This window comes from Meriones unguiculatus, chromosome 18, assembly GCF_030254825.1.
Source record: "Meriones unguiculatus strain TT.TT164.6M chromosome 18, Bangor_MerUng_6.1, whole genome shotgun sequence".
Lineage (NCBI taxonomy): Eukaryota > Metazoa > Chordata > Mammalia > Rodentia > Muridae > Meriones > Meriones unguiculatus.
The window spans coordinates 55,475,181-55,763,538 of NC_083365.1; the positions used below are offsets into that span (position 1 = coordinate 55,475,181).

General features: G+C 38.9%; 2 protein-coding genes and 1 non-coding gene across 12 annotated transcripts; 1 reads left to right on the forward strand and 2 right to left on the reverse strand.

Moving 5' to 3' along the window:
• Positions 1 to 14,548: 14,548 nt before the first annotated feature.
• Relch (RAB11 binding and LisH domain, coiled-coil and HEAT repeat containing) lies at positions 14,549 to 105,585 on the reverse strand. 6 transcript variants are annotated; one of them, XM_021653996.2, is made up of 29 exons: positions 104,807 to 105,585; positions 90,074 to 90,163; positions 80,421 to 80,492; positions 80,256 to 80,311; positions 80,047 to 80,160; positions 75,508 to 75,711; positions 75,314 to 75,405; positions 74,447 to 74,737; positions 72,157 to 72,232; positions 68,854 to 68,949; positions 61,331 to 61,443; positions 52,022 to 52,112; positions 49,747 to 49,818; positions 47,458 to 47,598; positions 46,956 to 47,120; positions 45,675 to 45,822; positions 43,224 to 43,380; positions 42,525 to 42,648; positions 40,822 to 40,870; positions 37,768 to 37,847; positions 34,442 to 34,548; positions 32,941 to 33,040; positions 27,029 to 27,111; positions 26,177 to 26,240; positions 24,343 to 24,481; positions 22,742 to 22,858; positions 18,863 to 18,951; positions 18,286 to 18,356; positions 14,549 to 16,173 (listed from the first exon to the last, which is right to left on the reverse strand). In XM_021653996.2, the coding sequence occupies exons 1-29, from the start codon at positions 105,330 to 105,332 to the stop codon at positions 16,053 to 16,055; spliced, it is 3,648 nt and encodes a 1,215-aa protein (XP_021509671.1). In that variant the 5' UTR covers positions 105,333 to 105,585; the 3' UTR covers positions 14,549 to 16,052. The 6 variants fall into 6 exon arrangements, 5 of the variants coding, with proteins under 5 accessions (XP_021509671.1, XP_021509672.1, XP_021509674.1 ...); XM_021653997.2 differs by lacking the exon at positions 27,029 to 27,111 and adding an exon at positions 26,442 to 26,524 and having other exon boundaries at positions 104,807 to 105,542; XM_021653999.2 differs by having other exon boundaries at positions 37,768 to 37,835; positions 104,807 to 105,541.
• On the forward strand, positions 105,562 to 206,755 carry Pign (phosphatidylinositol glycan anchor biosynthesis class N). Of its 5 annotated transcripts, none has more exons than XR_002477032.2 (30): positions 105,562 to 105,928; positions 111,538 to 111,786; positions 112,810 to 112,931; positions 113,578 to 113,676; positions 116,573 to 116,679; positions 117,791 to 117,915; positions 118,937 to 119,067; positions 120,729 to 120,845; positions 123,560 to 123,600; positions 125,708 to 125,767; positions 127,858 to 127,950; positions 128,548 to 128,603; positions 146,130 to 146,208; positions 147,439 to 147,621; positions 152,167 to 152,306; positions 154,593 to 154,692; positions 155,398 to 155,490; positions 156,715 to 156,806; positions 166,324 to 166,432; positions 172,110 to 172,218; positions 176,792 to 176,894; positions 182,153 to 182,255; positions 183,448 to 183,534; positions 187,138 to 187,193; positions 187,520 to 187,595; positions 189,153 to 189,226; positions 191,184 to 191,226; positions 193,101 to 193,153; positions 201,456 to 203,117; positions 203,420 to 206,755. XR_002477032.2 is itself a non-coding variant. In XM_060371489.1 (30 exons), the coding sequence occupies exons 3-30, from the start codon at positions 111,566 to 111,568 to the stop codon at positions 206,433 to 206,435; spliced, it is 2,826 nt and encodes a 941-aa protein (XP_060227472.1). In that variant the 5' UTR covers positions 105,562 to 105,928; positions 110,551 to 110,668; positions 111,538 to 111,565; the 3' UTR covers positions 206,436 to 206,755. The 5 variants fall into 5 exon arrangements, 2 of the variants coding, with proteins under 2 accessions (XP_060227472.1, XP_021509676.1); XR_009587337.1 differs by having other exon boundaries at positions 201,456 to 203,546; positions 206,282 to 206,434; XR_009587338.1 differs by having other exon boundaries at positions 206,282 to 206,434.
• A 25,868-nt stretch (positions 206,756 to 232,623) lies between these two features.
• Positions 232,624 to 232,755, reverse strand: LOC132649142 (small nucleolar RNA SNORA17). Its single transcript, XR_009587571.1, has one exon. It is a non-coding gene; the product is annotated as a small nucleolar RNA SNORA17 (small nucleolar RNA).
• Between the last annotated feature and the right edge of the window lie 55,603 nt (positions 232,756 to 288,358).

Here is a 288,358-nt window from a genome sequence, read left to right on the forward strand (position 1 = left end):
CTGGCCACACACTCACAGAGGATCTCCCTGCCTCTGCCTTGAGTTCTGGGACTAAAGGCGTGAGCCAGCACACTTGGCACGTCTTGCTTGTGCATATTAGTTATGAGAAACGTGGACCTAATTATTTCTAAAACTTTCCTAAATACTCTGAATAATACACACAGTTATAGCAAAGGCAGTGGCTTATCAGAAACTACTTTAAGTGCTACTTCTGATTTAAAAGACCAAGTTTACGGGTTGGAGAGATGACTCATAGTTTAAGAGCACTTACTGGTCTCTCAGAGACCATATGCAGAGACTTATGCAGGGTCTGGTTCCCAAGACCTGTGTCAGGCAACTCATGACCATTTATAACTCCAGCTCCAAGGGATCCAAGCCCCTCCTCTGGCCTCCGTGGGCACCTGGAATGACAAACACAGCCCTCCCCACCCCCATCCACATAAGTAAACACTGTAAGACATAAGTTTATAAGTACACACATAAATGAATTTTGGTTATATGATGTATGTACTTAAACACTTCACTATGTCAATGTTAAATGTCTCCGATTTTAAAAACATTATGTGCCCCAGGCAGCCATGGATTTTCTCACTGGTGCTGATGAGACAAAGGAAACAGCAGAGGCTGCAGGTGATGACTTGCAGGGTTTAAGGACGAGGTGCAGAGCACCCCGGAAAGCCCCATTTGTGCACTGCCTCTAGTTTCCAGAACCAAAAAGGTAAAGTAAGAACTCACATATCATTTTTAGGTTTGTGGGTGGCTTGCAGCTATTAAATCACATTTGAACAGTTCTTCAGTTAATCTCTAGGAAATGGGAACTACTCTTTAAATGAATTGTTTGTATATGCTGAGGACAATAAGCAGTGATTAGTCTATGACATGCTTTTTTACATGGCAACATTGAAAATAAATTTAAAACTAGTGGTCACAGAACTACAGAAAATACATTTGAGATGTTTTACTACCTACACTGTAACATTTTGCTATTTAAAATACTGTTAAACGTAGGTAATCAATTTATTAGTGGCCACTCAAGAAAATCAAAATGCAACATCTTCCCACGGTGATATTTCAGCACCATAGGAACTTGTGGGTAGTGGGGAGGGACAGATGCAGTGTTTAAAATAAACGGATTTCTAAGTTGTGTGAGTAAAACACATCATCTTTTCACACTTTTTGGATTTTTTTTAAATGCGTTTCAGTTGAAGCTGGATATAATTGGTATGTCCTTTCCTCCCTCAACTCTGCTTATGATTTATGCCATATTCGAGGTGACGGGAGATTCTTAACAGATGGCCAAGTACATCGGACTGGTCAAGCTTAGATGGCCTCAGTAAGTTCTTACTTAGACTGGCGTGTGTGTGCACGTGCGCGTGTGTGTGTTTGTGTGCATGAATGTGCGTGCCCTTGTAAATGAGTATTCAGTATGTGTTTGGTGTATGCGTGTATGCACACACAGGCCCACATATGCCCATGGAGGCCAGAGAAAGGTTCTGGGTGGCCAGTCTACTACTCTTCACTTTATTTCCTTCAGACAGGGTCTGTCATTGAGCCTGGAGCTAGGATAGCAGCAAGCCCCAGCAATCCTCCTACCCCTCACCTCACAGAGCTGGGTTACAGGAAGGTAACCCAAGCCCTGCTTCCCCCCTCCCCCACCCCGCCCAGGTACTGAGGATTTGAACACAGATACTCATACTTGGGCTGCAGATGGTCTTACCCTACCAAGCTATCTTCTGAGCCCTATGTATGATGATTTTGTTTTTTACATTTATTCTCTCTCCCTCCTGCCCCCTCTCTTTCTCTATCTGTCATGCTCTCTCTTCTGTGTGTTTTTGTGTGTTCCAACACATATGACAGCATTCATGCAGAAGTCAGAGGACAACCTTCAAGGATTGGCTCTCTGCTACCTTTACCTTGGTCGTAGAGGTCAAACTGAGGTCATCAGCCCTGGTGGCAAGTGCCTTCACCCAATGAGCCATTATGCCTGCCCAAGGATAACTGTTTTTAAATAACACTTTCATCACCACCAACAGCTTAATGGATTATATGAAAATAAAACACACATGTGGCCATCATGCAAATCATGAAGTAGACTACGGCCAGGACTGCAAGCACCCATTCATGCTCTCTTTTGTTTTCATTCTGGGGACTTCTAAATTGGTTCTTGCATAGGTGTTCATTGTTTTATCTTCTCATCATTTAGAGATTTAATGTTTTAATGATGTGATGATCTTTTGTTAATCTTGGGGTCATCTGGATATCCTCTTCTGTAAGTTGATGATTCAAACCACTGTAGTGATAACTTTGAAATTTTGTTCTCTTTTTTAAAACAGAAATATTATAAAAATATACTTTGTTTTAATCCCAGGTGTGGGGATATGAGGCTGCTTCATAGCAGCTGACTGTGATTTGCCTCAACCTCTAGCAGAGGTGTGATTTTGCCAGCTGTAGATAGTTTCTGCTATTGTGTGACTTTGAAATTCTGGGGACTGTTCAGAGGGTAGATACATGTTTGGGCCCTGATAGGTGGGGTTAGTAGTTGGTGGTCATTCAGTTGGGTTGTTGGTTGCTTGGTGGCTACTGTTGGTCATGGTTTGTTAAGTAGTTGTGTGCAAAGAAGAAAAGAAGAAGGAGGAGGAGGAGGAGAAGAAATTAGATATCCTGATGGCAAAGATGAAACTTACCCCAAGGAGTTTGACATCCCTAATTAGCAGGAAGTCTAACTAGTAGTCGCCACATTTTCAACCTCTGACTTTATTCAGGGAATTCTTTCCTTTCCTCTCATTCCTTTTTTCTCTCTTATCTAGTGTTAAGGGTTTGAAAGGAATGAAGAAACGGGGTGGAGAAGGGTGGAAGAAAAAAGAACCCACAAGTAGTAAAAGTGCAGCTACAAATCTCAGCATGCCTTTTTCTTTGATGTCTGGTCTTCATTATTTGTGAGACTTCTGTATATACAGTCAGATACAAATGCTTGGTTGGTTATAGGTAGCATAAATACATTGTCCCAGTCTGTGGATTTTCTTTTAATTTCTTTCAGTATTTTTTGAAGATAACTTTTCCAATTTATCATTTTTTTTTTCTTCTTGTAATCAGTTCTTGGGTGTGGCAATTTGAATGAAAATGGCCTCCATGGGTTTATAGGGAGTGACACCATTACCATTAGAAGGTGTGGCCTTGTTGAAGTAGTTGTGCTTTCTTTGAAGAAGTGTATCATTGGGGGTGGGCTTTGATATTTTAGGCCCAGTGTCGCTCTTTCTTCATGCTGCCTGCCAATCCAGATGGTAGAATTCTTAACTCCTTCTCTAGCATCATGTTGGCTGCATACTACATGCTTCCTACCATGATGAAAATGAACTAAAGTCTGAACCTGTTTGCCAGACCCAATTAGATGTTTTTCTTTATAAAAGATGTTGTGCTCATGATATCTTTTCACAGCAATAAAATCCTAACTAACATGGATGTTGGTACCAGGAGTGGGGTATTGCTGTGATAGGCCTGACCATGTTTTTATCTGAAAGAATATGGAACACTTTGGAATTTTGGACTAGAAAAGTGATTGGACATTTTAAGCAGTATTAGTAGAAACATTGAAAACAGAGATGCTGAGGGTGATTTGAACTGGGAGGGCCTGGTTCAAGAGGTTTCAGAGAAGAAAGACTGTTAGTATGTGGCCTAGAGATTGTTCTTATATTTTTGATGAAGAATGTGGCTGCTTTCTGCCCTCAGCTAAAAAAAATCTGTCTGTGTGCAACTAAATTGAAGAGTTTTGGATTAACAGCTTTGGCAAAGGAGATTTCCACATAGCCTAGAGTTGACTCTGTTGTTTGGTTAGTAGTGACTGCACTTATATAGATATATAATTGAAAAAAAAAAAGCAAGCTGAGCAAGAAAAAATACAAAATATGCAGTTTGAGAATAAAAGGAGCACCAGCTGTTATAAGAAGATGAAAGAACAGCTTGATGCTAAACGGAATAAAGGGAGTGGTATCCTCAGAGCAAGACCCCACACAGCTAACCTTCCAGCTTGTGAAGAGGAATTAAAGAAAAGTTTAGTGTTGGGTGTGGTGGTACTATACACCTTTAATCCCAGCACTCAGAAAACAGAGGCTGGCACATCTCTGAGTTCAAGGCCAGCCTGATTTACAAAGCAAGTTGGAAAGCCAAGCTTATGTAGTAAAGGAAACTATTGAAAACAGAAAGCTGATGAAAATGTTGTTAGCATATAGGCAGCCTGTTTCTAGGTGCCTAGCAACCTATGATGTCATCACGTGCAGCTGCCATGGAGGTGTGTTCAGATAAAGGCAACCTGCCAACTCTGAGAGGGCATGCTCTTTCTGACTTTCCTCTCCTCTTCTCTCTGCCTTGGTTTCTCTCCCCCCCCCCGACTTTTCTCTCCTGAGTTGCCTCACCACATTTCCCTTTTTCTCTTCTATGCTCTCCCATTGTCCCTCTCTCTCTTCCCACCCCTGTACAATAAATCTCTTCATACCAGACCTGTTATGTGTGAGGCATTTTAAAATATATTATTACAGAGACAACCCCGATTGAAATAAGAAAAAGTCTTTATTGTTTGCTGAGGGGTTTTTTTCCATAGATTTAAAAATTTTTTTACTAAGTATTTTTGCAGCCTCCATTGAAATCATGTATATTCTGTTAATGTGATTTTCAAAGTGAAATTGACATTCAGATTCTTGAATGGACTCAACATAGCAAAACTGATTTACCTTACCACATGCTAGGGGACAACCTGCTGCTTGATGGGTTGCTTCTGCTTAGCCTAGGACTCACATGAATGATATCGACCCTTTTCCCACGTGGCTCTTGTTAGGTACTGGGCCTGGATTTTGTTGATTTAGGACTGTGGAATAAATGATACTTGAAAGGGATTTTAAGAATGATGCTTTTCCTCCCTCAAATATCCAGTGAGAGGACTTAATTCCACGGACAACAGCCAGTCCTAATGGGAGTCAAAAAGCCTCATGGGCACCAGCCAGGCCCAATCGGAGTCACGTAGCCACAGTAGAAATTCCCCTTTCTGGGAATCCTCCTCCATTGCTGGTGGGAATGTAAACTTGTATAACCCCTTTGGAAATCAAACTGGCATTTTCTCAGAAAATTGGGAATAGTGCTACCTCAAGATTCAGCTATACCCATATCCAAAAGATACTCAAGTACACAACAAAGACATTTGCTCAACCATGTTCGTAGCAGCTCTATTTATAATAGCCAGAATCTGGAAACAACCCAGATGTCCCTCAATCGAGGAATGGATACAGAAACTGTGGTACATTAAAAAATGGAATGCTATTCAGCAATTAAAAACAAGGAAATCAGGAAATTTGCATGCAAATGGTGGAAACTAGAAAATATCATCCTGAGTGAGGTATCCCAGAAACAGAAAGACACACATGGTATATACTCACTTAAGTGGATATTAGACATATCATATAGGATAAACATACTAAAATCTGTATACCTAAAGAAGCTAAGCAAGTCAACCCAGAGAAGAGCAAGTCTGATTGCATGCGGGTTGATGCCCCAGGTCCCGCCTCTGAGAAAAAGGTATCTGACGGGTCTGATGCTCTTTGGGTGGATGACACCTAAATGAACATCAGTACAAAGTCTCAATTTATTTCTAATATCAGAGATCAGACCTCTACTCTTGCCTGATGTGTCTAAAACAAAAAGGGGGAACTGTAGAGAGCTGCATAATGCCGCGCCTTAAAGATGGAGCTGGTTTTCGCCTTCCACCTTCCCGATGGTGAGTGCTCTCTGTCACAAACAACTCCACATTTGGCTAAGGCTGAGGATCTGGCTTGCTTCCATGTATGTGGACCTATCTGCATTGCCCATGTGGCACGCTGGGGTTGGCTACCCAGAGGCTATTTAAGCTGTGGGCTGGCTTTCCCCAGGGTCAGATGATTGTTCAAGGTTCCTGAATAAACTGAATTGAAAAAAAAAAAAAAGAAGTTAAGCAAGAAGGAGGACCCTGGGTAAGATGATCAATCCTCACTCAGAAAGACAAATGGGATGGACATATGAAGAAGGAGAAAACAGGGAACAGGACAGAAGCCTACCACAGAGGGCCTCTGAAAGACTCTACCCTGCAGGGTATCAAAGCAGATGCTGAGAGTCAAAGTCAAACTTTGAGTCTTCCCTGCAGAGTGCAGGGAATCTTATGAAAGAAGGGGGAGATAGAAATACCTTGGAGGGGACAGGAGTTCCACAAGAAGAGAAACAGAACCAAAAAATCTAGCCACATGGGTCTTTTTTGAGACTGATGTTAAAACCAAGGACCATGCATGGAGAAAACCTAGAAGCCCTGCACAGATGTAGCCCATGGCAGCTCAGTATCCAAGTGGTTTCCCTAGTAATGGGAACAGGGACTGTCTCTGACATGAACTCAGTGGCTGGCTCTTTGATCACCTCCCCCTGAGGGGGAAGCAGCCTTACGAAGCCACAGAGGAAGACAATGCTGCCAATTCTAATGAGACTTAATAGGCTAGGGTTAGAGGGAAGGGGAAGAGGATCTCCCCTATCAGTGGACCTGGGGGGGGGGTCATGGGAGGAGATGAAGGAGGGTGGGTGAGAATGGGATGGGTTGAGGGAGGGGGCAAAAGCTGGGCTACAAAGTGAATAAACTGTAATTAATAAAAATAAATAAATAAAAAAGAAATTCCCCTTTCTGGCTTTAAAAGGAGCCTTCATGCTCCCCTTATGGTCTCTGCCATTTTGTGAAGGTGGTGACCCCAGCATGCTGGAATTCTCTGCAGAATAAACGCTCTTTGTTTTTGCATACCATCTGAGTCTGGGGCCTTTCTTCTGGTGATTCACGGACTCTAACACTAGTGGTACTAACCAATAAAGCCTTCTGGACAGTGGTGGTGGGTTTGTTTTTGTAGTTTTAAAATAAAAGTCCAGTGTTAAATAGGTTCTTAGATTCTTCTATTTTCTCCTTGTGCTGGTTTCAGTAAGAGTTTTTCAAAACACTGAAACATGTCTATTCCTCCTTCAAATATCACCATGAGGTCATTCATAATAGTTCACATATTTTAAGGTTTATAGAAACATTTCTACTATTCAAAATTTATGTTTTCCCTTTTTTAATGCCTTGCTGGGGTTTAATCACTTTTGTTAGTTCTGATAAATTACAAATTCCCAGCTTTGTTAAATTCTACTGTATGCTTTGGTTTTCTGGTCTGTTAACTTTATCTCTTTCTTGAATGTCTTGAACTACTAGGTGATTTTGAGCCTTTCATACTTTCTAACCTATGCATTTAAAACTACATGTATATTTTATTTTACTATGGTGTTGTCTCTAAGCATTGATATATTTGAATTTTTTTATTATTTAATAAAAGTATTTTTTGGTTCCCATTGTTTTTTATCCCACCCCCCTGCCCCTTTGGGTTTTGAAACAGGGTTTCTCTGTGCAGCCTTGACTGTTCTGGAACTCACTCTATAGACCAAGCTGGCTTCAAACTCAGAGATCTGCCTGCCTCTGTTTCCCCAGTGCTGGGATTACCCTGCCTGGTCACTGTTCTTTCTTCCTTAACCTTTTATTTCTTATTTACTTAATTCCTCTGTGGTCAGAGAAAATATTCTGTGGGATTTGACATCTTTGAAACTTTGGGAGAGTTTACTTTGTAGCCCAGCAATAATCAGCTTTGGTGAATGTTCCATGCACAGTGGACAGCATTGTTTTTATATTGTTGGGGACAGAGACCTTTATAAGATGGTAAACTGCTTTCTTCAAGTTGTAGGTCATTATTGACCATTAAACAGTTTTCCACCAGTTTCTGAGAGAAGTGGGTTAAAATCATTAAGCCCTAAAATAGTGATATGTCCTCCTGCTTCAGTCATTTTTTGCTTTACTGTATTTTGAAGCTGTTACATGCAAGTCAAGTCGACCATTTTATCATCTAATATTCAACTTTCCCCCTTTATAAGCTCCATGTTCTTTTTTCTGGTTACCTGCTGCAGCCATTGCAGTAGGACCGTTACTTCATTAGGTCTAATGCATAGTGGTGTTCTTAAGTTTCGGTTTGAGACAGGCACTCACTATGTGGCCCTGGTTGGCCTGGAACTCACAATGTAGAGAAGGTTGGCCTTGAACTCAGAGCTCCACCTGCCTCCCTAGTCCTGGCCACTGACCTTATCACTTCTGGGATAGCCTGGAATCTTTAATGCAGTGACTCCTGTCACATTTCACCCCAACTTCATGTGTAATTTCTTTTGGGCAGGGATATTTTAAATCGTGTAAGACTGTCAAGTTCATCCCCTTTAGGTTCATCTTCCTTTTGCTTAAGTTACTTCACAAGCATTTCACTTCTCTAGTTTGGTTTTATTTAGATTTTGTGGTTTGTTTTGGTTTACATTTTTCTTAATTCTCTTCGTTTTTTTTATTTCTCAATGTGGAGATCAAACCTTGGTCCTTGCACATGCTGTTGAAGTGGTTTACCATTGAGCAGTGTACCAGCCCTTGCCTTCACTTTAAAAGTTTTTGCTGAATAGGAAATTTTAAAGGCACCTTTCTAAAGAAATCCTTCCTTTGCTGTGTGCTAAGCCACTGCTAGACTTCTTGCTGACTTTGTGTTAGGATTTTAGCAGGTTTAATATATGGGAGCTTTCTTGTATCTGACTTGTTCATTGCACTTGTGAAATAGTTTGCTCTCTTCTCTTCTCTATGATCCTCATTTCTACTCCTTTGCTTCACAGTGTCTTTTAAGTTGCACTTCAACTTGCATATTCTTCTTTGGCCTTCCTGCTTGTGTGTACTCTCTCTAACATTATGTAATTTGCTATAATGGATCAGAAGTGTTTCTTTCTCAACCTACAGGTCTTGACTCTTAGTGGGTTGCTAAAAGCACAGATATTTACATTATGATTACATTACAATTTGTAACAGTGGCAAAAGTGACAGTTATGAAGGAGCAATGAAAACTGTTTTATAGTTGGGGGTCATCACAACATGATGAACTGTGTTAAAGGTCTATAGCATTAGGAAGGTTGAAAACCACTGTCCTATGTAGCAATTCTGATATTGGGCTCCTCTGTAAATTGGTTTAAGATCTTTGCCTTTCCTAGTATTTTGTTCACTGTTTTTGGTATAAACAATAATTCCTTACTGACTGATGTTCAGTACAAGATCTGAACTCAGATGGAGGCATGAATGATACAGTTTTGTTCCTTAGTAGACAGTAAGTAGAGTAAGGAGTATATCACATTAATCCATTTGGGAAGCTTTGGGGTGCACAGGTAGATTGAAATGACTCAAAGTTCGCATTTCATGAGCAATTTCCCTTAGGCTTCAGTGTCAGTGGAACTTGCTGAGTGATAAGCCATGTCACTACCGGAGACTGCTGAGGATCTCAGGGATTATTTTATTCAAATGCTGGCAGGTTGGAGGGTTTTCTGGATGCCATAGAGAGGATACGATGTGTTACTTATTACAGTAGTGATAGCCAGTTCCCTGAGTGAAAAGTCTCAGGGGGTAAGGCAAAGCAGGGCATGTGCCTTCACAGTAGGAACTTGAACATTAGGGAAGTCAGGTCTGTAACTACAGGTAGAGCCTGCCTGGCCTTTGTCCCAGAGGAGACTTTGTTACACTGGGCAGAAAATGAATCCTCTCTTCCTTCCAGAGAACAGTACTAAATCTTCTAAGACTGTGCCTGTTTTAGAAGCATCCATGAAGTAGACTAGAAACAAGGTAGTTGTCTCTGTCTGTATGAGCTCCAAAAATTTGAGATCTGTGAAGAATTTTCTCCCAATAACAAATACAGAAAATCCCAATTAGCTTTTTTTTTTTTGCTTTTGAATATAAAGAGATAGTTTGAAAGAGAAGATGGCAAACAAATAGAAAATAATAATGAAGAAAACAGGTACTAAAGGAGAAAATTGAAAACAATTCTATTAAAATCCTCAAGAAGAGTAAGGACTTGCAGTCCTGGAGCAAACGTAATTGCTAAAAAGATAAAAAGGCAAAAGATAACCTACAGAAATATTTCAGAAAACACAACATTGAGAGAAGTAAAATTATGAAAAACAGGTTCTGTGAGAGGCTGCTACTTTTCCTCCTTTTAAGAGATTTGTTTTTATTTTGTGTGTGCGGGTATTGTTTTGCTTGCATGCTTGTCCATACACTGTTAAGTTTGCAAAGCCAGGATTGGTAGCTCAGGTGCATTCTTAACATACCAAAGCCAACTTGGCCTCCAGGTTCTCTCAGCATCCCTCAGTCCCAACCTGTTACAGGGTAGGGATGGTGTACCTTGTCCCCTACCCTGAGTCCTTCAGGCCAAGGGGCTGGGCTGCAGTTCCCTATATAATCCAACCATTTTGATTATCCACCCTTTTTGTACCTTTGCCCTCTTGGCTGCTGCACCTGGTTCCTCTTTCTTTCCTCTTTTTCCACACCCTTAACCCCAAATGGCCCATCTCAGCCTGGTCATGTCCACTCTAGACTCTCTCAGATGTGTCTGCCTCTGGTTATGCTCTCATATATATCTATAATAAACTTTCTCCTCCACCATAACTAGCAGCAGTCAAATCCTTTCCTTTTTATTTCTTTGTTTAATTCATGTACTATGTGTGTGAAAAGTCGGCTAAGGCCAGAGGAGGGTGTCAGACCCTCTGGAATTGGAGTTATAGATATTTGTGAACCTCCATGAAGGTGCTGGGAATTGAATCTGGGTCCCCTGGGAAAAGTTATTAGCCTCTGAGTCTCTGGTTCCATGTACTGACTTCCTATAAAGCTTACTAACTGGACAGAACTCCTAGCAACAACATTCAAGAAACACAAACCAAACAACAAAACCCCTCAAACCAGCCTATTGGTGCTGCAACATTACTTTCAGAACACAAATATGAAAGAGAAGACCTGAATTTTCAGGGTAGACAACTTAGTCATTTACAAAGAAAAAACCCAGATCGAAACAAACAAGGATCTTAGATCTCCAGGATGATTAGAGGCAGGCTCACAACCTTGTTTACCTCCTCTTCAGATGTGAGTACACATTAACCTGAGCTCGTGTCTGAGGCCACTGAACACCATTTCTGGTCTTTCCCTGCCACCTGCCTGGCCCATGGAAAGCCATCCTGTCTTCAGAGAACTCACCTTTACGCATAACCTCCTTTTAGAAGGTTCTCTCCTACATCCCATTCTAGTATAGCTAACCTAGGGACGGTTATAGACCCAGGGAAGGTAGTAGACTTTGCTTTGTTTGAATTGTTTTCACAAGCCTTAGAACTTGGAGGCAGAGTGACTATGCTATTTACTTTCTATTTCTGTTTCCACTTCACTCACCTGAATATTCTCATTACACTTTTTTATTAAGAGCTCAGATGTCTCCCCCTCCTATATTCATTTCAGTATCTCATTGTTTTTATCCAGTTTAGATTCTATGGTCATCCCTTTACACATTTCTCTACAGTACTTTGTTGTTTTTTTTTTTTGGGGGGGGGGGTGGTGGTGGTGGGGATTCAAGATAGGGTTTCTCTGTGTAGCCTTGGCTGTCCTGGACTCACTTTGTAGACCAGGATGTCCTCAAATTCAGAGGTCTGCCTGCCTCTGCCTCCCCGAGTGCTGGGATTACAGGTATGCCACCATGCCTGGCTTCTACAGTACTTTTGATATTTTATTCTGCACATGGAAAACCAGCTCTGGTTATGCCTTACTTCTGAATCTCTTGGGAACAGTTGATCTTGCCAAGGGTGTGTGTGTGTGTGGGGAGGGTAAACAATTGTGCAAAGGAGCTTCTATTTAAAATTTACAATTCTTATTTTCTTTTAATTTTATTTTTTATGTGCATTGGTGTTTTAGCTTCATGTATTATGTCTGTGTGAGGATGTCAGATCTTGGAGTTACAGACAGGTGTGAGCTGCCATGTGGGTGCTGGGATTTGAACCCAGGTCCTCTGGAAGAGCAGTCAGTGCTCTTAACTATTGAGCCATCTCTCCAGCCCCCTACAATTCTTATTTTCAAGTGGGCTCAGAAAACTAGTTGGCAGGCCTACAGTTCTTCCACAATTCTTGAAGCTGACTATTTTAAAATTACTTCTTAAACTCCTAGTATTTCTTATAGGCCAGACAAGCTAATGTTTGCTTCACACTTCACTGACAAAATAGAAGGGATTATGTGGAAACCCCCTAATCTTCCCACCACTCACCTGCAAGTGTCTGCCCTCTTAGCATTCTCCACTATCACAATACTTCAGTGTCTCCATCTGTGTGCTGGATCTCACTGCTTTTTCAAGGGTCTCATCTTCATAGTTACTGACCCTGGTTGCTGCTATACTCTCATCAGCCTTGGGCGCCCACAGTCCCAATACTTTGGCTCCTGTATAGGCCAAGATTTCTTCAAAGACTGTTAGCAATGACTCTCCTTGTACATGCATAACACACTTTTATTCCTAGCAGTTCCTGTAAACTACTGATATCATCAGTGACTCTCCCCAAGCTTCAGTCATCATGGATGTAGCTGAGCCCTTTCTTTGCTTATGTGATGCCATAGTCCTGCTTTCCCTCCTGTCTCATTATCCCCTTCTGCTTTTACCAACAACTCTCAGACATCATAGGTTTGACAAATAAAACAGAGTTACAATTGAATTCAAGTTCCTTGCTTCTTCAGTACTGTTCTTACCCATCATTCATTCAGCCATTCCTGCAAACCCTTCTGGGTACCCCAACTCTACTAGGCTGGTCTTCATGTCCTCCCAGCTCTTTATGTCACCTTATAGCCCTCACACTTAGGGTTCTACTCTTCCTGTTTCATATAGCCAAATATTGTTGAAGATTTATTAATTCTAGAAGACATTTCTAACCCAGCTAGCTCCCAAAAAATTGAGACAGAGACCTATTGATTTATTTAAAGCTTTAGCACAATAACTGGGCAGATATGATTTATACTGATTTTCTATGCTAGTTTGTTACTTCCCAGACACACTCCCCAAGTTACTTGCCAATATTTGTCCTAGCTGGACTGGATGTGCTCCATTGGGCCACACCCTCTGTCTTCCATCTTCTTCCTTTTTATTTTTTTCTTCATGTTCCCTACCTAAGACCCCAAGCCTGGGAACTGAAGCCCCATTTACCTCTTTTCTACCCAGTTACAGGCTGTCCAGTCTTTATTAACCAATCAAAGATAATTAGGGAACAAAGTTGACACAATATTGTTCAGTGTACATGAGAACGCACTTATCTGGACTGCAACCAAATCTTGGGGCTTAGAATTTAGCATCTGAATACATATAGCACTACACCAACAGCCAAACCCTATTTTTGCTAGTTTCAGGCAAAATGTCAACTTAAAGAAGACAAAGAAAGCAACCATTCTCATAACAGTTCTTCCTAAGCCCTCCTGTCCACCTGTTCTTCCTTGACCAACACAGGCTCAGTGAGGGTGGATGGGCTCTTTAGGCATGCAGAGACTGTGTTAGACTTGTTATTATTGCAACAAATATGTGATAGACACAACTGAAAATCTTATTTAGGTCAAGAACTTCTATAAAGAGATAGATACTCCTACTATTCAACTGTTTCCTGTGTTTTGAAAGAAATTAAAATCAATGAATATCATCTGTAAAGAGTTCATACTTTACTTCCCCCCAATCATGTTAAGTGTTAATGATAGATAAAACAGTTAAAAGAATCTTACTTGAGATATACTTCATGGCTTGCCAGATCTTTCCCTCTAAAAAACCATATCATTTACATATATGGATCCATTAACAAAAATTAATATATTAGTCCACTCTCTCTACTCACAAATTTTATAACTACAGGCTGAAATTTTTTCATAAAAGCTGTCTACTTCAAGCAAGCAGCTACATTTTCTGTACTTGTAGTAAACCTTAAATAATTATTATCTTTAAAAGTATAGTCCCTGGTAAGTTGACCACACTCCAGTGGAAGGCTGCACATACAAAATTGTATGGCAGCACAAACTGGACTTGATAGTTTTATTGAAACCAAACCAAACCACCCGCCCAAACAAACAAGCAAAAATATATCACTACCACCACCAACCAACCAACCAAAACCCCCCACGAAGTTGGAGAATGGGGAAAGGAGCATGGATCTAAGAGGACTTTGGGGATACATATGATCAAAACACATTGTATGAAATTTTCAAATAACTAATAAAATATTAAAAGAGAAATATTTCTTTCCCCCAAACAACATAAAGATGACTTAAAGATATGGAAGGATAACATTAGGCTATATATACTATGTCATATAGGCACACAGGCATCTGCAGATTTTTGTCATCTGTATTGATTCTTGAAACAATCTCTAGACACTTGAGGGCTCTGTGTCTAGTCATCTGGTAACCAACAGACATGTATTCCATACTCGAAGCAGAGTATAAGCATTTTCTTTAGAATTATGTCTGAAAAGCATTAGTTTTATAACACCACAATCCTTTTTAGTAAAAGTAAAGTAGAATAGGGAATGTACAGAGATTAGATTTCTAAAATAATAGTGTATTTTCATGAATAAATGATTTCTTATTTTTGTATGGATACAATGTTTCAAAATGAAGACAAAAATATATAATCAAAACAAGTATGCAAAACATTTTATTTATAACAGATCAACATTTTGACATGAAAGGTAGCCACTTTCAATTTCTCAGGAATGCCTAGAATCCAACAGTTCAGAAAAACTACTCAATAATTTCACTATACGTAAAAGCAATAGATGACTTTGCCTAATACAAATTATTTTTATAAGCTTTGACTGTGTGGGAAAGGAAGTGAATGAAATCCAAGTGAATTAAAGCCAATTCATATAACAAACAAGAATCATCTAAACTCACCAACTGTGTAAGGCCTCACATCAACCCCTTAAAGCAGTCACCTCTTTCCTATATGCAGTTCTCTTCCTACCTCTCTGTGTTACTGTATAGACACTGTCCAGTTCCGCTGGGAGCGTCTATCAATGTAAGACTATGAAAAAAACACACCAATGGGCAATAGCTGCTGAGTTTCAGGGGCCAGGTGGTGACTAACCAAAACTTAACCAACAGCACTTTCAGTTTAGAAGGAAAAAAGGAGCCCCCAAATGTCCTAAACTTTTAGTACTTCTCAGACAGATAAAAAGATAAACTGAAAAATTTAAATAATCAGAAAACATCCTAAAATGTATTACAGAAAGTAGGTGTTAAATTCCAGAACTAAATTATATTTTCTTGTGTATTTCAACTTGGGGACAAACAATTATTAGCTTTTCTCAGTACATTTATTTTTGAACATTTAAATCTAGTACAAATGTTGTGAAATTCATCCTGGCTACTCCTTGCCATTCTCAAGTGCTGATTTTCCTCAGGTAATTCCATCATATGTGTCTAAGTTTAGGAGGAGGCTAAACAGCACTTAAAGGATTTTCAAGAAAATGTGAAATGTAGTAAGTCTCATCATTATCTACTTACTGTAGGGTCTGCCATTCAAATTCACCGCAGCAGCCTCAAATACTGTGTGAATAGAATGCATATATTTCCTACCGAACACACAAACTGAAGTCCAAAAGGCACAGAGTAATGCTGGTGGCTCTTTCTAGTCAGTTAAGAAATAATAAAAAGTCTGCATTATCTTTCATAATTTAAATACTTAAGTAATCTCCACTTTTATTACTTTATAACAATGACTTCAAATTTACATTATTTTAAGTACCATTGTAATAGCTTAGAGTATAATACAGATATTTGCGAATATCCCATCCAAAAATAAAAATTAAAAAAAACAAAACAAAACCAAAAAACCCCTCTTCACTATACATATATATATATATTATATATAAAAGTTATTCTCAAAAATAAGAACATAGAATAGGGACTTGGTACAGATCATTAAATCAAGTTTCTATTACCACAGTTATAATTCCCAAACCAACAGATACACAGCAATAATGGAAAGCAGTGCAAATATCTTTGGAGGTTAGGGTGAAATTATAACACAAGAACATAAACTCAGGAAATAAAAAGGTAAGCGCTTCAAGTACAAGGAACCAGTCTGCTTGAGGGCCATCTTAGTGTTCATCAGGCTTCCTTCTCGCTTCTACTTCTTTCTCTGAAACACATTGGCCAGCATGGCACCTGATGTTGTCAACTGGCCCATTTTGTTCAAAAACTTGGTCTTTGTGTCTTCACTCACTAAACTTGCAGCAATTGACATTGAGCTAGAAAAGAAAATTTAAAATGAACATAAAAGAACTAAAATTTAAGACACAGAACATGTGTGGAGGTCAAAGGACAACTTGTGGTTCTCTCCTTCCACCACGTGGGTCATGGATCAGTAGGATTAACATAGTGAAAATGGCCATTCTGCCAAAAGCAATCTACAGATTCAATGCAATTTCCATCAAAATACCAACACAATTCTTCATAGAACTTGAAAGAATTCTCAATTTCATATAGAAAACCAAAACAAAACAAAAAACCCCAGAATTGCTAAAACAATTCTGTTCAAATCTGGAGGTCTCTCCATCCCTGATATCAAACTGTACTACAGCTCCATAGTAATAAAAACTGCATGGTACTGGCATAGAAACAGAATGGTGGATCAATGGAATGGGATAGAAGGCCCAGAAATAAACACACATGCCTATGGATACTTGATTTTTGACAAAGAATCCAAAACCTATTCAATTCCTAAAGCACGTCTGTAACATAGATATTAGCTATTTTCCAAATGAGTAAATTGAAGCACAGTGAAGTTTGCACTGTGATGATAAATAATAATCCTATTCCTTTTTGGGGATGTGTGTTTTGGGCAACTATTTACATTAGTTTCAAATAACAGATATCAAATTAATTTTTTCTTTTAATTTTTCAGCAGTCTAGTGTGCAGGGAGTCAACACAATCTGAATGACTACTGACGATTGCTTATTTATCACACTGCTTAACAGGAAGAGGACCCTGAGCAGTTACATTTTTTCAGTGCCCCAACAAATGTCCTGCAATAGACAGGAAACCCAGCTTACTGCCTTGTGGTTTTGATCAAGATGCTTTAGATCTTACTTTAGAGTCAGTTTCCTTGTCTATAGCACACAGCTTGCAGTTTCTACTGTAAAGTGTCCTGAGTATTAAATAAGGAAGCATGTGTAAACAAACCAAAGGCAATGTGTAGCAAGCTGCAAGTGCTCAACTTGTGTAATTTAGAATTAATGTTTTACATGGATATGGTGGTGCACACCGGTATGAGCCATGGATAAAGCAGAGGAATGGGAATGTGTGGGAAAGCTCTCTTTTCATCATAGGAGGTTACGAAAACTTCCCAATACTTTACAGAGGTAAGAGACTTGCATTTCAGGGAGGATCATGAGCAGTCTGTGTGTGTGCCTATTTGTATGTGTGAATACTCAAGACTGACTGGATGAAACATTTCTAGTAGTTAGCCTTAAAGGAAATGCATTTGAATTTTATTTATGATTAGTTGCTTAAAACCTTAATTATGTTCAAAATTATTCTTAAACACCTGCATTCCATTCTAACTTGAATCAAAATTCATTGAATCTTTGAATTCTATTTCACTTGGCTAGAACACCCCCAACTCCTGTCACAAATTTATAGGTAGTATTTATTTGACTGGTAAGGCTCAGTCTAGTTGCACAATTCCAGAAACATCTCTGGAAGCCTTTAATCATAAAGATTCCTAGGCTGGGGACTGGAGAGATGACTCAGCAAGAAAGACCTGCTTTCAAGCCTGACAAGTCAAGCTTAATCCTCAGGACCCAAATGGTGGAAAGAGTACTCACTTCTGTAACTCCTGCAAGTTGTCTTCAGATTGTCACATGTGTGCCATTGCATATCTGTGCCTCTCACTAAACACACACACATGCACACACACACATACATGCACATACAACCCCCCCCCCCCCACCTACTGCAAGGCTGCATTAGAATATTGAGAAGGAAAATACAAAGCACGGGGTAGAGATCTGAATCTTAAAAGTCACCATTTCTCATTTTTGGTTCTCACAATTTGGTTCAACCCTTGAAAAAAAAGCTGACTTGAATTGTGGTTTTAGGATAGGGTCTTACTATGTAACACTGGCTGTCCTGAAACTCATTATGCATACCAGGGTGGCCTTGGACTCAGAGATCTGCTTGTTTCTGCCTTCTGAGTGTTGGGATTAAAAGCGGATGCCACCACATCTGGCTTGAATAATTTTGTCTTCCAAATAAGTGGTTATAAAAATAACACAAAGTAACACATTTTACCCATGTACAGCATGAGACAGAGAAAATGAGGTTAATAAAAAAGCCTTAAAAAAGAAAAAAGTCTTACCCTTGAGGCTCTTGGACAGTCTTGTTCTCTACTTTTTGTTCACATTCTTTTATCATGGAACTTAAAATAACCTGATTAGAAAAGTCACTTTAGTGAAGTATAATTAACATTATCAAATACTATAAAGTACCATCTAAGACACTCTAAACACCTGAAGAGGATGAGCTGTTAGGGAACCTGTGAAGAGGCTGGGCCAAGGCTCTGACATGCAAGTAGACCTATATGCCAACATGCCAGTCAAGAGTAGGCACAGAATGCTGGGGAGAAATAGGGCTGGAAGACAGAAATAAGTGATAGTCAGAGAAAGGGGTGAACAGAACTGAAGTAAATATTCCACAGATATTTCCATGTTAAACTCTCCTTGTATCCCTACTATTAGAGAGTTACAGAGGCTCAAAGATGATGAAGAACCTGCTCAAGTATTATAACTAGTAAGTACACTCACAGAATAACTGTGAGATAGACTTAAATAGTGTTAAGTATGGCTGTCATGATCTAGCCTCACCTAGAGAGAAACAGTGTGTATACAGAGATGCTAAATCCCATGAACCTGGCACTGCTCGTCACAGGCACTTACCTCATGTTCTGGAGACAGATGTTCCATGTCAGTTCGTAAACATCTGAGGCCAGGTAAAAAGTGATTTACCATTAAATCCTCTGAAATGACTGAGGAAAGGTGGTTAAAGAAAAAAAAAAAAACCAAACTGAGCCAATGGAGAAGAGATCACATAGAAAGAAGGCTTTTAGATAGGCACAGTGAACATACAGGAGTCAGGCTTCCTTCAGAGAGGGCACCTTTGTGGGGAAAATTGATACCAACACTTATCTAGGTATATTCTTAAACATCCATTTATATTGGAGTTATTTGTCACTCTATCATTCTATAACTTAATTAAATACTATATAACTAAAATGACTATGAACACTCAATTATGTAATCTAACATTAAATTAAGTAAATTCTAAATATGAAAGGTAAGAAAACATTTCTAGTTGGGTAGGAAAAGGCTCACTTGGTAAAGTGCTTCTGCACAAACATGGGGACTTGAGCTTGCACCTAAAACGTGGTGCAATGGTGTGTCTGTAATCCTAGCACCAGGGACGCAGAGCCAGGAGGAAACCTGTGAGAGGGACTGTCTTCAAAAATAGGCTGGACAGCTCCTGAGGAACAGTACCTGAGTTGACCTCCGGCTTTCACATGAGGACATGCACTTGCACATACCAAAATATTTTCATGATTGCTAAGTTAAAAGCTAGGTAAAATACTGACAAAGGTAAGTTGCTTATAACATTACTATTTAATTGTTATGTATAATACAATTGCAAAAGATTGGGAGTATGGAAAAATTTAGAAAAAAGATCTTTATTCATGAATAGAAATGTTTTTGGATCCTCTTTAAAGACCCACCATGCATTAAGGATGTGGTTTATCTGAGGAAGATGCTCACCTAAAACCAGATCCTCATGTAAGTGACAGCACAGCCAACGACATCACACTTCTATACTTTAGTTTAAATTAACCTGACATGGCGTACACACTTTTCCTAGTTTCTTTCTTTGTGTATGGATTTTTTTTTTTTTTTTTTTTGCCTGCATGTATCTGTGTACCACTTGTGTGGCTTGTATCTACTGAAGCCAAAAAGGGAAATCAGATCCCCTAGAACTTGAGTCACAAATGCTTGTGAGCCACTGTGTGGGTACTGGGACTTGAACACAGATCGTCTGCAAGAGGAGTCAGTGGTCTAAACCAGCTATCTCTCCAGTCACATGGGTTTTTTGTTTTATTTTGACACCTGCTAAAATGACTTTCTGTTGGTCCAGAATGAATCAGACAACAGGGCTTTTGCTATGCATTCAGTTTAGGTCCTTGCCATCTTTGAGTTTTAGTTGATTATTTCCACATTCAAACCAATAGGAAAGCAGGTGTATTTCTCAAGAAAATAATTCATTGGATTATTTCATATCAATTCAGGCATATTCTTCTTCCAGCTCTGTGTAAGACTATACCATATTCAAGTGAAAAAAGAAAATGAGTTTCTTTATGAAACTGACTTAATTTTTAAAAATTACAACGAACTTTATTAAGAAAAAAAGAAATGTAACATATTACCACTTCCTTGAAAATGGTTACAATGCTCATTAACAAAGCTCCTAAAATGAATGCATAACTTATACATTCAATAGGTATTAAAAATATACATGGGACCTGTGAGATGGCTCACTAAGTAAAAGCATTCAGCATGAGGTGATCTGAGTTCCATCTCTGACAGGACACGAAGGTGGGGGAGAACCAATTCTAGAAAGTTGTCCTCTGACCTGACCTCCACATGGTTGTGTGCTGTGTCACACACATACACACACACACACACACACACACACACACACACACACACACAATTTAATTATATATGTGATACAGAGGGCTGCTGCCTAATTATTATACAGACTTTTCTAGATACTGGGAAAGTACCTCAAGATGTAACTGTGGGTGACCTTTGGATTAGTAGAGGGGGATATAAGAAACATGGGCCTGGAGGCTTAAGGCGGTCATACTTAGAGAAAATAGGGATGTTAGTTACTTTTTCTACTCACTGTTTGGCCTATCTTTTCCTCATAAAATCAAACACTCTTCCAAGGACTGGAAATATGTGTATCATTCAGTCCTGTCTGATATTAAAACTAGCCCTACCTTAATGGTAAATGGTCAAATACCCCTGACCAAGAGGACATTTGGAATTTCATAAGACACATTCTTACATTTTAGAAAGCTCTGTAATAAAGTTTCCTTGAGGCACCTTCCTTTATAAACTCTCTATTAGCTAGTTATATTATGCATGAATTTTTGCTTAACTTCTAACAAAACTTTCATAGTTAAGCTACTAATTCTCAGGCCATCATAGCTCCCTTGTCAGGGTCCTGTCACTTCTTCATAAGAAGATTCCTTTTTGCCAACTCAGAAGAGTAGTTCCTCATCTGCTTCCTGTATCTTTTCTAAGTTGAAATCCAACGAGATGAATCAGGAGTGACAGTGACTTCTGCTTTTAGTGGAACAACACTTATAAAGGACATGGACACTTAAGTTTTCAAGCTAAAATGTTAGATTCATGCTTACTGTATAATCTATGCTTGAAAAAGCATGGCTAATGCCATCCACATAAATTGATCATTTGTTATCAATCCTCAAAATAAATGAAATTGATAGTGCACCCTACTTTTTGAGTTTTAATACTTCCACAGGGACAGTTGCCCAAGAAACAGCTTTTCCAACTTACTTATTATTAAGTTAATAAGTTAATAAATATTAAGTTAATAATTATTTTGAACAAAAGCAACCCTTCATGGTTACATTCCAGTTTAAAAAAAAAATCCAGCACTACGGATTGTCTGTGGCACTCTAGAACACGTTTATCTTATCTGAAATTGCTGAGGACTGTGACCTGCCATACAACACAGAACTACAGTATTCTGAAACTCTTCCTGGCACCTGCTTTTCTCTACAAATCACTAGGAAGCTTAATCTCTCTCTCTCTCTGCCACAATGAGAATTCGTTATCTGTCTACCATGTGCTTTCCTGGTTCTATTGAGAATTCAGCTTTCCACCCTTCCCAATCTCTAAGTTAGTTCCTTTTCTCCGAACTCTCCTGTCTTTTATTGAGAGCCAGGGGCTAGAGTTCACTTGGCCTATCTTCACTTCCTTCCTAGTTTTATTTTACTAAACACAGTATACAGAGAACATTCAACATGACAGTTAAAGATCTTTGTTCCAGTTCAGTTTTGCTTTAGCTATGGAAAGCAGAAGTTGCCACTACAGTCTTTACATCTTGGTTTAATCATTTATAATCTAGTGGTTGATATGGGCCTCAAGGATCAAGGATCTCTGCTTTTCTCCTAGTTCTGTTACTAAAGTTGACTACTACTTGGGTCCTAGACCTCTCTAGAGAGTGACGTTTCTCTAAGAGAAATTCATAGTATTCCATTGGATAAGTTAAACATTCATTGCAAAATCTAATACTAGAACATGAAAGCTTAGATTCATTCTGCCCTGCATTTCTTTGTGTCTGTATGTGTTTCTAAAGATTTATTTATTATTTATACAGTGTTCTGCCTGCCTGTATGCCTACACACCAGAAGAGGGCACCAGATCTCATTATAGATCGTTATGAGCCACCATGTGGTTGCTGGGAATTGAACTCAGAAGTTTTGGAAGAACATCTAAGCCTTTTCTCTAGCCCCTGCTCTGCATTTCTTATTCATTGTGTAGTAAAGCTAAAGGTTTTAAAATTATAAAATATAAACAGAGGATTAAAAATTACCTTTAAAAGTTATGAGATAGCCACAGTAAAAAGAGATGTGTCAAGTTGAACCAAAACTTCCAAAAAGTCTACTCAATTTTTATAGCTGAGTTTACTGTATGGTGGGTAATATCAGCAAATACAGCTCAATACAGCAAGGATACAACAACAGGACAGTGCACTGTAGGCTTCAAAAAGATGGGTAGCAATGTCCAGTCTTTTCGAATCCACAATTTGTAAGTTGTTCACTAAGGCTAATTTATGTAAATGTGGTATAACAACTGAAAAAGAAAAAACAAACAAACAAACAGAAATTGTTACATTTTATCCCAATTACATATACACAACCCTCATACTTTACAATGTATAATTATGCTTTTTCTTGTAACATAAGAATGTATGCTTTTTCAAGTAAGTGATTTGTGATTAAAAGACTATAACACTAGAGCTCCTTTCTAGTTCTGAGGACTGTTATATACAGGTGATCTCACCTCACCTCCCAATCTCCCATTTGGAAAACTGATAAACAAATGAACTAAGACATATGGCATATATGTGTTCCTATATCTAAGTTTCCTTATGAAAATATCACCATTGCTACTAAATAAAAGCAATGGCTTAGGAAACAATAAGCGAGTCCCAGCAATCATCCCAGATGTCCAAGACTGCTTAAAAATTAAGCATCAATTCCCATTAAAAACTAGCTTTTTGCAGGAATGGCTTCATTCCCCCTCCCCCCTTGGGGCGGGATGGGGTAGGGTGAGGAGGTTTCATTACTTAGTGATTAGCATGAGAATTGTGCTTATGGCCTGAGTACTTAGGAAACAGTTCTTCCAGAAGACATGCATTTGCATCACAGACTCAACAACATGACATAAGTCAAAGACCCATTATTCCTTAGCATATTCCTTAATCCAGAAGCCAGGAGTTATTTTCTCTCCATCAAAGAAACTACTGTGTCAATAATGTCAATCTACCTTCAGAGCTCTGACTTTGATCACATAGAAGTGTGGTACTGTAACATGGAAACTTACCACACTTGTAACTAAAAGAGCCACTTTTTTTTTTTCTGTTGGTTGGCTAATTATGAGTATACTCACACAAGGAGCTGAGACTCTTATGATTGTATTGGTAAGTGCCCATGCCCTCAACAAACCTTTTGGACATGGTAGTCCAAATAAATTAATAACTTGCTAATCATTTTGATCTTAAAACTGTTAAGAAAAAATAATATCAGCTTGGCTATATAATAAACAGACTATTAGAAAATGCAATTTTATAATAGAAACCAAACTGACTTAAATGTCCAACCCTATGATCCTCTAGAAATCACATCAAACTGCTAAAACTAATAAGACCATAAAGCATCACAGTGATGGCAAATATGCTTTTGGAGTAATGATTTGATGCCACCCAAGAAACTGTTATAAAGGTTGAGGGCCACAGTAAAGAAGAGAATGCAGAAATTGGAGAAAATGAGTTAACAGTTCATTATTTAGATTAAAACAAAGCAGTGTATCAGGATGATGACATACCAAGTGGGATAATTCAGAATGTGGCTGGAAGTACAGAAACATCCTTACACTTTTGATTAAGAAAGCCTCTTAGGTAACTACAGGTGGAGAGCTAGTGTTTAGAACACAACAGGAATCAGTTCCAGGGGAGATTTTAGACTATGAGAAACAAAGAACAGCAAGGCTTTGACACCCTGACAAGCTCCTGGCTGTGATAGAACAATGCAGGAACAGGTAGAAAGGGGACTTACATTCATCTCGGAATCGGGGTTCTGCATTAGGCCCGACTCTGCCAAATGTTCTGATTATCTCTGTATGCAAAGAATGCTGGTCTTGGTACTGAGGGTCTTCCAGGAAAGAGGCCAACTGCATCTTCACTCTTTCTAACAACTTAAAATAAGATATACAATATTAAAAGTGGAGTAGTGCTCTTAGGGTAACCTTTGGCATTGGATTCATGCTGCCAAGTTTTCTTACTCAGAAAAGAGCTCACTTTCTGTTTGTGCACCAGTTTTTAGTTTAGGTTAATAATACAAACATACCTGACAAAAATTTAAAAACAAATTAAAAGAAAAACTATGTAAGGAAAAGCTGTTAAGTTTCTGATTATGTCTAACTTGTAATTCTCAAATCACAGTGTAAGTACTCAATTATTCACCTCCTGAAAGCAGTGAGTCATAAATGACTTACATTTTACTCACATTTCCCTAAAAGACATTTTATTTTAGGATTTTAAGACCATGTTGAAATTCTGCCAAGATTGCAAGCATTGCAGAAAGATAATGTTCTTTTTTTCTGTTGCTTTGTCAGTAAAATATGTAGAACGCAAAAAAAAAAAAAAAAAAAAAAACCAGGAAAATGTTTTTCTATAACTAAAAATTTAATTTTTATTGTAAGAATCTTTGTGACAATGAAATTCCATATTTTGGTGAGTAATGTGTCCAAAAATCATTTATTTTATAATCCACAAGATATTTTTTATTTGGGTAGGGACATGGGAGGAGATGAGGGATGGTGGGTGAGGTTGGGAGGGGACGAGAGATGGGGTTACAGCTGGGATACAAATTGTAATAAAAAATTAATTAAAAAGTTAAAAATACATATACTCAATATGACAAAAAATAAATAAAAACCTCTGATACTCATCTTGATAAGTGTTAAAGGTTTTTATTTTATGTGGATGAGTGTTTTGCACATATGTTTATGTACCATGTGTACACCTGGTACCTGGTGATGCCAAAGAGGGCATCTTATTCCTTGAAACTACAATTATGGATAGCTGTGAGCCTCCGTATGGATGCTAGGACCCAAACCCAGGTTCTTTGCTAGAGTAGCAAGTGCTCTTAAGCACTAAGCCACCTCTCTAGTACCTTGAAAGTGTGTTATATTTAATGTTGCAGTTGGGCATAAATCATAAAAACTTTGGAACAAAACTATAGTTTCAGAATCAAGATAATCTTTACGGAGGAAGCTTACTAAACACTTGAAGCAGGCAAGTTAGGACTTAAAGTGGTACAAGCCACAAGGTCTATATAACCTATTAGAAAATTTCATAACATACCATCTACGACAGTTATCAGGATACAGGTGCCCTGTCTACTTCATTTGTAAAAGGAAGACAGCTTTGTTTTCCTAATGTTTTATGACAAAATAGTCTTCAAACTAGTAATCAAAAATATATTCTGGGAATAGTGGTGCACACCTTTAATCCCAGCACTTTGGAGGCAGAAGCAGGCAGATATCTGTGAGTTTAAGGCCAGCCTGGTCTACATAAGGGAGTACCAGACCAGCCAAGGCTACTAACTGAGATTGTTTCTAAAAGGAATGAACGAATAAATAAATAAATAAATGGAAATGATTGTATGTTAAAAATTTTTTTTTTGAGAAGACTAATACAGAAATGAAACAGTTTCTTAGAATAAACAACTAGTTTAGGCTATGGTGCTTTTAAATATCACCTGGTCAATAATTAACTAAGAAATGCTGTAAAAGTTATGATGCTCCCTGACTCCACTTTCAGGTATGTCATCAGAAATTCGTCATCACCACTGGCACAGAGATAATAAACAAACATCTATTTCCTACCTCTCTCTGAATAACTGTTTCCATAATAGTGCCAAATGCCGGGATTGTAGCAATTCTGACAGAGCTGTTAGAAATGAAAAAGGAAAGAGACTGAAACTTGACTAAAAGACAATATTATCATCATTAACATATGTATCAAAATAAGCACAAGACAGAAATCCCACATTAGTCTCTAGCAATGACAGTTAAACTTTTAAAGAGCAGACCAAGAAGAATGCTCAATAAGACAGGCAGGATAACTCAGGGTTGCAGTCTGTGAACTCACAATTCAGGATCACTGGACAAGGTAACAAGGGCCGGAGCAACCCGCTTGTCAACTAATGCTTCACTCATGCCTCGAAGAGTCAGCTGTAAACCAGTCAACATGCAATAAAAAATGGTTTGGTAAACTGGAATGAGAACTGGGTTAGCTGTGACTGAGGATGGGTAGGCAGACTCACTGGCCTTTCTTGCTTTAGTCATCCACATGAGACATTAACATGTTAAGCCTTTGGTTCATGCCACTACCCTCACTGGCAACCTGTTAGTGAGATTAGCAGAGCACCCTTTCTTGGCTTGGAAGAAATAGTCCATCAGCATGTTTTGTTTTGAAAGTATTCATTGATTATTAATGCTAATACTTTTTTCTCTACTATATAGCCTCCAAATTAGTCTTATTTTGAGGTTGACTTCAAAAACAACCCCAATGATATACTACTAGCAACATGATAAAGTTTAAAATCAAATAAGGATATAGCCCAATGTTACTATTTTCAAGTGATTCTTTAGTGACCGTTAACAGCATGATGGCTATTTCTCAACAGGCACATTTGGAAAGGAATGCTGGACATGGAAGGCAGGGACAACACTTACATTTCAGGGTCACTGGAGAGAGTAATGAGAGCAGGAACAACCCTCTGAGCTACCAGAGTCTCATTCACCCCCTTCACCAACAGCTGATTGGTCAGCGCAGGGGGTATTCACAGGTGGTGCATGGAAAGCAAACAGTGTGCCACGGGAAGAAGAAAGGAACAATCAAGAGAAAGAGAGAAAACACAAAAGCAAAACCAAAATTAGAAGCTAAGCAAATACTGCTACAAGAGTGCTTACCAAGGCAGAGAAGCTTTAGGAAAAAAGAAAGCTTAAATTGCCTAGCAGTCCATAAAAGAGGCTTGTCACCAATTGGATGGCAGTTTGTTCGCAAGGTCAAAGGCTACATTCAAATTCCATCTTCAATTAAAATACACTGTAAGGAGAAATTTACTTTCCTTTTTTTTTTTTTTTTTGAGACAGGGTCTCATGTAGCTCTGGTTGTCCTAGAACTCACTATGTAGACAAGACTGGCCTCGAAATCACATAGATCCCCTTACCTCTGTCTCCCTCTTGCTGGGATTAAAGGAATGTGCCACTAAACCCAGCTTTTATTAAAAAAAAAAAAATCTAAAATGGAGACATATATTGTATTAATAATATAACTAGTTAAAATTCTTCAAAGTCAATTTGGTATGATTTTATTATGATCAACAAAGCACAAATAGATCTTTTTGAAAGGAAACTTTAATGGCTTATAGCCATCACTAAATTGCTTCTGACTGTTCTACAGTGAGGCCATTAAAGTCCACATAGTAAAACTCCCAACCTGTCGTCACACAGCCTCATCATCTAAGTTACAGACATACACTATAGCATAATAATCTGGAGTGTTAGACCTGGGTTCAAATTCCAGCTCTCCTCCACTATTAGCCATGTAGCATTAGATAAATTACAGAAGCTCTTAAAACTAGTTTGCTCATCTGAAAATGCTAAGTCTCTCACTTAATGCAGAGAACGAGTGTACTATTAATTTGCAAGCAAGAACTATTGCACACGACAAAGGGTATGCATACAAGAGATGAATTTAGTTAAAGTGACTACTCAATAATATATGATTTGGAATTTTTATAAAAATAAGTCATTTACTTAAAATTTGTTAGCTTACCTCTGAACAGATCTCTTATAATTTTCTAAAACCATACATAAATTCTAAAGTAAATATAATGAAGAGAGTCAATCTGTCTCTCAGTCATTAAAATTCTTTGGTTAGTAACCAGTGCTAATTGTGTAAAAAAGGAGGGTAGTGTAGTGTTTCTGTAAAGATTTGACTAAAGAAAATCCCCCAGATTCAGAATGTAGGCACACATTAGTAATAAATCCTAACCAATCTGTTCATTCTCAGAGGATCAGAGCTTCCATGGACGTTCCATACCAAAATCACCACTGTGCATGCCCTGGCACTCCTCTTACAAAATATAAAAAGCTTAGTTGACATTATGTGAAGATATTTAATTCTGCAATAATGTTAGCATTTATTAACCCATTCATTCTAGAACTGATTTTAGCATTCTGAAACAACTTATTAACTGGTGTCTGTGTCTTACTACTTATGATAGTGGGTTAGATAATACTGCCATGATAATCATATGGCAAATAATAATAAACATTATATAGCCCAACACTCGATGGCTTAAGTTTGAATCATCAAGGTCTATCTTGATGCTATCTTGAGTCTATCATATCGAAGGGGGTGATTTAGAGGACAAGCTAACCTTTCACTGATGTAGGATACTTAAGATGATTTATAAAAGCTAAAAAATTGGTCAATAAATTTAAGAGTTATCAGTTACAGTGGAGGAATGGATGCACAAATTGTGGTATATCTACACAATGGAATATTACTCAGCAATAAAAAACAAGGAAATCATGAAATTTGCAGGTAAATGGTGGGATCTGGAAAAGATCATCCTGAGTGAGCTATCCCAGAAGCAGAAAGATCCACATGGTATATACTCACTCATATAGACATATAATATAGGATCAACCTACTAAAATCTGTACACCTAAAGAAACTAATCAAGAGGGAGGACTCTTGCTAAAATGCTCAATTCCTATCCAGAAAGGCAAAGAGACTGGACATCAGAAGAAGGAGAAAAGAGGGAACAAGTCAGGAGCTTGACACAGAGGACCTCTGAAAAGCTCTGCCCTGCAGACTATCAATGTAGATGCTGAGACTTATGGGCAACCTTTGGGCAGAGTGCAGGGAATCTTAGGAAAGAAGTGGGAAATAGTAAGATCTGGAGAGGACAGGAACTCCACAAGGAGAGTAACAGAACCAAAAAATCTGAGCACAGGGGTCTTTCCTGAGACTGATACTCCAACCAAGGACTATCAATGGAGGTAACCTAAGACCCCTGCACAGATGTAGCCCATGGCAGTTCAGTATTCTAGTGGGTTCCATTGTAATAGGAACAGGGACTGTCTCTGACATGAACTGATTGGCCTGCTCTTTAATTACCTCCCCCTGAGGGGGAAGCAGCATTTCCAGGCCATAGAAGACAATGCAGCCACTCCTGATGAGACCTAATAGACTAGGATCAGAAGGAAGGAAAAGACCTCCCCTATCAGTGGACTTGGGGAGGGGCATGCATGCAGAGGGTGGAGGAAGGGAGGAATTGGGACAGGAGGAGGGAGAGATCCACAGCGGGGATACAATGTGAATAAAGTGCATTTAATAAAGAAAAAAAAAGAGTTATCAGTTACTAGCAACTTTACATACTGTACCCGTTGATCTTTATGTCTGGTGAGGCAAATATAAATAATATCAAAGAAACTGAGACTTGGAGAAGTGAAGTTTATTTGTTTAGGGATTTAGAGACACAAGCAGAACCAGACAATGGACTGACTCTTATCTGTCTTAACAGATGTCAGTCCCTTCTTTGAATTCTTTGAATTAAGGTCTAATAGTAGAGTTGTTCAATTATCTTACAATTAATAGTCATGTGATAACTTTTCTGTAATTTGTCTGTAGAAGGTCACTAACATAAAAGTCACTCAGTCACTCCCTAGACAATAATCACATTCATTTTCTAGTTCAAATGGTGGTCTCTTGTTTAATACTGGAACCATATAATCCCATTGGGTTTCTCTGTGTCCTGCTATCTAAAAATGAAGCTGCATTTGTGTTAAATTTCAGAAAATATTTCAAATTAAGTTCCTGGTATATCCGTTTTTCACTTCTATTAGTTTATCCTGTTACATTACTTTTGAGGTGAGCTCTCAGGTAGCCCCAGCTAGCCTTGAACTCCCATGCTTCAGAGGATGTCCATAAACTTTTGATCCAGCTGTTTGAGTTCTGTGCCACCACACCTAATCTTATGTGTTCCCAGGAAAAAACACAGAATCCTGGGCATGCAAGGCAAGCACTCTAAATGCCCTTGTTTTTTGTTTTTATTTTTAACTTACTCATTTTAAAAGAAGCAGGCATAATTCTAAATTACAAAACATTAATTATTTCTGATAAATTATTTTCCTCAAATAAAGATCACTGACAAAGAAAGAACTTAAATTTCTACTACTGATAACTCTGTTTAATTAAATAGGGTATAATTTTACTGATATGAGCTCAGTAAAACTATGCTGCAAATAACAGAAAAATATAGTTCAAATGCTAATCTATCTTTTCACTTAGTACTCCATAAATTCATAAGTAACTTGAAAAAAAAAAGCCTACTCTAAATGCCTGTCAAACTAGGCTCAGAAGTTCATAATCAACTGAAAGGATACAGACACAGGTACAGTATTTACACAAGGATGGACAGCAGCAAAGAAAGCAAAGTCACATTAAATAAAACAAGACACACATACAAACAAAACCAAATATGAAAAGAGGCAGGCTATGTTTATTTATTTAAAGTATTTCCATTCAAATGATCACTATACATACATTTTAGAATCTAGTGGTCAAGAGAAAGAAGTAAGTTTTTAGGTCTTGGAGTAAAACTGCATGAAGTGTGTATTAATGAAGGCTTTTCAAAGGACACATTTTGCTTTTGAGAGAGGAATGAAGAAAGCCATTTTCATGGTAATGACCTTTTTTCAGCACACCAAGTAATCATATTTATTCATACCAAGAAGAATTTGTACAGATTAAAAAAATTAAATTTATGCCGACATTGACTTCAACAAATAACTCTTGGTTACAGATTATCTTAAAAATAAAATAGGACAAAACTTTCATTTTCCTGGCCAAAAGAATTTTATTCAGCTCGATTGATCGATCTAATTTATATAATTATTAAAAATTATAGAAAGCAAATATTTTAATTATATCATAGAGTCTAACCTTCCAATGGCAATATATCTTAAATTGTAGAGAAATTCTTAAATTTAGGAAATTTTGAATTAACTTGTCACAAAAATATTTTAAGTTCTACCCCCTAAACAAGAAGCCATTTGCAATTTATACCTGGCTGGAAGAGGGAAAAATCAGTTTCCTACAATGGAGTGTCACTAGCTATATATCAGCCACACTCCAGGCAGGCCTCAGGAGTAACTGGTCAACAAAACAGGCTCTTTGTTGTTTTTGGCATTCTTTTTGCTTTGTTCCATTTTGTTTTGGCATTTTTGTCTTGCTGATTTTCTCTCTGTATCGTTTAAGCTTGTTTGTCTGTTTTGATTTTCAGTTTTTGTTGGCTATTTTTACTGTTTTTTGAAAGAGACAAAAAGAATATGAAGTTGGACATGTGAGAGGTGAGACAGATCTAGAAGGAGCTGGGGAAGAGGAAGAACATTACAAAAAGATAGTGTGTGCAAAAAAACCTTTAAAAATAAAAATTAAGGGGGGAGGGGCATGGGAGGAGAAAAAGGAGGAGGATAGGGTTGAGAGGGAATGAGGGAGGAGGCTACAGCTGGGATACAAAGTGAATAAAGTGTAATTACTAAAATAAATTAGTAAAATAAAATAAATAAATTAAAAAAATAAAAATTAAAAAAAGAATTACAGGCATAAAGAGATAATTTTAGTTTAGATAAGTATATATTTCTTACAGTTTTATTATTTTGTTAAGTAATAGCACAAATTAGAAAAACAGTGATATGACAACATTTATTACAGCTCATATGTTTGATACCATTTTAAGAGCTTTATAGTACTAACTTACTGAATATTAACAAATATCATTTGAATAGGATACTTTTAACCATTATTTTCATTTTGTAGATGAGAAAACTAATATATAGACAAGTTCAACTTTTAACCATTATTTTCATTTTGTAGATGAGAAAACTAATATATAGACAAGTTCAACTCATTATTGAAAGTTGGTAGAAGAGATGGAAACTAAACCCAGGCCGCCTGGCTCTAGTAAAACTCAACAGCACCAACACTAAACCAATTAAGGGCTCTAGGTTTAAAAAAAAGATGTCTATGATAGACATCTACGTGATGGGTATACTGACAGGCTCATATTACTTGGGAAGATAGCAAGTTAATACAATCTAGATATATTATAGAACAATTTCCCTATCATAAGCAATATGGGTAGTTAATGACTAGGGATCCTATTCCAGATGTATGTGAAGGAATAGTATAGTTGCAAATAACTGTAATTTAATACTAAAGAGTACTACAACTAAGCAATATCCTATGTTGTTTTAGCTTGAGAAGTTATTTATCTTAGTAAATAGGAAAGGACAACCAGAAAGATTTAATAGGATGGAATTCAAATAAGGTTTAAAAGAGAAGTGAAACTAAGAACAATATTTAAAGAACCAAGAAGGCTAAAAAACATTCTTCAATTTGCCAAAGCTAAAGTTCTGCCCCATCACACAGTACACAACTAGATAACATTCAATGCCAAATCACTAAGGATATATGCACACACATATACATGATATTTAAAGCTTGAAAGAGAACATTTTCTCTCCAAAGGAAATCACAAATGGAACCAAGAGAAGTGAACATAACATACCTCAAACATCCTAGCAGCAGTACACCTGACAAGTGCAGAAGTATGAACAACACCATACCACAACACAGTCAGCAATAGCTCATGATAGGCTGGATTTGCACTGTGGGGAAAAAATGACAAGAATAAGATCTAAGCCACATGCCTAACTGCTGCACTGAAAAATCACTATCTATGTGTATATATACATTTACTACATATATGTGTATTAATGATAAAATACTAGTAGAATGTATGAATGGAATTTAACTTATTACTTCACAACTAAGGTCTCAAAAAGTCACTTTATATAAGTGTAAGCCATATTCAGAATTAAACTTCTCTAAGCATCATAATTGTGACAGAAATTCTAAACTATTTAATAGCATAAGCTAAAACTACAAATAAAAATAGGAATGGTGGCACTTCCCTATATATAGAACTTAGGAAGTAAAAGTCAAAGGATTGCAAACTCCAGGCAGTCTGCACAATGTAGCCAAGGTCTATAAAAACTGGGCAAGCAAAACGCCTGTCTCATCATGTGGCTGTAGTGTGAAGCCCATCCTTAGTGAAGACAATACTACTAGTAAGTGCACCTCCTAATGGCGCTGGCCTGTATCTCAGCTGATGAGGAGGGTTCAGTGTAGCCTGAGCTATAGAATGAACTCAAGGCCTGTCTCTACAAATTGAAATTAAAAAAAAAATTAAAAACAGGCTCAGTGGGAGAGCATTTGTGTGGCATGTATAAGGATCCAGATTTAATTTCTAATACAAAAAAAAAAAAAGAGTGAAAAAGAGTGACTGAGACACAAGTATTTCAGTAAGCATTACTTGTGAGTAGAGAGCCTCAGCACACCAGAGGGAACTGAATAAGGTCCACAATACTAGCTTTCAATAGAGGCTCCTTTTTTCACTTCTGGGAAACCATTTTCAAAAATCTGCATTTGAAGCTGGGCATGGTGGCACATACTTTTCACCCCAGCACTTGAGAGGCTGAGGTCAGCCTGGTCTACAAAGTGAGTCTAGGACGGTTAGGGCTACACAGAGAAAAAAATATTAGTTTGTACCATTTTTCTCGTTAAAAAAATCACAACACATTGACTACAAAGTATTTAATACTCAAATAAGCAAAACCCAAACCAAATAAAAATGTAAAACCCTAACTCGTCAAACACCTGTTGTATGAGTAGGCTTATAATATCATTCATCTTATAAATCGATCTAAAAACTATAAAAAAATTCATGTGCCTTACACCATTTTTTCCTCTATGTGTTGAAGCATGTGCTAGTACTTTTCCTCCCCTCTTTCTGGAAACCACTGCCTTGCTTCTAAATGGATGGGTGCTCTTTTCATCTACTTTAAAACTTTTAGAGTGGGACTTGACACTGCTAGCATTCAGGAGCTTCCCTTTCCTATTTGAGTCTCAGTTTCCTGAGTCTTAAGTCTTTTTCTTTGATATACCTTTAAAAAAAAACCCTATTATATTGTATATAAATTTTTTAAATTAAATTTAATTTTTTTTACCCAAGTTCCACAAAAGAAGCCTTCAGGCTGTCAAGAGGAGCATGAGATAGTGAAAGCAGTGTCATTACATCCTCTAGGAAGCCAATGAGCAGCTTTCGGTCTTCTTCCTACAGAGAAAAAATATTGATAATGAATTCCCAAACAATTAAGTAGAACTAAATGCCATAATTCTTTAATTAGAAACTATCACCACATGAGGGCAACAGATCCCACTTAGAAAACTATTTTTGTTGAAGATATTATTTACTAAACATATCCATGATCACAAATGGCATGAGGTAAAAGACTATACCACTTGATTTCAAGCTTGCTGTCCAATTGGTAGCCAGTAGCCACATGATTATTTATGCTTAAATTTAAATAAAAAATTAGGTGGCATAGAAAATTCAGTTTCCTCAGTAATACTAGTTATAAATGAAGTTTAACAGCTTTAAACACTGAGGATAGTTAGTATCCTTAGTATTAGATGACTCTGCTCTATAAACTATTTTTACTACCATAAAGTTTCATTGGTTGGTTCTGATTTAAAGTATAATATTTTGTTAAAGTTTTCATTACCCATTTTAGTTTCCATGAATGGTGGCTATACACAGTAAAATACTGACCATCAAAACAGTTACCTTTCTAATAATAAAACATTGTTTTTAAAATATCCAGTGGTGAAAACATCAGTTGCTGAAATAGATCAGTGCTCTGGAAAGTTCTAGTTTGTGATTAAAAATAAATTATTAACATTTTCGAGCCTTATTCAATGAATCATTAATTACTTTCATAATTTTTATTAAGATGTAAAAAAACTTGTTGCAGTTAAAAATTTGCATGTTTAACTAATCTGAATGCATACAGGAAGGTAGTCTGATATACTCCCAGGAAAGAAATACATAAGGTCAAAAAGGAAATAAGGCAAGGACAAAGAGCTTCTGGACACAACCAAAGGTCCAGAAGGAAGAGTGGACTATAACAAATCAAGGTGAGAATAGAATTTCATCCTTTTGTTTTAGTTAACCACTGTGTTTTTTAGTTTTTTTGTTTGCTTGTAGTTTGGTCAACTTGACACAAGCTAGAGTCACCTACGAAGAGGGAAACTTAATTAATAAAACTATCTCATGAAATTGCCTATAGGCAAACCTGTGGGGGCATTTCTTGATTAGTGACTCAGAAGGGTCCAGCACAGGTTGTGCAGTGACATCCCTCAACAGGCAATCTTGGGTTGAGTAAGACTGAACACGCCATGGAGAGCAAGCGTGTAAGCAATATTCCTCCATGATCTCTGCTTCAGTTTCTGCCTTGGTTTCCTTCAAAGATGGTCTATGACTGGGGCATGTAAGTCAAATAAACTCTTCCCTCCTCAAGCTGCCTTTGATCATGGCCTTTATCAAAACAAAAGAAAGTAACGAATAGATACTAACTGGGATACCCAGTACAGTCAAACAGAGTAAATATAACTTTGGGAAACAAATTGCAAACCTAAAAGAATACAGTGAAATAACAGCTAAAAATAAACTTCCAAATGAGGATGGATTCTATTGAAATTAACTCTAATTATTTCCCATTTAAAAATATCAAATCAAATGGTATTGCTTTATATACGTAGGTCAAAAATTGTGTGTGTGCTGGGGTCAAGCACCTAGCGCATGGTGGGCAAGCGCTCTAGCACTGAGCTGCATCCCTAACCCTCAGACAGTCTTTGTGTCCTAACATAACTTACTGTAGGCTGCGGCTTATCCTAACACAGTAATACTTAGCAAGAAGAATCATTAACTGTCAGTGTGTGCTTTTTGAAAAGAACAACCCGGGAAATCTCTGATTACGAACTCAATTTATTAAATGACTGTTTTAGAAATTGGAAATATATTTGGATTTCAGTCACTCCAGAGATAGATCTTTATTCATAATACTATTAGTCTGTTTGGAGGCTTTACTATATATCATACCTTGCATCTGATAACTTAATCATGCTTTAAAATAATATGGTTAAAATCAAAACTCTACAAAACTGTGAAGTTAAAGAGAGAGAAAACACTGATATCAGATTTGATACTATGCTGACACAACTTCCAAATTGAATGAAGAATAGTATCATACTATTATTTATAGTGATGTTTGGACTTAACATAATTCATCTCTAACTTCAGGAATACTAGAGATTATCCATGCTATATGACTGGAAATATCCTACACAGAAATTTATTGAATTATCTTTATTATAACATCATAAAAAATAATTTAAAAAAAGCTTTAAGGAATTCTGTCCTACTTTTAACAGAATGGGAACTTAGATGGCTGGCATTTATGGTACAGTAGTGAATTTTAGTGCTGTGACTTGAATATGCTTTGAAGAAATGTGTAATAAATATCAAGTGATGCTGTTAGAATTCAAGGGCCAAGGAAGCTAGGTATCCATGAGTGAAAACTCAGGAAATCATCAGAAGGAACATGCTTCTCCCTTTTAATGCTCCACTTGCTAATGTGTCTCAACATGGATCATAATATTTACTTAAACAGTGAGTAGAGACTGGCAGTCGGTTGCCCCAGCAGTAAGCAATGACCCACTCCTTCTGACATCAACCAACCCTAGATCAGTTTCCTTTTTCTGAATCTGGGCTGGGCTTGTGACTTATTTACACTGCTATTGGAGTAATGTTGTGCCGATTCTGAGACTAACTCTTAGTCTAGCACATTCTGTTTTCATATTCATTGGTGTTTTGAATCACCAGGTCAGGTAATGGGAGATGGACAGAGCTCAGTCACCCTGGCCAAAGCTCCACTCACAGAACAGCTTATGCAGCATGAATGACCACAGCAAGACCAGCAGAAGTCAGATGAGCCATGTGCTGATTTGTAGAATCATAAGCAAATAAAATGGTTTGCTATAAGGAGGTACTATTTCTTGGGGGTAGTTTAATATATAGCAGTAATTAAGAAAAATAAGATATTACAAAAGGGTGCTTTGGTAAAAACAATAGTTTCTACTGCATTTTCTAATTTGGTTTATCTAATACAACACTATTATCTATCTGTCTATCTGTCTATCTATCTATCTATCTATCTATGGAAACCATTATGAAACACAAGGAAATTCAGCTAAGTAAATGTAATGTTAAATTAATTTGTTAAATTGATACTTTATTTGGAGGCTTATTCAAATATGCTCCTCATTATATAACATTTATTGAAAAATGAGTAAAACTGTTCTTGTTTTTTTTTTTTTGGGGGGGGGGGGTAACATTTCCACTTTAGCTGGAGGTTTTGGGTTTACTCCAGCAAGCAAACATCAGGTATCTAAGGATACATCCCTTTACTGGAGTGGAAGACTTTTCTCTTACCTGAATGTAACATGTGAGGACTCCGGTTGCATAAATGGGGACTGTAGCTTTAGTGAGGACCCCATTTCCTGCTGAGGAATCTAAAATTATTAAAATATTTTTAAAAGTTCTAGTATACTTTAAGTGTAAAGACAAAAGTGAAAATCACAATTGCATTTAAAAGTGCAACTATTTGCAAGATTCTTTTGGGAAGCATTTTGGTGAAGACACATTCTGTGTGGCATTAGTACACACACTTCTGATATCTGAGAAAGGAATTTAATAAACAAACTGGGATCCTAGACTGGCATTTCCAGAATAAAACAAAAACAAAAAAAGCTTAAGAGTCTCTTAAGTACCCACATAGCTAGGTCTTGGTAATCCTGTCTGCTTTTAAGATTTTGTGTTTTGTAAAAACATTAAAGCACTCACTCAAATATATTACCCAGATATAGATTAGTTAATTTTCTTTAGCTCAGGGATTCTAGTTTCCAAAAGCCCCTACTGCATCCACTGTAGGTTTTCAGTCAGACAGTACCCTGATGATGTTTATGGAGGAAGAGGCACTTGGGCACATAAATGGGAAAAAAGGCAAGAATCCAACCATGACTGTGTGACCTATGACTATGTTCTAAGAGTCTCTGTCTACAAATATTAAGGTAAAGTAGGTAGCAGGACTTACAAAGAAAAATTCTAGACAGGACAGTAAGATAAACTATTTATAGCACCAAGAGTTTATTTATTGATCATTGCACACTGTTTTAAGTGGTTTGTTTCTATGCTCTTAATTTCTTTTTGTTACTGTACCTCTATTTTTATAGTTACAAGAAAGCTGTTTTCACATTAGCTAGCATTTAGTTTATTTTGCTGGTAAAAGTCACTTTTTCTTGAGAGGAATACCGATACTGGCTGAACATGACAATGATAGTAGAGAATTAAACCTGAGGCTACAATAAGTGATGTTTAGCAATACTTACTGTAAAAAAATGGGAGTTAATAATAATTTCCTTTCTTAACAATTAAATATTCACAGCTAACTTGATTTTAAAAGCTGTCAGTTCTCAATAATTTAGTTTTTCTTCATTAATTTATCACCAGAATTAATAACGATCTCAAGCATCAACAATAAAGTATTGCAAATATCAACTTAAAAAAATACTACTGAAAGTAACTTCACTGGCTGGTTTTGTGTGACAACTTAACATAAGCTAGAGTCATTAGAGAGGAAGGAGCCTCAGTAAGAAATGCCTCTAGGAGGTCCATCTGTAGGCCATTTTCTCAACTAGTGATCAATGGGTAGTGCCATCCCTGGACTGCTGGTCCTGGTTCTACAAGAAAGAGAGCTGAGCAAAACATGTGAAGCAAGTCAGCAAGCAGCACCCTTCCATGGTCTCTGCATCAGCTTCTTCCTCTAGGATCCTGTCCTGTTTGAGTTCCTGTCCTGACTTTCTTTAATAATAAACATCAATATAGAATAAACCCTTTTCTTTCCATCTTGCTTTCTGGTCATGGTGTTTGGTTGCAGCAATAGAAACCCTAACTAAAACAGTAACATTTGGGAAGTATGTCTTAAACACTGCTACTCTCCAAATCAAAACAAAAGATTAAGAAAAAAACCTGTAACAAATGTCACTGGCATGTTCAAACTTTATTTATTCATTCTCTGACTACTGCTAAGGACACCAGAAATTTAACTTTCTAGACCACTAAATCACATTAATAAGGTAAGTAAAGATTTATATATGCATATAAGATCAATGAAGTGTTAGTTGCTACATATTCCATTTAATATTTTTTATAATTTAGTCTCGAAATGAAAAAAAAAAACACACACACAGGGATACAAGATGTATACATAATCATTTTCTTAGGCCAGTGAAGCTGGCACAGAATGACACTGTAACTGCACTGTCGATGGGTGAAAATGATCAATGCAATGTCTGATCACACAGATCTATAGTTTCTTTAAATTTTCTGTTTCATAAAACAAAAAAACAAAACAAAACCAAAACAAAAAACCCTGTCGGGGCTGGAGAGATGCCACAGAGGTTACGAGCACTGGCTGTTCTTTGAAAGGTCCTGAGTTCAGTTCCTAGCAACCACATGGTGGCTTATACGATCTATGGTGAGATCTGGTGCCCTCTTCTGGTGTGTAGGCACATATGCAGGCAGAACACTATAAATAATAAATAAAAAAAAAAACCTTGAATACCCTTCATTGTTTCCCACTGTTATTTTAATGCTGCTTCTTTTGTAAGTAGAAGTATTCTGTGCACACTACGGCACACTCTAAATATTAAGCACCTAGTGTGAGAAACTTGGCTTTAGGTTAGTGTTGCAGGACATTTGATCCCATTGTGAACCCCAAGATTGTGAACTGTAAAAAACCTGTTATTGTATGGTGTGCCTCAGTCCTAACAAATACCTTTAATCCAACAACTTTCTGTTTATTGTAAACTTTCTGTTTATTGTGGCTCTGCCCTAGAGCACAGCTTTAATCCAAGTGCTTTCGGTACACAGGATTTAATAAAGTTAACCCTAGGTTAAGAGGCAGAGCAAGAAACCAGTTGACAGGGATTAACAGAAAGGAGGGCTTTGAGAGGAGGACATTTAAGACAGCATGAAGAAGGAGGAGCTCTTCAACTCTTTACTTCTTTGGCTCTGGGGCTCTGGGGCTTTTGACTTTCTCCTCCAGGGCTGTTGGCTGAGCTAGCAAGCTCTTTGGCTTTTAGCTTTTTCTTTCTGGGACTTCGGCTGTGTAGGAAGGTCAGCTGGGTGCTTTCTCTGCCTCTCAAGCTTTCACCTCAGCATCTGGCTCCTGAGTTTTCACTGGTAAAATCAAATGGTTGGTATTTTCTTTCTTTATAACAACAGGTTAGTTTGGTCACAATTAAGGTGGTTATTTAAATCAAATGAGGACAGCTGGTGCAGCTCAGTGGGAACAGCAGCGCTTCACGACACACTTTCTTTTTCAATTATCTTCCTAGTTTATATCTAATTTTCAGATACTTAATATAGTATTTTTCCTGAATAAAAAGGTTCACTGTTTTTAAAGTAATAAATGGACATACTTACCAATGTTTTCTTCAGAGAGTCTTAAAATCTCCTGGAACTGGGGTTTTACCTAAGCAATGGAAGACCCATGGATTGATCAGTGGCAAAATATATACATATTACTGATGCAGCTACTTATTTTGCTTAATAGGCTACTGAAATGGTAAGAAATAACATTATGTTTAATTAACAGGTTCAAGATAAAAGATGAAAAAAGAAACTGAAAGCAGGACCTTTAAGGATAAAAGTCAATTAAGGTCAAAAAGCATTTTTTACAGACTAGCTTTTGGTTTCTTTTGTTAAAATAATTTCAAGAAGTTTTTAAGTACTTAAAAATAACTGCCTCCAAAATCTAAATTTAGTGACCACAAAGCTCATTTGCATAATATTATCTGATTAAATATTACATCAGCATATATGATTACAATTATTGGAAAAAAGCATCAGGCTATATTTGGAAGGAATGAAAGAAAATTCCACTCATTTAGAATTTTCATGGCTAGCATATTCCAAATATGAAGTCCATCACAATCCATTATCAATTCCTTCAAAATAAACTTCAAAATTGAACTTCAAATAAGGAATTTTACTTTAGTATCTTAAGCTACAACAAATATTTATTTCAGTTTTTTTTTATTTTTTTAAATTATCACAGAGTTCAAACCACTGATAATTCTGCAGTGTTCAATGCTTAAGTGGCTCCCACTTATTTTTCCAAAGACACACAGCTGTTTATTTAGGAACTGTTGAGCAATTTCTGCTGAAATTAGAAACAAACAGCCTGATGAAGAGTTAAGAACATTTTGCTTTCTCTATGTTAATGTGAAGATCTAGTGTTTGTTTTCCTGTCAGCATCTCAGTCATATTAATTTACACTTTACTGCAGATTATGAGGAAGAGCACTGGGAAAAGATTAATCTACAGAATCATAGCTAAGATTGAATGTCTTCATTTCACAAAACACTAATAATAGGTTATTTAACTTATTAAAGGTCATAGAGCTGAGCAGCTAATCCACGAGAAAAGTCTGAATTTTGTTGTGTTTATTACAAAATAGTTTTCTGCTTTAAATACTGAAATAAAACAGACTTAATGGTATGGAAGAAGAAACTTAGTGTTTTCTATGTGAGTCCTTGATGAAAATCTAGTTATCGCAAACACCCTTTAAAATTCATTCTCTGAGCAACTAGCCTAGCAATAAATATGAACACAACTGGATTAATAAAATTGAAGAAGTTGGATTCAAGTGACCTCCAATTTTAACACCTAAAACAATAAGCAGTGTAGGCCACTGTGACAAACCACAGTGTGGTAATGACTGAGACATACATTTAAGTGTCCATGGTGTTTCTAAGAAGTGGTACCCTTGGGACAACTTTGATAGGCTGCTGTGGCTAATCACCTCAGGTTTTAAAAAGGTGCTACAGGGACAGTCACTTCCAAAATCTGTGATATATGGCAAAAAACTTGATTGCTACTCAAAGATTGGTTTGTTTTCTCCAGCTGACAAACCTTGATAGATCTACTGTGGCAAATCATATTAACTAAATCTCAGAATGCCCTAAGCTGAGGCTAAATATACTACTGAAATTCACTTAGCAGTATTCTAAGACATTAAAGATGCTAAAAGATAAAGAAGACTTCTGTTATTTATTTTGTTAAAGCATTATCATATTACAACTCTGTTTCTTAAATATAAGAAAAGAGGAAATGCAAGTACTTACCTTAGTGTTTGTAAAAATTTTGCCAAATGTCCGGCAAAGACGCCAGAAAAATCTGGAGAATTCATGGACACAGGCAGTTGAGGTGACATTAATTTTGCCCACTATTTCTATAAGCTGTGGCAACCTGAATGTGAAAGGAGAGAAAAACAGCAGGCCATATGTAAACGACTTTCTCCATTCTACTTCCTGCAGCAGGATAGATCTGAAAACCTTCCCTGTGTTCTTTCTCTGTAAGCAAAGGACAGGTTTCAGACCCTTTGAAATGGCATCAAGAATGTACTCTACTAGACCACCTCTTCAAATATCAGTTTTAACTGCCTGCTATAAAATACAGAATCCCCTGCATGTGAAATTCATGGGATTCAAAATCATGGATTTGATACATCACAAAACCTTGGTTTACACAGGATCCATTCTAGACTCAAAACTAATAAATTAGGATACAGTTCAAAATCCCTTATTTCTACTACCACTCAAGGCAGCAGATCAGTTCTGACATAATTAAGATGCAGTCTTCACAGAACATTACATAATCAGTGAGAGTAAGTATTGCCTTCCAACCTTTGCTACTGAAGATGCCAATTTATGTTTGTTAAATTAAATCTATTTTATAAACTTTCTCTCTGTCTTAAGCATAAATATGAGCTAATTTCCATTAAGCTAGTTTAATGTAAAATGGACACAGAGGTGGTAACTTACAATTGATTGACAACCCATAGCAAACTCTCCCAGCCTGTTGTGCCCTCATGTTCCAGCTGGTAATCATAAAGTTGTAGCAGCACTGCCAATTGCTCACGACTTCCAATAATAGTAGACACATCTTGCAGAGGTGACATAGGCCGGGGGAACCTAGTCACTGTAAATGACAGAAGCAAAATAAATCACACAGTAAAAACTAGTTTGAGCACTTAGCTATTCTGTCCAAAGTAAAATAAGGCCTTCATTCTGATACTTAATTAGCTTGTTATAAACTCTAAATATCAAACATGAAGGAGATTTTGAGACCCCCCCATTTAATGAATGAAAATTACATCAATGTAGGTTAAATTGAAATTTGTTCAAAGACTCCAATAAAAATCATCGATTTAGTTAAAAAAAAAACAAACCACATATAATTCTATGATTTTGTTTATGCCAATGAAATAATATAGTAAAAGATATTCTTTAGGGACTGAAGTTAAAAGCAGGAAAAATAAGTTTCATAGGATAAAAAAATGATGTAAAAATATTAAAATCTCAGCTGAACAAATTTCTTTAGTACTTAATTTTCAACATTAAATGTTCTATTAAAAAAATTCAGTCTGTTTAAGTTAATAACAATGAGAAACAGCCAAAGAGGTACAGCAACAGTAACTAAAAACAAAAGATTTTTATTTGGCATAATGAAGACAATCACAAGAAACAACAGTTACATAAATAAGGAGTATGTTCAGAATGGCAAAACAATAAGTGGATGGCAAGAGCTGGCATTCAAGGAATAGTTTGTTAATACACAAAGAATGACAGCACATATATAGGCTGGGCTAGTCTCTGTACACTTCTCCTAAGTCTTCTGTTTGGAAATAAGATTGCTATAGGTGTATTCAGACAGAGTGAGCTCATATAGTGGGTGGGGTCTCTAATATCTAAGGCAGTTCTCAGAAGGTCCTTACTCTTCTAATACCTTCTGTCCTGCAGAGCTATGAGATAACATATTTTTGTTGTTTAAGATACTTGGCCTGAGGTACTTTGTTAAGACTTCAGTAAATAACAGCCAACTAGGAAGAGGAGGAAGGAATTAGAAGGACAAGAAGTACTTCAGTGGGTGGCAGAATTATCTATCTATCTATCTCTAATTTTTTGTTTTTTCAAGACAGGGTTTCTGTGTATAGCCCTGCCTTTTTTGGAAATCACTTGTAGACCAGGCTGGCCTTGAACTCAGAGATCTGCCTGCCTCTGCCTGCTGAGTGTTGGGATTTAAAGTCACCCGTATGTCTGGTAAAAATTTTTTTCATGACCAGGTTTCACTGTGTTCACTGTGTAGCTCTGGCTGGCTAGCCTTAAACTTGCGGAGCTCCCACCTGCCTCTAAAGTCCTGAGATTAAAGGTGTGTGCCAACACGCTTGGCTGGCTGTGAATTCTTTTTTTTAATATAAACTTTTTTTATATTTCTTTTCTAAATTTCTTTTTAAAGATTTATTTATTTTATGTATTTGAGTGCTCTACCTGCATGTATGCCTGCATCACCAGAAGAGAGCATTTGATCACATTATAGATCGTTGTAAGACACCATGTGATTGCTGGGAATTGAACTCAGGACCTTTGGAAGAACAGTCAGTCCTCTTATAAACATTGAGCCATCTCCCCAACTCTTAGCTATGAATTCTTAAGGAGTCTCATCTTTCAAATCTTTATCTTATGAATTTTGATTTTTTAAAAAACTATCCTCAAAACAAGAATTTTTTATCAGAAGCCAGTAAGAAGCACATATAACTTCACAAACTTGAAAATGCTAAAAAAGTATACAAGAACAGCCTGTGTACAGCCTTTCCTGAGGTTTTCTGCTTAGGTGCATGCGGCTGTCAATCACCTGCTACACAGCAAAGGTCATTTATTGGCTACTGAGAGAGTGACTTAATGTACTTTTCTTCTTTCACCCCAACCCCAGTCCTAGGGATTGAACCTAGTACCGCTGTTCATGTATTAGGCAAACATTCTGTCAACTGTATTCCCAGCCTGACTTTATGAGTGTCTGAAGGTAAGTCATTTTCTTTCTATAGAGGGCGAAAAAGAAAATCTTGACACATGCCTGTTTCTTCTTAACATGAACACAGCAGGAAATTATACTTACTATCAAACATTATAATTATTTTTATTTTACCCTATATAACCAACAAACAAGCAAAGCCAAGCAAGCAAGCAACCCATCTAGCCAGTGGTTAATAGAAGCATAAATATTACAGAATAATCTCGCATGACTTACACTCATAAAAGATGAAACTATAACATTAATCTGAGGCCTTAATAATCTCTGAATATAAGATTCTATATATTACTCATACAGTACATTTTAGTAACTGTGCTGACATATAATGATTAGAATAAAAACTACTCTTTGGGAAGCTAAACTGGCAATACTCTATACCTTCTTTCAAGACCTGGGTCCAATACCTTCGATTTGTGGTGCTTCACCATGCAGCTTGGCTTTGCTGGAGAAAGGAGCATTCTGCAGCACTAACGCGAAAAGAGACGGGATCAAGGACTGCAAGGCAGAAAGGTACATGTGGAGCTTGTGCTCGTCCAGCCCATGCTCTCCTTCCTAAAACATAAATGGTGGGAGGTAATCTTAGGCTCTTGAAATCACACTGTAAGTTAGATATTTGACTCCCTTTCTATGGCAAATAAACATTTAACCATAACAAAGTACACAAAAAGCAAGGCCTGATTAATTATCAGATAGAAAGAATGCAAATACTTAAATATGCATGCCTTCAATCCTAGCACTTGGGGAGGCAGAGGTAGGCGGATCTCTGTGAGTTTGAAGCCAACCTGGTCTACAAGGTGAGCCCAGGAAAGCCAGCTCTACACAGAGAAACCCTGTCTTGAAAAATTAAAAACAACAAAAACCAAAAAAAAAAAAAACCCTCTAGATTTATTGAACAAGCTACTTTGTCTTAAAGTGTCCACTGTGAAATTTAGAACAAACAGCCACTTTTTAGATTTAAACAAATATACATATACATATGAGGTTACCTACTGAATACTTGTATGATTTAAGAGAAAAAAAAAACCTTATAAAGCACAAAGCATAAGAGTATGGAGTCAGAAACCAATTATCAACTGTTGTATGACAGCTGGGGACCCTGAGAGATTACTTAAGCATCAAATCCTTATTTCTATTTAATACACAAGATAAATTTCAAAGGGTTCTAAGAGTGAAACAGCTTTTTTTTTTTTAATCTAAGATCTTAGCAGTATATACAAGCATTCATGAAATATTAGCTTCTCCAATAGCCTCTCAAGGAACATTTAGAACACAAATTCTAAAGTGTCTACTACTTCTCAACTTTTCCTCAACTCTTCTATCTGAGCAAAATGAAGTTCTCTTTAAGAGCGTATGTTGGAAAAAGCATACTTACAGAAGGCAACAGAGACTGAGCATTTAGTCATCTCTGCAACCTGAAACTGGAGCTGATGTGTTATGTAAAACAGTCATGTCCTCAGAGTATCCGGGAAGAATTGGTTTTGTGAATAATGTTTGTACTATGGCCAGGAATGTGCTAATTCACCTAACAAGTGCTCACTGTGTCCCCCTCTCTTCTAGCCTCTCAAATCTCTCTTTAGTAGTGATGTGTTAAGACTATTTGTGTCTGCTCCCGGTATTTCTCGAAGATGGTCTAGAATGGGCCCTTTAAGCTGTTAGGAGCTGTATAAAACAAGGGAAGAACTCACCCTGAGAAGCTTTTCAATCTTGCTCAGTAGTGTAGGTATAAGATGAGACTGCAAATTTCCAAGTTCCGTCGTCCATGCAGCATAAGCTGGTAAAAATACTTGGTGTGTTGCACTAACGACTCTTTCTGAGGGATCACCCAGGGCCGAAAGCAACAATTCAAAGCCCTGAAAAACAAACAGGCAAGTGGCAACTGTTAAAAGAATAACTTTCAAAAAAAAAAAACAAAAAAACCAAACAAAAAACCTAATAAAATGCAGCAAATATGTATTTCAAGAAATTCAGAAAATATTAAGTGTTAATGTATCCACGAGTAGGTAGAGATGGGTTGGAAAATATGCACACTCATTTCCAGCTTCCTGATAGCTGCTGGATTGAAAGTAGCTGTCATTCTCGCTGACTACATCTATACACCATCTCGCCTGCAGAATGCCAAGTGTTTGAATCAGTACATTATTTGGAATTTATAATAGGGAAAAAGCAGTTCCTGCTAAAAAAACATACCTGTTGATATTTGTCAGGATCATCAATGTAGCCCATAATGATACCTAGGCTTTTGATCACAGCTTCTCTGACCAAATCTGCCTTATCTTCCATTAACATCTGTTGCAGCATTGAAAGAACCAAGGAGCTACGGATTTCTTTCTGAAAATAACCAATATGTTATTTAATGATTTATTTATGCTGCTATTTAATATGGTAATATTTAATAATGTTGTACCTTAGCTTACTTTTAATTCAATTTATTTTTATTCATAAATACTGTATGTGTGTGTATGTGCTGTGCATGTGTGAGAGAGAGGTGGGGGGGTGGTTGTGCACAGTAGGTCAATGCCCATGGCAGCCAGCAGAGAGTGTTGGAGACCCTAGCACTGGAGTTATAGGTGGTTGTGAGACATCTGATGTGAAGGCTGGGAACTCAGAGCTTCATAAGTGCCAGGCATGGCTCAACCACTGAGCTAAACCTCCAACACCCCACACTACTCTCTCCAGTTATGCTAAAGAATCAGCTTAATTAAGGGCTGAGATTAAAATAAAGTTATCAGAAGCTGAGAAGACAGCTCAGAAGTTAAGAACACTGGAATGTTGTTATTCTGTTCCTAGCACCCATGTCAGCAGCTCACAACCACCTGTTAACTCTCACCACAGATGTAACATATTGCCTCCTTGGTCACCTGCATTCATGTATGTAGCCCCTATCACTGCCTTCATACATAATTAAGCTACTAATATCCAAGTTCACACCCCTTTGTAGTTACTGAAACTTGTTTAAGTTATAAGATTAAGCAAGCCTAAACTTGTTTTGGCACCTTCAAGATATAAAATAAAAACAAAGATCTGGCATTTGTTTTGATTTTTCCTTAAGTCTTCTCAAGTGAACAAAACAAACATTTTTTTATTTGTTTTGTTTTTTTTGAGACAGGGTGTCTCTGTGTAGCCTTGATGTTCTGGACTCCCTTTGTAGACCAGGCTGGCCTTGAATTCACAGAGATCCGCCTGCCTCTGCCTCCCTGAGTGCTACCATTACAGCTGTGCACCACGGTGCCCACAAACATTTAAAACTGTGAGCTGGTTGTATTGATGTAGACCTGTAATTTCAGCACATGGGTGGTGGATGCAGAGGATCAGAAGTTCAAGGTCATCTTCTACATAGCATGTTTCAGATTGTCCAGGATTAGAATGAGAATGATTCTCACAAAAACCAAACCAAACCAAACCAAATCCCATAACTAATAATGATACTTAAAAATCTCATTGCTCCACTTCGGACTGAAAGTTTCTGTTAACATATACCTTATTCATTTGGGAAAGAAAACCTAAAGTTTTCTTAGGTTTTTCTTACATAAAGTTATGTAGATTTCTTCAAAAGCAGCACATTTTATCATTAAAAAATCTACTAATTTATATTATTAAAAAGCTTTTATACATTTAAAAGCTAATGGTGGTAGATAAAAATTTCCCACAATTCTAGAAACCACTTAAGATCAGTTTTTAAGATCTGATCTTAAAAGAAAGAGACTTGTCTATTTGTTTTACTTCAAGTGCAACTTCACGAAAATGAATATATCTGTCACACACCCAAGTTTGAATAAACATAGCTTGACAGTTTATGATTCTGCTGAGAAAAACTGATAGCCCAGGAAAAACCAGTTACTGCCCGCAGTACTCAAATAAGCACATAAGTGATTTTCCTGAAAACCCTGCCAAACCTCAGTATGCTGTCAAAGTGTGTTCAATTATCACTTTCGCTTTTGTGCCATAGCATATTACAAAGATTCATGGCTTAAAATTTGGTAAAATTGACAGTTTCACTGATTAAGCAAAATCTCTCTCTCTTTTTAAATGAAACTAGTTTGTTTTGGGAAGGTGGAGCTGTGAAGAATACTATCCTTATCAGGACATTTGAGCCCTACCTCTCTGATCAGTGCCATGCAGGAGCACTCCTGCCCACCACTACTTCTGTACCAACACTGCATGTATAAGTATATGAGAGAGAGAGAGAGAAAAAAAAAGATCTTATTAGGAAAGTAAGATCCACCTCTTTGAAAGAACCACAAGGAACTTCCTAGGGTTCTCAGAACATACTGGCAGAATCACCAGGATAGTTAAATATATTAATATGCATGCACAAACAATTAGAAAGCACTTATCTAAAAAATTATAATAGCGTAAGCCTTTTCCCCCATCTCTTTATTTTATTAAAGTAACACGGCTAAAGAATTTGGGTTACAGTATATGACAAGACACTCTTTACTACTAAATAGGAAAAAAAAATAAGGAAACAATTCTTACAGGAAGGTAAGGTGCCAGTGCTCCACAGGACTCTGCCACAAGCAGACGTCTTTCTGGATATTTGTGATTAATCTGGAGTAAAAAACAAGCACATCAGTCAAGTGTAAGCAACACACCCCCTCTTCTTCAAAAAGACAATAACTCTTCACCATAATCCTGCTAAGAATACAATACACTGTCTTCCTTTCCCACTTCTGGGAATACCTGGATCAGGAATAAAGGAATCAAGGACAGTCTAAACATCAAGGCACAAGGATATCTGTTAAAGAAAAAAGGGAAAATCAAAGACGAAGAATTGGCAAGGTATCTAGAAATTATGTGTTTGCCTAGGACTAGGCTTTTCTTAGGATGTCAGAGGAAGCAAGATTCTTTCCTAGTGACAGAAGCAGTTGGAAAAATCTTGCTTCTGGACCTAAAGACATGGCTAGAGATAGACACCAGTCTCTTTCTAACAGGGCTAGGAAACAGGTTAATTATGACTTAATCAGCTAGATGAGAACTGTTTTTGTTTTAAGATTTCTTTCCTGTTTGTATATGCAAAACAGTGGAGTTTTGCCATGTGCTGACTCCATTAAAAAAAAAAAAAAAAGGACACAAACTGGGTTTTGTCCCCATATGTCTTCTTCATAGAATATAAATCTTTCTTTGATTATATCTGTTCTCATTTTCCCATATCAAAAGGTGACATAATTTAATAGTTTTGGATGCCTAAAATTAAGAAAAAGAAATTATATAGAAATCTACTGGGCAACAAACTAAAGGTAGGTAGCCCTGATCCCTGATTACAAAGGTTACAAGATAGACATGGCAGAGATGTGTGGAACTAATATCTTGGAGCTAAGTTTAATCCACTTACAATTGCTCTGCTTAGAGTAAGACTGAATTTCATAGTGTGCTGCACTTGAAGTTTCATCTCATTCCTTTGCAGTTTAGTATACTGTGTCTCATTTAAGTATACACACAAAATCAATTGTATTTCTGCAATTAACAAAAGAAAAAAGATTCTCTTTCGCTTTACAACTAAAGTACTTAGGAATGAAACATAAAATGTACGTTCTGAAAACTCTAAGCCAGTGTTGTTGGATAGTTTAAGACTCTGACTAATAGAAAGGTACCTTAAACTCAGAATAGAAACTTAGATGATTAGGATAGAAATCCTCTCCAGATCAATCTATAGAATCATTAAATTATTTTAAAAGCCAGGCAGTGTTGGCACATGCCTTTAATTCCAGAACTTGGGAGGCAGGCAGATCTCTGTTTAAGGCTGGCCTGGTCTACAGGTGAGTTCCAGGACAACCAAGGCTACACAGAGAAATCCTGTTATAAACAAACAAACACCCCAGCTGGCTTATTTACAGAAATGAGAAGCAGATTCATATGGATATTTAAAAGACCCATAGTAGCCCCAGCAAACGTGGCAGTACATTTGTGTTGGGGTAATAAAAAAGCTTTAAGCTTCAAATTGGATGCAGAGATGCACATAACACTTTCTGAACATACCAGAACCATTCAGTGATAGACTCCCGGTGGCACTGTAATTAACACCTTTAAAAAAATTATCTATCTATCTATCTATCTATCTATCTATCTATCTATCTATCTATCTATCTACCTAACTACCTACCTTATCTATTGGTGCTTTTGAGAAAGTAGTCCAGGCTTGCTTTGAATTCACTATTATAGCTCAGGTTGGCCTAGAACTCACATCATCTTTTGATGGTGAGCCTCACCAGTACTAAAATTACAGACACGTACTACCACTACTACCACTACACACACACACACACACACACACACACACACACACACGGACTTTACCTCTTCCTCTAGCTCAAACAAACACTGCAGGGACTTTGTACCTGCTGCTCTTTACTCTTTACCCAGACTCTTGGATCAAAGACTTCCTCAGAGGAAGACAATATGCTTTATTATGTTCAACCTCCTACCTTGTTTTTCTTCACATATACCAACACAAGACAGCATGTCATGTCTATGCTCATCTCCTCATAAAGATATCTTTCTTTTTCTTCACACTGTTTTCCTAGTTACTATACCAGTACCTGGCTTGGGAATTTGTGTTTTCTAAGTATCTGCTGAATAAACGAATAAAGCAAAGCATCCCAGAGTATTTATTTTTGTAAATAAACCATATCCTCGGCTATTGACAGTAGCCCATAATTTACATTCCATGGATTTTCTCACAGCATTTTAAAAAGAAAATATAAACCTTCAAGAATAAGAACAAAATACTATGAAAGCCATATGGTTAACTTACCTGTTCCCAACACTGTGGTAAAAGTTCAGCCTCCACCCGTGTTGGTCCGACATGACGTGCAAACGCCACACAACCTGTCAGGATCATTTGCCTGAGAAATAATAGGAAAAAAAATTGTATGTATATTACAAAACAGAACTATGACCACAAGTAAAAGGAGTTAAAAAAGAGTGGTAGCACCCCCTTTAGTGCTTAGGAGGCAAGGTACTCAGATCTCTGTGAGTGGAGGACAGTCTGGTGTCTACAAGTTCCAGGCCAGCAAGTGCTACATGGCGAGACCCTGTCTTAAAAAAAATAAAATAAAATAAAATTAAATTAAAAAACAAACAAGAGGCTTGGCACATACCCCTGCAATCCCAACAACTAGGGAGGCAGAGGCAGGTGGATTTCTGTGAGTTTGAGGCCAGCAGGTCTACAAAGTAAGTCCAGGACAGCCAAGGCTACCCAGAGAACCCTGTTTTGAAAAAAACAACAAAACAAACAAACAAGAAAGTCAATTCTAAGCATTCTTACTTCTGTTTCTCAATTTGTCAAGTTAATGTCTTTATTATGTATTATAAAAACTTTCTACTCACTAAAATCCAGATTTACAAATATGAACAGATATATATTGCTTTTATTTTTCATTCACAGTGCTGAGGACCAAATCCAGAGCCTCACCTTTGTGAATTTTACTAACTCTAATTCCCTTTCACTTACATCACCTGTTTCTATTTCACAGTTTTTCTTTTTTTATTTTTCTATACCCCTCCCCCTACACACCTTAGAAAGCCAGGTTAATTAAAGCAAATAAAAGGAAATATAACAAAGATATTCTGTCACCTGCCTCCTCAAGAGAGATTTCTAAGAACTGATTATTTTTGTACCAACTACATACATATACATATGTGTTCCATACATGTCTGTTAATTACAGTTACTCAATTTTCTTATGATAGCACATGCCTTTAATCTCAGCACTGAGAAGGCGGAGGTAGGCGGATCTCTCTGAGTTTGAGGCCAGCCTGGTCTACAAAGTGAGTCAACAACAGCCAATGCTACACAGATTCCCTGTCTCAAAAAACAAAAAACAAAAACAAAAAAACCACATTAAAAGAAATAAAGAAAGAAAGAAAGCCATTTTGTTAATTTTTCAGAGTCCCTGCAGAAGAACAGGAACAAGTTCACTGGCTACAGTACTTTCAAAACTTTATTGTCCATTACAAATATGTTTGTATAGCACCACGTGGTTCCTCAGGATCACACCAGTTTCTGAGTGAGTCAAGTATGTTCTTTCAACAACAGTCAGGTGAAAACTACAGCAGTGGACAGGGCAGAGCTACCTGGAAGAGATCCTTCCTGAAGCATTCATACAGCCCGAAAAGGCAGCAGTCAAAAACAAATAGCGCAGAGTGGAATTGCCATTTGACAGCATCCTCCATGCAGGAGCTCAAGGGACTGTTTTTGATCAAGCAAGTATATTGACTACCTTAAGAAGTAAAATGTTCAGCTGGGTGTGATAGCCTTTCATCTCCAAAGGCAGAGGCAGGCGGATTTCTGTGAGTTGGTGGCCAGCCTGATCTACAGAGTGAGTTCAGGGCAGCCAGGGCTACACACAGAGAAACCCTGTCTCAGAACACACATGCACAGAAGCGAGTGCACACACGCACGCACACACACACGCACACGCTCACGCACACACACACACACACAAGTAAAATGTTCAAGCACTAAGGAAAGCTGCAAGGTAGCCTGAAGAAAGCAGCCTGTCAGCAGAGAAACTAAAAACCATTATATAAAATAATGTGCCCGATGAGAAAAAACATGTTTGCCTTAATAATAAGAGATTTTGCTTGTGTTTTGTAAAACAGAGTTGTGCTTCGTTAAGTATTTATCTAATTTTAGGGTGTTTTCTGACGATCTGCTTGTGTAAAACCATAAACAAGTGAGTTGTAAGGCATAAAGTCGGGAAGTTAAAGTAGAAGGAGCTCCAAAGTTATAAGCTTATATATCCTGAAATTCACAGTATGTCTCTTTCATTCTTAGTAGACTGTACTCAAGAGCAAGTGGAGAGATGTGTCATCAGGACACAGCCAGAGTTAGCTGACACTAGCTGCCTGTACATGTACTAGCCAAGTAGGAATGAGGAGAATTACATCACTGTAGAAATACTATTCAGTTTGAAAGTTTTCTAAGAATAGTTTGGTGATTCTATACAGGAAAACGCATATCTTATTTTCTTCTTTTAAAAAATGCCTTTCCTTGTCTTGATAATTTAGTACTGAAATACTTTCTTTGAATTTTTAGTTTCGGTATATAAGACAAAATTTAAACATAACCATAGAAGAAATTTTCCTAACCTAAAGAGATGCCTATAAAACTGTAAGACCTCTACAGAACACCAAATAAATTGGACCAAAAAAGAAAATCCTCCTGCTGCATAATAATCAAAACACTAAATGTACAGAACAAAGATAGAATATTAAAAGCTGCAAGAGATAAGGAACAAATAACATATAATAATAACAAAACCTCTAAATATACATAACAAAGATAGAATATTTTTTTGAAATTAAAAAAATTTTTTAGTATTAGTTACAGTTTTATTAACTTTGTAATCCCAGCTGTATCCCACTCCCTCATTCCCTCCCAATTCCACCCTCCCTCCCTCATTTCCTCCCTGCCCCTTCCCAAGTCCACTAATAAGGGAGGACCTCCTTCCCTTTCATCTGACCCTGGTTTATCAGTTATCTTCAGGACTGGCTGCAAAGTCCTCCTCTGTGGCCTAGTAGAGCTGCTCCTCCCTCAGGGGGAGGTCAAAGAGCCAGCCATTGAGTTCATGTCAGAAATAGTCCCTGTTCCCCTTACTAGGGTAACCTACTTGGATACTGAGCTACCATGGGCTACATCCAAGCAGAGGAAGACCCCTGTGCCTAGATATATTTGGTCCTTGTGGAGCTCCTGTCCTCTCCAGTTCATATTAACTCCCCCTTCTTTCTTATGATTCCCTACACTCTGCCGAAGGTTTGGTTATGAGTCTTAGTATCTGCTTTGATATGCTAGGTAGTCTTTCAGAGGCCCTCTGTGGTAGGCTCCTGTCCAGTTGTTTGTTTTCTCCTACATCCAATGTCCATCCCATTTGTCTTTCTAAGTGAGGATTGATCATCTTATCCCGGGGCCTCTTTCTTGTTTATCTTCTTTAGGTGTACATATTTTAGTATGTAGATCTATATAAGTGAGTATATACCGTGTGTCTTTCTGCTTTTGGGATACCTCACTCAGGATGATCTTTTTAAGGTCCCACCATTTGCCTGCAAATTTCATGATTTCCTTGTTTTTAATTGCCGAGTAGTATTCCATTGTGTAAAAGTACCACAATTTCTGTATCCATTCCTCAACTGAGGGACATCTGGGTTGTTTCCAGGTTCTGGCTATTACAAATAAAGCTGCTACAAACATGGTTGAGCAAATGTCCTTGTTGTGTACTTGAGCATAAATGATTTTACTTTATGTACCAGTGCTCTATCTGCATGTACACCCGCATGCCAGAGAGGGCAGTAGAGGGCGTAGATGGTTGTGAGCCACCATGTGGTTTCTGAGATCGAACTCAGGACCTCTGGGAGAGCAGACAATGAATGCTCTTAAATGAGCCATCTCTCCAGCCCCACAAAGATAGAATATTAAAAGCTGCAAGAGATAAGGGCCAAGTAGGATAAAATGGCAGACCTACTAGGATTATATCAGACTACTCAACAGAAAATTTAAAAGCCAAAAGGGCCTGGGCAGATACCTTAGATACCACAGATGCCAGCCCAGACTACTATGTTTAGCAAAACATTAAATTACCATAAATGGAGAAAACCAAATTTAAACAATATCTTTCCATTAACCCAGCCCTTATAGAGGATACTAGAAGAAAAACTCTAATACAACAAAGATAAGTACACCCAAAAAAACACAGGAAATAAACAATTTCACACCAGCAACAACAAAAGGGAAGGATACATACTTGCACTACTACCACCAAAATCAAAATTACATGAACCAATAATCACTGGTCATTAATATTTCTCCACATCAATGGACTCAATTCCCCAATAAAAAGACACAAGGCTAACAGAGTGGATGCAAAACAGGACCCATCATTCTACTGCATATAAGAAACACCTCAGCAACAAAGATAGACACTATCTCAGTGTAAAGGGCTGGAAAAAGGTTTTCTAAGCAAACAGACCAAGAAACAAGCAGGAGTCTAATATCTAATAAAATAGACTTTCCACAAAAATTAATCAAAAGAGATGGGGAAGGACACTTTATACTCATCAAAGGAAAAATCCACCAAGATGACGTCTCAGCTCTGAACACCCCAAATGCAAGGGCACCCACATTTGTAAAAGAAACATTACTAAAGCTTAAATCACACATTGAACCCCACACATTAACAATGGGAGACTTCGACACCACACTCTCACCAATGGACAAGTTAACTACACAAAGAAATTATGAAATTAACCGACATTGTGAATCAAATGGACTTAGCAGATATCTATAGAACATTTCACCCAAACACAAGAATATACCTTCTCAGCATCTCATGGAACATTCTCCAAAACTGACCATATACTTTGTGATAAAGCAAGCCTCAACATATACAACAAGATAAAACTGAACAACTCTCTACTCAATGACCATTGGGTCAGGAAAGAAATAAAAATAAAGAAAGAAATAAAAGACTTTATAGAACTCAACAAAATAAAGGCACAACATAGCCAAGCAGATGGGACACATTGAAAGCAGTGCTAAGAGGAAACTTCATAGCATAGATGCCTTCGGAAAGAAATTGGAGAGATCACATACTAGGTACGTAACAATACATTTGAATACTCCAGAACAAAAAGAAGCAAACACACCCAAGGGGAGTAGTAGCAGGAAATAATTAAAGTCAGGGCTGAAATCAATAACTTAGAAACAAAGAGAATGATACAAAGAATCAACGAAACTAAAAGCTGGTTCTTTGAGAAAAATCAACAAGATAGACAAACCCTTAGCCAAATTAACTAAGAGAGAGTGATAATATCCAAATTAAAAAAAAATCAGAAAGAAAAGGAGGACATAACAATAGACACTAAGGAAATCCAAAGAATCATTAGATCTTCAAAAGTCTATACTCCACAAAATTGAACAATCTAAATGAAATGGATAATCTTCTAGCTAAGTATCACTTAGCAAATTTAAATCAAGATTAGGTAAACAATTTAAATAGACCTATATCCCCTAAGGAAATAGAAAGAGTTATTAAAAGTCTCCCAACCAAAAATAGCCCTGAGCCATGTGGTTTTATCTCCCAATACTACAATACATTGGTTTATCCACTAATACTCCTCAAACTATTTCACAAAATAGAAAATAAAGGAACATTGTCAAACTAATTCTATGAAGCTACAGTCACCTTGACTGTAAACTACACAAAGATTCAACCAAGAAAGAAAAGTTCAGATTAATCTCCCTCATGAACATTGATGCAAAAATATTCAATTAAATACTTGCAAACCAAATCCAAGAACACATCAAAAACATGATCAAGTAGGCTTCATCCCAGGGAAGCAGGGATGACTCAACATAATGAAAATCCATCAACATAATCCACCCTATAAACAAACTGAAAGAAAAAAACAACACATGATCATCTCATCAGATGCTGAAAAAGCCTTTGACAAAATCCATTTTATGATAAACCCCTTTACGATCAACGTTTTAGAGAGGTCAGAGATTCAAAGCCCATATTTAAACCAATGTACAGCAAGCCAATAGTCAACATCAAATTAAGTGGAGAAAAACTTAAAGGAATTCCACTAAAATCAGGAACAAGATAAAGCTGTTCACTCTTTCAATACCTATTCACCATAGTATTTAAAGTCCTACTGAGTGCAATAAGACAACTAAAGGAGATCAAGAGGATACAAATTGGAAAAGAAGAAGTCAAACTATCACTATTAGCTGATGATATGATAGTATACATAAGAAATCCCCAAAATTGTACCCCAGAACTACAACTGATGAACACCTTCAGCAAAGTGGCTGGATACAGAATCAACTAAAAACAAAAACAACAAACAAACAAAAAACTAGTAGCCCTCCTTTATAAAAATAATAAATGGGCTGAAAAAGAAATTAGGGAAACAATACCCTTCACAATAACCACAAATATAAAATATCCTGGTGTAACTCTAACCAAGCAAGTGAAAGACTTGTATGACAAGAACTTTAAGTCTCTGAAGAAAGAAACTGAAGAAGATATCAGAGGATGAAAAGATCTCCCATGCTTATGGATCAGTAAAATTAACAGAGTAAAGATGGCCATTTTATCAAAAGCAATCTATATATTCAGTGCAATTCCCAACAACAGTGCAACATGATTCTTTACAGAACGCGAAAGGTCTATAAATTCTCAACTTCATATGGAAAAACAATCTTTATCCAGGATAAAGAAAACAATATTGTACATTTTCAAAGAACTTCTGGAGGTATCACCATTCCTGATTTCAAGGTCTACTACAAAGCAATAGTAATAAAAGCCACATGGTATCGGCATAAAAACAGACAGCTTAATCAATGGAATTGAATCAAAGACCTGGAAATAAGCCCACATACCTACAGACACTTGATTTTTGACAAAAAAGCCAAAACCATACAATGGAAAGTAGCACCTTCAACAAATGGTACTGGTCTGACTGGATGTCAGCATGTGTAAGTATGCAAATAGATCCATATTTATCACTGTGTACAAAACTCAAGTACAAGCAGATCAAAAACTTCAACATAAAGCCAGATACACTAAATCTGTTAGAAGAGAAAGTGGGGGAAGAGCCTTGAACTCATTGGCACAGGAAACAGCTTCCTGAACAAAATACCAACCTAGGCTCTAACAGTATCAATTTATAAATGGGGCCTCATGAAACTGAAAAGCTTCTGTAAGGAAAGGAAACTGTCAAAAGAATAAGATAGTAGCCTAAAAATTGGGAAAATATCTTTACCAACCCTACATCTGACAGAGGGCTAATATACAAAATATATAATAAATTCAAGAAATTAAACACCAACAAATGAAATAATCCAATTAAAATATGGGGTACAGAGAGGGCTGGAGAGATGGCTCAGTGGTTAAGAGCAGTAGCTGCACTTCCAAAGAACCCGGGTTCCATTCCCAGCAACCACATGGCAGTTCACAACTGTTTATAACATGGTCTCATGTATTCTGACACCTTCATGCCAACACACAGAGAATTAAGTTAAATAAATTATTTTAAAAAATATGGGGTACAGAGCTAAACAGAATTCTCAACAGACGACTCTCAAATGGCACAGAGAAGCACTCAAAGAAATATTCAACAACCTTAGTCATCAGGGAACTGCAAATCAAAACTACTCCAAGATGCCATCTTACATCCCCCAGAATGGCTAAGATAAAAAACTCAAGTGACAGCACATGCTGGCAAGGATGTGGAGAAAGGGGAACCCTCTCCACTGCTGATGGGAATACAAACTTACTTTTCTAAATACTGTGGAATCAATCTGGCGCCTTCTCAGACAACTGGAAATAGCCATACCTCAAGACCTTGCTTGGGCATATACCCCAAAGACGCTCTGGCATACAACAAGGACATTTGCTCAATTATGTTCATAATAGCTTTATTCATAATAGCCAGAAACTGGAAACAACCCAATGCCCTTCAACTGAAAAATGGATAAAGTAACTGTGGTAGCTTTACACGTTGGAATACTACTTGGCTATTAAAAATAGAAACATTATGAAATTTGAAGGCAATTATGGAAGTAGAAAAGGTCATCCTGAGTGAGGTAACCCAGAACCAGAAAGACACACAGGGTATGTACTCATAAATGAATATTAGCCATATAGTACACAAACCCAAAGAAGCTAAGTAACGAGGAGGGCCCAAGGGAGGATGCTTGAATCTCACTCAGAAGGGGAATTAGAATAGAGAGAAGAACTGGATGAAGAGAGGGAACAGGGTAGGAGAGGGAGTATTGAGGAAAATGAGAGTGGGGATCAGCTGTGAGGAGAGAGTGGGAAGGAGGCCAGAGGGCTTGGAGAGAATAGAGAAACCGAGGGCAGGGGCATTGCTGAGACAAGCTGGAGAAGACATACAACAGGGTAGGCTCCTGGGAGGATATAGGCATTACTCTAGCTAAGACTCCTAATAGCTCAGGTCACGGAGACTAAAGAGACTTCCAGTGGAGGAAGTCACAAAAACTTTGACCCAAAATATACCTTGCCTACAAGATGTACAGGATAAAGTTAGATCAGAGATTGAGGGAATGTCCAACCAAGGCCTAGCCCAACCAGAGACACCCCATGGGAGAGAGCCAACTCCTGACACTATTAATGATACTCTGCTCTGCTTGCAGATGGGAGCATAGCACACCTGTCCTCTGAGAAGCTCCACCTAGCAGCCAATCTAAACAGATGCTGAGACTCACAATCAAACATTAGGCCAAGTGCTAAGAGTCTTATGGAAAAGTGGGGAAAAGAATAAAAGGACCTGGAAAGGACAGAAACTCTCCATAAGAAGATCAAGAGAGCCAACTAACCAGGGCTGAGAGGTACTTGCAGAGACCAACCAAAGACTGGACTTAGGCCTCCTACACATATGTAGCCAGCTGATGGGCAGCATAGTCCTCAAATGGGTTCCCCAATAAAGAGAGCAAGAGCTGTCTCTGACATGGACTCCGTTGCCTGCTTTTTGATCACTTCCCTCTGGTGGGGCTGCCTTGCCTGGCCTAACTGGAAGAAGATTCACTCAATCCTGATATAGTGGTTTGGTGATGGTTGCTTCCCTTTTCTGAGCAGAAGGGCAGAGAGGTTGGGGGAAGAGGCAGGGAGGGTAGGATTGTGTGGATAGGAGGGAGGAGGATACAATCAGATGTAAAGTGAAAACGAACAAACAAAAAGAACAAGGTACAAATTCACTTTGCAAAGACTTGGTTATTAGTAATTATAGTAGCAGGGCATCTCAATACAATTTGGACATATTTTTCACAGCTTTTTTTTTTTCTTCATGAAGTACTTATTTCCGGAAACTTAATTTCTCATAGTGATTTCCCTATTATCTGTTTATTTGTCTGGGAAAATTGCAGATTCCTTTTAAAAATGAGTTGAACAGAAAAAAAGCAAACTTGACAATAACATAATTGAAGTCATCTACGTGACAGTGGACAGAAGAGCTCCAGCACACTGAAAATGATACCCGGTAAGGAAAAAAAAAAAGGCCTGTAGGTGCTCCTTTATTTATCCCTGAAGCAGTACACCCACCTTTGCTCATCATCTGGCCTTTTGATCAAGTTGAAGAGTATATGGAGGAGCTGGTCTCTTTCTTTAGGCTCAGGGTGTAGACATGCTGTACATAATATGAGGGGGATCAACTCCTAAAGAAACAGGAGGGTGGAGAAATTCAAAATAAAGATTTATTGCAATATATTCTACTTTTTTTTCTTCCAGAATACCCTTAAACATTAAACCTCAAAAAACAAGAGTATCATTATAAATATGCATATGTTGGTTATACAAAAGGGTAAATCAGTATAATAAAAGTTACTTAAGATTCAACTGACCTTGTTTTCCTATCCAGTACTGCCCAAAACTGTTTTTATATTTCATAACATCCCACCACTGAAAAACTGATTTACCTTTAATTTTGAAAGTGTTTTAAATTTCTTGCAGAGAGGTTCACTATTTGTTTTTAAAGCTTCAAAAGTTAAAAACAACAATAACCAAAAATAAATAAATAAAAACTTTTCCCTGGGACTGGGCCATTGATAAGGTAATTAGCTTATATGTATAAGGCCCTGACCTATAACCCCTCCCTGTAAACAACAATCAAATCCAAATAAAAACAAACACAGGCAAGCAAAAATCAAAATAAACAAAAACAAAACTTTCCTCCACGAGGAAAGATCTAATTATAAACAGAAAGTGGGGTGGGGAATAAAATTACCTAAAACACACTAGAGTGTCAATTGGGTGTGGTAGCACATGCCTTTAATCCCAGCACTCAGGGAGGCAGAGGCAGAAAGATTTCTGTGAGTTCAAGGCCAGCCTGGTCTACAAAGTAAGTCCAGGACAGCCAAGACTACACAGAGAAAACCTGTCTCAGAAAACAAACAAACAAACAAACAAACAAACAAACACACTGGATTGTGGAAAAAAACTACTGAATTAGATCAACCTGTATACTTTTAGCATCAGAATGGAACTCAAGGAATGTGTTTCATTGGGAAAGAAGTTTTGCCTATTTTTCCACAGTTGATAAAATACTAAGGGTTGTATCAAAATTGATAAAGATCTGATCTGAATAAGATAAGCTTCCCAAAGAAAGGCAAGACTCAAGGAAGCTGTGCAGAAAACAGATCCAACCGCAAGGAGAATAAACCAGCTGAATAGGGAGGGACATAGAGATCATCAGACTGGCAGAGTGGAAAACCTTGATGCTGAAATAGATTGATGCTGAAGGACAGATGGTCAGGACTGCAATTACAGAGGATCATCAGATCAATGGCTGAGCGGATCTTCTTAACGTCTTTCAGACTGTTAAGTTTGTAGTATTGATAATTTTTTCTATTGTAATAATTATGCATAATTTTTAGCTTAAAGAGAAAGGAGGAAGTTGTAAAGGAATTTTAATTTAGAACGTGGCTGCTCTGGCAAGAGATTACATCCGAAGATCTTCTTTAGCAGAAGACAACGCTAAATTTACCCTGTAAGAGAAGCAAGTCTTGAGTATGTAGTTGCTTAATTAGAAGTAGATGACACAATCTGTAGAGCTGGGATAGGATCTTAAAGGCAAGTAAAAGTCCTTTTCTATTATTTTTCAAGGATTTTTATGTTTCATATTAAATTTTCATTAGTTGATACAAATTTTAAAATTGAGGTTATAAAATCTAGATAAGAGGAACTCCAAACAAATGTAAGAAGTAAAAAGTCAAAAGTACTTATTCTGTTACTTCAATCATCTTATTTAGAAGCCTATGTGGATCTTGGACTAAACAGCAACTGAAAAGTGACAGAAATAAAAATCAGGAGAAATAACTCTGCATGGAGAATGGAAGACAGACTACATATGAGTCCTGAAGACTTCACTGGATGCCAATATGATGTGTGCTGGATTAGTTAAGATTTTGTTGGAGAACACTCATAAAACATTTAATCTGACCTGGAAGTTCAGTGACACAGGGGAGAAGACCATTAATAGCAAGAAATGTTTCAATTCTTTTAGGTGATTCTGTTTAGGCTGATGAGTCAATGCAACCAATGAGAGAAGTTACCAGTTTCAATGTCAGGGTACCCTACTAAGAGTATAACTCTATGTTAGAAATTCTCCCAGAAGCACAGAGAACAAACAACTTCTAAAACAAAAAGACTCCCAAGTTTGACCTGTTCCTCCTATCAGCTCCAATCGTTTGCTCCCCAGCAGCTTTCTTGAACTCGTATCCCTCTTCCTGTCTGTATCTACATGTGTACTTCCTATATTATCCTTTATATTCTTTTCTTAATCTATAGGCTAATTTATATTCATTTTATCTATAATCTATATTCATTTTAAAATTTATAAAGTTATGACATGAAGGAAAGACACTTGACATACTTGCACAGAGAGAATTTAAAACAAGTAGTACAATCTTTGGTCTTTAAAAAATTTAAAAATGTGGTACAGAACATTTCTTTTTTATGCTTTACAACACTTCTTTCTGGTTTCCTTTGTTATGATGCTTAGCATTCTTAACAAAACAGAAGTTCTTCATGTATTATATAGAAAATTGTTTAACTGTAATGGCTAAGGATATGGCAGCTGAGGACACTGGTTCTGTACCAAAGGCAAACATTTCACTTTCCTCAAGTGAAACAGGTTAAGAATTTGAATTACTGCAGATATGACAAATGTTACATATATATATATATATATATGAATGTATCCCCTGTGGATACGTTGACCTTATTAAACTAAAGGTGGCCTCAAAAAGTTTCTTATCGATGGTCACAATGACATGTAGCTGTAATCCCAGCACTGGGGGAGGTAGAGGCAGGTGGATCTCTGTGAGTTCAAGGATAGTCTGGTCTACAGAGTCCAGGACAGCCAAGGTCACACAGAGAAAACTCTGCCTCAAAAAACCAAAACCAAACAACAACAACAACAAAAAACAAAACAAAACAACAACAACAAAAAAGGCAGCTTCTCATCATAGTAGCCATTACCAAACAATCCAAATTGCAACATGAGAAGCAAAGCATCGAAGTTTGGGTTCCTTTATTCTAAAAATAAAGATACTGAAATTTTGAGGAAAAACCCAGTTTTTGTTTGTTAAAATAGATAGCTGTTAATAATTTTTATTGTTGTCTGATTTACTTTCTTGCTAGCAAAATTTGTAACATATGAGAAATCACTACCAATAATTTTTGGTTGATGCTCCATACCAAGGTAATTAGGTACACCTTGATATACACTATGATACATTAATGGTTGTAACATGTACAACTCAGTGATGAAGGTAAGCCAGAGAGCCTCTTCCTCTGACACAGTGCTGATAGAAATAATAATCAAAACATTAAGAGCCTGTTAACATAAGTGGCACAGATTGTCACTAGAATTTTACCTGCTAAGTGGATCAGACATAAATAATCCCAATTCTGTCATTTATTTATTCCCACCTTCTTATAGTACTCTTGAAATAAAAAATTCCAAAAGCACACATCTTTTGTGCTATTTATTTACATTTACTGTGAATTCACCTCTAAGTCTCTGAAGCATTAACATATCCACAACTCAGAGATTACTGCTCACCATTTTACTTATCACACAACTCATTCACAAACCAGATCAATATTCTCCTTTTGGCATGATCCCTCTAATTCAAGAACTCCAGCTTTTAAAAAACTTTCATTGTAAATCTGATTGCTATATCTACAATACGACAGCCAAATTTCTCTAAGCAGACAAGGTAATACTGTTAGAAAAATGTCTGTGTATTTTAATTTAAATATATAAAAAGTAACAGTAATATATAAAATGTCATTTGCAGATATTTAAGAATTTGATTTTTTTACACAAAAGTAAAATCATAACCACATGGTTAAGAAAATATCTATGGTAATTATATCTATAATAAATTAAATGTGTATTTCCTGGAGTTGAAGTTTCAGAGGGTTGTAAGCCACCTTATATGGCTGCTGGGAGCTGAGCACAGGAAAAAAAACAGCAAGTGCTCTTAACTGCTTAACTATTTCTCTAGTTCCAATTTTCTATTTTGAAAAAACAGTGTGCATTTGATAAGAAGGGAGATAGGCACCTGAAAAGGATCTAAAACAAAGTGAATGATCAGTAAGTAGTCCCCAGCACATTCTAGGAAGATATTACCTAGCCAGGTAGAAAAGTAGAAAACAATTGTAAAAACACTAGACAACTCTAGACCAGTATCTCTTATAAATACAGGCACAAAAATGTTCAAGAAAATACTAGTGACTAATCAATAGCACATTAAAAAGATTATAAACCACAAAAGGGCTATACTCTAGCAAGTCAAAAATGAACATAAAACCAATATACCACTACACAGAACAACGAGAAAAAAATCATGTTATCACATCAATACACATGAAAAAAAGAACATGACCAAATTCATCACCCTCTCAAGATAAAGTAAAACTCCAGAACTAGCATAAAAGGCAAAAAAGACTGAGAGCATCTCTGCCCACACCAGATCAGACACCCACATAACAAAGGGTATCTGCTTCCAATAAAGACTGCCATTCAAAATTTATTCCTAATCCTATATAGAGTATTTAAAACACAGGAATAAGTGAAGGGTATCCAAGTCTCCAAAATTATCTCTGTAGATTTTATGGTTCTACATGCAGAAAACACCAGAGGAGTCATAAAAACTATTAACAATGAAATCAAATTCATTTAAAGTTACAAGGTATTATATAAATGAACATAAACAGCTGTCATATTTCTATATACTAGCAATGAATAACCTAAAAGAAAATTAATAAAACATTTTCATTCTTAACACCAGCTAAAAGAATAAATGCTGAGAACAAATGAAATCAAAGAAGTTAAAGCAGTGATGATGAATAGAAAACTGTGACATAAGCCAGGCGTGGCGGTGCACGCCTTTAATCCTAGCACTTGGAAGGTAGAGGCAAGTGGATCTCTGAGTTTGAGGACACTGTGGCCTGCAAACTAAGTTCCAGAACTTCGAGGGCTACACAGAGAAACCTGGCCTCAAAAAAACCCCAAACCCCAACCCCCCACCCCCCAAAAAGCCATGACACACCCATGCGGGGAAGCAGGGAAGACAATGTTGGCAGAATAGCAATGTTCCCTAGGTCATGAAAAGTTTCAATATATCTTTCAAAATCTTCATGACCAGTTTTTGCAGAAAAGAAGCTAAGCTTTAAGATCTATATAAATGTGAGGCTCCCTAAATAACCAATAGTGAACAAGTAAAATTGGAAGACTCAAATGTCCCAATTATTTAAACTTTTTAAACACAAGAGTAATCAAAATCAGTGTGGGAGTGGCTTAATGATAGGTATTATATATGTACATATATATATAATACCTATCATTTATATATATATAAATTTTATATATATATGTGAATGAGATTTTCAGAATCTCACAATCTACACAATCTATTGCCAGTTGATTGTCAAAAGAAGTGGCAAAGGTCTTCAACAGGCAAAAGTTTTTCTATTGAACTATGTTAGCTCAAAAATCTTAATATAAGTGGTAAGACGATAAAATGATTGCAAGTCACATGGGATAAGGATTTTATATGCATAATATATTAAGCTCTCTATTCTTATAGCTAAAACATAAAAGACAGTCCAATCAAAAATGTTTAAAGGACTTGGAAAAATATTAGAAGTTAGTAAAATTTTATGTGGAATCTGAAAAAGGATTTGTGTTGTTTATCTACTTAAAATTAATGTATATTAATATATTGCTTACTAAAAGTCTCAAACCCTGTTTTTAATGTGTTATGGAATCAGAATATTATGATCATCAGTTGACTAAATTTTTTTATCTCTGGTTATGCTGAAAATAAAAAAAAGCAATCAAAAGTTGGGAAATAAACCCCAAATACCAATCTTTTAATCACAATAACTCTTTAAAAATATAGACCTAAAGAGGTAAAATATAAAAATAAATTCATGTCAGGGATACAGTAAGACAAGTTTTTCCTCTTTTTTCCCTCTGGTGGTATTAGGCATTCAACCTAGAGCCACATGGGTGTTAAGCACATGCTCTAAGGTTTTGTCCTTTCATATTTTATACCCAGGAGTTTAGTTTTAAACCAAGCAAATATACACTTCACAATTTATTAATTTAATTTTGAGAGAATACAACTTTAATTGAATAGAACAAGATAAAACTAATTAGAGAAAAAGACCAGTTCTTCATGAACCTACAAAAATCTTCAATAGTTTTCAAACATAAAAAATTTAAAGTCAGTCAGACAAGTATACATGTATACACACAAGCACACTGTATCTGATTATTGATAGAAGTCCATAAATACTTCATGCAGTACAACCAGATTTTAGTTATAGAAGTGTTTTATGATTAAGTTTAAAAAAAATAAAAAAGGTGAAACTGGTCTTAAGAGAATCAGGTTGGTTACAGTTATGACTGTGCTGAGAAGGACAAGTAAGAGGATGCAAACAGTAATTCATAACACATTCAAAACATTACAAGCCAAGAAAGGAAAAGCCCAAACACCATCCTGCCAGGCAGAACTGCAAAACAATCTGAATTTGGGCACTGATCCTTCAAGATCTAGAAAACTTCCACACATATTACTATTCATATAATCACTTTAAATTAGATAAAAATAAAGCCATCAGCAAGAATGGTTTCAAAGCATTTTAAAAATTAAAAACACCTACAGGAATAAAATCTTTCAAAGTTTTACATATCCTTTCTTGAGGATCAGTACAAATTTCTTTTGCTTAAATAGATAACTAAAGTCAGCTTTAAATGGGTTTTGCCAATGCATTATGTACCTATTATACTGTAGGTCCCATAAATATGAGTAAAATCAAAGGTAAACATTAACACAATAATGACAAAAACATATACTTTTAAATTTTTTACTGGCTAAGTATATATAATTATGTAATAATTATTTATACCTGTAAAGATAACTTCTTACTACGTTCCTGGCTCATGATCTAGGTCTCATATACTAAAATTTATTTGCAACGTTATCTAGGATGTTTAAAGTACCTCCCAAGGATGTATATACAAGAAAAACTTAAGAAGGAACCTTAAAAGGGTTATTATGATTGTAATCATTACTATCCTAATATAATTTATTATCAAATAAACACAGTGAAAGTAACATTTATAACGAGCAGTTACAAATGCATTTGGGAAAAAAGTTACATCATTAATTAGTCTTTGTTAGTTTTCAATGAGTGTCAACTTTTGTAGACGTATCAAAGACATCAAAAGAACAGAAAAAATCAATTAGTGTTTGGTAGTGTGAAAATAACTGCACTCATGACACATAAATGGACCTACAGTAATAGCACTGCAGAAGCTAATAATAATGCTTTAAGCAAAACTGGAAACCATGAATTCCATGCAGGTTTACTGAACTCACCTGACAGAGGTGTAAAACCATTCTCTAGGAGCAGAGACGCATGCACAAAAGTAAGAATATGATTGCAAGTAACAGATTTCACAAAATAAAAATATAACACTAATCTTCCAAGTGACAAAAATGGCCCACACGATGGGACCACTGGGTGAAAACATTTCTGTGTCTTACCTCTCTTTTTGCCAAAAGCACATTTGGAACGATGTGTGGCAGGCACCGTCCCAGCATTAGCATAACACTTTTTTCACTGTCTGCAATCCTAGACACCTAGAAAACCAAACGGTTAAATGATTGTGGATGACTTCTGCGCATCTAGGAAAGTAAAAGTTTATACTTTGGATCTTGTCACTTCTGATGTAAACACAAATTCAGCATTATAACTCATACTAACACTGCCCCAGATAACACCATGTGTGTTGGGCAGGCATGGGGTAAATATGCTAGTAACGGGTACAGCTGGGTATGAGGGATAACATCTATTTAGAGCTCATGATGTTTGGCTAACACACACTAAGCAAGTGCCTTCTACTAAGCTATACTCCAACCTACTAAGGACAACACAAAAAGTTGTTTATCCTAGCAGCTAAAGATGTAGCACAGTAAGATAACTATCGTGGTCAATAGCAAATTGAATATTACAAACTAGCTCATAGAGAGGATTGATGATTTTGAATATGTTCAACACACAAAAAAATATTTGTAATGACAGATATCAGTCATCCTGATTCAATGGATCTTCACACTGATGTATCTAAAAGTCATAATGTACATAAACCTAAGCAATTCTGCATGCCAGAAAAAATATTTATTTAAAAAGATAAAATAAAATATTATTGAAAAATAATAGGAGTGAAAAATGGGAGGCCTACTATGTTTCAGCTCTGGAAAGCAGGGAGAGCCCAGAAATGGAGCCTCATCAATGGTTGCTGGTATGTTTTCTTTCTTTTCTTTTCTTTTTTTTAAATTATTATCATTTATTACAATTTATTCAATTGGTTTCCTGGCTGTGTCCCCCTTCCTTATCTCCTCCCAATCCCACCCTTTCTCCTTCTTCTCCCCCAAAGCCCTTCTCCTAGTCCACTGATAGGTGAGGTCTTCCTCCCCCTTCTATTTGAACCTACCCTATCAGGTCTCATCAGGACTGGTTGCATTGTCTTCCTCTCGCCTGGAAAGGTTGGACCCCCCAGGGGGAGGTGATCAGAGAGTCTGTCACTGAGTTCATGACAGACAGAGCCTCTGTTCCCTTTACTAGGCAATCCACTTGGAGAGCGAGTCTATGGGCTACATCTGAACTGGAGTTTTAGGTCCTCTCCATGCATTGTCCTTGGTTGGGTTGACAATCTCTGCAGGAGGCCCAGGGCTCAGTTTTATTGGCTCTGTTGGTCTCCTTTTGGAGCTCCTGTCCCTTTCAGGTCTTTCTATCTTACCCTTCTTTCATAAGATTACCTGCACTCTGCTCAGAGTTTGGCTATGAGTCTCAGCCTCTGCTTCAATACCTCAATCAGTATACTGAGTCTTTCAGAGGCCTTCTGTGGTAGGCTCCTGTCCTGTTCCCTGTCTTCTCCTGCTTCCAATGTCTATTGCATTTGTCCTTCTGAATGAGGATTGAGCATCTTCCCTAGGGTCTTCCTTGTTTAGCTTCTTTAGGAGTATAGATTTTAGTATGTTTATCCTATATTATATGGCTAATATCCACTTTTGAGTAAGTACATACCAAGCGTGTGTTTCTCCTTCTGGGTTACCTCACTCAAGATGATCTTTTCTCATTCCCACCATTTACCTACAAATTTCTTTCTTTCTTTTTAATTAAATTTTTATTTTTTTATATTAATTACAGCTTATTTACTTTGTATCCCAACTGTAGCCCCCTCCCTCATTCCTTCCCAATCCCAACCTCCCTCCCTCATCTCCTCCCTGCCCCTCTCTAAGTCCACTGATGGGGGAGGTCCTCCTCCCCTTCCATCTGATCCTAGCTTATCACATCTCTTTAGGACTGGCTGCAATGGCTTCTGTGGCCTAGCAAGGCTGCTCCTCTCAAAGAGCCAGCCATTGAGTTCATGTCATTGACAGTCCCTGTTCCCCTAACTAGGGAACCCACTTGGATACTGAGCTGCGATGGGCTATATCTGGGCAGGGGTTCTAGGTTATATCCATTCATGGTCCTTGGTTAGAGAAACAGTCTCAGAAAAGACCCATGGGCACAGATATATTTGGTCCTTGTGGAGCTCCTGTCCTCTCCAGGTCTAACTAACTCCTCCTTCTTTCATATGATTCCCTGCACTCTGCTGAAGGTTTGGTTATGAGTCTCAGTATCAGCTTTCAGGGGCCCTCTGTGGTAGGCTCCTGTCCTGTTACTGTTTTTTCCTACATCCAATGTCCATCCCATTTGTCTAAGTCAAGACTGATCATCTTACCCCAAGTACTCTTTCTTGTTTATCTTCTTTAGGTGTACAGATTTTAGTACATTTATCCTATCTTATAAGTGAGTATATACTGTGTGTCTTTCTGCTTCTGGGATACCTCACTCAGGATGATCTTTTTAAGATCCCACCATTTGCCTGCAAATTTCATGATTTCCTTGTTTATAATTGCTGAGTAGTATTCCATTGTGTAAAAGTACCACAATTTCTGTATCCAATCCTCCATTGAGGGACATCTGGGTTGTTTCCAGCTTCTGGCTATTACAAACAGAACTTCTATGAATACGGTTGAGCAAATGTCCTTGTTGTATTCTTGAGCATATTTTGGATATATGTCTGGGGTGGCATAGCTAGATCTTGAGGTAGCATTATTCCCAATTTTCTGAGAAAGTGCCAGATTGATTTCCAAAGTGGTTGTACAAGTTTACATTCACACCAGCAACTGAGGGGGGTTCTTCTTTCTCTGAATCCTCTTTAGCATGAGTTGTCACTTGAGTTTTTGATCTTAGCCATTCTGATGGGAGTAAGGTGAAATCTCATGGTTGTTTTGATTTGCATTTCCCTGATAACTAAGGATGTTGAGCATTTCTTTACTTGTTTCTCTGCCATTCAGTATTCCTCTATTGAGAAGTTTCTGTTTAGTTCTGTATCCCATTTTTTAATTGGATTACTTGGTTTGTTTAATTTAAGTACTTTATATATTCTGGATAATAGGCCTCTGTCAGATATAGGGTTTCTGCAACAATGACAGGGCAACAGCTTGCATGATGAAATGCATCAATAGCTTGCATGATGAAATACATCAGCTTCAAGAAAGCTGACCCGATTTTATAAGAAAGAGTGCCAGACTGAAGTGAACCAATAATCAACTGCCCTCCTTAGTGCTTAAGAATTTTAGGCACTATTTCTTTAAAAATTACTTTTAAATAATGTGTTTTCAACTGCACTGTAATCATAGCACAAACATTTTTATATGAAACCCTGTAAACATACAAACAATTCTTTCCTCCCCCAAAAGTAGATAAATTTTATGAAAGCTGCGATTTAAACTTACCTCTGATCCTAAACGACTATCTGCTGACATTCGACAAAAAGAGAGTAGTGCTTGGTGGAAAGCAGGTGATAATTTCCTTCAAGAAAATAATGGAAAATAAGGAGACAATACCTTAGAATTAGCACTGCTAACTCAGGAGGAAGTAAGCTGTATATCTGCATATGGAAACTCACCTCCTTTCTATAATTCTACCCCAGAATTTGTGTTGCCCAGATTTCTCAGCCATCAGACTTGACCAATACAATCATACTACTGAAAACACTGCTCATCCCAAATAGCCTGAAGCCATATATAAAGGAATGGTCCTTAAGTGCTAGTGGGTTAAACACTAAGTGGTGCCATGATGAAATGAATACTTATAGATAATATTTCCAAAGTCTAAAATGAGTACTATCTCCACCCTTCATTTTCTATGGCTTCAGCAAAGCTGACAAAGGTTAAACAAGACACAAAGCCAGAAAGGCACTGCAGTTGTGCTAATCTACAATGATTCAATCTTATCCTACATAAAAACTACAAAAGAAGGGAAGGTTCACTGAACATTCCTGATATAATTTAAAAGAAAAACATTGGAGGGACAATAGAAAATATTAACTTGCTTTGATCTTTGATGAGAATGGTCAAGCCTAGCTCTGTTTCTCAGACACTGATCTCTATGAAATAGTACTCAGAAGGTTGACTACGGATGGGTTGCTCTACCTACAAACACAAGGCCACTGCCAAAACTCACAAAAGCGTACTTAGTAGGCACCACAAAGTTGCACTCAGTACTTCCCATCAGTGCAGAGTTAAGAGAGACGGGCCAAGGCTTGTACCCTTTGCTCTTTTATGCACTGCCTATACGTTTTATATGGAAAGGGCCATAATCTATTTACATGTTCAAAACAGAAACCACACACCAGTCTTTTCTTTTCCCTTACTGAACCCGTTCTTTTCTCTTCGTTTCAGTTCCAATAAACCTTCCAGCATTTAGTTATCTTGCCAATCTTTTTCTTCCATTTTCATTCCCAAAAGACTCTTTACCCATTCATTCTTTGATTTCTTTGCATAGTTAACGCTCAGCCTTCAAAATTTAGATTAGATGACATTTCTTCAGTGAAAATTTTCTTTTTAAAAACTAGGCTGGGTGCTTTGATTATGTGTTCACAAAGCAAGATCTATTCTCTTTTATACTTAAATTTATATACTTTTATACTTTAACTGCCTGGCATGCAGTTAGGATCTACTGAGTGAATATAACACCATCAACCTTCAGAGTATAAAAGAACTATATGGGTGCTCTTATATGGAATGACTTTTCACGTGCTGTTACTACTGAGCACCATTTCCATGATTTCATCTCATTCAGATTAGAATAAATACACCTTAAGGAACACACACCTTAATCCAATTTGTGAGCTCCATGTATACAAAGATAAGACCTATAACAGGTTGTGATTCATGAGTGGAAAGCATCTTATACAAACAAACCCAGTAGTTTTCAAAGAAGATTATGGCCAACGTGAACGACAGGATTAAATGATCGGAATACACTAAGCACATATGCATAAAATATTAGTAAACAGTCCATTAACAATATTTTTTTGTTACAACTGAAAATATTTTTTTCATTTAGTATATTCTTTTTTCATCTTTTTTTATTATTATCATTTATTATAATTTATTCAATTTGTTTCCCACCTGTGGCCCCCTCCCTTGTCTCCTCTCACTCCCATGAAGCAGAGGGAGGGGGCAACTGAAAATATTTAAAATTTATGCTTGTTTTCTCTACTAGATAATCTGATCACAAAGGATAGGATTCATCGTTTACCATTTTTTCTTTTCCTAAGTTTAAGCACTATAATTCAGCAAAAACCAAATGAATTAAGAGAGTATTAATGACACATTGCTAGTAATGAAGCAGATGTAGAAAAAGGCCTGGGAACAAAACTTTTGTCTTGTTTTGTAATAGCATTAAAATCTGAGTCTGATAACAGAAGACAGGTAGGAGGTGCCTGTCAGAAGACAGGTAGGAGAGAATGCCAAGAGCTCTTAGTAACCTACAGGGTATTTATGGTCTTATGCACTCAAAGACAGAATTGTCAATTTATGGTTTTCTTCTTTTGGATATAATTTAATAATTATTTGTGCCATTTTGAGACAGGCATTCCACACATATGCTAAGTCATATCAAATGTAATAATTTGTAACTCTGCAAAAGGTGTTCCAATATAAACTGAGGTTCTTCCAGCCTGACAATGCACAAATAGTGAAAGACACATTTCAAAGCATAGCATGCACACTAACCTACCTGTTGGGCTGGTCAAAATGGACTGTGGTTTTACTTGGTACAGAAGAAGGTGGCAGTTCTTCACTTTCCTTCCTGGGGAATGAACCTGAGGAATTCTCTTTAGAAACAGAGGAATCGGCTTCATCTGGTATTTCAAGATGAACATCCTTGTTTTTTTCCTGGTCTGAACTATTTACAACTGTCTGTCTACTATATTCAGAATCTTTCTGGGAAGGCTGAACCAAGGAAGGCTGAACAAAGTCACCAACTGCTGGGGTGGTAAAGTGTTCAGTTTTGAGGATGTCCATCTCACTGAAGAAAGAAAATTCGCAGAGAACAATTTCAGTTTTGAAAGCTTTAACAACAGTATCTACCCCCAGAGAAAGGGTGAATACAAACAGAACATTCTAAAAGCCAAATAGCTGCTGAGCCCAAGCTCTCTGTATAGCAGTCACTGGAGCTTCCTATTCCTAAAAGTGTAGCTGCAAACTATCACCAGGAGGAGAAACAATGGCCCCAAATCCTGCTATGGAGAAATCGCCATTTGAAATACTGGAATCAAACCCACTAAATATTATCCAAAGAAAATGGAATAATGAATGGGGAAACATGAATGCCACTTATGTGGAGTTATTTTACAGAAACTGACATGTTTTGGGTGAAGTTAAATTATCTAACTTCTCTTAAGTATAAGACAACTACATCCATCTAGTTTACTGGTGAGGGGAGACATTTTGCTATTTTAAATACAGAAACGAATTAAAGGCTTTAATAACTGCTATGTGAAAATACTATGCCTTACATTGAAACCCTGCTTCATGTATCTATATAACCTGCCAATGTCAATACAAACTTTAGGACTTTTACGAATAACAACTAAGTACTAACCTTTCAAGCCTTCTGATTTGTTCCATCAATGACCATTTTTCATTATTTAATAAACTAATTTTATCTTCTAATTTCTGTACTAGCAAGGAGTTCTAAAAAATCAAAGCAGGAAAAAAAGCAGAAACTCAAGATCTCACAGTAATATTTTTACATAAACTTTTTGTGGAAACGAGTAATTAACTAGTATTTCTCACCTCTATAGGCAGGGGAGTGTCAAGGGTTGGAGGGTCATTCCCTAAAATTGGTGTAAGAGCCTCTAATTCATCTTCATCTATTCCACTGGCCACATCCACAAGATCTTTTCCAGTCACTTGATGATTTCCAAAATCTCGGTAAAGTTGTAGCAAGTCTGGAGGTTTGGGAATGTTTAATCCCACATCATCCCATAATTCAAAATCCTAATAGAATACACACACACACACACACACAAAGAAAAGATTTTTAAAAATCCTTGAGAAGCTGGTGTGAAGGCTCAGTGGGTAAAGGCCTTTGCTGTCAAATTCAATGAGCTGAGTTCAGTCCCTGGCACCAATATGGTAGAGGTACAAAATCAAATCTGTTCCGTGACTTTTCCATATACAAGAATACGAGCGCACGCGCACGCACACACACACACACACACACACACACACACACACACACACACACACACGAGACCCTGTAAGGTAAGTATTGCTACCCTGGAAAACGAAAGATAATAATTTCATTATAATGTTTAAGTGTGGTGCTAGAGAGAAAGATGGCTCAGTGTGTAAGAGCACTGTTTGCTCTTCCAGAGGTTTTGAGTTCAATTCTCAGCAAGCACATGGTTCTCACAACCATCTATACTGGGATCTGATGCCCTTTTCTGGCAGGCAGGTCTACCTGCAGATAGAGCATTCATAGGTAAAATAAATAAATAAATCTTAAAAAAAATGTTCAAGGGATGATGGTGCAACACCTTTAATCTGAGCACCAGGGAGGCAGAGGCATATGGATCTCTGTGAGTCTGAGGCCAGCCTGTAATGAGTTCCAGGTTAGCCAAGGGTACATAGTGGGACCATGTCTTCAAACAAACAAATAAACAACCAAAAAAAAAAAATACCCAAAACAAAACAACAACCAAAAATTCAAAGTCTACATTCTAGATACTCTTTCACTGCACAATTATTATTCTTACAATTTTGAGCTTTCTGATTAGTTCTGTTAGATGATTATGTGAAGGTTTTGTTTTGTTTTTGTTTTTTAACTCTAACCCTATCAAAGAGGGACTGGGGATAGAGCTCAGTGATACAGTGCATGTCTACAATGCACTAAGTCCTGAGTTTGATCACAGGGCAAAAATAGTCTAAGTGCTTAGTTCATCAACCATACTTACAAATTACAAGTAAACTGACTGAGGGCGTCATCTACAGATAGTCACCATACACTCTAAATTAATAACCAACTTAACCTCCCAATCTTGCTCTAGCTGTTTAAATCTAACTTGCATTAGTAAAAATGCTTTTGGCAGTTTAAAGAATCCAAACAGCTACCTGTAAATTTGTTGTGTTTTGAAACATTCACATTAATTCAGAGCAATTCAACTTCATTAAAACCAAACCAAACCAAACCAAACCAAAAAACAGTATCTCGAATACTCTATGGCAAATATTTTTAGATAGGCTGTATGAAATTATACAGTAATAAACCACAGACAGATATTCTTTCTTACCACCCCAACTTATCCTAAAATAAAATAATTTAGCACTAAGTTGTTAACATCTTATTACAATTAATTTATGAGACTGAAAAACTTTAGCACAGTCATATAATATAAACTTGGCACTTCAATCCTTTGATGGCTTAAATAATGAAATAATTATAACTTAAAATTAAATATTAAATAATTATGACTGAAAATTAAATATGAAAGTGAGCACTAAAATAGGGTCTTGGAGAATACCAGACTTAAATACAGCATTCCTAGTCTCTGCTTGTTATTATCAGTTAATTTAGGTTAAAAGAGCTACCTATAAAAATAAGTATAATACTCATTACTTAGGACTTTTCTAAGAAACAGTAAAATATTTTTAAAGACCTCATGGTGCTGGCTTATAAGAACTAAATAAATTTAATTTAAAGAAATTATAAATATTACACACATCACTTTACTGCAATATACCTAACTCAGGCCTAGCCTATACAATGGCCATTCTAAGTGCATGGCATCTAAAATGTACTGTATGTGCATCTTTGAAGGAAAAAGTTTGTATCTCTCACAAGCTCATTTCCATCTAGATACCTTTTGTGGTGAGGCATGCATATAATTCTTTTGCTCATGTTTTTAAAATTATGTTTATTTCCTATTAAAAAGTATAGAATTCTAACAACTCCTTTGTTGACTTTTGAATATTTTAACCCAAAGTATAGTTTGTATTTTCACTCAACAGTGGTCTTAAAAAAAGAATTTTTACTTTTATTTATATGCTCTTACCAGCTGAGCTACCCCTAGTGTCAAGAATTACTTTAAGAACAATTTACTATTATTATGCATGTGTCTATAATGTGTGTGTCTGTGCATGCATGTCATGGCTTGAGTATGGAGGTCAAAGGACAACTCAGGAGTTGGTTCCCTCCTTCCATTTTCACATGGGTTCTGCGGATAAAAATCAGGTTGCCAGGCCTGTACAGCAAACACTTTTATCTACTGAGCCATCTTACCAGGAAAGAGTGTCTTTCAAAAATTACAAAAATTATTTTGATGACAGCACATTTGAAGAACACCATAATTTTGGTGGCATATCTAAAACATCTCATCTACCTCTCAAAATTGTAATGAATCTCCCCTCTTATATTTACCTCTGTAAGGATTACAAGTTCATTTTAAAATCCATGATCCATTCTGAATTAATTTTCACGTATGGTATGGAACGTGGTTTCAAGTCCACTTGGGATGTGCATGGACAGCACGTTTTTATAATACCATTTGTAAAAAGGTTACCTTTCCTGTATGGTATTAACTTGGTACCTGTGAAAAGTCAACAGACCATGTGCATGTCTACCTCTGGATCATACTGGAATAAGCACCTTGCTTGTCTGCATATGTCTTGATTATCTTATCTTTTAAGATTGGAAGGAGGTGATTCAAGTCCTCCTTGATATTCACTTGTTTTGTCTAAACTAAAGTATGTCCTAGCCACTTGCATTTTAATTAATATCAAATTGACCGATAAAAGAATATAGATCTTCTACATCCTAAGTTATTTCCTTGTCAAATAATTTAAAAGTTGAAACTGACAAGTACAGGCTTAAAGAGATCATCATATTCTGTTTGACCTGTCCTCTCTGTTGTTTGTTCTTCTTTCCCCTTTTCAACTTTCTTTTTCATTTTTCAAAATTTCTCATATTTAAAATGTTTACTATGCACTGTAAAGTTAATGATAAAAACGTAATTAACTTAAATTATACCCACAGTAATCATGTTAGGTAAATATTTAATGTCTTTTACATAGTACAAGCTTAGTAAAGCTACCATGTGATAACTAAATATTTATAATCATAAGCCACATAGGGCATCAAACTCAATGATAAACTTCATATATGGATGACAGCAGAGTAGAATTGCTGAATCTGCATGAGTATATTTTACAATGATGAATTTCACAGTGGTGAAATCACTTCATGATTGCTACTATTCTCAGAAAGCGTCCTAATACTGATTCACAATTAACTGTATTACATTTAAATCTTACCAAATGTGTGAGGATAGCCGAGGAAGTAAACTGCTATGTCCTTTAGAGAACTTTCATTTTTACAAAAATGATCACAGGAGATTTTACGAACCAAAGGAACAACCTTCATTTAAAATATAAGCCTCTGGGGATGAGGATGCAGCTATGACATAGGGTATCTGCTTAGCATATGTAAGGTCCCTGGTTCCAACCTCTAGCACAAAAGTAAACGAATAAACAAAGATAAAAATGATAGCTTTGTGCTTTCTTCATAATAAATTCTCTGGCATTTACTGTGCAAGGTCAAGATTCAAACAGACTTATAGAGCAGTAAGCTGTCACATTTCTAAAGTGAGAGAAAATAATAAAACTAAGCCATCATTTCTTTGTATTTAAATTTTTATCAAAAGAATAACTGGTTCTTATTCAGAGGACCAAAATGATAAACACACACACACACACACACACACACACACTATCCAGCCGGGTAGTTGTGGCCATGTCTTTAGTCCCGGCACTTTGGGAGGTAGAAGCAGGTAGATCTCGGAGTTGGAGGCCAACCTGGTCTACAGACTGAGTTCCAGGACAGCTAGGGCTATACATAGAAACCCTGCCTCAAAAAACAAACAAATAACAAAAATCCAAAACAAAATAACAAAATTCCATCCATTGATACTGAACATCTGAATTACCTATAGCGCAACTCAAGACATTGTTAAAGTCAAACTTAATTTCTAAGTCTTCTTAGAAATTTACTGATGCATAGGACCAGTAAATATTCAGTTTTAAAAAGCATATTTTAAGAATGAACACAAATATGAAGGGGCCAGGCTGAAAAAAACTACCTGGAAAGAAAGACAAGTCATTATTTAGAAAAGTTATGTAATAGAGTTTATAAGCCAACGAAATACTAAATTGGGTAGTATTTGCTTTCTTCTTAGAAACTACCTACATGAAACCTTACTGTTGGCATAACTTTAACAATCACTCTAAGAGAAAAAGCAAATTAAAAGTAGAAATTACTCAAAACAGTAACTTTACCTGATCATCATTTTCATCGGAAAAGGTTATTGATGTGAGCTTGTAGTTATTCTTCAACAAAAACTCATTGACTAGGAAGTTGAGAGCTCTCTTTTCAAGAGGTTTGATTGGCTCCTGGAAGCAAAATAAAAGACAGGTGGGAATCCGTGAGCTTTGCTCCTTCAGCACTTGGGCTGTACAGAAGATAACTGGTGTTGTCAGTCACCCACCTGAATTTCAGGACTTGATTTGTAATTTTTTCGTTCCTGTAAAGGAACTTCATGTTCTGGTGGGATAAAATGAGATAATGTTTTACTATTTCACTCTTAAAAATAGTACAGCTACTTCTACATTGTAAAAGTGGGAAAAGGCTCAAAAAGTTTTATGTACACCACCTGCAGCCTTTGTTAGGTTGGCTCGGAGGGCCTGAATGGTCTCCTTGGCTTTCCGTAGTTCAAACTCCAGGACTGGACAGGGATTTGGATTAAACACACACAGGCATCCAACCAAGAAAAGGGAAACAAAAATAAAAAAATAAAAAGCAAAGATGGGTATGAAAAAAACACAATTTGTATTGAAAACAGAAAGCATGCAACCTTTATGAAACTCGTGAACGCATGCAGCAGAGTTGATTTGCAAGCAAACTGGTGATCGTTTTCCATAGTTTTAGCAGAATTAGGGTGCATGTTCTAGCTGTCTGACAAGGAGTAGAGCTATTAAAAATTCAATCTGTGGCCTACTTTTATTTAGGTAATTAACATTTTAATAATATAGATATTTCTGTTTTAGCCAAACTGGGCAACAAAATATAATGAAATGTTTTTGGTTAACATAATTTGGGGGGAAGGGAGGTAAACATTACATAAAAAATAATTATACTTAAAAAAACAACAACAGTGTTTTAAGTTACTTTGATGTACTGTTTAGAATGTTGTAACTATAGAAACATTAGTGGCTAGAACTCTTGCTAGGTTGAGAGTTACAGTTTAAATGTGTAACAAATGTTATATGCCTATACATTTTCCTACAAAGAAGCAGGTTTTCTAAAAACAAGCAGGTAAGTTAAAGGCACACATTTAAAAAAAAAAAGAAGGCCTAAACGGTTTTTAGTTCAGTTTCTATTTAACACCAATAAAAATGATTTAATCCTAAGCAAATGATTATATACATACCAATCAGCTCCAAAATAGTTGTATACAATTATCTAAGAGTGGTAAGTAAAATTGGGTAGAATTTAAAAGGTTCTAATAAGTCTTTAAATAGATTATTACCTGTTAAGAGGATTAATAAAATTCAATGATTTCTCCTACTATGATATAATCTGATTGTAAGATAACAGGGATGCTGGGGAAACCTGTTATTAAGCTCTGGGCATTATTTATCACAAACAAGATTGAACTGTATCTTAACTGTAAAGTTTTCTTAAGATTTATAGATATTGTTCTTAAGAAATAGCAACCTTATATTTAAAGAATAGGAGTTTCTTCTGATAATGAAAACTCTGGGAAAACTAATCTTTGTCAGAAGTGGCAATTACAGAGTCAAATAAAAATTAGGCAATTTAATTTTCATTTTAAGAAATGGAACTTTGCCCTGACTGATTGATAGAAAAAGAGATGAGATGGCATCGGATATAAGAAAGCTATAAAAATACATGGAAAAATTAGGATTCACTCAGTTTGCATGTGTTCAATAAAAACTTAAGATGTAGTTGATCACAGCTATGGCGGCCATTTTTTATGATGCACAGAGTCTAACTGCAGCAGGAATGAAAGCACAACTAGGATGGCACCAAGTCATTGCGTGCCCTTGGTAGTCAGCAAAGCTGATCTGCAAACACTTCTGTGCAGCAAGGCTAAAACATTAACCCTGAACTGCAATTTCTTGAAACCCCTTAAGAGTTTATGCTAAAGTAAGAATTTATATCAGAGAATAAGTTTATGTAGAAATTTGTTCACTTAAAAAATTTTCAAAATTCATTGTAATTTTGAAAAAACCTAACTAGACTATGTATAAGGTAAAAGTATATTTATAATGCTTTCAGAAATACTTAAAATTGTCCAAAATATACTACAGAACAATTGCAGATCAGAAATGCCCTACACCAGAATGATAGAAAAGATGTGGGGTGGGGGGAGAAAAAAAGGGAGGGGGAACTGGTTAAAACACAAGATGGGAAATACTCAAATTAAACTGGTGACCAGGAACAAAACAAATAATGGTTAGGCACAGAAAGCCAGAAAAACCCATGTCAGACGGCAAGAATTTACATTTTGACGAGCAGCTACATACATATTGCCAAATGTCATTAGAAGATACCAATGCTTTGTAAAGATAGCCTTCCAAAATGAATTCACTCTGCTGCATGTTTCTTAGTATACAACACAGGTTCTAAAAGACAGAGTTTTATGCTTGAAGCTATAGCACATCTCTATAAAAGGTAGAATATACTCAAGTAAAAACAGATTTGGGAGAATTTTACAAGATTTTCTTAAAAGTTTAAAAACTGATTTTCTGATACTTTTATACATGTATACAAAGTATTTGATTTTTACCCTCATTGATTCTTTCTCCATTCCACTGTCAGGAATGATTCTTAATGCCACACAGTATTTATACTGTGAATCTGTCTTGCCAAACGCTGGATTGAAGTGCAAACTGAATTATCCTATAGGTGATATACTCTGTGAACCAAGTTCCAAGCAGTTCTTAAAATCAGAGTTCTTCCTAAAAATGTATGAGGGTATGTGTGTTTATAGAAAATGCTATAGGAACTATCAACCAATCTGCTCATTCTAATTGCCCAGTTAAAACTAAGGTGATCATAGTGAGATTAAATGTAATAACTACAGATATGCATGCAATTAACACTCTGCATTTAATTTAACTGAAACAGTTAAGTTAGTTTAAGCAATATTAAGTTATTGTAGGTCCCTACCCAGTAAACTGTTTTCAAATACTTGTTTATCAGCTTAATTCATGCTCACACCAGATTTGAAATATTTAAAAAAAATTTATTTCCCACAACACTTAAGTATTTTTTCATTCTGATTCTAGTTTTCATTATTCAAGAGCTCAGACCAATAGGTCTGAATCAGAACTTTGGCATCTCTAGATGTCTTCTTTCAAGTGAGTTTTCTGTATTTCTTTTCTCTCCTTAATATAAGGTTCTCAGAAATAACACTTCTCAACTCTTAATACTTTAGCGTCTCATGAGTGGTTCTAGGAAAAAGAAAAAACTATTTTCTTAAGAATATAAATTAGAAAGCCTAGCCTGGTGTCACATGCCTTTAATCCCAGAACTCAGGGAGGCAGAGGCAAGTGGATTGCTGTGAGTTCGAGGCCAGCCCAGTCTACAAAGCCAGTCCAGGACAGCCAAGGCTACAGAGAGAAACCCTATCTAGAAAAAAGATAAAAAACAAAAACAAACTTAAAAAAAGAATATAAATGAGAATAAAAATATATTTTAAAAATGATAAAAATTAGTATTACTACCACTCTACTGGGTTTACAGAATTCCCTGTCAGAACTTAAAAAACAAATTGTCCCATTAAACATGACTTAGTGATAAGTACATCAAAGCAAAATTCAAACTCTATAGTTCATAGGAACTTCTATTTTTGTAGCCGTCTTAAAGGCTGAAAAAGTAGCCAGTTTCCCCAAGCCTTTAAAAGAAGAAAAAAAAACCCTTTCCATTACAGTTCTTTCTGTTCAGGCTCCTCTATCACTTCTCTTAAAGTCGACTATCCCCCTTCGGCCCTTTCTCACTCTACCTAACCTGCGGCATACATTCCTGTGGCTTTGATGATCACAATCTTAAAAGCTTCACCAGATACAATCTATTTCTTTATTTCCTAGACATGCCAATTTGAATGTGTCCTAAGTTCTGAATTTGGTCCTAACTGAATTACATAATTTCCTTCTTACTCCTGGTCTTCCTTAATAGTCTCTTCCCGTTGATGGTACTTCCATCCACAGAGATTATTTGGAAGCTGACTAATAGAAGTGTGGAGATTGCTTATCACTTACATGTTGCCTTTATCTTGCCATCAATTAATATCCAAATTATACTGATTCTAATCCTTTAGTAACTAGCAATTTATCTCAATTATCTCTATAACTGCTCATATGTCAAATTTTTGTAACATATATTACTAACTACATATACTAATATTAAGATACTGAAATATCAAATACAGAAACATTCTGTAGAAAACTTCATCTTTCTAAGCTTGCCTATCCACAAGACCCACCCGATCCTTTTGTTTGTAAAACTAAGACTGTCATCAGCTACATCTTTGGAAATCTGAAATCCACAAAAATTTAATGAATGTTGCCATTATTTTTTATCTTAAATATAACCAACTGTCACAATATTTTTCCCTGTTTCTAATCCTACCTTCATTTTATGGTAACAAATTGCAGATAAATCAATTTCTAGAATGTTACATCTAACTTTGTTGGAATGTCAACCCAACCTTAGGATTATATATAGTTATATATAGTTATATTCTGTATATAATCTTAAGATTATATATAGTTTTATACAGCTATAAGATACATATAAAGTTCAATATAAGAAAACAAAACCAATGGTTTCTGCTAATAGGAAAGAAGCTCACATACTCATACTAAAATCTATACACCTAAAGAAACTAATCAAGAAGGAGGACTCTGGCTAAGATGCTCAATCCTCATTCAGAAAGGCAAAGAAGATAGACATCAGAAGAGGGAGAAAACAGGGAACAGGACAGAAGCCTACCACAGAGGGCCTCTGAAAGACTCTACCCTGCAGAATATCAAAGCAGATGCTGAGACATAGCCAAACTTTGGGCACAGTGCAGGGAATCTTAAAAAAGAATGGAAAATAGTAAGACCTGGAGAGGACAGGAGCCCCACAAGGAGAGTAACAGAACCAAAAACAATCTGGGTACAGGGGTCTTTTCTGAGACTGATACTCCAACCAAGGACCATTCATGGAGATAACCTAGAACCCCTGCACAGATGTAGCCCATGGCAGTTCAGTGTCCAAGTGGGTTCCATAGTAATGGGAACAGAGACTGTCTCTGACATGAACTGATTAGCCTGCTCTTTGATCACCTCCCCGTCAGGGGGTGAAGCCTTACCAGGCCACAGAGGAAGACAATGCAGCCACTCCTGATGAGACCTGATAGACTAGAACAGAGGAAGGAGAGGAAGACCTCCCTTATCAGTGGACTTGGGGAGGGGCATGGATGGAAAAAAATCAGCTTTGTGTCTCTTTGGATTTCATTACTGGGTGGACACAGAAGTTATACTCTAGCAGCCAAAAATACAAGAACAGAATTAGCCACTCTGATGTTAAAAGATAGATCTTGTGAAGCAGATTCTTATGTGTAAATAATGTATGCACAAGCTTGTGTGTCAAGGTACAAAAAAACTTGTGTGCATGTAAAGGGCAGAGGACAACCTCCCATGTTATTTCTTGAGTGTGATCCATCCTGTTCCTGATAGTCTTCACTGGCCTGGAACTCTTGAAGTAGGCTAAATGGGCTGTAAGAGAGCCCCAGGGACTCCTCCTCAGCATTGTGATTCCAGGTGCATGTCACTATGCACACTTTTTTTTTTTTTTTAAATGGTACTGGGGATGAAATTAGGGTGCTCAGGGTTAAAGGTAAGCACATTATGGGCTGAAATATCTCCCAGCCTCAGTTCTAAAGTGATCAAAGCCCTTGTCACAGATTCTAAAGCAATCCTACAACCTTGAACAAATTCCTTGATGGCAAAAACTACTTCACACTTCTATGTTCAGAATGCATAAACTAAACTAAGTAACAGCAATTCAAATATCATGAATCTATTTTGTTACCTTTAAAAAAGCTTCAATCATTTATTAATGAAATCAGAATTTAGCTCATTTATTTTGACATCTGTTAGTACTTACAACAATTTTATGTGACAATGTATATATATATACTTCAATGAAAACAAGCCAACAATAAAAGCTTCAATCTTTTACTTCTTTGAAAATAATGTGGCTATGATAAAATAATTTTATTTGGGAAAGACGAAAAATTCTGATATCCATAAGAATATACACTTTTTCAGAGGTATATCTTATACTAAAAGACAATGTAAGCTTTGGAAATAGAACTTTTTTGTGTTCCTATTACTGGCAAATCATTTTACTAGTTTATAAAATAAAGATTTCATTTCTTATCTTACAACTGTTAATAATATTAAATAAAGTATTTTCTATGACCACTGAACAGATTGCCTAATAGTTAGAGTCTTTTCTAAGCCTGGGGACAGGGCCCAGTGGGAAAGCACATGCCTGAGTGCTTGGTCCAATCACTGGGGAGAGGGGTGGGGTATCTCTATGAAAGAAACTCTACAGGGCTAAGAAAATGACCAGATTTTTAACTTAGTAGAAAGGTGATAAGGAAACAAATATAATAACTATCCTGTAAATATTTACAGCTGTCCAAGTGCGGTAATTCTTGTCTGCAATGTAGTACCTGGGAGGTAAGATGGGAAGATCAGGCATTCAAAGCCAGTGCCTGCTACATAGTCTAAGATAATACTGAACTACACAAGAACTGTACTACCAAAAAGGGGGGGGGGGCACACAAATTCCTCAAATAAAGCTTAGAAAAGGCCCACATTGGCAAGACTATGGATTCTGGACCTGTGTTATCTATATTATTGAGGGTTCCATGTGATCTAATGACAGGACAATCATCCTTCCTCAATCACTAGTTTTTTGATTCACTTTTAAATTACTATAAATGATTAGTAAAGAATCAAAATCTTTGGAGAAGATAATTTCTTAAAGCCTCACCAATGCACATGTTTGGTTCCACCGAGGACTGAAAGCTATTTTCTAGAATAACATGTGCTTCTTCTAAGGAATATGAAGGTACTATTAGCATACCAGCAAAGGATAGTAATGAAAAAAAAGTGACTAGCTATTGGGAGTTAGAGGTAGAATATATTATTTAGATTAAAAATGTAAGATCAAAAGTATCATATTTAAAACATCCCTCACCTTTTAAAATTACTTATGTGTATTTTAAAATTTTTAATTTATTTATGTTTTACCTACACAAATGTCTGTATACCATGTACATGGCTGGTGCCTGTAGAGGCCAGAAGAGGGCACTGGAGCCAATGGGACAGAAATTAGAGATTGGACTGATGTGAGCCCCAGCATAGACACTGGGAAATGAACTTGGGTCTTCTGGAAGCACAGCCAGTGTGCTCTCTGAACTACTAAGCCAACTCTTCAACCCCACATGCTCCTCTTTGTTGTACAAAAGTGTAGAGGATGATGTCCACTGCTCCATCCAGGAAACAGCTGGAGGAGAGATTAACCTTCTCACTCCTGATACAAAAGATGATGGAATGGCTCAGAGCTTGTTTCCTAACAATGCTTTTTAATTAGAAATCAAAAATACCTAAATAACAAAAAACTCTTCAATCAGATTTAATATAATGGGATCTAATTTCAAATAGAAATCAAGGAACATAATTATGTATTCAATTTATTGGTAAGAGTTATTTTTTACATGTAACTATATAGATATAAAACCTGTTATGTTGACTCTTTAAAAAAACTATACAGGGTCTTGAGGCTATATTTGATCCCCAGTGCGCCAACATAAGTAGTGATGGCACACAACTATAATCCCTGCATTTGGGACATGGAGGCAAGGAGGGTCAAAGCTCAAGGTCATTCCCAGGTACCTAACTAGTTCCATTGAGAACTAACTCTTCTGAAACAACAATCCCCCTGAAATACCACATATTTATTATTTAGTCTTAAACAGTTAATATATAGTTCTATTATAATGCTACTTTATTCTTTTTCTTTGGTTGGGGTTTCACTTGTGCAACCTAGGCTAGCTTCAAATCCGGGGCAGTTCTCCTACCTCAAGTCCTGGAGTACAGCTGTTAGCTATTATGCTTGATTTGATTTTATATTTTGATGCTTGTTGCTAAATTATGATGACAACAAAAGTAGTTATAAAATACAGAAGGTCACACAAAATTCTTCCAGTGACCTCATCATTAAATTAATATTACTATTATTTGTACTGTTGAGTTGTCTTTTTTTGGTCATTCTCCCCTTTCCTAACTTATTTAATATTCTCATTCTTAAATAACAAGTTTCTAGTCTTTTTAAAAAATTACTTATTTTTATTCTTTATAATTTATATTCTTTATAATCACTTCATATCCTGATTGTGGACCCCTCTTTTGTTTACTTCCAGCCCTCCCTCTCCCCTTCTTCCTCTTCCCCTATCCTAGTCCACAGAAAGGGGGAGTCCTCTTCCCCTACCATCTGATCCTAGCCTATCAAGTCTCATCAGGACTGGCTGGATCCTCTTTCTCTGTCAGGAGGGAAGTGATCAAAGGACAGGTAATGGAGTCCATGTAAGAGACTGTCCCTGCTCCCCTTAATAGAGTACCCACATGGAGACCGAATTACCTATAGGTTACATCAGAGCAGGGGATCTAGGTCCTCGCCAGGCATGATCCTTGAAGTCTCTGCAGGCCCTGCTGGGCTCAGATCTGTTTTATCTGCTCTTCTTATAGAGCTCCTGTCCCCTCTGGGTCCTTCTATCCCTCCATGCTTCCATAAGACTCCCTGTGCTCTTCTCAAAGTTTGGCTGTGAGTCTCAGCACCTGTTTTGATCCTCTGCTGGGTAGAGTCTTTCAGAGAACATCTATGGTATGCTCCCATCTTGTTCCCTCTTCAACCGCTTCCAGTGTCTATTCTGTTAAGTTTCTAGTCTTAAGCAAGGAATAGAAATCACATATTGGAATGACATTTTTATTAGTTCAAACCTAATCCTTCACACCAAGAAGTCGCATATAGTTCAATAAATTGTGGGTTCTGTTGCTAGACTGTTCCACTACTCAAGTCTAGTACAATTTCTTCCAGGGCCTTAGTTTCTTGTGTGTAGGTGATAATACCAATGAGACAATAAGCATCCACAGTGAGGTAAGCAAGTGCCTTACAAGAATTATTTATTTTTATTATAATGTGTACAGTAGGTTAGCATTGTACAGGTTTTAACAAACTTGCCCCATTAAGTGCAAGAAAAATCCATTAATAATAGATGTACAATTATACTTACTCTGCCCTCACAGCTCTGTCTGTCCCTTATGGCCCTAATGTTTCAGGAATGCCTACATTCCACTTAAGCTTAAATTCTGCTTTCAATTTCTCTCTCTTGGCCAAAGTATTATAAGAACAAATCCTGTAACACTAAGTAGAATGATTTTAGTCACAGGAAGCCATAAGCATGAAGAACCAGACACTTGCATTCAAGGAACCATAGTTTTTATACTGGCAAATTCCAGGGTAGATTCTGAGGAAATTCTCACTAGAGTCAAATGATATTGACAGAATACAGTGTAAAAAATATTGGTCCTCAGAAGTCCATACAGTGGTGATTGCTATCTATCTGGAAGGACTGGTGAGGAAGTAGGTGGCAATGGGCAAGGAGGAAACTGGATTGAATAACTAAGCAATTAGAAAAAATGTTATCTTCTTAGGATGGGCAAGGTGCTGGGAGACCCTGCTGTAACCAGGTATCACAGGGAAATTAGGAATTTCTGGAAACAATTGTGAGAGGTATGGAGCACTCACAGAACTCAAAGTAAAGTTCAACCTAACAATCACATCAGAGATATTTCAACCAGCTTTGAAAAACCCAAAGTTGTACTGATAGATACACATGAATGTTGGCCCTGGCTTGGATTATCAAGGGAATGACGGTAAGGTACAGTTACCTTTGAACTATGCAACTGATAAGCCTGTTTTATAGCAGTTGTTAACTGCTTGCTACAAGGAAAATTCAGCAAACTATAGGTTTACAGACACAAAAACTCCTAGTGCCACTGAACAGAAAACTGGGGTATCTCCAACTTTAGTAACACAACTTTAATAATAATCATGTATATTAACATAATATATGGTAGGAAGAAGACAATTCCTCAGGCTATTTTATTATTTCTGGAAAGTCAAAGACTCTAAATCTATCTTTCCAGTCTTACTCACCTGCCACTCTTTCATCTGTTTCCCTGTTACCGTCATCTGAATATCTTGCAAAGTCTAAAGAGTCAAGAGTACTAATGCTCCCAGCTCGATCTACAAAAGAGAAAAGTAACAAAACAAAACAGTTGTTTACTCAGTTATAAAATAAGAGAGAATTTAGGTACTCATAAATATTTTCATTTAATAAAATTATGACTCTAAGTTTTAGAAATTCTATTAAATAGATAAAAATGCTCAATCCAATTCAACTACTTTAGATAATGTTTTATTATTTATTATTAAATTATGCTTTATTAATGTCATTATTTAGATAATTATGTCCCTACCCAAATATCTGCCCCACTTATGAACAAAGCATACATAGAGCATATTACAGGTAGTACAACCAGAACCAGGTAACCAACCAAACATTCCAAACAATAGCTACCTCCCCCAAGACAGTTATTCAAACTGCTACCTGAAAGACTTTGTAGATTTAGTCTGGGATAGATAACTGCTGACTGAAAACATAAAACCGTGGAAAAAACCAGACCAAACCCAGTCTTAACGAACTACCATATATACTGTTTATCATACAGTCTAAAGTGACTTGATATACAAGAACAGCAAAGTGCCATCCAGCCCCAAGAGAAAATATGAGCAAATGAGATCAATTCATAGGCAAGCTATATTTGATAATCAGGACACAAAAGATTTTAAAACAGCTATTAGTGAATAAAAGTGTGTAGTGTGAATGAGGTGTCCCTCATCAGTTTCAGGCATTTAAAGAGTTGGTGTCCAGTTATTGGTGTTTGGAGGGCTGAGAAGGTGTTCTTTTGCTGGAGGCAGTGTAGCATTGCACACAGGCTTTGAGGCTTCAAAGGCCAGGCACCATTTGCAGGGTCTTTCTCTCTGCTTCCTGTTTGCTGTGCAAGAGGTGAGCTCTAAGCTATTCAGCCACCATGTCTGTCTGCCTGCTGCCATACTTTCCAACCCTCAATGGTGAGGGACACTGATTTGTATGAAACCTTAAGCCCAAAATAAACCTTTCTTCTTACAAGTTGTCTTGGTCTTGATGTTTTAATACAACAATAGAAAAGTAACAAAACAAAAAGGATAGGAAATCCTCACAGAAAAATACAGAATACAAAAAATACCAGTGGAAATTCTAGGAAATATCAGTAGACTTGAAAAGCAAATGTTTTAGGGAATCATATGAAGGAAGGAGGAATTAGTATATCCTAGAGGGGACAGGGATCCCCACAAGGTCCAAATATATCTGAGCACAGGGGTCTTCTATGAGACTGTTTATCCAACCAAGGGACCATGCATGGATATAACCTACAACCCCTGCTCAGACATAGCCCATGGTAGCTCAGTATCCAAGTGGGTTCCCTAGTAAGGGGGACAGGAATTGTTTCTGACATGAACTCATGAGTTTCCCCTCCCCGCTGAGGGAGGAGCAGCCTTGCTAGGCCACAGATAAGGACAATGCAACTATCCTGAAGATACCTGATAAACTAGGGCCAGATGAAGGAGAGGAGGACACCCCCTCTCAGTGGGCTTGGAAGGTGGCACCAGAAGATGAGGGGAGGATTGGGAGGGAAAGAAGGAGAGGGCTACAGCTGGGATACAAGTGAATGTATAAAATTATTTAAAAATATAAAAATATTAAAAAATAAAAATAAATTAAAAAAAGCAAATGTTTCATACCAAAAGTTCAATGAAGAGTATAATAACAGAATAAGCATGACAGAGTATTGAGTTAAAAAGTGATTACAGGAGAAGTAGTGAGATGGATTCAGTGCATAAAAGCACTTGTTGCCAAGTCTAATGACCTATAGCCAGTCCTTGGGCTTCAGATAGTGAGAAGGGAACCATTTTCTGCAAACAACCACATAACTTCTGGGTATGTGTGCACAGACATATACACAAATGGGAATTTAAAAAAAGATTAACGAAAGTTTTCGACATGAAGAATAAAGAAAAAAGACTAAAACAAAAATTAACAGAATTGTTTCCATGGAACAAAACAAAATGTCTAAGGTATGTAGAAATGAAGGTAATAACAGATAAAACAAGAGGTTGGGCAGATAACGATTCAAAGTAGTTATAAGACACCAAAGAGGATAGGGTACAGAAATAGAGGAGTATCAGAATCAAACTGCTGAAAAATCAAATGAATAGAAAATATTAAAAGCTGACAGAGAAAAACAGCCCATTCACATACACAGTGTACATATCACTACAGATACATTCATTTGTCAAAACTCATCAAACTTAAAAAGTTAGTATCTATAATATATAACAAATTTAAAAATAATACATAAAAAAGCTAAAAACAAACCAACCCCTCAGCATCAAGAAAACAATCTAATTAAAAATGGGGTACAGAACTAAGCAGAGAGTTGTCAAAAGAGGAAACATAAATGTCTTACAGAAATGTTCAACATCCTTGGCCATCAGGGAAATATAAATAAAACTACGCTGAACTTTCATCTTACCCCAGTCAGAATGACCAAGATCAATAAAACAAATGACAGCATATGCTGCTGACAAGGATGCAGAGAAAGGGGAACACTTATTCACTGCTGGTAGAAGTGTAAGCTGGTAGATCTATAATGGAAATCAGTTAGGCAGTTTTTCAGGAAGCTGTGGATCAATCTACCTCAAAATCTATCTATACCAATCCTGGGCACATAACCAGAAAATTCTATATTCTATTACAGAGACAACTGCTCATCCATGTTCATTGTTACTCTATTCATAATAGCCAAATTTGGAAACAGCATAAATGAATGAATAAGGAAAATGTACATTTACACAATGAAATGTTATTCAGTTGTTAAGAAAAATGAAATTAAGCTGGGTATGGTGATACATGCCTTTAATCACAGCATGCACAGGCAGAGAGGCAGAGAGGTATAAAGGCAGAGAGGCAGAGGCAGGTGAATCTCTGTGAGTTTGAGGTCAGCCTGATTTACAAAGCAAGTTCTAGGACAGCCAGAGCTACTATACAGAGAAACCCAGTTTAAAAAATAAGATTAAAAAAGTAAGTAAATAAATAAGTAAAATGAAATTATGAAATCTGCAGTACCTGCAGGTAAATGGATAGAGCTAGGAAAAAAAAAAATCAGACCGAGTGTACTTAACCTAGACCCCAAAAGGCAAACATTACACGTTTTCTCTTATATGTGGATGTTAGTTTTTAATATGTGTGATACAATCCAATAACCATAGAGGTTAGTAAGGGACTAGTAGACTAGTGGTAGTGGTGGTGGTGGTGGGGCAGGTGGGGCAGGTGGGGCAGGTAGAGAGTAGTTCTAAAGAAAGGGAAATATATTCTTATGGAGAGACAAAGGGGAAGACAGAATCGGGATATATATTCATATATGAAAGAATCTAAATGGAGTCATCAATTAATAATTAGAGAGACAATGCCTCAACTAGACATCTTATGTCACTAAGTAAAACCTTCTGTCCCGACAATGATATACATTTTGTTGAATTATTGGCCAAAGGAGCCCTATGGAAACAGCCAAACATCAAACTATTGCCAAGGCTATTGGTTATTACTCTCAACAACCTAATGGTAAGAGCCTATTGCTGAAGACAACACTTAACGTAGTTCATTAACACAGAGAAGTGAAGTTTGTGTGTAACTAGAAGCTTAATTCCACTGACCAACATTCCTGGTACTGGCAGGCACTCTACATGGTACTATAGGAGAAAAGTAATCATCATTATCACCCAGCTACAAGCATTGTAACTTACAATAGTTAACTGCATGCAAGATATACTGGCGCAATAGTGGCACAAATGTTTTAAGAGTAACCAACCATTATCTGATTGGATTTAAGGCCCACTCTAAGAGAAGGAACCCATGCCTGAGAATGCTAAAGCAGCCAAGACAAGATAGGTCATGGGCCTCAGGGAAAACCTAGAACACAGTAATGAACAAAATGATTTCCTAATGACATTCTTCTATGCCTACTTTTAGATACTTTTAGATCAGTATCTCCTTCAGCTATCACCAGAGATATCACAGAGACCCACAACTGAAAAATGTACAGTGAGAGAGACTCTGGAGTACTCAGTCCTAAATGGGATGCCTTCAACAACCCCCCACTCCACCCCTTTTAAGGTTCAGGGATCTATTTAGAAGAGGACATGTTAAGACTGATCACATATGAACTCACAGCATAGGATATGCCCAAGGACTGTACAGATTCAGATCTGACAGGGTCCAAGCACTGAGAATGGGATATGAACACAAGGTTTCACCCCTAACCAAGAAGCTATCTACAATTGTTACATACTAGCAAAAGAAAAAATTAGTTTCCTCCAATGGTGCCTCACTGGACATATTACCTATACTTCAGGGCAGTTCCCACACCCAGGAGTAGTTGAGCAACACAAAAGGAACTCAGTAGAGTATTTTGTCTTACTTGTCTTTGACTTGTATATTTTGGTTTCAGTCTATGTGTGTGTGTTTTCTTTCTATATTTTGTTTTTGAGAGAAGAGTCAGAGAGAGAAGGAGAACTAAGACATAAAGTTGGATGTATAGGGAGGTGGGGGAAGGATCTAGGAGGAACTGGGAGATGATCAAAATATGTTTTATAAATATATTTTCAGTTAAAAAAGGAAATAAAATCCATCAAACTGTGCTCTAAAGTTTTATAAATCTTAGTAAGTTTTAGTTCAAATAGTAGAAATTCCATTTTAAAATACTGACCTCTAACAAATTCTATACATCTACTGGGTGGGATCTAGAAACACTTGGAGAGACCAGCTTCTGTGAATGTCTGTGCAGGGATTATCATGAGTAGGTTAACTGGTTGGAAGATTTGTCCACTGTGAGTGGAACCATTCTCTGGGCTAGGATATTAGATTGTATAAAAAGGAGAACATGAGCTACATAAGCATTCATTTCCCTGTGCATCCAGAATAATGTGACCAGCTGCCTCAAGCTCCTACTGCTATGATGAACCATACTCTAGAATAAGTCAAAACAAACACTTCCTCTCTTAAGTTGCCTTTTTGTCAGGTTATTTTATTAAAGCAATAGAAAAACCAACTAACGCATCTCCTTTTTAGCTATTCTGATATCTCTAAGTGGTGTATAAAAAGCATGAACATTAGGAAGGTCTTTTATCAACCAAAATTCTTGTTATGACACCAGAATTCTGTTTTATACCTGATTTTAAAAGAATGGTAGAATTTAGTTGACTGTTGATTTTCCATAACTTTCTCTTTGGTTTGAGACAGGGCTTCTATGTAGCCCAGACTGGCTTTAAACTCTCAAGTCTTCCTCTAGTCTTAACCTCATGCATGCTGGAATTACGACATGGGCCCCAACATACCAGCTTTAGGTAAGCATGTTAAATGCTCACATTTAAAAAAAATATTATTTTTAGTTTGTTAAATTTGTTAAAAGGTAAATTTAAAAAGTCACAAATACAAACAGCATCTAAGATAAATGAGTTCACTATTGAAGTATCTACCTTTTAATAGTTTACTAAGTCTTCCTTTTCTTTCCAATATTTTTAGATACACATTACTCTTCCTAGATTAGAATCTCTTTGGTAATGACATTTATTAGTCTTCTATAATACTAGCTGTATTGTTCTTTTAACTTTTTTTTTTTTTTTTTTTTTTTTGACAGGGCTTCTCTGTGTACTGGCTGTCCCCGGCTCTCTGTAAACTAGGCTGGCCTTGAACTCAAAGAGATCCACCTGCCTTTGCCTCAGCCTCCTGAATACTGGGACTAAAGGCATGCACCACCACCACTGCCTAGCGTTCTTTTTAACTTTTAAAGACCTTACCTGTACAACAGGGAAGAACTTTGAAGAAGGCAAATAAAACTTAATTTTTAACTTGGTTTTACTATAACCACTGAAAAAGTGTCTTGCTGGGAATTGGTGGCTTACACTTTTAATCCCAGCATTAAGAGACAGAGGTAGTCAGATCTCTGTGAGATTTAGGGAAGCCTGACCTACAAAGTGAATTCTAGTACAGCTAAGGCTACTTAGTGAAAACTTGATTTAAAAAAAAAAAAAAGAGGTTCTCTAAATTTTTACTTGGGGGGAAAGTGGGGGAGGGGCACAGGGAGCTGATGAACAGTGCTGGGATCAAATCCGGGGCCTCACATATACTTGCTGGGTAACTTTTCCAGCATAAAGTTATAAAACGATCCCCTGCCCCTTTTTTAATTTTCCAAAACAACATTTATATTTTATAAGAGGAAAAAAATCTTCACAACATCTTTAAAGTAATGACTAAGTCATAAAAGAAAACATTAGGGCTGAAGAGATATCTCAGTGGTTAAGAGCACTTCTTTCTTCTTGACTTCCACATGGTGCTTTATAACGGCTTGTTACGCCAGTTCTGGGTATCTTATGCCTCTGACCTATGTGCGGCACCAGGCACAAATGTGATGTCCAGACACACATGCAGGCAAAACAGCCATGTACATAAAGTAAATTAAAATCATTCAACTCATTAAAATTTATTCCATCTTCTCATAAAATATTTATGAGAGAAAGCAATATTAATTTTTACTGGACTAAACTGCAACAAATTTTGTAAGCAGAAGTATTTTGAATTTGAAGACTAACAATAGGCTATATTGTAGTTCCAAGGTAAACATGGTTCTTCAGATTTAGATACTTTTTTTGTTTTGTTTTGTTTTTCGAGACAGGGTTTTTCTGTAGCCCTGGCTGTCCTGAAACTTCCTCTGTAGACCAGGCTGGAACTTACAGAGATCCACCTGCCTCTGCCTCCCAACTGCTGGGATTAGCCACCACTGGCCAGCTTAGCCACAGATGCTTACTTTTAAGCAATTTCTGCATGAGTTGTTTGTACTAACATGGTTTAGGACAGTGCAACACAGAAACATGATCAGGACATTAATCAGTTCTTTCCTAGGGCAAGCAAATGTCTGTCATTTATAAGGAAAATTTTGGAAAAATTGACCTCTTTTACTAAAAAAGAAGACAACCAGATGGACACATGGTGTACACTAGTTATTCTAGCTACTTGCGAGGCCAAAGTAGGAAAATCATTTGAACCCAGGACTTCAAAAACTGACTAGAGAATCTATCCAAAACCAAAATATAATGAAACGCCACAGAGTTACATGCTATCAAGTACTACTGTAACCACAAAGAATTTCTTCATAGACCAGCATGCTTGCTGTGTAATTTCTTAATGATTCACTATATAGCTGAGCAACTTATGATGAGGCACCATAATTGGAAAGCCAGAAAAACCTGTTCTTAACTTTATTTACCAAAGCTGAGAATGAAATCTTTTATACACAGGCTGAATATAAGATATGCAAGTGATTCTATAAATCACATGTAAAAGTGGCTTTATTTATATGTACATTGAATGAACATTTACTGTGGTTATGAAATTAGTTCTAGATCACTGAAAAGGTTATCTTGGAAAATGTGTATGATATTCTGAGAACTAAATTTACCAAAACCCAACCCAAACCCATTGACTAGTTGTTGACTGAAAAAAACTAGTTAATTCAGTCAAACATTTACTGAATACTTACTGTGTAAGGTCATTAACAAGAATGTAGATATTAAAAAACAAACAACAAACAAAAACAAAACCAATCCAACAACAATAAAAGCAAATTGGATACACAAAATCCATGCAAGATATCTAGTGTTGATGGTGCTTACCTGTAATCATAAGAGCACTATAGCTGAGGCAGGAGCATTTTGGCCTTGAGCTCAAGGGCAATCTAGTCTGAACTAATAGGGAGACTGTCTTAAAAGCAGTGACAAAATCAAAACCAAACTTCTACCCTGTCAATGCAAGTACATTTGTGCACACTCATATCCATACTGTGTTTAAAATAAATGCATAAAATGGTCATAATTGACCCTGAAGCAGAATGTTAATTTTTAAATTATATATTCCTCTTTATATTATTTGAATATTTTGTTTGTAGTTTGGGTATTTTCTTCCCACATTTAGTTTCTGCTGTACTTTATAATTTTAAAATCATAAAATACCAAACACACAATTAAAAGGTATATGTGTGGGATTTAAGAAACTAGCATTAAATTGAAGTTCTTTTGGTAAAATACTCATTTACTCATTGATGTCTTAAAACTTGTCATGATATATAACTGCATATGAATTCAATAGAATTCAATAAAAACATGTAATATATAAATTCAATAGGTTAATATTTTTACCTTAAAGGTAACTAATTACCTTTAAGATTGAGTTCATATTAGGTACTTAAGGCTAGATCTTAGCAATTCATGTCCAAGAAAGGGAAGCTACAAAATGCCTCTAAAATATGAACAGTATAAAACAGTAATACCCAGACTTTTCTACTTTTGCAGGAATGCAAACTTGCTCCTATTGCTAATGGGTAATTGTTTTAAGTGGGCATTGTGTTTATGAGCCTCAGAGGAAAACGGTCTGCTCTTCTTGCTATGTAAGGTTAGTCTTGAATTTGTTTGAAATGGTTACAGATATTAGTAACATTGGCAGTAAAGGATTATAAACACTTGACAAATATATTTAACCAAAGTGTTAAGAAAAGCTGATATCTGCACATCTCAAGACCTAGACATTTCTCATTAACTAAAAAGGAGAGAAAACTATGTAGGAAGTCTTCTACTGCCAGCTGCTTTATCTCCAATGATGAGTCTCAGTTTTCACTGGTCACTATTTTCAAAATATATGAAGGCAAGAAGAAAGTTTTGAGATAGTCCAAGATCATTTTTACAGATGAGAAATGAAGGCTGTGTATTTATTAAATTAACTTGCTAACCTATGCTGAAGAGTTAGATACAAAATTTAGTAAGACTTGTTCCTTACTTTAATTAAGCCAACAAGCAATGAGAGTTAAGTCACATATGTAGATAACAATATGATCAATCACTTTATGATAAACTGTCCACAAGCTAAGAGTAGAATTTCTATCTTCTAGCAGCCCTTGTGTCACAAGAGTCTACAAGCTAAATTTCAAGGTTAAACTACTTTAACTTAGAAACTTATAGGCTGAAACAATCCACAAACCATTTATGTAAGTTAAAATTTTGATAATGCCAAGTAATTTTTACAATATGCCAGGCTATTAGGCAACAAGGATGATTATGAGATATTATAACAAGAATTATTTATGACCACTTTGTGACCAATTCTTCTGTGGCAGGTACCTTATAGACAACTTGTTAACTTTCATTACAACTCCACCCAAGAAGAGTTACTACCATCAGCGTTTTATAGCAAAGAAACAGACCTACCCTGAGTCCTGCAACTTATGAATGGGACTTTGGAGGAAGGAATACAAGTAGGGACTTCCTTTCAGAAGAACATGAGTATGTGAATGCATCAGGAAAAGGAATCAAGAACTAGTTTAGGAATATACTGGGCACTGAGGAAATGTGATGAAGATTAAGGCTTCACTTACAAAAATACATCTGAAAGGCAGAAAGAAGCACTTACAGGAGGGACTTTATTGCTACATATAATGAGGTATTTTAATGTCAAATTTTATTAAATACTAGTCAAAATAAGGGGCAAATTCTAAAATATCAGCACATTTTTTTTCCCTACAATGCAAACTCTTGCTAATTACAAAGATGTTTGGAAAGAGTTGTTTTGGACAGGAGGAAGTAACTTTGAATAGTAATCAGCCACACAGCTAGTTCAGTTTTGTAATTATGGCTACTCAGGAGGCAGATCCAAGAATTCAAGGTGTGCCTCTTGCACAGAAAAAGTTCAATGGCTACCTGGCAACTCAGAAAAACCCCGTTGTTTTTTTTTTTTTTTTTTTTTTTAAACTTGGTAACCTATGCTGAAGAGTTAAGACACAAAACTTAGTAAGACTTGTTCCTTACTTTAATTAAGCCAACAAGCAATGAGTTAAGTCACATACATTAAACAAACAAACAAACAAAAAAAGCAAGGGAGGAATCAAGAAAGCAAGGAAAGGAAGGGTGAAGAATACAGCTATGTGGCAGAGATCTTATGTAGCTTGTGTGGTGTCCTGGATTAACTACTGAGTATAGGGGTAGAGGAGAGGGAAAAAAATTATTAAGAACTGCTCTTTGCTTTACATAAGCTCATAAGCCATTAGAATTAAGTCATGTATGTAGACACCAACATGATCAGTAACTTTATAATAAGCAAGCTAAAAGTGTCTTTCAATCATTAGCCCAATGGATTTAAAGTGAAATTAAAAAAAATAAAAAATAAAAAGCAAGAAAGAACCACAGATAGGACAGAGGACTAATAGCTAGGATCTATAAAGAACTCCAAAAATTAAATAACAAAACAAATCAAATCAATAAATGGGCTAATGAAGCAGACAGGCAGTTAAAAAAAAAAGTGACCAGTAAATATTTGAAAAAAATGCTCAACATTTTAGTCATTAAGGAAATGAAAAACAAAACTGCTTTGAGATTCCATTTTGTCTTAGTCAGAATGGCTAGCATCAGGGCTAGAGACACGGTTCAGTGGTTAAGGATCTTTGTTGCTCTTGCAGAGAACATAGGTATAGTTCACAGCATTCACATGGTGGCTCACAACCATCTGAAACTCAAACTGCAGATGTCTGACACCCTTTTCTAACCTCTACATGTACCAAGCACATGTATGTGGTACACAGTATACATGCAGGCAAAACACACTCACACACAAAATAAATAAATTTAAAAGAAAAAAAAACCTTAAAATGGTTATTATCAAGTAAAAAACAGCAGATATTGGTGAGGATGTGGGGAAAAAGAAAGCCTTATATACTATTGGTGTGAATACATGCTCATATAGGCATTATGGAAGTCAGTGTGGAAGCTCCTCAAAAAACTAATAGAACTATCATATGTATATGTATTATATATACCTGAAATATTGCCCACACACCATAAAGATCCTTGGACAGTAATAATTGTTTCTATACTATTTATGACAACACCCACAAAACACTTTTTCCTTTTTTTGGAAAGGAAAATGAAATCATGGTATCTGGTGGAAAATGGATGAACTGTAAGTGAAACAATCCTGATTCAGGAGGACAAATAGCACAATTTTTCATACATGGACTTTAGATTTAAATTTATACATGAACATATGGGCTATATGTGTGTCAAAAAGTAAGTGAAATTAAAAAGGAAATTGTAATAGGAAGAAGAAATTATAAAGGGCAGTCAGGGAGAGGGAATAATGCAATACATGTCACATAAAAGCAGAAGGGAGGACAATTTAGAGGGAGGGAAGGGGCCTGACCAACAGGAGGGTGTCAGGGAGAAATGGAAGATAATAGTGAGAAAGAGGGGATGATTATAAATAAAGTATAGTGGCATAGATGTATGAAATGCCATAATAAAACCCATTACTTTGTATGCTAATTGAAAAATTAGTAAAAAGGAACAGAGAGCTGGCTCAAGTGGGTAGAGGCACTTCCTACCAAGAATGACAACCTGAATTCCATCCCTGGAACTCATGTAGAAGAGGGAAGAGAAAATTAAAATCTGCATCGTTGTCCTTCTGGCCTCTGCCTGTGGGCACATACACACATACATTAAATAACATACATTTAACAATTAAAGTGAAAAATTAAATTTTATTAATTATCTTGCATTGAGGTATTCATATCCTGTCTTCTTCCATCTGATCTTTAAAGTTCTACATGTGCCTTTTTATTTGTGACACCTTCCCTTAACAACTATGATGTTTATATGCCTTGTCTCTCTACTATATGCTAATTCGGTTCACTTTATAATATTTGTTTGTTTGTTTGTTTTTCGAGACAGGGTTTCTCTGTGTAGTTCTGGCTGTCCTAGAACAGCCTGTAGACCAGGCTGGCCTTGAATTCAGAGATCTACTTGCTTCTGCCTTTGGAGTGCTGGGATTAAAGGTGTGCTCCATGACCTGTGGCTTCATTTCATACTTTTTGATCTTCCCTATCTCTGACAATATTTATACATCATGCATAGGACTATTTACTACATATTTGTACCCAAGTACAAAGAATTCATAAATTTCTGTTAATCACAGTAAATAATACTAGTAAAGTGGGAAAAAAGAATCAAGAAAGGAAAGACAGAAAAGAGGAAGCCACAGAATAGGGTAACATTGATGGTTCAGATGCAAGCTGAAAGTATGAACTAAGGTAGCACAAAAATACAGAGCTGAGAGAAGGCAGAAATATTTAAAACGACACTACTTTGAGCAATCTTATACCTACACAACAAGACTAGCAGGTTTTAAAAACAACTGACTTGTAATTTTTGAAATGGGTAAGACAATTTGTGAGACTACACCCATGCTTACAACTTTGTTTTATTCTCCCTGAGGCTGAACCATGCTCTATCACTAGAAAAATCAGATGCAACCATGGAGCTAAGCTTCTTGACCAACATAAATCATACAAGCTAATTTGGCTTTGTTAGATGATTTGATTCAGAATAGTTGATAAATGTGCTTGGATCTGGCTGGTAGTTAATGCAGAAACTCACAAATGATCAGAAAATGTTAGTAGAGTGAAAATGAGAAAATCATATCATATACCCCCAAAAGCCCCATGCTATAAAAGAGGGGACAAAAACAAAACAAAACAAACAAAACAAAAAACGATACGAGTCAGAAGTTAGGGAGAACTAGAGTAAAAACAGTGTCTTTTGGACATGACAGGACTGTTGCATGCATGAACTCACAGTGTAGTTGCCCTGAACAAAACCTGCACAAGATCAAGCCAATCAACATTCCAACAATGAGCAGGGAGGGACTCACAAGTCCACACAACTACCTGGGACACTAGAGAGAGTTGACAGCTTCTAGGAGAGTCAGTTATTTAAGTGCATGCATAGCCTGTGGTAGGGCAACCATGCTCCAGTGAATGGGCACACATCCATGAGTATATGGGCAGCATAGAAGACTTGGTGGGTCATTTTAAAAGAGGGACATGAAATGAGATGGGTAAAGAGTTGGGGGAGAAACAGAAGATGGATATGATCATAATATAGTGTACAAATTTCTGAAAGACTGAAAAAATTCTATTAAAAGATCTGTGTAGGCTTAACTGATGATTTTGGATAGCTTACAATTAACATGTACTGTGTGACTGTCCTGACTTTATCTTAATGCTGTGTAGTATGGCTACCTTGGTAGTATGGCTACCTTGGTGAAATGGAGTGATGCTCCTGGCAGGTCATTCACTCTCCCTCAATATGATGCTATGATTTCTCAATTCATCCTTTAGATTAGCAATTTTGTATCACTTTGCTTGTCTCCTGTGTTGATTGACCACTTTGAGTGAAGACACACTCTGAATTATTAGATTCCTTACTTGATCATATATTAAAACAACCTAACTTTTGCTAAATTGTGTCTTGAAGCAGACATAACATAGTAGCTGTGGTAGAATGAATGTTAAGATATAGATCTAAGTTCAAATCCCATATCTGCCACTTAAAAGATAAAATAAGAAAAGTCCTCATCTCCCAATCAGTGCCCCCCCCAAACAAAAACCTAGGTATATATAGTACAGTTTGTCTACCATACGCAGGGCCATTGGTTTAATCTCCTGACCTGGGAAATGAGAGGCAGGAGCTCCAAGCTAACAAGTAAAATGACTATATTAAAATCATTACTGTCATCAAATCAAATGAAACAAACAAACAAACAAAAAACAACAACCAGATCTATGATGCAGGTTAAAACTAGCCAAGTACTATATATCAAATAAGGGACATTTGGGTCCCTATCAGGTAGTTTGTCAGGTGACAATCATTAGATAATTTAGGAGTTATAAAAGAAGGAAATGTGCTTAGGATTTACTGGGATAGAAAACACACCCTTTCCAGTTCTACGGCATCAAACATTAGGCTCTGGAATTATTCAAACGTACAGACACTTAGAAAAATCAATTAGACTTATTTGTTAGTAAATTCCAGTTAGCCTCATAGTATTAGCATTAGTGTGGGAAAAATTTGATGCCTCTCAAAAAGGACACTAAGAACTTCCATATAAAACTTGCCACTGATTATACTCTCCTGCTAAAACTTATTGTAGCAAAGAAAACAAAAAAGACCAGTTCTCTAGCTTATTCTGAGAAAAAAAGCCTTCACAGTGGTGCTATGGTGAGAAAAAAAGCTGCTGGCATTAAGATCCTGAGTCTGCTCTACAGAACACTACTGAAATTGGTGCAGTGAAATTGAATTATGCTGATATTATTCAAACAACACATTCTATGAAACAGAAAAATCCCATTTCCTTCTTTTTATTAGCATATTGTAATTATACAAAATAATGGAAAAAACAACTGACTTAAGTCTCCTAAAGACAAAAGGTCGTTGGGGGGGGTCCAACTTTAGTAGTGTGCAGCGACATTTCGTGTTCTGTTCTTTTTCTTAAGTGAATCAAAGAATTACTAGGAAACATTATTTCCTGGTAGTCTGATTCAAGGGACTGGGGAAAAGGGAAAACTGCCTAGAGCAAAATGCCCAAGTAATAAGGAAGTTTTTCTAGAGTGCCATAATAGCCAATGAACTGGAAACTGATGTAAAAGGTCCCAACACCAACAGGAGAGCCAGGAGCAGTGCAACACAGGCCAAAGACTGGAAACCAATACAAAGAACAGCTACAGCGAGATCTTTTTGCTTCCAGTACAAAGGACAACTCTTAACCTAGACTCAGCACCGCCCACCAATACTCTTCAGCCGCAAGTAACTCTTCTGATCCATTGTCTGCAGGTGCGACAGGCGGCGCCTACTTACTGAGCTGTCCTCCGCCCGACGTCGTACTCGGTTCCCGTCCTCCTGCGCCTCCGACTCCGGCTGCGCCAGGAATCCCAGGCGCCCCTATCCCTGGCGGGGTCCCACTCTGCCTCTCAAAGTTGCCAGGATTGGAGAAGTAATCGCGCAGCCGTGGGAGCTCACGGCCGCTCTCCAGCAGCTCTGTGTGCAGCTCCAGGGCCGTCAGCAGGTACTGATCGCGCAACAGCTGGGCCGCGATGGCATCGATCGACAAACGGGCAGGGGGCTCCCCGCTGACCCCCAGGGCCGCCGGGGGGGCGGACGCCTCCGCAGGGAGCCCTGGCCGCGAGCTGCTCCCCAAGGCCACGGGGTCCTGTGGCGACAGCGAGCCTGCAGAGCCAGGATCCAGGCCGACCCCGGCACCCAGCCGAAGTCCTGACCGACGCTCCTCGGTCGCCACCACCTCGTCGTCGTCCTCATCGGAATCGCTGAGGAATGGATTTACGCCGCCACCACTGCCACTACCTCCGGGCGCCATCGCCGCCATCTTATTCTGTCAGGAGTGTGGGTGCTTCCCTGCCTGGCCCGACAGGCCTCAACCTGAATCCCCGTTAGGTCCCGGGAGCCACTGAGCACGTATAGGCAGCCGAAGCCCACCACGTCCCTCCTTCTCACCCCGAGACTACGCCCGACCGGGAGGCAAGAGGCCGGGATGCAGTAGCACCTGCCGCCCCAGCCGCCGCTGCACCTCAGCAGCCGGCTCTGCAGGCGTCTTCCTGGTCTCTAGTCTCGCGAGAACTGGCTGGTGTCCCGTCTTCGCCCCGCCCCGTTCCCGCCTCAGCCCCACCCACCTCAGGCCCGGAGTCGGAAAACTAAAGGAACCGCTCAGGACTCAAACGTAAAGCACCGCCCACAACCACTCGAGGATTGGCTGGAGGTTTTGGGCCAGCCCGGAGAGTTCTCGCGAGATCAGAGAGGAGGGTTGGGACTTGGTGGGGGCGTTCCCTGGAGGCGCAGGTGGTGGTAGCTCAGGGGCTGTGTTGTGAGAGGGTAACCCTGCCGAGACCTTTCGTGGCCCTAGGGCCTGCCTTGGTTCAGAGGAGGCCACGTTCCTGGACCGGGCCCGAGCCGGATAAGCCCAAGGTAAAGTTCCGGGACCCTTGCACTTGAGGTGTGGCGGCGCGGTGGCCCCATGCCCGCTTGCTCCCTTCATGCTGGAGTTTCTGCCGCGGTTTGCGCTCAGACAGCAAGTGCGCTGGGCAGTATTCAGAATCTGGCTTCTTCGCTTCTTGGTACTTTCCCAGCCGTGTCCTTTCTCGATTGCAAGTGTAGAGACAGCTTGTCCTCCTTGCGGTTAAGGGAGGGCGCCTTGCCGCCCCCTCCGTCCGGCAGTTGGACCTAGAGAGCTGCAGAGCGCAGATAGAGCCAGGACGGAAATTGCAACACTTGAGTTATGAATAGCCTTAGCGCCCACCCATCTGTGAACAGCCTGGACTTGATAAACTAACTGCTCTGTAAACCCTTGGAGGTTAACATACAGTTTGCATCAGAGGAACTTTTCAAACTATTAAGCGCTCTCTCACCAGTCCAAGTGAGTAAACTTCAGTCTGGGGAGCTTCGATGACCTGGTCAAGTCTATTGCACATTCAGTGTAACTAGCATCACCTATATTTTGTCCAAAACTATTCTTTCTCACAATCCCATGAAACTTTTCTGAGTTCCTTTAGGCTAGAATCAATGTTTTGATTGTGGATCAATCAAATTTTAGCGATTTTAAAAATTGCACTCAGTAGTTTCCTTTATGAAATGTTAGCCCAAAAGTATACTCTAAGTTTGGGAGTTTATTTATCTTTTGTGTTACTCCTTGAGTATGGTCTGAGGTGGTAAGGGGAAGTTTCTCTGTCAGACTGCCAGCTTCTGTTTTGTTACACACAGATTGCCACTTTTATTTTTGGTTTTAGATTTCTTTATATTCCTACTAACCAGCTAACAGACAACAAAATAAATACGCAGCAGCGCTAACTGTCTGCTCTACACTACATCGAAGCACTGAAGTATCTCGTTTGGCTCTGGAAAAATTAAAATAGAACATGGTTATATGACCTTTCGTCTGGTTATTGGTTTACATGTAAAGTATGCCAGCAGTTAAGTGTAGGCTTTAATTCAGTTTAGTCGGTCTCAGTAAATAAAATTTCATTTGAATGAGGCTTTGGGTGTTTTGTTTTTTGTTATAATTATTGTTTGGGCTTTCTTGCAAGCTATTAAAATAGTGCTACACTTAATATGAAGGTATGAGGGAGAATACTGGAGGTTGGAATGAATGGTTTAAATGGGCATAGGAGACAGGGAGATGGGTAGAAAATTAACCCAAATACTAAGAGACCGTAAGGAACCTTCCTACATTGTAGTAATTTAAAAATAGTGTTAGTAGTAAGGATATGTTTTTAAATAAGACTTTAGCTTCCAGTTCTTTGGGCTAAATATTATTCTGTGCCATTTATTGATGAATCTGAAAAAAAATCTTCAGTGTCATGGAAGTAGTACAAAATGATCAATACTTTGTTATGCTTCACATTTCTTAGCAAAAGGGATCATCAGTCTCACTTTGAGATTGGCAAAGAAATTAAAAATGGAACCAAATTTTGGAATGAAGGATTAGTGAATAGCATGAGAAAGACATAGCAAAAATGTGGTTTTTTTTGTACAGTTTTTTTTTTCTTTGTTGTGATGTGGATGTTTAGAAATCTACATTCAGGGGTTCCTGAGGAAAAATGCATTTAATGTAATAGAAGAGCCTGTATACATTTATTTATTGTGAGACATTGGAAATGTTTGAACCTAAATTTTCCCAGCCTCACCTGCATTCATCTGCCCTGAGGGATAATGAAAGTACATTGACTTGGGAGTGTTCTTGTCACAGTGCCTGGTAGCTGGTTCGCAGCAAATGTTAGTGTGGTCAGTTATTTATTAATGAAATATTGGGTACTGAGGACATTTGGTGGTTTTTAAAAACAAGTAACAGTGGCTAGCAGAGCCTGGAAAAGCAATGTCAGTAGATAAAAAAGAGGCAGCAGCTTTAATTTAGTGTCTGAATTGTAAAACACTGATTGGAAATAGATAAAAATGTTGCCTAAACATTTTAAATCTTAAGTCTTAAGAAGATGAACGTAGAAGTTTATTGGCTGACCTACTATACACATCTAAAGTTACTGCTAGTTCCTCTCCTGTAACCACAGGCTTATGTATCTAACTCCAGGCTTTCATCAAATCAGCTGACCAGTCTTCCCATAGGGTACTTTGCCTCTCAGGGTCATGCATGAATAGTTTTAATGAACACACTAGGATAGTAAGAATTTCTGACCTCTACTTATAATTTATTAATAGTTGTTGGGAATTTTCTCTCTTCTTTGGAAGACTGCCTAGATGAAAGCCTTTTAGACTGACATCTCATCTGAATAAGGATAGTCATTGAATCTCATCTTTCAGTAATAAAAATATAAAAGATAGCTTATTTTCCTAAACACTTCATTTATATGTTAAAATTATTTGAGGATTTCATTGTCTTAAATAACCGCAAATTACATTATAAATGCCAAGTTTGGTCAATTAGTATTTGATAGTGTCTAATACTTCCTTAGTTTGTAGTTTATGGTGGCATATATCCCACAGTTATAAACTAAATTTTTATAGACAAATGAACATGGGTTTTAAATTTTAATAGTTAGGCATTTATTTTGGAGATTTCCAAACAATTCAACTATGCCAGTTTTCTTTTGCAATAAATGTGAATGAGAAGTGATTTCATTTAAAGAAAAATGTTAAATGGCAATATTGCTTGAGATAAATGTGATTGAGTATGTGGATATTTATTCTTTCAAGTCACTATAACTTAATTTGTAATAAATTACTTAAACCTAAAACATGGACTTGTTGGGTGTATTTTGAAAACGTCTTTGAAGCTTAACAGCTCTTATTCAGAAAACAGCGAAGCAAGGCGACATCTAGTGGCTACAGTGCATATTGTCATTGAAGTGTAATCTTAAATGATTTATTTAGCAACATTTAAGTCTTTGCATAGAAATATGGTGGATGCTAACGATGACCTTTCCTGCTGTTCTTGAATTATTGTGAAGTGACAAAAGCAGACATTAAATCATCAAAGGCAGTTAGGTACTGAACCCACAACTCTACCACTGAGCTAAATCCAAAGCCCCACATAGACATTTTATTTAATCACATAAATGCTATTAATAGTCAAAAGCTGAAAATAACACTAATTCTGTGGTTTCCAATTTGGGATTTGTTAGTAAAGATGCATTTGAGGACAAAATGTGCTAACGTTATGTGATATATGGGAGGAGTTTGTTTTTAAGAGAAGTGGTAATACATGTTCAAGGAAAAATGAATAGCCGGGGCTGGCAGGATGTCTCAGTAGGTAAAGGCATTGTCGGTGAGCCCGAAGACAAGTGTTTGATTCCAGAGCTGCTTTCTGATGTCCACATATGTACCATGGATTGTATGCGCATATGCATGTGTGTGCGCACACACAAACACGAATACACAGATGCTTATGCACACACTGCACATACAAACACAAATAAAAACACAATAAAACATTTAAAATGTTAATATATATTTTTAAAAATATATAAAGCTGTTTGCCTCCATAAAAATGGAGACAAGATAAGTTTTTTTAAATAAAGTGTTTTTTTTCTTTTTCGTTCTTTCTTTATTTTTTATTATTAGTTACATTTTATTAACTCTGTATCCCACTCCCTCATTCCCTCCCAATTCCACCCTCCCTCCCTCATCTCCTCCCTGCCCCTCTCCAAGTCCACTGATAGGGGAGGACCTCCTCCCCTTCTAGCTGACCCTGTTTTATCAGGTATCTTCAGGACTGGCTGCAAAGTCCTCCTCTGTGGCCTAGCAGGACTGCCCCTCCCTTGAGGGGTGGGGAGGTGAAAGAGCCTGCCATTGAGTTCATGTCGTAAATAGTCCCCCTTCCCCTTACTAGGAAAATACAGTAGCCTGGCTACTTCCCAGCCACATGCCCCTAATTACTTGCCATATTGGTCCTGCCTGGGCTGCTTCTGCTCCATCAGGTCAGTCTTTGTGGCCATGCCCTTTCTCTACCTCTTCTTTCTTCTCCCCACCTCGTGGTCCCTACCTGAGACCCATGGACTGGGAATGGAAGACTTGCCTCCATTTTCTCTCTCCTAGGTATAAGCTGAACTTCCTAATGCTGTGACCTTTAAATATAATTCCTCATGTTGTGATGACCCCCAACCATAAAGTTATTTTTTGCTACTTCATAATTGTAATTTTGCAACTGTTATAAATTGTAGTGTAAATATCCGTGTGTTCAGATGGTTTTAGGTAACCCCCTTGAAAAGATCATTCAACTCCTAAAGGTGTCACGACCCACATGTTAAGAACTGCTGACTTAGAAGATGGTAGGTTCCTGACTAATTTTTTCTGTGATACCATTATTAATATTTGTAACACCATGATGGTGACCACTGTGTAGTTTAATGATCATATAAACTAGGAAAGAAGCGAACTTTATACTGAGAGATTAGATTGTGAAATTGCATGTATCACTAAAGAATCTCTGATATTTTGTTCACCTTATGTTCTCTTGGAATTAATAAGATGTGTCTTACAATTTAACTGTTTGGTTCATTTAATATTTTTAAACTTGCTTATCCTTGAGAAACACATTTTTAGTGTTTCTTTCTGTTTTTTTTTTTTTTTTTTAATTACAGGACAGTCTTCATCCTTGTGATATTTGATTCTTCAGACCAGGAAGAATAAGATGTCCATAATTCTCATCTTTCATATTTTTTAGATCAAGGTCATTATATGTACATAATACTGCTTCAAGTAAGAGAAATCTAGCGTTTTCTTTCTTAATCTGTAGACACATTTACCAACAAAGAAAAAAGACTGGTTTGAAAAACATTCTTATGGTCACTTCGATCTTTGAGATGTAATGGCATACTATCTTACAGTATTAAATGTTTCCATTTGCTTTGTTTTCTTTCTTTACTATTTATAAGTTCATCAAGCCTCTGATAGGTTTTCTTGGTGTTATTTTCTAGGGATATAAAAGTTGTGTTCAATGAATAAATATAAAACCCTTTTTATTGATTCAGGGAAGTAAAGTGTTTATTTAAGGAGCACAGGTTTTCTGAAGCACAGATGACGTTTAACTTCTTGTGTGTAACTCAGCAAAATGGATATAATGTGTGTTTTCTGCTCAGTTTGTTGCTACTTGAGAGTCAGGCAAATCCTACACTGATGACCAAAGTTTAAAAAAAATTAACTCAGAAATTTACAGTTTTAAGTAATTTAATAAATTTAATCTAAGAGTAGGAAAAGTGTTGTGTGGATAACCAAGCATGGCCTGAACTATATTTAGGATGTGTTATTTAGGATTCCTGTGACTGAGCCTATCTAATTTTTAGTACTTTTTGTTCTGTGTTTCTTTGGTAATTTTTAATTATTTGTAGGTAACTGAGTTTATCGATCCTAATTGAATTCTTTTTTATCTCCATGGTGTACTTTAACATATATTTTATTTCAGAATTATCATGTTGTTAAACAATGTTTATTGTTCTCATTGTAAATAAAAGGCCAGTTGTCAGTTGTGTAGTACCCTGACACCTGGGCAGTGTGCATGAAAGGCATCAGATGTGTGGAAGAAAGATCTTTATCAGGTGTGTCCAGCTTGACTTTGTTCTCTGTTTTAGCTTCTTTTGCAGGGAGCTCATCCTGGATATGCTGCTGTTTTTTGCTTTGGGATTGCTTGTACATTTTGTGTTCTTTGCCTCCATTTTTGACATTTATTTTACATCTCCTTTGGTTCATGGAATGACTCCTCAGTCTACACCATTGCCTCCTCCAGCAAAAAGATTAGTATTATTTGTTGCTGATGGCCTGAGAGCAGATGCTTTTTATGAATTAGATGAAGATGGAAACTCCAGAGCACCTTTTATTAGGTAAGGATGCCGGCAGGTTCAGCAGTGTGTCTTAGAAATGTTAGCTTGTTTTAAAAAAGAAAAGGGATTATATTATGAGTGGATGAACATTAGCTTACAATTGACAATTTTTGAAAAGGGTTTTTTGTTGTTGTTGTTGTTTGTTTGTGACACAAGGTCTCATTTTAGAGGCCGGACTAGACTGGCCTGGAACTTGCTATTTGGACTAGGCTGTGCTCAAACTCAGAGATATGCTTGTTTCTGCCTCTTAAGTCTTTAGATTAAGGCTATATGCTTCCATGCCTATGCCTTTTCTTTTTCTTTTCTTTTTTTTAAGACTTATTTTATTTATTTATTACATATACAATGTTCTGCCTGCATACTAGCAGAGGGCATCAGTTCTCATTATAGATGGTTGTGAGCCACCATGTGGTTTGCTGGGAACTGAACTCAGGACCTCTGCAAGAGCAGCCAGTGCTCTTAACCTCTGAGCCATGTCTCCAGCCTGCCTGTGCTCTTCTTTTTGTTTTTTTTAACCACTTAAAAAAAAGTCTCACACACACAACTGTGGATGTGCATATTGTAGAATTTTCTTTCCCTGGACAATTTGAAAACATGACAATCTGGCATTTCTACACCAAGCACTATACTACATATGTTAAGAAAGACCTTTCTTTTATATAGGATATACCATCCTCAAATAAATTTTAACATCAAATAAAATTTAACAACATAATATTTTGCATGTGAGTTTTTTCTGTGTAACCAAACATCTTTGCTTTGTGGTTTGAAACACTAGACTGTAGTTTGTCTCTTGATTCTCTAGTAGGGGAGTGATTTCTTTGTTCATATTACCTCGGCTCATTCATGCTACTGAATTTAACTGGTGGGCAGAATATGATTGGGCTCAACTGGGTTTTGAGATTCCTTTCCATCTTACAATTTAACTTTTTGGTTTGATTCCTTGTATAAAAATCTTTCTTAAAGCCTTTTGAGAGTTTTAATGCCAGCATGTATTAACTGTTCATCTCAATTGTCTTTTAGGAATGTTATAATGCACGAAGGCAGCTGGGGAGTATCTCACACGCATGTGCCAACAGAGTCGCGGCCTGGCCATGTAGCGCTGATAGCTGGCTTTTATGAGGATGTCAGTGCAGTTGCCAAAGGTTGTTCTGAAACAATTTTATCAGATACAATGCTTCTTATAGAAACACTATTTTCCTACCACTTCATCATGACATCAGTTGTGCGCGTGCGCGTGTGTGCGTGCACATGTGCACATACACTGTTGTTTGTGCACATCATGTATGAAAAGCTGTCCATGGAAGCCAGAAATAGGCATTCAACTCCCTGAAACTAGAGTTACAGGGAGTTGTGAGCCACCCAGTGTTGGTGCTGGAAACAAAACTCAGGACATCTGGGTTTGCAAGAGCAGCAAGTATGTTTAACCTCTGAGCCATGTCTCCAGTCCCAAGAATACACTTTGAGATACTTTTGATGAGTCTTTGAGCATGCCTTACTGACATGAACACATCCTGGTGTTGATTCTGGAATTAAACTTTAGTATGTCATCATCCTGTGCTACTGAAAAAGTATGTATGAATGGAAATGTTGTTTTGTTATACATTATAATCAAGAATTTGAAAGTGATTATTTTAGTAACAAGTGAATTTATTTTAAGATAGGCAGACAAAACGCCTAAGGAAATCTGAGTTTTATGTGTTGTCATCAGTTGCTATTTGAAGAATGCATCTTTCAGGCCTTATTTTGCTGTGTACTTATTATTTTATTGCTTTTCTCCATTACCTAAAGGATGGAAAGAAAATCCTGTAGAATTTGACTCTCTTTTTAATGAAAGCAAGTACACATGGAGCTGGGGAAGTCCAGATATCTTGCCTATGTTTGCCAAAGGTAAGAGACATTGGTTGTATTTCCTCAGGTAGCAAATAAGTAAAAAATAAATGCTTTTATTCTTGCAATATTGAAGATTGGATTCTCTATGTTAGGCATATCTACCACTCAACCACACTCTTTCCCTGGCTTTTTATTCTTTATCTAAAAAAAAAATTATTTAGCTAGGCATGGTGGTGCATACTTTTAATCCCAGCACTCTGGAAGCAGAGACAAGCATATCTCTCTTGAGGCCAGCCTGTCCTACATAGTGAGTTCTAGGCCAGCCAGAGCCATATATTTTGTGTGCTCATGGTGCACATGGTCCTCATCAAAAAGTCAGAAGCAACCTATAGGGGTCTGTTCTTTCTTTCAGCCATGTGGATCCCAGGGATATAACTCAGATTGCTAGTCATAGTAGCAAGGGCCTCTGCCTTCTTAGCCATCTTCACGCATATGTTGTATCTATTCACTTTTAGAGGTGTTTATCATCTGTGAAAATAGAAATGTGTTCTACAGTGGGCTTGATTGTCAGTTTAAAAAACAGGATTTCTACTTTGTTCTATTTTAAATATTGCTATATAACACTGTTATGCCAGTGTCCAGCCCCAGGTGAGGTCAGGACCTGAGGAAGGGTGGATGCAAGAGTGGCGAGGGAGGAATTAGTCACAGTGATCAGGAGGAGTTTTACATCCCAACTGACTGGCAGTCTGAGTACTTGTATATTAGTAGGCAGGGATAGATGCATATTGTTCCAAAACATACCATTTTTGTTCCTGGACATGTGTTTAACTTCTGCTTGGTCATAAGTTTAGTCATTATTGATAAACCATGACAGAACAGAATTATCTTTCACAATCAATTTCCCTCATCAATCCCACAGCACATCCTTTAATATTATTACAGTTTCAAGGCCATATTTTGCCAAAGCATGACAGCCTGATCTCAGCCTGGTAGCTCTCTAGTTTTCAAGGGCACTAGACAGAGAGAAAACATCCAAGCCAACCTGGACAGACTGTCGTGTCGCAAGCAGTATATTATTAACTGCTAATTGTCATTAGGCCCAAGAAAAGTCTTCAGACCAAACTACTACAGTTATTATTTATTTTCTGCAATAATACAGCATTTATATATTATAGGCTTAATAACTTATATATCTAATCTTGGTACTTTTTGTTCCTTGGTCATACAGCACTATAGTGGCCCTGTATGATTTTACTTTTTCTAAAAAAGGGATGTCTTAATACTTTATTCTTTTATCATTTGTCTACACATTCTTTATCAATATTGTAAAGAGGCTTTTAATTTGATCTGCTGCCAACTTCTGTAGCCTACCAAATATTGCTTACCTTTTACAGTTTACGTTGTTTTGATTATCTTGTTCCTGAGTAAGTGCAGGGACAGATGTGCCAAGAGTATCTCTGAGTCAGAGCCATATAAGGAGGTCTCTGGCATATTTACTTGACTCACAACCTCCAGGGCGTAAGGAAGACCTTCAGGTAGGGCCAGATAAGGGTATCTCCCTAAAAGCAGAGGAGGAGTAATAGAGTTAGGATATTCCTGGGGAAGCTCAGAATCAGTAATCCTGGTAGAGGGCATAAATGATTCATCTGAAAATTTCTATCAGTACAATATCCCTAAGTTTTACAAATAATAAAAGACCCCTAAGCATGAGACACACAGAGATCACGACCAACTAGTGTGACATTGCACCACACTGATTGCATCACTGGGCTCAGCTTTACTGGATCTTTGTCAAGCAGCTGTGCTGGCTTTATGGTTTTCATTGTTCCCATTAGATATGGCTGTGCCACTGTTATTTATATACTTCATTCTTTAGGAAGCACTGTGGGCTGATTAAGTTACTGTGGTTTACCAGACTAATCTTTCTACTTCTGGCCACAGCTGACAAGACAGGAGTGAGGCTTGAATGAGACACAACCTGATAGGAATGTGCCCTTTTGTATGCTAGGTAAATAACCAAAGGCCTCAGGTGTCTGCATTTGGGATGTGGGAAGTAGAATGGCCAAGCAGAGTCAGAGCTTCTCTAGAGCTGAGTTAATGCTGTAGATGTCATTACTTTATGATGACCTGTGGGAAAGCTTATCCATCCCAGAAATTGATTATAGATTCTCAATACAACTCTTAGAGATTCATAAGATTAACATACTTGTCCACCTCTTTATTTGGCACTAAGGAGCTTTTGACCTACTTACCCTAATCTTTGCTTTGAGACAGGGTCTGCCAGGCTTCAAACTTGTGATTTTCTTGTCTCTACTTCCTAGTTCTGGGATTACAGGCACACATTAAAATTCCAAGCTCTTTATTTCCTTGTGTTGTGACAAATACATATAATTTTAAGACAAGTGAAATGTTTGAATTTGCTTTTTAGGAAGCATTATGCTAGTCATCTTCATCTATTTTATATTGCAATCTCTTAAGAGGCACACATTTAAATAGAAACAAACTTTAGAACTTATTTTTATTGCATATTAGGATTGCATAATATGCAATCCTTATTGCATATTAGGATTTTGACTTTGGCAAGTTAACTATGTTATTTGGAGAACAAAGAATACGCTGATGTACGTAACATGACTTATGATACATAAAGTAATTATTAATTATTCTGCCTATTTTTCCTTTCTCTATCATAAAGCATTTTGTAATTAATTCTGGCTACTTGTAACATTCTTGAAGTAGATCCAGGTATGATGGGTGTGTGCCTGTAATCTTAGAACTCAAGAAGCTTAAGGATAATTTGAAGCCATTAGTTCAAAACCAGCATGGACAATACAGCAAGATGATCTCAAAACAACAATAAAAATATGTGAAATGATTGTTTCACATTTTATGATAGCTTAAAAGTTTTTGTTGTTGTTTTTTAAAAATGTTTTTCTCAAATTTCTTTTTTCAGGTGCTAGTGGTGACCATGTTTATACATATAGTTATGATGCTCAAAGAGAGGATTTTGGTGCTGATGATGCCACAAAACTGGATACCTGGGTTTTTGATAAAGTTAAGGTGCATGTTGTTTTGCTGCATTTTGAAAGAGGGTCTTGTTATGCAGCCCAGGCTGGCCATTGCTCTGGGCCTTCTTGCTTCAGTGTCAGAGTACTGTTTTACATGGGAGTGCCATACACCTGGGGAGGTATTTGCAATGCTGTGGTTTACAACTAAATACATTTTTATTTAAAGGCCTGAAAATTTATTTCTGAATGAACTCATCTCAGGTTTAGTTTGCTGCCTTTATAAACTGGAGCTTTCAGTGTTGTACTGTGCTATTTTAAAAGAAATTATACGTTGAGCTGTACCTGATTAGTATTTCATAGCTTCCCAAATCTTATGTCCATGGTTAAAGTTTTTGCTAGTCATTGAAAAAAGTACAATTTTACTGAAGTTAAGTAGAATATAAATGAAAGGTGATGGATAGTTTTATCCTTGAATAATTTCTCTTAATTTTTCCACTTATACTTTTAAGTACTTTAAAAAATTATTTTTCAAAAATAGTCTTCTTATTAAAACATTTATACAGTTATGTAAACAGTAATGACATATGTTAGCATAATCTGTTTATTTAAAATAACTTTAAAGCACTCTTACATACATGCTCCTGAATGTGAATGGGAGAATTATGGATGCCTGCAGGGCTTATGGATCCAGTTTGTTATTGTGACATAATCTGAACTGTACTTTGTTTGTCTGTTTCTCGCCCACACCACACCAAGAGCAGGTCCTAGTTCTCACAACCTGAATGGGATGTCACAGTTAGACTAGAATGGCCGTGGACAGGATGATGAAAAATGTTCCATTTCCAAGGATAGTTAAATACAATAAGTGTTCTTGAACTGTTCCTACCACTACTGTTTAATATTTGCCTCTTAAAAAATTTCTTCAGGTTTTTAAAGTTACAATAGATTTGTGCTAACAATTATATAATATTAAGTTCCTTTTTCTATAATTATTTTGCCTAATTATATCAAAATAGCTCAGTGATTATTTTTGGACAGAAATATCTGAATTGATAAAGATTTTTGTGTTCGTATATTTTGATGACAAAATGAAGCAAATAAGATCTTATATTTACTTATAAATTGCTAAGAGAACTAATTTTCACCTGATTTGTTACATGTAGGGCTTCTTTGAGGCAGCGAGGAATAACCAGTCTTTATTCTCAAAAGTAAATGAAGAAAAAGTAGTTTTTTTCTTACATTTATTAGGAATAGATACAAATGGACATGCCCATCGACCATCATCAAGGTAATTTTAATGATGTGTTTTGTTTGATCTTGTGGGAAATAGCTATTTTGCTTCAAATTTTGGTGTAGTATGAAATTTTTTTTTAATTATGACAACAAAACTAATGCTTCATGTAAGTTATCCTGTGTAATGTTTTCAATCATATACTATATGATTCTATACTGATTAAAAATCACCTGTGTTTTGGCTATATTGCACACTAAATTAAGTGAAATAGTTCTTACACATATTTCATATTCTTCATTTATCAAAGCAGAGAAAAAAAATGTCTAAAGTACCATACCCACATTTTGGGAGTATTTTTAGTAAATCTCAAAAGCACAAACATTTTATGGTATGGATTTTTATAACAGAAGATATAATTATTTTGGGTATTTATTTAATCAGCATGTATCCATGATTGCATAAAGTGTTGTTTATTAACTCTTTAGTGGTGTTCTTAGCTTTTGCAGACCATAAGAAAGATGAAATCATTTAAAATTTTATCCTTTTTTGGAATTTGTTTTATATTAACTCTAATGTCTGCTGGTTTAATTACCAGCATGGATATCTTATATTCCCCTAGTTTAATATGATGCACTGTTTCCATTAGTGGACTATATTTATATTAAACTGGCTTTGTTCAGCTATATGGGGAGCTTGAATATGATTTGTTCTCAACATCGCAGTAGATATAAATCATAAGTACTTTATGGGATGTAAGTATTCTGTACTGTAGTATTGGTAGTGTCCTACTAAGTAAGGTCAGCAGAAGAGTGCTGACCTTAAGGGAAACAAATGTAAAAGTCTTCATTAGCCTATTTAGGATTTAAAAGGTGTTCACTAAAATATATTTACTAATCAGTACTTTAAAAAAAATGTCTATGAAAAGTATTTCAATTTTTAAAATTCATTAGAGGAGAAAACATTAGTCTTGATTTTAAAATAGTGAAGATTAAATCTTAATATATTTCTTCAGTTCTTGAATAAATTTGATTTCTCTAAATTAATTTAACTTGTTCTTTTGTTTCTTTGTAAACAGGGAATATAAGGACAATATTAAAAAAGTTGATGATGGAGTGAAGGAAATTGTATCAATATTCAAGCATTTTTATGGAGATGATGGGAAAACAACTTTTATCTTTACCTCTGACCATGGAATGACAGACTGGGGTTAGTCTGTCTAGCTTAACCTTTCAGTGCAGATTTAGTGAAAGTAGGGGCAGATGCAGTTTGCAAGTATTATGTTCAGAAAATCAGGTGACAGCACATAATTGTATGTTGAAAATGTCTAGCCTTCTTTAAAAAGGGCTTTTTTTTTCTAATTGTAATTTTACAAATGAGAAATTATAAATTAACAAATGAGAAAGTAGAAAAAATAAATAAGTATTTTTAAATTTTCTTCACTCTTTTCTATAAGAAAAGATATTTTACCTGGAATTTATATGTGAAGGCAAGGGGAGTGATGCCAGTTAAGATGTATTGCTGAGGACCTGCCTAGGACAACTGAGCTTATGTTAGATAAGTCTGTGCTCCTTATGAGATTCCCAAGGCAAATATAGTTTGTACTCAGAGAGCGATATGGCATGAAGATAAGGTTTGAGCTGTTGAATCACAGGATGAAATTCCAGTGAGCTGGATTCCTTTTTGTAAAGGACTGCTTTTAGCTGCCCCATTTACAGTGAGGCTGGAATAAAAGGAATCTGTGGCATTTACTTGTGCATAGCTGTGACCAAAATACACGAGAGAAACTTAGGAATGATTATTTATTTTGGCTCCCTGTCTTAGAGGCTTCGTTGTAGGTGACTGGCTTGGGCAGAACTCCATATAGCTGGGGGTGTTTGGCAGAAGACATTTCTTATCTTGTAGCAGATAGGAAACAAAGATAGAGAAGTAAGGATGAGGGCACCCTATTGCCCTCAAAGGCATACCTCTGGTGACTAGTTATGCCAGCTGGCCCTATATCCTACTGTTTCTACAGCCTCCCAAGGAATCACTGCCAGCTGGACATCGAGTTTTTAGTATGTGAGCCTGTGGGGAATATTTTGTTTTCAAACCGTGGTGAATCTGTACACCTGGCTGTCCTGCACATACCACTCGCTCCCAACTGGGAGATGATTCCCCTGAAAATGTCTTCCCTACTTTTTCTGTCTCTGTTGGCCCTGACGCCTTCTGTGATGATCCCTAGGCCTGTTTTCATGACTTGATCGGTTGTGTATCGCTGCAATTACTGCTGCTCACTATAAGAAGCAGTTTCCTTGGATAAAGTTGACCAAAGCACTACTCTATGGACATCAGTATAGTTATTTTTTTAATTAATTAATTAGCTACAGTTTATTGACTTTGTATCCCCCCTGTAGCTCCCACCTCCCCTCCCAATCTTACACTCCCTCTTCTCCATTCATGCCCCTCCCTCAGTCCACTGATAAGGGAGGTCCTCCTCCCCTTCCCTCTGATCCTAGGCTATCAGGTCTCATCAGGTGTAGTTTCATTGTCTTCCTCTGTGGCCTGGTAAGGCTGCTCCCCCCTCAGGGGCAGTTGATCAAAGAGCAGGCCAATCAGTTCCTGTCAGAGACAGTCCCTGTCCCCATTACTATGGAACCCACTTGGACACTGAGCTGTCATTGGCTACCTCTGTCAGTATAGTTATTGAGAAGATAATTTGATAGTTACATCATATCCATTTAGCAAAATAGCAGTAGTCTCCACATTTGGGCCTATGACTTTCCCAGCCTATACATGGACCCATTCTTTAAAACAAATTGTTTAGAGATTATTTCACCATTGTTAGTAATTATATATTTATCTGATGACTCTTGATGTCTTTACTGTAGGTTCCCACGGGGCTGGTCATCCTTCAGAGACTTTAACTCCTTTAGTTACTTGGGGAGCTGGAATCAAATTTCCTGAAAAAGTATCAGCTCAGCAATTTGATGACGAGTTTTTAAAAGGTACGAACATTTGTCTTTATTCTTACAAATGCCTATATAACTAGCATTTAAAATAAAACTAAAATTAAACTAAGTTGAATTTTTCAGTTTTATTTTCTTCACTATTTATTCATTATATATCCTGATTGAAGCCCCCTCCCTCAACTCCTCCCAGGCCTACACTCCCTCCCTTTTCCCTGTTGGGTGGATTCTTTCAGGGGACCCTCTATAGTAGGTTCCTGTCAGATTTTTTTTCTTTTAAATCACTTGAGAATGTTAAAAATCTCTCATTTTAATGTTTGTGTTGTTATTTTTGTTACTGTTATATCCAAATTCTTTAAATCAAGGAGATAGTTTCCCCCCCCCCCCACTTCTAGAACCATTTATTGAACTTTTCACAATATACCATGATAGTAGCTATTTTCGTCTTTCTAAATGTCTAGGAGTTGGCAGTTTTAATGTCATTTTTATTAAATTTTTTATAAATTGAGAAGTAAATAATAAAATAAATAGGAAAGAATGTACAGTTTCTTAGAGGTAAATTATAAAATTAATGAAATTTTCCAACTTAAGCAAAAAGAACCATACTATTAATTATGAGATTGTAATATCTAAAAATATATATATTCCTTAGATGAAAAGTTAGATGTAATACCAAGTTGTTTTCTGTCTGGACCCAGATAAAGACAGAACAGCAATGTCTTCATGTAAGTCCTGGTGCGTATTAGACTGTTGACATATTGTCAGTGCTGCCGGAGAATACCAGGCCAGGCCTACAGAGGAAGTCTTTGTCAAGGGGCCAGAATATAGCAGTAGTAAACTGTTATGATTCTTCCAGACTTATTTACACACAAATGAATTGAACTTAGCTTATCTATCTATCTATCTATAATTTACTATGCTGCCTTTGGGGTAGGTGGTTGCTTCCACAGATCTTAGTGCTAGAATAGGGGCGTCCAGCTTGTGGTTCATGTATGGCCCAGGATTGTACGAATGCTTCTCAGTACAAAATCATAAACTTACTAGTAGGCTTCAGACCCAGGACAAGTGGCAGAGGTACCTGACCAAGTGACCTGGCCTTCAGGTTCTACCTTAGTCCCTACCTGAACTTTCCATCCCAGGGCCAGGGCTTCCCCCCTAATAATTTTTCACTTTATAATCTAGACATTTTCAACCCCCAAACTTCACTCCCCATCTGCATTTTTTGTCTCTGTCATTGTATTTTCTCTGGTGCTTTCCCTTTCTTGTCTCCCTGTCTGCATGTCTGCATGCTAATTTCCCTGACCTTCTCCTGTGAGATCAGTGAGATCAGTGAACTTGCCTGAGAGATATCCCTAAGAAAGCTGCCTTTATGTATTTTAATTTGGCTTGAATTGACTAATTTTGTTAGTGGAGATAATCTATCAGGAGGCTTGCTTAAAACATGACTTTTTTTTTTTTTTTGTAACTCAGTTGAGCCAGTTTCAAACATGAACTTGGAAGAGGATGACATTATGTCCTAGTGGCCTATAAAGTAGATATATGTTTGCACTCATTCATGGCCATGGAAACTCCTGCCTCGTAGGAGATAAAAGCTATTATAAACAAAAGTTATATATTATGAGTAAGTGCTGTGAGATTAAAATATAAACAATGGTTGTATTTTTATGAGTAAGTGCTGTACTAGTTAATTCATATTGCTGTGGTAAACACTATGACCAAAAGCAGTGTGGGAAGGACTTCAACATGAGATGTGATACCCTGAATCTGATGGAAGGGAGGTAATATGCTTGGACTGTAGGCACAGGAAAGGAATCTAGTAATGGAAGCATTAAGACCAACAACTGATAAGTGGGACCATATGAAACTAAATCTTTGTATAGCAAAGGACACCATTGCCAACTATATAAATGACAGAGAATTAGTAACTATATAAAGACCTCAAAAACTAAACAACAGCAAAACAAAGATTGGGACATGAACAGAAAGTTCTCAAAAGATAAAATACAAATGGCTGCAAAATAATTTTTTTTTTTTTTGCATTAGGGCAATGCAAGTCAGAGTTACTCTGAGATTCCAACTTAACTCTCAGATGTATTAAGCTCCAACAAATACTGGTGATGGGGGGAGAGGAAACACTCAGTGCTGGCTGTTCACTTACTTAGCACAGTAAATAGCTTATGCAAACTGGTACAGTCACTATGGAAATCAATGTGAGGGTCTTCAAAAAGCTAAAAATAGATCTACCCCATGAAGGGAATTTTAATAGTAACTTAATATGCTGTTTTTAAAATGTGGGTGTAATGATCATAGGAGCATCACAGCTATAGTTTTAAATACTTTGCTAACAACTGTCAAACTCAAAAAGGGGAGGGAGAGTGTATTGGCTGTCGTGCTGTCAGTCTCCCCTCAGTAGCTGACACAGCTATGGTGAGTAGCAGCCTTGCTGACAGTCAGCATTGGGCTTGTACTTCCCTTGTGGTCTCCTTCGGTGTTTTGAACATTGTGTATCCAAATGAACATGTTAAAAGTTTAATAAATCACAGGAAATACTAGAAGATTTAGTTGTCCGTTTTTCTTTTTAAAAATTCTTTAGAAACATTCCTCTGCTTTTCAAAACCCCTTTTTTCATATTTGATTTGAGAGAGAGGTTTCCAGTACTTATCCTTTACATGGACTGTCCAGTACTCCTGAAACAAATAAGACATTTTGTTCTTACTAAAATCTTAACATCATGTTTTATGTCTGTCTTTCAGAATGGAGATTGGAAAGCTGGAAGAGGCGAGATGTCAATCAGGTATCCTTTTATTTAATTATGTTATTTTGTGTAAGAAATTTAGAGAAAAATAGGCAGTAATAATAATCGTAGTAGTAGTAGCAAAAGATTTCCAAAATATTTCTGTATGGAGACTCTTTATAGTGCATGTACTTTGGCCTAAATAATCTTCTAGTGCCAATAACAACAAACAACAACAAAGACCACGTGGGTTGTTGAGATGGCCAAGTAGTAAAGTGCTTGACACATAGGCCTCACCACCTGAGTTCAATTCTCAGAACTTTAAACTTTGCAGAAATTAGCTGACTATGAAGTTATCTTGTGGTCTCCACATGTATGTTGTGACATGCGTGCTTCCCTCCCATCCTCCATAACATACACAATAATAAATGATTTTAAACCAGCCATTGAAAAAGACTCCTTCCCGGGGCTCAGTTAGCAAGAGTTCTTACAACGAGAATAAGAATACAAATCTCTAGCACCCACATAATATTCCCTGCATGGCTTCATGTGTCTGTAACCGTAGAGTTGGGAGATGAAGACGAGCAGATCCCAGGAACTAGCTGAACCTGTCAGCCTGCGTAGCATACAGCATGTGTCTGGTTAAGTGAGAGACCTTTTCTCAAAATATAAGATGGAGAACAATAGAAGATGCCCTAAATCCTCCTCTGACTTTCACTTGCTTATGCATGCATGCATTCCACCAAACACAGGTGTGTATACCACACCTTCCTCCCACAAAACTTCCACCCAAGTAATAGTAGGAAGTTGTTACATAAATTGAAACTTACATGCTTATTAAATTTCTTTGATTTTCTGTAATGCTTGAATTGATTATATTAAGTAGATGTACTTACAGTTTCTCTTATTAATACTTTTCACTGTATTTTAACCTAACAAACATCCTTGCTAATGCAATGGAAAAAGCATGATGGAAGTGTATATTACATAGTCACAGATCTTTTCTTAAGGAGAATGTATGTGCAACCTAAGAAAGCTAGACTGAGCAGTGGTGGCACAAGCCTTCAATCCCAGCACTTGGGAGGCAGAGGCAGGTGAATCTCTGTGAGTTTGAAGCCAGCCTGGTCTACAGAGCTAGTTCCAGGAGCGCCAAAGCTACACAAATAAATGCTGTCAGGAGGAAGAAAAGAAAAAAGAAAAAGAGGAAAGCTATACTGAATAATATTTCCTGAAAATGCTAAGCACAGGGTTGTTGAATACCTGCTACTTTAGCAGCTGTCTTCACTGTTTGTAGAAGGCTCACCATCACTGGGGTATGATTATGAAAGTGTCAGGTAGCTTGTCTTTCAGGTTAAGTATAAATGACATTTTCTTACTAAGGAGGAGACACAGACAACTCTTCTGCCAGCACTTTGTAAGGGAGAAACATACGTTTAACTGATAAGGAAACTTAGGCATTGCTAAAGTTTTCAGAGTTAGCAAACCAGGATTTGAAACTGTCTCATCCAACTTATAAATGTTTTACTACTTGACAAATTTTGAGGATTAATATAAACACAGCCAGTTAAATTTAGAAGAATAGAGGTCGTTAGCTCTTTTTTGGAGATTAGTCTCTGAAAGATAATAGGTCAAAGCAGTTCCAAAAGGCTGAGGACTGGGTAGTGAGACAGAGAATAACAACAGCAACAGAAACAACTCTCTGAGAAAGTGGAATTGAAAAAGAAATAGCCACAATGCCATTTGGGCTCTCTTCTTTCTTCATTGGTTGTCCAGACTTCTTTCCAATGAGCTTACTTCTTTACTGCTGTGTATATTTCTTCAGATAAAATCTGCTGCTTTGTCATTTATGACTATCAAAGCATTCTTTCACATGATACTAAAAACAATACAAAACAGTCAAGTTCTCAGCTAATAAGGCAAGTGATTTTTGCTTGATTTTGTTTTGTATTGGTAATCTTTAATGGTTACTTTTCAAATTAATTTTTCATAGTTTCATGAATTTCTAGCAGATGCCATTTAAAGGCATTGCTATGTAAAACATATAAAAGCTTAAAGGTTTTTGAGAGTAATACATGTGGTGATAGTTCAAATATAGTTGTATGAGAGGATGCAATTTGCTGGTGTTTGCAAATGTACTTACTAGAATTGAACTTTTTTTTATTTCTAGGCTGATATTGCACCACTGATGACATCCCTTATTGGAGTTCCCTTTCCTCTTAATTCAGTGGTAAGGAGTAACACTTACTACTACTGCTTCATATAAAAATAGAATTTACTTTTTATGTGCCTCTGTATAATCTTTAGCTATATTTAAAACTGTATTCCTTCTTGCATATCTATATCTAAATAGGTAGTACTTCATAACTGAGTATATAGGAAGAAAGCTTGCCTTTAAATGTTTTATTTCTTTAAAAATATATGATCTTTATCGATTCTAGTAACAAGTGATGTATATACATGTAAATAATTTTTTTATTACAAGCAACAGAAACTGACTTCTTTTAAAGAAGAAGTATTGGAAAAGATATTGTTTGCTAGATCACATATATGCTTAAAAATCATGTTTGGAAATCAACAGGATCCAGGAGGGCCACCCTGGCATGGCAGTGTTCCTCAATGCCCCAACCTTAGAGGAGAACAAAATTATACTTATACTTGCTGCTCTCGGACTCTCAAGAGCAAAATCCAGATTGTCTGGCTTGGGTGTTCCCTACCCTTCCACAGAGGAGGACAGCTCCTATCCTTACAGTTCCAGCATGTTTTATTTGGAGGGGAAGGCCGTAAGCAGGAAGTAGTAATGCTGCTAAGAATGCATTTGAGCACAGTGAGGGGGGTGCACCCCTTCAATCTCAAGCACTCTGCAGGTAGAGACAGTTAGATCTCTGTGAGTTTGAGGCCAGCCTGGTCTAGAAAGTGAGTTCCAGGACAGAGAAACTGTGTCTTGAAAAACAAAACAAAAAAAAAAGGGGGTGGAGTGGGGTGGGTTGGGTATCCAAATGGTGAAAGTCAAAACACAAACTAAGAAAATATAAAATATTGGTTACAACCAGTAATACTTTCTAGGTTTTCAAAGTCAAATTTATGTTAAAAATGGAATATATCTCAGAACTTTAAATAATAATATTCTGATTGCCTGTGTGTGTGTTGTAATTTTATTCCTAAAATGAATAGAATATCCTTATCTTAAAAAAAAGTAATTATAGCTGCGGCCATTACAATGACTATTCTTTGTATATAGCATACTTAATTCACTGAGCATGTAAGACTATGCCCAAGATAGTTCTATTAGTCAGCTTTCCATCACTGTAACAAAGTTCCCACATAATCCTCTTACAAACAGCAACAAAAATGTTTATTTTTGGCTCAATGTTTCAGTCTGTGGTGACACATTGTGGCAGACCAAACCCAAAACTTCTTGCCTTGTGACAAAAAAACAAAAAGATAAAGATGCCATGGTCTTCAGGAGGGTGTGTCCCTAGTGACCCAAATGACTACCCACTAAAGTTTCTGCCACTTTTCATTAGGTCTTACCTCCTCACTCTTCTGTTACGGTCTGGTGGCAGCAGGTTGGGGAGCAGGTTTTTAGTCATGTGCCTGTAGGGAACACTGAAGGCGCAAACCATGCAGTACTCTGCCAGTCTTAGATTTTAATTGTTTTAGTTCGTCTCATTTCTTTATTTAATCCATTATTTCTGCTTTGTGAGAGAGTAATTTTCAGTTATGATTTTTACGTTTTTCCATTTAATCCAGTAATTTATTTTTCTATTTTTGTTTTTTTCTGTTTTTAATTATAACTTGTGTGTGTGTGTGCCACATGTGTGCACCTGTTCAGGCATTTGAGCCCTCCTCCTCTGAAAGAGTAACAAATGCCTTTAACCACTGAGCAGCAAGCACTCTTCTTATTTTAAATGTTATCAATGTGTAGTTTAGTACTTGCCTGTGTGTCTGTGCATCACATGAGTGCCTGATGCTCTCAGAACCCAGAGAGGCTGTCAGAGCCCCTGGAACTGGAGCTTACACATGGTCATTAGCCCCAAGCGGGTGCTGTGAATTGAACTCTGGTCCTTTAGAAGGGCAGCCAGTGTTCTTGAGCGCTGAGCCACCTCTCCAGGTCCATATCTAATGTTCTTCATTCCTCAGTTATCTCTCTAGCTTCTTGTTTTCTCATTGAAACAGAATCCTACTCTAGCTCAGGCTGGTCAGGAACTTTCTCTCCTCCGCCTTGGCCTCCAGAGTGCTAGGTTCACAGAGTTGTGCTTGTTTTACGATCGGAACACCACAGTCTTTGTTAGTACTTGCAATGTTTTGTTTTTTTAGGGAACACTTCCTGTGGATTATCTTAACAACACTGGTCTTTTCAAAGCAGAGAGCATGCTTACCAATGCAGTACAGGTTCTTGAACAGTTCAAGGTAAGAAATTAACTATACTATATTTTTTAAATATGTTAAGTAAAAGTTTTGATTTTATGTTTTATATTTTAATGAATGATTTCCTATAACTTTGTATCTTGGGTTTTGAATATTTGCTGTTATAAAGCTTTTATTTCTGAAGTACGGGTTTTATGGGCCAGTCAGGAGGTAGATTGTTTTTGAGTAGTGTCACTTGCTGTAAGATTGCCCTATACGCTTATAGAGACTGCAAGTCAAGTCCTTATTTATTGGAATATGCCCCAAAAAGTAGATTAGAGATCACAGCATTGCTGACATGATTCTGTAACTGAAAATTTGTCTGTCTTATTTTCAAATAGTTAAGGAAGAATTGCTATAATTACATTATAGTACACTATTTTTGCAAGATTGATGTACTTAATTCTCAGCTTACTGAGATAGTATATTTAATTTTTCTTTAAATATTTATGAAACAATACAATAGCACACAATTTTATTTACTTCCATAAAAGCTAATCATCCATGAAGAGCCATTTTAATTGATATTTATATTTCAGAATGAAATTCATTATTTTTCCTCATTTAAATATAATGAGAATTTTCATCCTTCTTTCCCAGGTGAAGATGACTCAGAAAAAAGAAGTTACTTTACCATTCTTGTTTACACCGTTTAAGTAAGTCTTAATATTTTTTTTTTAACTTGAGGGGAAAAATTTCACTTGAGTTTGATGCCAGTGAGATAGATTTTTATATATAAACATCGTTATTTTTGTGTGTAGTAGAGCAGATGCCAAACTGAAGTCCTCTTCTGTGTTACTTTTGCTAATGCGCCTAGCATTGTACACCTGAGTGTCTGGAGGAGGAAATGGGGCTGTGGTACTATAATGACTTACAGAGGAAAGTGGTCGAAGGTTAGCTCAGCTTCCATATGAAGATGTCAGCTCATCACTTAGACATAGGGGCTTAGATACCAGATCTGGGTAGATATTGGACAATTGTGGGGCCATCATTGGGAAGATGTTGATAGAAACGATTCAATATGTGGAAGCCTCTGGGGAGAGTATAGAGAGTGACAGGGAAAGGCCAAGTGAGATATTTGGAGAAACATTGGCTCCCACCTGTGGGCAAATATGAGAGCCACCTTGAACAGATGGGCACCAAATTTCTTCGTTTCAGGTCTCAGAGAAGATCTATTTTTCCTGGGCAAGGAAAGGGCAGATCTGAAACCTAGATTTTACTGTTTATGGCTGACCACATGTGTGGGCTCAGCAGGTTTTCTTGGCCTCTTGGAGATTTGCATTAAGAAGGGTTTTACTTCTGATTAAAAAAAAATTTAGACTATCGGCGTTTAGGAATGTAATTAAATTATTTCATTGGAATTATCATCATCATCACCTCACTGGAATTACTTTTGCCAAGTTATATAATACTAGTGTATTATATAAACCAGAAAGGTTTAAGTAATGTGGTAGTATGCTTGTTTTCTATGTGCATATGTGTATACATACATATGTGCATACATATATACATACACATATGTATATACATATGGATCTTGAAGATTGTTTCTTATTTTTCAAGGAGATATGCTTTCAGCAAGTGAGTATTTTTAGACTGGCAGGTCTTTAGACTTGACTGGCCACTTTGTTTTAAGATAATGAACAATTGGTTGGGCTTAGGCCCACAGATAACACAAATTTTAACAATGGCTGTGAATATGGATAGCAGCATGTATGTATTTAAGTGTTTTGTGTGAATATATAGTACTTAACCTCACTTACAAGAAATAGTTATTGACTGAACACTGTGTTGGTTAGTTTTAATTGTTATCTTGATACTATCTAGAATCAGCTGGGAAGAGATTCTTAATGAGGGATTAGCTAGATCAGTGGGCATTTCTGTGGGATATTAACTTAAACATTTTAATTAGGATAGGAACATCCCTCACTGGGATGGCAACATTCCCTGGGCAGGGGATTCTGAAGGTTGGACCTGCCTCTCTAGAAAGGCTAGTCAAGAATAGAATCTTCTTTAAGGACATGTGCATGCTTTTTACCTTCTTCTAATTAGTGTCTAATGCTAAGCATTACTTTTACGCTCAGCTCCTGCCTGATAGTTAACTATCTGTATTTAGAGACATTGCTTGGTGCAATGTGGGGTTGGCCGTCCCCATATTGCTTCTCTGTCTTGGAGTAAAACGATGAGACCTGTCTCCAAACCTATTTGGCTAAACATTTTTTGAGATGATGTTTCTCAAACTTTAGATAGAGAAAAATTTCCAAACAGCTTAACTAATACTGGGGAATAACAAGAGATTTTCCTTACTAGACAGTAAATGCATTCTAAAGCTACTTACAAAGCAGTATTGGTACATGTATAGCACGTAATTACTCAGACTGACTTGGTAGAACATAAAGAGATTGATAACTGTGATATTTGGTTTTGATTACAGATAGCGAGCGTTTCAGAACAAAACACATTATCTTTGCACTGGAAAAAATGTGGCCAGATCCTCCACCTTACTTTAGCTGTAAATTAAATTCCACATTGATTAAAAATGAAACGTTGTTATAGACAAAAATGAAAATCCTAACTATTCTATTTTACTAATAAAGACTCAGGAGTCAGATGCTGGGTGAAAACATGCTAGCTCAGAAGGCAGAAAAAGCACTCAGCTGACCTTCCTTCTCATCTCAGGTCTAGATGGAAAAAACTCAAAAGGCTCACCAGCTCAGCCGACAGCCCAGGAGGAAAAGGCCAAAAAACCCAAGGCCAAAGGCTTGCTAGCTCAAAGCCGAAAAAGCCAGGGAGCTGAGGAGCTGAGGCCAAAGCTAAAGCCAGAGCTTAAACTGAAAGCTCTTTCTTCTTCTCCACGCTGTCTTAAATAGCCCTCAACTCAAAGTCTCTCCTACTCTTTAATTCCTGTCAGCTGGTTTCTTGCTCTGCCTCTTGACCTAGGGTTAATTTTATTAAATCCTGTGTACAGAAAGCTCTTGGATAAAAGGTGTGTTGTTCTAGGGCTGAGTGAATCAGACCATAATCACCTGTTTACAATAAACAAAGTTTTTGGATTAAAGGTGTGTTATAGGGCTTAATCATACCAAATGAGAAAGAGTGTTTTGCAGTTCACAATTTTGGGGTTCACAAGTATCCTACAATAGAAACAGAATGTTTTTTTTTTTAAAGAAAAAGTGTAAAATCTAAAATAAAACAATATAACAATAATAAGAAAAAGGTAGCATGATTATATCAAGACTAAATGTTGTGTTAGATAAAATAAACCATAAAGATTAAATTATTTTCAGATCTGGAGAAAATATTCATAGACTATGTAACAAGCATTATAATTTATGCTCTATGGAACATTTTATACATCAAGTCAGGGAAATAGATCAGGCAATAGAGTCCTTACTGTTCAAATATGAGGCTCTGAGTTTGATTTCCAAAACCTATGTTAAAAAAGAACAAAAGGTCAGTTGGACAGTGTGTGTTTATACTGTCAGCACTGTGGAGTTGGAAACAGGCAAATTTCTAGGACTTGAGGCCAGGTATCTTTGAGAGTTCTTCCAGTGAAAGACCTTGTCAAAAAAAAATAAAAAAAAAAAAAAAGAAAAAAAAAAAAGAAAAGAAATTGACCTCAGTGCGTCACCTCCACCATTTCATATACTCCTCAATACACAAAACATTTTATACAACAATAAAATATATACCTAATGAAATGGAAAATTATTCCCAAAAATCATAGAAGAGAATACATAGATGGTTGTTATGAAAAGAATATACACCTCATATTTATTGAACATTTCCTAGTCATTAAGTATTGTTTTATGTTTTTACATTTATTTAAAAAAAAAACGATCATTCCTTAATCCTCTGAAGCCCTTACTGTTACTTTCCCTATTTTATGGTAAAGAAGTTGAGGCACAACAAAATGACTTATCTGAGATATCTAACCCCTATTCTAATCCTATCTTGAAAGCAGACAGAGTGACTCTACAGCCTCCTGTACTCATGACTACTTTGTAGTGCTAGTTCAAAGTACGCAGTCCCAGATTTTGTGCCTAAAGGCTTGCTTGTGACAATGTTTGTGACAATGTTCTCTACTTCTGACATAAGTAGAGAAATTATAGGTAGCAAGAAATGGAAGCAAATATTTATCAATAGGAGGAGGGCTAGATAACAATAGCGTTGTTTGTATTGTGAGCCAGTTAGGGCAGTGAAAGGAAAGTGAGGTAAGTCCATATGTACTTACACAAGAAAGTTTGCAATTTGAGTGAAAGAAGTAAGTGCATAACTTTGATACATTATATAATTAATCTTAAAAGTATGTAATAATACTGTGACTGCAGAGGAAAAGCATGAAAAATATACATGCCTACTTAGTAGTATCATGAAGATATTAGTGTTATAGTGAGAATTTATTAATGAAATTGGAAGATACAAGAATCAGGAATAATGCTAAACTGAATGTGATTTTTCTGTTATGACATAAAAATTATATTTTTAAATAATCTTTAATTTTATGTATTAAAACTTTATTCCTGCCTTGAGATATTTTGAAAAATATTTGTATTTGAGAGCAGTGGCTATATGTGTTAGCCTGGCATTTACTGTTCAGTATATTCAGAAGAGCATTGATAACCAGGACCCAAGTGTAATAGACATTTTTATTTTTATTTATTAAATCTAATAAATGTTCTACATCCATATCATGTGCTTCCTTTTAATCACTTTATACATAGACTGTCAGTGTCTTATAGGCCGAATAAAAGAAATATTGGCTTATAAACATAAAAGACGAAGGCAGGTTGAAGTGATACATCCTTTTAGTGAAATGATCCAGACCCTTTTCCAAACTATTGGCTGAGGATGTCTTTCCTTCCTATTTTCTTTTGGCCCTGAGAGTTATGTTGCTTACACATTATGTTCTTTACGGAAGTGAAGTCATTTCTTCAGTATTGACACCTGAGATTTTCATAATCTTTGTAATTTTACTTAAAAATTAGATTTCAGAGCATCACCAAGTTTTCATCAAATAATTTATTTCTGCAAAGCTATCACAAAATAATTCTTGGTAAAATGATTCTTGGTATAGTGGAATAGCAGAGGTTTTAAAACAGGAAAAATAAGATTGCTGAGGTCCTATATGTATTTTACACATATTTTAAAAAGATTTATTATTTATACAGTATTCTGCCTGCATACACACCAAAGAGATCTCATTGTATATGGTCATGAGCCACCATGTGTTTTTGCTGGGGATTGAACTCAGGACCTTCAGAAGAATAGACAGTGCTCTTAACCACTGAGCCATCTCTCCAGCCCCCTACATATTTTTTTTAGGGTCTAGTAAGTTCTTACTGTAATCGCATGTTCTGTTTTATCCTAAATAAGTAGTTCCATGTTTAGTTTTAAATATTTCTGGGGAAAAAGAGTTGTGAAATATTCCTTTCGACAAATAGAAGGAATAAACAAAAACCTAAAGGCTAAACGCTGGGTGCTGTGGATGCTGATGGTATGCTGAAGCCTGACCAGCAGGTGGCACTACATGATTAAAAGTGATTAGAACTGTTCCACTTCCAAAGTGTTTAGTTTTTCTGGGTGTGACAGTGCAGGTCTGTGATCTAGTGCTGAGGATGTGCAGGAAGCTTGCTGCCAGTCCAAGGTCAGCCTGGTACACAGGATAACCAAAACAAACAAACAAACAACAAAAACCCTCAAAATTTGAAAGGAAAATAATGCTATGAAATGAGAAAAAAGTTAGGGTTCTATTAAGAGGCCAGTGGAGAAAGTGCAGCTGGGCAGGAGCTATGCACCTAGAGAACAAACGTCTAGAATGCCCTTTTATTTTTAAACTTACTGTGAAAAGTTTTTAAAGGTAAATTTTATCTAAAAACTTATCAATGTATTTCCCTCTAACATGGTCAGTATTGCTTTGTTTTCATATATTTGCTTCCTCGGGTCCACACATGGAAATCCTTTACTCAGATCTCATGCATACACTGGTTTTGAGAGGCGCCTTTCTTTGTGTTACCAATATGATTTACTAATTATTTATAAGCTACACCATGTCCTCATTAAAACTGAAGTCAGTGTTTTTAAACACAGCTTTTATAAGTTATACATGAATGATGGTGTGATTCTGCACTGCTGGTCATGTTAAAGAAAGAAACTGGGCCCACAAATAATTTTTGCCTTTCTTTCTGCTCTTATTTTCATAAGATGTTTCCCCCTCTATCTAGATTGATATTCTGAAAAGGAATGAATAGCTGTTATAATATATTGGATTATCGCTATTTACAAGTGAAGTATTTTTGTAATAAAATTTTGAACAAGAAAGTGAGTAATTAAATTAACTAATAAAAAGAACCATGTGAAATGCCTTGTCCTCTTTCAGGTGGAATACTACTACACCCCAAAGAATGGACAGCATTGTTGATAATCCTAAAATGCACTTTCCTTTTTTTTTTTTTTTTACAGTGCTCAAAAAAGTGAAATTAGAAGGAATAGTAACACTTTTAAGAGACAAATGTGGACTGTTTAGAGTATCTATTTCTTATAAGCGTAACATGTTGGCGTATAGTCTTTTGTTATTAATGATGTCTTTTGAGACAGGGTCTTATTTTATAGCCCTGTCCAAGAACATACTGTGTCGACAAGGCTAGCCTTGACAGTCATAGATTCGATTAAAATGACGTTTTCATTAAAAGATGTAGTCAGTAAAGGAAATTTTCCTTTAAGATGGCTGTCTGGGCAGGTTGTTAGTTTCTTCTTGGTATGCAGGGGAAATGGATAGTGGAAGGGCCTCGTATTTCCTTTCTAAGCCCCTGAATTTTGGCATGCCATGAGAGGTTTATCACGCTATGATAACTTGGCTGGTTTAACACAATTAAAGTTAGTTCTAGAGACTATTTTTTTATTTTTTTATTTTTAAGACTCACTTATTTATACAGTATTCTGCCTACATGTGTGATTGCAAGCAAGAAGAGGGCACCAGATCTTATTACAGATGATTATGAGCCACTATGTGGTTGCTTGGAATTGAACTCAGCACCTTTGGAAGAACAGCCAGTGTTCTTAACCGCTGAGCCATCTCTCCAGCCCCTGGAGACTATTTTTTAGATCGAGATGTTGTCAAGACTCTGCTCCCTCCAGAGTCTGTAGGGAAGGAATACTTCCTTGCCTCCTGTAGCTTCCTGCACCCCTAGGTGTAGAGGTATTGTTCCAGACTGTTCTCACATTATTTGGGGCCTGTGCATATTTACCTTTCCTGTTAGGGTAGCAGTCGTTGGAATCCGGGTTATTTCAAGCTAGTATTAGTTCATGTTAACATGAACTGGCTTTCCATGGCAGTAACACAACTTCTAACCTATACCAGCTAAAAAAGAGAAGGTTTTATTTTGGCTTATGGCTTTGGAGATTTCAGAGATTTCACTCCATGACTGTGCAGCTCCACTTGGCCTGTGGTGAGGAAGGATGTAGACTGGCAGGGAGTATGGGTAGATCAAGCTGCTTGCATAATGGCTGGTGAGTTTAAAGTGACTGCAATCCTTTAAGGATCTTAAGAACCCTTTAAGTTCCTTTAAGGGCATTTGCTCAATGATCTAAAGCCTCCCATGATGCCTTATCTTTTTGTTATTTTTGTTTGGTGACAGTCTCTCATATAGCCCAGACAGCCTTTGAACTATAGCCAAAGATAGCCTTGTGTTCCTGATCCCCCTCATCTCTGCCTCCAGAGGTCTGATTGCAGATCTGTGCCATCATCCCTGGCTTAGGCCCTTGAAAATCTTTACCACTTTCTAGTTGTGTGAGGCCAAGGACCAAACTTGCAACACATGGGCCTTTGGGGAAACACTCAACATCTAAGCTGTACCAGTTTTCAAAGACTATTTGCAAATAAAAGTACTCTTCTGAGTACCACGGGTAGGAATTCAGTACAAGGTCTTGGGGTACACAGTGTGACTCCCAGCAGAGAGTGAGAGCTCACATTTGGCATCAATTTAGCCATTGCCAAGAAATAGTCTGCAATGCTTTTTAACTACATGCACACCTAACTGGCATTTCTGGTTTGCCTGCTTTGTGCCAGCTCCTGTACTATATTCTGGAAAGTAAGTAGATAGTGCCTGCCCGTGGAGTCACAGCCCTGGGGGAATATATAGAAAGGCAGCAAAACAGCCAACCAATGAGAACGGAAACCGACTGCACAGTGTACTAAGAACTGATCAAAATAGAACGAGTGCACACTGTTTTTAGAAGAATTGTAGAGCTTCAAATTCTCTAAGAGATGAAAACTTATAGTGACTAATTCAATATGATAAGGTATTGTCAGAAGAGGCTTTGTTCTTAGCTCTGGGAGGAATGTGAGACAGTGACAATCAGCATGGAGCACCTGTAGACCCCTGCTTCTCTCCTCTTTTTTGATTTTTTAATACAGGATCTCCCTTTGTAGCCCAGACTGCCTTCCAACTCCTATCCTGCCTCTACCTCCTGAGTAGGGTATTACATTGTCATTCAGCTAGCCCCCTCTAACTTTCATATCTTTATTTTTTTAAGACTTTAAAGAAAAGTTTGGTCTACATGTGTCTATCTGTGTGTGGGTATGTGCATATGAAAGTGCAGGTACCCAGAGTTTAGAAGGTGGCGTCAGATCCTTGCAGCTGTAGTTATAGGTGGAGTTCTGAACTACATAATGTGGGTATGGAAATTAGGTCCCTGGAAGAGCAGCAAATGCTCATAACCGCTGAATCACCTCTCCAGCAAGTTCTTTCATCTTTAAAATGTGTGTGTGTTTGTATATACACACACACTGAAGGACAAGTATGGGGAGATCAGAGGACAGTCTGTACAAGTCGGTTTCTTCCTTCTACCATGTGGATTTGGAGGCTGGAACTCAGGTTGTCAGGCTGGGTAACAAATGTAATCATGCTAAACCATCTCACTGGTTAGATCCACATATCATAGAAAACATAATGTTTGTCTTTCTGAGTCGGACTTACAGCATTTAACGTATTCTTAAGCTTCCTATGTTTTCTTTCTTATGACTTAATAACCCTCCGTTTTGTGAATGAAACACATTTTATATGTAAGTCAATCAGTTGTTGCTAGCACTTAGGCTGATCCCATAACTTGGCTGCTGTGAATAGCCTCGTGATTAACACGGATACATTGGTATTTGAGTTATATACTGATTTCTTGAGATGAATAACTTGGAGTAGTGCAGCAGCAGCAGCAGCAGTAGTAGCAGTTCTTCCTCCTCCTCCTTCTCCTTCTCTTCCTCCTCTTCCTCTTTGTCCTCCTCCTCTTCCTTCTCTTTCCTCCTCCTATTCCTCTTCCTCTTCTTCCTCTTCCTCATTTTGATTCTGATAGGTCTGCCTTTATATGTGACTTGGCCTTTTTCCCTTGCAGCTTTTAATATCTTTTCTTTGTTCTGTACATTTAGTATTTTGATTATTATGTGGCAAATGAATTTCTTTTCTGATGTAATCTATTTGGTGTTCTGTAAGCCTCTTGTATCTTTCAAGGCATCTCTTTTTTATGTTAGATAATTCTCTGATTTTATTGAAAATATTTTTCTGGTCCTTGGAGCCAAAAATCTTCTCTTTCTTCTGTTCCTGTTACTCCTGTTTCATCTTTTCATGCTGCCCTTGATTTTTGGATGTTTTGTGTCAAGAAGTTTTTTGATTTAATATTTTCTTTGACAGATATGTTGATTTCTTCCATTTTATCTTCTACACCTGAGATTCCCTCCTCTGTCTCTTTTATTCTGTTTGTGGTGCTTACCTCTGTGGTTCCTGTTTTCTTCCCTAAGTTATACATCTCCAGGATTTTCATGGTTTGTGTTTTCTCTTTTGATTTCATTTCCATTTTCAGGTCTTGAACAGTTTTATTTATTTTCTTTACCAGTTTGAGTGTGTTTTCCTGTATTTCTTTAGATGATTTATTTGTTTCCTCTTTAAAGGCCTCTATTTGTTTGATTGTATTTTCCTGTATTTCTTTGAGGGATTTATTTGTTTCCTCTTTAAAATCCTCTACCATCTTTATAAGCATAGATTTAAGGTTGTTTTCTCGTGTTTCAGCTATATTAGGATATCCAGAGCTTGCTGCCATATTGCCCTGTTCTTTGTTGTTGTTTTTCTGTTTTTCTTATTTCTTACTCTGGCCTCTTCCCATCTGGTTTTCCCTGGTATTGGCAGTTGTTCCTGGAACCTGCTGGGCTTCTTGGGCATGCAGGAGAAGCCCTAGGTCTTGGATGGGGTCTTGGATCTCCTCATGTAGCCGATGGCTCTGCTTTGCTGGTTGTCTCCCAGTTGGACCTATGGGCAGGGAGCTAGGGTGTGGGTTTTCTAACCCATGTGGTCCTATAAGGTCCTGTGGGTCTTCTCAAGACAGCTAGTAAAGCGGTGAATAGTAGGCTGTTTCTGGAATCTGAAGTGGTCTTCACGATGGCGTGGGTAGCTGGGAGGTCTGAGGGTGGTACAGTGTGTGTCTGGCCACTAGGGTCCTCTTTTCTCTCTGGGGAAGACCAGCGGGCATTGGCATTTCAGAGTCAACAGTGGAGGTGGCTTGGTTACCCTGTGGATTCTGCACTACTGGTCCTCCGACTCCACTTGGTGCTGCCATCTTGGAACAGGGACCCTGGATGCTCCTATCGTCCAGCCAGTTGCCACAGGGGTACTAGTAGAACCATGGACTGCAGGCTGTGCCCCTTCCCTGCTATCCAAGAGTTATCTTCAGGTAGGCAGGAGGAGTCTGGGGTCCAGATGCTGGAGCCCTATGTTTCTAGAGTCATGTTCAAGTAGATGGAAGAGGCTGGGTGCTGGGAGCCTAGGACTGTGTGAGACCCTTGGATCTGGCAATCATCTGCAGGGTGACCAGAACTATACATTTCTCCCAGGATACTTCCTCTCATCTGTGAAACCCAGACATTGCCATTTTGGAGTTAGTGGCCAAGTTACTAGCCTAAGCTAGACTAGACTAATCTGCAGTCTCTGTCTTCTGCTACTCAGATACAGTAAGCACTGGGCGCTGCTATCTTGGAAAGCCCCTACAAAGCTCTTTATGTTAGGCTTCATGATTAGTTCATGACAAAAGTATTTTAAAAGTTGTTAGAGTGTTGGCTTAACCTCACCCAGCATTCTGATCTATAAGATGTGATGCATTGAATGTGAAACAGACAGCAGTTCCTCTCCAGCCCTTTTGCCTTTCCTTACTGTCTACATTCAGAAAACCACTCCTATCTGAAGTCTCACTTTACCAACTTTTACTCTAATGTAGGAACCAAACATTTAGTTTTAGTTGTCTCTCACGATTTAGAGTACCCCCTTTAATATCTAAAACTAATATATCAAATTTATTTAGGCTATCATATTTCCTGCTAACCCAACTTGCTCTCAGATTCTTATTTTGAACCTGAAGCAGAATTGAACTCTATGGGCAGTACTCTTTAACATCGCTCAGTTTTTCAACTCTTTTGAACTCTTTTCACTGTGATCTGGAAACTCAGTTAGGTTTCTAGTATAAATGCAAATGCTCCCTGGAAGGCTTTTTAGCCATTGAATTTGGATGTACTTTCCCATTCTTCCAAGAAGGTTTGGTTCCACTTCTTGGTACTGGTGTCTCTTTCCTTCATCAAGCAGTGCATTTTTTCTCATCCTATCACTTGTTAAGGATTTAACTTCTTTCTCTACTAGAGTCTTTTTATAGTCATCAGACATGTGCATTACAGGTTGGGATGTAACCCAAATAGAAGAATTCTTGCCCAGTCTGCACGAGGTACTGTGCTTACCTTCTAGCATGAGTGTCACAAGAAAAAGAAAAGAGTGGTCATTTCTGTCATTTGCTGTTGCTCTCTTCCCTCCTCCTCTTCTTCTCTTCCTCCTCCTCCCCTCTCATTCTTCCTTCTTTACTTCCTTCTCTTACTTAACTCTTCTTTCTTTTCCTGTCTTTTCCTTCCCCTTCTCCCTGTTCTCTTTCCTATCTTCTTTTCACCCTTCTTTCTCCTCTTCCTCCCCCTTTCTCCTGTTTTTGTAGCAGATCTCACTGTACAGTCCATGCTAACATGAAACTTCTGTTTTTCTTGCTTCAGTGAAAAACTGCTGGGATTGCAGAGTATGTAGCTAACTCATTTGTCTCATTCTTTCTAAGGACCTGGGAACTGAATAATTCTGTAAGTCCTCTAGAGATTTTAAACATAACTTATCAGTAAGCTGTGTTAAACCTGAAACTTGTGTATTCCAGAAAAGGTAGAAATATAATAAACTTGATATAATCTGTATCATTGTCTAAACTCTTAAGGGCCAACATTCAATCGACTTTTTAAAATGAAAACTTGAGTCTCTGAAAATTCTTCTACCAAGTGTTTTAGTTAGTTTTGCTGTCACTGTGACAAAAATACCTGACAGAAACAATTTACAGAAGGAAAGATTTATTTTGCCTCATGGTGTAAGAGGGTTCAATCCATCATGATGTGGGGATGTGGTAGAGCAGAATAGAATAGTTCATATCATGGCAGGCCAGGGAGCAGAGAAAAAGAGGGACATTGCTACTCAGCTGGCTTTCTTTGTTTTCTTTCCTTTATAAAATCCTGCTCAGGTCCCTAGCCTATATAACAGTAAAGGCACTGCCACATTCAAGGATGGAGTCTTCTCTCCTCAGTTCTCTCTTTCTCTTTCCCTCTTCATTCCTTCCTTCCTCGCTTTCACTCTTTCTCCCTTCTTCCCTTCCTCTCTGTCTCTCTGTCTGATGGCCTCACAGATACACTCAAGTCTCCTAGATGATTCCAAATTCAGCCAAGTTAATAATGAAGATAAACCATTAGACTAATGATGACAACTTCCAAAAGTCAGAATGGTTGCTCAAGCTCTTCCTCCTCCATGTTAATATCTGAGAACATCTTCTCTTCTCTGTGTTAAATTGTGTATCTGCTCTAGTGTTTGCTTAAGGAAAGTTGATATTTGCTCCTTTAATTGATCTTGCCAGTGTTCTAAATCCCCGCTAGATCTTATCACTGCTTTGTGCTGCCAACCTACAGGCAAGGAAGTGCTAAGTAGGTGAATTTCTTATCAAGAAAGTGATAAAAACGTGTTACTGGACTTTAAGAGCATTGTGAAAGAAATGTTTGTTGAAATAAAAATAATACATTAAAGAAGTTAAGTAGAATTTAAATTGCATGCATAGTCTAGGAATTTTTTCTAGACATCCATTAAAAAAAATAGAATTTCTTCCAAAAAGTTGTGACCAACTGAGCCCAGCGGCACAGGCCTGTAATAATAGCTACACGGGAGGCTAAAGCAGGAGGGTGGAAAGTTGAAGGTGTCCCAGAGCTGCAGAGTGGGTTCAAAGACAGCAACTCAGTGAGGCCTAGTTTCAGAACAAAAAAGTAAAAAGATGGTGGTGATGCACGAGGCCCTGGGCTCAATTTATAGCCCTGGGGGGTTGGGACCATGAATAATAAGTTTGTATTACCCTCCCAGGGTAGCAAGGAAGCATACAATTAGGCTGTACCTTTTGGTGTTCAGAATGAAGTAGGATGCTTGGAAACCTTGCCAGAATGAGGCTTGAAATGGCTCCTTTGACCTTTATGGCTAGATGGGCAATTTCCGAGGAGGATTTGGTACAGTGAACCATAGTCCTATGTAACTTACTGTAAGAGCTTTTCTTAAGACTCTAGTGCTTGGGCTGAGTGTGGTAGTGCACACCGTTAATCCCGGAACTCAGTAGGCAGAGGCGGATGGATCTCTGAGTTTGAAGCCAGCCAGGGCCACACAATAAAACTCTATCTCAAAAAGCTAAATACACACACACACACACACACACACACACACACAATTATGGCACTGACAATGATGGTTGTTATTATCTCCTCTTTCTTTCTCCCCAGAAATACCCCTGGCCTTCCAACTGTGCTTTCAGTCCTATCTGTGTTGAGTTTCATCCTCATGTAGTGTGTCATAGAGAGTATCTTACTGGCTTTTTTCTTCCAGGTCCACTCCTTCCTCTGTCTTACATGTTTGAAAGTTGATAAAATTAAAAAAATAAGTTTAATATATGCACATAAAAGTACACAACTCATGGCTGTATTTCTTACAAAATATATACACCTTGCAAGAGTATTGCTTCCAGAACTGCGACTGTTCAAATACAAAACTGAGAGCCAGTTCAAATACAGTTATTTAAGTTAAAAGAAAAGACAGGAGAATTATGGTGCTGCCAGTCTCCTTTTACCCGTCTTGAAATCAGCATTGACTCTTAACTCTTGAGTGCTACTGTCCTGTACAGAACTTCACATAGAAAACCTCAAACCGACATTCTCATTTGTGCCAGCTTCCTTTCCCCACTGTTATATTCCAACATCCACTATGTTTGATTGCCATGCTTTGGTGTTTTTCACTGCTATCCAGGATATGTGAACTATCATTATTGATAAACATTTGCAGTATATCTAGTTTTATCAGTTACATGTAGTGTGTTTTTTTCTTTATTGTTTGGTTGTTTTTTTTTTTTTTTTCCTTTAAGTCATTGTTTGCTATGTAATCTCAATTTGGTGTGGAGCTTGCTTTGTGTCACAGACTAACCTAAAACCAAGGACCCTTCCTGTCAGTTGAATTCTAGGATTACCAGTACATTCCACAATGGTTACCTTTTAGTTTTGATGTATACATATACACATGAGATAATTTGTTGGATCATTGTGTGTGTGCGTTGTTTTATACTTTCAATTTTCTAAAATGATTGTGCCAATATATGTTCTATAGGGGAAGCAAAAAAAAAAGTTTGCCTCCATTTTTTAAGGTTTCTTCTTGGGCCTGAATATTAAATTGAGTTATATACTGAATTTGACAAAGAATAGTAAATTATGAAACAGTGACCAGGCCTTGAGGCTGAGCTACAATAGTTTAATTTGGTGGAGAAGTATTTAGAGGGATAAGGACTTATCTATTGAGGTGTTTTGCATACATTTCCCTGTCCTCAGCTTGTCATTGTTGATCAGAATAATGCTTTTTTCTGGTTGTGATAGTACATTGCAGAAGTGGGAGATGGGGGAAGGAACACAGTTTCCTTCTGGAGTAGGGAAACAGGATATTATTCTCATGACAGTTTCATCTGTTTTTATGAAACAGGATAGTAATCCATTGTTTTAGACAGGGTCTTACTATTTAGTCTGGTTGGTCTAGAACTCACTATATAGTCCAGGTTGGCCTTAAACTCACAGAGATATGCCTCCTGAATGCATCACCATATCTGACAGGATAGATATCTTTCTGGTTTTTGTTTGTCTTTAACTCAAAATAATCACTGTAGTAGTTCACATCCAAAAGTATACAACGTTTCCATTTCCTCTGTCTTCCACATATGTTTCAAAGTCATTCAGCTTTTTTGTCACTGTGACAGAGTATCAGAGATAAGCAACTTAGGCTAAAAAGGATTCGTTTTAGCTCACAGTTTTAGAGGGTTCAACTCATGGCTGGCTGGTATGGTGGAGTAAAGCTACTTATCTCTTGGCAGCCTGGAAAGAAAAGGGGAAGGAGGGAATAATAGAGGGAAGGGGAGGACCGTGTTGGACAAAGAATGACTAAGGAGAAAAAACTGGGGATAAAAATATTCTAAAAGCACAATTCCAGTGGCCTACTTTGTCTAACTAGGGTCTATCTCCTTATTGCCTGTTCACTTATGAACTTATCAATGGCTTAGTCCATTGATAAAATTAGTACACTCAAGATTCAGTCACTTCTTCATAGAGATACTGTATGAAACTGAGCCATTAACACAGTAGCCTTTCAGAGAAGGTACATTTGTGCAGACCTTGACAGTAAGACCATTGCTTAATGAGTTATTGCAAACTGAATACTTCTTTATAGTACCAGCCACTGTATCATTTATGAGTTTGGTTTTCCTGTTTTAGTTCGGTTGAGCCTAGGTTTAGAAGCCCCAGATTAGGACTTTATGTTTAGACAGGCAAAAAGAGTGATAGCTGACTGTTCCAACTCCAAGCTGCTGCTGCCTCTAGTTTGTTTCTGTTGTTGTGGTGCAGCCTCACTGAGGCCCCCTTGAGCGTTTGGTTTCTTACCTAGATCTTTCCTCCCTGGTGATTATGAACATTGGTTCTCACTTTGTATATTCATCTTAACATTGGTGAAGCTCATGTGCTTCTCACGGACCTAGCTCTTAAGCCACTTCTCTCCAGTTTCCGCAAATGTCCCTCCTTGTTCTCAGGACTTCTGTTTCTTTACATGAATTCTCCCAATAGTATCATATCATATTGTATGGTATGTACTGTTTCTTAGAAAAGATTCTTTTTTCTTGAAACTACCTCAGAATTTGTTTTAGAGTAGTTTAAGTCATTCTTGGGCTTGGAGAGATGGCTCAGTGCTTAAGAGAACTGCCTGCTGGGTGGCTGTGGTGGTGCACACCTTTAATCCCAGCATTTGGGAGGCAGAGGCAGGTGGACCTTTGTGAGTTTGAGGCCAGCCTGCTCTATAAAGTGAGTTCTAGGACAGCCAAGGCTATACAAAGAAACCCTGTCTTGGGCGGGGGGTGGGGGGAGGAGGGGAGAAGAAGAAGAGGGGGAGGAGGAGGAAAAGAATGAGGAGGGGGAAGGTTTTTCCATAGGACCTGGATTCAGTTCACAGCAGCAGCTTGCAGCCATCTATAACTGATTCGGGTAGATCTGACCCCCTCTTCTGGCCTCTTGTGTGTACTACACACACTACACACAGTTGAACATCCGTACATGGAGGCAAAACACCTATACATATAAAATACAAACAAATAAATGTCAAAAACAAGTCATTTAAATTTTTTTAAGAATCCATAATTAAAGATACCCCGGCTACATCTGCAGCCACAAATTTTGATTTTCGTCATTCTGGTTTCCTAAGATCACTGAAGGCCTCCCCAGATTGTGCTATATCCTCTGGCAGTAACTGTACATTACATTCTCAGCCTCTTGCCATGTCCCAAACATAAAAATACTGCATGTTTTAAGAGTTACACTTGTAAAAAGTTCTATTATTTCTTTGGTTTCTATCTCTCTGAACTCATATTCCTTTAGTATTTGATTGTTTTTGTGCCCTCAAATTGATTTTTAGTTTAATTTATAATTTACCATACTTTGTTTCTGGTGGCCATACTGATATTCCCAAATTCACTGACAGCTTGAAGCCATGGTTAAATTCCAACATTTTAAGGATTTTATTAAACCTTATTAGTAAAATGTTAAAAAAAATAACATATGTACACATTTTGGATTATAGAAACAATGATAAAAGTGTTGCTTTTTCTGCTCTGTGTTCCAATATTAGTCCTCTTTTCTAGAGAAAGTTGCATTTGTTGTATCTTTCTATATATGGCCTATGTACATAATACATGTGTGTGTGTGTATATATATATATATATATATATATATATATATATTCCACTTACTAGCAAATTACTTTAAAGATGATATTTTGTATAAAGATATCTTAAAAAGTATAAATATGATAATAAAAATCTTAGTCTTCCCAACCTAGTTAACTTTTTACTGTGCTTCTTTAGATTCTTTTTTCAATAGGAAATAAAATGATAGAATTGAATCCTGTTTTTAAAAATTCTTTCCATTTTGTGTAATGTCAAGAACTGTTCATGTTTATTCTTAACAGATTTTTCACATTTGTTTGAATTTACCTAAAGCATTCTTACGTCTCCTATCCAAACCCTTTCAGCTGGTTCGTTTTATTTTATTTTGTTTACGTTTTTATATGAACATATTGTATCTTATAATTTGTATTTTATATTTAAAATGCATGATAACAAGAAAATTATTTTAATTACTTCCTAATTTGTTGGAAAATTAAAAGGAAAAGTAAATTCTAATATGAGCCTTTGTTGTCATGGTTTTGTTTTCTTTTTTCTTAATGTTTTACTGTCTTATTTTCAAATAAGAATACAAAACAAGAGGGGGCTGGAGAGATGGCTCAGAGGTTAGGAGCACTGTCTGCGCTTTCTGAGGTCCTGAGTTCAATTCCCAGCAACCACATGGTGGCTCACAACCATCTATAATGAGATCTAATGCCCTTTTCTGGGTTGCAGGCACTGTATATGTAATAAATAGATAGATAAATAAATAAATAAATAAACAAACAAACAAATAGAATAAGAAACAAGACATGATAGAAACCAAATAAGGAAACACTAAAACTGTTCTTTTGTTTCTTTTGTAGGTTGCTCTCAGATTCTCAACAGCTGGACATTTTAAGAAAAGCACAATCTTATATAAAGGAAGAAAAATTTGATGAAGTAGTAAGTATATAGGCCTTGGGGTCAGGGCAGGGTGAGCGGTGCATGGGGAGCACATCAGGCAGGCTAGGAGGTTTCTTGGTGAGGGACTTTAGCCTCAGAGACACCCCCCCCCCTTCAGGGAATCAGTGGCTACAGTCTTCTAGCTTGTCTTTAGAAAGAAACTATATTGATGCTTTTATTTTATTTTTTATTTTTAATGAGAAAATTAAGTTCGAGTAACCATCAACCTTTTTACGGGATAGAGCACCACATTTGCCACTTATAGCACCATATTCATACCAAAGTTTTGACTCTAGTCATTTCTGCCCCACTGTTTTTCTGTATTGTGTTGTTTTGTATTGTATCATGTTGTATTGTATTTACATTACAGGATACTGTCTGTAATACATAGGGTACTGTGCATGCTAAATAAGCACTCTATTATTGAGCTGCACCCCAGCCCTATTTTATTTATTTATCAATTTGTTTACTTACTTACATTTCTTATTTGGTTTTTTAGATAGAAATTGCTCAGTTGAGCAGTCTAGTGTCAAAACTGTCCTAGCTCATCCTCTAAAGAAGTTGGCATTGCAGACATGTGTCACTGTGCCTCACTAAAAATTCTACTTCTATTTTTAAAAATTGCGTAATTACTAGTATATGTACTTATAATTTTTTAATTATGATTTTTAAATTTAGGCTTTTCCCTGGTGGTATTTGAGCACAGGGTCTCTCATACGCTAGGTCAGCATTCTACCACTTAACTACATCCCCAGCTCACGAAACTGTTCTTTAACGTATGGTTATTTTGGTGACATTTTATCATAGACTTGCATATGATATGAAAGTAAAATACATACATATGCATACATGCTTACATATGTATATACATATGGGCATTTCCATTATTTGAGATATATACTAGAGAACATTTATTTCCTGTGTATGTCATCTGAGGACCACTTCTGCATAATGAATTACTCTAAAGCAGTAAGTAGATCACAGATAAGATGAATTCTATTAAAATGCCCCATCTTCCCAAAATAAAAAGTATGTTTTATTCTGAGATCTTTTTCATATTTTCCAAGAAGATCCTCTCAGTTGAAGTCTGCTGCTAATCCTCTCATCTAGAGTTACTCACTCTCTTCTACTGTAGTGGTATGCCTCTATGAAATGCCAGTTTTCTGTGGCGTGAGAAACTTGGCTTTCGTTGTTTCACTGTACAGGTTTATATATGTTTTGTCCCCATAGGTCTCCCTCTGTGAGGAATTGATTGATCTAGCATTGAAAGGATTGTCCTATTATCACACTTATGACAGACTCTTTCTGGGCATCAATGTTGCAGCTGGTTTTGTGGGATGGACATCCTACACTTCTTTGTTAATCATCAAATCTCATTCTAATATCCCAGGAGGCATTAGGAAGGAAGATAAGGTAAGTTCAGATGTAACAGAGATTCATATGATAGTGTCAGCAGGACTACTGAATCAAATCATGCAGAGTGAATTCATAGACTATTGTAAGACTACATGAACTGATGTGTCTTGTCTTTTCTTTCTTTTTTTTTCTTTTCTTGTGTTTTTTCTTGTTTTCAGTGACAAAGAGGATACATTGATAACACTGGCTCTTTGAAAAGAAATGCATATGAATAAGTTCTTCTGTAGTAGTCTTAATGATGCTCTTCTGTTTGTTTGTTTGTTTGTTTTTTAAAGTAACTACTCAGTGTAAGTATTCCACATACTTCTAAAATAGGCTATACAGACACTAACCTGGAGAGATGGCTCAGAGGCTGAGAGTGTTTACTGCTGTTGCTGAGGACAAGAGTTTAGTTCCTAGTGCCCATATCAGATAGCTCACAACCACCTAGAATTCCAGTTCCAGGGACTCTGCTATTTTCTGGCCTCCCTGGACATCTCATTACAAATGACACATAAATTTATGCAGGCACATACATAGGCACATTAAAGAAATTATGTTTTTTTTAAAGCCTCTTCAAGCTGGTTGTGGTGGTGCACAGTTTTCATCACAGTACTCAGGAGGCAAAGGCAGGTGGATTTTTAAGTTCAAGGCATGCTTGTCTACAGAACACATACCAGGACAGCCAGGCATACATGGAAAAACCTATCTCATAAAAACAGAAATATAAAATAAAACAAAGCACTTCAAAGCAATATATTTATCATTAGCTCATATTAAGATCTAGATACAGTAAATTCATTGTTTTAAATATTCTTTTAAAGTAATATTTATGCTTCTCTGAATTTTTTCCTCTTTCATCTTTCTGACATAATTTTACAGTTTTTTTTTTAAACCTTATTTAACAATGATTTAATTGGGGCTGGAAAGGTGGCCCAGAGGTTAAGAGCCCAGGCTAAGTAGTATCAAGAACCTGGGTTCAGTTTGCAGCACCCTTGTGGTGACTTACAACTGTTTGTAATTCCAGTTCCTGGGAATCTGAGCCCCTGCTTCTGGCCTCCACGGGTGCAAGGCATGTGCATAGCATTGAAGCAAACACTTATACACATAAAATAAAAATAAGTATTTTAAAAAATGAATGATTTAATTACTCCAATGTATTTGAAGTTGGCTGTAATGTGGATTATTTTCTGCATATTAGGAAAATACACAGAAATGACTATGTTTTAGTAGATATATCTAGGAATTTTAGTGAGTCCTTAAAATGTATGCTTTTTTTTAACCTTCATTTAAGATTTATTGTGCTTTAAATGAAAGGAAAAGCTCAAGCCTCTAAACCAGTGGCTCTCAATCTTCCTAAAGTTGTGATCCTTTAATACAGGTCCTTATAGTGGTGACCCCTAACTATAAAATTATTTTCATAGCTACTTTATAACTGTACTTTTGTTACTGTCATGAAACATAATGTAAATATATATTCTGATGATCTTAGGTAATCTCTCTGAAAAGGTCATTCAAGCTCTCAAAGGGGTTGCTACCCACAGGTTGGAAATCACTGCTCTAAACAGAGAAAATAACAGTACATAAATGGTTTTATGCATTAAAGCACTTCCCTATCTTAAAGTATATTGCTGACTATCATTCACTGGGCAGAATATCCTACCTCCATTTCCTTTGCTTTATTCTCTCTAATAACTATTACCATCCAAATCTTCTAAAAAGTAATGTCTTTTGCTAGTATACTTTTAATAGTAATAGTCTATAAATAACATTTTTAGTGATAACCTGTACCATTTTATATTTCATTTGTCTATAATGTAGAGAAGAACATTATTGTTTAACTTCAATTTTTAAAAGTTCTATAATGCATCTTAAATAATTTCTTCCAAGTAATTTTAATTATTTCAATGTATTTGAAGTTTGCTGTAATGGGAATTATATCCTACATGTTAGGGAAATATACAGAAATGGCTATGTTTTGATAATGGAGAGATATATCTGGGAATTCTCCTGAGTTCTTGAAATGAATACTGCAGTCTTCTAACTGTGCATTCTAACTTCTGTTTACAAAAGATGAGACTGAACCAAGGGAAATTAACGAACTTGATAAGAGCCTCCCAGCCAGGTTGTAGGGCACTGAAATCTGAGCCTTTGTGCCAGAGATGGCTTTTTTTTTCCTTGCTGTTCAGAATATTGAAAAAGAAGATTTTTGTTAACATGTCAAGAATTCATGGTTGATAGTTTCTTTTTTGTTTATTAATTTGATAGTGCAGTCAGTATTTAATTGAGGGTACAGTACAATGTTAGTTGTTCTATAGAGAAATACAAGATTCAGATTTTACCATGAAAAGTCACAGTATTAAATAAAGTAGGTAAGAGACAAACACACATAGCCACCCTCCATGGCATTGGTATATCATACTACAAATGACAGCCTTAATGTATGTGTTTAAGATGATACAAGGACTATCATATTTTAAATAAAAGAGAATCTGTCATTTTGCTAACAGTAAAAGAGTAAGTCTGGTGTAAGTTTATTTTTTAAGACTTATTTTTAATTATGTGTCTGTATGTGTGTAGGAGGGTATGTGGAGGTGACTGCTGAAGCTTGTGGAAGTCAGATGAACCAGATCTCCTGGTGCTAGAGTTACAGGTGGTTGTAAGCCGTCTAGAATGGAAGCTGGTATATGAACTTGGGTCCTCTGCAAGAGGACTGTTAGACACTGAGTTGTTTCTCCAGCTTTTTGCTGGAAGTTCAGACTGTAGTAAGAGGAGAAAAATTCAAACAGGTTGAATATTACAAGAAAAGGGAAGCGTATCTTTATTGATCTCCATCTCTTCCATATATCATACCCTGGATGCTTTATGAATGTTTTCAGTTAGGGTTTACCTTACTGCAATTTTGGTGATTTTATGATTCTCATAATATGGAAGGGAGATTGAGGCTTAGATAATTTGACCATATTGTATCAACTCTAGGATAGTCAAGTTGTTTTTTAGACACTCTCATATATTTCATTTATTATTTTACTCTTTTCAAAATAGTGTGAATGAGTTCTTATCTCTTACGCAGTCTTAGCCCCTTTCAATTTTTGAGCTCTCATCTATCCACACTTATTTAAATATGTCCTTCTTTCCCTCATCATTTTGCTATTGGACCTCTGTTTTCTTTATTTCTTGTGCTATTACTAAGAGATTCTATAATTTCTTAGATTAATGTAAAGGAGAATAAAAATAAAAATAAGAGCCATCTTTTATTAAGCAGCAATGATATTCTAGTTACTTTGTTAAGCCCTTCGTACTCTGACTTTTATTACCAACTCTGATAAATATACATAAGTTTATTGTTCCCCTATTATGGATAAAATAAAACTTTTTCCAAGAAAAGCTTTATATTTTGAATTGATCTTTCCCATATTAGTTGTTAATTAAGAAAATGGTGCACAGATATGCTGACAAGCCAGTCTGTTGGAAACAGTTCCTCATTTGAGGTTCCCTCTTTCCAGGTGTATAAAGCTGACAACTAAGTTCACCCGTCACAGTATCATGGCCAGTTTATGAATATCTCATTCTTAGTTACAGTGCCATGCTTCAGCCTCTTTTACATCAGTCCTAACATCCTTGATTCTTACTCCATAAGATTTTATGCCAGTAGAGAAAAACATCAAAACCGCATGGGAATTACTTAATATCTTCTTCTTCCTCCTTAAATTTTGTGTATTTCCAGAAAGAGGTTTTTAATTTCCACTGCTTTTATCCTTGGCTAACAGGCTGAGGAAACATTAAACATAGAAAGGAGAGAGAAGAGCACTCCCCCTTTTCCCCTGCCACCCAGTTCCTTTTTTTCTCTCTAGGCATACCTAACGTCTTCTGAAGGCACTTAATGTACTTTGTACCATTTTGTAGTGGCTGCTGCATACCTCAGAACTCTAGTTCTTAGCATTGTAACTTCCCTAAAATGTACCCTTTTCCCAGTGGGACTATATCCCTGACCCTTTGCACTTATATCTGGCCCAGAGCATCAAGAAGCCTTGGTGAAGTTGGCACTAGTGACTAACATTAGGGGATTCTTTATTTGGCAGGTGGTCGAGGAATGTAAATATGGATGAAGGAACCAACTGTGTTTAGGCAATGGAAGAGAGTCAGGTGGGCAGCATGGCAGGTTGGAGCTTGAATATGCAGAAATTGTTCCAAATGAAGAATGTTTCATTGTGTGGCTTGTGAGCTAGCCACAGAAACCGCTCAAAACTTATGCATATTAAAAAAAAGACCGTTTCTAAGATGAACTATGTTCAGAGCTCTGAATGAGTTATTTACAAACCAACTTTAGGCCCATTGTCAGTCTGTATCAGAGAATTGCCTAATTCTAGAATAGCCAGTTTCTGTCCTGATATGCTGTCACTTTCAAATAACAGAATTTTTTTTTTTTCCATCTTGAAAGAACTCTGATTAATCATCTGGTTATGGAAACATAGAAAGAAGATATTTTTCCTCTTTGTAAACTCTTAAAACTATTAATCAGCATAGGTTTGGATGTATTTGAGTGTTGTGTTTCATTTTCAGAAGCCACACCACCTCCTGCCATGTAGCTTTATAGCTATTGGTGTCTTAGTAGCATGCTTTCTGCTGATCCAAGCCTGTCCCTGGACTTACTATGTGTATTGCTTGCTGCCAGTGCCAATATGGTATGCAGTTCTAAGAGAGTAAGTATCATGCCTTTCTGCTTTGTTTTCTACTTCACTAGCAGTTAATTCTGTATGCAAAACTCATTATATTTCTATAAGTCATAAATGATGGCTGTAATACTCTCAGATGTCCCAGTTGTCTTCAATTCATTTACAGCTGCATAAGGCTGCATATTAAGCATCCCTTTTGTGTTATCCTTTTGTCTTCACCTATGTTTCCTTGAAGAAGCAGTGACCTGTTCCTTTCTTTGAGTGTTCTTCGAACGAAAATAGAGAATAAAATAACATAATTAATATTACTGTGCTGTGTCATGAGTACTTTGCATCTTGAATTTGTTTTGTCATCTTGTATTTCAGAGTTTCTTCAGTTTTGCAAGATTTGTGTTTTCTTTCTATACATCTTACTTTTCCTTTCTTAGCCATCAAATTAATGAAACTTTGTAATTATATCAAATTTATTAATGTGTGCTGACCGAGACCCTACACTATTCACATGTACTGTGGTTCTGTCTTCGAGAACTTCCTCACCATGGCGCAAAAGTAGCTTCTTACCATAATAGTCACCCTGGAAAGGAAGATAGTCAGGTTTTAAGCTGACTGGGGAGACCGACTCAGGGTGATCTGCATTTCCAGGTCTGGGCTTCATAGGGAAAAGCTGCCTACAAACAAAACAAAGCAACTGGTTAACGTGTGTGCTGACAGTATATATTTTTATTCTAATGTTTGTTGACTGTAGCTTTGACGACTACTACCTTATAAAAGATATTAACATATAAATAAAATGTGGAAATGCTTCAAATATCTTTAAATATGAAGGAAGAAAAGGGTTCTGAGCAAAGAACACCGTGACTTCACCATGTAAAAGGAGCAAGACTGTTTATTTGCTTAGTTTGCTCACCTGTTTTTCTGACATTTCTCTGGTTATAGAATGTTCTAAAAGGTTGCCCAGCCAGGTAGTAAATTCTGTTCTATTATGGAATGCCTTCTGAATTATTAAATAGCCTAATTGTAAAGATAATAAATGTATAAAATTGTAAGGGAAGATGTGATTTTGCAGATGTTTTATTTCATGCCTTTAATAGATGGCATGAAAAATAAAACAAAAAATGTGAGTTTTCAAGCTGGCTAGATGGCTCCAAGGCACTTGGTTCCCACGTGGTAATTAGGAGGGAGCAGATTCCTACAAACTGTTTCTCTGACCTCCACTGTCGATTCACACTGTGGAGCAGACACCCACACTCATAACAGCCAGTAAATAAATAAATAAACAAATAAATATTTTATCACATTTTTTTCTAGAATCAAACCCCTACAAAATGACCTCATTTACCTCTTTGCTTATTCACAGTTAAAAATGAAAGAAATATTCTCTTTCTGGTACGGACTTTTTTCCGTAGATGGCTGCTTAACAGTGTGATATCATTCTAGTCTATAGCCATTGTTTTCAATCAGAAAAAGGTCATAAGCCAAATGACACTGGCCTTTTATAATTACCTACTTAATGCTCTATAAATGCTAATGTTTTTTTTCGTAGTGATGAAATGCAAAATGTACTCAAGTATGTAATATATTTTTGGTGGTTATAAATTCTCAATTACAATTAGTGTACAATTAATGACATCTTATATTGGGTTTGGAAAAGGTTATTTAGCTCAGTTAAAAAGTGCAATTAAGCTGGGAGTAGTGGTGCATATCTGTAATTCCATCTCCTTGGGAGGGTATGGCACAAAAACTGGCATTTTAAGACCAGCCTGGATGACTAAATAAAGTTTAAATGAAAAGGCTGGGGTTTCAGCTTCGTGTCAGAGTGGATGTCTGATATGTGTATGTATAGAGTCCTAGGTTCAGTCCTCAGTACTGCAAGTAAATAGGTCAATAAATAAGTGCATTTAAGACTTTCCCATAGAAGGCTGTGGGTATAGCTCAGTGATAGATATAAAGTTAACCTCATGAGTTTCAGTATTTTGTTTTCAATTTATATATATTTGCATTCATTTAATTTTATTTCTGATTTATCTGTAATGCATGTACCTTTGTTTAAACTAAGGTCATACAAAAATCACTCATGAAAATTAAGCAAATGCTTGTCATCATTTTTCCTAAAATACTTACAGATTTTCACAAATAAAAGTAAACAAAGCCATTAGAACAAATTGTTACAGTTTATCTTAAAATTTAAATAATTTATGAATGGAAACTTCTAGGATTTTTAGCTTTGTGAAGTTCTTAGTTTTTGCATTATCTTGCTAATTCTAGGATGTTATGCAAATTATAAGGAATCTTTTTGTAAATCATCTTAAACAGATACCAAGTTATTCAAGACCTGGTTGCATCACTATTGACTTTTCCTCTGAGCCGTTTTGTTGCCTACTTGCTTACTTTTATCTTGGGCATTGAAGTACTGGTAAGTAAAGTGGATTATATGTCTGGGTATCTTAAACCGTTTCTATGTGGCTGGTCTTTTTTTTAATTATTTTTATTTTTATTAATTACAGTTTATCCACTTTGTATCCCCCCTGTATCTCCCTCCCTCCTCCTTTCCCACTCCCATCCTCCCTCCTTCTTCCCCACATTGCCCCTCCCCCAGTCCACAGATAAAGAAGTTCCTCCTCCCCTTCCCTCTGATCCTAGTCTATCAGATCTCATCAAGAGTGGCTTCATTGTCTTCCTCTGTGGCCTGGTAAGGCCACTCCCCCTTCAAGGGGAGGTGATCAAAGAGCAGGCCAATCAATTCCTGTCAGAGATAGTCCCTGTGCCCATTACTATGGAACCCACTTGGACACTGAACTGTCATGGGCTACCTCTATTCAGGGGTTCCAGGCCATCTCCATGAGTGGACCTTGGCTGGAGTATCAGTCTCAGAAAAGACCCCTGGGCCCAGACTTTTTGGATCTGTTGCTCTCTTCGTGGAGTTCCTGTCCTCTCCAGGTCTTACTATCTCCCCCTTCTTTCATAAGATTCCCTGCACTCTGCCCAAAGTTTGGCTATGAGTCTCAACATTTGCTTTGATACAGTGCTGGGTAGAACCTTTCAGAGGCCCTCTGTTGTAGGCTCCTGTCCTGTTCCCTAAGTAACCTTACTGCTCATCTTCTTTGCAATTTATCACCAGGTGCTCAGTTTCTTCTACCGCTACATGCTGACAGCTGGACTGATAGTGTTAGCAGGTTGGCCGTTTCTTACTCAGCTGTGTACCCGAGCAAAGGTATAAGTTCTCATGTTGGCAGGACAGACTAGTAAATACTTGGGGTTGATATGTGTTTACTCAAAGAATTATTTATTTTTAAACAAAGGAGTGGAATGCACCCACATACAAAGGGCCAGGTCCTTTAGAAAGGGCTGACATCAACTTTCAGTCTCTCTGATTTATATGTTTTTGTGTGTATTTGTGTGCATGTGTGTACGTTTCTGTCGGAATTAGAGATGTAGAGAGGCTATATGGCAAAGCTGGCTTATTTAGAGCACTCATGGAGGTTCTGGTACCTGGAGAGGAAGAAGTCTGGGCACTGCTAAGAGCAGCAGAATGGTTGAGATCCACACTCTAGGCTCCAGTCTGAGGAGTAAACTCCTGTGTACCGTTCCCACAGTTCTTTTCCAGGGAAGTAGCAATAAGCAGACTGTGTTTTTAAAAAGCACATGAAGCTGGGAGGGATTCTGACCAAAGCACATGTGTAAAAATTTCAAACAATAAACAAACCCAAAACACATAGTAATTTAAGGTAACCGTATTTGTAATGGTAGATCTTGGCTGTGAGCCAGATGGGATTAAGAATCACTGTCGAGGGCTGGAGAGATGGCTCAGAGGTTAAGAGCACTGGCTGTTCTCCCAAAGTTCCTGAGTTTGATTCCCAGCAACCACATGGTGGCTCACAACCATCTATAGTGATATCTGGTGTCCTCTTCTTGCCTGCATAGTATAAATAATAATAAATAAATCTTTGAAAAAAATTATTTAAAAAATGGGTCAATATTTAAAAATAAAAGAATCACTGTAGAAACAAGGTTTTCAAATGTCTGAGAGATTTTCTAAATCAGGATAAACAAGCTGAAAAGTCCCACCTGAACTACTGGATTATAATAAAAGAAAAGAAGAAAAGCCAAAGTTGAGCCATGACATTGATTTTTCTCTGCTTCTTGACTGCTTGCAGTGTAGCTAACTGTCTCAGGCTCTTGCTAGCTGTCCTGACTTTCTCCATTAAGATCTCCATCTGTGGAACTAGGAAGGCAAAAACAAATCATTCCTTCTTTAAGTTGCTTCCTTTCATGCATTTTGTCATTACTAAAGTAACCAACACAGTGTACATAATAAAGAAATACCAGACAGCTTTTGCTTTTCGTTTCAGTCATGTAGGGTGTGGGATGCCAAAAACAGATTTCTGTTTCTATTTCTACCATATTTGTCTAAATACATTTTTTTTCTTGATTGTAGATTACCTGCCTGAGTTGGGCTTCCTTGTCATTACTTCTAGCAGTGTTCCCACTGATGCCTGTTGTGGGTAGAAAGCCGGACCTTTCTCTAGTGTACGTACAATATTATCTTGCATTTCTATTGAATTTGTCATTGATACTACGACATTTAAAGACAATTCTCTCTCTCGTGCCATATGTATGTGGGTATCCATGAAGGCCATATGAGGATGTGAGATCCCTTGGATCTGGGTTATAGGTGTTTGGGAGCCACCTGATGTGGGTGCTGGCAAGTGAACTGGGATCCTTTGGTAGAGAAAAAAGTACTCTTGATTGCTGAGCCACCCCGACTCATAGTCTAGATTTTCTTTATTTTAAATATTAAAGAATTGTAAAAAATTTAATTACACGTGAAAGTCTTCTGTTTTTCAGATGTTGTCTTTGAGTGTATCCATAATCAAATACCACTGAAAATGAAAATTGTCTTATTTTAATTTAATTTTTTCATGAGAAAAAATCTATATATTTTGAAAGTTTTCATTTATTTTGTGTTGTGTTATTTTGTTTTGTCTGTACAACTAGGAATGAATCCCAGGACCTTGTACTTGCTAGGCAGTTTTTCTATGTTTAACCATTCAAATTGTATAAAAAACATTCTTTATTCTATAATATATTCTAAAGCCTTCCGTGTCCTGGGATTGTAGGCATGTATACCACCCCATTCCTTTCTTTTTTCTTTTTTTAATAAATCATATAGTTACCATTGCTGCTTACTTCTGAGTGCTCTGGGCATTTTTAAAAAGCAGTTTAACCTAACCTTTAATAGATAAAGATGTATCTGTTTTTTTGTTTTATTTTTTTTTTGTTTTATTTTTTTTTAACAGTAGGAAGATTAACTGAATATTTTTAAGTGTCTGTTAATTTAAGAAATTATGTCATTTCTTTGCCTGTTGGCTTTCCTGCTTTCTAACAATAACAACAACGGACTTAATAAGGAATTGTCTTAGGAATGCGGTTTATAATCAGAGCCCAATAATTGTATTGAATTATAAAACCACATCATCTAAGCCAGACTTTCACAGTTAGAATTTTTGGAATTTCGTCAAGCTTAAATAGAAACTAAATTCAAATACTTTTATTTATTTATGTATTGATGCAGATTGTCCTTTGAATTCTTCTGGTGCCTTTGTAAAACCCTTTCATGTCTTATATCAGCCTCTGTCCATTTGTGCTGTTCAAGCATTATTGACATAGTTAGGGAGAAGGTATGCTAAAAGAATAAATGGTATAAATGATCTTTCTGCATAGAAAATTTCCACTTGCATGTTTCTCTTTAAACTTGATTTAAATTTCTATTAATTTTAAATTCATTTTGGTTTCCTGTGATTATTTGCAGTTTTATTCTTAGTTCATAGAGAAAGTTCTATCTCTATTTACTCTCCCATACCAATTTCATCCTCTTGATTGCAGAAACAGATAAGTAAAACATTTAAGGATAAAATAAGAAGAAAAAGAAGACAGGTATATAGTGTTACTGTTGGATTCTTGTAAGCCCTGTGAACTAAAGCAAAGCAGTTGCCAGTGAGTTAAAATGCAATTAATTAAATAAATAATTAATTAATTACTTGCAATTTATTTTATTAACTCTGTATCCCTGATATGTCCCGCTCACTCATTCCCTCCCAATTCCATCCTCCCTCCCTCATCTCCTCCCTGCCCCTCTCCAAGTCCACTGATAGGGGAGGACCTCCTCCCCTTTCATCTGACCCTGTTTTATTAGGTATCTTCAGGACTGGCTTCAAAGTCCTTTTCTGTGGCCTAGCAGGGCTGCTTCTCCCTTGGGGGGTGGGGAGGTCAAAGAGCCTGCCATTTTGTTCATGTCAGAAATAGTCCCTGTTCCCCTTACTAGGATAACCCACTTGGTTACTGAGCTACCATGGGCTACATCCGAGCAGAGGTCCTAGGTTATATCCATACATGGACCTTGGTTGGATAAACAGTTTCATATAAGACTCCTGTGCCAGATATATTTGGTCCTTGTGGAGCTCCTATTCTCTCCACCTCATACTAACTTCCCCTTCTTTCATACGATTCCCTGCACTCTGTCAAAGGTTTGGTTATGAGTCTTAGTATCTGCTTTGATACACTGCTAGGTAGAGTCTTTCAGAGGCCCTTTGTGGTAGGCTTCTTTCCTATTACTTGTTTTCTCCTACACCAGTGCACATCCCATTTGTCTTTCTAAGGGAGGATTGATCATCTTATCCCGGGTCTTCTTTCTTGTTTATCTTCTTCAGGTGTATAGATTTCATTATGTTTATCATATCTTACAGGTCTATATAAGTGAGTATATACCATGTGTGTCTTTTTCCTTCTGGGATTCCTCACTCAGAATGATCTTTTCTAGATCCCACCATTTGCCTGCAAATTTTCATGATTTCCTCATTTTTGATTGCTGAGTAGTATTCCATTCTGTAAAAATAGAACAATTTCTTGATCTATTCCTCCATTGATGGACATCTGGGTTGTTTCCAGGTTCTGCCTATTACAAATAAAGCTGCCACAAACATGATTAAGCAAATGTCCTTGTTGTGTACTTAAACAACTTTTGGATATATGCCAAGGAGTGGTATAGCTGGGTCTTGAGGAAGCACTATTCCTAATTGTCTGAGAAAGTGCCAGGTTGATTTCCAAAGTGGTTGTAACAGTTTACATTCCCACCAGCAATGGAGGAGGGTTCCCCTTTCTCCACAACCTCTCCAGCATGTGTTGTCATTTGAGTTTTTTATTTTAGCCATTTTGATGGGTGTAAGGTGAAATCTCAGGATCATTTTGATTTGCATCTCTCTGATGGCTAAGGATGTTAAGCATCTCTTTAAGTGTTTCTCTGCCATTCTGTATTCCTCTACAGAGAATTCTCTGTTTAGCTCTGTACCCCATTTTTTAATTGGATTATTTGATTTATTGCTTTTTAACTTCTTTAGTTCTTTATATATTCTGGATATCAGCCCTCTGTCGGGTATAGGGTTGGTGAAGATCCTTTCCCGGTCTGTAGGCTGTCATTTTGTTATAACGACAGTGTCTTTTGCTTTATAGAAGCTTTTCAGTTTCATGAGGTCCCATTTATTGATTGTTGCTCTTAGAGCCTGTGCTGTTGGTGTTCTGTTCAGGAAGTTGTCTCCTGTGCCAATGAGTTCTAGGCTCTTCCCCACTTTTTTTTTTTTTCTAACCGATTTAGAGTATCTGGGTTTATGTTGAGGTCTTTGATCCACTTTAGTTTTGTGCAGGGTGATAAATATGGATCTATTTTTATTTTTCTGCATGTAGACATCCAGTTAGACCAGCACCATTTGTTGAAGATACTGTCTTTTTTCCATTGAATGGTTTTGGCTTCTTTGTAAAAAATCAAGTATTCATATGTGTGTGGGTTTATTTCTGGGTCTTCTATTTGGTTCCATTGATCCTCCTTTCTATCTCTATGCCAAACCATGCAGTTTTTATTACTATTGCTTTGTAGTACAGCTTGAGATCAGGGATGGAGATACCTCCAGATGATCTGCTGTTGTACAGGATCGTTTTGGAGATTCTGGGTTTTTTGTTTCTCCATATGAAGCTGAGAATCTTTCTTTCAAGGTCTGTAAAGAATTGTGTTGGTATTTTGTTGGGAATTGCGTTGAATCTGTAGATTGCTGTAGGATGGCCATTTTCACCATGTTAATCCTACCAATCCTTGAGCACGGGAGATCTTTCCATCTTCTGATATCTTTTTAATTTCTTTCTTCAGAGACTTAAAGTTTTTTTTCAAACAGGTTTTTCACTTGCTTGGTTAGAGTCACACCAAGGTACTTTATGCTATTAGTGACTATTATGAAGGGTGTTGTTTCCCTGATTTTTTTCTCAGCCCTTTTGTCTTTGGTATACAGAAGGGCTTCTGATGTTTTTGAGTTGATTTTATATCCAGCCATTTTGCTGAAGGAGTTCTCTGGTTGAATTTTTGGGTTCGCTCATGTGTACTATCATATCATCTGCAAATAGTGAAACTTTGACCTCTTCCTTTCTGATTTGTATCCCCTTGATCTCCTTTAGTTGTCTTATTGCTTTAGCTAGGACTTCAAGTACTATGTTGAAGAGATATGGAGAGAGTGGGCAGCCTTGCCTTGTCCCTGATTTCAGTGGGATTGGTTTGAGTTTCTCTCCATTGAGTTTGATGTTGGCTATAGGCTTGCAGTATATTGCCTTTACTACGTTTAGGTATGTGCCTTATATTCCTGATCTCTCCAAGACTTTAAACATGAATGGGTGTTGGACTTTGTCAAATGCTTTTTCAGCATCTAAGGAGATGATCATGTGGTTTTTCTCCTTCAGTTTGTTTATGTGGTGAATTAAATTGATGAATTTCCATATGTTGAACCACCCTTGCATGCCTGGGATGAAGCCCTACTTGTTCATAGTGGATGATGTCTTTGATGTGTTCTTGGATTCTGTTTGCAAGTATTTTATTGTGTATTTTTGCATCAATGTTCATAAGAGAGATAGGTCTGAAGTTCTTTTTTTTGTTGGGTCTTTATGTGGCTTAGGTATCAAGGTGACTGTGGTTTCATAGAATGAGTTTTGTAATGTTCCTTCTGTTTCTATTTTGTGGAATAGTTTGGAGAGAATTGGAGTTAGCACTTCTTTGAAGGTCTGGTAGAATTCTGCACTGAATCCATCTGGCCCAGGGCTTTTTTTGGAAGGGAGACTATAGTTAACTGCTTCAATTTCCTTGGGGGATATAGGACTATTCAATCTTTCTACCTGATCTTGACTTAATTTTGGTAAATGGAATCTACCAAGAAAATTGTCCCTTTCTTTCAGATTTTTGAATTTTGTGTCATATAGGCTTTTGTAGTATGACCTAATGATTGTTTGGGTTTCCTCAGTGTCTGTAGTTATGTTCCCCTTTTCATTTCTGATTTTGCTGATTTAGATAGTTTCTTTCTACCTTTTAGTTAGTTTGGCTAAGCATTTGTCTATCTTGTTGATTTTTCTCAAAGAACCAGCTTTTTGTTTCATTGATTCTTTGAATAGTTTTATTTGGTTCTAATTGATTGATTTCTGCCCTGAGTTTGACTATTTTTAGCCGTCTGCTCCTCTTGGGTATATTTGCTTCTTTTTTTTCTAGGGCTTTCAGTTGGGCCATTAAGGTGCTTGTATAAGATGTCACAAAATTCTTCTTGAGGGCACTTAGTGCTATGAATTTTCCTCTGAGCACTGCTTTCATTGTGTCCCATAAATTAGGGTATGTTGTACCTTCATTTTCATTGAATTCTAGGAAGTCTTTAATTTCTTTCTTTATTTCTTCCTTAAACCCAGCAACCCAGCTGTCATTGAGCAGCAAGTTGTTCAGTTTCCATGTACTTGTAGGCATTTTTCTAATTCCATTGTTGTTGAGGTCCAGCTTTAGTCCATGGTGGTCAGATAGAATTCAGAGGAACATTTCAATCTTCTTATATCTGTTGAGGCTTGCTTTGTGACCAACTATATGGTCTATTTTGGAGAAGGTTCCATGAGGTGTTGAAGGTATACTCTTTTGAGTTTAGTTGGAAAGTTCTGTAGACTTCTGTTAGGTCCATTTGATTTAGGACCTCTGTAAGTGCCTTTATTTCCTTTATAAGCTTCTGTCTAGATGATCTGTCCCTTGGTGAAAGTGGGGTGTTGAAATCTCCCACTATTAAGGTGTTGGGATCGATGTGGGATTTAACTTTTAATGTTTCATTTATGAATGTAGGCACTCTTGTATTTGGGGCATAGATGTTCAGAATTGTGATGTCCTCTTGGTGGATTTTTCCTTTGATGCGAATGCAGTGTCCCTCATCTTTTTTGATTAATCTTGGTTGAAAGTATTTTATTAGATATTAGGATAGCTACTCCAGTTTGTTTTCTGGGTCCATTTGCTTGAAAAAACTTTTTCCAGTCCTTTATTCTGAGGTAGTGTTTATCTTTGTTGCAGAGGTGCGTTTCTTGGATGTAGCAGAATGTTCTGTCCTGTTTCTGCACCCATTCTGTTAGTCTGTGTCTTTTTATTGGAGAATTGAGTCCATTGATGTTGATAGATAATAGTGACCAATTAACGTTAGTTCCTTTTATTGTGGAGTTGGTGGTCTTACTGTGATTCATTGTTTTCTTTTAATTTTTGTTGGGATATTATCTGTGTGCTATGTTTTCTTGGGTGAAGTTGTTTTCATTGGATTGGAGTTTTTTTCCTAGTATCTTCTATAGGGCTGGTTTGCTGTGTAGATATTGCATAAATTTAGTTTTGTCATGGAATATTTTGTTTTCTCCATCTATGTTGATTGACAGCTTTGCAGGGTATAGTAGTCTGGGTTGGCATCTGTGTTCTCTTAGAGTCTGCATGACACCTGCCCAGGCCCTTCTGGCTTTCTTAGTTTCTGATGAGAAGTCCGGTGTGATTCTAATAGGTCTATCTTTATATGTTACTTGGCCTTTTTCCTTTGCTGCTTTTAATATCTTTTCTTTGTTCTGTAGATTTAGTGTTTTGACTCTGATGTGACGTGATGTGTTTCTTTTCTGGTCTAGTCTATTTAGTGTTGTGTAGACCTCTTGTATATTTATGGACATCTCTTTAAGTTGGGAAAATTTTCTTCTATGATTTTCTTGAAAATATTTTCTGGACCTTGGAGCCTAGAGTCTTCTTTTTCATCAATTCCTATTATTCTTAGATTTCATCTTTTCATGGCATCCTTGATTTCTTCGATGCTTTGTGTTTGGGACTTTTCTGATTTTACTTTTTCTTTGAGAGAAGTATAAATTTCTGCATGTGTATTTTCAGCACCAGAGATTCTTTCTTCCATCTCTTGTATTCTGTTGGTGATGCTTACCTTTGTGGTTCCTGATCTTTTCTCCACGTTTTCCAGCTCCAGGGTTTTCTCAGTTTGTGTTTTCTTTATTGATTCTAATTTTGTCTTCATGCTTTGCATCATGTTCTTTATCTGTTTGAATATGGATATGTGTCTCTTTAGGATGGTCTCTATTTTTTTGTTCATTTCCTCTCTATAAGCCACTAATTGTATCTCTACTTGTGCCTCTGTTTGGCTATATTTGCCTGTGTTTCTTTGAGCATTTTGTTCATTTCCTCTTTCTTTGCCTCCAATTGACTAGCCAAATCTTTGATAGATTTATTTCCTCTTTAATTGTCTGAATTTGCATGGCTATTGCTCTGAGAGATATGTTTGTTTCTTCTTTATGAGCTTCAAATAATTCCGTAATCATGGCTTTAAAGTCATTTTCCTGTGCTTCCAATGAATTGGAGTAGCCATCAATTTTGGGGGTTGCTGGTGAAGTCATGATGTCCTGATTTATGTTGGATGTGTTCTTTCACCTACCCCTGGCCGTTGGCTTATCTGAAATCTTCCCTGTTTGTTTCTGGATTCTGCAGTTCAGACTGGTACTGTCTCTCTCCAGCATCTGGTGAGTTCTTCAGGAAGCTGAGAGAGGTCCTGTGGCCCCAGCCTGTGCATTGGTGCTTTAGATGTACCTGTGGGAGGAAAAGTACAGGGTGCAAAACGGCATATGCGGGTGTGTGTGTGTGTGTGTGTGTGTGTGTGTGTGTGTGAGGGGGGGGTGGAAATGTGCCTCAAGGGATAGAGTGATAGAGAATGTTGAACCCTTGAATGTGTGGGTGGGGCTCTGCCTTGCAGGCTTTTAGGGGGTTATTTGTGCATGCACTGTATATATAGCAGGCACTAGTGATAGTCGGGGTGCAATTTCTGGCATTATCCGCCTGAACCCCTCAGTTGGACCCGTAGAGCAGGGGCTTCAATGTCCCAAGAGACCTTCTGTTTCCCACAGTGGGTATGTGGGTGGGAGGGGTCTAATGCCTGGCTTCTAGTTTAGAAGGCCCCTGGATCTGGGGCTCTGCAGACACGCAAGGGCGCACTCACTCTGAAGCAGGTCACATCAGCAAGGATCGGGGTATCCAGGCTCTCTACTGTCTGGGTTGGCCCTGCTTGGTCTTATGCAGGAGGACTGTAGTGCTCCGCCAGCTCAGTGCTGCTGCAGCCGCCAGGTTAAGACGTCCAGCTGCAGCTGGAGACTAGGATGCTGGTCCAGATGCCTTCTGGACAGTCCTGGGTGCCCTCCACTGTGCTCTCCAGGCCTAGGAGGCCCAGCGCCTGGTGCGCCTAGCTTGTATGACGGGTCTGCTGGGCTTTGGTGGTTATATAGCGAATTATCTGTCACCAAGGGTTTGGGCGGGCTTTACAGTCAGTGGCCGAGAGACCCTGAGCAGTCAGTATGGCCACTAGCTGACCTGGGACCCTGGGAGGATGGTGCCTCGGATCTGGGACTCCAAGACAAGTACAGCTGGCAGTTGCAGCCTAAGGGGCTAGGAGCCCCGCCTCAGCTGCTACAGACCACAGGCAGTGAGCTCGGAGCTGAGAATCTCGGTGAGCTGGCTGTGCTGAGGAAGAGGGAGTTCTGAGAAAGGGGGTGTTGGGAGATCAAAGGAGCGTTTCTCTCCTTCTCCAAACAAGTCCAGGGGTGACCCCGAGACCAAAGTTCTCACCTGTGATGTTCCCTGTTCATTTAGAAAGCCTCACCTGTCATTTCCCTGGCTTCAGAAGTCCTTCCACTCACCAACTGAGGCATTCAGCTCCTCTGCAGCTCAGAAACTGTGCGTGCTAGTCGCCATCTTGGCTCTGCCTCCAAGCCGCACTTTATTTTTTGAAAGAGAAAAGGCAAAATTTTTTATTCTGCATAGCTATTTTTGTAGTTATTATTATAATACATTCTTAGAGTATCAATGTTTTTCTTATGATTCTCAGAGATTATTTGAAGAATAAAAACAAATGACCATCAAATGACATGTATTGTAGGTTATTTACCTAATCATGCATTTGTGCTTCTCTAATAAACTCAATTTTTTTTTTTTTTTTTAGTTTTCTTTTTTTGAGTCCTAGATTGTGTCTTGGACATACTTTCAGTTATATTACTCAGATATTTATGAAGAAAGAAAGAAAGCTAAAATTCCTGACAGTTAGTTACCTGTGACTTCAGTGACTGTCTTCCTGACGGTCTAGAAACGAAGTCAGCTTCTTTACCATATATACGCTGAGTTGTACAGTGAGGTACTCCCCCACACCATTCAGCCCACTGCCCTGCATTACAGCATTACAGACCGGCCTGAGGAGACACCAAGGTCAATGACAGGAAGGAGCTGATGGCCTGATGGAGTCTTGTTGTCCTTCTTTGTGTGAATACATTTTCTAAGTCAGCATATGCCACACAGATGCTGACAGTCATTTGTTTAGCTATCTTTTATATTCTCTTCTGTGTATTTGCCCAGTTCAGTTTAAGAAATGTGGTAGTTGATGAATGAAAAAGAATGAATTAGAGAAATAAGGTAAAAGGTAATAAGGTAAATATACGATAAGAAATTGTGGAATGTGGTCACAACTAGCTCTGCCATGTGCTTGCTCTGCTTTTTCCCATCATTCTTCTGCCAGCTTTACTACTTCATGTTGATTAAATAACATGCTTGATATTCTACAACTGAGTGAAATGTCTCGTGTTTTCATATGCTGTCTTTAGTATGCTTCTTTAGAAAAGTTTGAACATGCATTATATTTTGAAACAGAATGGGTGCTGGCTTGCTGGTTCTTCTGCTGTCACTGGCTGTTCTAACAACTCTCTTAAAAAGAAAAATTACTTTGGTAAAGGAGGAGCTGTTGATACTTCTGTTACAGGTCAGTTACAATTTTTCAATAATATATCATACCAATTGTATAGTAAAATGTATCTTAGTGTTATACTTTGTTACATTCCTATGTTCCTGTCACTCAAGACTGTCACTGAGAAGTAAGTTTTCTTTTTAAGGTAGCACACAGAAATGTGTATAAAATAGCAAAAAGGTCAGCAAGAGATAACCAGTGATGCCCAGAAAGTAGCAGTTAAGACTTTAGGACTTTAGACCAAACATGAGCTGAAAGTGTTTCCTCTCAGCTGAGATTTTGTGTAGTCCCCACGTTCACCAAGCTGCAGCAGCTGGGAGGGTTGACATGAGGGCAGCAGGCAATAGCCTGGGAGATACACTTGCATTGGTTACTAGCTGTGCTATAGCAAAAAGAATGTTTTGTTTTAAAATTAATTGGTGCCCAATTATTTTGTTTACAGGATATGTGGTTTTCAACAAGTTAACTCCAGTTTGTTTTTTAATGTCAGTGTGGCAAATATTTAATGGGGTTATAAAAGGTAGAGATTATATAGTATGATGTTTTATAAAATGATACCTCTTTATAGATTAGAATAGAAAGCACTTTTTCTTTTTTTTTGGGGGGGGGGGTGGTTTGACACAGGGTTTCCTTGTGTAGCCCAGTCCTAGAACTTGGTCTATGATCTAGGCTGGCCTTAAACTCAGAGATCCGTCTGTCTCTCCGTCCCAAGTTTTTGGATTAAAGGCATGAGCCAACACTGCCCAGCTTAGAAATCACTTTTTTAATAAGATAATAGTCCTCTTTAATTTTTATGTTTTCAATAGGTTTTACTTTTTTTTATAGGTTTTACTTTTTAAGATTCAAAAATTTAATTGCTTGTTTTTATTATAGTTTTTCTTTTTCTTGAGAATTCATTCATACAAACAATAAAATACAATTATATTAACCTCACATTTCCTCTGTCAGCTTCTCTCACATCCCCATGAATGTGTTTCCCCTTCAGCTTTTTGCCTTTTTTCTGTTGTTTGAATGTTTCATGCATGCATATAATGTGCTTTTGTCAAATTCACTCCCCTTTTCCTCTCCTCTAATTTCTATTTTATCCACCAACACTATGTGCTTGCTTTTTAAGGCCACTGAACCTACTTTGTACTGCTTGTCCATGACAGTATCCCTGAAGAAAACTGACTATCCATCCTTCAGAAGCTATCAGTTACCAGTAACTTCTCTGAAAAAGTGGGGTTTCATATGCTTCTCACCCCTATCTGGGCTGGGATTTTGGCTCCGTAGTCTTCTACAAGTGTGTGCATGCAGTCACAGCTGCTGTGGGCTCCTATAGGCAGTGCTGCTGTTCTTGACATTCACACCTGTGGCTCTTACAGTCTTTCTGTCCTCTCTTAACCATGATCCCTTATTTTCTGCATGTTGACCAGTTGTAGGTCTCTGTATCAATCACCATCTACTATAAAAAGTAGTTTCTGTGATGAGAGTTGAGAGATGCTCTACACTATGGGTATAAAGAAAAGAACTTAGGGGACAATTAGCTACTATATTTATTTAGAAAAATATTAGTGCTAGGTTCTAATCTAGGGCCCATGACCTACCCAGCCACAGTTTTTTCACCCAATTAGCTGTACCAGGAATGAGCTCTATCATGTTAAGGAGGTCAAGTCCATGCAAAAAGTGTTTGGTTATTCTCATGCTACTTGTGCAGCTATTGTACTAGTGGGCCTATCCTGCCAGTTCATCATTATTATAGCTGGAAGGGTTCATAGCCGGGTAAGACTATTGACTATTTCTCTTCTCCAGTAACATGCATAGCACCTTCATGTGCTGTGAAAGCTAGGCAGTCAGGATGGAGCTTCCAGATTGGTATCATCTCAATTTCTCCATCTCCTATGACTTATACATTGTTGTGCCAGATTCGCAAGACCCCAAAAGACCACCAGGAGTCGAACTCATTGCAAAACACATGAGGATCCTTTTATTATAAGCTAGCTTGGGCTCATACACCCTCAGCACTGATGCAGTTGAAAGCCAACAACCTCATGCTCTGGTTAGGTGGGTGATTTAAAGAGTCTTCCCTCCCAGCATTTCCAAAGCAGGGGGATTCCTGCCTGGCAAGTGTCTATTGGTTGAAACACAAAAGGATGCTGCATTTTTAATTGATTGGCTATAGGAAGGCCCCCAAACCATTAATGGTCTGGCTTCCCTTGTTTGGCTGTCCTAGAGGAGGGGCCGGTTTCCTAGCAGCTATCTCTAGTGGGCAGGAAAGAATGCAGTAAGGCTGGTTCTTCCCCACATGTGGCTGGACATGGCTCCACCTGGCTGGCTTTTGTTTAGGTTTGTGCTTTAAACTTTTAATTCTTTGTTTTCTCAACATATGTGTCATCTTCAGCAAAAATCTTACCCTCACGCTCTGGAGGGTAACCAAGACCAATGGCAATAACTTAATAATGTTATTGATGAGAGTCTTTGATCACATTGACCAACAACCTGAGTGCCCTCCCATGGCACCTTATTGGTTTCCTGTCATCTATTGGTACTTCAATTTAAACATATATATCCAAAGAATCAAATCTATCATCCACATATAAGAGAAAATGAACACGCAGTATTTGGCTTTCTAGGTTTGCAGTATCTCACACAGAATGATTATTTCCCATTCCATCCATTTACCTATGAATTTTATAATTTCATTTTACATTACAGTTGAATAATATTCCATTGTATGTTTGTACCACTAAGTTTGTATATTGGTGCCCATGTGTGCGTGGGTGTGAGGCCATCCACTGGAGCATGGGAAACAAACTAGTGGGAACACCCTCAAAGAAGAGTGTTTCTCCCTCTCCCACAGCTATCAGCTTCCAGTATCTCTTCATTTGGAGGTGATGCCTGGAGAGTACCTCCCCCATCTCTGCCAGAATACTGCCTGGCTTGTTCTTGTGCAGGTAATCATAGCACTGTGAGTTCATAGGTGCAACAGCTGTGGCCAGACAAACTGAGTAATATTTCATTGTGTTACATTTTACCCATTCATCTGTTAATAGTCATACTGGTTAATTCTGTTTCCTAGCTATTATGTATAGAGTACCAGTAAACATGGGTATACAAGTGTTTTTGTAGTAAGATATGAGATCCTTTGGGTTTATGCCCAAGAGAGATACAGCCAGGTCATATGTCGGTTCTATTTCTAGTTTTTGAGAAAACTCCAGACTGATATTCAAAGTATCTGCACTAGTTTACACTCCCACCAACATGAGTTCCCTTCTTTATCACTTCCACACAAGCACTCCCCTTTTTTTTTCTTTAAATGGATAAATAACCATATGTGGAGCTCTACCAAACTCCTGAGTCTTCTTAAAAAGTATTCTCAGAACAAAGCACCATAATGTATTTCCAAAGTAGTATGAAGTAAAAATATACCATGCAAAAGATATAGTAACTTATGTTCATTCTTGGAGAGCAACAGTGAACTCGAAAGAAGAGAAGAAATCCTTTGAAAACATCCTATCAAGCTTTGGAACATATGCTTCATTGTAAATAGTGCACTAGCTTTCCTCTAAAACCGGCATAGTTTTGACAGAATCCACCTACAGTAATGAGAGCTTTGACAAGAGCATGTGTTTCTGACTTACTCTAGAGCAGTGACGAGTATCATGCTCAAATTCTTTTATAATTTGTTAGAAATACCTGAGTATTATCTAACTCCATTTCAAAGTTCTTTCTTGCATTATCTTTAGCAATTTGCATTAATTCTTGTGCTGCCTGACATATTGATCCCAAAGCATGCTTTTTTTTCTCATTTTGGCATCTCTAAATTCAGAGTATGTCTTACCATAGAAATTATCCTAGGATTACATTATAGCTATATTCACAGAATTTTTTGTGTCTTAATTTGTTTCCCGAAAAGACAAATTAATTTCTAGTATTCGATAAGACCACTGATCTAAGAGCTTATTTTGTAGTAGTCATACATTATCTCATTTCTTTTTTTTAATTTATTTATTTTCTTATAAAGTACAGTTTATTCACTTTGTATCCCAGCTGTAGCCTCCTCCCTTGCCCTCTCCCAATTCCACCTACCGTCCCACATCTCCTCCCATGCCCTTCTCCAAGTGCACTGATAGGGGTCCTCTGACCCTAGCCTATCAGGTCGCATCAGGACTAGCTGCATTGTCTTCCTCTGAGGCCTGGTAAGGCTGTTCCCCCATGGGGGGGGGAGTGATCAAAGAGCCAGCCACTGAGTTCATGTCAGAGACAGTCCCTCTTCCCATTACTAGGGAACCTACTTGGACACTGAGCTGCCATGGGCTATATCTGTGCAGGGGTTCTATGTTATCTCCATGCATGGTCCTTGGTTGGAGTATCAGTCTCAGAAAAAAATCCCTGTGCCCAGATTTTTTGGTTGTGTTGCTCTCCTTGTGGAGCTCCTGTTCCCTCCAGGTTTTTCTATCTCCTATATGTCTAATATCTACTTACAAGTGAGTATATACCATGTGTGCCTTTCTGCTTCTAGGATACCTCATCCAAGCTGATCTTTTCTAGTTCACACCATTTGCCTGCAAATTTCATGATTTCCTTGTTTTTAATTGCTGAGTAGTATTCCATTTTGTAAATGTACCACAATTTCTGTATCCATTCCTCAGTTGAGGGACATCTGGGTTGTTTACAGGTTCTGGCTATTACAAATAAAGCTGCCACAAACATGGTTGAGCAAATGTCCTTGTTGTGTATTTGAGCACATTTTGGATATATGCCTAGGAGTGATATAGCTGGATCTTGAAGAAGCAATATTCCTAGTTGTCTGAGAAAGCGCCAGACTGATTTCCAAAGTGGTTGTACCAGTTTACATTCCCACCAGCTATGGAGGAGGATACCCCTTTCTCCACAACCTCTCCAGCATGTGTTGTCACTTGAGTTTTTTATCTTAGCCATTTTCATGGGTGTAAGGTGAAATCTCAGGGTCGTTTTGATTTGCATCTCCCTGATCACTAAGGACGTTGAACATTTCTTTAAGTATTTCTCTGCCGTTTGATATTCCTCTATTGAGAATTCTCTGCTTAGCTCTGTACCCTATTATCCCATTAGTTAAAAATAGCAATTAATCCACTAGTTCAGGGATTAATAGACATTTTTCCATACAACTGGATCATGCTTATTATGGTTATGCATATGGAGTCTGTTAAAAATGTGTCAGCACAAAGGGAGGCAATGCAGAAATGAATGGGAGTCACTATGTTGCCATTAAGCAGTTTTTACAAAAACAGCCTTCAAGCGGACCCCTCATATACAGTAACTTGTAATGAACATTTGTACTGTTATTAGTACAAAAATATATTGAATAAATAAATATACGGGTAGTACTGTGCAGAGGAACAGAGGTGGGAAAGGCACTGAACTACACACTTTCTTCAATTGCATAATTTAGGAAACCTTCAACATTTGTAATAGATACTTCTCAAGAGAAGCTCTGGTGAGGTATGCCATAGCACTCTTGATAGTGTGTGTGCCTCATCTCATCCTCAGGCAAGTCTCTAGCTTACCATGGCAGTACTTACCTTGTAGCTCTCGAGCACGGGAAGGCAGCCTGGCTCAATTCCAGTTTTTCTGCTACGTTCCGGTTTTTCTCAGCACTGTTTAAGCATCTTTCTAGTGTGTTACCTCTTCCTCCCTTCCCTTTGCTAACCTGTTTGGTTTGTGTCTTCAGATGCTGAGTATAGTGCTGTCAATGTATGTTGTGTACAGCACCCACCACAGTCTGTTAAAGAAAGAAGGACTGCCTCTTATGAATCAGATTGTGAGCTGGGCAACGTTAGGTAAGTGGCCACTTAGACTACATTGGAAAACTTTACCTGCAGTCACTTATCTTAAGATAATACCTTTATATCTGTGTTGTTGTACTGAAAGAAGTAGTATTGATGAGGGAAAACTATAGCCAGCTATTTTTTTTTTTTATTTCTCTCTGGAGTTTGACAAAGAAAAGTAGAAGTCTTGTAAACACACCTGGAATAATAAGAGTTAACTTGTTAAAATATTTATGACTTGATAATTGGACTGTGTACTTATGAACATCTAATAAAAATATATTGAATGATTCCAGAAGAGAAGTTTTATGAATTCTGTATATGCACCACATATATGTAATTTTCCTGTCAATCTTTACATTTCTATGTCTTACAGAGATTGAATTTTGTGTTTCCCTTTCTAAAACTACTAGCTAGTTTTTAGCATGATGCATATTTTATGAAGCTATGAGGGTATTTCCAATCATGTTCCTCTGTATAGCACCCTTATTTAAGAATGTTAGAGGTGGGGCTGGTGAAATGGTTAAGTGTGCTTACTGCTTTTGCAGAGGACCTAGTTTGAACTCCTAGCACTCACATGTTGGTTCAAAACTACCTCAAAAGTGACTACACAGATAGGGAAATTATAAAGTCTTAAGGATATTAAAGGAATGGAGTTATTTGTATTTTTGCACACAATATTTCAAGTTCTTTTGCAGAGGCAGGAGGATCTCCATGAGTTCCATATCAGCCAGGTCTACACACTGTTTGAAAGAAAGCAAACCAAAAGAAACAAAAACAAAAACAGTTCCCTTGGCCAGGAGTGGTTGCATACACCTTTGATGCCAGCACTGGGGAGGCATATGCTGGGTGTCTCTTTAAGTTCAAGATTAGCCTGTTCTATATGGAGAGTTTCAGGCTAGCGAGGGATACCTAGGGAGGCCCTGTCTGAAAAAAGAAAGAAGGAAAAAACACCACTGTTTGTTAATCTAGACTCTTGTCCTGGTCCGAGTATATATTGTAGTAGAGTGCTTACACATGCCATCCTAACACCTCCCACCAACTTGGATATCCTGTGTAGTTATTCATGTCTTTATTGGTCACATTTTAATTTTGGAATGTTGGAAAAAATATTAGAATCAGAATCAGTCAATTTACATAAATATTTCCCTGGGAAACCTTTAAATATAAAATTACTTCCTTAGCATTGGAACAGCTAGGTATTAGCTTCAAGATTCCTGCCAAGTGGTATGAAGCATGAAATATCAACTCATAGGAAAGTCTTCAGTGTCTCCAAAGATGTCCTCCCAACATTGATACTTCATGGTCTGGTGCCCGTAGTCATATTTTGCTTACGTTCATAGTGCTCAACTAAGCAACATGTTAATATGTTCATATCACTTAGAATAGACTCTTAATTTCTCTTTAATACCTTGTTATTTCTTTATGTCGAAGGCCAGCTTTGACTACATAGGGTTAAACTGAGTTGGGATGTAGTGTGGAGGAAAGAATCCAAAAGCTGATAGCTCCTGCTATCTCAGAGCCAGCATAGTTTGTCACTGTAGAGAAACTTTGGACTCTCTTTAACTCTTTAGGGGTCAGAGCTGATGGCTCCTGACAGGGGCTGATGAGAAAGAAAAGAGAAAGGAGAAAAGAAGCACATACTCACACACACACTTCGTGGATGAAGCAAAGGCAGGCTTCAACACAATTTAACAAATTCACACATACATACATATATGCATACATATATACATATATGCAGGCAATCAGACAGATAGCAAAACTCATGCTCCAACAACCAACGCTTTATTTTTTCTCTCAGCCTTTTTACACCCCCTAAAGCAAAGTTCTGTATGTAAGAAGAAAAACTACCTCATCGCCATAAAAGCAATTATCATAAAAACATAAATCCATTACAGAAGAGGGAGTTACAGCAGGATTGTTGGTTACATATTTTTCCATTAAAACTTGTATCTCAGTAAGCATTTCTTTATCTAACTCTTTGTTCTACAAGTTCATTGTATGTTTAAAGCAATAGTTTTGCATGTCGTAGGGTAACAAGGGTTAAGTTAACAAGGTTGAGGAGTTACAGCAGAATTACTGTTTATGTATCTGTCTATTCAGACTCATAGCTAAGCCAGGTGTGGTGGGACCTACCTTTAATCCCAGCACTCTGGGAGGCAGAGGCATCTGATCTCTGAGAGTTCAAGGCCAGCCTGGTATACAAAGCGATTCTAGGACAGCCTAGGCAACACAGAAAAACTCGGTCTGGAAAACAAAAAATAAAAAACCTCGAATCTAACTTAATAATCTTCAACCATCTTTTAATTTATGAATTCATTGAAAGTTCAAAGCAGTAGTTTTTTTATGTCTTAGGTTAACAAGGTTTAAGCAGGACATGCCTATAGTTGCAAGTTTTCTCCTATGCTAGCTGGTTTCAATCTATATTTTACCAAGAAACAGGTCATCTCTTAGTCTTATTTTCAAAGTTTTGCATAGCTAAATTAGCCAATTATCTATCCCTGTCCATGGCTTATCTTATCATGGTGCATACTGAAACCCATGATCTAGATGTAACCTAGAGTGAATGTTTTTTTCTTGGTCATAAATCTTCCAAAACTCTTTCTCTTTTTAGTGCAGTTTATGTGCTTGTGACACATGAAGGCTCATAGAATTCCTCTTGCAGTTTTTGCTAGTCTTCATGGGGACTTAAAATTACTTGACTCAAATCAGGAATTCTATAAAATCATTATCAGAAATTATAAAACAATCAATTCATCTAAACAGTATTATTTCATGAAAGGACATCTTCATGTTGATCTGCAGTAAATTTGCCAACAAAGTGGGCTAATAATGCCCAGGAAGCAATCACACCAGACTGTAGGCAGTGAGGGTCTCCTTATGCCCGATCACACCATGCCAGATATGTGAGGAATACAGAAATGACAAACATGGGAAGGCGTGTCAGCATCAAGAAGCAATCTGGAGACAGAGCCCCTGGGGCCATGGCTCTCCAAGGTACACACATCACAGCCATGGAAAACAGTGGGCCATCTCCAGGTAGCTCACTTACCCACTGCAGTTCTTACTCGAATGGTGTCTGTCACCTTTAGACAAAAATAAAACCAAAATGAAATATTCAATATTTCAAAATTGGTTTCATTTTAAACTGGCTTTTGTTATGGCTGTAGTACAGTGATAGAATACTTGCCTGCCATACATTGAGGCCTTGTGTCTTGGGAAAAAAAGAATCCATAAACAAAAGAACAAACAAGAAACACACCTGAAGTGACTTAAAATAAAAAACATAGCAAGTTATTTCTTGCAGTTAAATATGTATCAGTTAATAACATTATTGATCTATCTACACATCATAGCTAAAACTTTACAAGTAGGACTTGCAGAGCTTTGAATCTTGCAGGGATTTAGAGCTTTAATTAAAATTATCTATATATTTAGCTTACTTTACAAGACACTGATTACTAATAAAGATATCAGCCAATACTAAGCATTTTATAGGTGAAATTGTACTCAAAACTCAAAGCAAGTTCTCTTGAATGTTACCATATTTAACAGATATGTGAACTTTTTCTTTAATGGATTAAATAAATTTGATTGTTTAATTAATAAGCCAATTAGTGAATGATTCAGCAAAACATCATCCAACTTTCATATTCTGAAGCACCTGGTATATTAAGTGATTGTATACATTTGCTCTCTGAAACATACAAAAGGTATTTGTGTTTGCTGTTGCTGACCCTTTTCATCACCTTACCCACCTTGAGGTAATTGATTTTCTAGGATAAGGTCCACAATTTTGGTATGTGGTGTCATCATTCTCTCCTGCTTCTGATATATCAAGTAGCACACTACAACTCTAGATGCCTACTTCTCTGACAGTAGGCACAATCTATTTCTAGGGAATACATTGTCTTTGAACATAAATGTCTAATTAAGAGACAGGTTGCGGGGCTGGAGAGATGGCTCAGAGGTTAAGAGCACTTCCTGAGTTCAATTCCCAGCAATCACATGGTGGCTCACAACCATCTATAATGGTGTTCTCTTCTGGTATACAAGCACACATGCAGTCAGAATACTGTATAAATAATACATAAATCTGAAAAATGAAAGAAACAGGTTGCAGCTGGGTATGGTGGCACATGCTTTTGTTCCCAGCACTTGGGAGGCAGAGGCAGGTATATGTCTGAATTTGAGGGCAGCCTAGTCTATAAAGCAGGTTCCAGAACATCCAGGCCAGTTATACAGAGGAAAGGAAAAACCAAACCAAACCAAAACAAAACAAATGAACAAACAGAAGACAAGTTGCTTAATCTTAAGTGATACATTTATTTCATTAGAAAAGAATAAATTATTCATATGGGAGTTAATATCATTATAGTGATCTATTTGGATAAACTTGATAAAACTTGAGTTGTTTAACTGAAATGTAATTTAAGTTAAGAATGTACTTACTGCTTTGTTTTTCCTACAGAAATCCCTGGGTTGTATTAAAGATCACACAAATGCTACATTTCATAAGTGGGTGTGGATTGTTTGGGTCTGCAGAACTGATATAGGACTGACTGGCTCTGTTCTCTTGCAGCGTCTTCCTTGGTTGTGCCCCTCCTGAGTCCCACAACCCTCTCTCAGCGGCTGTCCAGCACACTTCTTTCTTTGATGCCAACCTACTTGCTTCTAAGCACAGGGTATAAACTTTTTTTCTATTTAATTTTTTTTTTTGAGAATTTCATATGAGTACTATATTTTTATGCCTTCCTCTCTCCCTCCAACTCCTCCCATGTCCTCTCTTGCTCTTAAGTTCATGACCTCTATTGTTAGAAATATTTATATTATTTGCTATATGTTATTTATATCACAGAGCTATATAATAATATATAATATGTTATTGCATATTATATTACAAATATATATGTATAAACTTTTCTTAAAATATAATTTTACAGTTTTAAATTGTAGATGTTAAATATAGTAGCTTAGCTTTGGTAGTGAAAATATTTTCTAAATCTTGAAGCATAAATTATAAATATCTTCCACTCTGTGGGTATGTAACTTGGCCTATAATTTGTTTTATTTTTTTCATCATTTTAATATTATTGTCTGTCTTCTACTTTCACCTGTTGGACTTGTTAAAATTTTATTTAAGTATAGTGTTAGGAAATCCTGATGATTGTGGCAGAATTTTAAGTCTTAAAGAGTTTTTAAGAAGGACTTTTGTTGTTTTTTTGTTGCATTCTACTAATGCATAGTGGTATGATCTCTATCCCATTAAATGACTGTACAGCTAGGACTAAAATAGAAATTTATCTCCAACACAGAACAGCATCATTGCTTCCTATTACGCTTAAAAGTTCTATTGTTTTAAAGCTATTCAAAGGCAAGGTTCTAGCAGAAAATACAAATAAATTTTAAAATAAGTTGAAGAAAGCTTGTGTTTGTTCAGGATTTAAGTCTTAATTTAAAGCTTACGTCTTTTCTCACCTGAGCTAAAGAAGTTTGGGCATCAGTGTGACCTTCAGCTCTGGCATATGAAACTCTTTCCGTTTATAGTGACATCTTGTGACACTCCTGCGTGTTTGTCACTGCTTTTACAGTTATGATTTCATCCTTCATGTTCCTTACTGATATTGGTAGTGTTTTGTTTTCTGGGTGTAAAATATCAGAGCACCCAATTTGGCTTTTTCAGAGTATGTGTGACCAGGAACTCTATTAAAACTTATTTTTTAATCTTTTTTTTCTTTGTTACTCTTTTATTATTTTGTTATCTTAAAGAAATCCACCGTGTGTGTTTTGTTTTTTAGCATGTTTTTATTTTTTTGCAATTTATTCATTATATATCCCGAGTGAAGCCTCCTCCCTTAGTTCCTCCCATTCCCATCCACCCCCCTTTTTCTTTCCCCCTATTCCCTTCCCCTGGTCCACTGAAAGGAGGAGCTCTCCTCCTTTGCCATCTGCCCATAGCTTGTTAAGTTTCATTAAGACTACCTGGATCCTCTTCCTATGTGGCCTGTCAAGGCTGTATCACCAGCAACAAGTAATCAAAGATCACGCAACCAAGCTCATGACAGAGGCACCCCTGCTCCCCTTACTCTGGAACCCACATGGAGCCTGAGCTGCTTGAGTTTAAACAAAGAATCTGACCAGTTGATTTGGCATGAACCCTGAAACATTACTTTAAAATGAAGTGAAGGCAGTTTTTTATAGTTTCCATGTTGACTTTGAAGGGAAGAATTTTTGCCTCCCTCCCACCCCACTACCCAAACTGAACTCACTGTGTAGTCCCATTTGGCTTTAACCTCTAATTTCTTGTTGCTGTGGGATCCTGAGTGCTGACATTCCGGGCATGTAACCAAAGCCCAGTTTGTCATTTGAATTTAATTTTATTTAATTTTTCCTTAAATCCTATAAGGATGAAGGATGTTTACTTTCAGATAAATGATAAACAAAACAGAAAAATTGAGTAAACACCACTAATAGTTCAAACTTTGACTAAAACATGGGATCTTGATTCAAATTAGACTCAGCTCAGAATTCACCATAGGTTATCCTCAGTTGAAATGATCTTGTAAGGCCATCTGGGGTCAAGGCCTGATCAGTCCTTAGGAATCTTAGCTGTTTTAACTGTGTATTAAACATTCTGAAAAGATTTTTCCAGTGGACTTTAGCATTTCCAGTGACCTAGACTTAAGTCCTTATAGACTCCAGATATGTGAATTGGGTGGGCAGTAAGCTCCTCTCACCAAAGGTCCCACACATCTTATTTTTTCCATTCTCTGGATTGACATATTTGTGGGACACACCTGTGAACATATGACACGGACATTATGAAAACTTTCCCTGGTTGCTTAATAAACAAGTCTTAATGCTTTGATTGCTTTGAGATGTACAGATTTGAAATGAAGCTTGAATTGTGTGAGAATCTAAGTGTTCTTATTCAAGAGTGATAAACATAATTTGAAACTGTTTACATTTTCCTTTATTGTTGCTAAAATTTTATAATAAATAATTCTGTTACGTTATCAACCTTCAGATTAAAGTATGTAAAAGTTTTTAGTCTACATAAGAAATTGGAGGCTAAAATCTTGTCAATTTTGGATGACATTGTTCTATTTAGAAGTCACACATAGAGGTTTGCTTGAGAAAATAAACATTTTAGAATAAAGAAATGTGTACTAATTCTTTAACAGTCAATAATGTTTTTACCCTTTTCAGGTTCAAAGGAATGAATAATAGATTTTTAAAGTGGTAGAACATGCCTGTAATTCTAAGCACTAAGAAGACTGAGGCAGGAATTGTGAATTTGAAACCAGCCAGTGCTTTATAGAGGAACCTGTCTTTAAAAACCAAAGGCTTGCTATTTTAGAGTCTTTTCTTGTTGCTGTGATAAAATAATCTGACAAAATCAATTTAAGGAAAAAGTGGGTTTTTTGTAATACAGTTCCAGGGTCAAGCCCATCACAGTAGGGAATTCAAGGTGTCAGGAGCTTGAAATAGCTGGTCACGTGCATCCATAATCACCAAAAGAGAGTAATGACCACATCCTAGTGCTCATTTGCTTCTACATTTTGTGCAGTCCAGTGTCTCCTACAGAGAGTGGTATTGCCAACATTGACATGATTAAGGTAATCCCTCCTAGGCGTCCTTCACAGGCCCATCTTCCAGCTGATTCTAGATCCTATCAAGTTGACAGTAAAGGCAAATGATCACACAGGGAACATAGAGTCTTCTCTATAATGCACAGGGGCCTGGCTTCAATTTTTGCCACTATAAAAAGTCAATTAGTAATATAAAGGAACAAAATATAAATCCTAGAAATAGATTGGATTGGAAATAAAGGATCATAAGGAAGAAAGAAAGGATAGTTTAAATTTTATTTTAAGTTTAAAAAATTAATCCTTAATATAGAGTGAGTTTATCCTGTAATTTACTTGTAGACAAGTATTATGATCATGTTTTCAATCATCAGTTTAATGGTCTTGAGAGACCCTCAAACAGATTATCATAATGACATCCATTTTGTTTTAAGAAAATCAAAATTAGGAAAGTTCATGCCTAGAATCAGAATATTGCTCTTGAGTATCACCTTACTAATAATGAAAGCGTTAAGAGACAAACCTGTTTCTTGTTGTGGTGTGGCTCAGCCCTAGAAAACAGCTTTAATCAAAGAGCTAGATAAAGTCAACCATAGATCAAAAGGTGGAGCAAGCAACCAGTTGAAAGGGAGTAAACAGAAAAGAGTGACACTGAGGATATTTAAGACTGTGGAGAAGGAGAAAGGGCTTTTTCACGCTGGATTGTCATATGCTGAGTAGGAAGGTCAGCTGAATCTCTGCCTCTCTGAGCTAGTAGGTTTTCATCCCAGCATCTGGCTCCTGAGTCTTTATTGGTAAAATTGAACATTGGGATTTTGTTTTTAAAAACAATAAATGTCAGAATATGTATTTAACTTTGAAAACAGTCTTGAAGTGCATCTGTAATCCCAGCACTTAGGGAGGCAGAGGCAGGTGTACCTGAGTTTGAGGGCAGTGGGGTCTACAAAGTGAGTCCAGGACAGCCAGTGTTACACAGAGAAAACCTGTCTCAACAAAAGAAAAGAAAAAAAAAAAAGAAAGAAAGAAAGAAAGAAAGAAAGAAAGAAAGAAAGAAAAAGAAAAGAAAAGGGTCTTGAAATAATGTGCTCTAGTCACTCAGGTTAGTATAGTTTCTTGGTTTCTTATCAGTGTTACAAACCATGTAGTTCTGTTTTGGACAAAATAGAAGTTTCTTTGTATAATTTGGTGAATATTTAAATATAAAATAAGTGCAGCTTTATTATATTACAGAAATAAGATAAGAGTAATCTTAAATTCTAACAATGCATCCTTGATTTAGTGAATAAAAAAGATTCATTAGTAATCAGCCCTGAGTTAATTTTATGCAAATGAAAGCTATTATAATTCTTAAAAATCATTTGTTTGTTAAGTTGTTAAATATTTCCCTTTGAAATTTTTGTTTACATTATCCCTTTGCTTAACAAGCTATAATACAGATGTAAATGCCTTTTCAGCTCATTCCAGTCTGCACAAGGCCAAACCAACAGATTGCACTTTAAAGTTCAGTGTTTCATTACATTCTGTTCAAGTCCACGATGACATTTTGTTGATATTTCTGTATTAATTTAGATTTGAAGGCTGTATATGAAATATTGTCATAAGAGGTAAAGTTTCTTAGAAGGACTGTTTTTACCTGATCTTGTCTGCATGTTAGGAAAGGGCCATAGCGCTGTTTGAAGTACTGAGAAATTTATGGTTGTGTGTAATTAGAACGACTTTCATATAAACTAAAACTGTTTGTTAAAGTCACAGTACCATGAGGCTGCATAGATGGTAAAGCAGTTAAGAGCACTGGTTGCTTTTTTCCGGAGGACCCAGGTTCAGTCCCCAGAACCCATATGGTACTAACCACCATCTTCTGTAACTGCACTTCCAGGGGATTTCAGTGCCCTCTGGCCTCTTTGATAGCAAACATGTAACAGTGCACACATGTCCATATTGGCAAAATACTCACACACAGAAATTCTTTCAAAGTCATCATCTGCCTTTTCTTAGAGTTTGCACCTTCTTTATCTGATTAATCAAGTTTTTTTTTTCTTTCACATTTTCAGCATTCTGAGCACTAAGCAGTCAAACCGAGAGAATTATTACTGTAATGCAGGCTTGCAGTAGAGCTGTTCATGGCTATAAAATAGGAATTGTATTTTGTAGTGTTACAGTAAAAACTAGAAAGCTGATTTTAAGACTTAGGAACTGAATAGACTTGAGCAGTGGAACTAGGTTGATGGCATCCGACAATTAAATTGCTGAACCATCTCCCCGGTCTCCCATTAAAATTATTTTAAGAATGATTTCTAGTTTTGACTTTCATCTTTCCTTGTTAATGTTTTCATCTCTGTGCTCACTCCTCTTAGGTATGAAGCCCTCTTTCCATTAGTGTTGTCTTGTCTGATGTTTGTCTGGATACACATGGAACAAGAGACCCTGCGACAGCCTGCTGTTTCCTGTAAACAGAAGGTAGCTGTCTAACCATTGCTGCTTTGATTTGGGAATAATAAAATAGTCTCCATGTTACAAGGATGTTATGGCGTTATTTTATCGTAAATTCTTTTTGCTTAGAATCCTAGCATTAAAAAAAAACATAGTAGATTTTACTTGACATTAATAATTAAAGCACACAATTAAAATATAAGGGAAAATTTGATATTGTACAGTTTTGCAAGATGTGTAGGTGTTGGGCTTTTCCTAGAAAAGTATTGGAAATCAGATAAAAAGTATCAGTATAGGGTGAGGAACACATCTCAGGGATGAAAGTGCTTGGCACTTGCTAACAACCTGAGGAGCCGAGATCAAGTGGTAGGAGAGAGCCAAGGCCTCCACATGTATGCTGTGGTGTGTGCGCTACATGCTTGTCCCCACACCTGTTTTTCTTCTGATAGTTTATTTCATCATGAGGTGATATTTAAGTACTATTGTTTCTCTGGCCATCCAAATCCAAAATGCTTACTCTGTCATTTTAGTGATTGTGGCCCCTAACCATATCTTCAACACTTTACACACTCTGCTATGCTTAGAAATGGGTAAAAGCCAACCAGTTTTTAAGGGTGACACCACCTGGATGAGTTAGAAAGTTATGTGATGTCTCTCATCTGTTTTGGAAGGTAGTTCCCAGAAATTGGTGACAGAATACTATTTTACTGAGGTCAGGTCAAAGAAGAGTGCCTTTGTGCACAACCTTACCTAGCTCCAGCTGACTTCCAAGAGGCACTGCTCATTTGGAATAATTTTTCAGTACAGAAGCAGCTATACCAATGAACAAAGAAAGGGATAAATACTTACTTTGTGTCATCCGTTTACTATGATGTAACTGATTCAAGAAAAACAGAACACTGATTAACTGAGGTCTCTGAATAACAGTTCAAATGTGAAATATTTATACAGGGTAGGCAAAAGACTAGCTCTTACTTTAATGACACATGATAACATCATAACTCCATTTAGCATGGTACTAAAATATTTTACCTTTCAGTCAACTGTGTTAAGATATACCAAGCTATTTCACTGTTGTGAGGTTTTGTTTTGTTTTTTTGTATTTTGTAGGCACAGTGTAAGTTCTTAGCCATGTTAACTTAGCCATTGCTAATTTATCTGTAAGTTTATATGTAAGCCAATTGCCATTGTATATTAATGCATTTCTTGTTACCTTTAGCTTACCAGTATCCAGTTCACGTATAACACTGATATTGCTCAGTTACGACAGCTGAACCTGGATGATATCCGTAGGGCCTTTTTCCTTGTATCCTTTGCTGGGACTTTTATGATCTTCCAACCCTATTTTAATAGAGTATGATGATATAGCAGGTGTTTCTGATTGTTACTTAATAATGGTATTATATTAGAGGCTATTTAACTCTCTTCTCAGCCCACATATATACTTCTCATCAAAATTTAGCAGATGCTAGGCATTTAGCTCAGGGATAGAGTGCTTGTTTAGCATGCACCAAGCCCTGGATTCAATCCCTAATAGTACAAACAAATACTTTTTTATCAATAGGGAAATGATGAAAACATGCATATGTTCCTACCATCCAGTGTCTTAACAGTTAAGAGTTTTTTCACATATGCATGCATATTCCTTAAAAAGTAAAATGTGAAAGCTAAAACTGAATTATTCTTTCAATTCTCAATGCCCATTTAATTTCTTCTGTCCTGGAAGAAACCATTAGGAGTTTGTATTTTGTGCACTGTGCCTGAGGCTTGCTAAGCCACACCTGTCTCACAGTTTTGTGTCTCAGAGGCTAGAGTGGAATTACTGAGCATTACAAGTTTGGAAGATGCATGCTGAAGACTAAGTTCAGAAAGACCTAGTGGCCAGCTGCAAGAAATTCATAGGCAGTTATTCCTTATTTTTAATATTTTGCTTAAAATTTAATCTCTACTGCGGTAAAATTAGTAAAAATTAGAAGTACTGGAGGTGTATAGATTGATGCTCTAACATACACTGCAAAATGATCACATAAAGTAATCGTCACATCCTCACGTACTCAGCTGCCATCTGTATTTCTCCCCTCCCTACTTTCCTTCACATTTTTATTCCTGTCCTTCCTCTTTGCTTCCTGCCCTCCCTCTCTTGTGAAAATAATTAAGATCTACTGTCTTAACAGGCTTTATTTAACACAGTACAGTTCATTAACCATACTGTTCCTTAGCTGTTCAGACCTTTCTTATACATAAGTGAAAGTTCTGTCTTTTGACCAAATCTCCTTCTTTGCCCCACTTCTCGTCCTTCCAACCACTATTCTACTGTCTTCGACAACAGTTTGTTTCCTTTTCTTCATTTTTTGAATCACTCTGTTCTTTTTCTTCCTTTGCCTGATCTTGAGCTATAGTTTTCCCAGTCTCCCTCCTTAGCCTGGTGCTATGTCTGATGAGCTACAGCCTTTCCTCTAGCACTGGCAGACACCCTTGACATCCACTTCTCCAGTTCTGAACTCAAGAGCTCCCTGTCCATCATTTACCTGGGAATCACTAGATACCTGTGTCAGTTAAGTATCAACTTCTGCTCTTACCCAAAGTAGCTTCCTAGACAGCCTCCTGCCTTTGACATAGACTACTGAACCAGTCCCCTAGGTAGCTTCCTGTCTTTCTCATGGACTACTGAACCAATCTCCTAAGCAAGCCTCCTGCCTCTGACATGGACTTCTAAACCAGTTCCCTAGTTAGCCTCCTACCTCTGACATGGACTACTAAACCAGCTCCCTAGTTAACCTCCTGACTCTGACATGGAGTACTGAACCAGCTCACTAGGCAACCTCTTGCCTTTGTCTTTCTTGTCTTTCTTGCTTGTATATCACAGATCACATGGATTTTTATTATGTCACTTACCTGAACTATTTTCTTCCAACATTATTTCTACAAAAGTTAAAGTTCAAACCTTTTATTAACATGTTACTAAAGTCTGTTTTACTTCATTTTTTACTATCTTTTAATGAGCCATTAGCTTACAACACTTATCTATTGTTTCATGACAGTACAATGTATTTTCCCATTACATATACCCACCTTACTAGCATATTTAAATCACTTTAAGACAATTTCATTCACGTTATGTTCTTAGTGCCTACCTCTGTTTCATACAAATGCTGGACAGTAAATGTCAGTTGGTTAGGTGCTGAGCCCAGCGAATGTCTGCATGGGCACCTTTCTGGCCCAGCTCACCCACTCAGATGCTGCCTCTCACTAGAAGTTGCCCTGATTTCCCTGCAGGGGCTCTGTTCAGCAGGTAAAACCACTTGCAATGTGTGCGCTGGTTAGTTTTTGTCAACTTGTCACAAACTAGAGTCACCCGGGAAGAAGGAGCCTCAGTTGAGGAATTGCCGTCTATCAGATGGCCTGTGGGCGAGCCTGTCCGACATTTTCTTGATTAGTGATTGATATGGGAGGGCACAGTCCGCTGTGGGTGGCACTGCCCTGGGCTTGTGGTTCTGTTTGTATAAGGAAAGCAGGCTGAGCAAGCTGCAGTTAGCAAGTCAGTAAGCAGCATCTCTCAATGTCTCTGCTTAGTTCCTTCCTCCAGGTTCCTGCTTCACCCTCCTACAATGATGTACCCTGATACCAGTTTGTAAACCCAATAAATCTCCCCCCCCCCAGTAGTTGGTCAGTGTTTTATCACAGCAATAGAAAGTAACGAATACACTGTGTAAGCCTGATAACCTGAGTTTAGTTCTCAGAACCCGCTGTGGAAGGAGAGAGTCAACTCCCCAAAGCTGTCTTTTACCTTCTACACATACACCATGAGTATTCCTATACCAGTACTCATGTACACATATACACACACATACATACACTGTGAGTATTCCTATACCAACACTCATGTACACATATCACACACATACATACACCGTGAGTATTCCTATACCAGTACTCATGTACACATATACACACACATACATACACTGTGAGTATTCCTATACCAACACTCATGTACACATATCACACACATACACCGTGAGTATTCCTATACCAGTACTCATGTACACATATACACACACATACATACACCGTGAGTATTCCTATACCAGTACTCAGGTACACATATCACACACACACACACACACACACACACACACATATGCACCAATAACAATAATATTTAAAAAACACTTCCATAAGTGTTAAAAAACGTTTGGCATTCTATTGAGTTAAGTTATTCTAAAGTAATTTTCTTTCTTTTTGAGGCTTTTGAAAAACTATTATGGGTTTCACATGTAGAGGACGCATGGCAGTTATATATACATAAAGCTGTCTGGCAGCTGAAAATGTATGATGTTCTAGTCCTGCATCATTTTGAAAAGGTCATAAGCAAAACCTGCAGACACATTTCATCTTGTTGATGCTCGAGAAGAGGAGGGTAGGCTTCTCAAGAGGCTCCAGGAGCCACACACCTAATAGTTTTCAGGGCTTTGCTTTAGTTTTCAGATCTTTGTAATGTGCTCATCAGGAGTGCACTCAACCATTCCTTTCAAACAATTCACGATGATTAGACAGACAAAAAAACCAAATTGCTTTTGTGGTAGAACTGGCTTTTATTTTCCTAAATGAAAAAGAGATTGTAGCAAACTCCAAGTACAGAAGCTTTGGCTAAAGTGGGAAAAAAACAGGCTTGAACTCATGTCCTTCCCTCTATTCTAAATATAGAAACCCTTTGTGGGTACTTTGACCTAAGCTCCTGGAGAAAACATGCCTGATTAGGGTTTAGAGTTGGAAGTCTTTCTTTTGTAAACCAAGATTAGTCACTACTTACAAGATTGTCTTGACAATTAAATAAGAAGAAATGATTTGGAAGGAAAGAAATTGTATGAATTCTGACTTGTTTTGGTGTTTCCTTAACTGTGTGTAGGTTTTCTTTTTAATAACTGCATTTTTTGGAACTGGAAATATAGCTTCTATTAACAGGTAAATTTTTTATATTCATTTAGTTTGTGTGTGTGTGTGTGTGTGTCTGTGTCTGTGTCCCATAGAAGAGCAGCAACTGCTCTTAACTGCAGAACAGCCCCTTTACCTTGTTTTATATTCAATCATATAGTAAAATGGAGTATACTATGATAAGAAAGGACATTAACATTCTGATCTATTTTATTCATTCTAGTATGATTCAATTTTAGTTGATTTCAGAGAAATTGATTGATTTCAGAGAATTGCTGAGCATCTTCTTAAAAGAGTATTCTTTGAGTCACAGCATGAATTCTAAAATCTTTACTCTTTCCTTCATCATTGTCTAGCTTTGACCTTGCTTCTGTGTATTGCTTTATGACTGTGTTTAGTCCTTTCATGATGGGAGCTCTCATGATGTGGAAGGTTAGTTTTCTGATTTTATTACTTGCATTAAATGAATGATATAAAGATTGTGATATTAAGGTTGTGTAATGTGTAGCATTATGATTGTAAAGTCTTTGTCATTGTAACAGAGATATCCTTTCAAACTTGGCACTGATGGAGGCAATCCTCTAACCCTTGCTTCCAGATATCATTAAGCTTTGCTTTATTCTTAAGACTATTTGACTACAAAAGAATAAGGATTCTGTTAGCCCAAGAAAATCCTATCAGAAAAAATTAAAGACTGCTGGGGCACTATGCTTAAAACTGCAGTGTTGCTAAAGATGATGAAGCTCCCTGACCCCATGGGTCTCCAACCACAAGGTGGCCACTGTGGTCTCATCTTTTCCATGTATCTAGAACTCATCAATCTTTTCAATAAATGTGTCATTGAGTGTTCTGTTTATTTATGTGTCAGGCACTAGCTGAGTGGTGACAGTATGAAAGTAGTTTTCTAGATATAAAGATTATGGTGGAATACAGCCCCTCACCTTCTTTAATATTACAGTATTGCTTTTCTGTTGCTGTGATACCCTGATAAAAAAGCAAGTTAGGGAAGAAAGGAGACACAGTTCGTCATGGCAAGAATGGCACAGAAGCAGAAGCATAGTTCCAGCCTGGCGGTCAGGAAGCAGAGAGATCATACTTTATCTGCATACAGGAAACAGAGACAGAACAGGAGGTAGAGCAAGACTGTACACTCTCAAAGCTCACCCCAGTGATGTTCTTCTTCCAATAGGACTTCACCATCTAACGGTCATAACCTCCCAAACAGCACCAGCAGCGGGGACCAGTGTTTAAACATGAGTCCGTGGGGAACATTTCTCATTCAAACCATTGCAGTTGTTATACTTACTGTTCTCTCTACCAATTTTTTTTTCTATAGTGCTTGGCACGTTTTATGTAGTTAATGTATATTTATTTAAATCTTCAGATACATAAGTAATAACTGTTAAAGGCATATATCCTCCTAGTAGTAGTTTTCTTACTGCACCAGTTTTACGGACTTTTTTACTACACTAATAGGTAATTTAAGAAATGATAAGAGGACATTGGGCAATTTCTCATGACCCATTCTCTAGTCTTTGTATATGTTTTCAAATTAATACATTGAGTATGAGTTTATAATCATAAATAAAATAACATTTTAAACTAAAAAAAAATAAAGTAGCTGAGTCATAGTGTTATAGTATCTAAAAACAAGCTAAGCTCAGAGAGCTATGTATCACATCATGGGGCTTTGTAACTGATTCGCTTTAGGCATTTTCATATGCTTGGAAACATGAACATTGTCATGAATCAGTAGTATGTGTCAAAATTTGTTAATGTTTGCTGTTATTCTGTGGTGTTAATGTCGGTTTTTAAAACAGGTCTCATTGTCCTGTGTGACAGTTGTATGTTTCATCTCTGTTTCCTATTGATTGATACATATGAATTATTTGAGAGATTGGCAGTTGTTTTATAAGCAGAAATAGTATTTGCTTCAACATGTTTCAAGTGCTTGTTACCAGTGACATCACTTGTTGTTCTTTGAAACAGATTTTAATTCCTTTTGTTCTTGTGATGTGTGCATTTGAAGCAGTTCAGATAACTACACAGCTGTCATCAAAAGGGTAAGATAAATGTTTAAGAAGCCCTGGGTTTTTCCGTTTTTCATGAATGAGAAAACATTTGAAGATGTTTCATGTGATTGCTAGTAAAACCTTGTAACATAAATCATTTATTATAAATCAAGAAAATTTCTACTTTTAGATTTCACTTGTCATTAGAGGAAATCGGTTAATTAGGCCTTTTAGCAGACAAATATGCTTTCTCTGCAGTAAAACATTAGGATATAGTTTAAGTTAGTGAAGATTCTCTAAAAAAATCATAATTTTAAATACTGTAGTTAATTTTTCATCTCCCATAGGCGTAATGGCACCTACAAAAAATGAAGGACTATTGTTGCAATGGCTTTTGGCTTATTTCTTAAAATGTATTAAATTTGTTGACATTTCATTGTATATGGGTTGACATTAACTTTTCTGTGTATCAGTAAAGTGTATCAAAAATGCAAATTGACCAATAGGTGAGAAAGATTGTGATTTTTAAGATACTTCTGAAGTAGTCAATCTTCAGCATTCAACATTCTGAAAGAGCAGTTGTCAACCAAGTATTTGCTTTTTTGTAACTCATAAAATTACCTCATCAGCACAGAGATTCTGTGAAGAACACTTATAAATAGCAGTTTTATAAGTGAATCAAGCTGGTACAGTCAGTGCTAAAAGATGAATAGTATTAACATAAATTTACATGTTTTCTTGATGAGCTTAAGCTAGAACTTGGTTTAGCATGCTAGTATGTATTTGCCATAATTTTTTTAAAGATATCCTTTTACAGCTTAGAAATAGTTAAAATCTTATTTGTAGTTTAAAATAGTCTTTAGTATATTTACATGAATTTAATAGTGAAAACATGTACTCATCAGTATCATACAGTTGACAGTTGCTCAGATGCAATAAAAACTAGTAACATAATGTGCTTTTCTGCATCTCTATTAGTAGACAAATTTTTCAGAAGGAGTTTTAATTAAGCCTTGTATAAGAAGAACTGGGGGCAGTGGGATGCAAACAGGAAACTTGCCACTGTGTGTCTGTATACATGTACTTGTGGGCCCATGTGTGGTAATTCCTGTGTTGAAACTAATGCAATGAAACACTATAACACAAAGACCACAAGCACAATTGGTAAAGTCCAAGACTTTAAAAACAAAACAAAACACCTTCTCTTTTGACCTTTAAGCCATAAAAGTCATTGACATTTCCCCTGTATATCAGCAGCTCCCGTGTTTAATATGCCATCCATTGAACTCAGTGATTCTATTATGTTGACAGGTACCTTTGAATCTCTTCTCTTTACCTAACCCATAGAAGCCAGGCTATAACTTCCCTCACTGCTTATCTGCTTCGTACTTGTTCATGTCTTTTCCTCCTGTGCCTATATTCACAGTCAGTTTATTTTGTTTCTAAACATCTTAGAAGTTTTAGAAGTCTGGGGGACAAAGAGAATTTTGTTTACATTCTAGTTTTTTATTATACCCACACTGCCAAGATGTAAGTTGAATGTAGCACACCAGTGAGATGACTCTACCTCCATTTCTCCTTACTCACTCCTTAAAATATGTATTAGACAAAGTGAGGTAGAAAAGCCATTATTTTATTTCACATGACTTAAAACGAACTTTTTCTAATTGTCATTTATTTGTCTTGTTCCTCAGTCTCCGTAACTGGGTTCATCATAAAACCTTGTTTACTTTGGATACAGGCCATAAAAGGACACAAGATGTGAAAGTTACCTGACAGATGATGGGTTAAGAATGCTTAGGGCTATGAGCAGTGAACATACTTTCTGTGTGGGTAGTCTGCTAAGTACCATCAGCAGTCCTGCTTTCCATCCTTCCACCTCTATGGTTTTGCTTTTCTCTCCCTGAGTTACCTGAGGATATGAGGAGATTGTTCACAATTTGGTTCTAATGTATCTAAAGGTGTAGCTGTTATGTTGTAAGTAAAACTTTTCTTTTATTTTTTTCAGCCTTTTTCTCATTGTTCTGGTCATATCTGACATCATGGCTTTGGTAAGACACTATTGAATTAGTTGTAATAAGTAAGATCAGGAAACTTAAGTTTTGTGTCCATTTGATTGTGAGAAATAGGAATATATATCTTTACATGAAATCTTTATATATTTAGTTCTCTGTGATGGCTGTTTACATAGGTACATTCCTTTTTGTATTACTTATGCAGAAATTCTTAAGTTGTCAGGTTTTTTTTCTCATTACTTGAATTATTCAGGCTGTCATTTTATACTTAGTCTTTCCAGTTGTTCTCTTCATTTGTGCCTGAAATGAACCTTTCATAGAGTAACGAAAGAATCCAATTTCAGATTTAGGTAATATGTCACTCTTATTTGAAATACTGATTTTTAGTCCTCTCAGATTAAGAAAGAGAGAAAAAGAGTGAGTAAAGGAAGGAAAAGGGAAATACAGCTTTATCATATTGGGAAATGTTATTAGCTAATAGCTATAATCAGTGAATTATAAGTATGGAACTTAGAGGTGATCTTGCAAACAAAAAAGAATGAATCTGTTTTGGGTACTATATCTACTCTCCGGTTTGATGATTCTCTAGAAACCATCATAGAACTTGCTGAACCTGTTATATTCTCAGTTCTGGCGTATGACAGTGAGATCATATAGATAAGTCAGCCACAGGAGTTTCTGTGTGTGGTAGAATGCAGAGTTCTCTTGTTTTCTCCAGAGGCATGAGACAGCTATTCCTCAGCACAAAGTGTGACAATACACATGGAACATTGCCAGCCTAGGCTTTCCTTTCCTTCTTAATAGGTCTTGGTCTGTAAGGCACAGTTGACTGATCATTAATCTCCTCTTTCAAGAGTAGAAATCACACCATACTGCCCAAAGATCGCATCAGAAATGACATTTTTAAACTGGTAACCAGTGCTTCAGGCAGAATGCTTCATCAGCCATTCTAAGGGCCTAGAAATCACCTCCCAGTAGCCGAGGGCCATGCCTCTTTGAAGGTATGATTAATAAAACAATTTGCCAAACTAATTGCTGGCCACTTGATTTAGATGAGAGCATTTTGTATTTTGTTCAACTAAGTATCTAGTATAGTTTTCAAATTGATCACACATGATGTTAGAACAAAATCAGCATTCACAAAATGACAAATAGGCAAGAAGAGATGAGAATTGGATGTCTTGTTGATTTTGTGTGAAGAATCACTCAGTTTAAGTTGATAAATTGCTTTTGATCCAGCTTCATTGACTGGCATGATTTCATATCCCTTCTTTCCTGTTTTCTTTAAACCTGCATCACTTTGAATCTACTAAACTCTGTAATCCTGGTGTTTAACAGTCTAGCCCCTTTGCCCAGAAACAACTTCCACATCTGTCCCTCCAATTTCATCTTTATCTGATTCCTGCTTTTTACTTAGAGTTCACCTTCCCCTATTTCTGTATCAGTACATGTGTGCACACACATGCATTTACACACCTAACAATTTAAATGAATCAGTAGATTATGTATCTTGTGAGAAAATCATCTCTAGATCCTAGCAATGACTGTGATTAATCCATAGCAGAAAGCATCAGCAGATTTTTGAATGATCAGGTTATATGTCTTCAGCAGGATCATTGACATTTTTAATATTTTTATTAGAGTTGTTTGGTTTTATTTCTTATTATTCACAAACATCACTTTGTTTGAATCATTTGATTGAATCTTAATTCCATTTTTGGCATTTGGACAATTGCTTATTTAATACAAACAGAAGTTGCAGCTAAGGGCATATCCCTGTGGATTCTGGGCAGAAAATGATTCTTAGGGATCAGAAGTATAAAATATTCACCCCTTAAACAACTTTGCTTGTACATTGAAGCTAAACAGTCTTTGTTTTTAATGAAGTCATATTATATTATCTTTTACAGCATTTTTTCTTCTTGGTCAAGGATTCTGGCAGCTGGCTTGATATTGGAACCAGGTATTGTACATAGTCACATAGGCTTTCTAAAAGTGGTTTGATACAGGTGCCATTATGACTTTGAGGCATGTTCAGGAAGTATCATAGATTTTATAGCTTTGAGTTGAGACACTTTTTAATTTTTGGTATGAACCACATAGACAGGTATTTTCATGGGATTCTGTGGGCAAGGCAGATGGATGTTTAGTGTGGAGAGAACTGGGACAACAGGACTGTATAAGAGGGACTCATGAAACTAGTCTCAACGTAACTGTCCAGTGTCCTCGTGTATTCTTATGATCTCCCTATGGCTCCTTGGAAAAGTAAGGCTATTCATACTGCTCTGTGAATTTTATGTATTGGTGTAAATTTCATGCTGTCATTATCTGCCTTGTAGAAGCTTTAAGGGAACATGCTGTTATTTAAATCTGAGCAAGTCAGTTTCTCTCTTTTCAGTGTCTGATTATCACTTGCAGTGATCTGTTCAAGATCTTCTTTCTGAGAAGAAAGCAGCATTGATCCTCCCACCTTTCCCCCCCAAATGGATTCTGAGACAGAATATGTTTTTATAAATTGATTTTATTTCATTTAGTTAATATTTAGTCACACTTTGAGCTTCTAGGAATTTGTGTGGGTTTATGTAAGAGTGTATATTAGACATTCCTCTTAAAACTCCCAGCCTGTACCTTTTTGCCTTTCCAGATACACTGGATGCTCTTAGACCTGGGGTCTGATGTGAATCTACATAAAAGCCGCTCATAATAACAGGTTTCTAATGCACACATGAGCAGCACTCATTGAACTTGGTGGGTTATAAAAAGAAAGTGGACACGAATTTAGGAGAGAGGCATGAAGGAAAGATTAGAAGGGGGAAATTGGGATATATGTGATCATATTTCATTACATACAAATACGGAAAAAGGAAAAAGAAGTCTGGCATATTGACATATTGCTATAATGCCAGTGATAGGGACACAGAACTGGATGGGGCTTACTGGGTAGCCAGTATTATAGAATCCATGAGTTCCAGGTTCAAAAAAAAAAAAAAAACAGTGGCAATGGTGAGATCCAACAACAACCTCTGGCCTCTGCACATACTCGCACACATACCCGTGTGTACTTGAACATGTGCACAGGCATACTACATACACAGACACATCACACATGCATACTCATATACATACAATCTCAGATGCATATACACATACACAAACACACACAGAGAATGGGAAAGAACACTAAATGTACATAGTCCTATGATCTGTGATTTGACCACTCAATTTCTAGGTATTTTTCCGAGAGAAGAAAAAAGTGCACAGAATGATTTGTAGAGGAGTTTTTATAGAAACTTTGTTCATAACAGCCTGTTATGAACTCATGAATGGATAAATTGGTTCTGCTGTATCTAAATAGTAGACAACTACTTGCCAGTGAAAACAGATGATTGATTGATGCAGCCTTATGAATAGATTTCAGAAACTGCCATAAATGAAAGTAACCAGATATCTAAGGGCATATCGTGTATTGTTTTACCACTTATATAAAATTTCAGACTACATTTCCAGAAAGCTAATGGAAGTCATGGAAGTCTGAGGAGTGTTGGGTTGATACAGAAGAGCACGTGGGAGTTTCTGTCGGGATGGAAATGTTCTAGGTATCTTGAAAACAATGGTGGCTACATGGCTGTGCCATTTGTCAACACTCAACTAATTGTACACTTAAAATAGTTATATTTTCTCACGTGGAACTTTTATCTTAAACTCAGTTGATAAAGAAAAACAGAATTAAGATAATTATATAAAGCTGAAATGAACATGACATAAAAACAGTTAAATCCTCTTCTCTCCTAGCAGGGTCATAAATTCTTTTCGATTGATGCTCAATAAACAGTATCATGAAGATACTAATTCATGATTTGAAGGTCACCACTTTCTAGACAAGCTACAGAGAGAACTAGAGTTGCTTCTCCCAGAAACATGAAGGAATGACATCTTTACTGTTTGCTGTTCCTTTTTCTCATTCTGCATCTTAGCACTCCATTTCCTGCTGGAAATGAAAAGAAGAATGCTTCCCTGGCAGTGGAGTCAGAAAGCAGAAGTCTATGCCTGGGTCACTGTTTGAAGCTTAATTAGAAAGGGGAGGAGACGTGCAGCATTTGTATGGGGAAACCTTCATTCCTCTTTTTGAGGCGATTTTATCTTCATTTCACCTATTAATGCATGTGAGGAATATTATAGTTAGAAGGAGTGAACATTCCTGAGTTCACCCAGTCTGATTACCCTCTGTCACATTAAGTTTCTGAAGGCAATTGGAGAGTCCAAATGGTGTGCAGAGCACTTCCCATAAATCGGAATAGGATTATATGTTGCAGTTCATACCCCGTCTACCCAAAGTTGCTTATTCGGGTGTGTGTACTCAAAAGCAGTATAATGACAGCTCAGGAGCTAGGAGTCCATGTAGTCCAGGCAAAGCAAAACGATAAAACACTCATATTTGAGAAGGTCCAGGATATCAGTCAAAGGATTGCAGAATAACACTTTGCCAAAAATAGACTGTACTTGTATTATGCCATGTTATGTGCAGTATCTCCCACCACATTATATCATACTCTTTTCATCCCAACACAAAGAAAAAGTGTTCTCTTACCCAGAAAAAGTGTTCTCTTTCCTGTCGCCATCTGACATGCTGCCCTGTGGAGGTTGCAGTTGGCTTATGATACAGGCCCTTTACATGCTTCAGCTTAGACGTAGCACTTTGATAACTGGAGGCTCTGATTTTCTCACTGTCCCCTGTCCATGTCTGGACTTAGAGAATTTTCAGAGGTTATGCTTTGTAGCAAACTAAGCCTTTTTACAAAACCAACCAAAATTGGGACTTTGAACTAGCTATGGTGGCCATTCTAACTACTGAAGACCCTATGTGAAAATTACAAGTCTAGAAACAGTTTCCACTAAAACTGTGGCTCAGAACTGAGAGAAAGGGGCTGCAGATATTAGCTAGGTGTTAGAATACTTGTAGATGCACAGGACTTGTTTCATGGCCATTGTTGTTTAAAAAATGGTGGCTATATGTCTAAAGGTATGTGTAATTTTTCCAGAGTGACTGTTCACTGTGAAGTTTTTAATATATCGATTAGGGATTTAAGTGGGGAAAGAATGGCATATCTGGATCATATACTGATGCTGGTTTTAGTTTTGAGGAACCTCTGTACTGGTTTTCTTAGTAATTATGCTAAGTTAGCAACAGTTTTCAAGAATCATTTCCTCCACCATATCCTCACATATTATTTTGTTGTTGTTGTTTTTGTTTTGTTTTGTATTTTTGATGAAAACTGTTCTGAAGAGGAGAGTAAGGATCTCAATGTTGTTTTGATTTTGCATTTCCCTAGTGGCCAGAGTTGCTGAACACTTTTCTCAGGCAGTTACCACAGTTTATTTCACAAGCACCTTTGCAGTTCACTTGCCGGCTTGCTGATTGCGTTACTTGTTCTTTTGCACTGATTGTTGATTTGTGTGTGTGTATTCTGGATATTAATACTCAATTGGCAGAAAAGCTGGTGAGGATTTTTCCCACTCTGTAGGCTTTCGCTGTAGTCTCGTTTCCCTTGCTGTGCAGAAACTCTTTAACTGGCTGCAAACCCATTTGTTGACTTTTGCATATTATTTCTTGAGCCCTGCAGTCCTGTTTAGGAAGTTGTTCTCCATGCTTAAAGCAGAGTGTTTTCCTTGCATTTTCCTTTGGTAGTCTCGGAGTTCCAGGTCTTACATTAAAGTATGTGGCCCATCTTGAATTAAGTTTAGAAAGCGATTTTGAATCATGAGGATATCTGGTTCTATTTGTTTACAGGCTGTCATTTGGAACACAGTCCAAGAATGGAGTTGTGAGATGGGAATTCTAAGTGCTTGTGAGGAAACTCCAAGAGACAAGAGTCTTGTGACCTCAGTTACTGTAAAAGCACAGAAGTGTTCTTGGAATGTGCTTTCACGCCCCTCCCAGGTGTAGCAAATAGGAGTTTAGATTAGTCATTACAACTAGCTATTGTCATTTGCTTCTATGTCTCTATGGAAAACATGTTTTGCTGTGTGAAACTTGCACTTGTGATTATATACAGCTTGAACTCATAAGACCTTTACCCAGGTGACCTTTCTTAACTCTCAGAGTATTGTCTGATGCTCCGAATAAAATTGGCTATTGTATGAGACTTGTATTGTATGACTCAGTTTTAGGCTCCACCTTCCCAGGTCCAACTACCAACTAGAGCAGTATATAGCTGTCTTTTCTCTAATGTGTGTTTTTAACATCTTTATTAAGAATTAAAGATCTGGTGGGTGGTGGTGGCTCATGCCTTTAATCCCAGCACTTGGGAGACAGAGTCAGGCAAATCTCTGTGAGTTTGAGCCTAGCCTAGTTTACAGAGTGAGTTCCAAGACAGCCAAGGATACATACAGAAACCCTGCCCTGGAGGGAAAGAAAGGGAAAAAAAAAAAAAAGAATTTAAAAAAAAAATTAAAGATCTGGAGTTGTGTGGATATTATTCTGGATCCTGTTTTGTTTTGTTTTAGCATAGAATTTTCATAAAAACAGACTAATGGAATAGTTAAACATTACTTTGAAACCTGTTTTGTTACCTTATCTCTTTTCAGAGTAGCAAGGTAAAGGGTCTTTCTCAGCTGTGTATCTACTAGCTCTAGGAAGTGAGGGCTGAGGCCTAAGTTTTTACATACGAAGAGAGCTGAGAAGGCTTTGTGAGAGGGGCTGAATACTTGTTGCTGTTAATGTACAGTTGGTCAATATCATCAGAGATCTGAGAAGGATAAATTGTAACAGAGGGTATCATCTAAATGGCAGCTGTATCAATTCCAATGACAGGAGAATTACCCACAACGGAGGTGGTTGCTCTATGTTCCTGTAACCTCGATAGCTTTGTTGGGGCAGTAGTCGTGACCTTCGGCTGTCATATAGGACAGCATTTAATTTTCGGCTGCCACACCCAGAAGCTCTGAGAGATTTTCCTGTAGAGAAAGAACTGGGAGACTGGCCTTGCTTTGACCAGGCAGAGTAGGGCAATCAACCCAGTAGTGTCCACAGCTTGGGCAGAGCCCGGCAGCAGGTGAGAGAGGAGAGATAGCTTTGCTTGGTGGTTAATATTACCGTAATTAATTCAGGTGCAGTTGTTGTGCCCCATCTATCTCTTTTGGAGACCTTAGGGTTCCTGCTAGGAGCATTTCTGTTTATTTTGGGAAGCTTTTTCATTAAACATTTTAAATGCCGTATTCAGCAGATCTCTGAAGAGTTGGAAGACCATCTATTAAGTATACCTCAGTTTAGGCTTAACCTTGAAAATATATTAATTTGGTAGCTAGGATTTTATAAGGATTTTAAGACTTTAAAATTTGAGTTGAAGGTTTAACTGAAGATACTTAGCATCTTTAAATCATAAATACAGTCCATAGGGAGACTGGGAACTTTTCTGATCCTTTTGTAGTGCACCATTATGGAATATCACAATTTTTTGTATGACTAAGTTTATCCAAATGCCTAAAGTTTAACGAAGTGAGCAAAGACAAAGAAGCTGAACAAATATTACTGTGAACGTGAGTAGACCTTAGGAATTTATAAATTTTATTTATCAAATATACCTTATAAGTGAAACATATCTAAATTTACTTATCTAAATTTTTGGGTGTTAGCAGTTACATGTAAATCTAGATCTAATTCAGCTCTTGTTAATCTGAATAGACCTTTTTGTTGTTGTTTTGTTTTTCTCAAGACAGGGTTTTCTGTGTACCATCAGCTGTCCTGTACTCGCTTTGTAGACCAGGCTGGCCTCAAACTCACAGAGATCCACCTGCCTCTGCCTCCCCAAGTACTGGGATTACAGGAATGCCCAACCATGCCTGGCCTGAGCTGACTTTTCTAACCTTAAAATTTTATCATCATACAAAAACCCATTCCAATTAAAAATTGTTTTGGAGACCTGCTGTTGTTTCCTTATTCTAAAAAGGAGATACATTGACAAACAGAGAGGCAGAGGCTTGTCTACAGAGTGAGCCAGGGCCACACAGATGAAACTCTGTCTCAAAAAAAAAAAAACAAAGGAAAAGTTGAAAAATCTTAGAAGAGATCGTTTGCTGCTTGTGCAGTGGCAGAAAATGGTTGTGCCATTGTTGCCCACAGAGCAGCTGTACTGAGGCCAAGCCATTTTCAGTAAGGCAGTGAGGCTTTAAAATCTTTTAGCCTGAGGAGAAAGGGAGAAAAGGCTGGTGAGATGAACGATGAACTCCAACATAGGGAGGGTTCCTATAAGCTCCAAGAGGGAGCTGAGTGACAGAGAACAGTGTAGCTGTGAGGGACAGGGAGGAACAAACAAGAACTCCACCTGAGGGGGGTTCCAATCTCGTAGAGGCCGAGAGCATATGGAAGCTGCAGGATTACCAGGAGGGACAAGGTCATCTAGGCACCTGCTTAGCAGCCAGCTCCTCAAGGCAGGCAAGGAAACTCACAGTGTAGAAGTCCAGGAGGGCCCTAGGAAAAATAGAGCAGGTAGCTCCAAGAGGCGGGGGGTGGAGGGAAGGGAAGGGCCACAGACCCAGGAAAGCATAGAAAAGCTGCAGGGACTTTCAGGAGGGAGCTGAGAGAACTCTGACTTTTCAGAGTCAAAAAGTCTAGGAGCTCTGCCCAAGGGATTCCCAATATGGGAGGCTTGAGGAAGAGACAGAGCAGGCAGCTTCAAAGGGGAGGAGAGGGAAATCCAGGAGGGAGTTGCAAACATGCCTGAGTGGGAGGCAAAGAAAGGGCTGCAGTACAGGCGGAGGAGCATGTAGAGAAGGTGTGGAACTTAGCAGGCCGCTCCTCGGGGAAGGTGAGGGAGTTTCAGAAAGAAGCTGAAGAGAGGTCATGAGGGAGCAGACCGGCTAAGTATCTTGGTGACAGAAATTTCAACCCAGGGCATTTCCAAGCAGACTGAGACACTTGTCAGAGAGAAATGTCCCAAACACAAAGGAGAGGCATCCTTTTCTGTGTGGTAGGGGCCCAGTAAGCTGAGAGGAACATTCTAGCACACCAGCGTGGCTTTTGTAGTAAAATTAGATAAAACAGGCAGCTTTGCAAGCACTGGCCAAGTAGTGAATGAGAGAAGAGTGGAGCACGTAGGTGAGAAAACAAATGAAAAAGGTGTACTGGGAGAGGCTTTGAGAGAAAGGGAGGGTTCCAAAAGAGGGAAAGGAGTAAGTATTTAGTAAGTAGAGAGCTACCACGTGCTGGGGCCCCAGAGGGCATAACAGGGAGATGCCTATATTATAGACGACCTTAAGGACATAGAAAGCTTCAGGAGCCAGAGAGAGGATGCTTACCTAGTAGGTGGGAGCTGGGTGGTTTAGAGTAGGTGAAGGGAAGAAAGCAGCTAAAGAGGCAGGCTTTAGAATTTGGAATCAAATGTGGCGAGTACTAACGCCACGGGGTGGGGGGGACGACAAACAAACACAAATGATCAGTACATACCTTAGGAGAGTCAGATCAGCAAATTGGTTTGAAGAGGCCAGGTCTCTTGAAAGAGAGTTCATTTATGTCAATCCTGTGGTTTCACCATGAGGTGAATGAGCGGGGAGGGGAGGGAGGACATGACTGGTCCTAGGTATGGTAGAGGAGAAGCTTTATTGTAGATAAAACTGAGAGCATAGCCAGAGGAAGGGACATCTAGGAGAGTCCACAGTAAACCTGACCATGTGAGGAGAGGGAAAAGCAGGACACCACGAGAGTAAAGGATAGGCATAGGGAAGGGCAATTGAGGAAAGAACAGCTCAATCCCCGACTTGGAGAAGTTTAGGGCAGGGGTCACGGTATGCCCGCCATACCCTGTAACAGGTAGAGACTGAGGAATGCTTAGAGAACCTGGTGCCCAAGTTCACTCTGATATGTTAAATATGTACCTCAGCCATTTATGCTGGATTTGAGACCTAACATTGGGGCTTATCAATTACCTGGACTGGCTGACCAGTAAGAACATGGGTTACTCCAGTCTTCACCTCCACCACTGGCATCACAGGCATGTGCTGGCACATCTGACTTTTACATGAGTGCTGGGATCTAAGCTCAGATCCTCGTGCTTGCTTGGGAAGCACTTGATCCACAGAGCCACCTCTATAGCTCCTGGTGTCTGTTTTTAAATCTTTGGTACCTTTTCTAAGTCTTTCCATTTTTTTTTTTAATTCCATGTTTTGACCATCGGCTTAAAAATTCCTTCAATTAAAAATTGGAAGAATCTTGTGCTTTTTCTTATAAATTATCTCCCTTCCTGTTACATGTTTCTCATCTCCTTTTACAGCATCAGCCACTATGTGATTGTCATGTCCATGACCATCTTTCTGGTATTTCTTAATCACCTGGCACAATTGCTCACAACAAAGAAGCTCCAACTGTGTGGAAAACCCAAGAGCCATCTCATGTGATGTTGGTGAAGCCGTCAGTCAGCGTCTACATTCTGATTCTCCTTCTTAAAGAAAAGTCCCACCAAGGATTCAAGAAAATGGATATTGGACCAGGAAGATGGCTCTGTGGGTAAAAGTGCTTGTTGCACAAGCTGACAACCTGAGTTTGATCCCTGGGACCCAGAGTGGAAGGAGAAAATAGACTCCCAAAAGTTGTCCTCTGGCCTCCAAGGCCATGCTGTGACACATGTATATATGCCATGCACTTGCACATACATATTATGCACTTACAAGATAACACTGCAGTTAAAAAGACATGGATGCTAATGCACAGTGTAATTCTTTTTAGGACATGTTGCATCTGGAATTCTGGGTTTACAGGTGGTCTGACAGATAATGGAGCGTGTTTCTTTCTGTTAACACACATTTCCAAGGAGCTTCTTACCTCTTTAGGTTTTAAAGACTTGAAATGATGATTATGTCTTAGAACAGAGTAATCATCCTTTGTTTTTATTTTTCCTGTCTGGTAGCTTTTCCAGTAGCGTTTGAGAGTACCTCCATCCCTTTGGTCCTCACAGTGCAGCTTCATGTACACCCAGAGGCACATGTGCCCCTGTGGGGCGGTACTGACACTCTGCAGTCATCCCTGTGGAGAGACTGACTGGAAACCACAGGTTACAACAGAAACCCAGCACTGAGTTGCTTTTGTAGTAGCTCTGACTGCTTGAGCATGTGATGAGTAAGACAGGTGAGGTTGAAAGCTGGGATTTGCTGAATCCCACAGGAAAGCTGCCTGCGGGACTCTGCCATTCTGCGCTTGTGCCTCTCTGTGCTGCTTCCAGTCTTCTGATAGCTAGCCAGCTAGAAAAGCTTTTACCTTTACCTTTTGTCCATGCCTGGATCATCTTGGGATTTGGGGGAAATCTGTGTCTTTACTGATTATTGTTTCAGTGTCATTCCCCAAATCAAAGGCTGTAGTTTCCTGACAGTATCATAAAGACTCAAATTAAAATTGCTCTGTTTTTGGTCTTGATATTCTGTAGACCAAAGGCCTACAGCCGACTCATTAGATAGAGCTTTCCATTTGTGTAGTCTAATGAATGAGGTATTTTGAGAGTAATTTTCATTTGGGTTTCCTATGAAGTGAACTATAGAATACCTGTTAAGTGCTTGGTTGATATTTTGCTGGTATGTATCCCCTTTTAAAAAATAACTGCTTTTGATTCAAGTTATAATATTACTAGTGTGCATTAATGACCAAAAGGCTATTTACAAGTTATTAAATTTTTCAGATTGGAAAGTGAGCAAATAAATATCTAGAAGAGTAAGCTCAGCTGAGCAAAATATACTTTAATTTCTACTTATGATAAAGTTGTAATTTATGTGTAATAATGCCTCCTGATACGGCGGTGTATGCATTATAGTGTATTAAAAGAGAAGGACCAGTCCTAACACAGGCCTCGACATCGCTGTTGAACATTCTAGATGTCAGCTAAGGAGCTGGTGCAGCAACGCTGACGCTGGGAGAAGATGACCCAGCTGCCTCCCTAGACCCTCAGGTGACTTCTGATCCCATTTACCTCTGTACAGTTTGATTTACATTCCTCTTCTCCAGAGGAATTAATGCACTGTTAAGGGTTTAACTGTGTGTGTGTGCATGTGTGTGTACACATATGCACATGTGAGCACAGGTGCACTTAGCATTCATAACAGGGTGTTGGGTCCCTGGAACTGTAGTTACAGGTTGTGAGATCCCTGATATGGGTGCCGAGCCCACTCTCCCACTTTAGAATTGTTGTTTTTAAGCCAGCATCGTCAAAGGTGCTTACTGCATTGTATTTTTTCCTTGTATTCTCTAAAGCACGTTCTTACCCCTGGGTTGGTTCCAGTTCATAGAAGGCAGTGCTTCTGCTGCTACGGTGCTCCCCGCTGCACTCAGCCAGACCCTCACATTCATTGCGATGTACTCTTCCTCTTCATTTCTTGAAGTATGTATTTTTGCATTGAATAACAGAAGCAAATGAAATGTAGGTATACTGTATTTCTTTCTAAGGCATTTTCTTTTTACATTCTATTCACAATATATTAGCTTTCCAAATGAAAATTTAAGAAATTTGCCAATCAGCATTGTTTAAATTAGGGAATGCTTTAAAAGTGGGCATAACTGGGCATGGTGGCAGATACCTGTAATTCCAGCATTAGGGAGGTGTAGGCAGGACATCATGAGTTCAAGGCCATTGAAAGTTAAGACTGTTAAACCCTGTGTTGAAAAGAGTTAAAGTAGGCATCTCAAAGTGAAAAAAAATTAAAATATTGGATGCTAACTGAAATGGTCACAATTTGCCAATAAATTCTTTATATTTTATTATTTAGTGTGTAAAAGTCTTAGAACACAAAATGCCTTCTTAAATTTTAGAAGAGTTTGTATTATAAACTGGGTATGGTGACACTGACCTGTCTATAATCCCTGGGTTTAGGAGGCTGAAGAGGAGAATCACATGTTCAAGGTTAGTGTAGGCCACAAAGCAAGTCCAGGACAGCATGTGTTATGTGAGACCCTGTATTAGGAAACAATGAGGTAATGGTAGGAGACTGTTGTATTGTAAATAGATGTAATTGAAGAATAGCATAACCCAGTTATCAGGAATGGAACGGAACTTGAAAGTGATTCATCAGTTACAATGTAGCTTCTTGTGAAAACTTCATTCCAGATTTCAGGCTACTCACTTCAGGCACATCAGGCCTCCTCCCTCCTGCCACCTCTATCTTTACATACTGTTAGCAGTCAAGGGTTCCTTTGTTCCTCCTTTTATGACTATCTTCTGATGTTACTAGTTCAGGGCAATGAAGGGTTATATAGTCATGCTTCCAGAGACATTGCACTCTCTTTGTGGGAACCAGGTGAATTCCATAGATGCCTTAGATGCCATTTTATCAGGAGGCTGGAGAGAATGGCACTGAACCAACTCAGTAATGGAGAGTACCCATGTCCTACTAGTGCTCAGGGGTGCTTTAAGAGACCAAAGGTAGCCTCATTTGTGTCTCTCCTTTCCTTAGTAGTTCCTTAAGCCAGCGGTGCCCCTGCCCCATCCTCTCTACAGTACTTCAAAGTGTTTGCGATTATTGTGCTATGTGCTTTCAGTCACTGGTAATGTCTTGGTAGCATTTCCCATTTCTGCACTGGTGTAGTTTATAAAAATAGATCTCTGAATGTAATTCTGTAAAGAAATAAAAATATTTGAGGTGTGTATGTCACTAATTTTCTGTAGTACACTAAAATAGATTAGGTTATTAATGGACTCACCATAAGAATTTAGTATTTATGTGCACAAACAGCATTTTGAAAGTTACTTCAAAGCATCAGTTGGTGGATAAATATATGATAATAAAAGTGTTCCCTGATGATGTTTGGGAAACATCTAGGGTAGAAATGTTTAAAAGTGCATTTATTCTGATAGTTAGTGAAGTCCGTTCATGCAGAATGCCTACAATTTCCATATGCTTGGCTATAGACTATTCTCCCTCCTTATGGGTAAATATATTTTACACATATCTCTGTGAATGTTTCCACACATTTTTACAAAAGGATGTTATACATTTAATTGAGCTTTTCCTGGTACCCAAATTGTTAAACTGGGAAACTTGAGAACATACTGAGGACTTTGTGTTCACATCACTGTCTCTCCCTATTTGGAGTTGCTTCTCTTTTGTATCCTCAACCTGGAAAAAATAAAATCGTAACTCTCAGCTTGTTTCCTTGTGGTCAGACACATTCAAAAGCATTTAAAGGTAAAGGTTTAATGATATTTGACCAAGAATTGTGCAAACAAGATCAAGGTAGCCCAGATCCCTGCATGTGTGGGAGAGGGAAGTATGCAGTCCTATCCCCTTCCGAGGAATTATTGACATATGATGGCTGCTCCAGGAGGGACCATCTGGTTTCTTCAATGATCTGGGCCCTAGAGGCTACTTGTAGATAGTCCTACAGGCATGGACATATAGGCAGCACTAATGGACATGGTGAACATTTAAGAAAAAAAAAACAAAAAAAAAAACAAAACAAAAATGAGTTCATGAAGTTGAGAAAGAAAAGTAGTAAGGGAATAAATGGTAAGTTTGATCAAAACACATTATATGCATGTATGAATATTAAAATAGTTTAAAAGAATAAAAATAAAAACAGTTGTCAAGATTTGTTATAATGGCTAAAATTTTGAATTATTACTCAAGTGAACATATATGTTCTTTTCATGCAATGATTTAATTAGGTTGGCTTGCATCATATACCAGCAAGCAGTAATGTTCTACAATTTTTTTTTTTTTGGACACCTGGTCTGAATATATAGCCCAAACTGGCCTCAGAGTTGTGATCCTTGTGCTTCAGCTTTGACTTCTGCCATTATAGGTATCTGCCACTATGCCATTTAAGTTGCTTTTAGTGTAATATGGTCAGTGGATTTGGATAATATAATTGACAAGGATAGTTAGCCTTTATAGGTACTAACTACTACCTCCAATGTGCTAACCTTCCTACGATAGCTAAGAATATGTGATCATTGTTTTAATAGGCCCTGTGCTTGCTGAAGAAAAGTAGTGTCTTTCACGTTTGAAATCAGAAAAATCAAATTAATTTTTTTGATGTTCCTTTTTTATTTTTTCATATCCTGGAAATTATTGTAATTGGCTGTAGCTTGTAACACAGATGTTTGTTGTGCCATTTCAGCCAGGTGATTGAAGTTAGCCTTAACAATGAAAGCTGTGTTGGCAGTACCCACACTGGGTATGCCATGATGAAAATGACACCTTCCCCACGATGTGAGGAAAAATGGACATGTCTGAATTCAGGAAGAGTTAGAAAAGATTCTACAAAAACCTGATGAGTAGTCTTCAAAACTGTCAAGGTCATCAAAAATGAGAAAAAAAAAAATCTAAGAAGCTGCCAGCAGCAGGAAGAATCTAAGGAGATGTGATTGCTACAATGTTCTCCTGGATAAGATGCTGAAGCAGAAAGGGCTAAGGAAGTGTGCATACTGTGCAATTAATAGAACACCAGCCTACCTCATTAACTGTGGAAAAGTGCACCTTTCAGATGTATGGTGTTAAAGTAGAACCTGGGGGAAGGGCTGTGTGGGAACTCTGTACTGTTCTTGCAAATTTGTATGAGACTTTGAAAATAAAAATATCACTTTATTTTAAATGTTTACTCTCTTCACAAATAACTTTTCATAAACGCATGTTGCCTTTAGGTGGTAAGGTAGGAGGAATATCAGGTTTTCTGTGGTTTCTCTGTAGTTTTTCTGTTTTTCCTATTTCTCCCTCATCTTGCTTGCTTCTGCCAGCTCCAAGCCTCTTAGCCATCTAAGTACTGGCCATCTATTTTAGTGTGGTTTTCTTCATGACTTTGTATAATTTAGTGTACAGTATGGTTGTGCAGTGGGCAGCTGTGCTCTTGCTCACCATTCTTTTCTGGGGCGCAGCTATTGTCTCCTGAGCCTGATATCTCTGTAGAAACTAAATAGGTTAATTTTCTTTTGTTTGTTTGTCTCTACCCACAGTTGATTGATTTATGAGTGCACTTCTGACTTGGACCAGGCCAATTTGAGTAATTTGCAAGATTTTCAAGCTGGAATGACAGAAATTGTGTGTTTGGGTGTGATTGTGTTTATGTATATGTCCGTTTATGTATCTGTATATGTATGTATGTATATATGTATATGTTTATGTATATTCAAGCTTTCATGGAGGCCAAAAGTAACCTTGGATGTCTTTCCTCAAGAGCTGCCCACCTTACTTTTTGAGCGGCCCACCTTATTAAAAGGCTAGGCTGGCTGGCTTTGAACTCATGGGTCCTGAGGATCTAACTCAGGTCTTCATGCCTGTGTGGCAAGCACTTTATAAACTGAGCTATCTCCCCAGCTCTTTGGAACTGAGAAAATTTCAGATGTAAAAATTTGAGTCATTACTACCAGTGGAAAGACCTGAGGAACCCAGCCTGGATTCCAGGCTTCTAAAAAGAATGTCTCAAATGAGAAATGTTTTCTCTCATTCGGATTCTAGATATTTAAATGTGAATGTAGATATAGGTCATGAAACTAGAAAAGGGATCATTAAAAGGGGAAAAGGTCTTGGGGAAGGAGGAAAGAGCAATAGGGTACATGTACCAGCAGAATTGGGGCACCTGGGGAAGGAGAAAAGGAAGGGGGCCGGCTTGGCGCACAAAGAAACGGGAGAGAACCAACAAAGATAGAGAGGTATAAAAATTCTGTAATACCCAGTATTCACCCTGACTTCTCCAAGGAGTCCAAGTAGAGTGGTTTATGCAATTAAGTATTAAGCCAAAGCTCAGCTCCCTGTCACCTGTGCATCCAGCCACAGCAGCCTTCCCACAGCACTTAAGGAAGAAATTGATCTGCTCTGCTTCCTGCTTGTGCTAGGGGTAAACCTGGAGGTGGCTACACACTGGCAACCTAAGTGAGATTTATCATTGTTTCCATAGGTATTCAAAAGATTAAACTAGCAAGTCAACCTGAACCTAACCCTGTCTGACTCCACACCTTATATAGCACCTAGAACCCTTGGAGGTATCCAGCTGTTCCTTGGGCATACCTGAAAAAAATGGTTTTCTGGACAGAAGTTGGCAATTGACTTAATACATTTAGTCATAGTAGTACAATAGCTGCAGTTGTCTTAAAAATCTACAGGTCAGAAGTATGAATTAAAACAGCTCATTACCACAGTCAGCAAATAGGAAATCCTTTCTTTGCCGAGCAGAGTGAGAGTACAAAGCATAAGTACTCAGCCCTCCCCTGAAGGAGCTGGCAGTAGAACTGAGACTGTAGTTACTTTAAGTGTTACAGCTGGGGGGGGGGGGGGGTAGGGGGGTAGGTTTCCCCAAGGGAACGGTTGCAGCTCTGAAGGGAAAGGTATCCTTGCAGTCTGGAGTCAAGGAATCCCACCAAATCACATTGCACAGCAAACCTCACAAAAGAGACTTATTCGACAAGAAATAAGGGTTCTCTGAGTGAGAAGCAACAAAGAACTGAGCAGGAAACAGGCTTATATACGGTTTCTTGGGAGGAGGAGTTTTCTGGGATTGTAGAGGAATTTTAATCTAGCCACATAGCTACTCTGGCAAGGGATCACATCCAGAGACCTAGGTCTGTGTGATCCCGCTGGAATACAAACACATCCTTATTACACACCTTTAATCTCTCTAGCTGGGATGCACACCTTTGATTCCTCTGGCTGTAATACACACATTTAGTACATACCTTTGACCCCCAATGATGTCTAATTGAGGAACAAAGTGATGAGAGGAGGAAAGGACAGGACAGGAAGGACTACAATAAAGTTAGTGCAGTCAGGTGGAGTTCAGTTTGTGGAGTTCCAAGGCAGCTTTTCCAAGCAGAGCTAATCAGTGAGAAGGCAATTTGAATCTGCTTGGAGAGGAGTTTTGAGCCCGAAGAGCTGAGTTGAACTAGCCAGCCAGAGTTTAGAATTTGAAAGGATGAGTTTATTCAGCAGCAAATCTCAGAGGCTGAAAACATTCTAGGCCTAGGTTAGGTGGCTGGAAGCAGAAGCCTTCAAGGTCTGAACTTGCAGAATATTAGATTGTAGAGAGGCTACTTACTGGTAGACCCTTCTTTATGTTGAGCCTTTGGCTGCTCTTGTACCAGCTGCTCAAATGCCTGTAATCTTTCCTTGCTTAAGGGCCATTGTTCTACCCATACAGGCTTTTCGGTAAACCATTTTAAGGTTAGGGCCTTTGGTACTTCAACAGTGGTTCTCCCTTTGGAAACTCAATCCTTGTTATATCCTGTGTTTGGACAATTGGCACCGCCTGATCTTGTTTTTGATAATGTATATCAATAACTTCCTCAGGAGCATCTAGCATCTCACCCCTTATTTTATCATGGGCTGTCTCTGGGATTGTAGGAATATCAGTGAGTACCCCACTGTTGTAAAAGATCCCTTCCCCATAAATGTATGGGTATGTCAGCCATATAAGGCTTTAACTTTCCTTTTCTTGACCATCCGGTCCCACACATTTAACTCATCACACATTTTGTTTTATCTGAGATAACTTTCCAATAAATAGAAACTGGATATTAGCCCTTTGAACTGGCCATTCTGAATTCCAATATTTTTGTGAAATGATAGTTACATCAGCATCTGTATTCACCAAACCTTCTTTTTCAATACCATTTACTTGCAATTTTACTTTTGGCGCTGATCCTTAAGCGCTGTTTGCCAGAATACACCTTTCGCAATACTTCCAAACCCCCCTATTTTTTCTACAGAAGCAGTTTTGCTTTTGATGTAGGGAAATGGTAGCAGCTGAGCAATCCTAGCACCTGAGTTGTGTTTCTCTTATTACATAGACCACAGTTTTAATTTCTCCTTTGAAAGCTTCATCTATAATTCCTGGGTGCACAATGAATCCTTGGAAAATCAATCCACTCCTAGGGCAAAAGGCCTTAACTCCAGTAACTATTTTATAACACTGAATATTCAGGGAAAATGCAATGTGTTTAACGTATAGTGAAGTCTAGAGCAGCACTGCCTACAGTAGTAAGCACTAAGTCTCCAATGCTGAGTGAAGGTTTTGATCTGCATGTCACTCCTTGGCTGAAACGCTCATACATTTTGCTGCAGGACCTTAAGATAGGCTAATTTCCAATAGTAAATTACCTTGACTATCTTTTTTGGACCTACTATCTCTTTTGGTCCAATGACAACCCTTGCTACATCATCTGGAAGCCTAGAGTTTCTTTGTGGTATAGATATATACATATTATATTATGTATGTATAATAATATACATATATAATATTTACTATATATAGTAAACATATATTTACTATATATTATAAATAAATAAAATATATTTACTATATATGTAGTAAATATTATATATGTATATTAAAACCATTACTTTAGAGATGCCTTGTTATTTTGTTGCAATGACCATATTTCTCACAATTAAAGTACCGAACATTTTGAGATCTGAGACCTTTAGAGGCTTGGTCACAGTCTCTGCAAATGACCATATTTTCTGCCATTGAAGTACCTGCCAGTTTGATATCAGAGACCTCTGGCCATAGGTTGACCTATGATATTAGCATGCATGGTACATGTTAGAACTAATATCAGTCATATCCCTTATGCGGTCTTCCATAGGTGCTACTTGCACCTATAATGGTCTTAATAACTCTTTACATTCAGCATTCACATTTTCATTTACCATGGTCTCTATCAAGACCTGTCTTGTATTAGGGTATGATCCAGCTTGTTCACAGCTGAGACTAAACAAACCAACAAAAACAGTGAAGGCTTCTCCAGAGCCTTGTATAATCTTTGCAAGCAAAGTGGAGTTTTTCCTGGGCTCTTCAACTTTGTCCCAAGCTCTTAAAGCCACCAAGTGATACTGTTCATAGTAACATCATCAAATTCAATCTGTTCTTGTAAATCAGAGTTCTGTGTTTCACTCAGCCACTGATCTATTACTATATTCATTCCCTTTGCCCTGTTTCACTATTCAGTATTCATGGCTTCCGCCCTTCACCTCGTTAACCAGTGCAGCTGTGGACTGGCCTCTACCACAGCTGTTAACAACCCCTTCCAGTCTTGGAGAATGATTCTATTTTGAGGAACCCCTTATTTAGAATTTGAATCACAAAAAGCAAGTGCATTCTATATGAAATCATAGTCTCTAAAACACCTTTGATCTATCATTTCTGTAGGACACCATCCTATAGAAATTCCACACTATTAGCAAGTAATGTGCTGTACAACCACTGGCAAAGCTAATAGGTGATCTTGAAAACCTGAGAGGCCTCTTCTCCCCCTTTGGCAGGGGTGGGAGGGAGGTTGGTTTGACTTCAACTCTTTCTTTTGAAATGGGCTGTTTAATCAGATTGTCTTTCTGCCTTGTCAGCTTTTCTCTGACCCAACTGCTCTCCAGCACAGTTTCTTTTTCTCTTTCCTCCTGCAAGAAATTCCTCTCTCTTGCTGGACTGAGCCTTTTTGTTCTCTTTTTCCAGTGCTCTTTGCTTCTGAAGTATTTCCACCTCTTCAGTTGGACTGCCAACTCTGCAACCCTTTCAGAAAGGAGAGAGTAGAGGGATCCCCCTTTTTTCCCATTTCAGCCATTTTGTTTGTTTGTTTGTTTCCCAGTTCCCTTCATTTCCACCCTCATTTTTTCCAACTACTCAGCCAGTATTTCAACTCTTTTGAAACAAAATATACAAAGAAAAAGAAAAAAACAGAAAATCTCCTCTGAGAGCAAATAGGGATATCTCAGTGGTAGCAGCCACAACAAACTTTTTCTGGCCCCTTGGGGAGCAAATCCATTCCTTTGCCCCTGACATTTCCTCTACAGCATTTGAAATAAAATTTTCTATTTTTATTTTTAAATTTCGAGCCCCACGTTAAGGTGCCACTTGGAGCTGGTCTTTGCTACTTTGTGGGTTCTTCTTTTTCCCCACTCCTTACCCCTTCAGTTTCACCCCCTATCACTAGATAGGAGAGAAAGGAAAGAGGGGAGAGAGATTTCTGAATCTATTTTTTTCCTTTTGTTTCCTCGTTGAGCACGACTACTAACAAAATGCAACCAACTTTAACAATTACTGACCACCCCTCCCCCGAGCCCTAGCATTTATTCATTCTGGAAAACTCCAAATATCACACATTTGCAGAAACTATCAAAACCATGCTTGTTCTGAGCATGAGGTAAATCAGAGCCAACTTCTATGAACAGTCCAAAGCAGCGCCATTCTTATAATATTTCTGTTTTTTAAAAAGAATCCAAAATTCTATTATTCTTACTACAAAGAACTTAACCCATCAATCAAACATTTATAGGAATTTGTGCTTACTTTGTGAGATGATTGGCTGAATGCTTTAGATGAATTAGCAGACTAGGAACTGGGGATGTGGCTCAGTTACTATGGTGTTTTCTCAGCCACAGATGCTTGCTTCTGAAAAACTGTCACTGTGCCCAAGCTGGTACTATGAAAGCAGGCATGTTCTCTTGCATATAGGTAATAAGAGTATAATCATCCACTGATGTTTCCTCCATGTGGGCATTTAGCTTAGGATGTTTTTGCATCAGATTCTCAGCATTAGCCTTGGAGGTGTGTTGGTATAATATTCTTGCGGAATGTATGCAATTTACCCTCGTTCATTCAAATGCTGATTTCTCTACCCCATTACCTGGTTTCAATCCGGACATGCAGCGTGATGCTTACTCTAAGCATCACCTGTCTCAAGTTTGTGTAAACATGTCGTCATTTGCTCTCTGTGTTGTCAATAAAACAAACAGCCAGTGCTGTGCAATGGGGAGGATAGGGTGGGACATCCTGATCTGGAGGGGAGGAGAAGGAAGCAAAAGAGTAGGAGCAGAGATCAACAGGAGAGAACTGGGAACCATATGGAGAGATGAACCAGACTTAAGATACGACTAAAAGCAAGTATAATGGGGAAATCTGAATGGTAGGAAACTATGTGGACTTAGAGGTTTAGGATGGAGAAATCATTGCCCAGCATTGTGCTCTAGGTTAACTAAATAAATCCTAGTCTCTGTGTGGTGATTTGTATATATAGCTGGATTAGGAATAACTGCCATTTAACGGCAGATAAATCAATAGTAAATATCATACAACAGAGGTGCATGCTAACTGTTTTCTAGTAGTAAATGAAGGAAACAATTAAAATTTCCTTTCCATAAACTTTGATGAAAGAAATAAATATTGTCTATTTTTAAATCATTGAAATGTTGCAGCGAACACAGAAGTCCAAAGTATGCGTTCTGTAGTGAGCAGGCGCTGTGACTTCCCAAAAGATGGTCCAGGTCCTGACAATCAGAATCTGTGATTATCAACTTCTTTGTGGGGAAAAAAGGTCTTTACAAATGTAAAGGTATTGAGATAAGAACTCTAAGTAAGAGACACAAGTCCTCTCCTAGACAAACAATGTAAGCAGAGGCTAGATTTATGTAACTACCAGTGAACCCCTGCAGCTTCAGGAACCAGCAGAGGTGAGGGAAGGCCCTCCTGTTGCAGCTCTCTGGGATATTAAAACCGTCTATCTTGGAGGGAAACTTAAGACAGGATGTTTACAAGTAAGTGAAACAGCATGGTGTTCTAAAAGGGAGGTGAAATACTACAGATGAATTCCTTAAGAGAGAACTGTTAAAAATCAGAATAGCTTCAGGAAGTGGCTGAAACTGACCAGATTCACTAGCTCCCCTGTCTGTTTCACCCCTCACCACCTGCGCCTCCCCTGCCCCCCTCCACACACATAAAAGAGTGTATAAATTAGTAAAGGCTGCCTAGAGTTGCTCTCAGGCCAGCCAAGCTGCAAGGAGGTTTTCCGACGATTTTCAGGCTGGTGGAATTAACCAGCCACGTGCCGAGAAGAAACAAAGACCAGCTGAGCTGCCGGGAAGAGGCTCAGACCAATTGAGCCACCTTGTAAAGACAGGCTGCGCTGTCCAGTTGACCGCAGGCCATGCTGTGTATTCTGTGTGTTCAGCTTGGCTGAGTCGTCTTTGATGCAGCAGTATTTGAGTCATTTCAGCTCCTGTAAGTAACCCCAGTAAAACTCATGGGCTCACCAAGTTAAACGTTGGTGATATTATCAGCACTTTAGTCTGCTGTCTACTTCCTATCTTTGATGAGTAGACAATTCCCCAGGAAAAGTCCATCCATCACACAACACCTTCCCTGCCGTACAAAGGGGAGTGCAGCTCTGCCTTACTTTGATTTAAGATGTCTGGCCTGTAGAACCGTGAGACAATAAACATTCAATGGTTAGAGCCCTGAGTCTGTGGTAATTTATTAAGGCAGTTGTGAGAAATTATTGTATTGCGGGAGGTGAATTTTGCAGAATCAGCAGCCATTTTTCTGACTGCATTGGTCTTTGAGAACTAGCCCTCCAGTCCTGACTTACATGAGTTATAGAAACACCAAAACACAATAGAACAGAAGAATACTGGTCTCCTCATTTCCACCGCATTTTGAAGCAAGGTGCAGGTTGTGCTTGTGTGTTTGGATGGCATGGTCCTTGCTCTATCATTGTCCCTGGGAATCGTCATTGTTGACTTTTGGAAAGCCATGCTTCTTCCTGGTGGCAAAGTTATCACCCAACTTTTCAACTTCTTTCAGAGGAAATTTCCACCTGTTGAAACACATTGCAGTGGGCTTAAATTACACATCCCCTCTTTCTTTTCCAAAGGTACATGCAGCAGCACACAGTAGTGAAGAGACCTCCTTCCATCCCCACCACCTTTCCATTTTGAAAGCTCAAATCGGAACACCTGAACGGCTATTTCCAGTAACTTATTGGGACATGGGTTTGAGTCCCACCGTTCACCATAAAATGAGAATGTAAAAGCATCAGCACATAAAACTAGAAAGCAGAGTCAAGTCTGCTTTAATGTCCAGAAGACCACCACTGGTGTGGGTTTGCTGGGAACATTCCAACCATGTTTTTCTGGAATTTTTCCTTTTCCCTTTGATAGGGCGTATGCTTGGATCCGACTGGAATTAGAAAGTTGGGAGCTAGTGACAAACCTGGCTCTCATTTATCCCTTTCCCCTTATGGATATACTTGAGAAGATCCCAATTCTGGTTATCTTTGCAATATCCATAGCCTTATTTAGGGTTCAGAAGTCCTGAACACAATCTCCTCAGTCCTCACCCAGACCTGGCAGATGTTAGATGTCTGATGTTAGACGCTAGCCGTCACATGCCTTGTAACAGGGCCTGGCACCGCAACAAGAGCAGTCCCTATCAGGGTGAAGCCTCCCGATGGCATTTCATTTGTTAAGCTCCAAGTCTTGTGTAATGTTAACTGACATTCTGGTTTATAAGATCTTATCTCACGTCAGTCTGATGGCTGGCACTGCTATTCTTAATGCTTTCCAGTCCTTGGGGGCTGACCGAACTCACTGGAGTCTGAGAGGAGAGAATAATGAGGTGAAGACCTGTGATCCATCCCATGGGTCTGCTTGTGTGAGACCTATGTGCCATGGGCTCACCCACTGTCTCCTTATTTTATCTTCTAGACTTGTTCCTCCAGGAAGCTACTGACAGCAAGAAAAAAGCTGATGAGTCTGGATTTGGCTGTTTGAGTTTGGCTCAGTGCAATGAATGTTTTGATATGGACTACAGGCTTGTGTGCATGTGTGCGTGCATGCTGTGTGTGTGTGTTTAAACAGCCAGTACTTCCTCCTATAAAACCCTCTCCTCCCTCTTTTCAATCCTAGTTGCCCTTCTCATTCCTATTCTTGCTTTTTGGGTGGAGTTTGAAACTCTGGGCTTGCTCCTGTATGTTGAGGTATAACAATTTCAGTGGTAGGCCCCATTCCTTTTGTCATTCAATTAGCATTGTTAGATATCAACTGATATCTGGATATCAACTGCTGTGCTTCCTCCTAGAGTTTCATTTGCTGTCAGGTATCCATGTACTCGTTCAAGCTTCTATCCCTTTCTCTCTGTTTTTCCCTTCACAAATCCTTACATATGCCTCATGTGTCATCTCTGAGGTTAGATTAGGGAACCTGGAAGGGCTGCAGAGAATCCATAGGAAGAGCAGCAGGAATAAAAAGAGAGAAAAATATGAGAGAGATCCAGTGATTCTCTGAATTGGTTTATTCAAAAAGAGCAGAAGGAGAGAGGGACAGAGTGAGAGAGAGAGGCAGGGGCAAGAAAGGGGAGGAGGAAGACATAAAACCACAAAGAAAACTGAACAGTCCTACCTGTCCCCAAACTATGTGACTGAACAGGGTTTCATGGGCAGAAGACAAAGGTGAGCAAGGCTTACCAGTCACCAGGAGCCTCCATTCCCTTGTCTACATGTGTGTCATACCAGACTTCTCCTTGGCCTTTGATTCTGAAGTTCTCATATGAAGAGACAAAAATCTTTTCCTACCACTCTGAAAGACATGTCTGTGAGATGCCTCATAGGAACTGGGGTAGCTGCGGTCCAGGGAGGGTTGCTTCCTTTCTCCCCTCTGCAGGTAGCCTCCTTATCTCGGGACGCCGGTTAGCTCTTTCCTAGGAAGTAGATGAAGGAAGCAGAATGAGGCAGCTGCAACCAGAGGAATAGTGATGCTCTTATTGCTAAGGCTGTGGTAACTGATCAAGAAGGAAATGTGGATCTTTCTCTGGATCTCTTCTTTACAGCACTCTGCTTTTGGTTTGACTAATTAGTCTCATAACATGGACCAGAAGAAGTAGAAATTTTTTGCTTCTAGACATTTTCAGCAGAAAAATCTCTGAGGCTTTGCCAAGAAGACTGCTTTTGCCTGCCACTGCTGCCTTAAATGATGGCATTTTCTTCCACTAAAACACTTAAAAACCCTTCTGTTTGCATGTCTTCTCTTTCTTTTTACAGCGGATGGTTTAAATAGCCTAAGCATTTGCCAACATGGTTTGATTCTTTTTCCCCAGGAACCATGGGAGGATAGACACTGGAATGGCTCGGAGAATAAAGACCCCTGTCCCTCTGCTATAAATGATGCTGTTGTGGATTTTTCTTGTCACAGTTGGCAGACACTTTTCCACAGAGTCTCATACAAAAGCATGTGAAGACCATCAGGGGTCCTTATCACTGCCATTTCCATTATGAGGAGTAAGGAAAGAGCTGGGAGTGGTTGGTTAGCTGTGAGCCGTTGGTTAGCTGCGAGATAGGGGAACTTTGCAGAGTATAGATTGAGTGCTGGCAAAAGCCTTGCTGCAAGAAAGCCCAGATCTGACTGGAGGTGTGGCTTAATTGGTAGAGTGCTTGCCTAACATTCAGGAAAACCTGGGTTCAATGCCCAGTACTCCATAAACTGAGCATGGTGGCACATACCTGTAATCCCAGCATTCAGAGCCTGAGGCAGAAAAATCAAGAGTTTAGCATCACTCTTAGCTACCCAACTTTAGGACCAGCCTGAGACACAGGAGACCTTACTTCAGGGGGTGGGCAGGCTGGGGAAATGGCTCAGTGTGGAAGCCATACTTCTGTGGAACACATATTTGAAGACAGGAGTTTGAACCCATAGAACCCCTATAAAAAGCTGGGTATGGCTGTGAACACATAACTGTAACCCCAGAGCTTTAGCAGAGGCAGAGACAGGAGAACCACTAGGGCTGGTTGGGGGCCAGCCTAGCTCTAGTTTCAGGAAGAGACCCCATTTCCCATTGGAATCTGAAGAAACTGTGGGCGCAGGATCCTCTGGCCTCCACACTTGTACAGGTACACACACACACAACATGAGAGAAAAAGAGGGGTGAGAAAGAACAAAATACTAATATAGGGGTAGTATGGATGCTTATATAAGAAACCAATTTAATGAGAATATTTCTCCTGCTGTTTTTGTTTGTTTATTTGTTTGTTTGTTTTCTTTCCAAGCTTGACTTGGTCAAGGGGATCCTTCTTGGACCACACTTTTTACACATTTGTAGTATTTATGATTCTTCAATTGCTCAATGGTGACAAACGTGTCACCTCCTTCCCGCTTGACTGACAGCCAGCCCCTGATGTATCAAGCCTCAGAAGCAAATTCGTTCTGGAAGATCTTCTGACAGAGCAGCTGCTACAGACCCAGAGGTCTGGAGGCTGGAGGGTTCCATTTTGAGGAGAGGGCATTCAGTGCATTCTGAGGCATTAGCAGATTACTCTGACCAGAAGTTTTGGCTGTTGAGGTGGGTCAGCTGATGCTGTAGCTCTCTGCTCTGATCTCGGCATCTATTTAGTTTTCTATGGGGTAGTTCCCAAACTGCTCCAGTCATAGAAATCAGATAGTTAATGGAACCTTTGACCGGTTTTTGCAAATCAGTGTGGGCTGGAATTGCTTAACTTAAATTCTTTTTTTTATTAAATATTATTTTTATATTAATTACAATTAATTCATTTTGTATCCCAGCTGTGGCCCCTTCCTCTTTCCCTCCCAATCCCACCTTCCTCCCCTTATCTCCTCCCATGCCCCTCTCTAAGTCCACTGATAGGGGAGGTCTTCCTCCCCTTCAAGATGACCCTAGCCTATCAGGTCTCATCAGGACTGGCTGCATTGTCCTCCTCTGTAGCCAGGCAAGGCTGCTCCCCCCTCAGAAGGAGGTGATCAAAGAGACAGCAACTGAGTTCATGTCAGAGACAGTCCCTGTTCCCCTTACTAGGTTACTAACTTGGATACTAAGCTGCCATGGGCTACATCTGAGCAGAGGTTCTAGGTTATATCCATGAATGGTCCTTGGTTGGAGTATCAGTCTCAGAAAAGATCCCTGGGCCCAGATTTCTTGGTTCTGTTGCTCCCCTTGTGGAGTTCCTGTCCTCTCCAGGTCTTACTGTCTCCCCCTTCTTTCATAAGATTCCTTGAACTCTGCCCAAAGTTTGGTTATGAGCCTCAGCATCTGCTTTGATACCCTGCTGGGTAGAGTCTTTCAGAGGCCCTCTGTGGTAGGCTTCTGTCCTGCTTCTTTGTTTTCTCCTTCTTCCAATGTCCATCCCATTTGTCTTTCTGAATGAGGATTTATCATTTTACCCAGGGTTCTCCTTCTTGCTTAGCTTACTTAGGTGTATAGATTCTAGTATGTTTAGCCTATATTATATGTCTAATATCCACTTATAAGTGAGTATATACCATGTGTGCCTTTCTGCTTCTGAGATACCTCACTCAAGATGATCTTTTCTAGATCCCACCATTTGCCTGCAAATTTCATGATTTCCTTGTTTTTAATTACTGAGTAGTATTCCATTGTGTAAATGTACCACAATTTCTATATCCATTCCTCTGTTGAGGGACATCTGGGTTGTTTACAGCTTCTGACTATTATGAATAAAGCTGCTACAAACATGGTTGAGCAGATGTCCTTGTTGGATACTTGAGCATATTTTGGATATATGCTTAGGAGTGGTATAGCTGGATGTTGAGGAAGCACTATTCCTAATTGTGTGAGAACGCACCAGATTGATTTCCAAAGTGGTTGTACAAGTTTACATTCCCACCAGCAGTGGAGCAGGATTCCCCTTTCTCTACATCCTCTCCAGCATGTATTGTCACTTGAGTTTTTGATCTTAGCCATTCTGATGGGTGTAAAGTGAAATCTCAGTGTCGTTTTGATTTGCATCTCCCTGATGACTAAGGATGTTGAACATTTCTTTAAGTGTTTCTCTGCCATTCAGTATTCCTCTATTGAGAATTCTGTGTTTAGCTCTGTACCTCATTTTTTAATTGGATTACTTGATTTGTTGCTTTTTAAGTAAATTGTTCTTTAGACTTTGTGATTCTGCATCTTATTCAAATTGGCTTGTAAAGTCTCTCTCTCTCTCTCTCTCTTTCTCTCTTTAAATTGTTCCTGCTAACTTTTCAGTAATCCACTGAAAGGGTTCCCAGACCACACTATCCAGCTAGTCTTACCAAACTGGAAATCCTCAGGTTCAGTAAGAGAGATTTTTAAGCTTAAACAACTATATGGCAAAGTAGACATGAGTATATTCCCTCCCGCCAAATTTAAATGAAGTCATGAAAAATCTGTACTCCTGAAGAAATAATATAAGATCAGTCTGGTAATTTCAAATGAATTAGTTGTTAAAAAAAAAAACAAAAAACAAACAAAAAAACAACCAAACAAACATTTATTTAGAAATTGTCATATGTTTTTAAAATTTTGATTCCAAATAAATTTTTTCATGTCAAATGAAAAGAGAGGGAGGTGGGATGCATGTCTCTTGGTAATATATTTCTGTAGTGGGTTGACAACATCCAGTACAAACTATATATTAGTGTCCTTTTGATGATCTCATATACTGCATGTAAATAGCAGAAAAGTACATGTGAAAGAACTCATAACCTAAACATGATATTTTCATAACCCCCCCCAAGATTCACTTTTACTTAATACTCTCACAGTTGTACAATAACCTGGCCCAGTCTCTCTTCACATCTGTCAGACATTCTCTTCAGTGATTCTTCTTCTAGGAAGCTGTCTCCTTGTGTGCAGAGGAATTCTTGAAGCTTCCATGATGCTGTTTGCTTACTAGGCTTCATCAAGGATAGGAACAATGTCTTATTCACCTTGGTGTTTCTAACATTTATCTAGGGCTTTCCACTTAGACCATAATTGGTATTTGGTAGCAAGATTTTAATTATAGTCAAATTAAAAGGAGTTCATTTGAGGGATGCACATAAAAATACCAAGAAATAGATCTAGAGAGGTAGCTCAGTGATTAAGAGCACTTGACTGCTCTCACAGGGGACCCAAGATCAGTTCTCAGCACCCATACAACAGTTCATAAACGTCTTCACCTCCAGTCCCTTTTGAATCAGAAGACCTCTCTGGCCTTGTCCGTGAAAGTCTGGGAGAGGGGAGGAATGGAGATTATGCATTTTGAAGATATCATGGGGTCTCAAGTGAGAAGAGCAAAGGGTCTTGTGGGACTCTGATGGTAAAGTCAAAGTTTGACATTTCCATATAGTTTCTGAGCTTAATCTATGCTCAGAATGGTTCTCTCTTCACCTGATTTAGGGGATCGCAGATCCTTTAAGGAGCATCACTTAGCATTCAAAGAAAATTACAGGCCAGACCATTTCCTGATAAGAAACCTGCTCAGCAAGCACCTGGGGATTCTTGGAAATACTCCACCCTATGCTAAAGGAGATCTTAGCTTTTGGCAAATGACCTTCAATTGTACCTGGAGATTCCCCCCACCCATAGGATAATTAAATACTGTGTTCTCCTTGTGATAGAACCATGCTACTGCATGTAAATGCGGTACTGAACCACTACATGTAAATCATGTATCCTTAGCATCTCTGGCCCCAGCATAGCAAACACATTCACCCTTAAAACCCCTTCCACCGCCCAAGGTTTATAAATCCCTGATATCATATGAAATAAAGGTGCTTCTTGTGATACCATCAGCTTTCTACCATGGCTGCCTGAGATTCAATATTTATTTTGGGGGAGGGGGGCTTCCCTTCTCTCTGAAGATTCACCACTGAACTCCCAGCAGCACTGGGGGCTGCTGAGCAAAGCACCCACTGGGCTTGCACCAGGCCTCCAGGCCTGTGCCCCAACAGATTTGCCTTCAGGCCTGCTGGGCCTGAGACTTGCCAGGCTTGTGTTTGGGCTGCAACCCAAGGTTGCCCCCAACCCTGCCGTTAATACAGAAGCTTTACCGAAGAGCTGTAATACTTTGATATTGTCTGATACCCAAAATCTTATTTTAAAAGAGATTATTGCACAACCAGTGGCAAACTCATTTCCACCTTCCCTGGTGAGACCGGGAGCCGAGCTTTGCCTAGCACATGGCCTTTCCCCAAAGCACTCTAGCTATTCCTGAGGGAAATGGAACCTCAGGATCTGAACCTCTGATCTCGGGGTCCCTTTGTTCCTTGTCTGGAAACCAACAGCAGTGTCCCAGACTTAAGAACGGCCTGAAGAAGAGCAACAAGAAGAAGAACTTTGTCTGGGAGAAGAACAGACATGGGCAAAGAGAGGACACAGGCTTATTTCCCTAATCACTTAGCACTGCAGAAACCTGTAAGTTTTCCTGTGAGGGATCTGGGGGTCGTAATGTTTGTTAAGCTTCCACCTTCCCTTGCTCCCGAGCGTGAGCACAGAGGACTAAAGTACTTCCTGGTTTGATTTATTTATTTGATTTTAAAATCCAATCTATATCTAAAATGAAGGAATTAACATGCCTAAGCCTACTCAAGTGTTTTCCAATTACCAATTCTTTGTATTCTAATTTCCTATGGAAAAAAAACATGTACTTGCATTCTGAAAGATTACAGGTAATCATCAGCACACAGTTTGGATCAGCCTGGATTTCAGTTACTTCAGTAAAAAGCACCAGTTTCCAGCTTGCATGATCAAGTTTCAGTGACCACAGTGTGGTGGCTCTAAGTGATTGCGTCAAGAGCAAACTTTCACCAGCACTTCAGCCTATACAGCACTGTCAACTGCAGATGCACGCCATATTCAGTAACCAGTAGTGCTGCTGGTTTGCAAATCTGTCAGCCATTGGTCAGTCTGCATATGAGAGTTGGTTCATTCAGACTGACATGTGAAGCCTTGATGCCTCTTTGTCTCTCGGTGACAAAACCATATGGTAGTTTGCAAAAATAAATTACTGAAAGAAAAAAAAATCAGTTGACAAGAAAAAAAATGAAATTTCAGTGAAAGAAGGGAATAGGTGATGCTATAAAGGGAAATATATTCAAATATGAATGGAGTTCTGGGAGAAATGGCTCACAGTAGGACTATTGACAGCACTACTGTGGGGAGACACTAGATGTGGAGCAAGGGAAACAACATTCCAAAGCCCACTTTATTGACAGAATTGGAGAAAGCAGTTGTGACCAAATGTCTATCTAAGCATTTCCCCTTCTTCTTTCCCCAGGTTATAACAGTCTCCAGTGTGTCAGGACTGGGGAGGATGAGAATCACAGGATTCATGCTCCGTTGGATTCTGCTAGCTTAGATTCCATTAACAGCAAACTGGAAATGGATTCTCCTAAGCCTTCGAAGCTGGCTGGAATCTGAGGGATGCCTCAAGAGCTAAGGCAGTGGTTCTCAACCTTCCTTATGCTGGAACACTTTAATGCAGTATTGATGCGTATGAACGTATGTTTGCATGGACACATGTTTTATTTTCTCTTGGAGAAACAGGATCATATAGTAGGCATAGATCTTATTTTTTTTAATGTTAAAACAATATTTCCAAATGCTTATGACATTTTTTATTTCCACCAAGAGATAGCAGAGACCCAGTTATTCCACATCCTTGTCAGCCTTTAAAAGCTTCAGCGTAGTTGTTTGAAGAAACTGCATTGTGATTTAAGTCTTCTCTAATGACTAATTGCTAATGTCTACATGCATATTTTAAATCACATTTATTTACGTGTGGGGGGGCATTCCGATAGCGCAGTATGTCTGTGGATGTCAGAGGACAACTTGCAGGAGTTGGCTCTCTCCTTTCATTACGTGGGTTCTGGTCATCAAGCTCAGGACATTACGCTTGACGGCAAACGAGTGCCTTTGTCCATGAAACTGTCTCACCAGCCCCCACATATCTTCTTTGGTGAAGTTGCTGCTAAATATTTTGCTCATTTGTGTGTGGGTGGGGTCAGGGTAAATAGCTGTTTTAGAGCTGGTGAAATATCCACTCTATAAAGTGCTTGCCACACAAGTAAGAGAGCCCAAGATTGATCTCCAGCCTCCACACACACAAGTGCATCTCATGAACACACACATTGCACATACATACAAGTATCTGTTTTAAAATTCTTATTTGCTAATTCCATCTTCTCTGTCATTGCTAGACCTGTCAATCAGATGCCTTTTTTCTTGTTTAGAGATCACATCTTCTTCTTGTTCATTACTTACTGCATGCCTCAAGTTATGCATACCGCATCATTGAGTTGGTCGTTTATGTTGTATTGCCTTATTTGCTAGCACATTTAATTTTGTTATGGTTGTCAGTTCATCTCCTTTCAGATGATCATGATCTTGGTACTCAAATGCTGATGAGAGCCTTGTCAGAAGAGGTCTAGAATAGGCATTCCAGGTTCTCTCTTGGGTGTGGGAGTCAATGCTATTGTTTCATCACTTCAACCTCTTTGGGCCTCTTCAGGCTCCAGGAGTTGCAGTCTCTTCTCCCCAGTGTGCTTTGATCAGCCACAGTGAATCTTGCCATAGGAATGGGGTTCAGTACAAAGCCCAAGGAGGTCCTTCTGCAGAGCCTTGCTGGTAACCTTTCCTAAGGAAGCTCACCCCTCACATTCAACATGTCCCTGTTGCTCAGTCTTCTGATTTCTGTTGTCTCCACTCAGCAGGATCTCCTGCTCCCTGTGCCATGCCTGTAAAGAGCCAGAGGTGAGGATGTGTCTCTTCTGGATCACAGACACAGGCCACCTTTTCTCGGAATCTGGAAGCTGTAATAAGGGCGATTATTGGTTACCACAGAAGAGCTGGTCCACGTGCAGTTAGTCTGTCGCTGCCAGGAGCAGAGTTCTAAGTGTGCTGCATTGGGGGGTTTCATCCAGAGAACTACGTCACAGAAGGCTTCCCAGAGGAACACGCGAAGGCTGAGATGCAGAACCATGGTGTAACAGGTCACCCTGCCTCCTCTGCGGTCACCTCCTGATGACTGCTGGGAAGAGGGGTCTATAGGGATGGATCTGGAGACATTATTTCCTTCATTTTGGTTTTTTAGCCAATTAGTGAAATGAAAATGTGCCTATATCTAGTTCCTAGTAAATTTTCTAACTTTTCAAAAGTAATCATAGATTCAGGATGTAATTTCAAAAGAAAACCAATTTGTTATTATAAAAAGACCTTAATGTGATCATTAAAACATCTTAAAGGAGAATTAAATCTCTGGTAGAAAGTGGCCTCAGGGTCCCCTAAATACTAACGCATCGGTTACACAGTTTCTCACTTGTGTTGAGGTGAAATGAAAGGTCCCAAGAAACTAGGTACAAGTCTCTGCATTACTTTTGTAACTGTGAGTCTCAGGCAGGTATTTTGACCCATGCTGGCCTTGCCTGTGTGCAAGGAAGAGGAGGTGAGATCAGCTCCTTTCCAGCCTCAGGACAAGTGGAGAGCATTGCTCAAGCATGCAGAGATCAGAAGGCAACTTTTAGGAGTTGGTTCTTTCCTCCCACCTCGATGATGCAGGATATCTTTTGCTGTTTCTGTCAAACTGCTTACTTTGGCTGGAGAGCTTCCAAAAGCTTCTGCCATCTCTATTTATCATTCTATTTATCATGTCACTGTACAGAGAGCACTAGAGTTACTGACGTATTCCACTGACTTTGCCTTTTACATGGGCTGTGGAAATCCAAACTAAGATCCTCGGGTTTGCATGGTGAGCACTTTTCCCCACGGGAGCCACCACCGTGGCCCCTGAGTATAAATCATAAAGGATTTGAGGCACTTAAAAAGTAAAGGTAGGGTGGATTTTATATGTGCATAAATCAACTGGAATTACTCAGCTAAGTTTGCATAGGCAATCCTCTCCCAGGTCTGGCGAAAGCAGCACAGCTGCCTCTGCCTATGGAGTTAGGCTTCAGCTTGGTTCTAGCCATTGCCAGCTTCCCAGGGTTAAGCACAGCAGCTGTAGGTCCTCTGGATTTCCATTAATCTTCACTTCCCAAAGGGCATGGTACCAGATCCACCTTGCCTGTACATATGCTGCCATTGCTGTGGTTTTGACTCTATCCTCTGTGTTCGTTGGTTCCTGGGCAGCCCAGTGTGGTGCTTTTTTGGGCTTCAAGCTCTTATCTCTGACTGCTTTTCTCTTACAGTGGACAGTATAACTAGGAAAAAACAAGGTAAGTTTTGTGATCTATTTTGCTTACTACACAGCATGCCAATCATGAATCTAAGTTTTTGTGAGAGAGTTTAGTCCTGAAGTGTCAATTTTGTGAAAATAGGCATATATCCTGCAGGATAGGGCCCAGGAGTATTTATTTATCATAAAAACAGTGATATGAGGTGAGGGAAAGGCCATTGGTGGTCTGTACATGTGTCATCAAATCTCATGGGTATTCATGGAGTTCATGCTCAGAAAATGGTGGCCTTGGCATTACTTGAAGATTGAGTTTGAGTCTCTCAAAATGTTATGCCACACAAGTACAAAGGAAAGCTAGGGGCTTTCGATCAATTTAATATAGCAAAAGTGACCTCCAAGTTGCTGAGAAGCAACCAGGAGCCAATACTGCCTGCTGAGTATTAGATATGCTATCTATATCAGAGTTAATGGGCATGTGCTGTTTAGGTCAAAGAAGTCAAATGGTTGGAAAACATCAATTAATGTAAATGTAAATGAAGTTAGAATATGAATTAACACAGTATTAACAGCCAACCCAAATCCTTTACCATTGTGTTTATTTTGTTTTGTTTTTGCTAACAGAATCATAAATTTTGTTTAAGGTGGCAATATAACTGATCAAACACTGGCATCACCATGGGCTGTATGTGGCCAAGGAAGAAAGTGCTATGGCCAGTAAGATGTAGGAAGCAGTTGCCAGATGGTGCTGCTGGGAAAGTAGAGAGGAAACAAAAAAAAAAAAAAATAGAGGCCATCATGGAAAAGCAGGAATCCACATTCAAACAGATGAAGGAAACAGTACAAGACCTGAAAACAGAATTAGACTCAATAAAGACTGCACAAATAGAGAAAAACCCGGGATCTGGAGAACTTGGAAAAGATCAGGAACCACAAAGGTAAGCATCACCAATAGAATACAAGAGATGGAAGAGAGAATCTCAGGTGCTGAAGATACAATTGTAGAAATTGATACATCTCTCAAAGAAAAAATAAAATCAGAAATGTTCCAAACACAAAACATCCAAGAAATCAAGGATGCCATGAAAAGATGAAATCTAAGAATAATAGGAATAGAGGAAAAAGACGATTTGCAACTCCAAAGTCTAGAAAATATTTTCAAGAAAATCATAGAAGATAATTTTCCCAACTTAAAGAAAGAGATGTTCATAAACATACAAGAGGCCCACAGAACACGAGATAAACTAGACCAGAAAAGAAACTCCTCTTGTCACATCATAGTCAAAACACCAAATCTGCAGAACAGAGAAAAAAATAGTCAAAGCAGCAAGGGAAAAAGGCCAAGTAACATATAAAGGTAAACCTATCAGAATCACACCAAACTTCTCAACAACAGAAGCTATGAAAGCCAGAAGGGCCTGGGCAGATGTCATGCAGACTCTAAGAGACCACAGATGCCAACCCAGACTACTATACCCAGCAAAGAGTTCCGCAACATAGATGGAGAAAACAACATATTCCAGGACAAAACTAGACTTAAGCAGTAGCTATACAGAACCTAGCCCTAGAGAAGATACTAGAAGGAAAACTCCAATCTAACAAAATCAACTATACACAAGAAAACACAGGATATAGATAACTTCATAACAAAAAAAAAATTAAAAGAAAACAAGCAACGAAACACAGTAACACCACCAACTCCACAATAAAAGGAACTAACATTCATTGATCACTATTATCAATCAACATCAACAACTCAACTCTCCAATAAAAAGACACAGACTAGCAGAATGGTTGAGGAAACAGTATCCAACACTCTGCTGCATCCAAGAAACACACCTCTGCAACAAAGATAAACACTACTTCAGAGTAAAGGGCTGGAAACCTCATGGAACCTTCTCAAAAATTGGTTATATAGTTAGGCACAAAGCAAGGCTCAACAGATACAAGAAGATTGAAATAATCCCTTGTATCCCATCAGATCACCATGGCCTAAAACTAGACCTCAATAACAACAGAAATAACAAAAAGCCTACACACACACATGGAAACCAAACAACTCTCTACTCAATGACAGCTGGGTCAGGGAAGAAATGAAAAAAGAAATTAGAGACTTCCTAAAATTCCATGAAAATGAAGGCAGAACTTACCCACACTTGTGAGACACAATGAAAGCAGGAGGAAAGTTAAAAGGAAAGTTTATAGCACTAAGTGCTTTCAGAAAGAAGTTTGAAACATCTCATACAAGCAACTTAACGGCACACCTAAAAGCCCTAGAAAAATAGACACATCCAAGAAGAGTAGATGATTGGAAATAATCAAACTCAGAGCTGAAATCAATGAATTAGAAACAAAGAAAACAATTCAAAGAATCAATGAAACCAAGAGTTGGTTCTTTGAGAAAATCAACAAGACAGACAAATCCTTAGCCAAACTAACTGAAAGGCAGAGAGAAACTATCCAAATCAGCAAAATCAGAAAAGGAAAGGGGGACATAATGAGAGATGCTGAGGAAATCCAAACAATTATTAGGTCTTACTACAAAAGTCTATTTTCCACAAAATTTGAAAATCTAAATTAAATGGACAATTTTCCATTTACAAAAATTAAATCAAGATCTGTCGGGAGCCGCATTCGCCATTACAAGATGGCGCTGGCTTCCTGTTTCCTGGTTCTTCTTGTCAGTGCTGTATCTTGCAGCAGCGCATGCGCCACAGGATGCTAATATGGATTTGAGTGCTCTCCCTATCAGAGAACACATGCTAATTGGGTATTGTGCGGAGCACCAATTACAGACGAGCACGTAGCCCTGCGGGCTATTTAAGCAGAGCACTCACAAGGCTTGAGGTCCTTCTCCATCTACCTACAAGAGCTTCATAATAAAGATTCTGCTGGACAAATCTTCGGTTGCCGCGTCATCCTTATCGGTGAAGGCTGCGCGCGACAAAGATCAGGTAAATAGATTAAATAGTCCTATATCCCCCATGGAAATAGAAGCAGTCATCAAGTCTCCCTTCCAAAAAAAGCCCAGGCCAGGCAGTTTCAGTGCAGAATTCTACCAGATCTTCAAAGTAGAGCTAACTCCAATTCTCTTCAAACTATTTCACAAAACAGAAACAGAAGTAACATTACCAAACTCATTCTATGAGGCTACACTCACCCTGATACCTAAACTGCACAAAGACCCAACCAAAAAAAAAAGAGAGAGAATTTCAGACCTATCTCATTTATGAACAATGATGCAAAAATACTTAATAAAATACTTGAAAACCAATTCCAAGAACACAGAAAAGATATCATCCACCATGACCAAGTAGGCTTCATCCCAGACATGCAGGGGTGGTTCAGTATGCATAAATCCATCAATGTAATCCACCATGTTAACAAACTGAAGGAGAAAAACCACATGGTTATCTCCTTAGATGCTGAGAAAACATTTGACAAAATCCAACACACAATAACACCCATTCATGTTTAAAGTCTTGGAGAGATCAGGGATACAAGGCACATACCTAAAGATAGTAAAGACACTATACAGCAAGCCTATAGCTAACATCAAACTAAACTGAGAGTAGCTTAAATCAATACCACTGAAATCAGGGACAAGGCAAGGCCGCTCACTCTCTCTGTATCTCTTCAACATAGTACTTGAAGTCCTAGCTAGAGCAATAAGACAACTAAAGGAGATCAAGGGGATAGAAATCAGAAAGGAAGAAGTCAAAGTTTCACTATTCACTGATGATATGATAGTATATATGAGTGACTCCAAAAATTCAACTGGAGAATTCCTTCAGCTGATAAAAACCTTCAGCAAAGTGGCTGGATACAAATTTACCTCAAAAAAAAAAAAAAGAAAGAAAGAGAGAGAGAGAAAGAAAGAAATCAGTAGCTCTCCTGTATATGAAAGACAAAAGGGCTGAGAAAGAAATTAGGGAAACTGCATCCTTCACAATAGCCACAAATAGCATAAAGACTTTGGTGTGACTCTAACCAAGCAAGTAAAAGACCTGTTTGAAAAAAACTACAAGTCTCTGAAGAAAGAAATTGAAGATATCAGAAGACGGAAAGATCTTCCATGCTCATGAATCAGTAGGATTAACATAGTGAAAATGACCATCCATCCTGTCAAAAGCAATCTACAGATTCAATGCAATTCCCATCAAAATACCAACACAATTCTTTACTGACCTTGAAAGAACAATTCTCAATTTCATATAGAAAAACAAAAACAAACAAACAAACAAAAAACAACAATTGCTAAAACAGTCCTGTACAACAAATCATCTGGAGGTATCTCCATCCCTGATATCAAGCTGTACTACAGAGAAACAGTAATAAAAACTGCATGGTACTGGCATAGAAACAGACTGGTGGATCAGTGGAACCAAATTGAAGACCCCAAAATAAACCCACACACCTACAGACACTTGATTTTTGACAAAGGAGCCAAAACCACCCAATGGAAAAAAGATAGTATCTTCACCAAATGGTGCTGGACTAACTGGACATCTATAGGTAGAAAAATGTAAATAGTTACTCCAACCAAAGACCATGCATGGAGATAACCTAGAACCCCTGCACAGATGTACCATGGCAGCTCAATGTTCAAGTGGGTTCCTAGTAAGGGGAACAGGGGCTGTCCCTGACATGAACTCAGTGGCTGGCTGTTTGATCACTACCCCCTGAGAGGAAGCAGCATTGCAGGCTACAGAGGAAGACAATGCAGCCAGTCCTGATGAGGCCTGATAGGCTAGGGTCAGATGGGAGGGGAGGAGGACCTCCCCTATCAGTGGACTTAGGGAGGAGCATGGGAGGAGAAGAGGGAGGGAGGGGGCGATAGCTGGCATACAGAGTGAATAAACTGTAATAAAAAGAAATAAAGAAATAAAGAAAAAATCACCCACCCCCCAAAATAATATTTCTACATAATAAAAAAAGCTAACTTGTCCTCACAGTGAAATTTCAATTACAGTGATAAAAAATTTCTTCATTATTTTAACACATGAGAAAGCCACTATTTTTTAAAAAGTTTTGTATTGGTTCTTTGTGATTTTCACATTATGCACCCCAATTCCACTCATCTCACCCTCTCTCGCAGCTGCCCTCCACCCTTGCAACATCCTCCCAACAGAGAAAAAAATTAGTTGTTGACGCTGTCATGAGTCACAGAGTGTCCCATGGTATACCCTTTGTCCATACGTCTTCGCTTGCAAATGTACACATCAGTGACTCTTGGTTTGGTATGAGGCTTCTGATACTTTATGGATACTGGAACCTCACCAGGACTCCTCTCAGATATCTTGTTGTTGCCCTGTGTCATGGAGATCCTGTAGTTTTTGATCTGTAGGACCAGCCCCTTTGTACACTCTGGCAGTTCAGCTATGGGGTAGATGTTGGGGTGGGCCAATTCAAGGCCTGAGAGCTATCAGAGCTGGTCAGCCCACTGGCTCTCCTACTCTCATACAGTCGGGTCCTGCTCATGAGCAACCCCTTCTACAAGGGCCATCTCTACCCTGCTGCTGAGGCGAGATGCCGGGCTCACTCTCCCAATTGTTGCAGCTAGTGAGCAATGCGGCCATTTAGCTCAGTGTCATGACTTTGGGGCCAACTCTCCTGCCTGCTGTAGATGAGGACGGAGGGGAGGAAGGTGCCTCTTCCTCACCTGGGCCACCTCCCAGCAGACAAGAAGCAGGGCTAGCTCTTCCACACCAGACCCTCAGGGTGTGGAACTAGGGTCAGCGTTTCTGTGCTGTGCAGGTGAGGTACAGGGCCAGGTCTCCTGAGTGCTGCAGTGGATCAGGGGCAGGGCCAGCTCTCCCACTCTAATGACCTTGGGGCTAGCTCTCTTGCCTGCTGTAGGTGGCAAGGGACAACGGGGGCCACCTCTCCCATGCTCACACCATCAGGCCAGCTTACCAGCAACCCTCAAAGCTCTACTGTGCTGCTCAGGTGAGGTGCAAGGCCTGCTCCCCTCAGTGCCGCAACTAATGAGGGGTAGGGCCAGGTCTCCTCCTATCATGACTCCAGGGCCCAGTCTCCCACCTGGAGAAAGAGGGGAGGAGGATGTCTCTCCCCCATCCATGCCGCTGCAGAGAAGACAAGTGGCAGGGCCAGGTCTCCCATACTCGTATCCTCAGGGTCCCTCTCACCCACAACTCCTGCAGTGTGTGGGGCTCTTCTCCTGCGTACTGCAGCTGGTCAGCTCTCCTGCTTTCATGCCCCCAGGATGAGCTCTTCCATGATGCCCAGGTGAAGGGTGGGGCCAGTTCTGCACAGCCCCCAGACGTTAATGTATCCCTGGGATATATAATGGCAGCCAAGACCAAAGGCATCTGTCTAGCTTTTGATGGTAACAGACCCCCTGCTGCTTCCGAGCCATGGACCTCGCCAGGGTTGCCAGTGGCAGCATAGTCACGGTCCCACCATGGTCCCAGGTGGAATCACCGACAGCTCACATCAGGCTGTTTCTCACTACCCTCGACTCTGCAGTTCTGCCTCTCTTCATTGTGTCCATATCCTTCTGTTTCTCTTTCTCTTCCATTTCTCCACCACTTACTTGCTACTCTTAGAGGAGTCTCTGAGTCTCTGAGTGTCTCAGGTCATCTCAGGAGTGGTCTGCTCGTACATTATGGCATTGGGCAGGGGTCATCTCAGCCAGGTCTGCCCCCCGCCCCAGGCCCGCTTCACACCTGACTGGTGGTCATCTCAGGCTAGCTCCCTGTCTGAGCCCCCCATCCTGGCGCTGGACTGGTAGTCATCTCAGGCTCTCTTCTTTTCAGGGAATGTTGGGCTACTAATCATTCAGATGGTCACAGGTCAGAGCACTGAGCCTAGACATAGTCTCTCTCTCCTCTGCCATCTGCTGATGCACATGCAACACAGCAGCCGCACCTGCAGTGTTTCTGGGGGTAGGGAACACACTCTTCTTAAATCTCACTTTCCCACATCCCCATATCCCAAAGTTATAAAAACTTTTTTAATCTCCCTAGTTAAAAAATCCACCAAGTTAGGAAAAAAGCAACCAAATTTTGTTGTTCATTAAACTTATTTCAGTGTAAAAGTGAACTGTTGAAGAGACCTTTTCACTCATGGCTTATGGATGAACCCGGAGAATAAAGGCCCATTGAGAGATGCCAGGTGCAGAAAGCCAAACTGCCTAATCTCCCTGATACAAAGAACCTACAAAAATTCAAGTTAGTAGAAGCTGAGTCCTTGTCAGGGACTAGGGGTCAAGGACACACAGTTTCACCTGACTATGTTGTACAACATGGTTATTATTGTTAGTTATAATGTATATTTGAAAACTAAGAAAATAGATCCTAAAGGTTGTCACACTTATGGGAGGTCTTCTCTCGTCAATCAACCGAAATAAGAAAATCCCTCACAAGCATACCCACAGGCCAACATAATCTAGAGCAGTGGCCCTCACCCCCGTGTAATGCAAGCTCTTTGGGGGATCGAATGACCCTTTAACAGAGGTCATGTATCAGAGACATTGCATATCAGATATTTACACTGTGACTCATAACATTAGCAAAATTACAGCTATGAAGTAGCAACTAAAATACTTTCATGGTTGAGGATCACCACAACATGAGGAACTGAATTAAATGGTTGTAGCATTAGGAAGGTGGAGAACCACAGATCTAGATAATTCCCCCATTGATTCCCAAGTGATTCTAGATTGTGTCAAGCCAACAACAAATCAAAACTATCTGTCACAATAGGACATAAACTTTTTAGGAGGTGCCTCAGGCTCTCACACATTGAGACTGGACACCACTTCTCCATTCCCATGCCTTCCCAATTCCCTGACCTTAACTAGCAGGAGGAGTTTTCAAAAGGAATTTTATGTATCTTTAAAGGGATGTCCATTGTAACAGGCTGGGAGCTCTTCTGCAAGCTTAGAAAGCAATATAACTAAACTATCTCTGTGTTCTCCCCAGCCCTCTGGACCCCCTTGCCTCAATCCCTCCTTCTCCCAGTTGCTTCCTGTCACAGCAACAGCTTCAGAATTAAACTCCAACTGTAAGACAAATGAAGCAAAGGCAGGAAGGGGGTGAATCATGAACATACGGGAGTGGTTTTGTTTGAAAGCAAATCGGCATTCTTTGCAAACAAGCAGTGGCCATATGTGGCAGGGTGGGCGTGCGAAGGGGTTTTTTAAATATGAGTGATAAACTGTGATAAATGTCGAGATACAAAGCTCAGTAATGACTCATTTGATAGCAAAAAAGAAGTCTCTCAGAAGATAGGTATTTATGATCATTTCTCGCTTTATTGGGGTTTTAAAAACCAAGTACTTAGTGTGCATATATGTGTATGATTGCTCTTGTGACATTGTGTGCAGAGGGAAGACAACAACCACTAGAAAGGTTCTTGGGATCAACATCAGATTTTTCAAGTTTGGTGACATGTGTTTTTACCCGCTGAGCAATTTTTCTGGGTCTCCTGCCTCACCTTTTTAAAGCCCTGGCTGGCTTAGAACTCACTATGTAGAATAGGCTGGCCTCAGATAATGAAGCTGCTGCTATCTCTGCTTAAAAAATGCTGGGATTGTGGCCATGTGCCACCTCATCCAGAACTTTATTCTTAGTCAAAATATCTTCAGGGATAGTCTCTAGGGAGTGAAAATTCTTGTCATGTATTATGCAGACAGAAAGCAAGCAAGCAAGCAAGAAAAAATGTCCTGACATATCAACATAAAGTTTTCGGTTAGCCACATCTACCACCTGTAGGCATATTCCCAGACAGAGTAAGAGGTGTAATAAATATCTGTGTGTATATTTCATTCATTGACTGCTTCACTCGGTATTTATTGACAAAATGCCAACCTCATTGGGGAATCCTGGGTATTAAATGGTGAAAAGAAATTCATGGATATTAAATAATGGGCAAAGTTGTCACAATCGAAGCATTCCTGGAACTTCTAGTTCAGGAGGGACATGGTCATTAATCCGTGATGACACAAACAAACTGAAAACAAGAGCTGAGGATATGTCTCAACCGGTAAAGTTTGCATCTCTAGTCCCTCACACACAGGGCCAGGCAGGTGGTATGGGCTGCCTGCACTCACAGCACATGGTTGCTGAAAGCGAGATGGCTGAAACAAGCTGCCTGTCTAGACTGGATGAATTGCTGGGTGATAGGTTCAAGTGAGAGACCCTGCCTGAGGTAGTTTGAATGAGGAAAGTACCCGCAGGCTCTGGCATTTGTACAATTATTTCCCAGTTGGTGGCATTGTTTGGGGTGAAGCTTACTGGAGGAGGGGGCAAGTGTGTGTGTGTGTGTGTGTGTGTGTGTGTGTGTGTGTGTGAAGTTCCAAAGCCTTAAGCCATTTCTGCTTCCCCTTCTGTGCTTCAGGCTTCCAGTCTAAAGATGTGAGTTCTCATTTTCCTGTTCCTGCCACCATCCAGTTTGACTCCACCATCACGGATTCTTGGCCCTTTAGAACTGTAAGTTTTCCCAAGTTTTTTCTTGCATAAATTGCCTTGTTTATGATAGTTCATTACAGCAGCAGAAAAGTAACTAATGCACTGCCTCATCATGTATGATGAATAGTGTTTGAGGCAGAAACCTGATTTCAACCTCCTGTCTCCCATGTGCATGGATATGAATGAATGTACACCTCCCCACACACATGTGAATGCCCATATACACCACATATGCAAAGAGAGAAAAAGAAAATCTGTAGTTTGTATTGCCAAGGAGAGAAGTAGGCAGTTTTTTGAGACTGTGATGAGAATACATGGCCTAGTCTTGGATCTGAGTAAGGCTTCACTGGGGAATAGATGATGAAATATCTTAGTTGGTGAGGGAGCATAGTTGGGCTTAGGTGTGCAATGGGATGGACCAGATGGGGTTGTAGTATCCTCAGGATCTGTGTGAAGGACAATAAAGGGCTGTTTCAGGAGTACAGAGTACAGTGCTGCCTGTAACAGGACAGAGGAGAAGCCTTTAGGAATCAAGGCAGGGCTACTAATGAAAAGCATGTATCCCCAATACTCACCCCAGAGCTCTCTCTTATGGGTCCCAGATAATATGCTACAGAGGGGTAGAAATGCTAACGTTGACAGCATTCTTCCATCTGACAAATGCTGTAGATACCAGCACATAAGAGTTGAATCACAAACAGACTGGACCATACTCATAGGTAATCTGTCTGGGTAGGTTGTAGAATGATAGTCAGATAATAAACTGCAACTCACAGACATCAGGACAGCAGTGCAGAATGCTCTGTGATCTTACATCAGTGGCCCTAACTTTGGGTGGGAGTGGCAGAGGCCACCAGGACAATTTCTACTAGAGTTGTCTTTCCCCTAAACATTTTGCTAGGTGACCTTGATTTTCGAGCTTCCTCCCTCCGTGTATAGATAACAAAGAGCACTAAGAACCTGCACTTCTGGTAAGAAGATCAAAGCTCACTTTTTCAAAGTGCCATGTCCATGAGGCATTCATTGTGTCAATGAAACAAACAATCATCCCCTTGGGTCAGTGGGGAGATCCAGTGTTGTTCTCTCTACTAATCCACCAGGAGGGTAGCAGTATTGATATTTCTAAATTAACACCACTTGCCTTACTAAACCAATTGCTTCCAACATGCTACAGTTCATCACCTCAACTAGTCTTTTTCCTAGCCAAGTGAAGACAGAAAATCCATGAGTAGTTTTTCAGCATGAGGTTGTTTGCATGTCAGTGCTACAGGCAGCCCAAGTTTTCATTATTCTTTGCATGCCTGACCCAATCAGTTTACAAATTAATGTGTTTATCTGAAAACAAGAAGCACTCGTGTTTATGTCTGTAGCCTAGCAACCAGCCAAAGCCAATCGCCCAGATGTTTAGGTATGGTTGGTTATTTCAATATTATTCTTATTCCAATAAGTCCAGTATTAAGAGTTGTTCTGAATTGGCCTAGCCTTTTGTCAAAGACATACAAACACTGTGCATGTCAGCAGTGAGGGTCAGACGAGTCTCAACACTGTCACGCACAGCAGCTGAGGAGTTCTGTTAATCTTTCAGGGACCTTGGCTCAAGCCTAACCAGGGCTTGTGACTTCTATGCACTAAAGAATTTCAAGATTATTCAAAGTGAAGCAGAGTTGGAGATTTTACTAGAGATGTTTTAAAATACACTTTTGTAGGCTTAGGTTTTCCATCAAACCTACTTTATTTAGGATTCTTAAACACCTTTACCTCCCTTCGAATCCCCCAACCTTAGATAGGACATTAGTAGGGAAAAGCACTGTAGACCTCTTTTGTCTACTCCTTGCTAATTAGGGAGAATGGCTCTTTAAGGGAGTACCAAACTCAGTCATCAGGATACCAACAGTCCAGTCCAAAGGCCAACACCAAGCAGCAACACAAATCAGGTCAGCAAAAGCTGCAAGTCTCGGTTGGATTGCCCCAAGAAGTTCTCTGGAATATTTCTCTCTGTAAAGTCAAGTGTCAGAAAGCATGAAGATCAGCACAGCAATGTTGATCCAAAGCACAAGAACCTCACTGTGTGCGCGCCTCTATATATCTCCTCTCCTCAAAGTCCATCCACAGATTGCCTATCTGGCCAAAGTCATGCCCCTTGCACGAGACAGCTCACAGCAAAACATCACATGACAAAACGGAGTCTTCAAAGAAACCAGAAACATCCACTTCAGACTTTAATCATGAGAATTAAGAGAAGATGCTGGGGAAAGGAGGTGAACCATACTCTAGTTTGGATATGGGCCTCTTGAGGGTACGTTACAACTAATTTTCTTAACATTAGACATATATACCAATGTGGTAGCTATCGAATTATATCTGTAAAGACTGTTAAGAAATATTTCCTCTTTTCTCTCTTCTGATGAGAGCATAGGGAGGCTCTGGAGGTCCCTTGCAGAGAATTAAACTCTAATAAGGTAAAACGCACGATCTATGGGTTGCACAAAGTACATGTCTTTTCTCTAGAAATGGGGTTCCTGGTAAGACTCCTAGAAAACCGGGGCAGATGCTGGGGAGGGAGGAAGGCCTTAAGCAGTTGCTGCTTGGGCTAGAAACCACACTGCTGAGGGCTCTTTTTCCATCTCACATCCCCTTGGTTTCCCCTGTGTTTCTACCCTCATGCCTACAGTAGCCTCATACCTACAGTAGAGCTGTACAAAGCACCCACCAAGAGTTGCTGTAGTACAGGCTTGACTCTCCAACACTCACCTCACGGTCTGCATCTTGGAACAGGTCTCTTAAGTCCTTTGTGCTCTCCTACTCCCTCCCCCACCCCACATCTCAGTCGAGTAGTAATAATCACACCTGCTCAGTTCTGCTTATCAACTTCTGAAACTCAGATAAGAAATGTGTGTGACTTTGTCAGCTTTGGTATTTATGGGCAGGAGGCTATCACTGCCAAAAATGATCACATCACTTCCCTCTGCCCCTTCACCCTTCCTTGTAACTGTTGAAAACCTTCCTTTTGCCTTGGGACTTTGTGAACATGTCCTGAAGGATGTGTTTCTCTACATTATCCTGCAGTGTCTCGCTTCACCCACTAGGATACAATAAAAGTATTCAGAGTGCATATGCAGCGTGGAGTTCTTTGGCCTTAAGCAGCCTGACATGTTTCTGCTTGCTTTTGTAAACTGTGTTAATTTCCATAAGAAGACAGGAGCCTGTCCAGGCTAGGTCTGTGCGTCTAGGAAGAGAATTAGAGGCTTGTGGAGCAGAATAGATCTAGTTTAGCTGCTCCAGTGAGCCCAGCCCAACCCAGAGCATCCCAGCTGGCTCCCAGCTGACTTGAATGTATGTGAAAAGCCCCAGCAGAAATCAGCAGAGTGCTGCTAAAGCACAGGAATCAAACAGTGGAATTGCTTAGTGGCACAGAGCTTTTGCTGTTTGTTATGCAGTATTACTAACCAGCAGTTGGCCAAGTTGACCTCTATCCCCTCTGGCTCTTACACTCTTTCCTCCTCCTCTTCCACAGAGTTCCCTAGCCCCAAGGGGAGAAATTTCATGGAGACATCCCATTTAGGGCTGAGTGTTCCAAGGTCTCTCACTCTCTGCATACGTCTGGCTGTGGGTCTCTGTATTTGTTCTCATCTGCTGCAGGAGGAAGCTTCTCTGACAATGGCTGTTCAAGGTACTATCCTATGAGTAAAACAGAATGTCCTTAGGGGTCATATAATTGCTACTTCCCTCCCCGTCTCTCCCTTTCTTTCTTTCTTTCTTTCTTTCTTTCTTTCTTTCTTTCTTTCTTTCTTTCTTTCTTTCTTTCTTTCTTTTTTTCTTTCTCTTTCTTTCTCTCTCTCTCTCTCTCTTTCTTTCTTTGACAGTAGTTTGGTTTTACCCTAGTTCCTTGGGCTATGTAGTCTCAGGTTCTTGGTCACCCAAGCAGTGTGAGCTATGGGTTTCATCTTGTGGAGTGGCCCTTCAATAAAATCAGATATTGGTTGGTTACTTTCACAGACTTTGTGCCACCATTGCCCTAGCATATCTTGCAGGCAGAATACCATTGTAGACCAAAAGATTTGTGGTTGGTTTAGTATTTATGCCTTTGGTAGCCTGAAGAGCACCTTCATGTACCAAAGATGATAGCATGGAGGAGTGAAGGCTCTATATGGTCACCAACTTGACTTCTCCATGTTCATTGAGTTGTGTATGTGTTATCTTCAGTAATGGAACCTTGCCATCAGCTTGTGGAGAGCAAGCTATAGTCTTGGCAACAATCTGGGTTGTTTGGTTGTTTCCATGGGACCCCATTGGCCAACAACACAGTTAGATGTAACCCAGTCATTGATGACAAGAGATGTCTCGTTGGGCTTTGTTTCCCCCATTATTTTGGAAATTTTATTCAGATTGCCTTCAAATATATAAATATTTCTATATATTGAATAACTGCTGTATTAAAGTTTCTACACTCCCCCTCAAAAGGCCCTTAATTTTAGCTGTCTCTCCATGTATTCTCTCCCTTTTCCCCTTTTTCTTCCCCATCTCTACTTGATCCCCTCATTCCATTCCCCAGTCTAACCCTAACTATTCTTTTCTATTCTTAACTATTTTTTCTCTTTTTTAGGGATATCTATGTCCATTCCACAAACCCCCCCCCCCCCCAGTTCCTTGGTTTATATCTAACCTCTGTGGGTCTATAGACTATAACTAGATTATCATTGACTTAACAGATAATATCCACATATAAGTAAAAACATTTCATATTTGTTTTTCTGGGTCTGGGTTACCTTACTTAGGGTTATTTTTTTTTTAAGGACCATCCACTTACCTTTAAGTTTCATGATTCATTTTATTTTTTTTAAATTTCCAAGTAATACTCCATTTTGTAAATGTACCACATATTCCTTATCCATTCATGTGTTTAGGATCATTCAGGTTCTTTTCAACTTCTGGCTATTATGAATAGAACAACAATAAACATAGTTGAGCAAGCTGGGTAGGATGAAGTGACCTTTGGGTGTATGCCAAAGAGTAGTATAGATGGGTCCTGGGATAGATCGATTCCCACATTTTTTGAGGAACTTCTTTAGTGCTATTCAAAGTGGCTGTACAAGTTTGCACTCCCACCAGCAATAGATGAGTGTTTTGCTTGCTCCACATCCTCACCAGCATAATATGTCACTTGTTTAATTGATGTTGGCCATTCCTACAAGTGTAAGATGAAATCTCAGAGAACTTTTGATTTGTGTTGTCTTGATGACTGGAGATATTGAACATGTCAGTGTTTCTCAGCCATTTGAGTTTCCTCTTTTGATAATTCGCTGTTTTAGATCTGTACCTCATTTTAATTGGGTTTTTCGTGGTTTTTTGTTTGTTTGTTTGTTTGATGTCCGTCTATTTTTTTGAGTTATTTATATATTTTGAATATTAGCCCTCTATCAGTTGTGTAGTTGGTTATTTAAAAATTGTCATTTTTGTAGGCTACTGCTTTATCCAAATGACAGTGTCCTTAGTTTGGGGGGATGGTGCTGTGGGGGTTCACAGGAGGTAGAAAAGCAGGGTGTTCTGCCAGGATTTACTTAGCCCTTTGGGAATGGGGGTAGAGAGTGAAGAGAGACATCGGGTGTTCTGCTACAGAGCTGGGGATGAGTCTTTGAGAACTGGATATGGAGGAGAGAGAAGACAGTGAAGATTAGAAGCTTGTCTATATGTTTTGCTGGCCTACCTCCTTCTTTGTCCAGCTTGGCTGGAGGCTGGGAGAAGGAAAAGGCCTATGTGGTGCATTGAAGATAGGGTTCAGAGAAGAAAGGGAGACCTCAGTAGATGTTCTGCTAGAGAACTGGGAATAGGACTGGGGAGGGTAGATTGGAGGAATGAGTGGAGAGGTAAAGATCTGCTATTAGCTTACCTACCTACTTTCCTAGCTGGAGTGTTCTGTGGGTTCCTAGGAAAGGCCTGCTGGAGTTAGGGGCTGGGATAAAGCAAGAGTTGGGGGAAGGAAGTTTGGAGGGAAGATCTATGTGTCCACTGGAGATGGGGCAAGCCGGGAGGAGAGCCTGTAGCGTTGTCTACTACAGAACTGGAGATGAAACTGGGGGTTTTGGATTTGAAGGAATGGAGGGAGAGATGAAAATCTGCAATTTCACATGCTTTCTTCTTTATTTAATGATTTATAGATGGGATATACCTGTAAGTTTGTGCAAAGGATGGGAGCAAATTACGAGCGCTCAGATTTGGGACTCTCAGATAGCTCTGGGACAATTCAATATAGCATGCATATTGAAAAGATACTGAACATGAGGCAGAGTTACAATGTTCAGAGGAAATGGAACAAACCAGACAAATAGTTCCCTCCTAAGCATTCATTAAGATAAAGGAAATGCATTCACACAGTACACAGACACACACTCAGGCAGGCACGCATGCATGTGCACACATGTCACACACATGCGTGCATGTGTACCTGTACACAGACACACACACTTATAAAGAAACATAGCCATGTTATGGCTTGTATGCTCATCTTTGGTGAAGCTGCTGCCAATAAACCAAGTGAGAGGAAGATGGAAGCTTCTCTATCCCCCCTGTGATCTAGCATAGGGTTCCACGGAACGTACTGTGAAACAGCAAGAGCTTGATTCTGGAGTCAGACCACCTGGATTCACACTCTGGCTCCATCACATTTAGTTCTGTGGCACTAGGTGATTGCCTAGGGCTCTTAAACCTTCGGGTGTTTTTTTTGTCTGTAAATGAGAAGATAATGTTGGTATTAGAAGGCATTTGTAAGGATGACAGTTATTCTTGTGGTTGTTTGGTGCATGGTTGTCAAATCTTAGTTTATTTTACATTTCTTTGGAAATTCATATGCAAAGAGACTTTAAGGAGGGTAGAACAATAAATCCCGTCCTTTTAATTTCCGCTATGTTCTAAGATGCCAAACTGGCTGGGAATCAAGACCCCAAGGAGAAAACATATGTTCTAGACAGCAGCTTTGTCTTGGCAATGGTGTGAGTTTCAGTTGACAGTAAATACAGATGACAGATGCATCTGGTGTAGGTGCTCTAGGAGGGCGGCTTTCCTGAAGTGGAAGTTCCCTAATAGCCAAAAATGAGCATTGTTAATGCACAAGTGGGAAGGGCAAGGAGTAGAGGAACTGCCTTGCACAAGAAAGTACTGAGATCCGTGGGCAGACAACACTCACAGTGGAATCTCAATATCCAATTCATAAGCTCATGGGTGCTTACACCTTCCCAGGAGTTTCTCTAGGTTTTAACTGGCTGCATTTGAAAGCAGCATCACAGGAAATAGTTTTCCAATGAAAGTGCAAGATTATCTGCTGAAGGGTAAGAGCATGTGGTCAGTTGTCCTGTTCTTTTGATCTGTTCGAAATGTCTTTGCACTATAATCCATTTATTTGATACAATTACCATGGGAGGGTTCTTTTCCACAGGAGTATGAAACTCCACATGAGACAGAGAGATCACCTACTAGACTCCTAATTGGTGAATGGGAAGGACTTTTTAAAAATTTTATTTCAGTCTCCTCCCACTCTTCCCCAAACCCCTCCTTCACCCTTTCTCCCTCCCTTTCCCCCCAGAAAAAGGGATCCCTCTCCCCCTGTATCAACCCTCCCCAGGACATCAAGTCGTATCAGGACTGAGCATATCCTCATCCCTGAGGCCAGGCAAGGCAGCCCTACCAGGGGAAATTGACCTAAAAGCAGGCAATAGAGTCTATGTTAGATACAGTCCCCAACCCCCTCCACTCTCTAGGCACCCCACATGAAGATCAAACTGCCCATCAGCCACATATGTGCAGGGGGCCTAGGTCCAGACCATGCATGGTCCTGAGTTGATATCTTAGTCTCTGTAAGTCCCCGTTGGTCTAGCTTAGTTCTCTCTGTTGGTCTTCTTCTGAGGTTCCTGTCCCCTCCAGGTCCTTCTATCTTTCCCCCAACACTTTCACAGGACCCCTGGGTCTCTGCCCCATTCTTGGCTGCAAGTATCAGCATCTGTCTCAATCTCCTGCTGGCTGGAGCCTCCCAGATGAAAGTCAAGATAGGCTCCTGTCTGCAAGCAGAGCAGAGCATCATGAATAAGTGTCAGGGGCTGGTGCTCTACCGTGGAGTGGATCTCAGATTGGGCCAATTGTTGGTTGGACATTCCCTCAGTCTTTGTTCCATCTTTCTCCCTGGATTTCTTGTAGACAGGGTAATTTTGGATCAAAGGTCACTTCTTGTAGGAAAGGTAATTTTTGGATTAAAGGTTTTGTCGGTGTGTTGTTGAACCCTTCCTTCCACTAGTCCTTCCCGGGAGGTGGTCACTTCATGTCCCCCTCTGTTAAGAGTCTCAGCTGGAGCCACACCCAATTCCTTCCAGGAGCCTATCTTGTCTCAGGCCTCCAGCTTGACAAAGAGATGACATCTCAGTTTCCCATCTTGTTCTTAGCTCTTTCCCAGCCCCGTTCTCTCCACATCTGATCCCCACCCTGTTTCCTTCCCCATTCTACCTCCTGTCCATTTTCCTATTTTCATTTACTTCTGCTGTCTATTCTATTTTCCCTTCTGAGTAACATTCCAACACTCACCCTAGAGCCCTCCTTGTTACTTAGCTTCTTTGTGTCTGTGGATTGTAGTATGGTTATCTTTACTATAGGTCTGAAATTTGCTTTTAAGTGTGTGTTGGGGGGGGCTTGTAAGAGGCAGAGGGTCAGAGAGTTTCCTGTGTGACTGTCTCTCAGTAACACCAGAAGTTACACCAATAAAGTCTCACAAACAAGGTTGCCCAAATGTGAGCCAAACAAGGATGACACCAGCAAAAAAGCCAAACTGAGCAAGGAAAAGCAGGTGAGGCCTCAACCCTGTACAAAGACTTGCAAGGAACCGAGGAATGCCGGAAGAGGCAGAAGTGGCTTTCCCCGTGGAAGAGCACACCAGTTGATTGTCCGGTGCTAACAGCCCTGAAAACATACAAACAAGTAACCTTATATGGATTCAACAGGTTATATTGGGGGAAAATGCATGTACAACTACACATATGCATGCAATAACTAATAAGAAAAAGAGGTCATGAATTTGAAGGAGAGTGGGCAAGGGAATATGGAGGAATGGAGGGAGGAAAGGGAAGAGAGGAATGTAATTAAAATATAATCTTAAAATAAACAAGAAAATTATGAAAAAAACACAGACAGAAAAACCCAAATAATAAACTTTAAAAAAAAAGAAACCTCAGTAGCTGCAGATGAAGTTTTAAAGCATACCATTAATGCACTTAATTTAATTGACATATGGAGGAAGCTGCTTCCAACAGCAGGGTGTACGTTCTTTCAAAATGCATAGTGAGCATTTTAAAAACTATTTTGCATAATAGTTTTTATTTTTAATAAAGCAAGCTCTAGAAATACCAGAAGATGAAATCATACAGAATAGTTCTTTCAGTGAAACTAGCCTAGAAGCCAAAAGGCCACTAGGAAATCCTGACGTGTTTAGCCTCAACACACACTTATAGATAATAGATGGGTGACAGAGGCATTTTGATCAGGATGATAATTATTTGTAGTTCTTCATCTATGATTGGAGCCTGTAGAGAGTCCCTCCATGTCAGTTGGTGTTGTCATTGTTGAGTCTTGCTTACACAGCCATGTTGTTGAGATTTCATCGATTTACCTTCCCTGTCATTTTTAGAAGACACCTTCTCACAGCTGACCTCCTAGTTGTCTGGCTCTTAAAATCTGTCTGCTCCTCTCTTCCATGATGTATCCTGATCGCTTTGTGTATGGTTTGTTTTGTAAATTTATCGACTGGGGTTCAGCTCCCCCCACCATGTTCAGCTTTCCACTGCATTTTTACCAGTTGTGGTTTTCGGTGATGGTTTCTGCCCAAAAAACCAACCAACCAACCAGCAAACAAAACAAAAACTAAAACCTTTGGTTCAGGGAAAGAGCTGCACTTAACCTTTAGTTTAAAAAAAAAAATCTATGAGCATCTAGATAGAAGCAAAAATAACACTTGACAAAATTTCTGTTCAGAGTTTAAAAACCTCTTGTGTCTCTTTACTGTTCAGTGAAAGGAACACATTTCAAAATCCATGTCATGTTGTAGCTCAGATCCCCCATCCTCCTCTTTCCCAGGGTTGGGCTAACCAGAACCCCTGTCTTGGATTGCTCTTCTATCTTCCCTTCAATTGTCTATTTCTCTCAGGATTATCCCCAGGCCTCATGGCTGCCAAAGAGAGTCAAGCTTGGTCCCTGGCCATACTTGGCAGAGACACTGTCATGCTCACTTTTGAGAACATATTTCTCAGTTACCATCTTGCTTTTGTCCTTTGCTTTGTTTTGTGTTTCATTTAGAAGGGGCTGTATATTTGCTTCTGAAGCTGTAGTTGGAAATCAGTATCTAACCGGCAAAATGTTTCCAAAGAAACCACCCCTGTTTTTAGATTTTTTTTTTTTCTGGAAACTTCTGTCTCCCACAAGTTCTGGGTCAGGGACAAATGGCCATGTTTAATATGCAGATGTTTCAGATCACTCCTCTAATGGCAGCTGTCCCAGCGGGAAAGCCCTCTGAGCCCCATTAAACAATTTGGCTCAGCTCCTTCTCACGATGTGTGGATTACTTTGGTACTTCCAAGCAGTCCTTAATGAAAACACTCAACCTTGCTAACAAAGAAGCCAACACGGTTGATTATTTTGGCAGATTTTATGGGCCCACTTTAAAATTCAAATACTTCTGGTGAAAGAAACATCCTCCGGTGAAGAAATACACAAGTCTTTAAGAATGCAGGTATCTGAAGGAACAAGCTCTGCATTTTCTGGTCACTGATTCTCAAATGTGAGTGTTTATCAGAATGACCCACAGGACCTGCTAAGACTCAGCTTTAGCTGGGCCCCTCCCTCAATGCTCATGATTCAGTAGGTGCTAGGGACTGAACTATGTAAATTCAAATTGAAGTGCTAGCGCCTGATGTGCTGTTTGGGGGCAGTGCTGTAGAGAGCTAATTAAGATTAAATCAGATGATGTGCACGGAAACCCACCCCCAGAGGAAAGGTTGTGTGAGGTGAGAGTGCAGTCTGGCTGTGGCCAGCCTTCTGCAAGTCAGGAAGAGAGGCCTCATCAGAAGGTATGACCACTAAAGGCACTGTGATCTTGCATGTCAGTATCCAAAACGTTGAGAAACTAACTTTCTGTTAAGCTCCCAGTAGGCTATATTCTGTTACGATGACCTGAATGCCCTCAGAGGGGTGGCTGGCCACCTTCATCTTCATTTAGAACACCACTCCTGTGGTTAGCCAGGCCAGGGTCCACACTTGGAGAATCCCCATTCCAGAGCTCACTGTCCACAATGACTTTTTAATGACTTGCTATGTAGCCTAGGCTAACCCCAAACTCCAAACTCTTCTTTTTCTCTCTTCCAAATGCTGAGGTTACAGGTCTGTGCCACCATGCTTAGCCAGGGTTTAACTTAGCTTATAAAATCTTGTTTTACCTGAGTGTGCATGAAGTTGCCTGTGCCAGAAGACCATGTGAAGGTCAGAGGACAACTTGTGGGAGTCAGTTCTCTCTTCGTACTGTTGCTAGTCAGGTCATCAGGCAGCTGTTAATCCCACCTAACAAGAGTAAAGAGCATTATCCAGATTCTTTGGTCAAATTAAGCAAGCTTTATTTTCTGTCAGACAATATCTCCCTTAAGAGGGGTTTGGAAAATAGTATCAAACATAGGTGAGGGTAGGTGTGCATATTTCAGAAAACTGTGAGACTAAGGGTGTTTCAAGGTTGAGGGGACTTCTAGAGGAATGTTGGCTACATAGGAACTTGGCTGAACATTTCAAAATTCTTTGACAGAGCATCTAATCAGGGCACATTCAAGGTGTGAGTCAAACTCCACAGGGTGGGGAACATGACACATTCCAGAAACAGGTTAAAGCATGGTCAAATTGAATTTTGCAGCAAATGGAAATAAGCTTGTTCTGTCCTTACTTAAAATGTATATATATAGTTTCCATCCTTAAGATAGCTTCAAACTAATCCATTAGCAGCAAGCACTTTTACCCCTGAGCTATCTCAGTAGCCGAGGTTAGCTTTCAAAAATACTTTCCCCATTTTTTTCTTAGCCCCATGCCTCCCCTGACAGACAGGGTCTCACCATGTAGACCACACTTGCCTTGAACTCACAGAGATCCACCTGCCTCTGACTTTCAAGTGCTGAGGTTAAAGGTGTGTGCCACTACACCTGGCCCCCCATTTTCTTTTAAGATGAATTTTAAGATCCTTGTGGTGACAGAGCTAGATGTTACTAACTCTTGCTGAATGATTTTATATGTGTGTGTATCTAATAAAAAATACATAAAGTAAAGTACAAGACATTTAGCTGTTCTCATCACAAAAATATTAAATCTCTGAGGTGGTAGGTATGTTGATTTTCACAGGGTATACATGTATCAAACCAGCACACTCTACAACACAAATATTTACAATTAGTGCTTGCCACTTAAAATTGAAATAAAAATTTAAACAACTATATAAAAGACTCTTCGAATTCAAGACAATCTTACGATAATCTTCACTGAAATAGCTGCGCTAGAGAAACCCTGGAGAGGGGCTGCCTCTAATGTTAAAGCATCAAAAGGAGGAATATTAAGTGACATTTCAACCAATGTCCTCAGTCTCTCTGTGAAACTTTTGCTGAGCCCTCAGGCCAGAATGACAGTTCCCTCATGCTATCTTCAGCTTGTCCCCATGCTTCTTGTTCCTCTCCAGTGTGGCTGCTCATTTTCTCTTCATGCCAGTCTTTGTTCTTGGCCCAACTTCCTTTCTTAGTCTTCTCTTATGTTTTCAGGTCTCATCGAACCCCATTCAAATAAACTACCAGTAACATCATTCTTTCAAAGGGAAAGACATATGGTAAAGGATGATAAGTTTTCAGTATGTTTGTGTGTTGGAGAAAAAGAATGTAAGAAGAAAAAAAAAACAATGAGCCAAAGGTAAAAGCACAGATAGGAATGAATAAACAAATGGCAGAATATATACACAGGGGAATATTACTTAGCTATATAAAGGAATGAAGAACTTATATATGTCATAATATAGATAACTGCCAAAATGTTATGGAAAATGAGAGAGCCTAGGCACAGAAGGTCATATATTTCATGGTTCATCTATAAACATTATCTGAGAGAGAAAAATCTACTGGGACAGAATGAAGGATGGGAAGTATGGGGAGAAGAATAACAGGTATGAGTTTTATTTCACAATATTGGACACCTTTTAGAAATAGGAGAGAGAGAGAGAGAGAGAGAGAGAGAGAGAGAGAGAGAGAGTATTTTGTGTGCATACGTGCTGGGAGTCAGCCCCAGGGTGAGGTCAGGGCCTGAAAAAGGGTGGATAGAAGAACAGTGAGGGAGGAATGAGTCAGGCATGGGGGTTGGGAGGAGTTTTACATCCTGACAGTCTGGGCGCTTCTTTATTTATACAGAATGTATATGCATGCAGGGACAACGTGCAGGAATAGATGCATGTTGTTCCAAAACATAGATCATATCATTTTGGTCCCTGGACACGTGTTTTAACTTCCACTTGGTCATAAGTTTGGTCATTATTGATAAATCATGACAGAACAGAGTTATCTTTTACAATCAATTTCCCACATCAATCCCACAACCCAATTTTTAACAATATTGCAGTTTCAAGGGCATATTTTGCCAAAGCATGATATCCTGTTCTCAGGCTGGTAGCTCTTGCATTCAAGGTCACTAGATAGAAAGAAAACATCCAAGCCAGCATGGGCAGACTGTCATGTCCCAAGCAGTACATTATCAGCTTTTAATAGTCAGGGTTATAATTGTGATTAGGCCCAAGAAAAGTCTTCAGACCAAAGCTGCTACAGTTATTATTTAAATTCTGCCATAATACAATGCTTATATTTTATATTTGTAGAATTTATTTACATGTCTGAGCTTGGTATGTTTTTCTTCCTTGGTCATATGCCCTGTATGAGTTTACTTTTTCTAAGAAATGGTGGCTTTAATATTTTATTCTTTTAATTCACACCAGTATTTGTCCATCTGTAGTAGGAAGAGGCTTTTAATTTGATCTGCTGCCAACTTCTGCAGTCTACCAAATATTGCTTACCTTTTTAAGTTTACTTTGTTTTGATCATCTTGTTCCTGAGTAAGTGCAGGGGCAGATGTGACAAGAGTATCTCTGAGTCAGAGCCTCATAAGGAGGTCTCTGGCATAATTATTTGACTCACAACCTCCAGGGCGTAAGGAAGACCTTCAAGTAGGGCCAGATAAAGATAGCTCCCTAAAAGCGGGAGGGGTAGTGCAGTCAGAACATTTCTGGGGAGGCTTAGAAGCAGTACTCCTGGGAGAAGCCTAAATGATTCATAGAAAAATTTCCATCAATACGATATCCCCAAGTTTTACAAATAATAAAAGACCCCCAAGCATGACACATAGAGATCAAGGCCAAAGGGTGGGAGACTGCACCACAGTGGTTGCATCCCTGGACTCAGCTTTGCTGGAGCTTTGTCAAGCAGCCGTGCTGGCTTTGTGACTTTCACTGCTCCCATTAGATATGGCTATTCCATCTCTCTCTCTCTCTCTCTCTCTCTCTCTCTCTCTCTCTCTGTGTGTGTGTGTGTGTGCACATGTAAGTGTGTTTGTAGACAACTTACTGGAGTCAGCTCTGTCCAACCACCATGTGGGAGCCAGGAATTGAAATATGGTGGTCAGATTTGTCAAAGAGTTCCTTAGCTGCCTTAGCAGCTGGGGGGGGGAGGGAGGGAGGGAGAGAGGAGAGAGAATATGTAGTGAGAATTCTGGAATTTCGGGATTTAAAAAAAAACACAGAAATATTATAAGAATATGTTTTCGTTTTCATCCCAGGTATGGGGATATGAGGCTGCCCTGAGCTTTTCCAGTTGTCATACAGCTTGCAAATGGTGGGCAACAAGGTTGTGATGAGATACTGTGGTGTCCTATAGAAATGATAGATCTACAGTGTTTTAAAGAGTCCGTGATTTCATATGAGATGCACTTGCCTTATGCGATACAAATTCTAAATAACTGGGCTACTCAAAATAATATTGTTGCCCCAAACTGAAAGGGATTGGTTCCAGCTGTAGTAGATAGAGGCCCACAGTTGCAATGGTTAACATGGGAAAGGAAGAAGCTGCTGATATAAACAGTGAAATAGAGTGAGGAGAATGAATATAGAAAAAGCTCAGTTTCTAGGTAGAGGGCAGTACTCTGATAAAAAGAGAAGATTCATTTTGATGATGTTACTATGAACAATGTCACTTAGTGGCTTTAAGAACTTAGGGCAAAGTTGAGAAGCCCAGGAAAAGTTCCACCTCATTTACAAAGATTATAAAAGGCTCTGGAGAAACCTTCACTGTTTTTTTTTGTTTTGTTTTGTTTTGTTTTGTTTTGTTTTGTTTTTTAACAAAGATTAGTCTCTGCAGTGAACAAAGCCATATCAGATCCTGATGTTAGACAGGTGTTGATAGAGACCTTGCCATTTGAAAATTCGAATATCGAATGTAAAAATGTTATTAGACCATTAAAAGCGAAAGCAGTTCCTGAGTGGATAGGGGACGTGACCAATATCAGTTTATATGTGTGTATGTGTCTGTCTGTCAATGGGTACATACATGCCACCACCATGTGTGGAGGTCAGAGACCAATTTGTGGGAGTAAGTTCTCTCTTTCCATCATATAAACCTCAGAAACTGGAATCAAGTAGTCAGATTTGGTGGCAAGTTCCCTTGCCCTCTAAACCACCTCATGGCCCTAAAAGTTTTTAAAGGGGAGAATGATTCGACTAAACTTTCTACCCGGCTTTCTTAGATCTTATAACTTTCATACTTATCTTTCTGTTTAATTACATCTGAAAAAAAATCCTGCTTACTTTTAAATTAGATACTAAGCTCCAAGGAATGGTCCTGAGTGACCTCCAGATCTTGTTGTGTATTTTATTTCTCCTTAATAAAATAGCCCACATAACAGTGAGAATAATAAAGTCGTCTGATGAGGTAGCAGTCGAACTGGGCTGGCATCCCAAGAACTGCTGTCCCTTTCAGAATCCTCCTGCTGTCTCTCCCTCTCCCGGAGATTCCTGACATGATTGATGATGACTTGTCAAATGGATGATGTCATCCATTCAACCATGCAAAGGAGCACAGGGGTCCTTGAAGGTGGCATACAGATCACCATGTGCCCCAGGCTCCTGAGTCTGACTCAGTGTTGCCTTTGGCAACAAGAAACAACATCATATTTGTCTCCTTTGGTCATAATCTCTCTCTTCTGTATCCTTTGGGTTTTTTTTGGGGGGGTCTATTCCCCACAAGCCTAGAGGAACCTCCTCCTCTATTATCCCCCCCTGTTTTTCATCTATCTATACCATTTAAAAAGTTGACATCATACCTTCACAATGGTAAATTATGCTCAAGTGTTTCCTAACTACATTTCTGAGCTCTCTTCACTTTACTATGAGCCCTCACCTCATCCTGGAGTTCCTGGCTTTTTGTAGGACAGCAGCAGTCCATTTGGTGCTCTGCATCAGGTGCCTCTAGAAGGGGCACCTGAGTGATTCTCTGTTACCGGTCACTCTCAAATTTTAACTCCAAGTACCATCAAGAAGTATTTCAATAGTCAAGGCTAGCTAATAAATCAACTAAAAGCTGAGCTCTAAGGAACAAATTGTCAGTCTATAAATGTGATTAAAATCCTAGTTTAGCTTTGCCCACAGGTAATTTTCTCTGTTTCTATGCCTAGTTGAATAATCAGTGGTTCATTTTGTAGTGCATTCACCTAATTTCAAAGCCAGCCCACTCTTGGCTAGGAGCCATTTCCATATCTTCCTCCCCACAGGCATGAAATTCCCCTACAACAGGTTCCCATTCTATCCTGGCTTACTGAAGTCACAAAAATTGGGCACCTGGTGCCTGAGAGCTGAGCTTTGCTCAGAAGTCACACCTCTGTACTTCCAAACAGTACAGTGCCGGCACCTTCCTTTGTGGCCCCCATTCTGCTTGCCACATAAGCATTGCTTGTTGGCTGGAAATGAGGAAACATGCCCTCAGTTTCAGGCAACTGCTACTACCCTGCACCTTTGGGCTTTGGGGGTGCTCACTCTCTAAAATGGTGTTATCAGGGTCAGATGATCCAATTAGCTTTCAGTTAGCCAGTCAGCTGAAGATGACCTTGGAGCCTTGTCAGCTGTAGGTGCATTTCAGGGACTTTGACTTACACTGAGCACTGCTTGTTTCTCCTTGGTCCCAGCCATGGCCCTAAAAAAGAGACGTTAGAGAAAACATATTTAGGTTGACTTTTTATAGTTTCTTCTTCTTCCTCCTCCTCCCCTTCCTCCTCTTCCTCCTCCTCCTCCTCTTCTTCTCTCCTCCTTTTTTGAGGCAGGGTCTCTAGGGCATACTGGACCCCATCTCCCTACAACGATGAGGCTGACCTTGACTTTCTGGTCCACATGTGCTGGAGTTTTAAGTATGTTGCACTACACTCAGTTATGCTGTGTGTGATTGACATGTACTCTATGACCAAGGCTACATCTTCAGCACTCGAATTTATTCATTTTTTTTAATCCAAACTACTACAATCTGGAGGGAAAGTTTGGCAAAGTCACTCTGTAACCATATGTGACAGGGCTCCTTGCAGGGCACTGTCTCTCCAGGATGCTTATAGCGCTCCTCTCTTCCTAGCACTCTGGCTTCCTGGGGTTCTGGTGAGTACTTGTCACTGACTTGTGGGAATCTTTTGGGGCAAAGACTTTATTTTTCTGATTAAAGTACAGTCTTTTGGGGAAAGCTTCTTGGTCTGTGTTGAGGAAAATTACTTCTGGGGCTGAAGCCAAAACTTTGGGTGACTTTGAAGTCCAGACAGCTAGACATGGCTAGACCTCCATTGCTGCTATCTGTGCAGCTATGTCAGCAGTGCCTCTGAGCAGTCTGGTGAATCTTTAGAAATTAGATTGATTCCAGTGGGTTAATGAGCCCAACGAACCTTCTCAGGTCACATCGGAAGCCCTCGCTTCTGAGGGCTCTGAGGAGAGCATCTGTAAAGACGCCTGTAGAGCTCCACAAGAGCAGACACGCGGGAGTGAAGTTGCTCTTCAGTCTTTCATTGCGTCATTTCCAGGAGCTGTCATTCAGTCTGAATGCTAACAGCTTTTGATGGCTGATATTGGTAGAAATTTTGGTAAGGCTAATCACCTGTGCTTGCCAAGGGATCTTATGTGGCTAATCCCCAAGAATAGTTTAGCTGGCTATAAGAATAGTTTAGGTTTCTGAGACATTATTTGGCCAATTCACTGAGGAAATTTACCCCTAACATTGTTAATTGGAAGGAAGAATTAACCTGCCATGCTTTCCTCATCTTTCAGCCAGATTTTTTACTAGTATTACATTTGCTCTTGTAAGGACCCATATCAGCTAAGGACCCCCAAGACTAAGTTCTCACCACAAAGGAGATTTATTTGCCCCAGGGGGACAAAGATCAGGGAATAAGAGACAAAGACAGGAGAGAAAGGATGAGGGAAAAGGGGAAGGAAGAGGGGAAAAATGATATTTGTCTCAGAGGATAAAGGACTGCCTCTGGATAGAGAGGAGACAGATGTGACACATCAGAAAATGGCAGTTTACAAAGGTAAAAGGGGAAACCCCATGTTAGGATGAGGTGTTTAATTTTAATTGGACATGTTAATTAGGTGAGTCAAAGGGAGCTTTTGATTGCTGGACTTCAATACCTTGGTAGTCAGCCCCTCAAAGAGGAAGAGGCCAAATAAGGGAATAGACCTTGGTGGTTAGCTTTAGGAATGTACTCTAATGAAGCTAAAGCAAGGCAGAGGGAATCGGGGAGAAGGGCGAAGCTCGGTCCTGACTTTTGGGAAGTCTGACATGGAGATCGTAGGTGTTGCTACTGTCCCACAAGTGACAAATCTTTGACACTGTCAAACTTCAAGAGGATAAAACATCTACAGTCTCCCTGGAGGGTGATGGCTGGACCACCTCCAGGCTTCAGGGTCAATTCAGCAGCAGGAAAGCTTTCTCTGTGTATTTAGTAATTTCCCCCAGTGGACTAATTATCTATTGCTGTAAAATAGATTGTTTCCAAACTTAGCAGCACAAGACAAAAGCCAGCATTTATTATATCGCAGCTTTTGTGGTCAGAGGCCAGGTGTTTCTGGCTCTAGATCTAATCAGAGGCTGCATCCAGGAGACTGGCCTGTGCTGTCACCTCTAGAATTGACTGGGCTGAAACGTCCACCTCTCTGGGTGGCAGTTGATTTTAGTTGCTGCGGGAAAGCCTGGACTCCTTACTTGATGGCCGGCTCTGCAGGGGAGCTATGGTGTCCTGCAGCAGAATTTTAGCGGAACTGTTGTGTCTGGCAGGAATCAGGAGTGAAGACACCTAAGCTTTGGCGTAGCCTTTTGTCAGTGATTATTACTTGAGGTTATTCCGTTAACTGTTTCTTAGAGGCTTCGCATATTTTAGTCTGTCTCAGTCCTGGCGCACCAGGAAGTCTCCCAGAGCTGAGACTTGCTTAAGTGGTGGGGTTTTCAATATAGCTCCTAGATCAGATAGAGGCTTTGGTAAGTGGATAGTGATTTGCTAAAGGTGCCTTTTGTATCTAGGAGTCCAGTCCCACAGAGGCTGTTCTCCCTGCTGCTAAGAAGCCTGAATTCATTCAGTCCCTTTCTTCCACCAACACCAACGGTGTCCTTGAGGGGCAGCTAGGTTATCCCTATATTACTTACTTGCCTCATCGCTGTGATCAAGTAGCTGATCCGAAACAACGTAGAGAAAGAGAAATTAATTTTAGCTCACGGTGTCATGGTAGGGCTGCGTGGTAGCTTGGGCTCCTGCCTCAGTGTAGGACCTTGTGGTTGGCCACATTGTGGCAGCAGGTGAGAAGCAGAGAGGGACTTAAAGGGCCACAGCCAAGTACAGAGCCTCTCACCCTGCCCCCAGCCACTTGCTTCTAGGTAGGCCTCACCCGCTAAAGGCTCCAGTGACCTAAAACAGTGGAGCTGGAAATCAGGTTCTTAAACATGAGAGATACTTCTGTAAGGTCTTAAAATGACTTACATTACTCAGACTCCACGAGTATGCAAAAACAAGAGCAGTTTTATTAAGCGACATGTTCCAGCAAGCGGCGGTCAACCATTTTTAAAAAATGGCGACCCTGTGACAAAGGTGCACAGGCCTTTTAAAGGGAGCTCAGGATTTCCAAGAGTGATGAGCTAATCTCTATTCTGATTGGGAGGCTAAGGAGCAGTTAGGTGCCAGTCCTCTCAAGCAATAATCTCTGGGCCAATCCGCCATATTGGTTTAGCCAGGACCTATCCCGGGCTTTTCCTAGCTGGTGCTAAGGGTATCCATGAGCCTTGGTCATCTCTGTTTAAAATGGAGTCTAGATGCGAAAAGGAATCTCTCTGGCCCTCCCACTTCACATTCAAGGGTACCGCTCCCCAGCACTGAGGAGCTGGCCTGACAAGTACACAGCCCTGAGTTTGGATCCTAGCACCAACATGAAAAAAGCTGCATGTGGGGATGTGCATTGGGAATGCCTGATCTGGGAAGACAGAGAGGGGCAGATCCTTGGGGTTCCTCAGCCTGCTGACGTAGTTTAATTGGGCTATCAGAGCCACCAACAACTCTGTCTCAAAAGACATCGCAGGTTGTTGTGCTTCAGGCCCGGGCTCCAGGTTCTCCCAGCATTCCTTTGTCCCTACGTACTTCGGGGCATGGCTGGCATACTCTACCTTCCACCCTGGACTTTGCAGCCTAGGGGCTTCCCCTCCCCCTTCACTATATAATCCAGACATTTTGGTTCCCTTCTTTCTCTCCTCCCACTCTCCTTTTCTCTTTCTCTGTCTCTCCTCCTCTTCTTCCTCCCTCTCTCTTTTCTGTCTCTTTCTAGCTCTCTCCTTTTCTTCCTCCCTCCCTCCCCCTGCCAGGCGGCCGCTCCCAATAAACCTGCATTTATATAGTCAACTTGTCTTGCATTAGCTCACAACGCTGGTTCAAGCAGGTTTATCACAGGTTATTGCTGAGAACAATACCCAAAGTTGACCTCTGGCTTTCCACACACTGTACTCAGAACATATCCTAAATGATTGATTCATGAAACCAGAATTGTTGGTGATGACAGGAGGGTCATAAGCTATCACCCAAGCATATCCTTGGCCAGACCTAGTCTGTGCACTGTTGGAGCATGCATGGGATGCAAGCACCGGGGGCAGGCCATTGGGACTGTATTGAATTTGGTTATCACACCTAGGTCTTCTGTCTGGTTCCATTATCCTAGAGGAGGTGGGGTGCTGGGGAGGCAGGTAAGGCATCTGTTTCTGGGACTGTAGACTTCCCTGCCCCCTGCAGCCTCTCTGCAGTGCTGTCAATTGGCTGACTTCCATGTTTCCAGGCCTTTGGACTCCAGCATTAACTCTTCACAATCAGAATACAGTGAGTTGGAAAGCTCAAGCACGGTCTGGTCCATTTCCCTTCTTTTGTAATAAGGACTGAATGCTATTCACAAGGCTACTCTGACATAAATCTAAGGCAGGTTTCTCAAGATAACCTGAAGGTCGAGGTGAGAGTGAAGGGGCTGGAAATGGCCTCTGTTGCCTTCAGTGACTGAAATCTAGAATCTAGGTGGACTGATTAGAGTTCTGTTTCCCCTTCTTCACTCTCATCCCTGGGCTTCGCAGCGTGCATCAATGCCCACCTGCTGCAGCTTTAGGCCTTGCAGTCATTTGAATGAATAAAAAAGAATCTGTTTCGAATGACAGCATGGCAAAATAACATTTGGCGTTTGGGACCAGGAGTGCATAGGTGGTGAGGCTAAGGTAGGTCTATTCTATAATATGGCCCCTTCCCTGCCCCTCCCACTTATTTGAGAAGGGAGACAGTCATGTCAGTTGTTGAATAGGGAGGTCAATCAAATCTCTCATGCCCAAATCTACCATTCTTGACTTTCTCCTCTTCAATTTCTAGACCAACTGTCTTTCCACTGAGAAGACCTGGTTAAATAAGCCAGACCAACTCCATGACAGGCTTCATTTCCTTACTGAGACAGGATAGGCCTGTTTTTCATTTCTCAGAAAAAGAAACTTCAGTTGCAGGAAAACCCACAGAACTGGCCACAACATTTGGCCTGGGAGGTAAGGTAACTACCAGTCTGAAAAGCCCCTAAGTCCTGATCAGAGTCAAGTAGCCTCCACTGGCATTGGTCAATCCCAATCGATATCAATAGCCCCTAGAGGCACCTGCCAGTTTGGGCTGGTTTGAACCAGTTTATAGAGCCCATAGCCCCTGACCAAGCCCTACCCAATACCTGATGCACTCATACACTTGCTTCTGACCTGTGCCAATCAAAATAAAGATGACCTAACTGTCCCTGAAATTACCCTAGTGGGCTTTAAATAGAGCCTGCATGCTTACCTGGGGGTCACCATTTCTGTCTGAATGGTGATCCCTGCATGCTGGACTTCTGCAGAATAAATGCTTTTTGTTCTTTGCATATTCTTTGAATATGGGGAGTTTTCTTCAGCAAGTTCCAGACCCTAACACCACAAATGGAAAGGGGCCCCCTTTATATATCCCATTTTCATTTCTATGGCTGTCCATTAGTACATGACTTCCAGTGAAGTCAAATGAATAGAAGCAGAAATCACTTCTATCACTGAGCCAGAAGTAGCTCAGTTAGTAAAGAGCCTGCTTTGCAACTATGAGGACCTGAGTTCAATCCCCAGTACCCACATAAAAAGCCAAGCATGGTGGTGCACACTTCTAACCCCAGTGCTGAGGAGGTAGAAACAATAGAACCACTACAGCTCACTGGCCAGCCTAATTGGTGGATCTCCTGTTCTAGTGAGAGACCCTGTATCAAACAAAACTGAACAAGGTAGACAGCTTCTGTTGTGATATATATAATAAGAATCTGCTGCAACATGACATGTTGTGGAAAGGCAGAGGGGAGTTAGGGACAGAGAGACAGTGGGAGAGCCTAAGAGGAGAGAGTGTAGGAAAGAGAGAAGGGGGTCATCTCATTAAGAGACAGAGGGAAGGAGAAAAACCAAGGGAGAGTGAGAGGGAGACAGAGAGACATTGTGAGAAAGCATGAGGGCTGCCTTTATTTGGCTGGTGCCTCTGTGGTGGTGACAGGTGATGACATCAGGTTGCTAGGCAACCTAGAAGCAGGCTATTGGGATCTGGCTTGTGAACTAACATAGCAGCATCTAAGGAATGATATCCGAAGTTGACCTCTGACACACATAGACACCCCCCCACACAATACACATACAAAATAAACATCAGTAAGTAAAGACTTGAAAGGTAGGTAGCTTTATTTGTTGAAGAAGTAAGAGTAACAAAGTATCAGAAGTAAGACAGAGGCCTCCCTTCCTTCCTCTTCATTCCTTTCTTTCCTTTCCCTCTCTCCTCTTCTACCTCCCCTTCTTTTTCTATTTCTCCTTCCCCTTCTTTTTCCCCCCTTATTTTTGTGGTGCTAGTGATCTAGGCCAGGTTTTGTGCACGCTAAACATGTAATGTACCAGGGAGCCGCACCTCTCCCAGGCTTTCGATTTCTCAGAGCAGTATCAGCTCTAGCTGAGTCATTTCTCCTCAGCCCGTGCTTTGTAAGCCCACATGTTAATGTTGGGCCAAATGCTGACACACCGGCTGCTTCAGGGAAGCCACAGCGCTTCTCAGCCACACATCCCAGTTCACAGTGATGCCTCTGCGCGTTCTTTGGGGCCAGTCTCTGAGAAGATTAAGGAAGTATTGTTGCAGGACAAGAGAGGCAGAGTTGCCACTGTCCATACCTAGAATTCATTAAGGGTGCTTTTTCTTCCGTGTCTAAGCTCTACAGATATTTTCACTCTGTTTGAGGTAACCCCTCTCATAAGGAACTAGGGGAAACATGACTTGAAATAATGCAGAGCTGCATCATTTTTTAGATTTCAAGCTGTAGCTTGAAAAAAAAATGTGGGTATCTGCAAGCTGCTGGAGCGAGAAGAGCCTCTACTTCCAGGGACACAGGCAGGCTTTCATTTTATTCTTCTTAAATGACAGCAGGTAACCAACACTCGTGTTTGTGTGTGTGTGTGTGTGTGTGTGTGTGTGTGCGTGAGTGCATGAGAAAGACAAATAGACAGAGGCAGATATAGAAAGACAGAGATCCAGGAGAAGACAGAAAGAAATATATATAGAGAGAGAAGGGAAGGGATTGTGGCTTTCCAGTGGGAGCTCACTGGGATTTGACTCTATTGTCAGAGCACTTGACTCAATTGTCAGAGCATCAGATTTGAAGTGGAAGACTTGTCTGCAATAGACCAAAATGTCAGAAAAGGTCACTGAAATGCGAAGCAAATATCAACACCAATTGGTTAAGCAATGGGGTCAAAGGAGAAGGGAAGGGGATATTTTCACTAAACATTTAGTACTCGTGGGTTCAGACATCATAGTCCACCACTGAATGGACATTTATTTTGGATGAGAGGCCATTGGTTTGGCAAAGAGGGCTGGTGCATCTGAAGAGTGTGGCCTCAAGCTATGACACTCACCCCTGCTCTGCTAACTGGAAGAGACTAGTAAGGACCGCATGCTTTCACTGAACACTTTGTAGCTTTCTACTAACCCAAATTCAACCAAAGAAAACCCTGAGAAACCAACAAGAGCCAAGTAAGCCAGGCTGCACTTATGACAGAATTGAGGAATGGGAATTCAAAAGCTAAACACAGGGAAAAAAGTCCAAGAAGCATTACAGAACCAGGAGAGGGAATGACTCAATAGAAGTTGATGGATGCTGTCTAAATTGTCAAAGATGAGGATGACAGCACACTCGCCTCACCCCAGATGGAAAAGGCTACAGAGGACACCGACTGTGGCACTGCTGTGTAAGTAAGGCAACATGAATATAATGTCAGCTTTCCACAGGTCATTAAGGACCTCAGAGAAGCAAATGCATCTGAAAAAGCTGAGAATGCACAAATGCCCAGTTCAGGTCCTGGTCCCTGTTGTCTCCCTCGTAGACGATGGGACTGAAGACCGCAAGCAGTTTCCTCTCAGCTATTGGCACAACGGGTGTCCCTGGACTGGTGGGAGACTGAACGATGGGCAAACTTGAAGACTTCGTAAAGCCTCTGGCTTCAGGGACAGGTAAAGTGAAGTGTTTGGAAGAGAGCCAATTGTAAAGAGGACATTACCAGGGCAGAGTTCTGCTATTGTCTTTATATTCTTTGCTTTCCGATCTCTTCCCCTGATATGCCTTAAAAGTGCTGGGTTACTAAAAACAAAACAAAACAAAAACCCAATAACGCAAATATAGAGAGTCTCTAGGTTAAGATGTATTTGTTGATGATGGAAGTGGTAGGCTGTCAGTCACCATGTGCTCATGAAGATGCCATTTCTTCTACTGCAGTGGGTACCAGCGGAGCCTGAGAAATATACCTTTGTTCTGAAGGAATCAGGAAGCCACAGTCTGAGAAGATGATCTAACCCCAAGAAGAGCCCTGAAGGAGATCTTACACAAGACCTTAGAATCTCACACTGCAGCAGTCTAGGGAAATGACCCCGGGCTGTTATGCAATGTACTATAGCAACCATAGTCAAGACTGAGATGCTATTTGTTATGTGTGAGCTTTCTCTCTCTCTCTCTCTCTCTCTCTCTCTCTCTCTCTCTCTCTCTCTCTCTGTGTGTGTGTGTGTATGTGTGTGTAGGATGATGGGTGGAGGGAGGGAGGTGCTGGTGAGGTGGATCAGTCGGTAAGGGTGCCCTGGTCAAGCCTGACCCTTGAGTTGGATCCCTGGGACTCAGTAGTAGAGAGAACCAATTTCCACAAATTGTTTTCTAGGTGCATAGCCACCTCTTCTCCTCCTGGTCCTCCCCCTCCCTCTTCCCCCCTTCTCCCTCCCCTGCTCTTCAGAAACAGGACCCTTCCCCACCCCCCAAAACCTGCCGCATCACATCCAGTCTCATCAGGATTTTGTACTTTCTCTTTCACAATGTCCAGACAAATCAGCCCTGCCAGGGGGAAGTGATCAAAAATGATGTAACAGAGTCCATGTCAGAGATAGCCCCCATTCCCCTTTCTAGGGAACCCACATGGCAGCCAAGCTGCCCATTGGGTACATATGTGTAGAGGGCCTAGGTCCAGTCCATTCATGCATCTTGGTTGGTGCTTCAGTGTCTGGAAGGCCCTCTGGGCCCAGGTTAGTTGGTACTGTTGGTCTTCTTGTGGAGATTGTGTCCCCTCTGGGTTCTTTTATCCTCCCCCCCACCCCTTTTCCACCAGGCTCCTTGTGCTCCACCCAATGTTTGGCTGTGAGTCTCAGCTTCTATTTCTATGTTGCTGTTTGGAGTCTCTCAGAGGACAGCCATGCTAGGCTCCTGTTTGCAAACATAGAAGAGTGTCATTAATAGAGTTGGAGGCTGGCTCTTTCCCTTGGTGTGGAACTCAGGTTGGGCCAGTCATTGGTTGCAGATTCCCGCAATCTCTGCTCTATCTTTGTCCCTGCACAACTTGTAGGCAGGGTGAATTTTGGGTGGAAGTTTTTGTGGGTGGGTTGGTGTTCCTTTCCCTCCACTAGGAGTCCTGTCTGTTTCGAGAATGGCTTTTTCAGTCTCCATGACTCCTTCTACTAGGGGTTTCAGCTGGGGTCACCTCCATATCCTCCCAGGAGCCTACCCTGTTGTAGGTCTCCAGCTTGTCTCAAAGATGCCCTCTCCCACACTTTCGCTTCTCTCTGCAGGTCTTCTGTTCTCCTGTCCCCTCTCTGCAGTCTGATCTACACCCTCATTTCCTTGAATATTCGCTCTCCTTTCCTGTTCCTTCTCTTCAACACTTCTGCTGTTTATTCTATGCTCCCTTCTGAGTGAGATTCAAGCATCCTCCCTTGGACCCTGCTCGTTAACTAGCTTCTTTGGGTCTGTGAATTGTAGTATGGTTATCCTGAACTATATGGCTATTATCTGCCTATAAGTGAGCACATACCATGTGTGTCTTTCTGGATCTGGTTACCTCTCTCAGGATGATATTTTCTAGTTCCACCCATTTCCAAGTATTTTGTTGAGAATTTTTGCATCAATGTTCAAGTGGGGAATTGGTCTGAAAATCTCTTTTTCTGGTTGAGACTTTGTGTGGTTTAAGTATCAGGGTGACTGTGGCTTTATAGAATGAGTTTGGCAATGTTCCTTCAGTTTCTATTTTATGGGATAGTTTGAGGAATATTGGTATTAGCTCTTCTATATACAGTCTCGTTGAATTCTGTGCTAAAAGCATCTGGCTCTGGGCTTTTTTAGGTTGGGAGACTTTTAATGACTACTTCTATTTCTTTAGGAGTTGTAGGGGTGTTTAAACTGTTTACCTGATCTTGATTTAACTTTGGTAAGTGAAAATTTTAAAAATGTCCATTTTCTTTAGATTTTCCAATTTTATGGAATAGAGATTTTGAAATAAGATCTAATGATTCATTGGATTTCGTCAGTGTCTGTTGTTATGTTCCCCTTTTCATTTCTGATTTTGCTAATTTGCATACTGTGTCTCCTTCTTTTAGTTAGTTTGGCTAGGATTTGTCTATCTTGTTGTTGTTGTTTTTCTCAAAGAACCAGCTCTTGGTTTCATTGCCTCTTTGTATTGTTCTCTTTTTTTTTTTTTAAGTTATTGATTTCAATCCTGAGGTTGATTATTTCCTGCCATCTGCTCCTCTTGGGTAGGTTTCCTTCTTTTTATCCTAGGGCTCTTATGTGTGCTTTCAAGTTGCTAGTATGAGAACTCACCAATTTCTTTATGAAAGTACTTAGCAATTTGAACTTTTCGTTAGCACTGCTTTCATTGTGTCCCTTAAGTTTGGGCATGTTGTGCCTTTATTTTTATTGAATTCTAGAAAGATTTTAATTTCTTTCTTTATTTCTTCCTTGACCCAGTGGTCATTGAGTAGAGAGTTGTTCAGTTTTCATGAGTTTGTAAGTTTCTTGAGCTTCAGGTGTGCTAGGGTCTCCAGGGCTTTCTGAAGTAGGGTAGCTGGGTTCTGGTGGCGCTGTATGGCCCTGCACTTGGTGGCTTGTGCTCTTACACTGACCTCTAGTTGTTTGGTTATCTTTGGTGTTAGCAATCCTGGTGGTACCTAATGGTAGTAGGCCTCTAGGATTGTAAGTAGAGGTGGTGGTCCTGGATGGTAACTGTCCTCTGTTTTTCCAGGGTGATAGCAGGCCTCCAGGGATAGAGGAAGTGCTGGTAGTCTTTGATGGCCGCTGGTCTCTGGGACTGTAGGGGAGAACCTGACCCAGGAGATGGTGTGCGCCCAGGAGATGGAGTGTGGAGCTCTCCGGGGGTGGGCTAGGATGCCTCCCAACATTTACTTTTAAACTGGATTTAGAAGTGTTGTTGGTACAGGGCTTCTTTGAATCTTTAATAGGTTGATGAGCACTATACACATCTCAAAGAAAACTGTAGTATGCAGCACATCACAGGTCTCTTCGACTGAGCATCTGAATGGCGTCACGCAGGACTAGTATTCAGTGGAGCACATTTTGGGGATATACGTGTCTCACTTTTTCAAAACAAGCATCCTGGATAGTACTTACCTTTGATCTTCTTCTGAAAATGATTAGGCTTGTTTTCATTTGAATTTTGAATTTTGTGGGAAACGAGGGCATCTACCATGTGAGTGACAAAAGGACACTATCTATCTATCCTGGACAGAAGATGGATATTGAAATGGTAGCAAAGGCAAAATGCAGCCATTGTGGGACCTCCTCAGACTCATTCTAGCTAGAAAGCAGGAGAGGAACACATTCCTTCTACAGGCTCATTTAACTCATCCCTTCTTCTGGGATGCAGAGTACAAACTGTCTCCAGTGTTCAGCCCATCTCCATCAGTCTCCAACCTTTCCTCTCAGTCAGTTATTGCAGTTTTTCCTCCTTCCTTCCTTCCTTCCTTCCTTCCTTCCTTCCTTCCTCCCTCCCTCCCTCCCTCCCTCCCTCCCTCCCTTCCTTCCTTTGTTCCTTTCTTCTTTCTTCCCCCCCTCTTTCCTTTTTCTTATTCTGTATACCCCCTTTTTTCTTTTCTTTTTTTTTCCTCCTGTGCTCAGGTAGTCTCATGTAGTCCAGGAGAGTCTCAGATTCACTGTGTACCTAGGATGATCTTAAACTTCTGACCCCCCCACCTCTACCTCCCAAGTTCTGGGATTACAGACATGAATCACTGTGTCTGGTATTATGTTGTGTGAGGGATCTAATTCAGGGCTTTGTGGTACTCAGCAAGCACTCTGCCAACTGAGACATATACCTAGCCCAAAGTGCACTTTTTCTCCTGTGGTGCTCTCACAGCTATCCTCCACCTCTAATATAGTTCCCTGGCCTTGGACCTTCTCTACCAAGATCTTCATGTGATTTTCACATGTACACTACAGCTCCCTTCAACTCATTGTCCATGCTGAAGTCAGTCTGAAACACTAATCTCATCTTGCCATAACTACTGCCCTATACAAAGACCCCAATTTTTTTTTTTTTTAGTTCGCTGGTTCATAGCTTGAATTTTTCATATTAAAAATTTTTTCTTAAAGTTTATTCACTTTATATCCCAGCTGTAGCCCCCCCCATCCCCTCCCAACCCCACACTCCCTCCCTCATCTCCACTGACAGGGGAGGTCCTCCTCCCCTTCCATCTGACCCTAGCCTATCAGGTCTCATCAGGACTAGCTGCATTGTCTTCCTCTGTGGCCTGGTAAGGCTGCTCCCGTCTCAGTGGGAGGTGATCAAAGAGCCAGCCACTAAGGTCAGGTCAGAGATAGTCCTTGTTCCCCTTACTAGGGAACCTACTTGGAGATTGAGCTGCCATGGGCTACATCTGTACAGGGATTCTAGGGGTTCTAAGTTATCTCTGTGCATAGTCCTTGGTTGGAGTATCAGAAAAGACCCCTGTGCCCAGATTTGTTGGTTCTGTTGCTCTCCTTGTGGAGCTCCTGTCCACTCCAGCTATTTCTATCTTTCCCTTCTTTCATAAGATTCCATGCACTCTGTCCAAAGGTTGGCTATAAGTCTCAGCATCTGCTTTGATACCCTGCTGGGTAGAGTCTTTCAGAGGCCCTCTGTGGTAGACTCCTATCCTGTTCCCTGTTTTCTCCCTCTTCTGATGTCCATCCGATTTGCCATTCTGAATGAGGATTGATCATCTTACCCAGGGTCCTCCTTCTTGCTTAGCTTCTTTAGGTGTACAGATTTTAGTACCTTATATTATTTGTCTAATATCCACTTATAAGTGAGTATATATCATACGTGTCTTTCTGCTTCTGGGATACCTCATTCAGGATGATCTTTATTAGTTCCCACCATTTGCCTGCAAATTTCATGATTTCATTGTTTTTAATTGCTGAGTGGTATTCCATTGGGTAAATGTACCACAATTTCTGTCTCCATTCCTCTGTTGAGGGACATCTGGTTGTTTCCAGAGTTAGGCTATTATGAATTAAGCTGCTATGAACATGGTTGAGCAAATATCCTTGTTGTATACTTGAGCATATTTTGAATAATCAAACTCAGAGCTGAAATCAGTGAATTAGAAACAAAGAAAACAATTCAAAGAATCAAGATAACAAGATCTGGTTCTTTGAGAAAATCAGCAAGATAGACAAACCCTTAGCCAAACTAATTAAAAGGCAGAGAGAAACTATCCAAATCAGCAAAATGAGAAAAGAAAAGGGGGACCTAACAAGGAAATCCAAACAATCATTAGGTCCTTTTTTTTAAAATTTATAATTTATTACAATTTATCGACCTTGTATCCTGGCTGTGCCCCCCTCCCTTGTATCCTCCTATGCCCCTCCCCTAGTCCACTGATAGGGGAGGTTCTTCTCCCCTTCTATCTGACTCTAGTCTATCAGGTCTCATCAGGACTGGCTGCATTGTCTTCCTCCGTGGCCTGGTAAGGCTGCACCCGTTAGGAGAGAGGTGATCAGAGAGCCAGCCACTGAGTTCATGCCAGAGACAGCCAGGATTCTTGATAGAAGCCCTGTGTGGTGTGCCCTGCACACACCCCTGTTATGTATCACTCAATCGGTTGCTTTTTGTCTGTACTTCAGCCTTACCAGCTTCCTTTAATTCCTGACTCTGTTGTCACCCGCCTGTCACAGGACCTTGGCAAATACTATTGTCCTTACCTTGTCTCCCTTTAGCCTTAGGCTTAATAGTTATGTCCTCAGGGCATCCCTGGCTGGCTCAGATTTTTCTCTAACAAGCTTTCATGGAACCATGGAGTTTTTTTTTTTTTTTTTAAACTGATGGCAAACAGATATGTTATATATTGATTTCTGTACTTGTATGTTGAGTGACCATCTTCCACATTAGACTGACTCATTGTTTGATCCATGGGGACAGGCTTGATTTGTTCCACTGTGACATAACTGCTTATCGTGTACCTGCTTTTGCATGTGGCCCAAGCCAATCTTGAACTCACTGTTTAGACAAAGATGACCTTGAACTCCTGATCCTTGTTTCCAACTCTCAAGTCCAGAGATGTGCTTTCTATAAGATATTTATAAATGGGATTTTTTCCTTAATATCAACTATCAGATTTTTATCCTTTTAAATAGTTGGGAGTACATAGTACACAAACGCTTATTCATCATATTGACTCTATGAAAGTTCCCAGGACAACAGCAGGGGGCCAGATCTGTTTAGCTGCAAGAACAAAAACTTTTGGATCTACAACTAGTGCTGTTAGGAAGGTGGTTGGTGTGTAGGGTGTGGGAGTGTGAGGCAGTGTGCAGATCCACTCTGACTTTCTAACACTTGCTTTAAGATTGCTCTTGAGGGCTGGAGAATGGTTCAGAGGTTAAGAACACCGCCTCTTCTTCCAATAGTTCTGAGTTCAATTCCTGGGAACCACATGGTGGCTCATAACCATCTATAGTGAGATCTGTTTCCTTCTTCTGGTGCCCAGGCACAGAGCTAGGCAGAATGCTGTATAAACAATAAACAAATGTCTTTTTTTTTTTTAAAAAAAGCATAGTTTAAAAAAAGACTGATCTTGTGAAGGTAGAGAACTGCTTGTATTTAGGAGGCAGCTTCGGTGGCAGGAGGAGGCTGCTGTGACTGCGCAGGAGAACATCTGCAGGAGATCCCTGTCCCTTCCTGGTCTCTGTGAGCTGTCTAGGGCAAGGCTTCCAGAGAAGTAGTGGAGACTTGCAAGGGCTCCTTCCCAAGCTGGGGAAAGTTTCTGGGCTCGGAGACATGCAAATTGAATTCTTTCACAATCACTGAACTTTTCTGCAGGTTGGAAGCAGCCCACGTGCTGATTTTAATAGGTTTGAGGGTTGGGATTTCTTTGTGGTGGACAGGTTTTAAGGGAAGTGAAAGCAGCGCAGTGTTTTAATTCTGTGATCTTCAAAGGGCTCATTAGTGATCAGAGTTGGTAGATAATGCCTCAGAACCAACTGACAGAATGCTTTAAAAAAAGGAAGGGAGATTTGGAAATCCTTCTGCAGCTTATGTTTTAGCTGGTGGAGTTTTGGTTTCTGTTCCTACAACAATGTGCGAGCCCTTTTCTAACTGACAGATACGGAGACTGGCTTCCCACGTCATCTCTGCTTCTGAGAACTGTTGAGCAATCGACTCCTCGCTCATGAGAGGGCTGTTTAATGTGTAAAGCTGCTGGTGATGTTACCGTTGATAAGCCAGGAACTATCATTAGACGCTCATAGCAAGAGGAGGCTCTGTGGAAACTCAGCAGGCAGGTCCAGTTGGAACGGGTGCTTGCGTGTTGTACTCCAAACCCTTCAGCCGCCTGCAGGTTTACCTGCATGCAGAGGAAGCAGGACCTCATGCTCCATTACTCTGTGTGTAGCTAAGGATGAACCTGAGCTGATCATCTGCCTGCACCTCCTGAATGCTGGATCACAGGCATGAACCTCACACTGGGTCTGTGGTGCTGGGGAAGAATCCAGCAAATAAATACTGCTAACATAGCCACACCCCCAGCCCCATCAGGAGTTCTTCCATGCTTTCTCCGGCATGACCTTTTTGTCTATGAAATGGGAATATAATTATTCCCTGACATTCAAAATGCCGTAAGAAATGGCAAGCTAAAATAACACAAACCGTTTTTGTAGCTGCAGAACTGGTGTAAACAAAGAACACCGGGCATGGCCTTGCACAGCCTGCACAGAGAATTAATGTGGGTGCTGAAAGGTATTGCCTTTTAAATGGCTTGAAATCAGGAGGCTTTTCTTTCTATGTGAACTTTAATTTAAACCTGAAGATTTATGGAAAGAAGTGCCTAGTGGGGCATGGAGAAGGCCAATTATTTGAGAGGAAAAAAAAATTATTACTATTTTATTTTCAACAAATATCAAGCACCTATCCTCAGAAGGCACAGCTGGGTTTGAAGAACACCATCTGCTTCCCAGGGAAGCAAATACAGAGATTCCTTCCCCTGAATCTACTGTGTGAGATAAAGATAAGTCATGGGTGACTGTGTCCCTCAGATCACAACCATGTTTTATGAAATTCCTGTCAACAAAAGGAAACATGGGAAAAATTCCTCTGCACTCATTTTAATGAGCTTGGCAAAGGATAGCTTTAAATGCTCATCTTTTCTATTAAGCATTTTAATGCCAATGTTTAATATTGTTACACACACTGACCATACAGAAAGAGGGTACTTACCAGCCAGTCCCCCAGGGCCACATGATAGGGAGAGGCACAAGTGACAAGTCCATAGGCAGGGAGAGCCCCAAGCTCCAAGCTTGTTTCACCAGCCAGCTTCCCCTCTGCCCACCCAGCGCTGGCTTCTTTGGTTCAAGGGCCCTGCATTTATGTTCCAACTCTACTTCCATCATTGGAGTTGTTTGAAAGAAAATGGCTCCCAAATGCTCAAATGTTTGAAGACTTGTTCCCAGTTGGTGGAAATGTTTGAGAAGGATTAGGAGTTGTGTCCTTCTTGGATAAGGTGTGTCACTGGGGCTAGGCTTTGAGGTTTTAAAACTCTATCCCATTCCAGATTAGCGCTCTCTACCTCATGGTTGTGTCTCAAGGTGTGAGCTCTGAGCTACTGCTTCGGCACTATGTCTGCCTGGCCATGCTCCCTACCTTATGATCATGGACTCTAACTCTCTGAAATGCAAGCTCCAAATAATCCCTTTCTTTCATAAGTTACCTTGGTCATGGTGTCTTATCACAGCAGTAGGGACTTAACTAAGACAGTCATGTTGAGTCGCTCATCATCATGTCATAGGCCAGTGCACAGATATCATGGTGAGAGAAAGGTGTAGTCCAGCAAGTAGCAGAAAGTCCCTGTGCACTAGTCAGAGCAGCTAAGTGTACAGGTGACAGGGTTTGGGAGCTGCAAGAGCTTGTGCTCCCAGACCTGGGTTGTGAGGCAGTTGTGAGGTGGTGGGCAGTGTTAGACCGGGACAACAGCTACTACCTAGCAAAGGCAGCAGAGGCTTCATTTAATGAGGATCAGTGTGTTAGAGTCTCTACCTGCTGCAGGGTGTGGCTGCTATACCCTGCCCTCTATCTATCCTCAGAAGGCACAGCTGGGGTTGAAGAACCCAGCCTCCTCTCCCAGAGGCCCTTCACTAAATAATCCAGACATCATAGTCCTGCAGCCTCTTTCCCCTTTTCTCTATTTTCCTCCTTTGCCCCTTCCTGCTCTCTTTCTTCCCCCAGCATAGACTATTCCTCCCCCTCCCTTGCTGCTCCTAATAAACCTGCATTTATATAATATAGCTTCGTCTCACCATTAGCTCATTCTGTTTTATTTCATCAGTCACAGTGTGGGAGAGGGGACTCCTAGGCCCCAACTTCAGAGTTAATATGTGTAGGCAAGAGCACTTTTAAAATGCATTTAAAATCAAAAGACAACTTTCTGAGGTTGCACAGTGAAACGTCACTTTCCACATGTAGAGGTTAAGCATGAAAACAATCACTTGTCTTTTTTATATTTATTGATTGATTTTTCTTTTTGGTGTGTGTGTGTGTGTGTGTGTGTGTGTGTGTGTGTGTGTGTGGAGAGAGAGAGAGAGAGAGAGAGAAGTCAGAGGACAACTTTCATGAGTCTGTTCTCTCCTCCTTATGCACAGGATTCAGGGGTCAAACAGCATTTCCCTCTGAGTCAGCTAACCAACATTAATGTACTTGTTCCTGCATTCCATCCCTGTTCTAGGTCCTCATCAATGCTCAGAGTCAACCCTTTCCCGGGGTCTGTTGTCATAGGTTAATTTTACCTGTGCTTCAGGTAAACTGAGTCTTAAGAGCAGTTACTCACTCTGGCTGCCTTTCTCACTCACTATGATTTAAATGAGATCCGTGAGGAGGGAGTCATTTGAATAACACATTTTCTCCTTTGCTTATATACGTCTTGTCCTTTGAGGGCTATGTCAAGAGGACATGAAGATTCTAAACCAAAGGAGAAAGTCTATGTAACAAGTATCAGACAGCAGCAGTTCCTAGGGAATTAGGGATCCCAAGTAATGGACTAAGCCAGCCTATTTTCATTGCTTAGATTTTTACAGCATGGGCCTCTTAGGTCACCTACTGTGGCTGTGCCTTTCCCACCTTGCAAAGGTGGCCTTTTGTTCCCAAAGAGTCACAGAGCTGCTACTAACTACATCACAAAGTGTTTAAGGCTGTGATTGAAATTTAGAAGACAGCATCCAATGTCACCTTTGATGATCTAAAATTGCACACACGGTAACCCGGGGCTCGCTGTAATAGACAGCCCACAGAGGCGTGCTTCTGGATTGTGCTCTGCCAGGGTCTTCTGCGGTTGACTGATGTTATTAAACCCCCAGGACCCTTCTCAGAAGGATGTTTGGCTCCAAATAGCAGTGTTCTCAGGGACACTGTGACCCGGTGCCCTCACACAATTGAATCTTTCATTTTATACAGACTCTGAGGCTCTCTATTATTAAGCTGACAAGAATAGCAGTATGGATTTTTCCTTTTCTGCTTTTCGCATTCCAGGGGGCCATGGGCTGTGCTTCCTGGGTTTAACCGGGACATGAGCTGTGGCCATATAATGAGATAAAGGAAGCACAGCCAAATTTACAGATGCCATGCAGCAGCCTCCTTATATATGCTTACATATATATGTACAGTATGTGTCTGTGAGTCCGTGTGTTTGTGTGTGTGTGTGTGTGTGTCTGTGTCTGCGTGTGTGCAAGCCAGAGGTTTACTTCAACTGTCATTGTTTAGCTGCTAACACCTGGCACTTTGACACATTGACTTTTACTGACCTAGAATTTGCTAGGCTGGCCAGCCAGTGAGCCCAGGGACCTGCCTACCTCCATACTTTCAGCATTGGGTTTGCAAGCTTGTACCATCATCTGACTTTTTTTTTTTTTTTTTTTTTGGAACAGCAACAACAAACACATGGGTTCTAAGGATATAACCCTAGTTCGGGTTCTTATGCTTATAAGACAAGCACTTTACAGTCCCAGCCATTTCCCTAGCACCACCTCATTCCTTCCCCTTTTAAACGGTGAAATAAACACGTATCTTCTTTTCCCTAGCCCAGCCCTGCAGAGGTGTGGCCCCAAATAGCCTGCTGTGCGCGTACCTGCCTGCTCCCTTCATACCAAGCATTCAAGCTAGTGGCTTTGGGCCCCCAAGGGAAGAAATGTAGCTGCTCTGGAGGTGGGGGTGGGAAGCTGTCTGCTCTTAGGGGCATGTACTGCAGGGATTCATAAAAAATGCCTTGAAAGAGTACCTGCCATCTCCTGGGATGTGTGGCTAGTAAAATGTCATTTTCTTCGAATTCTGATGAACTAATAGACGCAAGGGTTTAGAAAGAAGGAGCAGGAAAAGTTAGGTGCAAAGAAGTGAAGTGAGTCAAGCTCCAGCAGGATGACTTCTATGGAGAAACTGAATCAAAGGAGGGGAAGGCAGGGTGACAGTTACCGCAGTGTCAAATTCCTCACTGTGCTCCTGGGGAAACGGTAACTTCTCACCAGCTCATTATGATCACACACACAGGTGGTGAATAAAGCCATCTTTTGTTCAGGGAGCCAGCGGGGTTAAAGAGATTATTTCAATTATTATTATTTTAGGGACCGGAGATAGACTGTGATTTTATTATCCTTTATTAACTCAGGATGAGAACTTAGTTTTTATTTTTTTAAGTTCATGCTGCATTCTGTGCTCATCCCTAAAAGAAGTGTCAGCATTCTTTGTAGGTCCTAATTCCTGTGTCTATGGCCAGATTTTACTACATGGGGTGACTGGTGGTTCTTTTATTCAGTGTCATTAATTTTAAGTTTTATTTAATGAGTTTCACTTTTTACATGAGTAACCATTGTAAAAAGCACAAAGACTCCCTTTCTGTCTATTCAAGAACCTAGGTCAACATCATAATAAAGCTTAAGAGTCAGTATAAGGCAGAGCCTTGCTCAGCCCTAGGGGAAGAACAGAACTTTATGTCTCTGAAGTGTTTCATTTTGTCAGTTTGTTCACTAGAACAGGGTTAAGAAACAAACATCCAATAACTTTCTCCCTGACTTTGCCCAAAGTTCTTCTAACTTTTGGATGGATCAGGGTCTCTCTTGTCTCTGACACCCACTGTGTTACATTCCTGACCTGCCCAGGCCTGGGAGGCGGGGGAGGGGTAGAGGTGAGGGAGCAGTGTAGAGAGGCCACTTTCCCAGGAATTCTCGAGGGCTTTGTTTTTCCTGTGTGAAAATGTGGTTCTTGGGTTTGCCTCACCCAATCAGAGGAAGTTTCTGGCATGATCATGATTATGGATTTGACTTACCCAATTGTACGGTTTGAAAAAGGAACATATTCTTTTTTTACACCCATGAAAATATTTCTATGGCTGTACATGCAAATATTTCTATGGCTGTGGACTGGAGTGATGGCACAGCTGTTAGGAGAATTTGCTGTTCTTCCAGAGGACCAGGGTTCAGTCTGCATCAGGAGGCTCACGACAGCCTATAACTCTGGCTCCAGAGGACCTGAGACCTTTCTCTGGCCTCTATAGGCACCTGTACACATGTGGCATATACTCACATACACACCAAGTAACAAAACAAATATTTAAAAACAGAATAAATGATGAAGGGAGAAAAGGAACTCCAGGAATGTGTTTGGCATAACACCCAAGCATTGCTGCTGTTGTCCTATTGTTTTTGTGTGTGAAATAATTTCTTAATGATTTTATAACAGAATCATTACATGTGAAGTAAAATTCCCTTATGATCTATTCATTTATAATCTAGATTAATATTTTTCAGAAAAAAATTCTCCCTGAATTGTGAGGTTTAGTTGGAACAAAACACCACTGAAAGAGATTTTAACCAGTTTGAAGGGTGTACTCTGCTAAACCGAGGGTCGGTGCTAAGTCACAAAGAAAGGAGTTTTTTTCTTCTTCTTCTATGTCCACTTAAAATAGAACAGTGAATACAATTAAATGAGTTCCCTCTAATAATCCAGTTCTAGGGAATTGCTTTGTGCTTGGCTGATCTCAGACTAAACAGTCTGTTTGCATGAAGGCATTGCTTGGGGAGGAATGTCTGGGATGCTCATGCAGCCTCCTGGTATCATTTCCCAGTCTGCCATGAAGCTGTCCACTTAGAATGAGCATGAGGGCCTGCCAACCTGTTCCTGAAGATCCAGCTGTCAACAGTCCCTCATTCAGCCTTCCACTGATAGTCTCCTTATTTCTTTCACATTCATTTTTAATCTATTTTTTGTAGAAAGGGCCTTTAGGTGCATTTAATGAAAATGCAGAAAATATTTATGGATAATGAGACTCTGGGGTCTAGCTATTTATTGTAATAGCCACAATATTGGGATGTGGAAAAGAAACATCCTCTAGGTGAAATAAGCAATCAGCTTATTAGGATCTAGCTAATTGCTCACCCCAGGGATAGAAGCAAATAAACAGCGAGACACTGTTCAGTCTCCAGCATCTTTACTGTGCCCCATGTATTCTGATGTCCATAGATTAACACACATTCATAAAGAAAGTCAAATGTATGCAAAAAATTAACCTACTCTCCAGGCATGGTGGTGCATACCTTTAATCTCAGTACTCGAGGCAGAGACAGATGGACCTCTGTAAGTTTGAGGCCAGCCTGGTCTACAGAGTGAGTCTAGGATAGCCAAGGCTCTGTGACACAGAGAAATCCTGTCTCAAAAAATAAAACAAAAACTGACCTGTCCTGCAGGTCTGTCACCGGAGATCCTGAATGGGGGAGTAGGAATGAAAAGGGAACAAATGTGCGAGAAATGAAGACCAAGACAGTTTCTCTGATCAAAGTCTCCGTTTATTATTTTTAGTATTTCCTTTATATAGGCAGGGCAAAAGGAATGTAATTGCCTTTGGCAGGGTTACTAAGTGATTAGAAATCACAGGATGGCCCACCAAGATGTGCTAATAATGGTTGTTTAGAAAGTTCCTCAGAAGTGTTACTTAGGAAGCCCTGAGGGAGAAGAGGTTTTAAGGTATTTCAGGAAGATGTTCTTATTGAAAGCTCCAGGTCAGCCAGGAATGCACTATTGTATCATAGCAGTAGGCCTTCAAGCCAGACACCAAAATTCAGGGGGCAGCAAGGTGCCAGAAGGTCCCCGGCAAAAAACAAAAGCAAATTAACCTACTTATAGAGTGCTGTGACTATCTTTGTACTTACTCATGTTCAAATTAGGAAGGTAAGGTATTCCTGACATAAAACTTCACAATACTAAAGCACCAACCACTTGACTCGTGTGATTAACCAGAGGTTTAGTATTTCTTTGTCATCCTCTGTTTTCATATTATGGACATGAGAATAATTATTAAAACTGGAATGTGATGCTTCTTTTTTTTTTTTTTTTAATAAGATGAGAGTTCAAATGTAGTTATATTCAGTGAACATCTTGGGAAAGCCAAAGATAATTTAGCTTTAATAGACATCACTAGAGTTCTGGTGTTCTGAATTTGGGAAAGATAATGACAGAGTGGTCAGAGGCTATGATATGGGCATCTGTCATAGATGCTGCAAGATAAGAAATGCTTCACATGATATTGGAGGAAAACACAGCAGTAAGGCAGATTCATTCCCAGAAAATGAAACCTTTTCAGAACTGAAGACCAGTGAAGAGCAGTTCAGAAGCATAACACACAGTGAGCTGCAGGATGCTTTGGTGAGAATCCCAGTAGCCACACACAAATGCTTCTGTGGTCCTTCTCTTTGTTAAGAGCATTGTATGTGCTTGAGAACCACTTTGCCATTTTAACAGAAAGAGACCCAGATTCTTATGTAATTCCTTTGTTTACCACCCTTTTGGTAACTTGTGTTAAACAATTCACAATACCTTTTCACTTTATGAACAACTAATCATCAGTATGCTGGCTAGAAAACAAATACCTCCTTGTCGGTTTCAGACTCTCTCTGTACAGGCACTCTGAATTTGAGCTGTTTAGTTTAATCTATGATCTGGAATGACCAGATGACTTTAGTTAAAACAAACTAAATTACAGCTACTTAAAATATATATATATATATATATATATATCTGAAGAATATACATATATATGAAGAATATATATATAAAGAAAAAAAATATATATATATCTGTATATGTTTAAAAGATCTTGGAGGATCTAACAAATTAATCACATGAATCTATTTTACTCATGTGTGGCAGGGGGGCTGCTCAGGGAACAAGTTACAGGAGTTAGTTTTCCCCTCCACGTGGGTTCCGGGGATTGCAGTGAGGCTAACAGGCTGGACCTCAAGCACACTTATGTCTATTTTAAAACCTGTTAACTGATAGCATAGATGAATAGAGTTCCAGGCCTGCAAGACAGATACTAATATCTATATTTACCAATAACTACTAATAACTCAGTTTCCTATTAAGTCAAAGTCTTTAGGTTCATTGATATCTCTGAGAACACCATTTAACTAACCTACCGTGGACAAAGTTTGTAAGACTGCTAGTCAGCAGGGGAAATGATGTTTTATTTTTTTATTTTATTTTATTTTTTTATTTTTGGAAATGATGTTTTAAATAGGTGGAACTTGAGCAGCTAGGTGAGTATGTGCGTGTGTGTGTGCATGTGTGCGTGGGCGTGTGAAATGCTGTTGCCTTATACTTCAGGATGTATACAAAAATTAACTTCAAACAAAACAACCTAAGAGGATGCTGTAAAAAGAATATTAGGCAAAACATAGGGCCCTGGGATTTCACTCGTGCTAGGTGGCATTCAGCCGTGAGGTATACTCCTTGCCCCTGATTTTGCGAGACAGGGTCTTACTGTGTAGTCCAAACTGACATGCACTTTAGACCTCCTTGTCTCCGTCCCTTTGTGGGATTAAGGCATGTGCTGTCATGCTCAGGACAAATATGTCTTTTAAATTAAAGAACATTGGTGATTATAATTTGTTTAGTTAGACAGATCTTTTTATATTTGTAGAATTATGATAGTTTTCTTGACTTATGAAACTTCTAAATACCAAGACTGGTTAGGTACTCTTTGAGAAAATAAATTCAAAACAAATTCCATTTGTAATGGAATCAGAAAGGAAATATGTTTGAAGTTCCCATTTTCCCTGTGAGTAGATGTGGAGTTGGATGGTGGGCAGATGAGTGCAGGCGGCTTGGTGATCATGAAGATAGATTTGGTGTGCCCCACAGCACTGGAAAAAAAATAAAAAAAGAAAGGGAACAGTCTGTATGTTAAACTTTTAAAAAGACGTATACCTTATAAACCTCTGCATTTGCAGACCAGAGGCAAACTAACATTCTTAGTGTTTTAAGTCCCTTCACATCCCTGTGCTTCTGTTTTGTAACCTCTAAACAAAGCACATGAATTCTGTTTCTTTAATACATAGATTCAGCAAACTTTGATATTTCCTTCTTTTTTTATATATTAAAAGGAGATTTATTAGATAGGATTATACAGTTTTGTCTGGTTAGGCCAAGAGCAATTACCTTTACACTGGAGAGGCTAAAAATAAATAACTGCTGATTCACAAAGCTAGATGCCCCTGAACTTCCAGTCTATCACTGAGAGCAGGAAGGCCAGAAGGTGGGAAGGATTCCTGGGAGACTTGGGTTTTTTTTTAAATTTTTATTCCAATATTTTTATTAATTACACTTTATTCACTTTGTATCCCAGCTGTGGCCCTCTCCCTCACTCCCTCCCTATCCCAACCTCCCTCCCTCATCTCCTCCCAGGCCCTACTCTAAGTCCACTGATAGGGGAAGTCCTCCTCCCCTTCCCTCTGACCCTAGCCTATCAGGTCTCATCAGGACTGGCTGCATTGTCTTCCTATGTGGCCTGGTAAGGCTGCTCCCCCATCAGGAGAAGGTGCTCAAAGAGTCAGCCACTGAGTTCATGTCATTGACAGCCCCTGTTCCCCTTACTAGGAAACCCAGTTAGAGACTGAGGTCCAATGGGCTACATCTGGGCAGGGGTTCTAGGTTATCTCCATGCATGTTCCTGGGTTGGAGTATCAGTCTCAGAAAAGACCCCTGTGCCCAGAAATTTAGGTTCTGTTGCTCTCCTTGTGGAGCTCCTGTTCCCTCCAGGTCTTTCTATCTCCCCCTTCTTTCCTAAGATTCCCTGCATTCTGCCCAGAGTTTAACTATGAGTCTTTTGTAGCCATCAGAAAGCTTACAAAGCTGACTCATAATGTCAGTGATATTTTCTTCTTAACCATCACATTTAAATCATTAAATTTTATTTTCTACCTTCTGTAATTAATTCAGATCTTAATTTTAAGTTTCTAAAATCATTTTACATGTGTGTGTGTAGATCTCTTAGCTCCTGTCTGCCAATCAAGACAAGGGCTCTGCTAAATCAGAATAATTCTGTAGTGGAAGTTGCTCTCTGCTACAAGACCTGCCTGACATGCTCATCCCGAGGGTACGTACGACATGAGTGCCTTTCCTAACTAGTCTCTGGACATTTCCAAGAGCTGGAGAGGAATAGAAAAGAGAAGCGAAAATGTAATGGACATTGTGAAGAAAGTTGTTTATTTTTGATGTTTAAGGAGAGCAGCAGAGACTCATGGGGCGAAGGCTCACAGCTGTTATTATAGAATTTTGGAGGCTGAGGCAGAAGAATTGTGAATCTGAGGCTATATCATAAGTGACATGAACTACATAGTAAGTTCCAAATGTGGGATAGAGAGTGAGACTTGTTTTCTGTAATAGCAACAAGGAAAAAGGAAAGGAAAGAAAGAAGGAAAAAGAAGATAAAAAAATTTCCAGGGCTCAGGGAACATCACGTAACAAGGGATAGGAAGAACCCAAGATCTGAATGGAGTAGGGAGCAGACCTGTGGAACGCTGACTTTTATCTAAAGACGCTGCATGGCCATTATACTCGTGAACTCACTTGTGGTTACCTGTACAAGACTCGTACAAGACCAAGCCAAACAAAGTCTAAGCATGAATAGGGGAGAGCTTCCGGGTGGAGGAAGACTGGTTTTTCTTTGGGGTGATAACCATTGGTAGATTTCTTATGCTCTAGTGGGGAGCTCTATTGGGGAGCTCTATACACATGCCAATGTTGGGAAGCACTAATTGGACTAAGTACATTAGCTCTTAAAAAAAGGGGGCCATGTAGCCCTCCTGTGTACAAAAGACAGAAGGGCTGAGAAAGAAATTAGGGAAACAACACCCTTCACAATAGCCACAAATGACATAAAGTACCTTGGTGTAACCCTAACCAAGCAAGTCAAAGACTTGTATGAAAAAAATTTCAAGTCTCTGAAGAAAGGATTAGAAGAAGATATCAGAAGATGGAAAGATCTCCCATGCTCATGGCTTGGCAGGATTAACATAGTAAAAATGGCCATTTTACCAAAAGCAGTCTACAGATTCAATGCAATTCCCATCAAATTACCAACACAGTTCTTTACAGACCTGGAAAGAAAAATTCTCAACTTCATATGGAATAACAAGAAACCAAGAATTGCTAAAACAATCCTCTACAATAAAAGATCTTCTGGAGGTATCTCCATCCCTGATCTTAAGCTGTACTATAGAGCAACAGTTATAAAAACTGCATGGTACTGGCATAGAAACAGAATGAATGGTGGATCAGTGGAACCGAATAGAAGACCCAGAAATAAACCCACACACTTAGGGACACCTGATCTTTGACAAAGATGCCAAAACCATACAATGGAAAAAAGATAGCATCTTCAACAAATGATGGTAGTCTAACTGGATGTCTACTTTTAGAAAAATGCAAATAGATTCATACTTATCACCCTGCACAAAACTAAAGTCCAAGTGGATCAAAGACCTCTACATAAAGCCAGACACATTAAATTGGTTAGAAGAAAAAGCGGGGAAGACCCTAGAACTCATTGGCACAGGAGACTACTTCCTGAACAGAACACCAACAGCACAGGCTCTAAGAGCAACAATCAATAAATGGGACTTCATGAAACTGAGAAGCTTCTGTAAAGCAAAGGACACCGTCATCAAAACAAAACGACTGCCTACAGGTTGGGAAAGAATCTTCATCAACCCTATATCTGACAGAGGGCTAATATCCAGAATATATAAAGAACTGAAGAAGCGTTTCTCCCCACTTAGTCTTTGGTTGATGCTCAAGAAACGCAACTGTTTCCAAGGAGCTACTTCAGGATCTGAGAGTTCTTTAAGAATTAAATCTTTCCCCAAAGTTTGGCTAATGAGTCTGGGCAGAGATCAGGAGTCTTATGGAAAAGTAGGGGGATAGAAGGACCCGGAGGGGACAGGAGCTCCACAAGGAGACCAACAAAGTCAACAAATATGGGCCCGGGGTGCCTGCAGAGACTGATGCATTAACCAAGGACCGTGCATGGAGGTAACCTAGAACCTCTGTACAGATGTAGCCCATGGGCAGGTCAGTAGTATCCATGTGGGTTCCCTAGTAAGGGGAACAGGGGCTGTCTCTGACATTAACTCAGTTGCCTGCTCTTTGAGCACTTCCCTCTGGGTGGGGCAGCCTTGCCAGGCCACAGAGGAAGAGGATGCAAGCAGTACTGATGAGACTTGATAGACTAGAGTCAAATGGTAGGGGAGGAAGACTTCCTCTTTCTGTGGTCTAGGGAAAGGGGATGGGGGAAAAGGGGGTAGAGAGGGTTGGACCAGGAGGAGACTAGGGAGGGATATAAAGTGAATAAATTATAAAAAATAAGAAAAAAATTTTTTAAATAATTAAATCTTGTCGAAAGATTAGAATATTTGCAAAACACATTCAGAATGTTTATGCTAATATTTCATAAACAGATTTCAGAATCCCCAAATCACAGAAAAGACAGGCAACCAGGATTCTCTGTGATCTGCCACCTAACAGAGACTAGAATTTCTGTTTCTGTTCCCAGCACTTACTGGGCAGCCATTAACACCTTTGTCAAACATCAGCTGGGGCCAGATTTGAACCAGAAATACAAAGAGAAGCATAGCTAGAAAATGAATTAGGAGCAAAAAGCAAGAACAAAGAAACACAATAGCAAGTAGTACCACTGTAAGAGATTCACTTCGCAAACCCCAAAGGCATCATATGAACAGCACAGGTCTCACGCAGTGCACGAGGCCAGAAAAGATGGTGGTGAGTCAGTTTTAGTTGGCTAAGGCAGGTAAGGGCAAGAGTGAAAAAAGTCTTTCCTTTCCTCCCTTTCTTTTCTCTTTTACTCCCTGAGTATATACATGGTGTGTGTGTGTGTGTGTGTGTGTGTGTGTGTGTGTGTGTATGCATGTGTTAGCATGTGTATGGGCACATATGTATGTGCAGGTACATGTGTGTACACGTATATGTGGAGGCCAGAGGTTGACATCACTTATCTTCCTGGATCCCTTTCCACCTTATATATTGAGGCAGGGCCTCTCATCCGAACTTGCCAGTTAAGCTAGTCTGACTAGCCAGTTTACTCCAGGGATCCTTTATTTATCATAGGTGCTATCATCATAGGGGGGCTGCTACTTGTCCTGTGATCATAGGTGGCCTGCTACACCCTCTTGGCATTTACACTGGTGCTGGGGTGCCAAGCTGCTGTTTACACTTTTTTGGCAAGTGCTTCTGAACCACCTCCCCAGCTCCCTCTTCCACCCCCTTTTCCCCTTCCCTTCCCTCCCTTCTCTTCCCCTACCCTCCTGTTCTCTTCCCTTCCATTCGCATCCCCTTTGTCTTCCCTGCTTTCTTTCTTTTTATTTATTCTTTATAATACGTATATTTCTAGAAAATAAGGGTTATACACATGCTCGTAGCTGTGCTCTGGGGGACAAAACTAAATAGGGTAACATTATTTTTTGTAAGGTTTTCTGTCCTTCTGACACAACATGTAGCTGAGATGAGAGTGAAGAAGGCCAGTTCTACAGAGCTGTCTGTGTACATAGATCACACGTGACAAACCTCCTGCTGAACCAGTAAGCCCTGGGGACAAAGTGGCCCAGCACCTGGTTGCTGTGACTTGTAACTGAGCTTTGGGGGCTGCGCTTTGACTACACACTGGAAATCCCAGGGAACTCAAAAAACAATAAGTGTCGGGCTCAGCCCTGAAGAGTCAGATTTAACTTTTTAGAGGTGAAGCCTGGGCATTTGTGGATTTCATCAGCTCCCCAGGTGAGCCTGCTGCAGCATGTTGAGGACAGCATCGGCCAGCCTGAGTTTAAAGAGGCCAGCCAGCCAGCTAAAGTCTGTCTACCTATGCTTCTGAGTTACCGTGGCTGCTCTTGACCCCACTTCAACAGGTATGAAACCTGCTGGAGAAACAGGAAGGCACTTAAAAGGAAGTACACCAAGAGCAGTGGACAGTCTAGTCCCAGGGGCTGGAGGAAGGAGGTGGCTCCCCTTGGATTTGTCTGTTGTGTCTATGTTGCTACTTGTTCAATAATGCTGTGGTGTTATTCCACATACATTTATTTTTTTTATTTTTATTTTTCTGAGACAGGATTTCTTTGTGTGTGGCTCCATGTACATTTCTATTAGACTGTGAGATGCTGATGACTGAGTGGATGATTGGCTTGTAGCAGCTGGTAGACCTTGCTTGCTTAATGAATTAAAAAAAAAAAGGAATCACATATCTTTCATAATGGGGTCTTTTAGCAATGCCTGTTCCTCCTCACCATCCTAAATTCTGATCCTCTGGAACTGAGGCCTCCGTCTTCTTTCTAATGTATTACTACATAGCGTGAAGAGGTATTCATTGCTAGTGACTAACGATAAAGTCAGCTGCCTCCAGCCAATCTGGAAGGGACATGTTAGTCAGGGCTCTGCCTTTCCTTGTGCCCCAGCTGACTTTCAATGGGAACTCCAGAAAGTCTGCTCATTTCAGATGATCTATTTGTGTGTACAGGAAGGACCTAGCCCTCCTCCTCGTAGTACAAATCTTGTTGCCATCTCAGAATATTTGTAAGGCCCGTCTTTCCCGTCAAAAGCGTGTGTGTTCTAGCGTTCAGCAGTATGGCATTTTCTGTACATTGCTGAGATTTTTGTTTTTGTTTGCTGAGACTGCTTTTATCCTCACATTGTTTTGGTGGCAACTCTGTTGCAAGGTTGAAAATCTCAGTGGTGTCAGGACAGCCGCACCTTGCATGAAGCTCATAAGCAGAGGACACTCACCGGCAGATGGGAGGACTCAAGGAAGTGCTGTTGGGAGTGCTCCAGGTGGTTCTTATGTGTTGATGTCTTGATACTTTTGACACAACCTCAAACTTACTGGCTGAATAATGAGTTGCTATGTGTATGCTGGGTGCTGCCTGAGTGGAGGATAAGCAAGAGATGGAATAATACATCCTGCCCTAGGCGAGCTTTCTTGTTGGCAACAATGTATGAAGAACAGCCAGCCTGAGGGGTTGAAGCTCAGTGATACATTTGTATCCAAGGCTTGTAGCCCAAAGACTGAGGACAAGGACATGAGCTGTGACCATCAACACTCTCTACTTGACAGGATCTAGAATCACCTAAGAGATTAACCTCTGGGCATCTCTGTGGCGGACCTCCTAGACTAGGTTAACTGAGGTGGGAAGACTCGATTGTGCAGGCAGCACTTGCCACGAGTTGGGCCTCTGGACTGTACCAGTGTTCTTCAGCCTTTGCTTCCTGACTTTGGGATGTGACCTGCCACCTCACACTTCTGCCATCCATGACTGCTGTGCCATGACGGGCTGCTCCTTAAAACTGTGAGCCAAAGTAAACCCTTCCTTCTTTAAGTTGCTTCACTCAGGTAATTAGTGATAGCAATGAGGTAAGTAACTAATGCACTTGTTAATCAAGAAAAATGGCTAGTTTTGAAGGAATGAATTATGCCATTTACAAGAAAGCAAGATGATCCCCTGAAGAATAGGGACCCAGCTCTTGGAAGAACCCATTGAGTGGGTTGCTTTCCTCAGCATCTGCACAGCAGAGAAAGAAAAGTATTTGCTTGTGTCTGGGGTTTGAACGGAGAATATGATTAGGGGCTTAGGGATATGAAATGCTGCTGCTGTTTAGAAAGGAATGTGAAATGACGCTAGAAGGATGGAAGTCGCCGAAGAGCACAGCTTCTGTGTAGTTAGCTGCAAGGAGGAATAAAAAGCTCTGGGCTCCCACCCAGCAATGCACAGCCCAAGCTAACTGCATCCTGAAGCTCATGGGAGGTAAACATTTTTCTCCAGGTCCAGGACTTAATGCCCTAGAACTGAGATGCAGTTTAGAGTCCAGTATGAGGAAATTGAATCTGAGCACTCTCTAACCCTTTCACCTTCTTTATAACCTTCTAAATTTAGTCTGAAGGTGAGCACAGGGCTCAGTCTGCCCCTCAGCTCCTGAGATGTTTGCTGTTGATCCCCCTGTTCAAAAGGAAGTTGAGAGGCAGTGACAAATGCCACCAGCCGGGGGAGGTGTGGGGGAGGGAATGATTTATAGAACGAAGAAAATTTCTTCTTGTGCTATTGTACTCTCACAATTCTGTTCCACATAGAAAACCTTAAGTAAGGGAGAAGCACTGTGGGAAATTATTAGCATTAGTTTGAACATTTTAATAGACTTTTATGTTTGACATTATAATATAATTATAGCATTTCTCCCTTCCCTTTCCTCACTCCCAACCCTCCCATATACCCTTCTGCTCTCTCCATCAAATTTACGGCTTTTCTCTTCATTGCTATTACATGTACATTTGTATGTATGTATATATATTCCTAAACATAGCCTGCTCCATCTGTAAAATGTTACATGCATGTGTGTTTTCAGGGCTGACCGTTTGGCACTGGACACTGATTGGTGTGCTCTTCCCTGGGGAGGGCCACCTCTCCTGCGCCTTCTTTTCTCAGCTACTCAGCTGCCTATAGTTTTTTGTGTAGGGTTGAGGAGCAGGCTTTTGCCGTCCACTTTGGCATGGCCATTGGTATCATCCTTGTTCACCTCACATTTAAGCAGCCACGTTGGTGAGGATACAGGTATAGCTTAGATTTGGATTTTTATTGGTAGGAAAGTAATTTACAAGGGAATCTGATGAATGAGAGGGACAAGCCAAGACATGGTGCTCAGACCAACATGCAGCTAAGATTATTTTGTGTGAGTCTCAGGCTGTAATAGGTCCTAGGGAAGAGGAAACTTCCCAAGTGTCTTGAGAGGACATTTGAGTGTGCTTAAGGCAGCAGTCTTCACTGGTGGTATACATTTGGTGCATTCTCGGAAGGACACCATGGAGTGTTTAAATGGGATCCTGGCCTCTGTTGGAACTCACTGGTAGAGCTCACTAGGATTCAGGAAGCCCCAGTTTTCATACTTGGCACTGCCAGACAATATCTTTTTTTTTTTTTTTAAAGGAGGAACTTAGGAGAGTCTCTGCTCTGAAGAGTTTGGGAGGGGTGAGAACTAACGCTGGAGAAATCAGATAGACTTATAAGAGGAGGCTGGTGGCAAGGCTGTGGTTGTGACGTGAGCAAAGAAAGATGGGGTCCTTCCTTGTGGGTGAGCCCTGAGGAACAATCCCACAAAGGAGCTTTGACTTTGGGGAGCAAGGATTAGAAAACCACAGAGACATGAATTTTGGCTCTATCTTGCCTTACCAGTTGGGGAAATTACTTAACTGTTCTAAATAATTATTTATTATTTAGAATAAAATAAAAATGATTTAGTTTATTTATATTTTTTTAAAAATTGTCTTTTTTTTAAAAAATTAAGGCCAATTAATACATCCTTCAAGGATTTTTTGATTACATTTTTACTCTATATTCTTAGAATGTTTTCTTTTAAAGATATCCATCTATCCATTCTTTTATAGGTAGAGTGTTACGCAGCTCAGGCTGGCCCTAAACTCACCGTCTACCTGATCCTTCGACTTCCACCTCCCTAGTGCTAGGATGACAGGTGTGTGTCAGCACACATTTCATATTATGGAAAGTTTTAGCCCTTTCAAAAAGAAACGGAATTGAATGGATAATGCGGCCCCAAGTTGTTGTAACCCACCTACCATCTTACATTTTTACTTTCCCCCTATTTTGCCTATCACTCCTGTTGTGTATTTTTGTGAAGTGAATCTCAGGCACTGTGTCCCTGAATCTCTGAATGGTTTAGTCTGAATTCTGAAACAGGTCACTTTTATTTTTTTATTTTTAAAGCAAACTCTCTCTCTCTTTACATCTATCTATCTAGTATTCTGTCTGCAGGCCAGAAAGAAGGCACCAGATCTCATTATAGATTGTTATGAGCCACCATGTGGTTGCTGGGAATTGAACTCGGGACCTTTGGAAGAACAGCCAGTGCTCTTAACCTCTGAGTCATCTCTCCAGCCAAACAGGTCACTTTTAAAACCATTGTCAGAATTCCATCATTACACAAAAAAAGTTTGCTCAACTGTTCTATGACATCAATGACAGCTACCTAGTCGTTCAAAGTTCCTCAACATGAAGACATGCTTAAATGCCCAAGATTTTGCTAATTGGATTCCCATTCAGCATCTTTATCTGTCTGCTGTATGCCCTATTAGTTGGTAATAAAATCTATGACTTTTACCATGAGCATAATGCCCACCACTCTCTTTTCCTCTGCTATGTGAACAGCCTTTGATGATCGATTGCTGACTTAAGAATTGCCCAGAGGGATGCTATAATTCAATCATTCATTCTTCATTCATTAGTTTGGTTATCTCTTTTTGTTGTCACAATAAATGCCTCCTCATTTACTACTGTGAAAGAGAGAGAGAGAAAGAGAGAGAGAGAAAGGGGTAAATTCTCATTTATTTACTTGTTTTCAAAAATATTTTCAGGAGTGATGGTGGCACATATTTGTAATCCCAAAACTTGGGAGGCAGTGGCAGGAAGATTAGGAAGTTCACACTCAAAAATCAGCCTGGGCTTCTTTTTGGGGGACTGAGCAAAGGACACAGCTGGCAGAGAAATGATCCACATGAGGTGAGGAAGGACTCTGCTTTATCATGCCTGAGTTAGCTGGTGTTGGTTCAGGTTTCTAAAGGCTGACCCCAACAGTTTATTTATTTTTTCTATTATTATTATTATTATTATCATTACTAATTACAATTTATTCAGTTTGTATCCCGGCTGTGGCCCCCTCCATCATCCCCTTGCAATCCCACCCTCCCTCTCTCTTCTCCCCCTATGCCCCTCCCCTAGTCCACTGATAGGGGAGGTCCTCCTCCCCTTCTATTTGACCCTAGCCTATCAGGTCTCATCAGGACTGGCTGCATTGTCTTCCTCTGTGGCCTGGCAAGGCTGCACACACCAGGGGGCCAACAGTTTATTTTTGACATGTAGGCACAGAACAACCTTGAAGAAAGGTTTTCTCGTGACAATTAGTACAATGAAGCTTAAGGTGTGGCTACATAGAAACCCCTTTGCAAAGCACGCATGACATCTTCCACAGGAATGGGTTCTATTGACAGAGAAACACTATTCAGGAATGGGCAGGGGTTCCTGTGAAGCCTGGCTCTACTCCATCCTCTTTCAGCCATCTATGTGGATACACAGGTGTCAGTCCCTTCTGCTGAAGAGAGAAGCCTGTAAGTTTAAAGTTCCTGGTTTCTCTAGTGCTATTTTGTATCCATGCATAAAGACCTGGAGTCCACTAGACTCCCTGATATCTGTCTGGGGGAAAAAACTATAAAACACAAATCAGAAACAAACAAAAGCAATTATTTGAAATACACATTCTCTGACAGTGCCCAGGAAATATGTTTCATAGGTTTAAATATGTTTAGGCTGTCTGTATCTATTGTAGCCATTTTTCTTGTTGTTGTTGAAGTTGCCCAATTTTGGGTTATTGGGGGCTTCTTTTTTATTAAATTTTTACTTTTTATATTAATTACAGTTTATTCACTTTGTATCCTAGCTGTAGTCCTCTCCCAATCCCATCCTCCCTCCTTCATCTCTTCCTATGCCCCTCTCCAAGTCCAAGGCTAGGGGAGGTCCTCCTCCCCTTCCATCAGGTCTCATCAGAACATTGGCTACATTGTCCTCCTCTGTGGCCTTGTAAGGCTGCTCCCCCATATGGGGTAGGCGGTCAAAGAGCCAGCCACTGAGTTCATGTTAGAGACAGTCCCTATTCCTCTTACTAGGATACCCACTTGGATACTGAGCTGCCATGGGCTACATCTGAGCAGGGGTTCTAGGTTATAGCCATGAATGATCTTTGTTTGGAGTATCAGTCTCAGAAAAGACCCCTGTGCCCAGATATTTTGGTTCTGTTGCTATCCTTGTGGAGCTTCTGTCCTCTTCAGGTCTTACTATCTCCCCCTTCTTTCCTAAGATTCCCTGCACTCTGCGCAAAGTTTGTTTATGAGTCTCAGTATTTGCTTTGATACAATGCTAGGTAGAGTCTTTCAGAGGCCCTCCATCACAGGCTCCTTTCCTGTTTCCTGTTTTCTCCTTCTAATTTCCGTCCTGTTTGCCTTTCTGAGTGGGGATTTATCATCTTACCCAGGGTTCTCCTTCTAGCTCACCTTCTTTAGGTGTACATATTTATGTAGGTTTATTCTGTATTACATGTATTATGTAGGTTTATTCTGTATTACATGTATTATAAGTATCCACTTATAAGTGAGTATATACCGTGTGTGTCTTTCTGCTTCTAGGATACCTCACTCAAAATGATCTTTTCTAGTTCTCACCATTTGCCTGCAGATTTCATGATTTCCTTGTTTTTAATTGCTGAGAAGTAT

Bases quoted from the DNA above. Each gene is read 5' to 3' on its own strand.
- Pign (XM_060371489.1), top strand. From the start codon at position 111,566: ATGCTGCTGTTTTTTGCTTTGGGATTGCTTGTACATTTTGTGTTCTTT. The intron at 172,219-176,791 runs GTAAGTGGCCAC...GTTCTCTTGCAG, and splicing joins TGTGAGCTGGGCAACGTTAG to CGTCTTCCTTGGTTGTGCCC. The intron at 187,596-189,152 runs GTTAGTTTTCTG...TCTTTGAAACAG, and splicing joins GAGCTCTCATGATGTGGAAG to ATTTTAATTCCTTTTGTTCT.
- Relch (XM_021653996.2), bottom strand. From the start codon at position 105,332: ATGGCGGCGATGGCGCCCGGAGGTAGTGGCAGTGGTGGCGGCGTAAAT. The intron at 24,482-26,176 runs GTAGGAAATAGA...TCTTATTTTAAG, and splicing joins AAACAGTTATTCAGAGAGAG to TTGTTAGAAAGAGTGAAGAT. The intron at 18,952-22,741 runs GTATCCTTGCTG...ACCTTTCCTCAG, and splicing joins CAGTGCACTGTCCTGTTGTT to TCATTTCAGAGGATTTAATG.